At 38.0% G+C, this 288358-nt stretch overlaps 1 protein-coding gene and 2 long non-coding RNA genes across 4 annotated transcripts; 1 reads left to right on the top strand and 2 right to left on the bottom strand.

Annotated features, from left to right (window-relative positions):
* Positions 1–102293: 102293 nt before the first annotated feature.
* Positions 102294–102837, bottom strand: LOC108404505 (small ribosomal subunit protein uS17-like). Its single transcript, XM_017672120.3, has one exon. The coding sequence runs from the start codon at positions 102835–102837 to the stop codon at positions 102361–102363; it is 477 nt and encodes a 158-aa protein (XP_017527609.2). The 3' UTR covers positions 102294–102360.
* Positions 102838–110290: 7453 nt separating this feature from the next.
* Positions 110291–274340, top strand: LOC140850198 (uncharacterized). The gene is made up of 5 exons (XR_012132915.1): positions 110291–110402; positions 119689–119863; positions 249554–249741; positions 273465–273577; positions 274101–274340. It is a non-coding gene; the product is annotated as an uncharacterized lncRNA (long non-coding RNA).
* On the bottom strand, positions 218000–245246 carry LOC118970719 (uncharacterized). Of its 2 annotated transcripts, none has more exons than XR_005058773.2 (3): positions 244580–245246; positions 226754–227028; positions 218000–218363 (listed from the first exon to the last, which is right to left on the bottom strand). It is a non-coding gene; the product is annotated as an uncharacterized lncRNA (long non-coding RNA). The 2 variants fall into 2 exon arrangements; XR_005058772.2 differs by lacking the exon at positions 218000–218363 and adding an exon at positions 221716–222933.
* Positions 274341–288358: the final 14018 nt, after the last annotated feature.

The following is a 288358-nucleotide window of genomic DNA, read 5'->3' as shown; positions in this document are numbered from 1 at the left end:
GAGAACTTGTCACCACCCTGAATGAAACCTGGCCACTTCCTCTTCCATTTCACTCTATCATTGTCTTTGTGGCACTGATTCCTATAGAAAATTCATGTTTATTTGCTTAATGGCTTAATGTTGACCTGCCCTTGACAGATGTGCCTGAGAGCAGAGGTCTTGTCTGTTGTGTTCACTGTTGAACTTTCAGTGTCTAAAACAGTGTCCAACATATGTAAGTACTCAGATATTTGTGCAATACTGCTGAATGATGAAGTGGCCCCATTAGGAAATAATTACGTAAGTGAGGTTTAATAGGTGACATGTGTACAGTCCTTAGGTGAGGGCTTGGTGCCTAGTAGGCAGTATACAAAGTTTCCTTCTCTCTCCAGCCTTCCCTGTGAGGGAGGGTCAGTGATCTCTTTGCAAGTACTACTGGAGCAGCATTTAAATTCCAATATCATAAAGCTGGTTATTTGCTTTTCTTACCTATTTATTTAAACACAAGATACTCTACGGCTTTGACCCTGCTAACTTTCTCCAAATAGGCAAATAGGCAAGTACCTATTTGGTAATGATTCTTAAGCCATATTTTGTAACTCAGAGATTTCACTAAGTTCAAGTACTTTTCCTCATTATTCAGCATTTGTTAATGAGGATGTTATTAAACTATAAAATTAGGTTGACAGGAATGACTTTTAACTTACTCAGACCCTCTTGTGGCCATTGTATTTCATATACTTTATGGTGTTATTCAGATAAGAATGGGTGCACAGATACTTGTATATACTACAAAATTAGATTATGACTTATCTGCTGTATTAAAAGGAACTGTATATCAGTACTTATTGGTTCTCTCTGCATTAATTAAGCCTGCCTGGTGTTTTTCTAACAGTGAGGTCTGTTAATTAGCTCAGCTCCACACAGCTTGGTTAAGCTTGCACATAAAAGGCTTATTGCCCACTGACTTCTTCCTGTACTAATTCAGAAGGGAGCTGCTTCAGACTCTAGATCCAGAAAATCATTGCGAAAAAGGCTGATTTTGACTTTCAATCCAGGGAGTTCGATGAATTCCAAAGATTTTAGCTAATATCATCAATTCACCTTATCTGGCAAGGATAAAAAAGAGTGTGGATATTGTAGGCAGCTTCACCACCCTGGATAAAACCTGAAAAGTCCTTCTACTTAATTTGTGAGAGCCAAGATTCTCCTGGCTGAGCACAGTGAGCAAGAAGCACCACTGCATGTGCTTGCGCCCCCTCTCTTACAGAGAGAGCCCTGGGAACGGTTTCCGGGCAGGCCCCCACTTCACGTCGGTGTGCTCTAGCCATTGTGGCAGCTGAGCTGTGTTCTCCCTGCTGTTTGGGTACTGGCATATCTCTGTTTCCACAAGGAAGAGGCTCAGGCTCACCCCTTTAGCTTCTGCTGTGCTTGGAACCTAGACTCCAGCCAGGCTCACTGAGCTCCTATGAGAGGGAGTAAATCCTCTATTTCCACCCTATAGGGATATAACTTTAGCAGAAAGGACCTAACAGTGTCAGGCTGCAGGATGAAGTCTGTAATTCATTTTTGAGTGGAGTGGTAGATCATCTGAAACCCACATGCACATGCAGGCATTGTTCATATAGGTCCAGTTTTCCTAGTGCAAATTTGGCTATAAGAAGATTGAATAATCAAGGGGCGCAGTTTGTATTCTGAGGACCAAGATAGGTTGAAACTTGAACCTGCTTGGAAATTAACTTTCTTTCTGGAGGAAGAGGTATGGTAGAGCTGTGGAGTCCTTCCTTTGAGTGGGTCTGCACTTTGTTTTTCACAGCATTGAGTGGCGAGAAAGTGGAAGAAGCTTGTGCTGATGAGCAGCTTGGAGATGGGAAGGGGGACCCCAGTATGAGCCATAGCTAGATGTACTTCCAGGCAGCCGGTTCACTCACAGCTGTTTTGGTTCTGTAGCTATGAGAAAACCTCCTGCTGGAAAAGTGAGGCACATGTCAACAGATTGTTGAAACACTCCAGCCCCTAGTTAACTTCTGACATTCATTTAAAAACAGAACATATTATGTCCCTACCATGTGCCCAGCCCCGGGGACATGCTGGTGAGCCAGAAGTTAATTATATTCAAACAATTTTAGTACAAGGTGTTTTAAGACTCTGAGTTTATTTAGGAACTTTATTTAGGAGTTTGTTTGAGAGCCACAATTCTCTCACAACCGCAGAATCGACTGTGTTTCTAATTCTTAAGTTCCCCAAATGAAATCCTGTGTTTCCTCTATTTTCCTTCCTCTTCCTTTAGTGTGTGCATTTCACAAACTTCAGCTGGTCACATCAGTCTGGAATTCTGAAAAGATTTAGGGAGAAGGAGATAAAGAAAGCCCAGTTTCTGCTTTTATGGAGCTGTGGGTAAAATGAAGGTTCCTGTGGTCAGGATTCTCACCTGGCCCTGCCTGGTTGGTTAGCTCACCACACACGTGTGGGCAGGGCGTTGTTATTGACTCTATATAAAAAGCTCTGCCCAGTGCTCTGGGCGACATGGTGGCATGGCTGCAAGGCTGCAGGAGAGCAGAGCAGAGTGGTGTGGAGTGGTGGCAGCGCCGAGGACAGAGGCCCAGAGGCAGAGACTGGCTTGCTGCATACAGACTCGCTCTGAGTGAACGGGATTTTAGTGACTGACCTGCCACCGTGGAAATAAAGTTGGGTATAACTCTTTCACTGCAAGAACATTCTACTGTTATTTCTTTGGTCACATTGAATCCATACTGAACTTGCCCGGGGCTGAAACCCATTGGCAAGACAGGAACGCCTGGTAAATTCAGACTATGAATGATAAATACTGAGTTGCACCAGGATGTGATAAATGTAGAACAGAGGTCTGCCTAAAGCCCTTTGAGGGGTACACGCTACTGAGCCAGGAAGGCTGTGAAGGAGTCTCACCAACCCAAATGTGACAATATCTAATTTCAGGTTTGTTTTGGGAGCCGAGTGAGATGTTCTATCTGGAACACTCAGTGCACAGTAATCCTTCACACCTGTTAGTTTTTGATGATGATGACATAACATTGTTATTCCTCTTGAGCCAGAGAAATTTTATGTCAGGTTGTCTTAACATTCCCAGAATGCTGAGCTACTGTTTTTCTCTTTCTTTACCCTCTCCTTTAAAAAAATGCTGCCTTATCCATTATTCTTCATCTCCCACTCTAGAATACTTGTCTGTGAACTTGGCTAAGAAAGAGATTGAAGGCATGGCTGGGTTGGAAATGGAACTGGGAAAGGAAGGCACATGGAAATTAGACTGTTGCAGTTCTGCAGCATCTTTGCCTGTCTGCCGAAACTGGAAGGCACCCAAGGGGAGTGCCCAGAGAATGAGGATGCTTCCCTTCTGCTGTCTGTGAAAATAGTGCAGTCAGTCAGTGGGGACTGGATTTGGTTTTTCAGTCCATGAATAGAAAGTATGGGATGAATGTTGTTCTCAGCATGTCTGCAGTTCTTGAGTAGGAAGTGGGCTCAGAATAATAGAGTTCATTTGTACATACAGGGATTTTTTTTGAAAGGTATAATTTCCAAATGCAACCTATCAAATATTTTTTCTAGGGATAAACTATCTAGGGATAGCAGTGCCCTTGGTAGTTTTTAAGTAGATACCGTCTTTGAAAAGTATTGAGGGCATTCATAAATTACTTAAAGATGAGCACATAGAGCTGCAGTCTTACTGTATATTTATGATATTTAGTATTGTATTTTTCTAAAATGTTGAGGATGGTTAAGAGGCAGTATTGTATAGCGGTTAAGAACACCAACTCTGTCATTACCTATGTGACCTTCAAACATCAGCCTCATCTATCAAACGAGAGCAGAAGCAGCTATTATGTCACAACGTTTTCTGGGCATTAAATTGGAAAATGCTCTTAATATAGTTTTTGGCCCATGGTAGGTACTCAGTAAATTTTACCTGTGGCCAAGTGATCATGTATCGTCTATGACTGAGTACCATGTGAACATGACATGGGGCCCCCATTTCCTACAGACACAGATGTTACCCTGTAATAATGTTCTGTTTCACTTTTTAGTACTTCTGAGGCTAAAGAATAAGCTATGGTAATGTGTCTGTGTAGCTTTTTAGTTTAGGAAGCTATTTGTTTTATGGTTGCCTGGGTGTGTTCCAAGACGTGGGGGTCCCATTACTTCTGCCACAGAAGTCTCTCCTGGCACTCGGCCTGCTTTAAATGTGCTAGGTGGGTCTGGGCCCTGTAGCTCATTTGGGTCTGTCATAAAATCAACACTCCCTCTGCGACTTGAGCAGTGTGCCTCAGAGGAGACCAAGGCGACAGAAACACAGGCTGCCTGCCAATATGGGGCTTGACCTGGCATTGGCACATAAGGAAACTTCTCTCTTTGCACGGGGTTTTAGTGGCAGCATGTTGGGTTATGGTGTGCACAGTTGGTGCTTGGGGACATGAACTAAAAGTCTGTGCTACACCTTGGAGGTGTTGATCTGGGCAAAGGGACTGTCTCATTCTTTATATGTGACTTGACAGTCTATAGGAGAGAAACTTCCAGAACTAGGCAGCCAGAAGTCCAGAAGGCAAAGGATGAATATCCTTGTTGATAAATTGAAAACTTTTAGTCTCTGACAACTTTGTTATTGCTTCAGATGAGTTGGCCAAGTTTGCAGGATGCGCTGAAACTTCTAATTCATCTTTCACCTCTCAATTAGCTGTCACCTGATTGCATTTATTACAGCAGTGCTACCATCCTCTGTTTTACAGGGACATAGAGCAACCCTGTCATTAGCTCTAAGTGCTCACAGGAGTGGAGCCCTAGCCTGGGCTAATGTCACAAGGTAGGGTGGCTGGTGAGATGCTGGTACATGTTGAAGCATCATTTTTTTCAGCACAAGCCATATGATATTTTAATTTGTCCACATGCAGAGTCTGAATTAGTAATTTTGACTGGATTGACATGTTAAGTCATTCAAAAAATCAGTTGCTTATAATTTTTCCATTTATTTTCTTAGTTCTCTGAATCAGCCAAATAGGTGGACTGTGTTATTACAGAAAGGCACAAGGGCAGTTCAAGCAGAAGAAAAAAAAAAGAGCAGATAGTCCTAGCCTCAGTTTCCACTAGGAAAATACAAGTTTTAATACCATCCTTAAAGGTTTTAGTAAGATAACTTTATAAGTTAATATTTGAGGAATGTGACAGGTGGGACATTTCTGAAATGGAACTCATGTTGGAGAGGAATTTGGGGTTATGGATTTTGAATCACCCACACAGCAAGTTGAATCTATGTAAATGAAGAAGCTCCTGGAGGAGAGAGAGGGATGTGTGCATGTGGGCAGGGAAGGAGAGAGGGAGAGAGAAGGAAGGAAAGGGAAGTTGTCAGGTGAGAGAAGAGGTCTGCAATTTAGAAAAGGTGCATGGGAAGATTCTTTTTATCGCATAGGATGGGACTCAGCTGCTGGTTACCCTGATCCTCAAAACCTCATTTCCCATCACTGTATCCATCCCTATCTTTAAATTTGCTATTTTTGGAGCATACGTAATCTCTATCCCCATAAATACGATTTGAAAAAACATCTTAGAGAATTATGTAAACTGTAGTACTGATGCTGGGGTTCTTGTTTGCGGAGTCAAAGAATGAACTTAGCAAACAGTCAAGGTAGGAGAGCCAGGGAGAGGCTTTTATTGAGAGATACAGTGAGAAGACAGAGCTCCTGGCTCAGGCCAGGAGGGGTCAAAAGAGTCCAGGGTGGTGTGTTTTCTAGGGGTTTTATAGGCAGCTGAGGATTTTGGGGAACATGGAAAAAGCTTAGGGGTGTGGACTTTTTAAGTGGTTTCTGAATTTAGAATTAACTTAACACAAGTAACTTCCTGCTCTGATGACTTCTCCCTGAGATACCAGCATCTTGGTCTGGGAGCATATCAAACGAGGCCACCTGCCCAGCCCCAAAGGTGGGCTGAGGCATTGTTTGCTGAAGAGTAAGTTAAGAATTTCTAACTTCTTAACTTCCTGGGTATTAAAATGCAATCTTATCTTTAAGGTGGAATCCTTCCTGCCTTTTACTATGTTGTTTACAGCTGGGTCTGCATGCCAAATTAGTTGTCCAGTTTACAAAATCACTTCATCAGGTCTGAAGGAGGAAAGACAGCACACAGGCCTGGGCCTTTAGCATGTTAAAGTGAATCTTACACATGATTACAAATGATTAGCATAATAAAAACATGTGCTACTCTTCTTTATCTGGGGAATATTAACTGATCTCACTGAAGGATGACTCTAGAGCTTAATGTTTAACACAGAGTTTTGGTAGGGGGTTTCCTTGCATGTGGTTACATTGCTCCGACTGAAATGTCCTGTCTTGCTTTTTCCAGAGGCCCTCATCCTATTCTGTCTTAAGCCCATGGTCCCTGTCTCAATACCAAAAGGAAGTTCAAAAATGTAAGAATACTGAACCAGGACTACTAACATATTTATTTTCTTACAATAATTTTGCTACATGTTCAGGGCTGATAGCTGTAGATACGTGCAGTAAGGGTGCAGGGCTTATTTTCAGCTGGCATTCCTTCTTATTGGTTGGTACCAATGATACGGATTGTTAAAAATGTTATGTCATTTCTGCCTATATTTAGCCCAATTATCCCCCCTCCACCCCAGCATAAACAAACAACCTTCTCTTAGTTTTTCTCAGGCCTCTTTCTGCTAATACCAAGGCCTGTCACCTAGGGAGACAGGAATGTATTTCAAAGATATCTTCATGCTCTAAAATAAGTTCTTAAAAGTTCAAGGTTATTGTTTCATTGAAAGAATGTAAACCCTGCCAACTTCCATGGGAAAATAAATTGTTTTCTCCGTTTTCAAAAATAAACCTTAAAGTTGAAAGATAATCAAAGCCCTGCCTATGAGTTAATGTTGAAAGTTTGTTAAGACAACATCTATTCTGCAATTAGTGTCTGTAGAACTTGTCAGAATTAAAAAGACCTGTGACAGCTGACTTCTTTATTTTGTAAAACAAAGGAGACAAACATTTACGAACATTTCTTATGTGTTCATCTTGTCTAACTGGAAGGCACTGAGTAAATTCTGTCTTAAAGTTCTTTGGTATCCATAGTAGCTAATGCAAAGCTCTGTGTCAAGCTTCATAATAATCTTAAGGCCTGTGTGTGGATGCCAGGTCCATGGAGGTATATTGTGGTCATTTTGTTTTCCCTGCTTTGTCCAAACCTTAAAAGGGTGCCCTGGTCGAATGAATAATGACCTCCAAAGATACCCTGGTGTAATTTCTGGAACCTGTGACTGTTCCCTTATATGGCCAAAACACTGTATATATGATTAAACTAAGGATCTTGAGACAGGAAAACTATCCTGCATTATTCAAGTGGGCCCTAAATGGAATCACATGTGTCTTTATAATGGAGAAACAGAGAGAGAGAGAGAGGGAGATTTGAATACAAAGAGAAATAGGAGATGTGAAGATGGAAGCAAGGCATTGGAGTGCTTCAAGGACGGCAGAGGCCTCCAGATGGTAGAAAGGCAAGAAAACCGGTTCTCCCCAGGAGTCTGCAGAAAGGAACCAGCCCTGCCTGAGTTTAGATTCCTGACCTCCAAAACAATGAAACATTTGTGTTATTTTATGTCACCAAGTTCGTGGTAATTTGTTAGAGCAGTCACGAAAAACTAATACAGAATTTTCCTAATTCTAATAGGAATACCCTTTTTCCTTTCCCTTAAAACCAGCTTCACTAACAGGGACAAAGTGATCAATGTGGGGTAGTTAAGTGCTCACAAGTAAACCATTTCCCTGGAGCTGGAGCTCCTCTAGGGAGAGGTTTGGTGTCTGTCTTTTATTTTGGAAAACTTTGTTCATTATTACTTCATATATTTCTTCTGCCCTGTTTGCTCTTCTCTTTTCGGTATTCCAATTACATGTTTGTTATTCCTTTTGGTATTGTCTCACAATTTTGGGATGTTCTGTCCCTTCTGCTCCCCTATTCTCTTTTCTTCTTCTATTTCAGTTTGGAAAGTTTCTACTGACCTTTCTTTAAGAGATATAATTGACATACAACATTGCATAAGTGTTGATTTGATATACTTACATTGTAAATGATTATCACCATGGCATTGACTGATACTTCCCTCCCATCGTCTAATGACCGTTTCTTTTTTGTGGGAGAACTTTATCCTCCTCAACAATGTTCAGTTTTGTGAAGAGCTCTTCAAATGCATTCTCCATTTTTGGGAAGTGTTTTTGATTTCTAGCATTTTCTTTTAGTTCTTTTTTAGGGTTCCCATGTATGCTGACATTACCAGTCTGGTCTTTTCCATCAGATCCTTTAACTTATTAATCATAGTTATTTCGAAGTCCTTGTTTGATAATTCCATCATCTGTGTCATATGTGAGTTTGGTTCTGATGATTGCTTTGTCTCTTCAGAGTGTGTCTTTTTTCATCTTTTGGCATACTTTGTAACTTCTTTTTGAAAGTGAGATATGTTGTATAGGTAAATAGTTATGGAGGTACATAGATCTTTTTTTTATTATTAAAGTATCATTGATATATAATTTATAAAGGTTTCACATAACAACATTGTGATTTCAACATTCACCCATATTATCAAGTCTCCACCACCCTATTGCAGTCACTGTCTATCAGTGTAGTAAGATGCCATAGAGTTTTGCTTCTTTGTTATACTCCACAAATGAGTGAAATCATTAGGTATTTGTCTTTCTCCCCCTGGCTTATTTCAATGAGCATAATACCCTCTATCAACATCCATGTTGTTGCAAATGGTAGGATTTGTTTTCTTTTTATAGCTGAATAATATTCCATTGTGTATATGTACCACATCTTCGTCCATTCATCTACTGATGTACACTTAGGTTGCTTCCATTTCTTGGCTATTGTAAATACTGCAGCGATAAACATAGGGGGGCATATGCCTTTTCAAATCAGGGATTTTGTTTTCTTCATGTAAATTCCTGGAGTGGGATTCCTGGGTCAAGTGGTATTTCTATTTTTAATTTTTTGAGGAACCTCCATACTGCTTTCCACAATGGTTGAACTAATGTACATTCCCACCAACAGTGTAGGAGGGTTCTCCTTGGAGGTACATAGATTTTTAGTGTGAAATTTATGTTAATCTGGCTCAGAGTTGGGCTATGTTTAATGTTTGTCACAATTATAAGTTTGTTGTAATTTTAGATAATCATCTACTGTCTTTGTTTTTATCTCCTTTCTTGGCTTTTCTCTGTGTTGCTTCTGAGAAGGAGTCTGCATTGCAGCCCTTTCAGCTTTTGACCCCTGTTAGTATACCGGAGGCTTGTGGGTATGGTGGTGGCATGTGGACTAGAAGGACCAATCACAAATTTATGATTACATCTCATCTTCTAGTAGGTCTGTGTCTTGAAGGTGTGGCTGTCACAGAATTTGTGTCCTTTATCCATGGCTCTAGCATTTCCCCTTCCTCCCTGCCCACTTCTCCTTTCCCTGTCTGTAGCATTTCAAAGCTGTTTCCTTGACTTCAGTTGATGACATGTTTTTCCTTCCCTCCTTTAGGTGAGATAGAAAGGCTGAAGTAGGCAGGATGAAGTAGGCTTCAGTATCTCCCTAACCCCCACCTTGAAGTTTTCCCCTGGAGAGTTAGGCTTTTGTTATGGAGCAGAATCTGGAATAATTTCACAATGGATATTCTTTCCTCCCTCCTGCCAGGGCCATGAGAGGACCATTCTTAGATGTTTACCCTGAGACTGGATGGGGTTCCTATAGGGAAAGTCCTTGAAAGTGGGGCCTCCCATATTTTTTTGACCCCTAGGAATTTCCTGTTCATATGCTGGTCCCTACTGAGCCTCCAGCAGTTTGTCAAAATCACTAGTCAAATAAATGACCCTACCACTTGTGGCACCCAGAAGCTCCTCCAGGTAAGCACATCTCCATGCTACATCCCTCTGGATTTCTCCAGATTTTGAGTCAGCAGTTTATCCTGTGATATCAGTTCTTTGATGGGTCCAGGAAGAGATGTTGGTTTTCAGTTTGCCCACTTTTCCCACCCAGCTTTATTGAGATATAATTGACATACAACACTGCATAAGTGTTGATTTGATATACTTACATTGTAAATGATTATCACCATGGCATTGACTGATACTTCCCTCCCATCGTCTAATGACCATTTCTTTTTTGTGGGAGAACTTTATCCTCCTTTTCTTGCTGTAAGGGCTGGAGTGATGACTTCCAAGTTACTCACGTGTTGAAACTGAACTAAGTGTATTTCAGGAGCGTACTTAAAAAGAAAAGGTAATGCCTATCCTTCAGGAATCGGTGACCCCTTCCTTAGCAGCCCTGAATTTTTGCAGACTTATCTTTTTGGATTATCTAGCATATGGGACGGGGCCATGTACAAGTACATTTAATGAACTGGAAGGGTGTGGTGTGGGTGGGTGACTAGTGAGGAGGGAGCCTAAGGATGGGAGGGAGAGAGAGAAGGATCCGTAACTTGACTGCCTGCCTAAGAAAACTGGATGAGATGGCAGCATGAGGAGAGAAAGTCAGGAAGAGTTGCTGGCTTTTCTGTGTCAAGGAATGAGAAAATCCAGTAGAAATGGGGAAAGGAAAATGTGAGTTGGGGTGAAGAAGGCAATTTTTCCAGAGTCTCTTGCCTGGTTTTAGTGCATCTCCATATCAACAGGTGTTTCCAAGGGATGGAGAGTAGTCCATCTCTGTATCAATGGGTAATTATTTGGGTGAGTGAGGACTTCTCTGGACCCCAGAGGTTGGGGGAAGGAATTGCTTGCTTCTGCAGCAGCAGGAGAGAGAGATGCGGGATGACTGCTTGTAAGCAATAAATGGGTTTTAAACTTTATTTCTCCCTTTGACTGATTTCGGTTTCAGCTAGGTGTTTTGCCCTGGGATTTCCCCTCCCTGGAGCTACACGAGGGCATCACCAAAGTTGACAAGCATTCTTATTGTCTTCAGAGCTTTAAAATTTGCCATGATGCTGCCCTCTGGGGAGCATGCTTGGAAATTGTATGATACATTTATAAAATAACTCATTTTTTGAATCTATTTAATAAATGTCTATATGGGTAAAAAGTATTTTCCCTCTGCCGTTATATTGGCAAATAGTTTATTTTCTGGTCTTCTCATGTTTTCCCAGGGAATGCATATTTTTGTTTTCCATTTGTTTCAAGGCTACAGATCTAACTAAAAGGTATAATAATGAAGAATTTTGGCTCTACAGTTCTACACTGGTCACTAACTAATTGTCTAATCTTGGACAAGTTATTTAACTTCACTAAGCTTTAGTTCTTTATCTGTAAAATCTGGATAACACATATCTCATAGAGCTATTGTGAGGTTTCAATGAGATTTTATATATACAAAATAAATGTGGGTAGTGCTAGTCACTGAACTTGTGAATAGTAAATACTGAAAAATGAGTAGCTCTTGTATTATTGTTATTATTAATCTTCTGTTGTTATACCTGATTTTTTTTTCCTATGAGGAAATCCAGTTTTGATCTAAAAATGGCAGGACTTTATTTCTGGTTTCCCAAAAAATCAGTTTATGTGATTGATTTTAGTATAATTATCAGTGCTAGTAAACAGATACATGTAGTATGTGTATGTATACATACATACATGTGTGTGTATATATATATACATGCTTATAAATATATATTTGTATACAAATGCTTGTTCATATACACACTTGTATTTGCTTAGAAAAATATGGAAAGATACACAAAAAAACTGTTTATAGTAGTTATCACTACAAAGTTGAGATAGAAAATGGGGAGGAAGATAAAGATTTACTTCTTGTTTTATACTTTTCTGTTTAAAGTTTTGTACCACGAATAAACAGTATTTTTTCCATTATAAAGCTCACTTAGCTGCCTGTTTTTTTGATATATATATATGTTATATATATGTGTATGTGTATATATATACACACATGCATATACACATATATACACATACATGTATATATAGCTAGTTATATTTTCACACTAACTTTTTTCTTTGGAGTCATTTAAGAGGAAGTGTCAAGTATATACTATCATTTTGTAAAAGAAGAAATAAAACTCGCATGTTTTTAATGAACAACCTTTGAACTCTATAGGTACATGGCAAATGAACAAGGATTATAGTATTTAAGTTAAGTGTGATATAAAATAGGTTTTATTTATGATAAGGTAAGTGGGAACACATTCTTCCTGCTGAAGTGATTAAGAGGAGAACAGAAAATAAATATGAGGGATGATTTTGGACATGCCATTGGAGGCATCAGCAATAGGAAAATGTTAGGGACCAAATGAGCTTTTCCATATCGTTCTGTTGACTTCAGATCATGTCAGGAGAAGACTGTGGAGACTTCCAGGGCATAGAAATCAATTCTGTGTTTTATCAGAAGGGACACAAATCCTTTTGGTTGTCTGACTGAATACTTCGTATGCAAGTTCAGGCCTTTTAGGAAAACATAATATACCCAGTTAACACCCTCTTCTTTTAAAAAAGAGAAAAACACTTCCTTTGGGGTATTACAGTGAACACACAGAGCAAATCCAGCCCTTCTCTTTAGTCACGCACTCAGGCCGAGAGGTAAGCGCCCGTAAGCCCTCTAAGCCTTCCCCAGGCACCAAGGCTCTTCTCACGCTCCGCTGGGACCTGCCACAAAATAAATCTTGAATTGCGCTTGGCATTTAGGGGTGGGCTAAATTACATCAAAACAAGTTTTCCGGTGCAGTGATGATGATCTGAGCCGGAAAAGATACGTTATCAGCATGGACGGTTTACATTCTTCATCAGAGAATGAACAGAAGCCCAAGAGTTATATGTTAATATCATCCACCAGTTTGGTTTTAGAACAGATTGTATTACTGGGAGACTAAAGTATGGGAGAGATTTAAAGATGTAAACTTTGTCTGACTTCATTGCTCTAGACTGTACTGCTGGCTCTGGGTGGCTAGCCAGTAAATAGTGCAGCAGATCAAAAGGTGGGAGTGGTGGAGGTCAGGTAGGACAGGGGATGGATGAGTCTTCACAGATCTGTCTTCTACTGGAAATATCCCCAACAGAGATAACTGCAGAAAGTGTATCAGCAGTCTTAACTTTTGAAAAGGAGTGGCCTATAGAACCCTAGACTCAGAGCTAGAAGGACCTTTAAAATAACATAGGCCAACTTCTCCTTTTTGCCTGTGAGGAAACTGAGGTCCAGAGAGGAGATTGAGCTACCCAAGAGAATAACGCTTACAAGAAATAATCACAGTTTTTGGTATTCAGATAATTACTGAATATTTATTTCAAGGTAATTCATTTCTTGAGTATTTCAAATTGATACATGCCACTACACATGAAATATCTAAAAGGCAAATCATTTTGTGAGAATTTAAAAGCCTCCCTCCTATTTATGCATTTATTTGGTAATGAATTTGGTCTTACTAATAAATTGTATGTCCTTTATGGTGTTGATGAACCGCTGTGGTTTCTTAATTGTATATTCACTTGGCTTTGTAGTGATCACTATCCCCGGTTGTCAGTAGGATGCTAACAGGTGACCTAGGGGCTGGCAGATCATAGTGGGCTCCATAATGATCTTTGAATACCTATTTTGAAGCTGCATAAAAGTATCCCCAGGCCTCCTACAGGTTTTTTTTCCCTGTTTTATAGACTTTTGGCTTAGAAAGTGTAAGTTGTGCCAGATCATACTTCTTACAGGTTGTATTAGTCTGCTTGAGCTACTATAATGAATTACCATAGACTGGGTGGTTTAAACAACAGAAATAGTTTTTTCACGATTTTGGAGGATGGAAGTCCAAAACCAAGGTGTTAGACATGTTGCTTTCTGGTGAGGCATCTCTTGGCTGGCAGACTACTGCTCTCCACTGGTCCTCCTGTGATCCTTCCTCTGTGTGTGCTTGGAGAGGAGAGAACTCCAAGGTCTCTTTCTCTTCTTACAAGTACACCAGTCCTATTGGATTAGGGCCTTAAAGGTCCTGTCTCCAAACACAGTCATAGGGGCGCTAGGGCTTCAACGTATGGATTTTGCAGGGATACAATTCAGTCTGTTACAGAGACAGAGTATTTTGGGTGTGAATCTGAGTCTGCCTGACTTTGAAAGTCATATTTGTTCTATGATACCTGTTGATTCCTAGTGTATGAAATTAGTGTATAAAATGTCGATAATAGTATTTTTTTCCTATCAAATTAATATATTTGTACCATGGTTCAGATTTTAACTCTATTGCATTGTTCACCACCCCTCTTCCTATGGTAGGTGGGAATGGAAGATTACTCTAATTAAATGGTACAAAATAAATATTTTGACTTGTTACTGGAGATTCCTTCTGGGGCTGTGAGTGCTGACCTGTCGCGTCAGGTTCAAGCTCCAACTATTGGAACTTGACAAACAGGTCATATGATTGATTCATTCCAAGCCAAGTAGAGTAGTTTAACATTAACTGGACCCACACACATATGTATTTGGTGCTACTCTGGGCTGGGTGCTCTCCTAATGGCAGGGGATATGGCCGTGGGAAGGACTGGTAAGGCTCATGTTCCCCTGGAGAAGACATAAGCAAAGAAATAGGAATTCATGCAAAATGGGTGCTCTGAAGTAAATGAAGTAAGGTACTAGGATTAGAGGGGGCCTGGGGGTAGGGTAGTGTTAGTTTGGTGCTTCATAGAGAGCCTCCTTCTGATGACACATGAGCTAAACCCTGAATTACGAGATGTGTATTAGGATTCTCCAGAGGTAGAGAACCAACAGGACAGATGAATGGATGGATGGATGGATGGATGGATGGATGGATGGATGGATGGATAGATGGATAGATGGATAGATAGAAATTTATTAGGAAGGATTGGCTCAGATGATTATGGAGGCTGAGAAGTCCCACAGTCCACCAGCTTTTTCTGTGGAGGCACAGAAGAGCTGGTGGTGTACTTTCAGTGTAAATCCGAAGGCCTGACTAGAAGAGGAGCCAGTGATGTAAGTCCTAGACCAGTTCTAAAGGCCTGAGAACCAGGAGCACTGATGTCCAAGGCAGGAGAAGACAGACATCCTGGCTCAAATAAAAGAGTAAATTTACCTTTCCTCTGCATTTTTTTCTATTTTATTCTATTCAAACCCTCAATGAATTGGATGATGTCCACTTCCATTTATTTGTGAAAGGGATGTTCGCTTAATCTACTGATTCAAATGCTAACCTCTTTCTGAAATAGCCTTACAGACACACCAGAAATCATCTTCTATCAGTTATCTTGGCATCCCTTAGCCCAGTCAAGTTGACACATAAAATGAACCATCATGGAAGAGGCTAGTCATGGAAGAATTTGGAAATTAGATACTCCAAGCAGAGAAGCAGAAAGAGCAAAGACTCTGGGTGTGAAAATGTGATTTGCTTGTGGAACAGAAAGGCCAGTTTGCTAGATGCTGTGAGCGGAAGGGGAAGTGGACCGAGATAAGGTGGGAGAAGTCAACAGGGGCCAGATCACAGAAGGTCTGCTGCAGTGTACAAAGGAGATTGGCATTTATTCTAAAGACTTTATTAGAAGGTGTAATGCAGGTGAGTAACATGGTCTGATCAGCATTTATAAATAAACATTTTGCACTGTATGTATACCGCTTTCAACAATTGTAATTTTGTGTTTCTCCTCACTATGAGTATCTTCCTATGAGGCAGAAAGGGGTACCATATTTCTACAGAACAATCCATTTAAATGTAGTTTTTGAAGAACTGCTGTACCAGAATATTAGAGTATTTATATTAATACAGACCTATTTTAACTTTGCTTGTAGCTAACTCATGTCCAGTGTGTCAAGAAGCTCAGTCACCTGTCTGTCATAGCCCATCTTTTTTTCTATTATCCAGATAATCTAATTAATGCGCCAATGAGAAGAGATTTGCACCTTCTTTTTTTAATTACTCTTTTCCTTCCCTCCTTCTGTCCACTCTTTTTTCTTCTCTTCTAATGAAAGAGCCAGTCTCTATTTTCTCTCAATAGGTGCTCTTTACTCTATGCAAATTTAGCCTATTCCAATTATATTTTCTGGGCACTGATTTCATTGTCTGCTTATAAACTCCCCCCAGTTACCAGAATTCAAAAACCACAGCGGGAGGGAGACCTGGCCCAGCATATGAATGGGGGTCTGATAGATATTTGCTGCTTGCTCCAGGTAGTTTCTGTGAGCCAGACTCACCCACTGGGGGATTCCTATAAAAGGGACTATGCTGCCTCCACCTGCTGGCCCTCCTTGGGTCTGTGCTCTGATAATACCTGTTGATGGACAGCTGCGTGGGCTGGGACATGTGTATCTGTTATTGTAGCAAGCTTTCAGAGAGCAGCTGATGGCCACATGCATCACTTATGGGAGAGGCAGGTAGAGTAAGAAATAAACCGGAGGTACAAGGGGCAAACCCGGGAGATCAAAGGAGTAATGAGCACAGGGTGAAAAAGGACGGGAGCGGTGGTGAAGCAGTGTTGTATATGCTAGCAGGTTTTGAGGGCAGAGAGGAGATAATTCTAATTTAATGTGAACACATAGCAAATGAACAATAGAGTGCACGATGGCAGGGGTGGGGGAGAGTGACAAGACATGCTCGTTTGTGCCTGTTCACTGGCATGTCCATGGTGCTGAGAGCCCGAGACTCTGCCCCTACCCTCTCTGGAATTAGGCTGCAGATCCCTTCCAGCGGGGATCTCTGTTGGACAGACAGCATTAGTCAAGTGCTCCTTTATGAGCATCACCATTGTAAATATCTGAGTGCCCTCGTTTCTCCAGCAGCATATACTAACTTGTGCAGTGTACCCCTGAAGTCCATCAGCCCTGGAGACAGCCTCTGGCATCCCTCTTCTTCTCCTTCTCCTTCCTCTCTCATGGCCCAGGTAGCCCTGTGTACAGCGTTCACCTTGAGCCTAAGCCAGCCGAGTCTCCTCATGGGGAGTCTCTCCACCAAGTAAGGTCACTTTCTCTTCAGACCTTTGCACTTGCTCTTCACCCTGTCTGAACCTTTACCCAGACGGTCTCCTCGCCTTCCTCAGATCTCTGCTGTTCTGTCACCCTCAGGAAAGCCTTTTCTGACCACCCTGTTTGAATGACCACCTTGCCCTTTGCCCTCTTGTCCTCCATCCCTGCCTCATTGTGTTTCCCTTCATGTATTTCCCTTCGACGTTGCCTGCTTGCTTCCTTCTCTCCTTTCTTCCCTTCTTCCCTCCCTCACTTCCTTTCTTCCTTCCTTCGTCTGTCTCCAGAATGTTTGAGGGCAGAGATTTTTGTATGTTGTTCAGTTCCATAGCCACAGTTTCTGGAAAAATACCTGGTACATAGTAGGCACTCACTACGACTTTAAATACATGAACCTTCTGGCATGTGCAACAGTTCAGCTGTACAGGATGGGTGAAGGGTTCTGGAGGTCTGGCTTCTGCAGAGTTTTAGCCACTCCGCAGTGTATCTGTGTCCGAGTCTCTGGGGTCTTACAATTCCTAAGCCTTTCCAGGATCCCGAGGTGAGAATGATCTCCTCTTTTGGCTCTCAATCCTCCAACATATAATAGATTTAGATTCCAAACTTTCTAAGATTTGCAAAGTCAGTCACCACTGACTTAGTTTCTAAAGTACAGAATTGTGTGCTCTTCTCTGGCCCTAGCAACACACAGCTCTGCCTGATGAGAAATTTTGCTTCATTTTTCAAATGCAAAGAAAATGACAAATACGAATTTTCTGGCTTTTCATTATATAGATCTGAGAAGGTGAACTCAGGAGGCAGTGCAATTAGTGGGGGGTTCAAATAGGTTGTATGATAGTGTGTGGAAGATGCTGTAGGAAAGACAGAAGCCTGGATACATAGTTGGACTAGATTATGTTTTTGGTCACTTTTAACCATAAAAGTCATGATTCAGTGGTTCTGTGAAATGCTCTGAACTGGCTAAGATGAAAGGTGCCATGGACACAAAGAGCATTATTATTGGCTCCATTTTTTGAAGTGATGTTATAATCTTTGTTCATTTTCAGTCTTATTCATTTGAGCTTAGTGAATTTTCTCACCAGCTCCCCTTTTGTATAATCACAATATCTAACAGCTTTAATCAGCCAATTTGTCTTGACAAAAATTACATGCATGGCTGTCCCTATTCATAGCACTGTTTTGTTTTTTAAATCTCCATTTAGCCATGGCCTCCCTCTCATAGAAAATCCAATATGTATATTCAGTCTCAGTGTTTTGGTTTCACCAAAGTTCCCTTATCTGTTTTCCACAAGCATAACCTGCTCCAATACTCAATGTCTGAGAGCATTGTTTTTAGTCACTCAGTATTCATGTGGAATCATATGTACCTCTATTATCAAGATTCAAAATGAACCAGCAGTATTTAATGGAATCCTTAAATAGATTGTTAGAAGCAATTTTATTCCCTTGTGTTATTTAGTCCCATACTCCTATTTTATCAAGAAATATATTCCCTTTTACCTGGCCTTGTCAGACTTGATTATTAGACAAGGAGTGCATTAATAAGATAAAGTTCTTAGTCAAGATTAGAATCTTATATGAAGCTCAGTATTTTGTCTCCCTTAGAATTATCCAGAATATGGCTATATATTCAATTTTAAATAGGTCACATTGCTTTTTTGTTGGTCAGACATTCAGTCCTATTACCACAAGGTTCAAGTTCTCTAGACTTCTAATGTTCCATCTTAACAGAATTTATATTAGGCATTTATCTTCTTGAATTGGTACTTTAAAGTTTGCTTTGGGAGCTAATGATGCTTCCATGAGTTTCTGAACACCCTACCCATGATCTCGTAGGAGGCTACGAAGTAGTTGGGCCTTGTAGACCAGACAGAGCAAGTCTGTTGTCACATTTTTCCCCCAAAAGCAGAAATGCAAGCTGGCCAGTGAGTTCATTTTTAGTCCTTCTAAAAGTCAGTCCCAGGCTGATCAAAGGAATGCTGACGGTAGAGATACCTTTTGTAGCTCCATTTAAAAATGAAATTTGTTTGTTTAGAAAGCACCTGTGTGTAGTACCCCACCCTCAGAATCTTTTATTTTGTTCTGCTTTGGTCAATTAAAATAAGAGAAATAGACTTTTGTCACTTTAGTGATATTTCCTCGAGAATTCCTCTCAGATTATAGCATGTGTTGGCACTCTATTTCTGAATCTACGTTTCATAGACATTCTGCTTAATAGTACTGAACTTCAATTTATGTGCATGAGAAATTAGATTTCAAATGCCTATCTTTGTATTATTAAAGCAAATAAAAAATAGCCAAAAGCTAAAATGAAGTAATTTTGGAACTGTGTACTATTTAGTGTCATGTTTCTCAGCTTCTTCCATTAGCTTGGATAATTTAGGTCTATTTGTGTATTAGTATTATAGACAGATAGATACTTTATGGATAAGAAAGTAGGAGAATCTAATCATAAACTTTAATGTGAGAATGACTACTTAATTACTCAGATCTTTAATTTTCCTATTTACCCAGAAAAACAGCAAGACAAATACAGCCGTATTTAGTTCTAACAACAGCTGTGCTTCCCTGAATTTGCATTTCTTCAATTGCTGGCAAATCAAACAATATTTTTAGGACATGGAGGTAGGATGTGGAGGCAGCATGCTATTTAAAGAAGTCTTTGTTGAATTTCACAACTAACCTAATGGATCTGCCTTTACAAATTTGGGTTTTTAATAATGGGCTTGCATGAAAGCGTAATTCACATTTTGTAAATGAAGTCATATTTTAAATGCATTAGAGGAGTGTTCCTTTTTACATATTACCTTATCTTGAATCTTTCCATGAATATGTTTACTGATTCATTTCATTATTTACACTTTTGATAAGTTTTGATTTTACAAATGTTTTAGTATTTCTTAAAGTAGGGCATAGCTGGATTACTCTTCTTTATCCTGTATATGCTTAGTATAATTAGTTAATATCCACAGCATTCCGGAAAGATGAATAAAACATGGAGCTCTAAAGACTGTTGACCTCCCTTCACCTTTTCTCTTCACTTGCAGGCGAATTTGTAGTGGTTGAGCAATTGGCAGGGAAATGATAGTGGTTAACCCACTCTGTCTCAAGGCTTGCCAGAGCTCTCTTCAAGATACTTTTTTATTTTCTGAAAAGAATTAAAAATAATTCAAGTAGAAGTAAAAGAAAACAAGGGCAATAGGAACTTGAAAGTTGCAAATTTATTACAAATAAATCAACTAACATATGACCAAAAGAACCCTGAATTTTCTTACTAAATTTCTCTTTAATTAAGAATTAAATTCTTTTTAATTATTAAATTTATTTTTACTCTTTTTATTAAGCTTGGAGTGCAGTAGTTAGAACGAAGAATTCCCACTCTTCCATCTCTTCAGTGCTTGCTCTTTATGCATAAGGAAATTCTGGGTCATCTCTGATTTCTTCTAAAAAAACCCTTAAAAATGCACTCAGGCCCTGATTTTCAGCCTTAGAGCTCCCTGAACCCCTTCACAGCCCTCCCTTCCAGATGTATACATATGCATACACACACACACACACACACACACACACACACACACACACACACACACACACACACACACACATGTATCTGTTCTTCTTTCTTACTTGGGCTTGTACCACATTTCTAGAGTTCCCTATGTAGGTAGTGTTCACTTTCTTTATTGTGCTAGCAAGGAAAGCTCTGGTATCTAAGGCATCTTCTCAGTCTTTTGATTTTAAAATAAGACGCTTGAAGGTTCTGAAAATATTGCAACTTTCCTTCCTATTTTTACTCCCCATTTCTATAAACTGACCATTAGCTATTTATAATTTTCTCATGCCTAAAAACCTTGCAAGTTTCCATCTGATACGCCTCTCTGGAAAATATTTAGACATGGCCCAAGTTTTGGGACCCTTAGTGCTTCTTTACGATTGTCTAGGAAAATGGACTTCTGCCAGATTGATAATGCCTACTTCCCGTAGGTTACCGTGTACTTAGTTTACATCAGCTGATGGAAATGCAATGTGTTAACACATCAGTCAGTAAGGTTACTATCACTGAGGGGAGAAGATATCCCCTACTCCCCACCATCAAAAAAAAAAAAACGTTCCACCATAAAGAAATTTCCTAGTGTTGCTGAGACCTAGGGAATCTTTTGAAGCAGAAATCTAGGGATCCTCTTAGCTACTGGCTCACTGTGCGGCCATGGGCAAGTTTCTTCTCTCCTTCTGGCTGTCTAGTCTAAAAGTAAAATAATTTTGTGATTACAGAAACAGCCTATATATAAAAACAGTCTTGCTATTTTTATTTGGTTTTTGATTGTTTTTTAAAACAGCTTTAAATTTTATTGAGATTTAATTCACATGCCTACAATTTACCCATTTAAACTGTACAATGTAACTTTTTAAAGTATATTCAGAGTTGTACAATCAACACCATAATCTAATTTTAAAACATTTTTCTCCCCACTTATAGAACCTCATACCCTTTAGCATTAAATCCCCATTTCCCCCTTGTCTTCTTACTCTCAGCCCTAAGCAACTTCTAATCTACTGTCTGTATAAATTTTCTTATTCTGGACATTTCTTATAAATAAATTCATACAACATGTGGCTTTTTTTGGCTGGCTTCTTCCACTTGGCATGTTTTCAAGGGTAAGACATGTTGTAGCATATATCAGTATCCCATTCCTTTTTATGGCTGAATAATATTCATCTGTATGGATAGATCACAGTTTATTCATCCGTTTATCAGTTGATGGACTTTTGAGTTTTTTCTGCTTTTTTGGCTATTTGTATCGAGAAATAAATCCCTTATCACATATATGATTTGTAGATATTTTTTCCTGTTCTGTAAGTTGTCTTTTCACTTACAACATAAAAAAATTTGCAGCACAAAAGTTATTAGTTTTGAGGTAGTCACTTTATATATTTTTTCTTTTGTTATCTGTCTTTTGGTATCATATCTAAGTCATGGGGACTTATTCTTTATGTTTTCTCATGAGAGTTTTATAGTTTTAGCTTCTTTATTATACCTGTGATCCATTTATTTGTCTTTTCATTTCAGAGTTGATCTAAACACTGAATACCTTTGAAAAAAAATGGTCAAAATGGTCCAGTTCTTAGTAGCTCCAAATAATGGAAAAGCTGACAAGAATTGAAGGACATGCTGAATATTTATTGTTTCAAGTGGTTGAATCATGGCTCTGTGCTTTCATCCATGTTGCCTTCACTTCTACCTCTGCTGTGATAAGTTTTAAGTTTGATTTTGTTTGCTTACATTGCTGGCCAATTTCAGAAACAGTTTCCATATTAAAATCTGATACTGAGGGCTAATGAGTGTTGAAATAAATTATGTCTTGTTGTTATTGAATTACTTTGTTTTCTGTCATATTATTTGGTTCTTAGTCTACTTGTTACCCAAGCCTAGTCTATTATCATTCTTTAAAATCATTTCCAGTTTCTCCTTTTTATTTAATTCTAAAATATACCTTTTCCCAAAGTCTTTAGTTTCTCGTTATTATTATTATGTTCTGGAAGATTCTTTTTTAAAACCTTCCATTCTTTGACAGGGCTTTTCAAAAATAAAAAAAAGGTAATAATTTTATTCCATGTAATTATTCTGTGGTATTTACAGCCCTTATTAATATATCGTGGGCATTTACTACACACTAAACAGCAAAAGATTTATACTTGACCTTTTCAGGTGAATATCAACTGAATTAGATTTCCTAATTAGACATTGATCTGACCTCACTGGTGCTTCCACATTTAGATAGTGACACCCCTGTTCCCACCCAAGGAGTTAAGCTCTAGTATTAATCTGAACCAGGGAATAAGAAATTGAACTACTGACGACATTTAGTAATGGCCAGGTCTCCCGGTATTAGCCACAGCTCACAAAACCTTGACCTCCTTGTTTCTTTCTAGAGGTGGTCACACCTTTTATTAAGGGAGCCTTTGGCCTGTCCCCTTCACCTCAAGGGAAGCAGTTATCTCTCTATTGTACTTCGAAAAACTGTACCCCATAAAGTGGTTGTCTTCCTGCTCCCTAGGAAAGAATCTGCTCGAATTCAAAATACAATTACCACACTTGACCACCTTCCTATATCCTGGAGCTGACTATTATTAATGGCATCCAATTATTCATAGCAATCAAGCAGCTGACCCTGCTAAACAGATCACAGCAGTGGGTATTTGACAGTCAGTGTGCTGACTGGGTGTAATAGGAGGAGACAGTGTCGTATCCTACCGAGACAGGTTGTTTTAACGAAAACAGCATGTCATTTGCAGACTTTCCTGAATGCTATTATAACTTGATTGCAAGATTTAGCATGTCATTATTTTAAAAGCATATGTTTAAATATGCTGGCAGGAGCAGGAAAAAAGAGTTGATTTAGGTAAAGCTGGGTGTCTGGGAATCTCTTTGGCTTACCTTACATTGCTGCTAATTAACTGCATAACCTTTGGTGAGTCATTAGGTTTTCTAAGCTTCAATATCCTCAACTCTGAGGTGAGGGCATTTTGCCTACTTTCAAGGGTGGTTGTGGGGATTAAATGACATGCAAACCATGAAACAATCAGAGAAGCAGAAGTTAGCCAGTCATTGTTGGTTTCCTGTCCATGGAGTCAGTTTGAGGCCCCATTCCATTCAAAGGCATAGCTTAAAAGCCTGTTTATTCTTCAGCAAAGTGCAGGATAGGTTTTGACTCTCATGAGTGCTGCTTTTTTGTTCCCCTTTCCCACAAGCCCACTAGTCAAACATTTTCCTTTATTGTGCAGTGATATTTGTTTGTGGTTAAGAAGCCTCAGCATAAGAACTGATACAGATTTCCAGGTGGTTGGCTTTTGACCCCTCCATTCCCTGAGTGTATTTTCCCTTTGAGTTGGCATGGCATTAAACAGTTTTGATCCAGCTGCAGAAAGGAGCAAACTGTTTACTTTTGGAAGTACATTCTCTCTTGATGCCTGGGAGGGGGATTTTCACAAGGAACTAACTTGACGTGCGTTTTGATCCAAGCAGTTTGGAGGGGGATGGATAAATGCACAGTTTATAATCACTACAGAGTCACTGGCATGTTCTAATCCAAAGGGACCAGAATTCCTCCATTATGTCCTACCTCCTTGTCACCATGTGAGATGCTCCAGTTTCCTTTGCATCCCAATTTTAAAACACTAATCCATGCTTTTGTAAGATAGCTAGAGTGAAGTAAAGGTGAAATGTTTTCTTTAAAATTTCTCATACACACTGCTCACTAGTGCTAGAATTTAATTTGCCATGAACATTATGAAGCATTAAGCAAAATTTACTTAATGAAACAGGAACTTAATATTAGAGAAGGTGGCTCATAGTGTCAGATTAGCCCTGAGGGCAACTGGGAGTTTCCTGGTTGTAAGATAAATTCTAACCGAAATAAGCAGGCAAAGAGAGGGGACAAAGGGCCAGGTAATTTATTTGAATGCCCCCGGGCAAGGTTCCCCGGCCTGGCTGTCACAGGCCGGGGAAGTCACGTGAAAGTAGACAGGCAGTGAGTTTTTAAAGAAGGTAGGGGGAGGCAGAGCTTAGATTTACAGCAGCGCGAGGATTGGCTGGCCTAAGGCACATTTTTCAGGTTGGGAGGGGGCAGCAGCTGGGGACTTTGGCACGTCATCAGTGTCTGACGTGCTCCCCCCTCCCCCCAGTGCCTTCAACCTTACACTGGTGACCTGTGAAATAGCCTCATTTCTGTACTCCAGGTGGACCATATGGATATGTCAGCAGGTGAAAAGAGACAGAAGGGATTTTTGCGGTGGCTTGGGTCTCTGGTGTGTTCAGCCTATAGGTTAGGCAGTTCAGAAAGTGGCTCTGTCTGCTTTGCAGACAGTGAAATTCCATAATGGTTAAGGGCATAGTCTCAAATCCTGACAAACTGAGTTTCAAATGCTAGCCTTTTCACATTATTATTAGAGTTTTCTTATCTGAGAGATGGCAGTAACTGTCAAAGCTCTCAGAGGGCTTAAATGACAAATGCACTAGTATCCTGATGCTAAGTCTAGTTTGTTGAATAGTAGGCACCCCCGAAATATATGTCTGTAACCTAATCCGGAGAACCTATTTGTAGAAAAGGGTCGTACAGATGTAATTAAGTTAAGGATCTTGAGATGAGATCTTCCTAGATCAAACTGATGGGTCCTAAATCCAATGTCAAGTGTCCTTATAAGAGACAGAAGAGGAAAAGACACAGACACACAGAAGAAGAGGCCATGTGAAGACAAAACAGAGACAGTAATGATATAACCACGGGTTATGGAATGCCAATAGCCACCAGAAGCTGGAAGAGACAAGTAATGGAATCTCTTCTAGAGGTTCTAGAAAGAGTGTGGCCCTATTGATACCATCATTTCAGACTTCTGGCTTCCAGAACTGCGGGAGGATGCATTTCTGTTGTTTGAAGCTGCTCATTTTGTGGTAATTTGTTACGGTAGTCATAGTAGGTAAAGAACTGAGCATAGTGTTTGGCACATGGTCAATGTTTCAGAAGTTGTAGCCTTAGTTTTCCAATAAAGTAGACCTTTTTTGGGGGAGAAAAATGTGCTTTCATGTTATATATATATATACATATGAATATAGACATATGTATCGTCCTATATATGTGTGTGTGTGTGTGTGTGTGTGTGTATGTATGTGGTGTATATACATATATATATATAATCTTTTTTTTAATTCTTCTCTCCCTGATTCTTAAAGACTTAACTTACTTGCTTTACTCAGTCAGCCAGCCAGCATTTACTAAGCAACTTCCATGTGTTAAAGACACTTAGTGAAGGGTTAAGTGTACTAAATACTTTTAAAAGCTCACTATACGATGATGAACATATGATCCAGCCTCACTGAGTTTACTCTAGAAGGAGAGACAGACAAATAGGAAATAAAATCTCATGGCCATTAGTGCTATGAAATCTGGCTGGGTTTGTGGACAGAGATGAGCAGAGTAGATTAAATGCAGTGATCAGGGTGATACCTTCCAGCAAGGAAGGAAACAGGGAAAAAAGTAGATATTGGAGGTGTGAGAACCAAGATGGCAGTGTGAGTAGAGCAGCAGAAATCTCCTCCCAAAACCATATATATTTTTGAAAATACAACAAATACAACTAATCTTAAAAGAGAGCAGAAGACACAGGACAACAGGGAGACTACATCTACACCTGTGAGAACCCAGCCCCTCGTGAAGGGGGTAAGATACAAGCCGCGGCCTGGCGGGACCCTAGCGCCCCTCACTCCAGCTCCCGGTGGGAGGAGAGGAGTCAGAGCAGGGAGGGAGAGGGAGCCCAGGGCTGCTAAACACCCAGCCCCAGTCATCCGCACCAGAGCACAGACACAGTGTGTGCGTGGGGTGCTGGAAACTAGGGAAACAGACAGTAAGACCTGTGAGTGGGTCCCTGCAGCCGGCACACCCGGGACAGAGAAAAGCGAATGCTTTTTGAAAGTCTTAAAGGGACAGGGACCTCACAGCTGGACGGAAGCACCCTGGGACACTTAGCCCAGCAGCTGCGAATCCCAGGGACCTCTGGGTGCCCGAACCCCCACAGTGCAGCTCGGAGGCCCCTCATCGTGATAAACAGCCTCCCGCCTGTTCCCCTTCCGACGTGGCTCTGCCAAATTGGAGCAGCAGCCTGAGGCAGGCCACTCCCACAGCAACTGCAGAGCTAAATAAACTCCATAGCGGCCGGGCAAGATCAGAAGCCCCATCTGCACGCAGCTGCCCAGCACAAGCCACTAGAGGCCGCTGTTCTCCCAGGAGAGGAAGGCCACAAACTGGCAAGAAGGGACTTTCTCTTACCCAACACACACGCCAGCTCCCCACAAATATATCTATCACCATGAAAAGGCAGAAGAAATTGATACAGACCAAGATCACAGAGGCAAACCCTGAGAAGGAGATAGACCTAACCAGTCTTCCTGAAAAAGAATGAAAAATTAAGCTCATAACCATGCTGATGGAGCTGCAGAGAAATATGCAAGAGCTAAGGGATGAAGTCCAGAGGGAGATTATAGGTGTCCAGAGGGAGATTACAGAAATGAAACAATCTCTGGAAGGATTTATAAGCAGAATGGATAAGAAGCAAGAGGCCATTGATGGAATAGAAACCAGACAACAGAAATGCATAGAAGCTGATGAAGAGAGAGATAAAAGGATCTCCAGGAATGAAACAATATTAAGAGAACTGTGTGACCAATCCAAAAGGAACAATATCTGCATTATAGGGGTACCAGAAGAAGAAGAGAGAGAAAAAGGAATAGAAAGAGTATTTGAAGAAATAATTGCTGAAAACTTCCCCAAACTGGGGGAGGAAATAATCGATCAGACCATGGAAGTGTACAGAACTCCCAACAGAAAGGACCCAAGGAGGACAACACCAAGACACATAATAATTAAAATGGCAAAGATTAAGGACAAGGACAGATTTTTAAAGGAAGCTAGAGAGAGGAAAAAGGTCACCTACAAAGGAAAACCCATCAGGCTATCATCAGACTTCTCAACAGAAACAATACAGGCCAGAAGAGAATGGCATGATAAATTTAATGCAATGAAAGAGAAGGGCCTCTAACCAAGAACACTGTATCCAGCACAATTATCATTTAAATATGAAGGAGGGATTAAACAATTCCCAGACAAGCAAAAGTTGAGGGAATTTGCCTTCCACAAACCACCTCTGCAGGGTATTTTAGAGGGACTGCTCTAGATGGGAATACTCCTAAGACTAAATAGATGTCACCAGAGAAAATAAAATCACAGCAAAGAAGGCAGACCAACCAAATACTAACTAAAGGCAAAAAATGAAATCAACTACCCACAAAAGCAGTTAAAGGAAGCACAAAAGAGCACAGAATAAAACAACCCACATATAAAGAACGGAGGAGGAATAAGAAAGGAGAAAAATAAAGAATGATCAGACAGTATTTAAAATAGCTCAGTAAGTGAGTTAAGTTAGACAGTAAGATACTAAAGAAGCTAACCTTGAACCTTTGGCAACCACAAATCTAAAGCCTGCAATGGCAATAAGTACATATCTTTCAATAATCACCCTAAATGTAAATGGACTGAATGCACCAATCAAAAGACACAGAATAATAGAATGGATAAAAAAGCAAGACCCATCTATATGCTGCTTACAAGAGACTCACCTCAAACCCAAAGACTATAGGAACAAAGAAAGACTGAAGGAACAAAACAGCAGCAGAATCATAGAACCTAAGAATGGACTAACAGTTACCAAAGGGAAAGGGACTGGGGAGAAATGGAGGGAAGGAAGGGATAAGGGTGGGGAAAAAGAAAGGGGGCACTACGATTAGCATGTATAATGTTGGAGAGGGCATGGGGAGGGCTGTGCAACACAGAGAAGACAAGCAGTGATTCTACAGCATCTTACTACGCTGATGGGCAGTACTGTAATGGGGTTTGTGGGGGGGGGGATTTGGTGAAGGGGGGACCCTAGTAAACATAATATTCTTCATGTAATTGTAGATTAATGACAAAAAAAAAGTAGATATGGTTTTAAGCAAGCGACTAACCCTGGAAAATTTTGACAGAATTTTTAGAACAATAGATTTTTGTAGATGACTTGTGTGTTAAAGCAGTGTTTGGCTTTGATATTTGGCTTTTCATTAGGCACCAAAGGCACCAAAGGCACTTGCATTTGCTTGGGAGAAAACCGTTTTTCTGCCTCTGGGGCAAGAAGACAATTCCTTGGATGTTCTAGGGCAGAAGCCAGCAAACTTCTCCTCTCTAAAGGGCCAGATAGTAAATACAGCATGTGGGCTGCGCAGTTTCTGTTGCAAAGTTTTGACTTTATGTTACAGTGTGAAAGCAGCCATAGACAATATGTGAAAAAGGTGTCTGACTGTGCTCTAAATTTTATTTGAGTGAAATTGGAATGTCATATAATTTTCACATCTTGAGATAATTTTTTTTTCTCTTTTCTTTCTGTCAACCATTTAAAAATGTAGTAACTCTTCTTAGCTCAAGAGCTGTAACAAAACAGTCAGTAGGATACATATGGCTCACAGGTCATAGTTTGTTGACCCCTGTTTTCGAGTTAAACTTCTGGAAGGGAACAGCCTTCTACGCCTTGAAATTCTGCTGTAAGCAACAGCCAGCAGGCAGGAGTGGAGAGTTATATAAGGAAAGGAAGCCTGTGTGGGGAAGCAGTGTGATATCTCTTCAGAATTCTTAGTTCTTGCTGGCCTGGTAAACATGGGCCTGAGCTTAAATTAAAAATGATGTTTTTTTGTTCTTCATGAATCAACATTTAATGACAGTGTTTCTCCTTGATGTTGCAGCTATGAAAGTGCAAATTATGCATGAAATTGATGTACATTATTGCATAATGAACTAATCTGATAGAAAAACACATTAGGTATTTATATTGAAAACAAGTCATTCATAACTATTAAGACATTTAGAAGAGAGGAACCATGTTCCTGAAAACATGAGCGACTGGGAAGTGGAGCTGTTGTTGTGCCCAGGGAGATGAAGCATTGTGTTCCTTCCCTCCTACTGGCATTGTCTAGTTGTCTTTATGGCCATGTTTTAAAATGATAAAAGACATTAAAATGTTTTATTCCATGACATCATTTTCTAAATGATAATAAATAGTGCATTCCTATATAATACTGCATTTACAACCTCCACCACACTTTGGGATCTGGAAATATGCTGATAAACAAATGGTTATGAATTTGCATTTGTCAAATGCTTTGTGGATTCAGGTGCCTTATTATTCAGACTTTAAACAAATTATTAAGTTAAAATTATGGCTTCTCAATTCTTAAGCATCTGCCCTTCCACCTTCATTTAAAACCTCATGATTTAGCCATACTGATTCTCTATCAGTACCCACAAAAGTACATCCTATTGTTAATAAGTTTTTGTTTGTTTAACATTAAATGTCAGTTTACATGGAATGCTCTCTACAGATCATAGATTTTTAGAGCTTTTGGAGGCCTCAGAGATGACCTAGCCCGACTTCCTCATTTTACACGTGAAGGAAATGATAGGGAAGTGACTTCATAATTCATTAGTTGTACCATTAGCTGTAAGTGATTTCTATTTTACTGTGTAATGATATCGGTTCTCTTCTGTACACTCAGAAATGCTTGCTCAATGGTTTGTAGAGGGGACAAATCATTCCAAGCCTCTCCTATATAGTCTGTTTTCCTCGTTAATTTATCTGGGGAGATCAGGAGATCACAAGTGGGTCCTCTTACTAACTTTCCTTTTATATAGCCCATGGTTTTGGACCTTGACACTCAGAATCCTTATTAAGAGTCACTTAAGGGAGTAGCTTAACTCTCACCCTTCAGAGACAGAAGCAAAATTATTCTAGAGGGATCTGCTTTGTAAAAGACTGGAGGCGGGGGGTGCTCTCTGGATATCAAGGTAGTCCAGCTGATCAGGTGGGTAACACTAGTGAGGGGGCGGAGGTGCATGGATGCAGGAAGCAACAGCCCATACCTAGGCATCTGGTTGGTGAGCAACAACTGAGTTACTCCAATGCTCAGTATTTGTGTTTTAGCAGGCAGCAAACAGAGATCTATACCTAACTGCAGAACTAATCCTGCATTTGGGGGCAGGATTCAATTCTTGGGAGTAGCCCAGGACTTAGAATGAAAATTAGGGAAGAGAAGCCTAGAGAGAAGCCTAGAAATGTTGGGGGTAAAAGAAAGGCAATGAAAAAGGAGAGAGAAAGCAGTTAAGCAATTTAAGCACATTTTCCTTTGTCTGTTTGGGCTCAGGGAGTGTGAGTCCTCCATGAAGTCAACTTTCCAGAGAAGCAGAGATAACACAGGCAGGGTTAAGAATGATGAGCTGGTTCAGCCCTGTCACTCCACGGTAGACCATACTCAACTGTTGTGCTTGACCCCTCTTTCCTCACATGGTCTGCTGGGTCTGACAATGTTCACTCGCTTCTCAGAGGTTTTCAATTTAGAGACTTATGTGAAAACAAATTCTTCATGAAATCTGGAGATAATAAATGTTCTTTTAACTGTTTTTTTGCAAAGGAAAAATAGGCAATACCATTCCATTTTACAAATACCTGTTACCAATATGGTAGAGCTATAGTAATTGATATGGTCTTTTATGTATTTGAGGTCACAGTCATTGGGTTATCAGATTGTCAGCCACTGATTTTTATCTTTGGTGTAATTCTTGTTTTAGCATTTCATGATTATTAGCATTGTTGGTATTTATAAATAATTGAATCACAAAAAGATACATAAAATTTAATGCCCTTTTCAGTCTCAATAAAAAACCCAGTCTGTAGTGGAAATGGTCTGGTATTTTCTTGATGCATCTTTGCTCTTAGTGGGTGAGCCCCTCTACGTGATTGCTGTGTTTTTTCTAGTCTCAGTTCTGCTTCTGGGCAGCTAATATATATCAGAGGATCTTAGGTTAGCTTCAAGCCCAGCTTGCCCAGGTTACCCAGCTGCGTGTACTTACCAGCTTTATGATTGTATTTACATCTCCAGGGTCAAAACTCAATAATTCCATTCTTTAGAGTCCTGGCTAATACATTTTGTCTGGGTTTTGCTTGCTGAAATACAGTTGCTTTGGGTGGTTTTTGGACTCCTATTTTTGTGTAACTCTGGGTCTCAGTTTGTCCCTGAATACTGGGAACTTTTTGTTTTTGATTTCTAGTTCTTTTCAAATTATGGGCATGGGGCTTGATCTGCACAATTAATGTTCTTGGCCTGCAATTTACTCCTTTGCACTCTGCAAAGATTCACAAATCTCTCTCTTATTGGTTCTACTAGGTCTTCTGGGGTCTGATTCAACCTTTTAAAATAATTGCTCCCAAATCATTCCCTAGCCTCTCTGTGCCACTGTCTTGAATCCTTCACCCCTCCAGCCTTTTTTTCTGGTTTTCTGAGGTCTTTAACAACCACATATCAATGCCTTGATCATCAATACCTCTTGAATACCTCTGACTTTGATCCTGAACATTCAAGACTCATCTTACTCTTTCCTATCTCAATCCAAGACTAGATGTCAACATTAAGTGCCTTTCACATTGAAACAAAAAATCAAAATGAAATCAGACCATATATACTTAAAGAAAACATAAATAGCACCATTCTAAGACTGGATTAGTGAAATCCAGGCTGTATCCCTCTGTAGGCTTATATGTATTCATGTCATAGCCCAACCAGGTTTATTTTGATAGATTATCTGCCTTAAACAGAAATACTTTTTGTATAGCTCTATGTACAACATGAAAAACAACCTTGAGTTATATCCATAAATCCCATTTGAATTAGAAAGGAATTTGGCTTACCAGAACCCTTCTCTTCTTTTTAGATGGCTGATACAATTTCCTTAAAATATTTCAATTATTTGAAAGAATATTCTAAGACTTTTTTATTATTTATTGCTTTTGATATAACATGAATACAATGCCTGCAACTGGTTTTCAGAGTATTTCAGTTTTGATCATTTATCTTTTGATTTATTGGTTAAAAACATTTTCCTTACTGAGAGGCTTTTTTTTATATTGTTGGTTATCACTTGGTTTGTTAAATAACCTGGGAGAGAAGATAGAATACTGATTTTAAAAATCTAATTGATAACATCATTCTTAGCTGGGTTTTGTCATCCATAGTATGAAATAGGTTTCCTTAAACCTATTAGGAGGCTTCATTCAAATTATTTTCTTTTTAAAAAGCATGAACATCAATCCTTTAAAATACTGCAGCATGATTTTGAATCAGTGTATAACCATACAATCTACCTTGGTGAATATACCATGTGTATTTGAGGGGAATACATATTCTTCAGCTGGAATATTCAATGAATGTTGATTTACAGTTATTTTATCTTCTTTATGGTTACTTATTTTCTGTAAGTTACTGAGAAAAGAGTTCTGAAATATCAACTGTAATTGTTAATTTATATATTTTTCCTTAAGTTGTTAGATTTTGCTTCATTTATCTTTAAATTCTATTTTTAGGTGCATAAATATTTTGGGTTATTTTGCCTTCTTGATGAATTGATAGCTATATCATTATGACTTCTTTATCTTTATTCTTGGTAGTATCTCTTGTTTTAAATTTTGTTTTGTCTAATATTTATACAACCATTCCAGATGCTATAGATTGAATATCTGTGTCCCTGAAATTCGTATGTTGAAACATAATCTCTGGAGTGATGGTATTTGGAGGTTGGGGTCCTTGGGAGGTGACTAGGTCATGAGAGCTTCACCCTTGTAAAAGATTATGGGATTAGTGCCTTTTTTTAGAGAGAACCCAGAAAGCTCCCTTGCCCCTTCCACCATTTTAGGACACAATTAAAGATAGTCTTCTATAAATGAGGAAGTGAGCCCTCATCAGACATGGAATCTGTTTACACCTTGAGCTTGGACTTCACAGTCTCTGGGAATGTCAGATAAATTTCTGTTGCTTATGTTACCCAGTCTGTGATACCTGTTAAAGCACCCTGAAAAGGCTAAGGTGCCAGCTTTCTGATTAATACTTGTATAACACTTGTTTTTCTGAGAATTTATTTTAAACCTAACTATATCTTTGTATTTGCAATATGTTTTTGGATTGTATGTAGTTTTTTGGATTTATGTAGGCCTTACATTTTCATCCACACTGACAATGTTTGGCTTTTAATTGGGATGTTTGGACCATTTATTTTAGGAAAACACTGATTTAAGATTAGAGAATTGTAGTTTTTTTTCCCCAAATGTTTGATGATTATTCACCTGTGAGTTTCAGTTTCATTGATTTTCTCTATTGTTTGTCCACTTTATATATCACTGATTTCCTTTCTACTTACTTTGTGTTTAATTTTATCTTATTTTTAAAGTGAATCTTAAATATTGATTTTAAAATTAAATCTTGATTTTAGTTTTTTTGCTCTACTATATGCATCTAAAGATACTGCCTTAATTGCATCCCACAAAGTTTAATATGTTGTATTTCCATTATTATTCAGGTCAAAATATTTTCTGTTTTCTTTTGTGATTTTTTTCCTCTTGACTTAGGTTTTATTTAGAATTATATTTCTTAATTTTTAATATTCGAGGATATTATAGGTATCTTCTTACTGTTGATTTTTAATTTAATTCCATTTTACGTAGATAATGTATTTTGTATGTTTCCTATCTTAATTCTTTGAAATTAAGGGTTGTCTTCTGGCCTAACACATGTTTATCTCATGCATATTCTATGTGTGCTTCAAAAGATATGAATTCTGTAGTTGCTTTTTGTAGTGTTCTATAAATTTCAATTAGTGTTCTTAGATTGTTTGACAGTGTATTTCGGATCTTCATCACTCTTTGAATCTTTCATCATTATGCCGTATCCCTCCTCATCTTTACTATTATTCTTTTTCTCAAAGAATTCTTTATCTGTTTTTTAATATAATCAGCTCAGCTCTCTTACATGTATAATTTTGTATGGTATGTATTTTATTTCTAACCTTTGTGTTTATTTATATCTAAATGCATCTCTTTTGAAGAACATGTATTTGGTCTTGGTTTTTTCCTCTGACAGTTTCACTTTTAGTTAGCATGTTTAGTCCATTTATATATAATATAATTGTTAATATGGTTAGGTTTAAGGCTACCCTCTTACAATTGGTTTTCCATTCCTTCCCTCTGTTATTCTTTTCCCCCTTTTTTCTTCTATTTTGATTAATTGAATATTGTTTAGTACTCTATTCTATCTTTATATCATCTTGTTTTGTTATTTCAGATGTTGCTTTGAAGATTAACATATGCATCTTTATCACAATGTACCTTGAATTAATGTCATATCATGCTATAGACTGTGCCCTCACAAAATCCATATGTTCAAAGTCTAATTCCCCTTGTGATGATATTTGGAGGCAGGCCTTTTGGCAGGCAATTAGTTTGTGAGGCTGGAACCCTCATGATGGGATTAGTGCTCTTATAAGGAGAGACACGAGAGGGACAATCTCTCTCAGTCTCTCTACTATATGAGGATATATCCAAGTGGTAGGATATATGCAGATATATAGAGTAAGAAATTGTCATCTGCAAACCAGGAAGAGGGCTGTCCCAGGAACCCACCTGGCCACCACCTTGATCTTGGACTTTACAGTCTCCAGACTGTAAGAAATAAATGTTTGTGATTTTAGCCATACTCTATGGTATTTATTATAGTAGTCTGAGCTAAGACATGCTCTTTCATGTATAATGTAAGAACCTTATGCTGCTATGCTTCAATTTACTCCCCTCCTTTTTTTCTATTGTTGTCTTACCTTTTACTTCTATATATGTTTTAATCTCACAATCCAATTCTATTACTTTTGCTTTAAACAGTCTTTTAAACAAAATAGAAAATGAAAAAAGGCATTTCTTCTATTTTCTCCCACATTTACCATTTTTAGTGTTCTTCATTCCATCCAGTAGATCAGGGGTCTGCATATTTTTTCTCTCAAGAGCCAGGGAGTAAATACTTAAGGCTTTGGGGGCAATATAGTCTTGGTCACAACTACTCAACTCTGCCATTGTAGCAAGAAAGCAGTCATAGACAGTGTTCTGGCAAGCTACTTTTGAATATGAACATTTGAATTTCATATAATTTTCAAAATAGTATTCTTTTAATTTTTCTTTCCAACCATTTAAATAGGTGAAAATCATCTTAGCTTCCAGACCACTCAAAACAGGTAGTTGGCTTGAACAGTCTTGTAATTTGCCAATGTCTGCTATATTTAGGTCTGTATTGACATCTAGTATCATCATGCCTCAACCTGAAGGCTATCTTGTAGCAGCGTATCTTGTAGTGTTGCTGGTCTCCTAATGATATATTTTATTGTTTGTCTGGAAATCTATTTATTTCCCCTTCATTTTTGAGCACTATTTTCATGAGATACAGAATGCTAGTCTGATAGTTTTTGTTATATAATACCTTAACGATGTTATTCTATTGTTTTCTGAGTAATTGTATCTCTGTGCTGTGTTTTCACTGCGAGAAGTCTTTGGCGCCCTCAGCTGCAGCTTGGAAAGCCAGAATACTGAAGCAAATGCACAAGTCCCCTGGTGGGTTTCTATTCTCTCAAGGAACACAGCCTACATTTTCTGTGGTCTAGTGCCTAAAAACAGTTGCTTTGTATTTTTTGTTCAGTTATATATATTTCTTTTTAGAGTGAAAATAATTTCTATACCTATATTCTGTCATGACCAAAACAGAAGTTTCTACCTATGTTCAGACATAAGTAGTGATTGGCTTATTGTAATATTGATGAAAAGTCATGTTTGGGTCCTGAGAAATGTTTAGTATTTGAATAAATATTAGGCTCTGTAATTAAGCTCTCTCTCATCCTGTCTTTTCTAAACTCTCTCTCTTTTTTAATGGGGATCCTAGGTAGTTGGACTATAAGGCCATAGCAAAAACCTTATCTTAGGCCATGAAACTTGATGGACATAACCTCATCCAATCAATATTTATTGAGTACTGTCTTTGTGCCAGATGCTGGTAGGTCTCAGAACTACTCTTGCAGACTCAAATATTATGAAATAAATCAGATATATTATTGCTTTTTGAAGAAAAGTTAAAGAATTATGTCATAAAAACAAATACACTTCCACAATTCTAAAGCATTAGGAGTTGATCTACCTGAAAAATGAGTGTTTTCTGAATAACAGAACAACACACTGAGAGCTGAATTTTCGTCCTAACTCTGCAGGAATGATATTGTGCAGTTCACACTCTTTTCAGGCCTCACTTTTCTCCTCTGTAGATAGAAACTGTTCTTTTAGATCAAAGATCTTGAAGTTCTCTTTGATATTCAAAATTTGTGATTCTCTTTGTGTCCTTGTATACTTTTTTGTACCTTTCTTCTGAATCATGCAATTAGGGAATAAATAAAGGAGCATGTTTGTTAGATTCTTCATTCTAAATGTGATTTTGATTATTTAAAATATGAAATGGTAGAGTGCATTTAAGTTGGAAAAAGTGGTTTTCTAAACATAATAGCTAGTTATCTTACGTGCATGCTTTTATGTCTCCTCTGAGTCATATCTGCTCTCAGTAGCTGCTGACAAACAGGATTTTACTGCTGAAAGAGCAGCAGATCTAATAGACCAGCTGCAAAAGAGCAGGCTGAATTTTATTTTGCCATGGGTCATCAATAAAATTCTAGTCATGCTCTGATCCTACACTCTTTATTGTTCCCCATGATACAACATAGGTAAAGGAAAACTTTACTTCTCAGGCATTGTGAAACTTTAATGAAAAGTCAGAAAATACCTAAAAGGTCATATGTAAGTATTAGCTTGGAAAGCATTCTCCACGGCTTAGTGACACGTGTAAGTGGGTGTATTTGTTAGGTTATTGCTGACTGTCATAACAAATAGACCCATATTTAAAGTGGCTTGCAATAATAGGAGCTGGTCTCTTGCACACGTAGCAGTCTCTAGCAGGTGACCCTGTGAGCTGTGCAGCTCTCCTTGTGGTCCTCTAGGAACCCAGGCTGATAAACGCTCTGTCATCATTCGGGGTGTCAGGCAGATAGGGACTGTCAGTGCAGCACACCACTTCCATGGCTGCTGAAGTCCTATCCAGTCCAGACAGTAAGAAGGGAGGAAACACATTGGAGAAGTTCACAAGAGGTTTTTCTAAGGGCTGGTCTTCTTCAATTCCATTGTATTGATTGACCTAGAAAAGACAGAATCAGGAAATAATGCCCAGACTGTGTGATTCCTGTGTCTATGCTCTTAACTGCTCTTTTACATGACCTTTTCTGATCTTGAAGATATTTGTTGGTTTTAGTCCATTCAGGCTGCTGTAACAGAATAGCATAGACTGGGTGGCTTATAAGCAACAGAAATTTATTTCTCATAGTTCTGGAGGCTGGGAATCCAAGATCAAAGTACCAGTAGATTAGTCTGTTGAGAGCCTGTTTCCTGGTTTGTCGGCAGCCTTCTTTGTGCTGTGTCCTCACATGGTGGAGGAGGTGAGGGAGCTTTCTGGAGTCTTTTATAAGGGTACTACTCCCATTCATGAGGGCTCTGCCATCATAGCCTAAGCACCTCCCAAAGGCCCTACCTCCAGATACTACCATATTGGGGATTAGGTTTCATTGTACGAATTTTATTTTGGTGGGGGGATGTCACAAACATTCCATCTATAGCATTGTCCAACTCTGGAACACTACCAAATAAACAACTGTTAGAATGCAATCTTCTATGAACCCATACGAATACAGAATAGTGACATTTTTTATTTGAATGTTGCCTATGATTTCCCAGATTTTTCCCAAAAAGTCCTCTTTGCCTTTTTTTCATCAAGCTCTATGATGGAGGGGGAGCCCAGATTCCTTCTCTTGATGACCTGGAGATCTACACATTCCCTGGGAAGGGAGGGAAACACAGATGGGCCCAGAATCAGCACCTGTTTCTGTCTTGGTGCTGCACAGTTCCTACCTTTCAAGGCAAATAATTTAAAACATTCCCTTACTTAATCTGTAGTCCTGTTGCTTGGAAGGAGCTTCTTACCCTCTTTGCTGGATCAGAGAGGCTGAAAATTTTATTTATCATCATATTTACTAGCCAGTTATCTTAATATTCATGTAAAAACTCAACTGTGCACATGAATGTATTTCTTTGGGTTTAAAAAAGATACATTCTCAATGATTGTTATGTCCCATTTTAAAGTCCCTAGAGGTGTTTCTTTTTCGATGTATACAACTGAGTTTTTAGATGTAGCCCTTGAGGCTTTTCTAACTTTTACTATTTTTCTGGACAGGCATTTCATAATCCTGATGAACAGAGAATACAATTTCAGCTATCCGGAGAGTATACTCTATTTCTATGGTATTAGCTAAGGGGAAAACATTTTCTATTCGAAGTGTCCAAAAACACTTTCTGCCAAAAAATTGAGATAAAAATGCCAAATGTTTTGCTTCTTTTAAAAACATATTCATCCAAGAAAACTGCAATCTCCATGAGTTTTACAGGTAGAAAAAATTCTTTCACTCAGCCCTTTAATCCACAGTTGTCCTGGAATGCAATAATAGGAAGTCTAATGGGCTTATCCTTTATTCATTTATTTTTTTTCCTTTCTTTAAAAAATTAAGGTATCATTGATATACACTCTTATGAAGGTTTTGCATGAAAAACATTGTGGTTACTACATTCACTCATATTATCAAGTCTTTCATACCCCATTGAAGTCACTCTCCATCAGTGTAGTAAGATGTAGTGGTCTTATCTTTTAATGGATGGTGGGATTATTCCATGATATTTGTGCCCATTGAAGGAAAAATTAATCAGAGGTAGGAAGTTGGTGGACTCAAATGGAAAAATAAATGTTCCACATTTAGTAATTAATGAAAATTAATAATAAGGTCTGACCACTATAAGGGGCTGCCAGAGTTACTAATATGCCAACAATATGCTGAATACGGATTAAGTACCTTGTTATTTGACATGTTTTGTTTTGCTGCAAAGTAGTTTGAGAGGAGGGTAAATGATGTGCTCCATGGGAGTGATTTTGCCATTTTTTTGGTAGTAAAATATGCATAACATAAAATTTACCATCTTAACCATTTTTAAGTATATAGTTCAGTAGTATTAAATACATTCATAAAGGTTTGCAACCACCACCACCATCCATCTCCATAGCTCTTTTCATCTTATAAAACTGAAATTCTATATCCATTTAATGATAACTCCCCATATCCTCCCTCCTTCCCCCAGCCCTGGCAATCACCATTTCCCTTTATGGCTCTGTGATTTTGAGTACCTTAGGTACTTCATATAATGGAGTGGAATCACATAATGTATGTCTTTTTTCCTTTAGCATAATGTCCTCAAGTTTCACCCATGTAGTTGTGTATGTCAGAATTTCCTTCCTTTTTAAGACTAAATAATATTCCATTTCATGGACACACCACATTATGCTTATCCATTCATCTGTTGATGGATACTTGGGTTGCTTCCACATTTTGGCTATTATGAATAATGCTGCTTATGAACATGGGTAAGGATGTATAAATATCTCTTCAAGATCCTGATTTCAGTTCTTTTGAGCACATATCCCAGAAGTGGAATTGCTGGATTTTATGGTAATTCTAATTTTAATTTTTTGAAGAACTGCTGTACTGTTTTCCTTAACAAGCATACCATTTTACATTCCTACCAACAGTGCACAGGAATTTTTACCATGTTTTTAAGGGAGGCAGGTATGATGTGATAGTACATCAGTTTTAGAGACAAAACAATGAATATGAGTTCTAGTTTTGTATGGTAGTCATGTGACTCAGGTCTGAATGATTCTTAATCTCTCTGAATCTCAGTTTTCTCACATTCAAAAAATACCTGCCTCACAGGATACTGTGAGATTAATGAAATAATGTGTGTTAAGGCCACTGGAACTGTCCAGTGCAATAAAAATGTGAAGTATTTATTATGATGTAGTGGAAAACTGAGAAATAAAAATCCATTCCTCTTCCCTGATCCTGTATACATATGCATTCACAAACACAGAACACACACACACACACACACACACACACGCACACACACACACGCACACACACACACACACACACACTTGTAGATTTGTAGATAGGTCAATGAGTATTTCTCTACAGGGCTTACTACTTACAGTCATACTGAGTTTCAGTAAAAGTTAAATTTAATGCCAATGATAGCGGTCATGGAGAAGAGCTCCATTTTATACCATTAATATAGGAATAACAAGAGGAAAATCCCTGCTGTGTACAGCTACAGTTGTTAGCCGGTAGTGTGCTGTGCCATGACTTGCTCCTTCTGAAGGATGATATTTAAGACCCAGGGAGTTTATGTGTATTTACTGTGATTAACTTAGGTGGGTTTCAGGGGCTTTGCCTTTTAATGTCTATGTGACCTAGAACAAGTTCCTATGTCTCTGAGCTTAAATTTCTGTTTTGAAACAGAGAGAACTGGAATAAATAATCTTTAGGGGTTTCTCCGTATTCTGAAATCTCTGATTCTAGGGTTGCTGTATAATTGGTGTGTATGATTTGGTTGTTAATTCCTGTCAATGTTTTTGAGTTCAGGTAACACTGGATACAGAAGGCATTTGTTAAGAAAGTTAAGTAATAACAGAAGTAGGAATAATTTCTACCAATCATTAGTGAAATTTCTAAACTGCAATAAGAAGATAACTTGTGATTGGATAATACTTGATGAAGTTTGATACTTTGGAAGAAAAACTGTATAAAAAGTGAATCACTATGTTTGTTAGTGTACAGTTAATAACAATAGTTTAATGTCCTTAAGCAGTCTGCCAACAGACTATTCTGCAATGATGGAAATGTTCTATATCTGCACCATAAATATGGTAGCCACTAGCCACTGTGTATCTATTGAGAACTTGAAATATGACAGAGAATTTTTAACATTATTTAAATTTATTTAATCAAACTTAAATAGCCACATATTCCTAGAGGCTACCTTATAGAGGGCATAGTTATAGAGAATGTGATCTGTTTCCTGAATTAATAAGCTTCTTTAGGGAAGAAAATATGATTATTCATCTTGCTATGCATCCATTAAAACCAAGATAGGCCCATAGTAAGAGACCGGTAAATAATTGTGGCAACAGAGGATGTTCCTTGGATAAAATGATAGTGGTTGAGTACATTTGGGAAGCATTACATCTCTATCACTTTTTTTGAGATTCATAATGCATATTAATATGTAATGCTTAGAGAAATTTTCTAATAGATCTATTTTGCTTTAAATATGCATCTCAAACTTATTTCACTACAGACTCTTTATGTGTATGTGTGTGAGAGAGAGAAAGATTGGGAGAAAGAGGAAGAGCAAGAGAGAGTGTGAATCCTATAGAACACATTTAGGGAAAAGCTCATTTATTGAGAAAACTGGAGCTTGGCTGGTAGATTACATGACCACCTATCAAATGCATGAGCTAATTTTGGTTAGGGGCCTGATTCTACTTTTTAACATAATGCAGATGGATAATATTGGTGGAGTGAAGGGCTTTGGAGTAGAAACCAGAGGGTGAGCATCCAGGAAACGGGGATGGAAAATCTTTAGTACTCAGAACATTTTGTGGAATTGGGAAAGGAGCTTTATAATCTGGAACTCCACATGAGACTGATCTTCATGAGGTGAGCATCTTGTCCTTTGAGAAATACTGAAATATTGAAAATAATGTTTGCTTATAATTTTTTTAAGTCTTAGGGATCATTATTTTAGGAGTTTTTTCTATTCCACTTTGCAGAACATCAACTTTAAACCTGAATTTGGTATTTAAAGTACTGTGATTTTCCCCCTAAGGATTTTTGAAATTTATATTAAAATAAAAATTGAAACCCTTATCCCTTGGGTTTTCATGATTGAAATTTTGGTTGGAGTTGGAGTCACATTCAACTGAAAGTCAGATATAGTTAATATCAGATAATATCTTTGATATAAGGATCAAAAGGAAAAAGATTGGGGCTTCTTACTTATCCAGCTTTTTATTGAACAGTTCTATCCTGAGAGTTCATACATAAAAGGGTGAGTGAGAAGGGGAGCTGCCTGAAACTACCTGGTATAACATTTTTTTTCAGAGAATAAAAATACTCAGTTACCTCTTGGTTTATGAGGCAATGAACTATTCTAGCACATAAATATTGGTGCTGAGACCCATGGGATGTAGGAGTGCTAAGCACATTTGCAAGATGTAAAGACCAAAGCTAAATGAAATTACATCTTTTCCTATAAAATGCAATCTGTCCCTCAATGGATTTTACCATCCTGTTGTTTTTATTTCCTCCATCTTTATAATTGGAGACATCCTGCCGGCCTGTTGACAACACCACTAGTATTTCTTCCTGAAAGTTAGCCAACCTACTAATTATCCTTAAAATTCTGATTAGCCATTTGCAGTTAAAATGAACACATCAGGGAAATGCCAGGATTTGGGGCTGGAAGCTGAGAATATGAAAATGGCTAAATAAAGGCTTGAAAAAACAATTTGTAGGAACAATATTCTGAAATGAAATAGATCTTAAAAATGGAAAGTCTTTATTGCTTTTAACTTGTCTTGGAGCTGGAAAAATCTGAATTCTGCATATTGAATACAGTTGCTTTAACATTTATTTAATTTTTATCAACCTGGCCAGGGGGCACCATGCTAGCAGTAGAAGTTAGCACATGTAGGTGTAGATGCTGGTTAGGTGAGTAGATGTTAGAATGCTCTCATAGAAAGTTGCATAAAACAGGTTTGAGATACACTGGGTTTGATCGCAAGGATTGGTGGGAAAAAAATGCATTTCCCAAGCAGGCCCTGTTTTTCAGCATCATATAAGAACTCCTTGGTGAGCCATAATACTTTAGAAATCTTATTTCAGTTGTGTAAATCAGTTCCCCCAATCAGATCATAATTTCCTTGAGAAGAGTGATGATAATAATGTATGTATCTACCTAACAAACATTTATCTCAGGCCTAATAGATTCTAGGCATTGTTCTAAGCACTGAATCCAGCAATGAACATTACAACACAGTCCTTGCTTTTAAGGAGCCTATATTCTAGTGTTGGGGGAGAGACAGTCAGTAAGCAAATGAAGGGCTGAATATATTTCAGATATTGACAAGTACAGAAAGATAAATAAAGAAGATAATGTGGTAAGGACTGAGGGTAGTTCATGAAGGCTACCCTGAGAATGGAACTTTAGAACAGACCCAGCACGAGGACAGAGCCCATCACAAAAGGGCAGATTGAAATAAGAAAGATAACCAGCACAAAGGCCTTAGAGTGCAAGGGCTTTGGTTTTCACAGCAGAATGAAAACCAGGCCAGAGTGGCTGGAACAAAGATCCGTTGGGAGAGTAGAGCCAGATGAGGTCTGAGAGGTTGGCAGAGCCAGGTCACTCACTCATAGCTTTGTAGTCTTGTTAACACTGCGTTTTTGTGAACTGTTCTACCTACATGTTCTCACTTGCAAAAAACCACAAACCTGATTCAAATTCCTACTCTCTTGTCTTCTAAGATGTGGGACAAGGTAATGATGTCCACTTTCACCATGTCTATCCATATATCCATATAGTATTAGAAGTCATAGACAGAGCAATTAGGGGAGGGAAAAAAAAGGCGTCCAAACTAGAAAAGATGTAAACATCTCTGTAGATGACCTCATCTTATATGTAGAAAACCCTGAAGACCACACACGCACACACACATGCACACACACACCAGAATTACTAAATTCAACAAATTGCAGGGTACAAAATCAACATGCTAAATCAGTTGCATTTCTATAAGGTAACAGTAAACTATGGGAATGAGAAATTAAGAAAAGAATTCAATTTACAATGATATCAAAAAGAATAAAATAGTTAGGAATAAATTTAACCAAGGGATGAAAGACTTGAATACTGAAAACTATAAAACACTGATGAAAGAAATTAAAGATACATTCATAAATAAATGGAAAGACATCTCACATTCCTGGGCTAGAAGACTTAATATTGTTGAAATGTCCATATTACCCAAAGTGATCTACAGATTCAATATAATCTGTGAAAAATTACAATGATATTATTTACAGAAATAGAAAAAAATAATCCTAAAATTCATATGAAACTACAAAGGACCCCAAATAACAAAACAACTTGGAGAAAGAACAAAGGTGGAGGCACCTCATTTGTTGATTTAATTATATTATGAAGCTACAGATTTAAAGCAATATGGTATTGGTATAAAAATAGACCAATGGAACAGAATTGAAAACTCAGAAATAAACCCATATATATATGGTCAACTGATCTTGCACAAGGGTGCCAAGAATATATAATGGAGAAAGAATATTTTACAAATAGCATTGGAAGAACTTGATACCCACTTACAAATGAATGAAATTGAACCCTTATCTTACACCATACCCAAAAACCAACTAAAGATGGACTTGACTTGAGCATAAGGCCTGAAATTATAAAATTACTAGAAGAAAATATAGGGGAAAGCTTCTTGACATTGGTTATGGCACTGATTTCTTAGATATGACACCAAAAACACAGGCAACAAAAGTAAAAATAGACAAATGGACTACATCAAACTAGAAAACTTCTGCACAGCAGAGTGAAAAGCCAGACTATAGAATGTAACCTACAGAGAAAATATTTGCAAGCCATATTTCTGACAAGGGGTTAATCTCCAAAATATCTAAGTAACTCCTACAACTCAATAGCAAAAAGCCAAATAATCCAGTTAAAATTTGGCAAAGGACTTGAATAGACATTTTTCCACAGAAGGTATATAAATGGCTAATAGGTATATGAAAAGATGCTCAACATTGCTAATCATCAGGGAAATGCAAATAAAAACTACAATGATGTATTGCCTCATTTGTTGGTATGATGACCTTTATCACAAAAGATAGCAAATGTTGCTGAGGATGTGGAGAACTTGGGGCCCTTGTGCACTGTGGGTGGGAATGTAAATTGGTGCAGTCACTATGGAAAACATTACAGAGATTCCTCAAAAAACTAAAAATGAAGCTACTAGATGATTCAGCACTCCTACATGTGGGTATATATTCAAAAGGATTTGAAATCCAGGATCTTGAAGCAATATCTGCATCTCCATGTTCTTTGCAGTATTATTCACCAATGCCAAGACCCAGAAGCAACCTAAACATCTGCCAGTGGATGAATAGATAAAGAAAATGTGGTATATTTACAATGGAATATTTTTTAGCCTTCAGAAGGAAGGACTCTTGTCACATGCAACATTATGCTAAATGAAATAAGGGCAAATACTGTATGATTCCACTTATATGAGGAATCTAAAATAGCCAAACTCAGAATCAGGAAGTGGAATGCTTATTCCAGGTTCTGGGGAGAGGGAGAATTGGGGAGGTATTAGTCAAAGGGGTCCTAAGTTTCAGTTATACAAAATGATTAAGTCTTAGAGAGCTACTATATGCCATAGTGCATATACTTAACAGTACTGTATATCTTAAAATGTGCTAAGAGAGTAGATCTTATGTGAAGTGTTCTTATCACAAAAATAATAAATAAGGCAGAAGGAAACTTTTGAGGTGAGGGATAGGTTTATGGCATAGATTGTGGTGATGATTTCATGGGTGTACCCTTACCTCCAAATTCATCAAGTTGCATCCACTAATTATGTAGTTTTTATAGGTCCATCCCACCTCAGAAGAAGAACAGAAACAAAGAAAAAAAGTGACCTGGTATATGAGGGGATGAGACCTATGCCCTTGCCCTCATTAGTGATGATATTAGAAAATTATATCTCTGATCTGCATTACTTTACCCTCACCAAAGAAATACCTGTCCATGCATTGGTTTCGGTGACGTTAGAGGATCCAAATGAGGACTGGTCATGGATGAGCACTTTGTTTCTTACAAAAGGGGACTATTGAACTTATTTCATTGCTCACCTTCCCTTATATAGGTGTCCTGTGAAAATTGGGATTTTCAAATTTGGATTTATAAAAATTCCCTTCTTCTAAAAGCTTGGCTGTGGCTTCTTTCTATTTCTCTCACTTCCTCTTCTACCTTTTCCTTCTCTCACTATTTTTGTCATAGTCATCAAGAAACTCAAATATGAAATTAATTATAAGAATACAAAAACTACAAGAGCCTAGACATATCCTAAATTTGCATTTTGCAATAGCTATAGGTTTGAAACTTTCTATTTTAATACCCATACTTTACATATCTTTAATTGCAGCGCCCTCAAATCCTTTTCCAACAGGTAAAGCATCATTTGTAAATTAACATATGCTTCATTAGCAAAAGATCTGCAATTAAATATTTTCTTATTCCTGTAGTCAGAATTTCAGTTTCATTCTTTGGGCTTTCTAGGTCTATAGCTGTACTTCTCATTACTTTTCACCAATTATTTGTGCTCTCCCCCATTGCCTTGAATCCTTCTCTTCCCCTCCCACGTTGTGTGGACTTTTTCTCCTGATGGTTTGTGTCAGAGATTCTCTTGGAGAACTGCTCTCCAGTTAGCAGAGTCGCACGGACAGTTCATGCACAACTGGAAGTGCCTGTGGTTTTGCATCCCTCTGGAGTGGCTCTAAGCCAATGACTGACTAAAGCCTAGCTCTCTGGCCTCCAGCTGGGAGAAAAACTGCAATGTGTAACTTATACTCTTGAACTTTCAGCTCCAGCAGGCTTAACAAGAAGTTAAGTCCCTTCGCATAGCTTCTTTACCTTCTTCTGCTTGCCTTGTTCACTTACTGGTCGCTCTTGGGAACACTTCCTTACTAAATTGCCTGCACATGAATTTTCTCAGTGTTTGCTTCCAGTGAACCTGATCCAACATATAATGGAGTCTACATCTTTACAAGCATGCATACGCACAATCTTACAAAACTGATCATAGCAAAAAAGGGCTGAATATTAATTATTTAATAATTTAAGAAATTAAAAAATTTTGTTAAATAAAAAATTTTAAATTAAAAAAACAATTAAAAAATTAAATTAATCAAAGCACTGAGACATTCACAGTACAACTATATAACTATCCCCATCTTAGGGAAATTCATAGCATGTCCTTATTGGAAGAAGCAAATGTCTTTGGGATATTGTTGGGATAAAAACTCAGCACCTACAGTGGGAGGAGTGAGGCAGTGTAGTAGCTTTGGAGTCAAACATACCTTAACATGAATCCTGACTCTGCCATTCATTAGATGTGTAACACAGGATGTCTGTGAGCCTTGTTTTTCTTACCTCTAAAGTGGAAAACATAGCCTACCTTGCAGGGTCATTGAGATGATTAAAACTTTTGATGTGTAAGCAACTTGCCTTAGTTAGATGTGCTTTCTCCAAATTAAACCTACATGCATTACAGATGTAAAAATAACATTTATTTAAACAAAAATAAGATTCTTTATATAAGGAAGGGAAATCTCAGTGCTGACTGGAGTGAGATAGGAAAACCAATAGAAAATCAGTAAAATACGAAAACAGGGCAAGGAAATGATTGAAAGAAAGAATCATTCAACTACAGATTTCTTTTAGGTGTTAATTAAAGGAAGGCAGGATATTAAAATCAGAAGAGAAACTGGGCATTAATATCTGTTCACTGTTGAATTCCCAGTATTTAGCGTAGTACATATCACAGAGAAGGCTCTTCTAAAACAGAATCCCATTAAATAGTGCTTATAGTTTCTTGTACACACCTCATGCTTGAATTAACCTCATAGTAAACCTTATGTAGTTCTTACTCCATGTGTGGATTCAGTCACTGCCATAACAGCAACCATAATAAAACTTTTAGTGCTTTTATAGAGTGCCTAGTTAATGCCTTTTAAGAAATCATTGGCTAGATATTGGGCTATGAAGACTTTACCTGATCCTGGACCCTGGAACAGGCACACTAAGTAACTAGCAGCTAGTATAGAACACTGTCTCAGCCAGGCCTGTTTATATCTGGACATACTGGCTATAAAATAACACAATTAATGTCTTCATTCCGTTTAGCTCTTCCAAACAATAGAACATTTATCTGTTTAAATCAGTTTGAAGAAAAAAGTGCCAGAAGTAAGAGAAATATTGCCAAAGAATTCAGTGAAAGAATCTAGCTCTTTAATGATTGGGGTGATTGTTGAAAAAGATAATGGAAAGGACAGTTGTAAAATGAAGAAGCACATAAGAGAAGCTGTGAAATTAGAACTACAGGGGAAAAATAGTTTTGTTAAAAAACCCTCCCTTCTGAGGACAGCTTAGCTATGAAGTAGAACAAAATAATGGAGAAATCAGATTATGGACACTATTAATAGGAAAGATTTTGAAAGTCTACCACCTTCCCTTCAAGTGAAATAGTTGGCTCTGTAAGAAAGATAGAATTTTTCCAACGAAGCAAAGCAGAAGGAACAAAATAGCAGCAGACTCACAGACTCCAAGAAGGGACTAGTGGTTACCAAAGGGGAGGGGTGGGAGAGGGCAGGGAGGGAGGGAGGGAGATGGGGATTGAGGGGTATTATGATTGGCACACATGGTGTGGGGGGTCATGGGAAAGACAGTGTAGCACAGAGAAGGCAAACAGTGAATCTGTGGCATCTTCCTACACTGATGGACAGTGACTGCATTAGGGTACGGGTGGGGTCTTGATAATATGGGTAAATGTAGTAACCATATTGTTTTTTCATGTGAAATCTTCATAAGAGTGTATATCATAATACTGTAATAAAAAACTAAAAAATAAAAGAAAGACAGTTTTTCCCTATACCATGGGAAGATACAATTGAAGATAGAGATTTGAAAAGAGACCACGGTCAGATCTCTATCCCCATCCTTTCATTTAGTCCATGGGTACAGGGCAACATTCTTTAAGTATGTGGTTGTTATGTAATTTCAGAAAAGGCATATGGCAAATTTTAGAAAAGGTAGTATGTCCAAACAAACTGTAATTCAATTCTTACAGATAAAGGAGGACAGCAAAGAGGCAGCCTCTGCATATTTATGTGGATTACATACCAGAGCTGTGGAAATAGTTGCAGGATGACTAAGTTAGCTGGTAACTGCACTCTTGCATGATGCAGTCATTCTGTTGGGAAATGTTTCTTGAATCTTTGCTAATTGCACTGAACATTAAGAGAATTATCTCAATTCCCTTTGGAACACTTCTGTCCAAAGTTGACTTTAAGGAGAAGGAAGAGAAAGATCAGGGATTTAAAAGGCTAAGCCAAGAGTTGGGACAAATAGAAATGGTAGTGGGTGATGGCTTAGTACAAACCATTTCTGAGTCCAGATATAGGGAGTACCAAAATATGTTTTAGATGCCGTGCATTAGAATATCAGTTTGGACAACTGGGGGGGGAAATAGCTTAAAGTTTTCCTAGTTGAGAACAGATTCAGCTAAAGAAAGGAAAAAGTTTCTGAGTCTCGTTAATTCAAGAAGGAAGAGCATGTACATTCTAATAATGCAATATAAGATTAGCCATCATGCATATAATTGTTGGTATCATATGAACATCACTTTAATTATATGTGTTCATTTCTCTTTAAGCATGAGAATTCTCAGCTTTGCTACCCAAATGTATTTACATTTTCAAGTCAATTAATGTAAAAATGGTTCTCTAGTTGGGTCTCACAATATTGAGAAAATCTTAACCAAGGTCTGAATGAATGTCAAGAAACTTCTTTTAAATTAAATGTGTGAAAACTTATATATTTTTTGTTTTTGGAAATGCTTATACTGTGGAAGGAAGTAATGCATCTAGCTAGCCAGAATGCATACCCTCACCCTCCACTAAATTCTATTTTGAGGAGCATTGGTTTATATTACACGTACTTTCCAGAGTAAACTATTAATCCTGTGCTACCATGAATTTATGTCAGTGCTGAAATGGCATTTCTATAAGAGCAAGTAGTCTTGAAGAACAATGATCACGCATTACAGAGAATCAGCAATACAAACAAATGGATAAACATGCTGTGGTGGTGATGAAGGGGATAGAACTCCTGATTTTGACACTAGTTTTGTGAGCTCAAAGTCAACAAGTTGGGCCATATCTGGCATTTCTTCAACAAACAACACTATTTAATGTCTTTGTGATGAAACGAATTCATCTTCTGGCTATTGACCTGTTCAAATTTTCTGTCCATATATTGTCCTCTAGAGCAAGGCAATTCTTCACTTTAAACTGACCATGTAATAAAGTATCAGGTGGCAGTTTCTCTGCTGATAGGGCAGTTTGGTGATTAAATTTTCTTGAGTCAGTAGAGAAATTATAAAAATAAAATCAATGTTGTGAGTTTTTCATAAAGGTAGGCTCTTTCTAGTAGAAAACTCCCATTTTATTCTAAGTTTATGTCTCATATTCTTAGATGGTTTTAAATTGCCCTTTTATGAAGTTTTTATGAAATGGTGGTGACAGTAGGTAGTACTTAGGTTTTTGTCTTTTTACTATTCTTATTTGGCAAAAGAAAAGTTGGTACCATATGTGTGTTTGTCCTCATTAAAAAATATCACTAATAAGTAAATTTCAGGACTAGCATACAGTAAGCATCATACAGCTATATTGGCTATGAAAATATTGAAACAAGCTCAAGGTTATTATTAAATAATTGTTGCCCTAAGTGCCTGCCATTGTTAAGTGCCACCTACTCTGGCTACTTATTCACCTTTCTTGGGACCCCAGACCTCCTCAAAAGCAATTTTCTGAAGGTTTGATGCCGGTCATAGCTGGGCTCATCAGGATACTTTCTGACTGCTCAAGCTCTACCAGACTTTATAGACATTTTAAATAGAACCCATGGTAAAATACAGATGCCTGGGAATGACCAGTATAAAATGAGTCTGTTATCTGATTCCTTTAAGAAAGACAGAAAATGCCTCAGCCATGTAATCCTTAAGAACTGTATTCAAGACAATATGACAACTCCTAATGTGATAAATACAAGGATAGGGTTATTTTTCTGCCTTTATAGAGAGTGCAGTATAAAAATCTCCATAAATGAAACCCATTTATGGGCTTTATGTTTCCAAGCACAGTTATAGGATGAGAAAGGGTGGCTAGAGAGAGAGAGAGAGAGAGAGAGAGAGAGAGAGAGAGAGAAGGAGGGAGGGAGAGAGAGAGATGAATATCTTGCATCTCTTTTGTCTTTCTTCCTTGAGTAAGAGAAATATGATCTATGCAGCTAAAAATAAAAAAATATGCTGACTGAAAAAACATGTAACTTTGACAAAGAGCAAGTTTCAGACCAAAAGGATGAGGACAAATATCTAAAAAGACTTAATAAAACAACATTAAGTAAAGTGAGTACAAGGAGTTTAAAATCTTGTTTTGAATTTGTTAGAGCACATTTAAAAAGTAAAAAAAAAATCTCTCTCTCCTTTTTTCTTCTACAATTGTCTTCAAGGCAGAGATAGGAGGACCAGAATGAGCGATTAACTTGGACTGACCTTTGAGCAGCTGCCCCATTATACCTGAGAGACCGCGCATCCCCATTGCTGCAATCAAGTGACTGCAGCCATACCGCCTGCACATTTAAGCTGCAGAAGCACTTTGAAGCGGTGATAACCCTCTCTGGGGTTTGAATCACCAAAATATGTGATGCTCTTACATGAATAATATTATCATTTGAAATATAAAGTTTATTTCTTTGCCCTTTGAAAAAGAAGTGAAGTCAGTTATCTCAATTTTGCTTCTCTTACTTCTTGAAGCTCCACCAGATTTCTGCAGAAGAAAGAGGTGCGTTGACAGTTCTCTATTATAAAATACATAAATAAAACCTTTTCACGTCACATAGAAGTTTAAAGTATTAAAAATATGATTATACAATTACGGTTTAAGACTTTCACTTTAATTATCTTTTGAGAGAGGTCTGGGATAGAGAGGGTTAATGGGCACACTGAAATGAGCACAGAAAACGCCACTGCAGGTGTTAGCTTTAATGGGGTGTTGATGAAAAGCCAGGGGCACAAAGTAGGGAAATGAGTGAAAGGGAGAAAGTGTTTAAGTGTTCAGAATAAAACACAAGGTCTGTGACAAGGTCAAACTTTAATTTCTAAAATTGTTTTGGCTTTCCTTGTTTCCGAACAGAACCCTGCTTTGCTAACTTTTGTACAAATTCAATTCGTTTCTTATAAGGGGAGGGCAATTAGGGTGGAGATTTCAGAAAAAGGGTCATTGAATTGCACATAACAAGCTACAGATTTCTCATATTCATTGCTTGGCAGGTAAAATGGGCTACTTCTCTAGGTTTTCTTTGTCAATTTTTTCATCTTTATATTTAAGAAGTTTGTAATACATACATACACGTAATAGTACAGGGAGTCGTATGATGAACTACTGTTTACACAGCTCAAAAATTGTCTGCTTCTCTGCCAACTTCCTGACTCCTCTCTTGACTCCCAGATTATTTTACAGCAAATCCTAGACCTTATGTCATGTCAATTATTAATATTTTAATATGCATCTCTAAATAACAAATACTCTTTTAAAATATGTCTGCAATACCATTGTCATACCAGAAAATGCTATATCATATTTATCATACCATAAATAAATAATTTCTTAATAAAATAAAATATCCAGTCAGTGCTCAAATTTTTATATCTTTTTTTTTAATGGTTTGTGTGACACAAATAACAGACCCAAAATAATGTCCTTCCATTGCAATTAGTTAATAGGTCTATCAAGTCTCTTTTAATCTGTAGGATTCTTCTTGCGGTTGTTTAAAATCTGTCCCATTTTTTTCCTTTGTTGGCTGTTTTTAGCAACTGGACTATTGTATGCAATGTAGATTTTGTTGATTACATCCCCAGGTGTGTACTGTTGCTCTGATCCCTACATCTTCTCCAAATTGTTGGTTAGATTTAGAGACTTGATCAAGTTTAAGCTTGATATTTTTACTGAGACTACTTCATAGATGTTATTGTTTACTTTCATATGGATGTACAAAATATGTCTAGTGGTTTCTTTTTTGAATCGATGATGTCAGCAGCAGGATTGAAGATCTTTACCTATATCTCTTTTTTATTCCTTCTTATCATCAAATTATTTGGCTCTGAATTCAGTTCATAAAGTCAAAAGCAGAAAAATTGCTTGACTCCATCTTGTAGTTACCAGTTTTCCAAATAGTGAACAGGTTCCAAAGCACCCTCCAAAGAAGAAAAGCGACATTTTAAAATTAATTTTTAGTATCATTGTAAACTCATAATAAAATACATTTAGTATTTTAATCCACGATATTACTGTCTTTACTGATAACAGACAGCCTCTGGAGTTGACCCACGTTAGCTCTTTCCTGGGTCTCCAGCCTGCTGGGCTACCCAATGGATTTTGGGCTCACCAGCCTCAATATAATTATGTAAATTATTATTATTACTTAATAAATTATGTAAATTAATTTTGTACATAATTAAAATAAACCTCTCTATGTAACACATCCTCTTGGTTGTGTTTCTCTGAGGCACCCTGACTTAAACAATTATTAAACAAAATTTGTGTTAATTCAATAGAGTTTTCTGAGTGTCTGCTCTGTTTCAGGCATTCCTTAAGGTGCTGAATATACAACAGAGAATAAAACAGACCATAAAATTATTAATCTCTTGGATCTTAAATTCTGCTGTTTTCACAATTACTTCTTTAAAATGCTTTGATTCATCACTTCTGGACTGTTTATGCCAGCTTTGTTCAGTATTTCAGTTCCACATACTGGATGTATAATTATTATTTTGCACAGTCAATATGTGTTTAGATTAACCCAATTTATTTGTTGCTTTTTCTCCTGCATATCAGACCATTCTGGGAAAGCTTTCCTTTTCCTGAAAGTATAATTTCTTTAAGTTCTTTTACTGAGGATCTGTGGGTTGTTAATTTTCTGACCTTTATTTAATCTGAAATTATTTTTCTTTTGTCCCCATTTTCTAAAGTTTTGTTGTGCATATAACTTTAGGTTGAGAGTTTTTTCTTTCAAAACATTCAAGTTATATTTCCAATGCTTTTCAATTATTAAAAAGTAGCCAGTTGTCCTTATGCTGGCTACTTTTTTTAAAATTAAGGTATCATTGATATACAATCTTATGAAGGTTTCACACAAAAAATATTGTGGTTACTACATTCACCCATGTTATCAAGTCCCCCCCACACAGCCCATTGCAGTCATGGTCCATCAGCTCAGTGAGATGCTATAGAGTCACTACTTAACTTCTCTGTGCCATGCTGCCTTCCCCATGACCTCCCTACATAATGTGTACTAATCATAATGCCCCTTAATTCCCTTCTCCCTTCCTTCCCACCCACCCTTTCCACCCCCTTCCCTTTGGTAACCGCTAGTCCCTTCTTGGAGCCTGTGAGTCTGCTGCTCTTTTGTTCCTTCATTTTTACTTCATTGTTATACTGCACAGATGAGTGAAATCACTTGGTACTCGTCTTTCTCCACCTGGCTTACTTCACTGAGTACAATACCCTCTAGCTCCATGTTGTTGCAAATGGTAGGATTTGTGTTTTTCTTATGGCTGGATAATATTCCATTGTGTATATGTACCACATCTTCTTTATCCATTCATCTACTGATGGACACTTAGGTTGCTTCCATTTCTTGGCTATTGTAAATAGTGCAGCGATAAACATAGGGGTGCATCTGTCTTTTTCAAACTGGGCTCCTTCATTCTTAGGGTAAATTCCTGGAGTGGAATTCCTGGGTCAAATGGTATTTTTATTTTTAGTTTTCTGAGGAACCTATTCTGGCTACTTTTAAGATCTTCTCTTTGTCTTGGTGCTGCACTATGATTTACCTAAGTCTGTATTTAGGTTTATTATACCGCTTGGACCTAAACTTTACATGTTGAATGTGAGGGTTCATGTCTTTCTTTTAGTCTGAAAAATTATCAGCTTTATCATTTGGAATATTGCCTTTACCTCTTCCTCTCTTTTCTTTCTGCAGCTCTGATTACATCCATCCTGTGCCTCTTCACTTTATCTTCTCTGTATCCTGCCTGTCTTTCATATGTTCCATCTTGTTATCTCTTCATACTATGTTCTGCAGACTTCGGGCCAAAGCTCAAAGCTTTTCAAATAACACAGGCAGTAAAACACCATTTTACAATAGTGGGCTTGTGGTTAATACATTTTAGGGGAAATATTCTTCCCCAAAACCTGGGATCAAGTTTGCATCCTGTCCTTTTCTGTGAGCAGGCTTTATTTCTAGCTTAGCTTATTTCTATTTTCTGTATCTATTTCCCTATCTATTATGTGTGTATGTGGCTTCTCTTTAGGTTTCCCACCAAGGCTAGGCTCTACCGTTTTTTTTAAAGGCCCTAGTGAGGTTTCACAGTAGCATTTAAGTGTTAGACTCCAGTGAATCAGCGTGCATATCCCCTCAGGTACTTACATTCTACATAGGAAACCACTGCCTTAGAGAAATCAGTCAGTAACAAATTTTAGGTAAGCAAATGCCTTGATTCTGCTGCATTAATAAATGATGTTCATATAAAACTTACGCAATGCTTGAATGAAAATAACATGAAGTAAGCATACAGAGAAACATTACTTCCCTAGTGGATTATCATGCAGGCCCCTTTATATGTGAACACCTTGCTTTACACACTGGAAGTTCAAAAACATTTTTTAAGCAGGGGAAATGTCATGATTTAATTCAGGCTTCAAGGAGATCATCCTGGGTGTGGCAAGGTGGAGGTTTTATTAGAGCAGCAATTCTTAGCCTTGACTAGCTATTAGGATTACCTTAATAGCTTTAATAAAATTTTGATACCTCAAATATTAATTGATCTGGCTTGGGGCTTGGGCATCTGAATTTTTTCTCAAACAACTCCCCCAGGTGATCCCATTTTGAAGCCAGTGTTCAGAACTGTGGAGCTAAAGCAAGACAAAGGAGAGAGAGATTTAAAATTGAGAAATAATTATAAAATAGAATTGTATAGCCCGATGACCAGTCGGGCATGGGATAGTGAGAAATAAAAGATGCCTCTGAAAATTCCAGTTTAGATGATTGAACACATGCATGATAAGCCAACATTTGTGTTACTATGTGTTAGGCTAAGTGCCAGTCATGTGTTAATTAACTTACTATTTACAACTGTGGCACAGCGTGTTCCCTGTTCACTCAACTAATTTCTCTTTCCTTCCTTCCCTCCTGTACAAATAGCTGGACTACAATTTCCCAGCATTTTTTTTTTTCCCATTTAGGCCATGTGATTGGATTTTGGCTAAAGGAATGTGGGCAGAAGTGATATATATACCATTGCAAATCTGGTCCATAAAAACAAAAACTCCTAGGAAATCACCTCCTTTCTCTTTTATTTTTTGTCTGCCAGTTGAGGCTGATGCCCAGGATATATATGGCATGTTTTCCTTCTTACCTGAGTCCCTAAATGAAAGCATAAATAAGAGCAGAGAGTCATAACTTTTATTTCTCCTGCCACTGAAATTGAGGGGAGAGAGACATTTTTGTTGTGTTACAGCCACTGACGTTTCTGGGTTTATCTGCTAAAGTGGTGAGTATTACCTTAATAACTACAAGATGAGTCCTACTATTAGCCTTATTTTCAAGATAAATATGGCAGAAAGAAAAGTGTTTGTGGAAAGATTTTGAGGTGTCTGTATTACATTCAAGGAGAGGTACTTCTAAGTCTGAAACTCAAGAGAGTGGTCATGGGATAGAAACATCTGTGAGTCATCAGCACACAGGTGATTGCTGAAGCCATAGAAATGAAGCTGATCCCTTGAGGTGACAAAGCAGAGAATAAAGGAAAGTGGACTAATGATAGAATTTTAGTACTAACAGTATTTAAAAAGAAAATATAGTGTGGGAGACCCAGAGAAAAGCCAGAGAGTTTAGAAAAAAATGATGGAGTATTGTCAAGAAAATTGAAAGAAGAGGTATCTTTAAAATGGAAGGCTTATCAGTAATGACAAAAGACACGGAGTTCAGTAAGCTAAAAACCAAAGAAAAGGCCACTTACCCAATTAGGTAGTGAATGCTGACTTTTATGAAAGCCCTCTCAAGAGGGAGGTGGGATTGGAAGTCAGATTGAAATGGCTTGACATGTGACTGAAAAGTGAAAACTTGTGAGTGGTACATGTACATTACCTTTTCAAGATATTTGGCAATAAAGAAAAATAGTGTCCTATAGAATAAGTGTTTTGATCTCTGGATCAGCTTACCAGTAGAAAAAGTGTGATTCAGAACAGTAGGGAATGTGTCAGATCAGTTCCTTTCTTTTGAGAAATTTATACTTTTATGGGAAAATAAATGAGTCGTCATTATCCTTTGCCTCAATAATATTTACAAATAAATATTAAATGTAAATGGTACATAAGAAAGAAACAAATCCTACCGTTTGCAACAACATGGATGGGACTGGAGGATATTATGCTCAGTGAAATAAGCCAGGCAGAGAAAGACAGGTACCAAATGATTTCCCTCATTTGTGGAGTATAACAACGAAGCAAAACTGAAGGAACAAAATAGCAGCAGACTCACAGACTCCAAGAAGGAACTAGTGGCTATTAAAGGGTAGGGGTAGGGGAGGGCTGGTAGGGAGGGAGGGAGAAGGGGATTGAGGGATATCATGTTTAGTACACATGGTCTGGGGGTGGTATCACAGGGAAGACAGTGTAGCACAGAGAAAGCAAACAGTGGATCTGTGGCATCTGACTACACTGATGGACAGTGACTGCATTGGGGTATGGGTGGGGACTTGATAATATGGGTAAATGTAGTAACCACATTGTTTTTTCATGTGAAACCTTCATAAGTGTATATATATCATAATACCTTAATAAAAAAATGTAAATGGGACAATGTTTGAAAAAATTAACACCTTGAAGGCAGGATGATATTTTAACGTTATTTTGTAAAGTTAGAGAAGTAGACTAAAATAGAGTGACACTTTGAGAATCAAGTTTAGGAATTAACAAAAATAGAGCATGATGTTGTTGGAAGAGGGGGACTATCTAAATCTGTGCCAGAACAGGAAAGAAATGAACTTGCAGATGGATCAGAAATGATGGTGAGTTGTTAACATAGTACTGATGGTATAGAGCTATGATTCACATTAATGAATAGGGCGGGGAGTCCATGCTCCTTTTGGTATTTAATTCTCCTCAGGCAGAAATACTGTATTATGCTGAGGCCCCACGAATGAAAAGTACTCAGAGAAGCTGAAGAAGGCTACAAGAAACTATACACCAGGGGAATCGTTCATAAATGGACTGCTGAAAGGGAATGGAGATATTCAGTGTAACAATAGAGTTCTGAGCAGTAATGTCAACTTTTGATAAAGTTTTGTAATTAAATTAAATATGGCCAAAAAAAAGTGAACCTTCTCCACAAAAGCACTGTTTTGAGGGTAGGCTAAGATGCCAGAGAAATGTATTAGATGGGCCCAAGTGATCACATGTAGTTGGTATGCCACATGGGACTGACAAGGATGTACCTTCAGGAAAGCCATCATGAAACCGGGAGGGAGACCCACATATGTCAGGATGTGAGTGACAGGTTGAGTTGTCACAGAGTCAGGGGGGCCAAGGCATGGGCAAGAGCTAGGCACATATTCTAGGTTTAGAAGGACGGGATACTCAGAGGTCAGATAGGTGGGGTTTCATTTTATGGAGGATGGTGCACTGTAATAAACTAAATAGGAAAAGTCAAAAGTCTGGGCCAGGACACTGAACCACTGAAGTTGAAGGTATCTGGGCTAGAGGACAATTTACTTTGAGCTGAATGAGGTTGAACCTTCAGAGCTTCTTCCCAAGCTCTGGGAAGGACCCAGCAATGTGTTCCAGTGATTGTATATTCTTGTAAAATTTGGAAAAGCAAGATTGTTTGGGATTTTTTTGGTGAACATGACCATCCCTTTTCAAATTTATTTGTGTTGAGCCTCACTAAATCTGTCTCTATCTTTTATCTTGAAACAAGGTTTAAGGCACAAATATCAAGAAAATGTGTTGTTTTTTTTGTCTCAGCCTAGGAGCTTCTATATTTCCTTTGTTGACAGTAATAAGAAATAAAACACAGCCAGAAAATTGAAAGTGGCCGTGGGGAGAGGGTAGCTAAGTAAGTGAGTTTCCAGGAGTGGAGGTGAAATTATGTCGTAGGAGGAGATCAAGCCAAGGCCATCTTCACGCAGGTGTGTGTTGAGAATGGATTATCTGGTGTTTGGTCTTCTTATAATAGCTATTGTTAGTTATTGTTATCCTCTGCTTTTACCCGCCCCCCTTTCTTTATTGAGTTATTTCTCTTTTTCTTTTTAAATACGTATTTAAAAAATATGCTATTTGGTACTGGGATATGATCTCAGGATTATACCTCCTTTCTATTTTAGGAGCTCCTTGAGGGCAAGGTCATTTCTTACAGTCTTGCCACATCAGAGTATAACTGGCGCAAAATGGAATTGTTAAGCTTTCTAATAGTTCTCCAACGAATTGGGAATGAGGGCAGCCAATAAAGATTTCCCTGAGGAGCTGACACACTGGCATGCAGAAATGTGAAATTTGAAATAATCTGAGTGAGTTTGATACCATCTTTATATATTCTCATTCCACAATACATATATTTAAACTTCATTCTAACTCACTGAAATAACATTGAATGTATCTTATTTTTATAGCAGAATTTTATCAAGATTTAAAGGAAGGTATCCCCCAAATAAATTTTCTTAAATTTCCAAGATATGGGAAAAATTGTTTGAGAATAATTATTTAGTTTTAATGTATTGTTTTCAGTTTATTGATTCATTCTCCAACACATTTTTTTAAGAATCAGGTTTGTGTTCAGTTATATGTCAGGGTCTAACGTTAAACTGGTAAACAAGGGCACGATCTTTTATTGAGGTTTAGGGGATTAATCAAATGCTTATGCTGTTTGAAATGATATATGATGGAAGTAAATGTTTCCAGGGGCCCTATAACAATGAAAGGTGATGTAGACCTGGGTTTGTGTGTATTGAGGGGAGGAGGGTATGTTCAGGGAAGACTTCTCAGAGGAAGTGATGGCAGAGTGAGGTCCAAAGGATGACCAAGAGACCCTGGTGGGAAGGAGGAAGGAAGAAGATGGAGGGACTGGTGAAAAATGTTCCATGGAGAGAAAACACAATTGTCAAACTGTTGCCAGAAGGAGTGAAAATTGGGGTAGCTGAAGAGATAACAAGTGACAGACTGACGCCCAGTGAGGCTGGAGATAGAGTCAGGGGCCAGACCATGCAGGATATTATAAATCATGGTAGGGATACGGCTTTTTCTTAAGAGTAATGAAGAGCCATGAGAAGATTTACTATAGGACATGATGTGATTAGATTTGAGTATTTGCAAAATCATTCTGACTCTGTTCTATGGGAAGGATCAGAGTGGCTAGAGTGGTGGCAGGAAGAACAGTAGGAAGCTATTGCAGTGGTCCTGGTGGGAGAGTTGGCAGCTTGGACAACAGAGGTGTCAGTGGGCACAGAAAGAAGTGGGCAAATTTAGGGGATGTTTAGAGGTAAAATAGATGGTATTTTTTAAATGGATTACGTATAAGCAGGGTGAGGGTGAAGGTGGTGTCAAGTTGACCTCTAGGATTCCAGCTAGTACAAATAGCTGGGTGATGAAGCTATTCAGTGAAACTGGAACCCCTGGTAGAAGACTGGGTTTGTTGGGGAAGATCACGTTTGATCATGGATATGTTGGGTATGAGGTGCCTCTGACATAGCCAAGTAATACATAAAGTAGGCAGTAGTATATGTGAGTCTGGAGCTCAAAGGTTATGTTGATCCTAGAGACATGGTTTGCTTGTCTCAGGATATTTAGTTTTGGATATTTCCTAGAAGAACATTGGAAGAGAAGAGCATGCAGGAGCAAGCCTTAGGAACTCTATAAACTTTAATGATGGTTGAAAAAGGATGAATCTCCAGAGGAAATCTGAGATGTAGGGAGAAAACACCAGGTGAATGTTTTTCTTGGAAGTTAAGAAAAGAGTGTTTCTAGAGTGAGGTACTAGTCAACATTATCAAGTGCTGCAGAGAGGTGTGGTGATAGGAGCCATGAAACACTGACTGATTTTTAGTAATAAGGAGACCACTGGTGACTCAATGGAAAGCTGTTCTGCTTAGGTGGCTATTTAGAAAGGATTGAACTAGAAAGAGTGGGAAGTTAAGCAAAAGTGGAGTCACCTCGCTGAAGATGCTTGGAGCAGAGGAGAAGGAGGACAGCAGAATAGATAGGACAGCGTATGACGTAGGGAACTTTTCTTTGTGAATGTCTGTTGGGATCTCCTGTCTCCTGTGTAATCTATAGTTGAGACTTAGGCTTTTTACGTAGGACTTGAAGAATAATTTTGGTACTTAAATAATAATAGACATCTATAGTCATAGTATAATTTGCTCTATGATAGAGGATAGGTAATAGCTATTATTTGTTTATGTCTTTCTTTCCATTAGAATTTTTTTTTTACCATGAAAATATATGATCCATTTAAAATGAGGCCATGGGTTAATGAGACCATTTTAAGTAAACAGGAGGGGGCAAAAAGCAAGGGCTGCACGTTCCTGGATGTTCTCCTGCATGGCACTGAGAAAATTTTGAGCACTGGAACTAACTGAGTTTATACACTTTGAAATGGACAGTGCTGGAGCCTGCACACATATGTAAGAAATAAATGTAAAAGATCATAAGCTGTGGGGGAGGTGTCTGGAGAAGAATACTCTTTCATACTCTGAAATGGTAGCTAAGGTGTGGCAATGGAAGTAGGAGGAATCTTTTATTTGGAAATTGCTCTGGAAGTGCCTGTTTGTTGTAGAAATTCACCTTTTTTACTAGTTGTAAGATTCTAGAAAAATTGCTCAACCACTTGTGATCTGCTTTCTTGTTTATGAAATTGGGTTACTAATCCCTTCATCCTCAGTATTTTCTGAGTACTCTTGTACATTTGAGCTATGAAATATACACATTTTATTTATCATGATGGCCAATAAACACTAAATTTGTTGGAGGGGGATATGGAGGGTTTAATTCATGACAGCTGTTATTCATATAACACTATGTACATAGTACTGGTCAAAATACAGCCTCAGAAATTAAAGTCTATACATTGAAAATGTATTAATCGCATGTATGAGAAAGGCAGATGAATATGAAATCATGGAGAAGGCCATAGAATCTAGAAAAAGATGACCCAGGTTTACAGCATTTTACATTTTTGAGCCTCAGTTTCTTTGCTTGTCATAGGCGATATTAATAATAGTAAATAATAGTACCTTTCCCACAGAGTAGTTGTGAGAGTTAAATGAGGTTGTGCTTTTGGCGTAGGAATCACTAGCTCTTATTAGCCATTATTATGAAGGTCTTTAAATCTCTTTACAATCCAAAGTTCAGCTTCTCAAAGTGATACCACTAGGAATAAGGGGAGGTGTGACAGAGGGTACTGGAAGAACCAAGAAAAATGTAGGATATCTTCCTGAAGTATACATTTGGTTAATATTTTTACTACATTTTGATATTTTTACATGGAGTATAAAAACACCCTTTTGAGTTTTTTAGATAAAGAGAAGGCTTCAAATAAATAATGCTGTCCTTGAGGGTGGGGTGAAGGTTCTCACTGCAGCTCTGGAGCCTGGGAATGTGCATCCCTTTATTTCTGCAGCCCAGGGTTCCTCCGTGGCAATGGTTCAGAATTACTGGTCAAAAGACAGATGCAGAAGTAAAAGCACTCCTTGCTTAGCCACAAATTTTGGTAGATTAAAAATCAAGAGGATTATATGCATTTGTCTGTTCAACTCTTAAAGTGATTTCCTGGATTTGTAAAAAATCTTGATATTTTAACTTACACTTTAATTGAGAAATGTTTCCAACATCTTGCTGTTTTAAGTAATTGAAAACGCTCTCAACTCATATTGCTTCTGAAAAAGGCAAACAGATATTTTCAAAAACGCTAAAATATAATATGCCTTGCATTTATTTTGGTAAATATCTTGATATCCTTATTTATTATAAGTAAGAGAATTTGGCAAATTTTCAATTCTAGAGAATATACTGTATGTTTTCTCCCAGTTTCATAATTTTGCCAAGACCTAAACATAAGCTTCCTTATTAACATGTGGGTGTAATTTTAAAATAAGAACTAGATTTGATTAAAATATAGGCAGAAAGACAAAAGAGATACATACAGACATAGAGTAGATTTTATGCCTATTTTTTCACATGTGTAGCTTCTGTATTGGAAGCTGCACATTTAATTTTTTACTCTCTTGAGAGGAAATTGGGGGCCACAAATTGAAGGAGGAATTGATTCTTCTCTCTGGGGGTTTGTACATTACTTTCCCTTGTTTGGGAAATCCCTTTTTTAGAAAATGTTTTGGGCTAATGCAAAGCCCACTGTGGATATTGCTTCCCCTGTGAAGCCTCTCAGACCATCCATTTACCACAGTTGATAACATCTTCAATTTTGCAACTATCTGTACTCAACTCAAATACAGTGATGATTTCTTTAGATACCTGTATTTCCCATGATTTGAGTACTTTTGTTAAGATTCTTTATATTTATCTTATGGATTTAGGGACAGGCATGTAGGAAGTCCTCAATACCTGCCTATTGCAATTGACTCAAGGAAGGGTTGCTAACCACTTGCCGCAGGTGGAATTGAAATGTTCATGGAGCCCTTCTGGAGGCACCCAAAGAGCCAGTCACTAATAGGTTGTCTCACAGAATGACCCCGCAAGCAAAAACAGGACCTCAGATGGTAGAAAAGTCCAGAAATATACCAAAATGCATCTGAGCCTTCTCCTAAACTAAGTAGGGAAATGATTGGTGTCTGAGAGTACAAGTGGGGCACCTTGGGGATGATTTCAGTCAATTTTCATTAAACCTGCAAGTTATGAATCTATAATATGACAGGTAGTCGCATGTTTATTACTCAGGTAATTCGTTAATCAAGTAATTTATTAATCAAGTAATCTATAAGTCCTACAAGCTATGAATCTCTAATATGACAATTATATATTCACTAATCAAGTAATTTTGACTCAGGTCTGTGGCCGTTGCTCCACGTGGATTGTGAATTCAGAAGAACCATAAGGCTAATTCTCTGTCATGAAATAGTTTGCATTCATGAATGGGAGGCAAAGCCAACAGGCTTGCAACAATAGGGGACAATATAAACCCCTGTAACAGAATAAGGAACAGGATGCCTTGTTGCTGGAAATTAATCAGTCAAAGCTAAGTATAGTAGCTGATGAGTATGCTCATATTCTAAAAGAGAGGTGCTAGACAAGCTAAGCTTCTGTAAGATTTTAAAACATGCAGCCAAATTGGACAATCAACTTTATACTCCCATCTTTCACTTGGAGCTATAAGAGAAGTCTAGAGATACCTTTGACAGGAGATTCTCAGCAGAAATTCCACAAGATTGGAGAGGTTTGTGATCCCCTTACCTAGGGGAAAGAATCATGTTGGGGGAGAGAACTGCCAATAAATGTCACTGGGAAGAAGGAAAACCCTTCTGAGAGATTAAGGTGTGTTTTCAAGAAGTGGAATGTGGCACACACAAGTGTTCAGACGTTTGTTGAACTACAGTCAGACTATTTTGTGCATTGGAACTGGCTGGATTTATACCCTACTGAAGTGGCCATTTAGGGCAGGGACAAGAAAAGAAATGACCAGTGGAAAAGACCATGAATTTCAAGGTATTGTTGGAGAGGGGAACATGATGTATTTCCTGGGAGAACCTGAAATTGTCCCCTTTAATTTCTGGGGAGAGCGGTTGGTGCTAGAGTCTGGCCTGACTATACCTGAAGTCAGGAACTGGCTGGAGCTTCCCCTTTCTTTAAGGCAAGAAGGGGGAGGTATGCTTTCTGAGTCAACACACCATACTCACAAACACTGGTGGACCGCAGTGGTGAGTTTCCATGGGAGGAGTGGATGCTTGGAATAATAGTGGTGTTGGGCCCTGCCAAGGAACTGCCTGCAGGTAAGGGACCTGAGCAGAAAGAGGGTATGTAGAGAGCCCTGCTGAATGCTCAAGTTGAATGGCTGCCAGCAGGTAGGTATTGGGTGGAGGGTACATAAGTTACGTCAAGGCTCCCAGCAGAAGTAACTCCAAAGAAGCCTCAAAAAGTGTCCCCAAGAGAGAACTAGCATTGTGCACCTGTGCCACAGTGCACCCTAAATTACATCACTCATCAAGGAAAATGTTGACTGAATCTTCTTCTTTCTGTCCTTGCTTCTGGTTGGGAGAGAAACTGCAGAATTACTGAGGAAGATGTGGGAAAGGGAGAGAAAAAGAAGCAACCTTCTAATGTTTGAAGGTGGCCTGGAAAGCTATAGGATTTGCCCATGATATTGTGTAAGATCAGAGAAGGGAGAGCCTGAAGACAGTGTTTGAAATCAGTGGTGGGTGCTTAGAGCACTTTTTTGATTTTGTCCTATTGAGTTGAGCTCATTAAAAAATCTGCTTCTACACATTTAATTAAATTCTAAGTAGTATTAGAATGACATAAGCTCCATAGTGAATTCCACATGGAGGAAAGCAGGGGAAGGCTTCAGGAGGATGGGCTGTGACTTTACCCAACTTTACCATTACTCCTGAAATAATGACTGAGAGCCACAGAGAGACTATAAAACTTTTACAGATAAATATTATTTCCCCATTTTTCCATTTTTACACAAATAGTAGCATACTCTACACACGGTTCTGTCTTGACTTGTTTCACTCAGTGTATCCTGAAGGTTATTTCATATCAACATTTAAAGAAACTGTATCACCCTTTTTTAACAAACATTAAAAATAAGATGTGTAAGACTACATCTTATTCCATTATAGGACTTGACTGAAATTTATTTAACCAATACACTTTGATCCATGCATAGGTTGTTTCCAGTCTTTTTTATCACTAATAATGCTGCAGAGAATAACCTATGCAAGGTTAAGTGTAGAATAAATTCTTTGACATGTAATTGCTGCATTTAAAAAAATAGATACGGTCAGAGCACCTTCTTTGAAGACTGCATAGGATTTGCACTTGCACCAGCAGTGTGTGAGTGACTAACCCCCTTCTCTCACAAACATGGAGCGTTAAACTTTTTAGTCTTTACCGACCTGATAATTTCAAAATGATATCCCAGTGTAATTATTTAAAAATATTATAAAGAGATATCTGTATTTTATTTCTGTGTATTGTCTTTTCATATTCTTGGTGCATTTATCTATTGGGCTTTGTTGTTTTTCTGGTTGATTTTTAGGAACTCTTGGTATATTAGGAGAATTTAGCCCTTTTTTCTGTGATATATGTTGTAATTTCTGCTCAGTTTTTCATTTGTCTTTTTATTTTGCTAATGATGCTTTTGGCATGCTGAAATTTTTATGTGTTTGAATTTATTAAACTTAGATGGTTTCTGTGTTTTTTTTGTTGGTTTTAGAAAGTGCTTCCTTCTTTGAAATTATGTTTTTTTATGTTTCTTTTTTAAATATTTAAGTTTTTGTTTCATATGGAATTCTTCTTGGTTTGGTATGGGTTATTATTTTTCATATGTAACTTACTGCCTTAATATCATTTATTGAATAAAAAAGCTATTTCTATTGATTTGAAGTGGCAAATTGATGTTTTCAGTTTGATTTACATTTACAGTATATATTTGGTTTTGATTTATGATCAAATATGGAAGACTTTTACTTTTAATAGATGAGTATAATTATTTTTACTGAAATGACAAATATGTTTGGTCTTAGGTTTGTCATATTATTTTATCTTATGCTTTATATTTTTATAGCTTTAAAAGTGTTTAATGGTTTTCTCTGCTTTATGTTTGTGCTCCTGGTAATTAGAAGAGTTTATATTTTTGTCATTTCCTAGAAAAGTATAATTTAATATGTAGCCTTAACTCTTTCTTTAGGCAGTATTTATTTGCTACTATGAAAAATGATGAAATTAGTATGATTTTCTTTTCTTCCTTGCCTCTCCTTCACCTCCTAATTTTAGTTAACTGTATAATATTCTTAGTATCTACTTCTGTTATATCAAGTAAGCTTCTCCTCTATGATTGACTTTTTTCACATTTAACTATTTTTGTCCCCCAACAATTAAAAGTGAGAAAGTCAGCACCCTTATGCTAGCTACCTGCCATCCTTATTTCACGTTCCCTCCTGTGATTTTGCTTATCCACTGTTAGGAGTTGTAACATCCTCTTCTGCCAACAAGTTGTCTTAGTCTCAGCCCTAGAGTTACATAGAATGCTCACGGATACTTCTGTCCCTTTCTCTCCCATCACCCTTTGGTGAGCCTCTGGGAGTTTCATCCAGAAGGTTTCATGGGAACAATATTCATGTTCTTTCCGTTTTTAGTATATTATCAAAGTTGATTTTTATCTTTTGAACACAATCTCTTGTTAAAATACCAACGAGGAAATGAGTGATACATTTAGTGGACACTTTTTCTTCTTTTGTCCCTGCGACTCACTGCCTCCTGCTATCTTCCTGGTTATAGGGGCAGGGATCTCAGTAGCCTGGTTTCTACAAAGTGACTTTACATCCCTTGGCCGTAGCTGAATGGTCCAGAAGAGGCAGCAGACCTGAGTTTGGCTAATCAGAGTCCCATCTGTAGATATTTTGGGGAGAGGAGATAGACACAGACATAGAAAGAGAGAGAGAGTGGGCAGCCTTTCTCTGGGTGGCTGGACCTGTAAATAAGGCTGTTGATGACCAGGTTTGTAGCCAGTAAGTTGGAAATGCAGAGAGAAAAGAATAAATGGGGCAGCAGCACAGAGAGATACAGAGCTAAATGAGGAGGACGACCTAGGTTCCCCGTAGATTCTAGGTTATACCTCTAGTTTCTTCCTGTGGCCTGGCTGCTGCTTCTGTTTCTGTGAGACATTTTTATAATCTTATAATGAATTAATCTGTTTTACTTAAATAGGTTTCTGTTATTTGCAAGAATAATAAGCCAGCTCATATCCTGTGTGCTATTATAGATCAGAAATCCACCCAGCTAAAAAGAGTTTGAAAAATAAGATTACTCTTTCTTGTTCTGAAGGATTTTTTTCAGCTATACAGTCATCATGTGAATTCAAACACAGACTCTGTATGAGCTAGTGTACTTACCAGGTAGATCTGGTTTAAGTACTAAGCACTTGTTGGTGGCCAATACAACACAATAGTGAAAAATTAAAAGCAACTGAGAGAGTTGGTCATTTGGATTTGCAGTGGCTCATCAGGTCAGCCCCATGAGCTGCTGGCAGGTACTTTGGATTCTGGTAGTTCACTAATCTTTCCCTCCAGTTCAGTTGTGGTTGTCTGTGCTTGTAGCTCAGCCATTGGCTGGGCGTAAAAGCAGTGTGATCAGTAAGTATGCTTCTCCATGTAAGGTGATTTCATAAACACTCACAGTTTAAAATCCACGATTTACCAGTAGGAGCAAAATATCCCCAGACAATCAAATATTCTTTGGTACCTTGAAGACCCACCTGAATTTTTAAAACTTTTCCAGAGTTATTGAGGGCAGGGAGAGGGAGGCTGAGGGAGGAGCTGTGGCCCTGGGAATCACTCCAGTGTCAGGCATCTTGGGATTTCGTAGGCCAGCTCCAAAGATATATAAAAAGGTAAAGTTTAATTGGTCTTTAACTTGGAGCTTGGTTGAAAACCCCATTAAAAGTCTTTTTATTTCTTTTCCATTATAAAAACAGGAGGCATTTCATTAAATACATAGGAAATAAAGGAAAATGGGATGAAGAAAAAAAGTCATTTGGAGTCCTACCAACCCAAGAAAAACATGGTTAATTCCAGAATTTTGGAATTTTTTTCTTTGGACTTTATTTTTAACTTTTCAATATATTTGTTCTTCCATTTACTTGGCATAATGTTGTATATTCACAATTGCATGTCTCTTATTTATCCATGGATTTTCTATGTTATTATAAATTCAATGTAAATGTTTTTAAAGTCTTTGTAATATCCCAAGAGATGTATTACATAGTTCAGTAGCCATTATTTTGGAACATGAATGATTCTAATTTTTGGATATTTTAATGTTGCAACAACTTTTTGAATAAAACTTTTTGAATGTGTAGAATTTTTTTATAGGCTAAATCCTTACACATTTCGGCTACAGTTTTGAATATTTCCATTCTGCACAAGTCATCACAAGTCAGTCTCCACTTCAGCCCAGCTTCTCTTTGGGTTTGCAGGCACTAGTCCTGGGTCTGTGAAGTGAGAGGGGCCCATGGCAGATCTGGGAACCCTGAACATGAGCTGCAAACTTGAATGAATCTGAAATCTGGGTTGATCCCTTTGTTTTCACCTCACTGCATCCCAAAGATGAAAACTGGCTGAGAATGTGCCTGGATTCTGCGCTGGCAGCTGGCGAGGCATCCCCAAATAATGGGAGATTATTAGAATCCTGCCCTTTTCCAGCTAGCTTTTATCCACATTCCTTTTTGTGTTACACCAATTAGGGATGGCACAGTGGTTTTCTTTGTATGCATCCTGGCAGCCTTGTCGATGTAGATTTGGGAGGAAAATCTCACGGAATGTGCACATCCCTTTGGCTTTCCGTAACGAGGCATGACAGCAGGATCTTGGGTCGCTCATCCTAAATTCATAAGGAGCTATGTGCCTGAAGAGATAGTCTGTGGACTGTTTAATGGCCTGGCATTTTTATGCATGAAATGTCTGCTAGAGAGGACTCTGGTAATCACACAGTATATAGCAGAGATCTTTCACTCCCTGAAGTATATTTCTTTTTCCAGTGGTAACAGTATATCAATCCATACTGGAGCGGGACACAGTGGTGAAACACAATTTCATGCAAGGTGGAGCTGGCTGGACCCCATTCGGTTGCATTTAGTTGTTAAAATAAGCTTCCTTCTCAATGATCACTGCGGAGCTCAGCCCCCAAGGTCAGCATTGTAATGCATCTCCAGCATAGAAAGTGCCACAGTGCTCACCTAGGGCCCACAGAGGGGTCATTATTCAAACCCAGGTATCGCTGCCTATCCAAATGTTAAAGTTCCAGGACAGGATCTGTGTTCTTCTCACCTCTTAGGCATCTTAGGTTTCTGCATTTTTCTATGGGTTTGATAAAAGCAGGAGCAACCCAGCTACCTCCCATGTAGGTAGTCGGAGTTTGTTAATTTTAGCTAAGAGACTTTGTGATGGCCGTGGGGCTCTGAGCGTCAGCGGCGTGTAAGGGTTTACGTGTTGGCTCCCTGTGTGGAGCTCTGCAGGTCACTCCCTTTCTTTCATGGCTGCACAGTCTTACTGAGGTCAGCAAAATTGACATGAAACCAGAAAAGGAAGTCAGAGACAGAACTTCTTGGGTTCTGTCCTTGCTTTGGCTACCTTTGTGTGGCTCTGCTTAATCCCTTTAAGCAGAACTGGGCGTTCCCATCCTCTGTCGGCTATCTGAACACTTCTAGTATTAGAAATTGAAGAGGGATTGATGGAGCCTGGAGGTGGCGGGACTGGGGGAGTAGAGTGGGTGGGGAAGTGGGGTGGGATTGGTAGGTCGGGGTGATTGTTACCTGTTTTCCCTTTGGTTATTGTCATCAGTGGGCAGGGGGACATACTTAGGTTCTCAGGTGGTGAGAGCTGAAATTCCATGTAAGAATCTCTAGCACAGACCTGTTTTCAGAGGCTTCATAATATTTATAATATGAAGCAGCTGTCTTCATCTCAGATGGTACTTCTCCCTCTCTTCCCGGGCCTGGGATACAGCGTTATTTCTCTGCTGATGATCAGGAGAGAAATGCTAATATGCCCCCGTGTGTGTGTGTGTGTGTGTGTGTGTGTGTGTGTGTGTGTTATGTAGTGTTGTGTAATAAACTATTGCAACATATTGGTGATTAGTAAATGTTATCTTCCTTTTCTGCCAGAGAGGAGCTTATAGTATTTCATAGCCAGAAGACACCATAGAGATCCTTTAATCAAGCACCATAACTTACAGATCAAAAAAGAGATGAAGAGCAATTTTTGGAATTTTCCCAAAGTAAGAGAGGTATTGACAAAGCCAGGTTGATAGCCTGGGTGTCCTGGCCCCAGCCAAATGGTCATTCCATTATACAGTGCCTATATTTAAGAAGCATGAAAAAAATTATTTAGTCTTTTTTTTCATTTTTAGAACAAAAATACTTTTTTGAGGCAGCAGAAAGAGTAATACAGAAGTCTTCATTATTCTGTTACTATTTAGCATATGACTTTATGTGTATTATTTAAAAATAACACTTTATTGAGGTATGATTAGCATTCAGAAAACTTTACCTAGTGAGTTTAGAGATGGGAATATACTTGTGAAACCGCCACTGCAATCTATGCCATAAACCTATCCATCACTTCCAAAAGTTTCCTCCCACTCTCTGTTTTATTTTATTATTTAATTTTTAAAAATTAATTTTTTTTTTACTGATAAGAATACCTGCTGTATGATCTGTCCTCTTGGAAAAAATTTAAATATACAATACAATATTGTTGACTATAGGCGCTCTGCCGTATGGTGCATTTCTAAGACCTATTCATCTTGTATAACTGGAACTCTGTGCCATTTGACTTATAACTTCTGGCTTGCACCTCCTCCTAGCTCCTGGAAACAACCATTCTTTCTTCTTTTATGAGTTTGGCTATTTTAAACTCTTCATTGAGAGTGAGATCGTGTATTATTTGTCTTTCTGTGTCTGGCTTATTTCACTTAGCATAATGTCCTCCTGTTTCATCTGCAAGATTTCCTTATTTTTAAAGCATTGTATGCATAGCACAGTTTCTTTATCCATTCATCATTTGATGGACTTTCAGGTTGCTTCTTCCATATCTTGCCTATTGTGAGTAATGCTGCAATGAAATGGGAATGCAGATACCTTTTTGGGATCCTGGTTCCAATTCCTTTGGATATATATTCAGAAGTGAGATTACTGGGTCACATGGTAGTTCTCTTTTAATTTTTTGAGGCACCTCCATACTGTTCTCTGTAGTGGCTGCAGCAATTTACATCCTCGCCAAAAGTAAATGAGAGTTTACTTTTCTCCATATCCTTCCCAACACTTATCTTTTGTTTTGTTTTGTTTTGTTGATAATAGCCATCCTACTAAGTATGAAACGATACTCATGATAGTTTCGATTTGCATTTCCTTGATGATCAGTGATGTTGAGTACCTTTCCCTAAACTTGTTTGCCATCTGTACATCTTTGCAGAACTGTCTATTCAGGTCCTTTGCCCTTTAAAAATCAGTTTGTTTTTTTGCTGTTGAGCTGTAGGAGTTCCTTATACATTTTGAATATTAACCCTTCATTAGATAGATGGCTTGCACATATTTTCTCCTCTTCTATCAGTTGCCTGTTGATTCTGTTGCTTGGTTCCTTTTCTATGCAGAATCTTTTAGTTTGATATAATCCCACTTGTCTACTTTTGCTTTTGTTGCCTCTGCTTTTGATGTCATACCCAAGAATTCATTGCCAGGACCAATGTCAAGAAATTCTCCCCTGTGTTTTCTTTTGAGGAGTTTTAGTGTTTCAGGTCTTATATTTAAGTCTTTAATCCATTTAAGGAAAGTTTTTAATTTAGGTATCAGCAGAAAAGCATTATCTATAACACACTTATATCTGTATTAAATAGATATATTAAGAAGCCTCTGCTTATGTATTATCTATATTATTGGCTTACTAGCTTTAACTCTTTATTAAGTAGCAGTTATATACTATTAATATAGTAATATATAAATAACACATTATCGTTAGTAGTTTAGCTATCCAGCAGTATAGATTAAACAATTATTTTCTAAAAGAGATTTTAAATAATAATGCCAATATATTTTTTCATTTTGTTATCATTTTTGGTGCTCTTTATTCCTTTGTGTAGATCTTTATTTCCATTTGATATCATCTTCTATCTGCCTGAAAGATTTTCTTGAACATTTATTGTAGTAATTACCTTTGGTGATGAGTTCTTTCAGTTTTCATATATCTGCCTAAGTCTTTATTTCATCTTAATTTTTGAAAGATATTTTTACTAGGTATAGAATTATAGATTGACAGATATTGATCAACTGTTCTTGCTTGCATTGTTTCTAGATAAGAAATCAGCTGTCATTATCTTTTTTGTCCATATGTAATAAGACTTTTTCCCTACTCTGGCTACTTCAAATATTTTGTTTTTCTTTATTGCTGTTTTTCAGCAGCTTGATTATGATATACCTGGGCATATTCTCTTCAGTTACTTGTGCTTGGGGTTTTTTAGCCTCTTGGACCTATGGGCTTGCAATTTTTACCACTTTTAAGAAATTATAGCCATTATTTCTTCAAATATTTTTATCTGCCTCCTCAACCCCCGCAAAAACTCAGGGACTCCAATTGTACATATATTAGGCTGCTTGGTATTGTCTTGCATTTCACTGATGCACTGTTCATTTAAAAACGTCATTTCATGTTGAACAGTTTTATTGCTCTGTATTTCAATTCATTAATCTTTAATTCTGCAATGTCTAACCTACTCTTAATCTTATCCAATCTAATTTCAACTCATACATTGTATTTTCATATCTAAAGGTTTGATTTGGTTCTGTCCATGTCTGTATATCCAACTGTCTAGCTCTTCCTCCTCTTTACTTAATATTCTGAATGTATGCTATACAGTTGTAATAATTGTCTTAATGTCCTTTTCTAATTACAACATATCTATGAATTTTGAATTTTTGATTATTTCTCTTTTTTATATCTTCTTTCTCATTTTTTGTATTTGTTATTGTATCCTGTATGTCATAACTTTTACCTTGTTTGGTATTGTTTACTTTTTTATTTCTACAAATATTCTTGTCTTTTATTCTGGAATGCATTTAAGTTACTCGGAAAAGTTTAGTTCCTTTAGGTCTCTCACTTAAGATTTGTTAGGTAGAACTTGTAGCAGTGCTCAGTCTAAGGAGAATTACTCCCTACTACTGAGGCATGAGCCTTTTGTATAGTCTACCTGATGCTCAGTGAATCATGAGGGCTTCCTTCTGGCTGATGAGAACAGGCACTATTCCTGGCCTGAGTGTTGGGCACTATCACCTCTAACCCTTTTGGGTGACTCTTTCCTAAACTTCAGGTAGTTTTCTCACATACATTTGCTGATTATTACTCAGCTGAACACTGATAGGTCCCTTTGCAAATGTTAGGAATTCTTTCTCTCTCCAGCTTTCTTCTCTCTGATGTGCTGTTCTAAGAAGTATAGCCACTTTCTTCACAAACTTTTAGCTCTTTCTCTTCACATTGGAGGGTCCACTGTACTCTGCTTAGACTCCCCCAACCCGCACCCTGATTTGAAACATTCTTAAGGAAATAAGCTGGAGCAACTGTAGGGATCACCTTACTTGTTTTCTGTCTTTCAGTGATCACTGTCCTTCATTGCCTGATATCCAATGCCATGAAAAAAATTAAAAAAAATATTTTGCCATTTTTTGTTGTTTCAGGCTGGAGTGTATATCTAGCCAGGAGCAGAGATTCTCAGTTGTCTTGAAATATTATTTAAATATTATGTGCATTTTTAAAACTCTTAATTCTTATCTAATCTCTCCAACAAGACAGTAGATTTCTCTAAGACAGGGGATTCATCTTAAACTTGGACATAGTCCCTGTAACACTGTGCACTTTGCTATAAATTTGGAAATTTCCTGTACAAGAGATAATGACAGCATAGAAATTATTTGCAACATTCATTCTGTGTATGTCTGTCACATATACTTAATAATGTATCTTGACTTTATTGTTATCTATGTTCCTCTGAAGGAAGAAGAGGGCTAGATCAGTCTGGCTTTGAGTGAAAGTAGGAGTTCTGGGGGCTGGAACCCTGGGATTTAAACCTAAGTCAACAACCAGGTGGAACAATTGAAGTCCAAATATTGGGAAGAAAGTCATGAGAAGGAAATACAGAGGAGTCTAGTGACTGGGATTTCAGTGAGGAACCAAGTGTATAGAAGCTGTGAACAAGAGTAAAGGGGAGCAAAGTAGTCTCACAAGTATCCTGAAGGTGCAGTGAATATAGGTGGCTCCTCTTCTGCAATTTAGAAAATCATCTGGCATGTATAGGGTGAAAAGGTGAGTGAATCTGACATAAGTACACAGAAGTGTGATGGAAAATTATTTAAAGCACATTAACTATAATCAGTTCCTCTCTCAGTTCTGTCAGAGTGGCTCTAAGCACTTCACTGGCTGTGTAAACCCTGCCATCCTGCTTATTAACAGTAGTTTTCTGGCACTGTTGATTTAATAATGAAGATACATGTAAACATAGTAAACATGCACAAAACATCTGTCTCAAAAAATTGGTTTATTTTCTTCATAAGGAAGCCAGAAAATGTGATATGATCACAATAAAAAGATCATGTTGTTTGTTATGCTAAGGGCTTTTCATTACCTGAGCAAGTGTTTTTAAATGAATAATAAGTTTAAAATTCAAATAGAATATCATAAGGTAATATCTCAAAACATTTCAGATTTATTTGTTCTTTGTTCAGATACTATAGCACTATAGCTTCTGGGATAGCAGTTTCTGACAGGCCTCATTCAATCGAACCATAAATTTCTATGGCTGCTGCCCACCAATGCAGTTCTATAAAAGCCAGATAAAAGTTTCTGAGGATGAATTAAAATAATAGAGCTATGCCCTGACACTATGATGAAGGCCATGCGGTATGTTTTTACATCTAATACTTGCAGTAATGCTATGAAGTCGGTATTTTTTTCTTATTAATACCATTTTCTAGAGGAAATTCCAATTTAGAGAGTTTAAGTATCTTTCTCCAAGTTGTTATCAAGGAGATCAAAGTCATGTCTGTTTGACTTCAAAATTCTTCATCACTGTTATGCATGTTTCTGTCTCTTATTCTCTTTGTTTCTTTTCTTTGCGGAGGATGGAGCAACACATTCACATCCTCTCAATTTATCAGTTAGTCAAAAGATCCTATAGAATGTTTGTGTCCCCTCCCAGCTCCACCTCCAAATTCATATGTTGAAGTGTAATTCCCTGTGTGATAGTACTTGGAGGCGGGGCCTTTTGAAGGTGATTAGGTCGTGAGGATGGAGCTCTCCTGAATGGAATTAGTACCCTTATAAAAGAGACTGCAGAGGGCTCCCTAGTCCCTTCCATCAGGTAAGGACACAACAAGAAGATACCCATCTGTGAACTAGGAAGGGTACTCACTATACACCAAATCTACTTGGGCTTGTGAACCTCCAGAGCTGTGAGAAATAAACATCTCTTGTTTAAGTCATCCAGGCTATGGCATTTTGTTACAGCTGTCTGAAAGGACTGAGACACAGACCATTCTAGTATCTGTCCTTGGAATTCATCAAAGGCCCTGCCTGTTTTGTAATTAATGGGTTTACATGAATTAGAAGTCTCTCTGCTATTTCTTGCTATCACCTTAAGAACATACTCCGGGATAATAGGGCAGTGTGGACTCATAAAAATTCCTTAAACACAATACTTTTTCTTTATTTTTGCTATTATAAAGTCCAGATTAATTTTCCTTTACCGGAACCCAATGCAAACCAAACTTTGCCTGCTGGTTTACTGGGAGAGAGAGAACTCCCTTTGGAGGTTACAGGCTTCACCTCACAGTGACTGATGGGCACAGCACAGGGCTTTCCAAGTGAGCATGAATGAGGCCAAGTGATAAAAGCTTTCCTGGGTGTGTTGGGAGTGGGGATCACTGAAGGCAGAAGAAAGAGGAATCAAGTCATGGATGTAGCTAGGCTGAGTATGAGAGTCAGAGAAATTGCCAATTGGAATTGAGGGTAACAACCAGTTGAAGAGGCAAAACCCCCTCTACATATACAGGACTTTCTGTCTAGTCCTATCCAGCTTCAAGTTATGAAGAGGTATAATGATGGCTTTTTAATGTCTTGGGTGGTACTAGTCACAATCTTATATACTTTACATTTGTTGTTATTATATTTGTTGTTTATTATTTTTATTGTATTTGTCGTTATGTTTGTTATGTTTATATTATTTAATTCTCATAAAAATCTCATAAATTCTCATCAAAATCCTATGGGGGTATTACCCAAATATTACAAAGAAAGAGTAAGCAAGTTCAGACAATTTAGAATTAGATTTTAGGGCTAATCTAATCTCAGATCCTAAGCTTTTTCCCTTAAATTCTTAATATCTTGACAGTTTTCTTATAGTAAAAGATTATTTCTCTGCCCAGAACATTTGTAGAAAATAAATGTAGTGATATTTTTTAAAGCCCTAATTCCCTTTTAGAATGTATTTGCAATGTACAAATTAGAATGTAAAGCAATGTTCTTTAGAATGCATTTATTAAAATGAAAATACTTGCTTGGAAATTCAAAGTTCATTAAAATAATGTAATTATAAAGTTACCTGAAGGGTAATAAGAGAATAGTAGATATCAGACAAGGGATTCCTCAGTTGCGGAGGTGTACATGATCTTGTGGATTTCAACTGTTCATAGAATTGTCACTCTTCTCGGAGGCAAGTATGTTACCACATAAACTTAATTTATGCTAAGCAGATTAAAAAAATGAATCAGCCCTTTTGTATACTCAGATTGTTATGAGGCTGCAGTAATCTAATACATTGGTTGACATATAAAAATTCTAAGATGCTTTAGAAATTAAAATTCAAAAGTTCTTTTCCAGCATAATCTAGAGAAGAACTGGCATTGTGGAACTAGTATTCTCTCAGAGTTTGATTCAAATGGTGAAATCAGCAAACTTCTACAAGAGCAAAAAGAAAAGGGGTGATAGCACTGGTATAAACCATAGAATACCCTTCAGGATGTTCTACGTAATCTCAGTATGGACTGCAAGAAAATGAAAAACCTAAATAAAATGGGTGTGTCAACTGTTTTTTTTAGTGGTTTTAATTGTTTAGTTGTACAACCAGTAACAGAATTCTATTTTATATTGCCCAGATGTGTCAATTTTATGGGTACATTGTAGAACTCTGCTTAGACGGTACATTTTGCTTAGAGTAAGTCTATATAACATTACTGGATAAAACCTTTAGCTCTAAGACTCTAAGATGGCCCCATGATCCCTGCCCACAGGTGTTCACATCTTTGTGCTTTGTGTAATCCTCTTCTCTAGGTGTGGATGGACATGACTTGGTTCTAGCCAACAGAATATGGCAAAGGTAGAGGAAAAGACTTGTGTGATTACATTACATTACATAAAAATCTCTCTTCTGAGAGAATTTCCTTATTGACTTTATGAAATAAGCAGCCATGTTAGGGAAGTCCATGTGGCAAGGAACTTGGGCAGCTTCCTCACCGTGGCCAGCAAGAAACATGCCCCTCCATTTTATAGCTTCAAGAAAATAAATTCTGCCAACAACTTGAGTTTGAAAGTAGATTTTTCCCCAATAAAGTTTAGATGAGGGTCCAGTCCAGCTGGTGCTTTGCTGTCTTAGAAGACCCTTGGAATGGGGTGATCTCACCAGAGCAATTTCATAGTGTTCTCCCCAGTAGATGTGCCATTACCCTTCCTGTAGCATCGAGTCCACTGGGCAAAACATAAGCATATGCTCTTAATTAGTTGGAGAATGAGTTCTGAGCCTGGGCTGTTTAAAATAATTGAAAACAGATCCTTAGCACCTGCAAAATGCTAACAAGTGTCCTGGATAATTGAGGTGGCTCATCTGGACATGAGTTCCTTAGAATCCCAAAGAGCTGCCTCTGCTTCCGGAGTCTCCATAAATATGTGCCAGGTTATAGGTTTGTATCTTCTAATATAAATCTGATGCTGTATTACTCTAACCCTTTGACAAAACTGTGTGTGGAAGAAATGTCTCAGAATCACAGAAAGTGGATAGAATACAGAACTTAGCAACAATCTAGTAAGAATAATGAGAAGTAGTATTTTTGAATACCTGCCGTGTGTTATGGACCTTGCAGAGTGCTTGATATGCAGCGTCTCATTTAAAGTGATCCAACTCAGATGGAAACATCTAGACAATTTGGTTGTTTATTTTCACCAATAGCATGGGCTCCATTTCATCATAGTGCTTAAAATATGAATAACTGGATACATAAATTGCATTTATGACAGTTTAAAAGTAGGCAGTGTAATCTCACCTGGCCTTTGGCTAATACAAATCTGTGTTTGAATCCTGATTTTGCCACTCACCAGCTGTGTGATACTGGATAAGTTAATTTAACCTCTCTGAACTACTATTTCTCTTATTACTAGTATCTGTGTCATGGAGATTCTGATGCTATATTGGGCTGTTGTAAGAATTAAATAAAATAAAGAATGCAAAATTCATACTATCTGGCCACTGAGGGGTTGTGCAGTAAATGATAGCTATTATCTTAAAGTGCTTTTTTTTTTTGAGAGGGCATCTCTCATATTTATTGATCAAATGGTTGTTAACAACAATAAAATTCTATATAGGGGAGTCGATGCTCAATGCACAATCAATAATCCACCCCACGCCTAATTTTCGTCAGTCTCCAATCTTCTGAAGCATCATGAACAAGTTCTTACATGGTGAACAAATTCTTAGATAGTGAATAAGTTCTTATATGGTGAACAGTACAAGGGAGTCATCACAGAAACTTTCGGTTTTGAATACGCATTATGAACTATAAACAATCAGGTCAAATATGAATATTCATTTGATTTTTATACTTGATTTATATGTGGATCCCACATTTCTCCCTTTATTATTATTATTATTATTATTATTATTTATTTTTTAATAAAATGCTGAAGTGGTAGGTAGATGCAAGATAAAGGTAGAAAACATAGTTTAGTGTTGTAAGAGAGCAATTGTAGATGATCAGGTGTGTGCCTGTAGACTATGTGTTAATCCAAGCTAGACAAGGGCAATAGAACATCCACGGATGCAGAAGATTTCTCTCAAAACAGGGGGGTGAGGTTCTAAGCCTCATCTCTGTTGATCCCCAATTTCTCACCTGATGGCCCCCCTGCGACTGCCTGTCTTAGGTTGTTCCTCCCTTGAGGAATCTTACCCGTCTCTGGCTAACCAGTCATCTTCCGGGGCCATACAGGGAAATGTAAAGTTGGTAAGTGAGAGAGAGGCCATATTGCTTGAAAAGGTTAGCTTTTTACTTCTTTGCAGATTTATGTCCTGTGGCTTCTATGCCCAGCATTTGTCTTGAGGTATCTTTACCACTTGGAGGAATTATGATACTCGGTAAATTCGATATGACGCACAAATTCTATTTAAGGGTTGTAATTAGGAAGGAAGAAGAAAAGCTATAGAAGTAGCAGGCCGAAGAAAACATAGGAAGATTGGTTATTTCTTTGACATATCTTCTTGTAGAGTAACTTAAGCATGTATAGGTTTTAAGCTACTAATTAAATTGCGCACACACATTAGCATAATAGGAATACAGTTACATAACCAAAGCAGATCTATAATTACCAGCCATCTCCAGTGAAACCAAGAAAACCAGTTAGGCATCCTAGGCATTTGTGAAAATTTATCTATGATATGATGGATATTGTCCAACTGTACTTGAACAGTCTGAGAGAAATCAGACAAATTAAAACAACCCATTCCTGGGAACTGTTCACATCCCATATGTTCTTTTAACAGTAGATAGTCTGTAGTTGTAAGATTTTGGAGCACTACAACTTGCACTTCTTCTAATTCTTGGTTGAGTTCCAACAGTATAGATCCAGTCAAATTTGTTGTTTTACTGTATGCACAGGCCAGCTTAGATATCTCCTTCTTCATTCCAATGGCAAGTACAGGAACCGGTGGGATGAATGCAGCTACAGCTGTAGCAGTGCCTGGATCTTTGTTGAGGTTTTTTGATGATCATCTTCTGGTATGAGTCTTCCAGAGAGTGCTGATGTTGGAAGTTCTTCTTCATATCGTATCTTAGTTCATTTTCTGGGTAGCCAAATTAGGCTTTGATCCTCTGTATAAACACAAACAGACCCTTTGCCCACACTTTGATATGCTCTTTATACCATTGTATAGAACTCACTGGAGGTCACCACACAGGAACTGCTTTTTTTTTTAAGAGAAAGGAATATTATCAGAAAAATGTACCTCCATAGATGATCATCTGACACCCTTTAAGTGATCAAAATTAAGGATATTTAAAGCATGCATTAATCATTGATTTATAGTTAGTTTTATCCTATCAGGGAGTAATCCCCCTTTTCTTTCTTTCTTTCTTTCTTTCTTTCTTTCTTTCTTTCTTTCTTTCTTTCTTTCTTTCTTTCTTTCTTTCTTTCTTTCTTTCTTTCTTCCTTCCTTCCTTCCTTCCTTCCTTCCTTCCTTCCTTCCTTCTTTCCTTCCTTCCTTCCTTCCTTCCTTCCTTCCTTCCTTCCTTCCTTCCTTCCTTCCTTCCTTCCTTCCTTTCTTTCTTTCTTCTTTTTTTTGTTATCATTAATTTACACTTACATGAAGAATATTGTGTTTACTAGGCTCTCCCCTATACCAGGTCCCCCCTATAAACCCCTTTACAGCCACTGTCCATCAGCATAGCAAAATGTTGTAGAATCACTACTTGTCTTCTCTGTGTTGTACAGCCCTCCCCTTTCTCCCACCCCCCCCCTATTGATGCTAATTTTAATACACCCCTTCTTCTTCCCCCTCCTTATCCCTCCCTACCCACCCATCCTCCCCAGTCTCTTTCCCTTTGGTACCTGTTAGTCCATTCTTGAGTTCTGTGATTCTGCTGCTGTTTTGTTCCTTCAGTTTTTCCTTTGTTCTTATACTCCACAGATGAGTGAAATCATTTGGTATTTCTCTTTCTCCGCTTGGCTTATTTCACTGAGCATAATACCCTCCAGCTCCATCCATGTTGCTGCAAATGGTAGGATTTGCCCTCTTCTTATGGCTGAGTAGTATTCCATTGTGTATATGTACCACATCTTCTTTATCCATTCATCTACCGATGGACATTTAGGTTGCTTCCAATTCTTGGCTATTGTAAATAGTGCTGCGATAAACATAGGGGTGCATCTGTCTTTCTCAAACTTGATTGCTGCATTCTTAGGGTAAATTCCTAGGAGTGGAATTCCTGGGTCAAATGGTAAGTCTGTTTTGAGCATTTTGAGGAACCTCCATACTGCTTTCCAGAATGGTTGAACTAATTTACATTCCCAGAAGCAGTGCAGGAGGGTTCCCCTTTCTCCACAGTCTCGCCAACATTTGTTGTTGTTTGTCTTTTGGATGGCAGCCATCCTCACTGGTGTGAGGTAATACCTCATTGTAGTTTTAATTTGCATTTCTCTGATAATTAGCTATGTGGAGCATCTTTTCATGTGTCTGTTGGCCATCTGTATTTCTTTTTTGGAGAACTGTCTGTTCTTAAATTGCTTTTATATCAATGAAACTTAGTGTAGGTAATTATTAGCATTATTATTATAACTTACATTTTATCTTTAATGTTATCTTGCTAATTTACATATTTTGAAAATGAGGAAATAAAGTCACAGAAAAGATAGGTAAATGCTAGATACTTGTTCTAAAGTGCTTAGACTGAAATTGGGATGCACAGACTTGAGCTTTCTATCTCTTCCCTGTTCTGCAGGGCTGTTTCTATATAGTAAGCGCTGAGTTCGCTGCTTAGGCTGTACCTCCTTGAGTGCAGGAATTCGCTTCTCCAGAAAAAGTCTAGACAGTAGGCCTTCAGTGGATATGTGTTTGGTTTATAAGACCAAGTTAATACCCAATTCTAAGGAATCTGAACCCTTAGGACAAGATAAGTCATTTGTTCCTCAAACTGAATCTCAAAGGTAAAAGAAAGGGGATTACCACAGAAGGGTGAAGCACAGCATGAACTACCCTGAGATCCAGGAGAAGGCATCATTGCTGGGTACATACCTTGTGGAGGTAATTATGTATGCCAATTATACACACATTAACCTAAGGTGATATATATATGAGCCATGTTTTTCTCCTTGCGTTCTGCCTCCTTAAACACAGTTCCAGAATTCATAAGAATATAGGGGCTTTATCAACACATTCATTCATTAAATGGGTACATATTAAGCTCATAATGTGTGTAAGACACTGTATAAGACCCTGAGTGTACAAAAATCAGTAAAACCAAGTCTTTCCTTAGGGAGTTCATAGGGAAGAAAGTTGCAATGTTGGATAGAAAAACCTAATTGCGATCACCTATTGAGACTGAGGCAAGCCCAAGTTGTTCTTAGGAAATGTATCAGGGAGACCTGATCAAGCCTGGGTGGAACAACAGCAAAAACACTCTTGGAAGGAAAGATAAGTGAGCCAACTGTCAAAGGAGTTAACCAGTCAAAGAACAGGAAGAAAAGTTGTCTATTAAATACAGTGTGCTCAAAGACAGGGAGATCTGAATCGACAGTGGCCATTCTGGGAAATATGATAATTCAGAGGGTCACTCAGAGGGAGAGGGCCAGTGCGGTACAGGTATCTGGTGAAGTGATCATGGGCAGATCTCAAAGACCTTATCAACAACTAGAAGGATTTGGACTATAGCCTAAAGGCATTTAGAAACCATTGAAGGTTTTTAAATGAAGGAGTATGCAATTATATTTAGATGACCCTAATTCTGTACAGAATAAGACTCATGGGCTAGTGCTCATGTCAAGGGAAACTTGAGGAGGCTGTTGAAGTAAACCAAGTGAGAATTCATAGTGAGGACTGGGTAACCAATATTATAAGATAGAAGGAAAGGAGGAACCTACAGATGACTTGCAGACTTTTGATTTGGGTGACTGGGAAATGGTGGCATAATTCAGTATGGAAGAAGGTGAAGCAGATTTTAGTGGGATACAGAGAAAGTTTGGATGTGTGGATGTAATAAGGGAAAATAGAAAGAATGGATGAGGAGATTAGAGGGAAGCAATGGTATCTATCCCTAAAGCCAAAGTTGGACAGAATTACGAGGTTAGAGAAAAATTTAAAGCAGCAAATTTTAGAGAGAGAGAGAGAGAGAGAAAGAGGCAGGCAGAGGGTGGGAGAGAAAGAAGTAAAATCAGTACTGAAAAGTATTATTTGGATTTAACAACATATTGGTTACTAGTACCCATGTTAAGAATAGTTTCAGAGAAGATCTGGAAGCCAAGAAAAAATGGTTATATGTTTATATTTGGAGGGAAACGAGCCTAGGAATGGCATGGAAGGCACAGTCCATTTTTCCTCCCTCTGAGAACATGGTAGATTTCTTCTCATACCATTTGAAGTTAGGCTATGTGACTTGGTATTGCTAATGAAATGTAAGCAGATGTGACACTGTCACTTTGGGGTAGAAACTAGAGCTGGTGTGCAATTTTCTACCTTTCCTTTTCTTGTCTCAGTGATCTGGAAAGCATGTGTTGAGATAAATCTCCCGTTAGCTTATGTGCTTGAACATAGACTGCAATGAACACAGCCTCCCAGGTGACCTACACTGAGTGTGTAACATGAACCAAGGTCAGGAACGTAGTATTTATTTCTCCGTCTCTTGCATTTTGCACTGCATCTCAGCTCTGTGTCCACCAGTCCCCTTGTTTCTCTTCAGAGTTATTTATGTGGTGTAGAAAGTGGTCTATAGAACCACTACATTCAAGCACCCAGAACCGACTGGCTAGAGGCTCTCAGTTACAATTTACCCTTAGAAATAATTTGATTTGACAACCCTGGGTCATGTTATCATTTCTAGTTCTAATTCACTTTGCCATGCTCTGGAAGGGAAGAGGTACGCCATGATACCCATGTTGTGATGTGAGCAACCTCTTGGAGAAGAGCTATGGTGGAATAAATGGTATCTTTGACATCTGTAGTATGGTTGTAAGACTTCAGTGACCTTAACTTGTGTGGAATTAATGGCACTGGTTGACTCCCACGTAGGATGGATGCAGTCTATGACCTCATCTAATACGGGTCAGTCAAGAAATTCCCAGACTTTCAGTACTGATTTTCAATGCCCAGTATTTTGGGTTATAGTGAGAGTGGGAGTGAGAGGAAGCTATAAATCTTTCTGTATAATAGGCAAAACCATCAGATCAGAGGATCACTGGCTCCAACAGGAAACAAAGATCAACTCATTGGTAGGCTCCAGATTGGCAGAAAACAGGTGGCTGACAATGGCCACACATGCAGATAAGAGGAAAGATCTTTATTGATCTTTATTATCTTCCCTAGGTGGTATCACGGACTTAAAAAGAGGTGTTCAGTCAATGGAAGACCCCAAAATGAAAGGGTTTTAAACCCAAGCATCTCTAAGCGATGCTGGATTGCTTATTGTGAAGCACTATTAACTTCAACATGACTTTTCAGATTTATAATATAGAATTTCTTACTTGGTTAAAAAGCTAAGTGAAACCAATCCTTTCATAAAACTTCTGTTTGGTATGTCGTGCCTGACAAGCTTACATGTAGGCAGTTTGTGAAAGCTAACTGGGTCTCCAACGAAGATGTTTGCCAGGGTTCCGAAAGGCATCTTGGGCCAACGGAGATGTGAGGAGCTTGAAAAGTATTTGGAATTCTTAGTTCTCTAAGTATTTCTGATATTAGGGTTTTATTGTCAGGTATACAACTGGACAACTTCTCATTTGTTTTAAGAAGGGAATATCATGAAGGCAAAGAAAAATGAAGCTCTTACTGGTGGTCTGATGTCATGAAATCCTAGATCTTTTTTCAAAGCCAGTTAGGAGCTGTATTAATTTGCAGGCCTCTGACATTCTCATGGCCATAATCAGCACTGCAGGCTTAGAGTAAAAGCCAGTGGGCCATAGACAGCTGCCCTCCTCAGGGCTCCATCCTCACATTGTGGGACTTGGGCTCCACGTCTGGTCTCAGCTGCTATCCTGCCTGAAATCTGAATGCGTGGCTTCTGCTTATTCTTATGCATGACAGAGTATACCCTCAATAGTTGGATGATTAACTGTTAGAAAGACATTTATGCTCCCTAAGTCTATGATAATGATTGCCTACTCCTGGACAGGACCCATTTCTGACCTAGACCTGAGATATTTGCCCAGTGTATCTTGTTATTGTTCAGTAGGATACCTGAAACTACAGTCTGCTTTGAATTTTTTACAAAACCCAATTGATATAGTATATTTGGAGGTTGGCAGGGGCTACAGAGTTATAATGAAGGGATTTTAAGCTCTGGCAGTAGAAAATGCCAGATAAACCCCAGCCGCTACTTGAACTTGCTAAGATTGGTAGTTAGCACCTGCTGGGGGTTCCTTGGACAGCAGTCCATCTAGAGCAGATCAACTACGTGGGCCTGAGTCCCCATGTTCATAGAAGTCCTGGTCTCTGTCTCATAAATACTTTTACCACTGTATTTTTGCCATTTTAGTTATTGTTATCTGAATTATAACATAAATATCTTGTTACCTAATTGTGTAAATAAACCTCCTTCCATCAACGATGCAACCTCCTAGAGGCAAGGAGCATGATTCTTATTTCTAGGATCTTCTACAGTGCCTAATAGAGAGTCTGGAAGGATACAGATAATAGGGCACATACGAGAAATTCTGCCTGAGACAGATTTTTGCTTGATTTCAAGATGCTGTTTTCATCTTTATTTGCTCTGACTACCTGGGATTAGTTAATGTCCCAACTCATAGTATTACCTTGGTTTCTAAAAAATGTTTTTATGGCTTTAACTATTTGTGTCTGCTTCATAGACTCATGCTATCTAAATAATTGAGATAAACTCATTTCAAAGCTTCATTTTACAGAAAGGGAATTGCGACTGCGAGTGGAGTGAATTAAACCCAGGTTCGCCTGCTCTCAGGTCTGTCTGCTCGCATGCCCTTGAAACCCTTGCATCATCCTGACTTTGTTTCTTCATCAACCCTGGTTACATGTCCACTTTCATTTGTGACTCAGCCTTGACCCAGAGTGGAATCCCTGTCTCTTCTTTGATTTACTCTTTCCCTTTGAGCCTAGACTTAACTTTCATTTACCTGCTCCAGATTTTTAGCTATTTTCTTCTTCTGCTAGGCTTTGAGTTCAGTCTGACACTGGAGACCTGCATATATCTGTAAGCTGGTATCTTCTGAACGTGAACTCCCTAAGGCCTTAAAACAAAGAGGATCATAAGGGCTTCTGAGCAAGGTGAGAGGTGACATGCTTCTGCCTGGGGTTGAGCAGGTAGAATGGTGCCCAGCAAGGCTGCAAGTCATCAGAGTGCACCAGGGTCTAGGGCCTCCCACGGAGAGTCACAACTCAGAACAGCATGAGAAGCCCTGAGGCCAGCTCTCTGTTCTCTGAGTGCTCCAGGAATGCTTCCAGTGTTTTAGAAGAAGGGAGAATTTTCTAGGAGAGAAAAATTTGCCACCCACGGCTGGAAGCAATTCTCTTTGCCAAATCTTGGAAAAAATTCTGGTGATTGATAATCTTAATAACAGCTTCTTTGTATTAGCAGAATTCTGAAAAGTTGAAAGAGACTTAGACTACTAGTTTGGGGAATATGTTCAATGCCTGCTTTTGGTAAATAAATAAAAAAATAGAGCTATGTGTTATTATTATTATTACTGTTATTATTATTTTTTGAGAAGCATTCAAAGAGTAGTTATTACCATGAAGAATCAGTCATTCAAGGCTTACTTTTCAGTGAGAAGGGACCAAAATAATTTGAATATCCAAACCTGATCTTATCTGTAGTCCTGGGCTACCTTTAGCATCCATTTTCCAAAGGCAAAATGGTAACCTCCCTAAAAAGCATTCATCTCTGTCAGATTAATTTATCAGAGTAGTTAGCAGATAGATAGTTCGGCCTACTTCCTACAGCTTCAGGCTGCCTGGAAGCAAAATTGAGACTGGTGGAAGACTAGATGGACTTGATTAAAGATGATAGAATGTATTGAAATTTCTCTGTTTGCCATGGAGGGAAGGAAGTTTCCTCTAAAAGAAAAAAGAAGGGGGTGGTGGTGGTGGAGAGGGGCCTAGACTAATTTTCTCAGTTTGGCCAATTCAATTAAAAGAAATGTTCATATTGGCCAAACAGGTTGTTAGTAACCAGGAAATATAGGCAAAATAATTTAAAATTTGTGCTTGTTGCAGTTGATCTTGAAGGCTCATTCTAGCAAAATAACAAAATGTAACTCATGGAATTATAAATTGGACTCACTGAAATGCATTCATTTGTCCCTCCACCAGCTATCATTTCTTGTTTACCATTGAGGTGGGGGGAGGCGGGGAATCAACTTGCAATTGCAAAAAGCACACTGGAATTTCAAAAAGGTATGACTGTTAAATTCTCTCCATCTTCTCTCTCAGTAACTGCTTTATCATCTTAATTTCAAGGGTCAGATATTAGGATGAGCCTGAATTGCAGATTCTGCTGAGAAGGAAATGGCTAAACGAGTAATATTTTTTACTGCTTAATATTTATTGAATCCATCTAGTTCTAATTACAATATTGTGTTTCATCTCCTACAAGATTGCTTTTGCACATGGAGTGAGATGACCTGTAACATATGCTGCCATTATTATCAGGGGCTCCTTGTAGTTATCATTGTTGATTTAAAATCTTAGCAAACTACACATAAAAATCTGAAATAAAATGAGCATCCAGCAACAATGTACTTTTCTACTCTATTAAAAAAGGTCCCTATGAAATCCAGTGTAATTCTTCTCCACATATACCTTCATTTGCTGCTGAACAGACTGACGCATACAAAAATACAATCTATAACATTTTTAATGGTAGGAATGTGAAGTTTTATGCATTATTGTGTGTGTGTGTGTGTGCATGCGCACGCATGTGCACATGCATGTACACACCATATACTGAAACCTCCTACTCCACATACTATTTTAAGTAGGTTTTTACTGGTTACTTGGGAAGAAAGAGAGAGAGGGATTGTGTAAGTGTAGGTAGTAGGTGCTCAATATAGGTTTGCTAAATTGTAGCAAACGCTCTGTGTGCATGAGTCAGAATGGCAGGGTGATGTTCTGAGTGTCAAGGGTTGAACTTCTCTGAGAAGTCACAGAGGGGTTGGTTAGTTCCTTCCCAATTCTCACATCCCCAGTCTTTGACAACTAGGTATTTCTGGCCTTCTTAATTCTCTGATCAGATCTTTAATGCTGTTCTTTGTCTGCCTACAATTCAAAAAGCCACCTGCCAAGGATGGGTGGGTCACTAATGGAGGCAGAGATAAATTTCCCAAGAGGAAAAGGTGGCGAAAGAGAATAGGAAAAGTGACTAAATAAGATACATGTTCTTCCTTAATTTAACTTAGAGGCACAGAGGAAAATTTACTTGTAAAGGTCTTCTTGTTTTTAAAGAAGACTTACATAGAAGTCTGAGCTTTCTAAACCAATAAAGACATATATCAAATTCTTATTGTCTCCTTTGTGGGAAACTACCTGAATCGTGATAGAAGAGACACAATGCCTGAAAATGAATTTCTCATTTTGGAGAAATACATCAAATGAATGTATTTGATGTTGTGTAGCTCAATCATTTCTTTAAAAAAAAACTGGTAACAATTATTTTAATCCTTACACATGCACACACAGAATTTCAGTATCATATGAAAGATATGTTCCCTTTTATGTTGAAATGGTTCAAATCTAGGAAGCCAATCTAGTCCTTTTGTACCTTCTAGAATATATTAAAGGAATTGGAATTGTGCTTCCTAAAAGGAAAGTCAAAGTAATCCAATGCCACTCTTAGGAAAACATCAACAATATCCAACCTTGGCCCTGTCCATTTGGGTCTTGTGATTCTATGATAAAAGATATTGTTCAACCAGTAGTATCATATTTGTCCATGGATTTATGTTTTATGAGTATATCATCTGAAGATAAAGGATCCCAGATCAAGATTTCTAGCCTCAACAGTTTCCTAAGTTCTAGAAAATCATTTCTAGATGCCAACTGATAAAAAAAAATTATGGTGGGCATAATTTCAGCATGGGCCCATGACCTTTACCTGGGAGTGCCCCAGTGGCTATGCTACGTTACATGGCAAAAGGTTTACTAGTCAGTTGGCCTTGTGAGAGGGGGATTATCTGGGTGGGACTAATCAAATTACAGGAGCCCTTTAAGGTTAGAGAGTTTTCTTTAGCTGGTAGCAGAAGAGAAATCAGAGAGATATGAAGCTTGAGCAGGATTTGACGTTCTGTTATTGGATTGAAGACTGAAGACACAGGGGGCCCAGGAGCAGAGACCTCCAGTGAGGTGGAAAGTGGGTTCTTACCCAGAGCCTCCAAAGATAAGAAAAAGCCCAGTCTGGTGAATGCCTTGATTTTTTTCAGCAGAGAACCCAGTTAAGGCTGCCTGGATTCTGACCTACAGAAAGGTTGTCCCCCTTTGTCCCATGTTGGGGCCTGGCCATGGGCATGTGGAGGGCTGGCCCAGGCACCTGAGGGGACAAGGCAGTAACCATCTGTGTCCTGGGCTGGGGACATCACAGTGCACACAGGGGACTCAGCCGAGTCCTCTTGCTCACTGCTGATCCAGGTCCTGAGAGGCAGGGAGGTTATAATCCTTTGAGGGTTCCCTCTCTGCCACTGGTTGGGACAAGGGGCCTTGGGAAGAAGATATTGACTGTTTTTATAAATTGTTTGGTAAACAGGATTTCTTTAACTTCCTTTACAACTGAGATGTAAATCCATCTATTGCCTACAGTATCAATCACGAGAAGAAAAGGGTCCGCCAACAGTCATGTATCCATTGCATCACTATTGTTTGCTGATAATTCACTTTTGGCACTTTGTCGTCATGACCTTTGAGTTTAGGTGCTCAGTGGTTCTGCTGTGGATGGTACTCTTGTGTTTGAGTGTGTTTCAACTTGGCGAGCCCTGGCCTGGCTGTCACCTCAGTGCTATTCTTGTGCTCAGTTATGTGGTCAAGGAAGCAAACAAAAGGGTTGGGCAGGAGTGGTGGAGGGAGCTTGAGTTTGGGTTGAGAAGCAAGAAATCATATATACCGAAGAGTAGGTAGTATCTGATGCTGTGAAATTAGTAGTATAGATTGCTGGAAAAACAACTTACCTTGTGGACCAGGCACTTGAATGCAGCTTCCATTTCCATCATTAACATTCTTTGTTGGCTTTTCCAGAGCCAGTTTCTCAGAGTCTTAGTGTCTCCGTCTGTGAAATGCTTGTTCTCAATAGGTCAATGGGTGTGGGAATTGGAAAAGCTTATGTACTTGCTTTCTTTTTCTTTCTCTTTTCATTTAATGTGACATTTTTGTCCTGATTCCTTCACACCCAAGTTTTGAACTCTGGCCCAGAAAGAGGGTATAAAGTCTTCAGAACTCAACTGCACTAGGCTTATTTGAGATTGTGTCCTGCTTTAGACTTTGATGGAAGGTTGTTTCTTTAAACTCTTTGTTGTCCTGTTTGAAATTAATATACTGCAACACCTTCTGTAGTTTTAATTTGAATCACTGATGATTTTAAAGATAATATAGTAGCCTTCATCTCTTTGGTCATGTGCTAAGATTAAGCATTTTCTCAAGCCTTAGCAGGCAGTCTAAGTAAGGACATTGCAGAGGAGATGATAAACAGACCTGAGAAGCTGCAAACATCTATGACACCTCTGAAGGTGAAATTCAGCAAGCTCCTGCTGTTACAGTTTCTAAAAGTGAATACAGGATTTGGCATTGCTGAGACCTACCTCTACCCAAAGAACTTAAAGATTTGAGGGGAAGGGAAAGTCAGGGAGTTGGAACAGATGCCAAGCCAGCTGGAAACAGACCCTGAAAATATATAATTGTACCCAATTTAGTTACCAAATGTGGGGGTGCTTATATGCACCATATTTTTAAAGAAGTAATAGACTTTTTATTGCTACTAAGCCTGAAATAAACAACCAATTTGATCATTTTGTCTGGATTAATTGGTAATGAATCAATTAGCAACCATTAAATTCAGCCAATCACCTCATTACCAACTGGTTTATAAAGCTACTCCTCCAGTAAAAGAGGTCGTTTCTATACTGGGCCTCGGAAACTCAGTATAAAAAGGGTTTTCCAAACACATATTTGTCTTACAGCTACACATGCTTGTGTCCCCAAATGTCTGGGACCTTGTTTAAATTGTTTACTATTGAAAAAATGGATTGAATAAGTAAGGCTAGATTTTACAGAAAGGACCACTCCTGGGACGAGAGAGTTATAGATGTCTAGCTGGAAGGAAATGCCATGTTCCTACAATTCTTGATGTTGCAATGGCATAAGCAGGTTTAAATCTCTTGTGTGTCCTCTTTTCTTTCAAAAAATAATGCATCAAGCCTCATTTTTTACTTCTGTACATTTGAAGAATGGTCCCTCTAACAACTCCATCTTCTACCTAATGCAGCACCACAAACTTCCTGGAGACCCCTACCAGAGATGTATGTAGGTTTGGAAATTTGCTTGGAAAATTCCTTTGCACCTCAGGAATGAGACAGGAGGCCTAGCGCCTGGGCTCAGCAACTTACACTTCCTTTCCACTATCTCTAAGGCGTATTTAGTTAGTAGCCTGCCCTAGGGAGGCTGTCTTTTCTTCTTGTTAAATTTACTAAATGCCAAAACATTTAGTAGAGAAACAAAAGCTTAGGTACTTTTGGTTATATTGCAAACACAATATATTAATGTTAAAAGCTTAATGTTGAAAGCTTCTAAATGAATTCAAACCAACTTTAAAAAAATATCTGCAGAATTTGGATAGGATAGCTAGTGCTGCAGGAACAAATCAGTCTTGGTATCTCCATGGTTTAGCATATGAACATTTATTTCTTGTTCATGGGAAACCTGCTCGGGCTCAGTGGTTCTCTCACAAACCTCCCTTCGAGGTGGCGACTCTGCACTCCTAATGGCCTCCATCTTGGCGCGGCCTCACCATTCAACACAAGACTCTGGTTTCTGCAGCTAGGGAAGGGAATTTGAGGGTAGTTCACGGACTTCCCACTGTTTCCACTTTAAAATAGGTGTTGTCATGTCCAAGCATAGTTTACAGGCCAGATGTCACTTAGCTTCACCTAACTGCAAGATCCCAGTGAAGCAAGAGATGTTTCAAGTTGTAGATTCTAGGCAAAATCCGGTGTTAGTGAGCTCTGTTAATGTCAACCCCATCTACAGTGTGCTTTCCACTTTGCTACATGGCAAGGATAACAGAGATGAATGGGATAGAGTGTTTTACATTTAAGAAACTCGTACTCCATTGGATTAAAATTATGCTTACAGAACGTAAGGACAGTATTTGTATTAACAAAGCAAGACATAAAATTGACTATATGGAATGGTTTCAATTAAAGAAAACATAATTGGGATCAGTCATTCAAAAACATGAAAATCACATTTTATATATATTAATAGTAACCTTTAAAATCCAAAGCTTAGCAAAATTAGACATCTATTGGGACTGATTTAATTACATATTGGCTACTTGTAAAACTTTGGCTTCAAAGAGGGGTTGGAAAAGTGAAATAAGACCAAGCAAAAGTAAACAAAAAGCCTTATTTATTAGTATTGAATTGCTTCTGATTCTAAGGAGGAGGCAAGTCAGTATACAGAAGAACTTCCCAGGATTTGAGAGAACAAAACTGAAAAGTTTTCCTAGTGGAGGCTAGGCCGATAGGGATCCTCAAGAAGAAACAAGGTCTCCTCAGCAGTAGGGGACTTTCACTAACTGGGGGAAGCCAGTCTCATTTCATTTTGCCAGATGAATCGGTTATGAAAAGGAAGGACCTCTGTCAGCTTCCCCTCCATCTCTGCAAAATACGTGTTGTCCTGAATTCCAAGTCCCTCAGGGACTGTTTCTTCTTACCCTTTTTAGAGTTGTTTTTTTCCTGAATGTAAGAGTTAAGCTTGTTCATCAAAGAAAATTTAGGAAGTATAGGAAAGGTTTTAAAAAAGGAAACAATCACTCTTAATGCCACTTGTTCTGGGACAACTTCCATTAACACTTTGGTGTATTTTTGACTTTTTATATGTATTTGATTTTTGTGTCATTGAAACCATACTTTATAGGCATTTTTTTTGTCTTGCTTTGTTAATATATACACTGCATCCTAGTTAAATTTCATAAGCATGTATTTTTAAAAAGTGGATGGTGGTCTATTTTACAAAAATTACAATTGTTAAGTTCCTAACATTAGTCACATAGATTGCTTTCAAATTTAAGCTATTATAAATAGTCTGGTGATGAACAACAGCGATTAGTAGGTAAGGTCTTGACCTTGCAACCCTGGGCTAGACTTCAATCCCTTTTCTTGATGGACGTGTTTCACAGAACATCCTCCAAAAGATAAAACCTAATACCACATGTGTCTGAAGGGACAGTGAGGAAATGGGAAAATAAAATCACCTCCCACATGTTACCAGGCTTCTTAAAGGAGCCTTTTTCAAATTTTGAAAAACATGTCAAGGATGGATGCACAGCACAGGTTAAGAAAGCTATGGAAAGCAAGTGTGTCAGCTTTGCCCGTAATGTGGTTACACAGCAAACAACCAAAAAGTTCTAGCTGCATTTGTTTAGTGATTTGTAAAGTCAGCATTTCTTTAGTTCATCCGTCTGCAGGTTGGCTAGGCTCATGTGGTGTAGGCAGGGCTTTCCTAGATGGCTCTGATTCAGGTCCCCGGAGCTGAGAGGATCCCCCGCAGGTTGCGCGTGGGCTGAGGTAGCTCCGCTCAGAGTGCCACTCATCCTCCTTGGAACAGTAAGCTAATCAAGACGTGATGTGCTCGTGGGCGCGGCAGAGCAAGTCCTGTCTCTCAAGCGCTTGTTCAGACTTTTCCACGTCTTGCCCGCTTGCCATTCCATTAGCCGAATTTCACGTGGCTAAGCCTGAAAGCAGGAGGAGGGAAAGTACTTTCGGGCCTTGGAGGGATTGGGGAGGCGTGAATCTTCCGCCACATGGCAGAGGGAGAGCAGCCCTATCTCTTCTTAAGGAACCCCTATGTCTTCTTAAAGAACCCCTGACTTCTAGGACTCTCTTGAGGTCCCTTTGTTTCTTTCTTTTCCATACATTTACCTAACTATGTGCACGATGCCTCTGTGGACAGCCCAGACATCCTGTGAGCAAGCCAATTGAAATGTGGGGCCTAGACTTGAACATGAAATTCCCTAAACTAACAACATTTTCACAGATACATGCCTGTGTCCATCCCTTTTCTTTAGGAACTGCCCTTCATAGAAGCATCTGTTTCAGCTGCTCACCACATGTCAGTCCACACGGACCTTACTTGCCCTCTGGGGCAGCACTTCTCTATCCTAGCTGTGTATTTGAGTTAGGGGGATTCTAAAACCACTTGGTGTCCGAGCTCACCAGGCTATTTAATTCATAATCCATGGGCGCTGAGGCCCCAGCATAGATAGGATTTAGGTGCCCAGTGATACCACTATGTATTCAGTGTGGAGAACTGCCGCTTTGGCACAACTATTTTCCCTCTTTTTGATCTAGTTTCTGTTTTCGTAGGCCCAAAGTTTTATCCACGGACATATCTAATTCCACTCTGATCTGTCCTAGAATACTAAAATCCTGTACAACCAGCTGACATTTTCATCAGAATTTCTCAGGGGAACCAGCTTAAAAAACCTATAAATTTTTCCACATAAAGAAATTGATTAGTGGTGTTGAACCTCAGCCAGTATAGACTCAATTCGGGCTGCACGTTAGAATTACTTAGGGAGCTTAAAAACAAACAAACAAAACAAAACACCTTTCCCAGCACCACCCCTGGGAGATTCTAGTTCAGCTGCTATGGGGTGGGATCACAGACAGTGGTATTGTTTTTGAAGCTGTCAGGTAATTATAATACATAGGCCATTTTGAGCACCACTCAACCTTGATAGGGCAAGAAAAGCAGTGGCCAGGTAAACATACCTCTAAACCACAAAAGATGATTTACTGTATCTTCCCTGGTCCTGAGGATTCTATGAACAATTAAAAGTATTTCTTCGGGTATAGCAGAATGGGAAATGGGACACAAGTAATGAGAGTGATAATGAATCATTTGTCTGGCTGTGACAAAGGGTGTGCATGTGGGAGGGATGGGCAGTGAGATTTGTAAGAAGTCAAAGTGGCCACAAGGGTCATGTAGTAGAGTCTCTAACCTAAGGCCAAGGGCTAGAAATGTGATTTACTAGACAGTTGGAGCTCTTCTAAGTCCCTGAGCAGTACAATTCTCAGACATCAAGTGCTTCTTAAATTGTTTTTTTCTTTCAAATCACCTTATTTAATCCTACTTGGAGGTCAGTGTGAGTGCGCCATTCCATTGTTGCTTATGTGTGTGGAGTTTATCTGGTATATTAAACAATGTGTTCTTGGGGTATACTTACTAGGCAGCTATCTATTTATTCCCTTGATCCTATAAGAATATTTCTTGGAGTTACTTCTTTCCTTGCCTTGGGATGAGAATCTAAGTGGGCCAAGACTATTCCGGTAGGTTTTATATAATTGACACTATCAAAAGCTGGTTTTGCTCTTTGGACCTGGCAGGTATTTAAAACCGATCCTTCCTCTTATGGGATAGTCCGGTGCTCTTTGGAAGAAAGCATCCCCTCTTACTCTCAAATTACTGGGGATCTCTTACCTGTATCTCCCTTTATAATAGTAAAGTTTTCTTTATTCTGACTGGTAACTGAGTCCTTCCACAGCCTCTAGAAATCAGGTATTGCCTATGGTTTCTCTCTGCTCAGGCCTGTTTTCCACTTGTACAGGACTTATCATTTCAGACACTCTCTCTCTTGCCTTGCACACATCTGGTCCATCAAATGTTTATGCATCTTTTGTGCCAAAAAACTGGAAGTTCAGGCTGAACATAAGTCAGGCTGAACCTTACTCATCCATTCCTTTGCCTTGTCCTTAGTGGCTAGTCAACTTGTCTTTGGACCATTACGTTTGTAGGAGGGAGTCAAGCACCGGGCCCAAAGGTGTTGTACCTGTTGGCACAAGCACTCTAAGTATTCCATTGAAGCCCCTCTCACCAGTGTGAGGTGGGGACTGGCATTTCCTTACTCTGACTTGGGGTTGAGGTAGGATTCACCTCACTTTAATGAGTCTCTCAAAGATGCCTCCCCAGAGCTGCTAAGGAAAAATGTGTTAATCAACATTAACTAAGTAAGTCAGATGCTAAGTCACTCACTATTCTACTTGAAGTTACCCAGGTGAGAAGTGGCTAGACTGCAAACACACCCGTCTTCGTGAAGATCAATTTAGAACATATATTTAAAACTACCGATTGTTTTCTCTGTCCTTGGCATACTAATGCATCTTCACACTTATGGCTCATTACTCCCTTTGGTAGTCTGATGGGCCTCTCATTTCACTTGTGTTTCAGCTGTTCTGGTAAATACTGCCTGCCTGCCCTCCAGAGTACCCCAAAGCAAATTTCAGGTATGTCACATAGCCTATATTTAAAATCATGTTGCTCAAAACATACTCTCTATATTTCATAAAAGTCTGTCAAGCTGTTGTTGCTTGATGTGATAACAGAGATATGTAGGCACATATACAAGTATTTTTATTTCTTTAGTTAACATAAATGCAATTATAAATAAATAAATATTAGGCAGTAAATGCAGCCAACTAAGGAAAAGAGCATTTTGATTGTACTGTTGGAATAGATGGGGATTTGAGTGGCATTGTTTTTCATCCCTGCTGGAGGCTGGGGGATAGTAAATTTTCTCAAATACCATTTAAGTCTCTGTGCTCCTTGCTATTTGTCTTGCCAGGAATATCACAGGTCCTGATGGATTTTTATGTGCAGTCATGCTTGGCTGATGGTTCCACCTCTTTGATCGTCCCTCTAGGAATTCCATTACAGGGCTGTCCTTTGGAAATCTACTGTTAGCTTGTGCCTGCTGCACAGCCATGTGCCCTACAGCTTTAGTCTGCTCAATAGTTCGCCTTTTCTGTTGCTCTGCTAAGGACTTCTGTATAGAGCCGAGTTAGAATAAAGGATTGAGTTTTGACCTTCCCAAATTGCTAAATATAGTTGCATCCTTTTTATACACTTTATTATCCTAGAAGCAGTGCTGGACACACCTATGAGTTCTTCAGCTTCTTCAGAAATTGTAGATTCATCATCATCATTTTTTGCTGTAGTAGCCACCATTTATCTGAAAATTTTCTTGCAGTTTATTAAAGTGAGTTCTTTCTGCCTTTTGCCAGAGAATTTAGGTCTTCCTGAACACAAATGATTGGGAATTTTATTTTAATTTTTAATACTTACTGAATCACGAGCAGATCTGGGAGCTCACCAAGTTTGTTCTGTGTAAGCTGTTGGATAGATCAGATGTGATTTCTAAAATTGAGATCCCTTAGTAGGAATTCTGGACAGTTGTATTAAATTTAGTAAGAGGAAAATAATCAGAGGGGGTTAATGTCAACATTTGCCTTTGCAAACATCTTTTATCACTGTCCTATTCTTTGGACTCTCTTTGGAGGGAAGCTCCTGCTCTTGGTGGCACATGCTTACTCTGCATAAAGAGGTTTTCATCAGGGAATGGGGGATGTCCTCTCTTTACTGAAGTCCTGGGATCTTGAAATTTTCCACCAATAAATAGCTTGTCAGTTTTGTACTTAATGCAGAGAAATGTTGCTGAACTCTCATTGTACTTCTTAAATTTCTGAAAATTGTGTTTTTAAAGGAAAGGGGTATAAGCTCTAGGGCTGTGGGATTACTATATCATAAATGAGCTATTTCCTTAATATTTGTATCTTCAAAAGTCCTATAATGTGGACATTCAAATCTATGTATATTAAAGATTTGTCTAAATAAATTAAAGAATCTTTTCTTCCAGCCAATTTTTGAGTAAATTAAATAATTATTCTTAGTCTAGGTAGAAATCAAGTGTCATCTGGTTCCTTCAGTTCTCATTTTACTCTTCCCTGGGTGATTAGAATCCCTGTGTCTTCTTTCAGTGTGTATGTTGTGTGATGTTTCCTTTATCTCCTCCAACCTATACTTGCTGGAGCCTCTGTGACATCTATGTATTTCCCCCATGTCAGCCTTCTTTAGAGGTGACCTAACTTTGCTGCATATACAACTGCTGTGTCTGACAAATGTGGAATTCTGCAATACAGAGCAATGCCCTCATGGTCACCACTTACTTATTTTTTAATACAAACTCCCTTCTCTCTCTCTCTCTCTCTCTCTCTCTCTCTCTCTCTTTCTTCTCCTGATCTGCCAGCATACCTTGAGCCATACTTAAAGGCTCCAGATCTCTTTCAACAATTTTATCTTCGCTCCTATTTCCTTTAGAAATACATTGTTCATTTCTTTAAGATGTGTATAATTCTTTCATGTATGATATTGAAATCACAGCAGATATATCTATATGTGCTTTCTAAATGAATTAACTGTTGAAGCTTGTAAATTGATCTATGCATGTGCATGTATATGCACATGGCGGACTGCGGTCAGAATATTATTGTCACCAAAACTACTTACAATTAAGGATTCCACAGATGGTGTGTCAGATCTCTTCTCCCTTTCCTGAGCATCCTGGCTGTGGTTCTCCAGCCCCCATTATTTTTGTGTTCATAATTCTAGCTTCCAGGATCTCTTAGAAGAGACAAAGATGATGCCAATAGACTATCCAGTACATGCCCACAGGACCGTCTTTTCTTCTCTGCTGCTCTGCTTCTTTCCATATTATTTATCCTTCCTATTTATGGACTAGGCTTACCCTTTAATATTCCTCCATGTTAAAAACAATGGTAATCCATTAATACCTGTAAGGTAGGTATGGAGAAAATTTACTTGGTATCATTCTGCACTTGAAAACTAAGGACAGGGATGGATTCAATTTCTCTAGATAAGAACCAGGATCTGAACTCACTGCTATTGATTCATGGCTCTTCCTTTATCTCTGGCAGTAGCACTTCAGAGACAACACAGCACAGGTTTCCTGACAGAAGCAGAATACTTACATCAGAGCTGTGAACTGATGTCAGCAACTAACCAATAATGAAATACTGACCAGAAATTCACCTCATTGCTGAAGATATGTGGAATTTCCATTATGCTGCTTGGATTTGAAGGGACAAAGTCTTTCTTACTTTAGATTTGAATCCAATCCATTTAGTTGGAATTATGTCCTAGCTGTAGCTTATCCTAAGGAAATACATACATTAGTAACTGTGTATCTCTGAATGCTGGTTAATTCTAGTAACTTCCGGTTCAGAGCCTCTAGTTCTAGATTTCATAGAATTTGTTTGGAGTTAAATAATAGTTGAGGCTTCCTACTGTTAAGGCATAGTTTTCTTGCTTTCATACACTCAACCAACACATACTAAGGACCTGATATGTGTCAGATACTGTTCTAGGTACTGCAAAAATGACTCACAGAATGAAAGTGTTTGCAGTTTAGCAATTCAGCCATCATAGCAAAGTGGATCTAGAAGTAAAAGGTAAAGTAAGTATACATGAAGACATGAACACAGTATATTTCCACAGACATTTAACAATTGTTTCTTTCCATTGGTTGCCTAAATGAATCACAGGACGTTTGGGTTTTTGGAACCTATTCTAATCCCTTCTATGTAGAGTAGAGAAATCTGAATCTGGGCAGATTAAATGATATGCTCAAGATAACAGAACAAATTATTATTAGCATCTGGGTCCAACCCAAGATTGATGAGTGTTAGGCTGGTATTTGTTCCGAAAGATTGTTAAGAAAAATATGTACATTTATTTATTTATTTTATTAAGGTATCATTGATATACAATCTTATTAAGGTTTCACAAGAAAAACAATGTGGTTACTACATTCACACTTATTATTGAGTCTCCCCCCATACCCCATTATATTCACTGTCCATCAATGTAGTAAGATGCCACAGAGTTTCTACTTGTCTTCTCTGTGCTATACTATCTTCCCCATGACACCCCACACACCATGTGCACTAATCATGATAACCCTCAATCCCCTTCTCCCTCCCTCCCCACCTGCCCTCCCATACCCCTCCCCTTTGGTAATCACTAGTCCCTTCTTGGAGTCTGTGAGTCTGCTGCTATTTTCTTCCTATAGTTGTGCATCATTGTTATACTCCACAAATGAGGGAAATCATTTGGTATTTGTCTTTCTCTGCCTGACTTATTTCACTGAGCATAATATCCTCCAGCTCCATCCATGTTGTTACAAATGGTAGGATTTGTTTCTTTCTTATGGCTCAATATATTTCATTGTGTATATGTACCACATCTTCTTTATCCATTCATCTACTGATGGACACTTAAGTTGCTTCTATATCTTGGCTATTGTAAATAGTGCTGCGATAAACATAGGGGTGCAGATGTCTTTTTGAATCTAAAAACTTGTTTTCTTTGGGTAAATTCCTAGGAGTGGGATTCTCAGGTCAAATGGTATTTCTATTTTGAGTTTTTTGAGTAACCATCATATTGTTTTCCACAATGGTTGAACTAATTTACATTCCCAGCAGCAGTGTAGGAGGGTTCCCCTTTCTCCACATCCTTGCCAACACTTGTTGTTGTTTGTCTTTGGGATGGAGGCCATCCTCACTGGTGTGAGGTGATATCTCATTGTGGTTTTAATTTGCATTTCTCTGATAATTAGCAATGTGGAACATCTTTTCATGAGCCTGTTGGCCATCTGAATTTATTCTTTGGAGAACTGTTCATATCCTCCACCCATTTTTTAACAGGGTTATTTGCTTTTTGGGTGTTGAGGTGTGTGAGTTCTATGTATATTTTGGATGTTAAACCCTTGTCAGATATGTCATTTACAGATATATTCTCCCATACTGTAGGATACCTTTTTGTTCTGCTGATGGTGTCCTTTGCTATAGAGAAGCTTTTTAGCTTGATGTAATCCCATGTGTTCATTTTTGCTTTTGTTTCCCTTGCTCGAGGAGATGCAGTTAAGGAAAAAGTTGCTCATGTTTATACTCGAGATTTTTGCCTACGTTTTCTTCTAAGAGTTTTATGGTTTCATGACTTACATTCAGGTCTTTGATCCATTTTGAGTTTACTTTTGTGTATGAAGTTAGACAATAATCCAGTTTCATTCTTTTGCATGTAGCTGTCCCATTTTTTCCAACACCAGTTGTTGAAGAGGCTGTCATTTCCCTTTTGTAAAGCCATGGCTCTTTTTTTTTTTCAACCTTGGGAAAATAACTTAATTTTGTTTGGGGCAGTGGGCAGGTGTCCAGTCTCAGAACTTCTGGAATTGCTTCTTGGTGCCAGCGGCCTTGGTGACCTTGAGCACGTTGAAGCGCACAGTCTTGCTCAGGGGCCAGCACTCGCCCACCATGACAATGTCGCCAATCTGGATGTCCCTGAAGCAGGGGGACAGGTGCACAGACATGTTCTTGTGGCGCTTCTCAAAGCAGTTGTATTTTCGGATGTAGTGGAGGTAGTCCCAGTGGATGACAATGGTCCTCTGCATTTTCATTTTGGTCAGTACGCCAGACAAGATCCACCCTCGGATGGACACATTACCAGTAAAGGGACATTTCTTGTCAATGTAAGTGCCCTCAACGGCCTCCTTGGGTGTTTTGAAACCCAGACCTATGTTCTTGTAATATCGAGGGAGTTTCTCTTTGCCAGTTTCTCCAAGCAGAACCCTCTTCTTATTTTGAAAGATGGTTGGCTGTTTCTTGTAGGCGCGCTCAGTCTGAATGTCCACCATCTTCCCGGCCACCTGAAAAAAAGCCATAGCTCATTTACTGTATATTAATTGGCTGCATATGTTTGGGTTTATATGTAGGCTATCTAGTCTATTCCATTGGTCTATGGGTCTGTTATTATGCCAGTACCAAATTGTCTTGATTACTGTAGCTTTGTAGTAGAGTTTGAAGTTGGGGAGCGAGATCCCCCCAGCTTTACTCTTCCTTCTCAGGATTGCTTTGGCTATTTGGGGTCTTTTGTGGTTCCATTTGAATTTTAGAATATTTGTTCTAGTTTTTAGAAGAATGCTGTTGGTATTTTGATAGGGACTGCATTGAATCTATAGACTGCTTTAGCAGGATGGCCGTTTTGGCAATATTCATTCTTCCTATCCATGAGCATGGGTCATGTTTCCATTTATTGGTATCTTCTTTAATTTCTCTCATGAGTGTCTTGTAGTTTTCAGTGTATAGGTCTTTTATTTCCTTGGTTAGGTTTATTCCTAGATATTTTATTCTTTTTGATGCAATTGTGAATGGAATTATTTTCCTGATTTCTCTTTCTGCTAGTTCACTGTTAGGAATGACACAGATTTCTTTGTATCAGTTTTGCATCCTGCAACTTTGCTGTATTCAGATATTAGATCTTGTAGTTTTGGAGTGGTTTCTTTAAGGTTTTTTATGTACAGTATCATGTCATCTGTAAACAGTGAGAATTTAACATCTTCCTTGCCAATCTTGATGCCTTTTGTTTCTTTGTGTTGTCTGATTGCCATGGTTAGGACCTCCAGTACTATGTTGAATAAAAATGTTGAGAGTGGGCATCCTTGCTTGTTCCTGAGCTTAAAGAAAAAGTTTTCAGCTTCTTGCTGTTAAGTATAATGTTGGCTGTGGGTTTGTCATATATGGCCTTTATTATATTGAGGTACTTACCCTCTTTCACATTTTGTTGATAGTTTTTATCATGAATGGATGCTGAATTTTGTCAAATGCTTTTTCAGCATCTACAGAGATGATCATGTGGTTTTTGTCCTTTTTGTTGATATGGTGGATGATGTTGATGGATTTTTGAATGTTATACCATCCTTTTATCCCTGGAATAAATCCTACTTGATCATGATGGATGATTTTTTGATGTATTTTTGAATTTGGTTTGCTATATTTTGTTGAGTATTTTTATGTCTATGTTCATCAGGGATATTGGTCTGTAATTTTCTTTTTTTTGTGGGGTCTTTGCCTGGTTTTGGTATTAGAGTGATGCTGGCCCCATAGAATGAGTTTGGGAGTATTCCCTCCTCTTCTACTTTTTGGAAAACTTTATGGAGGGATGGGTATTAGGTCTTCACTAAATGTTTGATAAAATTCAGTGTTGAAGCCATCTGGCCCAAGGGTTTTGTTCTTTTGTAGTTTTTTGATAACCAGTTCAATTTCGTTACTAGTAATTGGTATGTTCACATTTTCTATTTCTTCCTGGGTCACCCATGGAAGGTTGTATTTTTCTAGAAAGTTGTCCATTTCTTCTGGTTATCCAGTTTGTTACTGTATACTTTTTTGTAGTATTCTCTCATAATTCTTTGTATTTCTGTGGTGTCTGTAGTGATTTTTCCTTTCTCATTTCTGATCCTGTTTATGTGTGTGGACTCTCTCTTTTTCTTGATAAGTCTGGCTAGGGGTTTATGTATTTTGTTTATTTTCTCAAAGAACCAGCTCTTGCTTTCAGTGATTCTTTCAATTGTTTTATTCTTCTCGATTTCATTTATTTCTGCTCTAATCTTTATTATGTCCCTCCTTCTACTGACTTTGGGCCTCATCTGTTTTTCTTTATCTAGTTTCGTTAATTGTGAGTTTAGACTGTTCATATGGGATTGTTCTTTCCTGAGGTATATTTCCTGCAATATACTTCCCTCATACATGGCCTTTGCTATGTCCCACAGATTTTGTGGTGTTGAATTGCTGTTGTCATTTGTCTCGATATATTGCATTATATCTGTTTTTATTTGGTCATTGATCCATTGATTATTTAGGAGCATGTTGTTAAGCCTCCATGTGTTTGTGGGCTTTTCCATTTTCTTTGCCTAATTTATCTCTACTTTCATACCTTTGTGGTCTGAGAGCTGATTGGTACACTTTCAATCTTTTTGAATTTACCAATACTCTTTTTATGGCCTAGTGTATGATCTATTCTTGAAAATGTTCCATGTGCACTTGAGAAGAATGTGTGTCCTCCTGCTTTTGGGTTAAGTATTCTGTAGATGTCTGTATGTTCCATCTGTTCTAGTGTGTTGTTCAGTACCTTTGTGTCCTTACTTATTTTCTGTCTGGTTGAATCTGTCCTTTGGAGTGAGTTGTGTGTTGAAGTCTCCTAAAATGAATGCATTGCATTCTATTTCCCCCTTTAATTCTGTTAGTATTTGTTTCATATATGTAGGTGCTCCTGTGTTGGGTGCATAGATATTTATAATGCTAATATCCTCTTGTTGGACTGACCCCTTTATCATTATGTACCATCCTTCTTTGTCTCTTGTTACTTTCTTTGTTTTGAAGTCTATATTTACTTATACAAGTACTTCAGTGTCTGCATTTTCCTCCCTATTGTTTGCATGAAATATTTTTTTCTATCCCTTCACTTTTATTCTGTGTATGTTTTTGGGTTTGAAGTTAGTCTCTTGTAGGCAGCATATATATGGGTCTTTTTGTAATCCATTCTGTGACTCTATGTCTTTTGATTGGTATATTCAGAACATTTACATTTAGGGTGATTATTGATAGGCATGTACTTATTGCCATTGCAGGCTTCAGATTTGTGGCCACCAAAGGTTCAAGGGTAATTCCCTTAGTATCTAATAGTCTAATTTAACTCACTTAGTATGCTATTTTAAACACAATCTATAGGTTTCTTTTTCCCTCCTTTTACTTCCTCTTCCATTTTTTTATATTAGGTATTATATTCTGTATTCTTTGTCTATCGCTTGACTGACTTTTGGGATAATTGCTTTGATTTCACCTCTGCTTAGTATTTATTGTTCTACTTACATTACTGTGGTTTTATTTCCTCTGGTGACAGCTATTTAGCCTTAGGAACACTTCCATCTATAGCAGTCCCTCCAAAATGTACTGTAGAGGTGGTTTGTGGGAGGTCTCTTAGCTTTTGTTTTCTGAAAATTGTTTAATCCCTCCTTCAAATTTAAATGATAATCTTACCAGGTAGACTATTTTTGGTTCGAGGTCCTTTTGTTTCATTGCATTAAATACATCAAGCCACTCCCTTTTGGCCTGTAAGGTTTCTGTTGAGAAGTCTGATGATAGCCTGATGGGTTTTCCTTTGTATGTGATATTTTTTATCTCTCTAGCTGCTTTTAAAAGTCTGTCCTTATCCTTGATCTTTTCCATTTTAATTATTATATGTCTTGGTGTTGTCTTCCTTGGGTCCCTTGTTTTTTGAGATCTATGCACCTCCATGGCCTGAGAGACTATCTTCTTCCCCAGATTTGGGATGTTTTCAACTGTTACATGCTCAAAGACACTTTCTATCCCTTTTTTTTTCTCTCTTCTTCTTCTGGTACACCTATAATGTAAATATTGTTCCATTTGGATTGGTTCCACAGTTCTCTCAATATTCTTTCATTCATAGAGATAATTTTTTCTCTGTGTGCCTCATCTTCTTTGTATTTCTCTTCTCTTATTTTGATTCTATATAGTGCTCTTCTACTACATCTAATCTGCTTTTAAATTCCTCCATTGTATTTTTCATTCCAAATACTGAATTTCTTAATGATTCAGTCTCCATTGTAAATTTGTCCCTGAGTTCTTGAATATTTTTCTGTACCTCCATGAGCATGTTTATGATTTTTATTTTGAAATCTCTTTCAGGAAGATTGATAAGGTCAGTTTCCTTTGCCCTTTTCTGGAGTTTGTGGGTTTTGGTTTGAACCAGGTTCCTTTGACATTTCATATTTGTATGTGGCACTCTGTATTGCCCAGAAGATCTACTCTCTGGAGCTTCTCAGCCTCTGGAGCCATGCCTGGGGTCGTGGGGAAGTGGTGCTGGGGCCCTGTTCCCTGAGGTCTGCTTTTTTCTCCATGTGTATGCAGTCTGGCACAGCCTTCTTTCCTGTTGCTTCTGTGTCAGCTCCAGGTCTCCCAGCTGCAGCATTGCGCAAAACGCCAAAACCCAGTCAGCTTGCTTCCACCCATTGTATGTACATTTTAGAAAGGAAATCCCTTAGGCTTTATGGGTCATTGATGACCCTGAGTCTTGCCTTAATGGGAAGAAGAAAAAATAAATCCTTATTTGTCAGGGTTCTAGCTTTCAGTATGGTTAATTAGCTTCATTGTTTGCTGTTTAATTTTTTTTTTGTATCATTAATCTATAATTACATGAGGAACATTATGTTTACTAGACCCTCCCCTTCACCAAGTCCCCCCCACAAACCCCATTACAGTCACTGTCCATCAGCATAGTAAGATGCTGTAGAATCACTACTTGTCTTCTCTGTGTTGCACAGCCCTCCCTATGCCTCCCCCCACATTATAAATGCTAATCTTAATGGCCCCTTTCTTTTTTCCCCCCACTTATCCCTCCCTTCCCACTCATCCTCCCAAGTCCCTTTCCCTTTGGTAACTGTTAGTCCATTCTTGGGTTCTGTGATTCTGCTGCTGTTTTGTTCCTTCAGTTTTTCTTTGCTCTTATACTCCACATATGAGTGAAATCATTTGGTACTTGTCTTTCTCCACCTGGATTATTTCACTGAGAATAATACCCTCTAGCTCCATCCATGTTGCTGGTTTGCTGTTTAAATTTAACCAAATAAATAATTACTTTTTTATATAGAAAAGAATGGTGGTGATGGCATTTTGTAGGTTTGTTCCATCTAAGAGGAAGCTGATTACTTTTGTGACCCTTAGGCTGCTCTTATCATTACTGAGTAGATGGGGCATAAACATCAGAGAGACCTAGGGCTGGATGGAATATTAGTGGCCATCATTTAACCCTTTCATTTATAGTTGGGATAACAGAAGCTAAACAAACAAAATGACTTGCTCAGCAATGCACAATAGCTAGAGGCAGAGCATGGTGTGCTCCATTCTATCTCATATTCTGGCACAATTTTGTAGGCTACCAGAGCCTTGTTTCATAGGTGATATTTCCAGAGTTTATGCTTCTCTTAAAACAAACTCTCTGTCAGCACTAGATGACTCTGGGTCTGTTTGTATCAAGTTCTGAGTGTCTGGAATCTCTTCTTCCAGTATGCTGAGGCATGTGGTCTCTCTGCATATATGTCTGGAAGGTTATGCAGATATTTAACCAGAAGAAGCATGTAAATTCTCTTGATAATAAACCCCTTAAGTAATCACACCTTAAAAAATAAATTCTAACTTGAGTAATGGCCATGCTTTTCACTGTCTGCAATGGATATCCATTAGTAATCTGGGACACAAGGTTGATGGCCCATTGCCAGCAAGTACAGGACTTTTAGTGATTATTCAAAAGGTTTCATAAAATTCACTCAGCAGTCAGTTCAACCCAGGGAGAAAGGAGGTCTTTGTGAAGCCCTTTGTATAGCTAATGAGAGTTCAGAGATGGGCCACTGCTGGTACGAAGGGGATGACTACAGGAGAATGTGGTGCCCATACCCTCACCCAGTCACCTTTGCATCTTTCCTTCCAGGCCAGCATTTGCCGTGTCCTCATTATGGATAAACCAATATTCAATTTCACTGAAAAAAACTGCATCCTGTTGGTCTATATGAGGTAAAAAAAAATCCCTGTTCCCAGTCAGGGAAACAAAGCTCAACCTTAGTGAATTTTTTGGTATTTTGAATTGCTTTTACATATTCACATACATGATAGCTATGTTATATTACATGTACTTGTGTATTGACCTTCATCCTTTTTCTTAACACTGTCTTGTACTTGTTGTACAAAGATTTAGGTCCTACCCTTTGACTGCTCCTTCTGTCCTACCCAGAGAGAATTCATCACCCATATCCCCCCCTTTGACATCTTGATTCTCAGCATGAGGAAAACCTCGGAGTCACTAATGATGTACTTAGAAAATCGTCTCTTGTTTCTTACATGTTGTCTGATTAAAGCAGAGTTGCTCAGAGGAGAGGATGATCTGTGGTTCTGCTACCACCATGGCCTTGTAGTTGTGTAGATTGCTAACTTTGCATACTGCATTGGATCCTTGTAGAACTCTATGAGTTAAGTGACAGATTTTCAGTCATGTTTTTCAGGTGAGGAAATTGAATCTCAAAAGATAAAGTGACAGCAAAAGTCACCGAGTCACTTGGTGATGAAACCAAGCCTAGAGAAGCACTGATTTTTGGTATAGAACTTTTTCCTAAAGCAAGTCTCCATGTTTTTATCTGTAGAGTTAAAGTTTGTTTCCATATAAGCAGCCACAGAATCCTGAACCTATGAGCCAAGTTGATGCATGATATATGCCTCATGTATGACATGTAACTTTCTGCCAGTACAGCTGATGATGGGTGCCATTGATAAGGTAAATGATTGAAGCCCAGGAAGTCTCTAAGCCATGTGGGTGTTTTCTATTCATGGTTTGAGGTTGTGGATGAAATCAATGGAAGGCAATGAACATTTATTGCCTCTTAGTTACAAATGTTAGGACAGCAATCTTGTTAGGCACTTAGACATTTTGTGCATTTTTGAAATGAGGGATGTGAGGTTCTGAGAAAGAATCAAGATCATGTAGTTAGAAAGTAGCACATTCAGGTGAATGCATTACAGTAAGCCATAATCTTGTTGCTTGAATAAAATTCAAGTTTTCCATCAGAGCAAATATATTTGTTCTCTCACTAAAAAGAGTTGGATGTTCTCCACTGTAGCAGTTGAGGTAGTCAGTTAACAAGACATGGTATGGCATGAAGAGAGACCTCAGGATTGGGATTTAAATTCAATAAATCATACTGTATTATTATCATCATCAAACTCAATAAACTTCAGTGTTTCTGGTCTTTATCCTTCTTCTAAGGAAAATAATACATTTCATTTCATTTAAACAGGTGCTCTCTTTAACCATATATTCATTGATATCATGCTCATATATTTGCATGTTCTAGTACCCAAGGGAGTCCTGGAAATTTCAAGTTTAATATACAGTGTATTTTGGAATAAGGACTACCTAATATTTATGCCTCCAGACATTCTCTGCAGAGTTCCAAGTTGGGGGAAAAAAAAAAGAAATAAAAACTTTTTCAAAGCTTCTCAATACTTCTATGAAGTAAAAGCATGTTGACAAATACTGTGGCTGAATGCCAAAACTAAAACGTCTGCTAACAAATTTCATTGAAGTTTTATTGGGGAAAAAAGCAATTCCATTAAAACTACAACTGAATCAATTCCAGGTTGATGCTAAAGATGGTGCTTAGAAGAGATGGTTCTGATCATTTGATTTTTTTTTAAATGAAAATGTGTGCATAATGAAATTTCCTCACATCCATCCTCTTCTCTTGGCAGTAAACTATCTCCACGGATATACTTGTCAACTTAACAACTGGCAGAGTTTTTCTTTCATCTAAAGAGATAACACTTGCAATTACTGTTGAGATCTGGAAGGATGTCCTTGGTGAGTGGTTAGCCAAACAAGGTCCTAAGGGTAGAGGGTTTTCTAGACATACTGTGGAGCACTTTCACCAAGTGTTGTTTTATTCAGTCCTCTAGTGAATATGTATTGAGTTCCTGGGTGCAGTGATTTAAAGGTGGGGATTAATCCAGTGTCATTTTGCAATTATTAACCTTTATTTGGTTGGAGAGTTAATAATCACTTTCTGATTTTTTTTCTTGCCACCTAAGACTGTGCTTAAGAGAGCCACCTGTTTGGAGTCATGTTAAGGGGTAGTTGAAACGAGGATGACTGAAATTCATAATTGTTTCTGGGAACCAGTGGAGTTCACAGACTCCAAACATTAAATAAGTGCCCAAGCGCTTTGAAGAGAATATTGTCAGTTACTTTGTTTTGAAAAAGTCCTGTGTCAAGAGGTTATCATTCTAAAAAAATGTTTGTAAACAAACTATAAGGCACTACACAGAAGAATGAAACCCTCCAGAAATCAGCTGGCTCTGACATTTGTTCTAAGATAGTCTCATCTTCTCTATGTAACCTAAGGACCTGTTCCTACAGATTAAGTGTATTTTGTTATCTATCAATCACACTATTCTACTTAACTTCCTAAGTGGAATCAATAGCCTTGGGCACTAATTGGAGGGATTTTTAGATAGTGAGTTACAGGAATCTTTTTTTATGTACAGTGTGTAGCCATTTTCTCCAACACCATTTCTCAAGTGAGCCACATTTGATATTTCTAATGGCCCCAAAATGCTTGAGCCTATGGGAATGCATCATTACAGTCCTCGGATATTGAAGGAGTAGCTTTAGGGATAAATTCTAGCTGTAACACAGAGGCTGAAGCATCTTTTGAACAGGGTCAGTAGACAAGAAACTTGTGCCTATGTGTATGTTGGGCTCAGGCATGAAAAATTACTAGATTTATGGTCTGCTTGTAGATTTAAAAATTCATTTTACATGCCACAGGAAAGGCTTCTTGAGAAACTAGACAGATGGATCACTGAGCTGGCCTAGAGCCATTGCCATGATCTACATGGTGGTGCCGCTAGGGAACTGCGTCTATTCAACATGTCTGTCACAACGTGCCTCAGCATGCTCTAGGATCTATAATTGAATTTACTAATGGGGAATAAAAACTAGAGGGAGATTATGCTTTTAAATGGTATAAACGTTTTCCACAGTTTTTTCACCAGAACTTTTGAATCTGCCACAGAATGTTCTGGAGCAGCAAAGACCTCCCCATTGCCTCTAATTCCATCTCATCCCAAAATTTGTCCATTGATAAAAGTGTACAGTGGCTAGAGCAGGGCTTCTCAGACTTCAACATGCCTGACACGATGTATACAGATGCCCTGGGGTTCTTGATAAAATGTAGCTTGTGACTCAGCAGATCTGTGGTAAGGCCTGAAATTCTGTTTTGAATAAGCACCTGTGTCATGCTGATGGTGCTGGTTGACGGAGCACCCTTTGAGTAGCATAGCTTCAAATTTGCTTTCAAGTAATAAAAAGGAATTAACATTTGTGAATCACAACTTGAATCCAAGGGATCCAGGCAATTTACAGATACTGTTTCATTCAGTTTTCTCAGGAATCTGAAAAATGCATATTATGTCCATTTTACAGATGAGAAAACTGAAGCTTGGATATTTTAAATTGGCCCAACTCACCTAGTTAGAATAGCAAAGCTAGGATTGGATCCTGGTTTCTCTGACCCCAAACAGCTTCATCTTCTGTCAGACCCTGCTGCCTCCCGGGGCTGATGTCCCTCAGAGCATGCTGACCTGCAGGGTTTTCTAGTTTGTCAGAGAATATCTCAAGGGGTAATACAACTCGTGCACTGACCCTCCTGTCCACCCAAGAGCCAGTACAAAATAGCAATCTGATTTTTTTTAAAAGCCATAAATAGGAACAAAGAGAACAGAGTAGGATGCCTTTGGAATACAGGAAAGCAGACAGGCAGGTGATAACTGTACTAATCAGCCAGAGGGGGCAGGGTCAAGGAGGCAGTGGGCGGAGCTGGGAGTCTGCTGAGAGCGCCTTCAGTGGTTTTTCAACCCTCTGCCTGAAGCGCCCTCTGGAGAGTTTACACCATTCACCAGAGGAGTGAGTGCTGGAATTTGGGAGTAGCTTAGGGCCTAAAAAGTAGGGAAGAGGTTAGCAGTACTTTGTAGGACAGTAGTGAAGCCTGAGAGGGAAATGATGAAAAGGAAAGGAGGAATAATACCACTGTCATTACCACCCAGTACTTACTGTGAGTGTTCTAAAAAATAGAGGCAAAGGAGGTCCCCTGCCTCCAAGAGAAATTAACATAGTGTCTGCTGGAGCTGAATAAAAATGATATTTTCTATTTATGAGAAATCTGGGGAGGGATTTTCTTGAAAAGGTGGGACTCTCACTGGGCTGGGGAAAATGCTGATGTTCCGTGAAAGAGAAAGAGCGAGTAAAGGGAAACATCCTTAGTAAAACCCTGAAGGCACAAAAGCTTGTGATAAAGAGAAGGAGAATCAAGGGTGAATGTTCAGATGGGGCGAGCAAGGTCACAGGAGCTAGGGATCCGAATGGAAAGAAAGTAACTGTCCGGAGGAGCAGACACCTGGGGGCCACGAGTTATCAAAGATACAGGCTTGGCATGGGGACCCCATTCTCTGTTAATCTGAGTGGATTGTTCTGGAGAGGGAAAGACTGTAGTTTCAAATTCTTGACCCATTTTGAGAGCAAATTCTGCTGCAAGTCACAGTGACAAAACTCTTGTTCTTTAGTTTACTGGAGAACCACGTGTGTGTTGCTGAATCAGTGGCACTGGTCTCCATCTCCACGTAAGAGGCTTCTTTCGGGAGGTTTGGTGAGGGAGATGTGTGAACCCTGGGGCTACAGGACATCCAAAGGGCTGGTTATTCTGACTACAAGACAACCATCATTTTAGTTGTTCTTTTCATTTTTAAGCCCCATAAAAAGAGTCATTAAAATGATTTATTTTCAAATTTTCCTCAGTGTCTTTGCACAATGTTCATTACATGTTAATGCTCAATAAATATTTCCCACTTATTTCTGAAGACTTTCCTGCAGACAATACTTAACTCTTTTTGGAGAGAATAAGAAGCTTTAAATAACAAACAAGCAAAAACTACTTCAAAGTAACTCAGCTAAACAGTATGGCAAAAAAAAAAATAGCTTAAAGTTTGGATTTTGAATATACTAGAATTTCCCTTTCCTGCTTCTAGCTGTGGGACAGAGGACAGAACAGGATCCTAAAGTTCCTGTGGTCTAGATATCAATAGTCCGAGTGATCTCGGCTATGTCATTACCTCTCTGTGTCTCAGTATCCTAAAATATAAAAGGAAAAGGCTATATACTAAGCCATCTCTCTGATTCCACTAGCTCAAACACTCTGTGATCCTCAAGACGTAATCTCTGCTTTATGGATCTGCATTCATGTCAAGGGAAATGTCACTGAAAGTTTTTCATCATCATAGCAAAGCTGTTAAAGTAGTAGATTGAACAATACATTTGTATATCACAATGCAGCCAGTTATCTCTCATTTATACAAGTTTTGTTGAAGAAATGATAGTCAAAAGCCTCTCCATATTCAAGTGTAAAAAAAAATCTATAGAATTATATTGAACTAGTTAGCAACCTGTGTCTGAGGATTTAACAGTTATATTTCTTTTCTGTGTTCAGAGAAGACTTTTCCAGATGAACATAAGAGATAGAGTACTTGGTCTGACTACCCTTCCTAAACTGTGGGCTAAATTTATTAATCAGCTCATGACTTAACCCCTTTATTTGTTTTATTAAATATGGGTTTTATTTTCTCAGAAGCCAAAATATATTTTGTCATCTTGTAAATGAATTTCAAGCAGGGAGAAATGAGATTACAATTTACCCCACCTGAAAAAATCTAATATATGAAAACGTGCATTTAAAAAAGAGGCATATCAATATGAAATTATTCACTTTGCCCAAATAGTTATTTGTAAACACATATTTATTCTTCAAGGATTATATTAAAGAACACTTAACCTGGTATTTATTCAGTCAATTAAAACAAATTCAATTTATGCACACTTTTAAGGATTTCAATTTAATTAGGTTAACTTATGGAGTTTTAAGTTTGATTTTTTAAATCAAAGCACAAGGAGATTTTTCTGTTTGACAGTATTAATTGCATTTGGAGATAATGAAAAATGAGGGGACAAATAAAACTAAAAGAGAGTTGGAAAGGATAGTATACAACAAAAAAAAATTTATGTTATAATCGAAAAATTGAACTGAACAGACCAAGAAAAAATACTGAATGGACTAAGAAATATAAATGCAAAATCAGAATAATGGTCTGATTTTAGAATTTAAGGATTAAAAAAGCAATTCCCCTCCCCTCATGCCTCTCTCATTTTTTCTCTATCTCCACACACACACATACAGAGGGAAAACACAAGGTTCATTTATTTTTGTTTCCCACATGGGAGAAACTGATTATTTGCTATTTTAGTCCTTTAAAGATTTTTCTATACTGGAGATTCGAATAAGGTTGTTCAGTTGATGACCCTGAGTTCCTGTTGTGACAGTCTTTATAATGACCTACACTTATTACCATGCAAACTAATTAAAAATGTTAAATATTATTTGTGTTTGGGGCTAGGAGGGCTCTGAAGATGCAAAGAAAAGAACTGATATTTACTTGGCACCTACCGTGAGCTAAACACTGTGTTAGTTAATTTGTGTGTGAGGCTGTCAATATTATCCATACTTCACTGAATTAGAGATTAAAGCCTGGGGAGAACCTTTAGTAAGTACGGCAGCTGGGCCCTCATGCCCAACCATCAGATTTAATACATCATCCCCTGTAATAGAGTAAGTCCTTCAAGTATAGACCTAGTGTGTAAGTTGCTTATCATGCGGTGTTTTCTTAAGACAGTAGGCAAAGGAATATAATGCTTGTGGAACATGGTAAATGATATTGGGAGAATATGAAATGTGTTGGAGGAGATCAGAGTAGAGAATGGATACGTTTATTTAATGAAGCAACAGGAAAGTCTTCATGGGAAGGACAGTATTGGAGGTTGGTTTCCAAGAAATGAAAGAATTCTGACAGGTGGAGATGGGGTGGGAACATTCCAGAAGAAAGGAAGAAGTCAGCTGAAATCACCTTTGTGGAAAGTACAGAGGTATTCCTGGAAAAGGAAATTATGCAGTTTTCTGCGGGTCTTTCAGTAAAAAGCCAAGGAGTTAGATGTCAAAAGAGACTGAAAGTACAAAGCTCAATTAGGAGGCAATAATAATAATAGACAAAATATATGTGGAGCTTGGCAACTAGTAGGATGTGGCAGTGTTCAAGAGGGAGGAGACCACCACAGTTCAAAGATTAGGGTCTCAAAGGTAGCATATTAATTTTATTAGTAGTACTAATAGGAAAGAGAAAACAAAACTAGTAAAAATCTTCCTGCATGAACATATTTACGCTGTTTTTCTTCTTGAACCATGTTCTCCTCGAGGCTACGTACCCCAAGCAGAAATGCACAAACACAGCAATCGCCAGCTCTCAGTGCCGTATGTGGACACACTCAGCAGTAGATATCCCTGGACTGGAGGACGGGGTTTCTGGGCTGTGGAACACAGTCCTCAGAGACACAGGAGCACACTGTCCCATCGCCACGCTGGTCAAGAGATCAGTTTTTCTCAACAGGGCTACCCTCTCTTCATTGTGCTGGTTTATGCACCTATTCAATCAGCCTAGTGTTTTGTTTTGTTTTTTCAGTTTATATGTATATATTTTTCCAAACAGCTACCGAGTTTTTAAGACTGAAATGCTTATTTAGCTATTTGGATCTATCTAGTTTATAAACGAACTGTTAGGTAATTTTTTGGCCTCTGGGTAATGTGAGAAAAATTACCGAGAAATTAAAGATATTGTAAACTTAAATTTGGGGAAATAGAAATGTACAACTCTCTATAGCACTAGGCAGTATAGAAGTGCCCTTAGTAGTAAAAAATTTCTTTAAATCTAACTCCCAAGAATATTTTTCTCTACCCCACATCAGATACCCACTTCCACCATCCTGTTCCAGACCTTGACATCAGGAGTAACTACTATTCTAGTGCCCTGTTTTCAACCATTCTTTGCCTCCATTGGGCCTTCTATTACTCAGTATCTTCATATTACCTTTTTCTATCCTCATGTACTTGCTTTCCTGCTCTCCCAGTTTAGAGTCTCTGCTCCATTACCCTAACTGTCCCCTTTAATTCATTCTCAACTCTTTTCCTTCCTCTTTTCTGTCATACTTATTCGATGGTATCCCTATACTCATTAAGCCCACCTCTCCAGATCCTTCACCTCTGCCCCCAAGCATCAGAGTGTGGCTGAAGAAAAAGATGTAATCTTGCTGCCTAGTCCATGTTAAGTTCTCAAATTTATCAGCAGTGCCTCATGATAAGTCTAGTAAATTCATCTGATTTTCTGAGATGTCTCTTTCACACCTCTCTCTCCTCCAAACTCTAACACCCCTCCCCAATTCTGTTTTCCTTACTTTACTGAAAAAATAGAATCTATCAGAATAGACCAAATTTTCCCTCCCCAAATCCTTACTAGGCTTGCATCCATATCTCTACCTTCTCTTTGTCTTGTTGCGTGATTGAACTAGCCCCCATTCTAACCTGAAGCTTCTGTATTTGTGCATTAGATATCAATCTCTCTTGCTTATTCAGGGGCTTCTCTCCTGCATCCCAATATTTTCTTTCCCTTATAGATGACTCCTATAAGTACAAAATCATATTATAAAGCATTTCACCTTAAAATAAAGGAAAGCATCTACCACTGACCAAGCTCTCATCCCTTTTGTTTGCTCCTTTTACAGCAAAATAAAAACTTGTCTCTACTCACTGTGTCTTCCACATCTGTCATTCTCTCTTTGATCCATTCCCATTAGGCTTTGTTTTCACAATTCATCCAAAATAACATTTTAAAGGATACTTCCATTTTGCCAGGTTCACTGGTCTATTTTCAGTTTTTATCTTACTGTATCTCTCAGCACCCCTTAGCACTGATGACTGTTCCTTCCATTTGAAAGCACTGCCTCACTTGCTTCCAGTTCCTGCCTTCCTAGTTTTTCTTCTGTCTTTTCATCAGTGTCGGTCTCCTCAACTACCAAAGAATCTCTATTTGAAGGGTTTTGTCTTACTTGCCTGTATTCCAGCACCTGTAGCAGAACCTGGCACATAGTACCATAGACCCCAGAATAGAGAGATAACAGTTTTAGCTAGAAAATTTAGGGAGCAAAGTGAAAGTAGTGCCTTTGATGTGGACCTTGGGTGGGGCAGGGTTTCATGAGATATTATATTTTATTTTGAAGAGTTGGGGGAATTAATTCAGAAGAAAAGCCATTGTCAAAGATGCAAATTTAGAAATCACAGGACAAATTCTGGGAATATTGGCATGCTTTACAGTTACATTGCAGTTGGGTTGGGGTTTTAACATGTGACTTTTGGGAGCACATCAACCTTCAGTCCATAACAGCCATTTACACCAAGTCCAGAGGAGAGTTACATTCAAGGTTTAGGAATAGTTCCCTGGCACCTGGGTGATAAATGTATTCTTAAAGAATATAGTGTATTGATTACATAATGTTTTACAGGCCATGTTTGCGAAACGCAGTTATTATTCATGCCAATCATCAATATATTGACTTTTGCTCCAAATCCACCTTTCTTTGCCTTGCTCTGTGGTACTTGAGCTGAACTCTATAAAATATTCTTTTGTCTCACAGCACAATGCTCGGCCGTGTCAGTAGAGGGCACTGGAGGGACATCTCCAAGTTTCTGTGCCTTTTCTCCTGCTCCTAGGGCACAGTGGCTGGCCAGTGGCTTTTTAAGTAGTTTCGCCAGGATCCCAGTGGGAGGTTCCCGAGTGAATACCAAGGGCAGCCCCTTGGGCAGCGTCCTAGCAAGCCCTGTGGTTAGGTCAGTGGGTAGCTTCCATGCAAATCTCTTTGGCACCCCAGTGAGCGGTTTGGCTTTTCTTGCCAGGCTCAGGCTGCGGGCACTCAGCAAACTGGCCCTCTGGTGGGCCCTGGCCATGCTCTCGAAGGAAGTCTGAACCTCATCCTTTTCTGAGTTTGTTTCTTCCTTGGGTACTCTCCTTCAGCCCTGTTGGTAGTGGCTGCCTCATGCCTACTTTTCCTGTATTCTTTAGTGTTCTTTTATCTTACACTAGTGAAATGGTCATTCCCTTCGTACTAATTAATAATTCTTGATATTAAAGTTTTCCTGATTAAATTACTGGTCTGGTTTCTCTATCAATTGGATTCTTACTGATAAATTATTTTTCCATGTATAATAAATGCCATCTAGTTGTAGCAATGGATAAATTCAGAGTGTGCTTACTAAATGGTTGTCTATTTTCCTTTCCAGCTATAAGCAATTGGTCATCATGCAGAAGAATCTAAATCCAAATTTAGTCTAACAGCCTAATTTACCCAAGTATATGTTGAAATAAAAACAAAACAAAAACACCGTAACATTTCTCTGGTCAAGTGCATTTGAGAAATGTATTAAAGTTTTTTTTCTTTTTTGCAATAGCCATACTAATAAAACTAATATTTGAATGAGAACAAAACAGAATAAAATGAACTTGAGATTTAATTGTGATGTGTTGAAATTGCATTTCCAAGATAGATAAGTCACCAAATGGCAAAACCAAAACAAACAAAATACGTTTTGTCAAACCTCTGTGTCTACACTTGTGGAGTTAAATAAAAATGCTGGGCCATTGTTGGCTAATTCTTGGGAGAAGTTGTTATTTCTTTTTCTAGAGATATACTCCTGAGACATTCTATGGTCTGAACAAGGGAGTAGCAAATTATGGCTGCAAGTTGACGTCGTGCTTTCGTGAATAAAACTGTGTTGGAATACAGCCACGGCCATTTATTTACATACTGCTTATTGCTCTACAGTGCAGACTAGAGTAAAGTGTGACAGATCGAATGGCCCCACAAAGCATCAAGTATTTACTGTCTGTCTCTTTAGGACAGTTTGCTGAAACTGTAGGATGTGGGATCTCTCTGTGCTATTGTGGCTTGAAAGTAGATAAACAAATGGATGTTACTGTGTTCCAATAAAACTTTATTTATAAAAACAGGCTGTAGGCCAGATCTGGTCTATGACCTTTAGTTTGGGGACCTCTACTCTAGAGCTTGGTAGGCGTGCAAAAACTATTATCTGAATAAATGAAAAAAAAAAGGGGGGTTTTAAAAAATTCTAAAATTTGCCAGCACATTCTGTTCTCTTTTTCAGTGTGTGTGGTGTCTAGATGGTGCCCATGTGACAACTGAAGCCTGGCATGATGGATGACTTGGGTAACCTCTGGAGGGGACCTACATTGTGACCATAAAGCACAGTGACCATGTGAAAAACATTGCAGGCCTGGGGCAAAAGATAAACTTCATGCTTGATGAGAAACAGCAGAAAGGTAAGAATTCTCTGGTATGCTGCAGTCTTCAGTCTTCTTCTGTTTTCCATTCCCACTGGCAGCTTGAAGTTGTCTTTAATCCATCATTTGCCTCTTGAGTGTGTGCTCTGAGTTCACTGTCATGATGAAAAAGTACTTGGTGAATTTAGTGGAGGAACTCAGGATTGAGTCTGAGCTGTTTACATAGCTTCTGGGGAAAATGTGACCCAAATGTGGGGCAAACAATCTAAGAGATGTTTCAAGTATTTGTTTTAAAATAGAAATATTGACAATGGCACATAGTTTTTTCAAAGGTGTCTGTTAGTTCAGCAAATCAATACAGGCAGATTTCACTGGTCAATTTGGGATTACCTAATTTGATGATGCTGCCTCTGTTGGCATCATTCAGATCTGTCCTGGCACCTCTGTCCATGTGCTACTAGCATAATTCAGGCCCTCAATTGCTACCTCCAGCACTTCATGTCTCTAGTTTGTCTTACCTTTCTCAGTTAGATTAATCTTCTTGAAACACAAATCTGATCATGTCATTGTTTTTCTCGAAAATTCCGATGGATTCCCCTTTGCTGGGAGAATGATGTCTAATTTTCAATGCCATTTATCTCTACCACTCCCTACCCCTCCTCTTTATACCCAAGTACCTCCTTTCATGGAGGGTTGTTAGATAATATATAGGATACCTGGTTAATTTGCATTCCAGTTAAACCATAAGTCATTTTTTAATATAAATACATCCCCAATACTGTCAGGGAAATACTCATACTGTAAAAATGATTCATGGTTTATCCGAAATTTATATTTCACTGGATACCCTGTATTTTTATTTGCTAAATCTGCCAACTCTATTTTGATGCCCACTGAATGTACCAGATTCAAATAATCTCTGTTCCTTATATGCAGCTCATGCTTTCCAGCTTTTCTGATTTTGCCAGAATTATCTCCTAACTACGTATATGTCATAAATAAAAGTATGGAGGTTAGCACATAAATGTTCGCTCTTCTTGCCAACATGATGTAGAAGAAAAGATGTAGATGAGATAAACTGGCCTTATCATTAATGGCTCTTAGTTGACCATCTCTTTGACCTTTGGACAAACTGCTTAGCTTTTATAGGCTTTGGTTTCCTTACCTACACAAGGTGGACAATAATGCCAACTTCAAGTAATTATTTCAAGGTAAAGTGTGAAATTTTATAAAATCTTTCTAAAAATATGTAGTTCATAGGAGGGGTTCAATAAATGGCAAAACCTTTTCTACTTTCTTTATATATCAGTGTTCTTAAACTTGAGAAACCCCAAAGACTCCCCTTTCCCCCAATCTGTCTGTGGATCCCAATGTGAAAAACATCTCATTAAACTATTCAAAGTGAAAGTGGTTGGTAGGATGGTCATTTCACACCTCATCCACAGACACCAACCAGACTTAAGCAATACATTCTGTGGCAAAACTTGCTTACTAGGTATTTATCTAGATAATCCAGAATAGGATTATATTGTTAGACTCCCAAAGAAATACAAAGATAATATTTGAAAACTTTCATAAAGAACTTTATGGAAACACAGGAATATACCACCAGGCCCATGGTTTTCTATCTTGTATACATGCTTTACTCTGTACTGGGCAGGTTGTCTCTGGGTAGGCTGTATGTTTGCATCTTTGTTTCCTTTCCATGGAATCTTTTTTGTAGTGCAGAAACTTGTATTTGTTGACTGAAGAGCTACCTGATTGAACACATAAATATTGGCCTCTCAAATTCAGAAGCATAGGTTTAAATGGTGGCTATGTGTGTATTTAGCCAATTTACCAGTTGCACCCAGGGCCTCTTCTTGATAGTGTATCTGCAGTATATCTGTTGGGGAGGGAATGGGTGATGTGACTTTGGCTGGGTGAGTTTACTGGACATCTGACCGCTGGCACATGCTGGGCCAATCAGATTTCCTCTCCCAGGATGTGGGAATTGTTCTTATTCTCTGGTGGGTACTTAAGTTGCTGTCTGGCTCCTGTGGAGCATCTTGATTCTAGTGGGAGAAGCAGATAAAACTTTGCCGCAGAGGATGATAGTAGTGGGGAAGCCACCGAGTCAGGGCTTGGAGAAATCACATAGTGACCTGTGACCTGGTTTTCTACTTCCTGATTCAGTCCTTGTGGGAATCAAGTGATCATTACTCTAATTTTTGTTTAAGGAAGTTTGTGGCTAGTCTTTGTTACTCATAACTGAATAATCCCCAGGTGAAGCATCTGGGTCAAGATGGGCAGTGGTGTACACCTGCCAAGAGAGTTGCCGGAAGTAGTGAGGGTCACCTGTGGGCAATGTGAATTTTAGAGCTTGCCGTGTGTGTGCTGCTGCATCAAAGTGGAGTAAAGCAATGAAAATGGTAGACAGGTGGAAGAAAGGACCATGGTTTGGCTAAGTGGCCGTGAAAAAATTTGGGAAAATTGTCTCATGCAATTTTGACTAAGTCGTAGAAGATGATCTGCCTCCTCTCCTTCATTTTCCCATGAAATGTTCAGAAACCTTACAATATTAACTCAAATTTGGATATGTATGTTGTCTTCTTTATAATGAATGTGCAGGATGAAAAAGTTGGATGGCAAGATTATTACCTGGATTGTCTAAATGAAGCAAGGGGCCCAGATTTATATCTCAGATATGCTGGGCTATTGCTTTAGTTTTTATCTGAAGAAAGGTCTGACTGATAGAAGTTTTCCATAAAGCAGGCATAATAGCAAGAGTCTTGGACAAAGAATTGAAAGATATGGGATACCACCCAAGATCCCTCACCTCTTTGTTATGTCTTGCATCATATTACTGAGAGAGTAATCACAGAAAATGTGGGATTTTTATGAAGTTCAAATATTATCAGGAGAATGAAAGCAGTTTATAATCTGTGAAGAGTTACAAAAGTTAAAGATAGTGCTTAGGTTTACAATTTAGATTATGAGCTCCTTTTGTTTCTTTCTGTTTCCTCAATGTCCCGCACAGAAACAGTAACATAGGAGGTGCTCACAAATTGATGAGGCAGTGAAGTAGGCTTCAGGGTCACATATGCATTTTATATACATATAAGTAAGTCCATCTCAAAGCATTCGTCCACAAAGAGGATGCAAACTGTCCCCTTATTTACTGTGAAACAAAGGACAGGAAATAGCAACAAAACTCATGTAGGTTAGAGTCACAACTAAGACTTTGAATGGTACCCAGCAGTGAGAATGGCAGCAGAGGAAGCTGAATGTCCCTTCCCTAGAGAATCTAAAGAGATTGGATTCTGTTCTCCTTGGAGCAATTTAAATCTAATCTTGATGAATTTGAAAATCTTTCAGCATCTTTTCTATCCCTTTAATTTTAGGATTAAAATGAATCGGAAATCTTCCTCACTGCTGGGACTGCAATTGATGTCTTCTGCATGGGCTTAGTAACGCGGGTTTAGTAGGAAGTGCCCCACAAAGGCACTGGCATGTTTGTAGGTTGGTGGTTTCTCAGTTGGCTACTTGGAGTGTGTTTATTGTAAGCATTTCTGATGTATAATTTTAAAAGACTTAAACACTTTGTGGGCCTTTTTACCTCCAGTGAATCACCCTGAGGGAATACAACGTGTTCCTTTTGGACCTTTGATGTGAATAATAAAGGGAGGGGGTGACTAATTTGTGACAAATTTCATGTCACTTGCTTTTATTTATAGAGCAACATGAATGAATCACTTCATGTATTTCAATTAAACAATGCATTCCAGTTTCTGACTGTGACAGCTTTTAAAATGATGGTAACATATAGACCAGAAGACATAGGATCTATATATGTTCCCTTCATCTTCTTACTGGACAGATGACTTTTACTTTTAGAAGTGCTTTTAGCTTGGTTTAGACTCTGAAATGGAGAGGCTCTGTGCATAACACACACACACACACACACACACACACACACACACACACACACACACACACACACATTTGTTTAAGAAGATGTAGGTATTTCTGTCACTTGGGGTCCAGGACTCAGCACTGGCATAGAGCATTCTGAAACCACGACATCCAAATTTCATGACTAACATCACTCAGGTCTTAGAGCATTGCTTCTCTGCATCTTGCCCTCCATTTTCCAAACAAAAGGTGGCCACATCCAAATGCCATAAAAATGTCCGAGTCATGCTACTGCCAGGGTCACAGATGGACTGTGTTTTGGAAATCAGGAAGAATTTTTTTTTTTGAGTGGCAAACAATTCATATCAATCTGGGTTTAATCAGGAAAACAGAGCCACTGTAGGTATTATGGGGAAAATGTCAATTAAAGGGATTAGCATTTATGTGATTATGGCAAGAGCTGAGAGAGTGAGTGTTGGAAAATCTCAGCTGGAAGGTCAGGGGAACAGTCGCTAAAGACCTCGGCCTGAAACATGAATGCATGTGGTTCTGAAGAGGTTGCCAGGAAACCGCTGCCATCCAGTATCTCTGGGAAAGTTCCCACCAACTGTGTACTACCACAAAATGTGGGTGTATTGGGAATGCCTGGGGAATATCCTCCATCCACCAATGAATCTGGTTATCTTGAGCTTCTAAAAATAACTATCTCTCTCCATTCTGCCTGTCAAATATCACAAGAGTTTCTCCAGTTCCGTAACCCCAAACTGTACCTGGCTACCCTCTTGCATTGTGAAGGAGGGGAATGTGGGCCATGCTAAGCTGACAACAGACAATTCAATAAAATTCAGCCCTTTGTCACCTCAGCATCCATGTATAGCATTTCTCCCTATATTCAATTTCTGAATAAAGACGAATATGTATTACTTCCAGCTAACCTTGCACTAACCTTGATTTAAGTGCAGACACATTCATTCTCCCAAAAGGAAAGGTACAAAGGCTCATATGCCACTTTATCCATGTCTGATATTCCATGACTTGAATATTAAAATATAAAGTCAATCAATAGGAGCATATTTTATATTTTATAATGGAGGGGAAGGTTAATTTATGTAAATATATACATACCAAAGAATAAAGAAAATGTGGACAGTTACTAGCCCTTTTCCACAATTTGTCACATGGTCATAGTTGATATTCATAACTTCCCAGTTCTGCTACCCATAATTCCTTTGCCCTAAGTGAGCATAGCATAGTTTTCTGTCTCAGGGGGATTCAGAAGTAGCACTTATGTTGCTGAGAAATCAATCCCTTAGCCATGGATATAGCCACATCAGCCATGGTGAATGAAAAGTTATATTTTGATTTTTTTATACTTAACCTCCACATGATTGTTCCTCACAGAATGGGACATTTGTCCATCTAATTGTTGGAGTCTCCTCTGCTATGTTTGCCCTGCCATGTGTACATGAGACACAAATATAATCTCCCCCATGCTGTCTATTCTTGAAGATCTATCCACATAGCTCTTTTTCTGAGCAGTTTTTCCAATTCTTGGATTTTGCTTTTTTTCAAATCTCTGGCCATTGAGCTAAATTGTTAGTGGCTGCCCACAAATAAGTGTAGACTTATACTTTCATCTTCCAGGCAATCCCCTTCCAGGCAATCTTCTAGGCACACTGTGTAGGTGCCCACAATCTTATCTGCGGGGAAGATATCCCCTAAACAACTCCCCTGCAGGACACTACTGCCATCTTTTTCTGGATTGTTTGCATTATCTTCTGAAAACATTTGTAAACAATGCCCAACCATTTTCTTAGTGAGCTGGTCAAAGGAGAGTCTCCATGAGGCCAAAAGATGAGGTGAGGGAGAAGAGGCTGTGCACCAGGAGTAGGTCCCATGAGACTAAGCTACTTGCTCATGTAGCCTATGTATGCCTTCAGGACCTTCTGCAGCCCATTCTTTCATGTCACTTCCACTTGAAGATGGATGGCTGCTACCCACATCATCCTTTATGGCTTGGGGTTCAGACAGCAGTCAGATTAGGATGAGCAGTTCAAGTTGCATGGGAACTCTGTGGCTCATGGCCAGTTAGTTTTTCGGGGTCCAGTGTTTAGGTGAAGCTGTGTTTCAAAGGAGAATGGTTTTCTGCAGAAGAGGCCATGATTGACTCTAGAATCCCAAGGGTCTGCATGATATTTCATTGATAGGGTCCCTCCAAAAGCTCCATATACCAACCCTGAAGTGATTACAGACAGCTCATGTGCCACTGGAGTTGCTGAATCATGTGGCACAGGTGGCAGAGAGGCTCCCACAGTAGTTTGGATCCGTGGCAGGGCCTGTTCTTTGAACTCCCACCAAAAATGAGAAATTACAAGTTTTCCTGGTGAATGTGACCAAGCAAACTTCATGCCCAAATCTGGCCTATGTTGCCTTCAAAACCCAAAGAGGCCCGCTAGGCGTGTGCTTCTCTCTTGGTGGCAGTAGATATCAGATATACCAGTCTGTCCTTCACCCCAGAGCTGATATATTGACATGCACCAGAATTCTAGAAACCTTACTGAGGTTATAGTACCCCATATTTTTGAGTGGTTTATTTATTATGCTTTGTCACACATGTGTTTTACCAAGTTGTCTAGGGTAAGAGTTGAAATCATTTTCCTGTGAAGGGCCAAGTAGTAAATAGTTTAGGCTTTAGAGATCATGTAACACTCTCCATCAGATAATCTTTTTTAATTGGGCTTTATTTTCTTTTGGTATCATTAATATACAATTACATGAGCAGCATTATGGTTACTAGAGTCCCTCCATTATCAAGTCCCCCCCGACATACCTCATTACAGTCACTGTCCATCAGCATAGTAAGATGCTGTAGAATCACTACTTGTCTTCTCTATGTTGTATTGCCTTCCCCATGCCCACCCCCCTACATTATGTGTGCTAATTGTAATGTCCCTTTTCCCCTTATTCCTCCCTTCCCACCCATCTTCCCCAGTCCTTTTCCCTTTGGTAACTGTTAGTCTGGTCTTGGGTTCTGTGAGTCTGCTGCTATTTTGTTCCTTCAGTTTTTTCTTTGTTCTTTTACTCCACAGATGAGTGAAATCATTTGGTACTTTCTTTCTCTGCCTAGCTTGTTTCACTGAGCATAATACCCTCTAGCTCCATTCATGTTGTTGCAAATGGCAGGGTTTGTTTTCTTCTAATGGCTGGATAATATTCCACTATGTATATGTACCATATCTTCTTTTTCGTTTCATCTACTAATAAACACTTAGGTTGCTTCCATTTCTTGGCTCTTGTAAATAGTGCTGCAATAAACATAGGGGTGAATGTCTTTTTGAATGTGGGATCCTGCATTCTTTTTTTTTTCCTTTTACAATTCTTAACAATGTAAAAATCATTCTTACCTCATGGGGTGTAAGAGGAGGTGCCTGGTAATTTGTTGATCCCTGATTTGGGGCAATATTTTTCAAACTATCTGTGCTATGTAGTTTTTTTAAAAAATTTCTAATCCATTTCTGACTGCTACTTTTGTATAGTAAAAATAAATAAGTAAAGAATGAAATTATAAAAATATAGAAAATACAAGTTTGAATTTTCAAATATTAGATTCAACAGACAGAAAGGCACAGGAAATGGACTGCTCTCCTTTTGTTTGGTAAAAGAGAGAGAGAGAAGAAAACATCACCAGAATGGTAGCTGCTCATCAGGGACCAGGGGTTGTGTTGATTTGCTGGGACAGCAGCTGCCATTGGAGTCACCGCCTGATTTATTTATGATCATCCCCTGTAGTTCTCGAAGATTCAGTTGACTTCTGCGTAGTCCAAATAGGTGAGTCGATTTGGTATGTGATAGGAATAACCTCCCACACATCTTTCAAGTCCTGGACAGTGGCATAGACAGTGGTCATTCTCCAGAACACAGTGGTTTTTTTTTTTTATTTTTACCATTCTCTCACAGACTACCATTGTTTTGTTTTCCAGTGCCAGTGTGGTCTTTGTAGGATAGAGTTATTTTACAGGTGGACTGGGATGGATCTCTGCTTATCTCTGGGAAATCTGGAATTCTGCTATTGACACATAGGCAACATAAGGGTGGGGGATAGGTTATGTGGTTAAAAGTTCCCCATTCCCTTGGTGGAGGCCAGAGCCAGCTTTTTAATATTTTTTAGGCTATGCTGGTTAGTGATTTACCTGGTTCAACCAGTTACATAGCCTGGCTATGCCTGTCTGATGAATAGGGTATAGGAGACCCCTCTGGAAACTTTGGTTTGAGCTCTGTGGAAACTAAGAATCTTCGCACTTATCCGGACCATTATGGGGATTCATCCATGAGAAATGAGGCTCGTCCTGTGCAGTTGAAGAAGGAATCTGGGGAGCTGAACTGGAAGTCTCCTGGGCCCCCAGTACTTCCTGCATTCTTCTTCTGCTCCTACCATATGCTCTGTCTTTACACTTTAGATGAGTGTACCCCGAGGGGGTCCTTTCTGTCCTCCAACCATGTGTAATCATTGCAGCATTATTACTGTCCTGACAGTTAATCAATTGGAGAACCAATTCCAGATTCTTCCTCTTAAGATTAAGTGATCTTAGAACATTTTTCATGCCAACATCAAATCAGTCTGGGTTCAGTCAGGAACAAAGACCCCCCTCTAAGTAATACGGGCATCTAGTGATTTAGTGTGAGATTTAGAGTCACCCTAAATGTGCACAAATCTATGGAAATGATGGTTTGGGAGGCTGCAGCCAGAAGATCACAGTTACGGACCAGCACTGATGTGACTGTTATTAAAAATTACTGCCATTTTCAGCATTTGTTGAGAGAATTCCAACCTACCAGGGGAAAATAGTTGTATAATTTTGATTTGAAATTTTGATTACTGATTCTTGAATATTCAGACTTGTGATATGTAGGCCTTCGTGCAGAGTCTTACCTGGGTCTCACAGTGTTAGAGTGTGTTTTCTCATGATACTCTCTTGTGGCCTTTCCTTTACAAAGCTTTTGCTTTGCCTAAGCTTCAAGTTTATTTATTATGTATCCTTTACCCATCATATCAGACCCACTCAGATTTTCCCTTCACTGTAATGGCCGTCAGCTTCCAATAAACTTATAGGTCATCTCTAGGGCTTTCTTTTAGCCATAACATTGAGTCTTGAAGCCAATATTATTAACTTTGTCTTAACTCAGTAGACTATTGTGTACCATCATTATTATTGTATATTTGCATTTAAGAAAATAATTGTTTGATGAAACTGGGTAAGATGTTGGAGTTTATTTAGCTCTATGGTTAAAATAGGAATACATAATATATAATAATAAAGGTTGTGAGGGGTTTTCTGGGAGTGGATATTGAACCTTATCACGTCAAAGTTTGGGGTTGATTTTGGGCTCTTCCCTTTCACTGCTACCAATCAATCAGTGATATTTTGCTTTTATCTAATTAGTTTATATTTCTTGGTAAGGTTTTGTTTTAAAATAGCTTTCTTGAATCCAAAAGAAAAAGTTTTAAATCCACTAATATAACCCAAGTTCTCATTTTATATTTGAGAAAATTGGGGTTCATAGAAATACAGGAACTTGTTTAAGGTCATTTATGAAGGGATGGCACACCGGTGAGTAAAACCCAGGTCTGTCTCCCCAACTATGCTCTTTCCACTTTTCTTACACATTCTCATAATGCAGAGATCATGACACTCTTGAAGCTCTTTGCAAAGAAATAGAAAATGCTGCGATGGCTTGTGTTACTTAAATAGAATTTCATAGTAATCAAATAACCTATATTTCATTCTAGTATATATGAATTGAAGCTGAACCAGATACATAACTGTCTCTCTCTCTCTCTTTTCACACAAACATACAAGAAAAAATAACTTGAAATTAAAAACACTTCATTTTTCCACATTATTGTTTCCCCCATTTTAGTGGCAGGGGCCCTAAATGTAAAAAAAAAAAGTACTGCTGTTCGTGGATGCAGATGCAGAATTTGAGAATCTGGTGCTACTTCATGCTGCCTTCTTCCTGCATCTCCCAAAGCCCTGATTTTAAAAATGATAGCTAATATTTTATCTGTTTATAAAATATGTTATATCTTATAACATGTTTTATGATATAAAGCTTGAAAAAATGGAGTTCTGACCTCTGGTCAGAGATTTAAAATGAATTCTGAAAATATTCCTTAACTGCATGTCTCTGAGTTTGGCATTCAGTTGCAATGTAAAGATTCAGAGGACAGTATTCAGGGGACTGAAAAACTTAATAGTTTTTAAAAAGCCTGATCTAATACAAGTCAAACTTTTTTCTTTCTGATGAATCAGCATTTTCTATTAATCTATGAAAAAGATTAATGCATCATGAATAGTTCAATTATATGTTATGGGATTGAGTGTCACAAATATTAATAGAAAGTTATCAGAAGGTTTCAAGATAAAAATGAAGCCTTAGATTGTTTGAATCAGGTGCTCTTAGACTAAAATGGACTCAAAAAATCTTCTCATAACTTAACCTTTTAAGGACTACATGATTAGGTATTTCACTTACAGCTAGGCTGTTGCACAACAAGTAATTCCAGTAAGGAGATAGCCCATGACATGAGTCAAGAGTTTCAGTGTATCTTCTCATTCCACATTTATGGTTTCTCAAATATATCTATTGCACATTTCTCCTTTGAGGTAAAAATGCAGTTTTAACGTATCTACGGCTACTGAACAGTGGATCGGCATCATTAGGTGTGGTGACTGCATGCAGAAAGTAACTCTAAGTGCCAGAAATCCAGGTAGTGATCTTAAAGGTGGAAATCTGAGGGGATAGGATTTTAGAAGCTTTGGGTCTTTCAGAGGCTACAGGAGAGAATACCCATGATAATAGTGGCTACTCTCAGACTAGGAACTATTAACTGGCCAGAATCACGTAGATGGTGAAGGAAGATTTCAAAGTGGTGGGCTATTAAAAAGGAACTTTTTCAGGTAGAACAAAACAGCATCTCTCTATAGCCTTTAAATCAGAGCTTGAGATGCTCTGGAGAGTCATTAAATAGAACTGTTCAGATCTGGGGTTGAGACCAGAAGAATTCTATTTTCTTAGGCACCAGGGGTACTGAGGGAACTGATTCCAGTCTTACGTGTGGAGGGAATTACGTGTGGAGGAGAAGAAGGAAGAGTGATCTAAATGTTGACCTACAGAAAGGTGAAATGCAAAGAACCCTCAAGAGCTGAATTAATTCCTTAACACCAGAGAATATTTGGCTGAGAAACTTGGTGTCTCTCACTGAACTGTTTAAAAATTCTGTGCTGAATCAGTAGATCTACTTTCTTGTCTCAATAGACTTTCCTTTACTGGATATTTCTCATACATGGATTCCTATAATATATAGTCTTTGTAACTGGCTTCTTTCTACTTAGCATGGTGTTTTCAAGGTTCATCCCTGATGGGGTATGTACCAGTACTTCATTTCCTTTTGTGGCCAAACAATATTTTATTGTATGAATATATCACAGTTTATCAGTTGTTAGACATTTATACTGTCTGCTTTTTAAAGGCCATTATGAATAATGCTGCTATTTATTCAAAGTTTTTGCATGCATATGTTTTCATTTCTCTTGGCTATCTACCTAGGAGTGGAAATGCTGAGTCAAACTGTAACTCTATAGTTATTTAGGCAGTTATGAGGATTTGCCTAAATGTTTTCCAAAGTGGCTGCACCATTTTACGTTCTCATAGCAGTATTTGAGGGTTTTGATTTTTCCATATCCTTGCCAGTATTTGTTTTTCCCTGTTTTTATCCTAGTGGGTGTGAAGTGGTATCTCACAGTAGGGTGTCTCTTTTTGTTTTTTTCTCTGATGACTAATGACGTGGAACGTCTTTTCATGTGATGATTGGCCATTTGCATTTATTCTTTGGGGAAACGTCTATTCAGTTCCTTTGACCATTTAAAAATTGAATTATTAGTCCTTTTGTTATTGACTTGTAAGAATGCTTTATATATTCTAAAACAAGTCCTTTATCAGATATCTGATTCTAAAATATGTTCTCCCATTCTGTAGTTATCTTCACTTTCCTGATAATGTCCCTTGAAGCGCCCTAGTTTTACATGGTGATGACGTTGTCTTTTTTATTTTTGTTTTTGTTTTGTCTTCTTTTGTTACTTATGCTTTTGGTGTCATATCTAAGAAACCATTGCCAAATCCAAGGTCGTGAAGATTTAACCCTGTGTTTTCTTTGAAGAGCCTTAGAATTTTAGCTCTTAAATTTGGCTCATTGATCCATTTGAGTAAATTCCATATGCTATGAGGTAAGGGTCCAACTTCATCCATTTGCATGTAGATATACAATTGCCTCAGCACCACTTCCGTACTGTGTAGTTTTTATGGCTACTTCTTAGAATTTCATTAATTCTCTGGTTACCAATTCAATTGAATTAATTGACTAGATTAGTCAGCCTGGAACTCCCTATAATTTAGAGTTGACAGGTACTCTGTAATTTAGCCAGTGTTTCTAATTTCCTGTAAGGCAAGGTTTGAGAATGGCGGATAACTTTGAAGTTTTCTTCAGTTAAAAGATTTGAGGGATCTATCCTGAAAGATTTTGCCCATTCTTCATTATTTAGGGCAGATGTCTTCTGACATGAGGAACACCATTGAGTAATACTGAATGGATCTTTTCTATTCATAAGCAGCAAGGAGATTTGAACCTTCCTTTTAAAGACTTCATATCATACTTTAGTCTCATTAACCCAGAATAAAGATGGATCTATTTATGATGACTTATCTATTAGAAATACAGCATAAGAGTTGAGAGGCATGTATGCGTGCTAAGTTGTTAGGGGACATACATATGTATTGTATTTCTGTAGGTATGCAGTGGGGAAAATATTTCTACAGCTAAAAAAAGCCCAATTTTCTCCCATGTGAGATATAGGTTTTATGCTTCATAGAAACTATGATTATAAAAGCTGTGATCCATAGGAGTTCCCTGAGTAGACTGACATTCTAGACACAATACCCTTGGCTCAGCATGGCTGTGGTGATTACTTTTCATAGGGAAGGATCTCAAGTAATTTCTTATAGAATCCTTTCCACATGGAATTCAGTATAACCTGCTCAGTCACGTGGTCCTGAGACCACAGGATTCCCTTACCTTGAAATGGAAAATAATCATATGCCTACAATCATTATTTCCTTAGAGATTAATAAAAGAATGAGCCAGCAGTAAAAAACAATGTATGAATATCAAAGTGTGACTAGGGTAAAACTTACAGCTCTAAGCAAGGCGATAATTAGAAATTCATCTGAGTAGATCTTATTAAATCAGCACAATGTAAAGAACAGAGTCAGCAGTGACAAAAAAGGAGAAGCAGATGAGTACATGTCTATCTGTGGAGAAGTTGGGGTTCCTATGGCCAGGATCCTCACTGAACTTAAACCACCTATGATGTACCTGGCCTGTTGCTAGGCTACCGTTTACACACCTTTAGGCAATAAGCTATTTATTGCACTATTTAGAGAGCTCGGCCCAGTGCTCTGGGCGGAGGCAGAGATGCTAGTGCTCGACCTACTGCCAGGAGAATAAGCCAGGTAATAAACCCTTTCACCTCAAAGAAACGTTCTACTGTCATTTCTTTGGTCACATTGAATCCACAGCGGACTTGCCTGGGCTGAAACCCATTGGCAAGACACTATCCATAGTCCCAGTCATGGAGTGTGACACAAAGGACTTGGAAAGAAGCTATCCATGTTTGGAGACTGTCTGCTTGATCCAGGGGTGTTAAACTATAGCTGGCTACTCTTGAGGATCATGTGCTTCTGGAGCTTTTTAGTTAGCTTTCAGAGAGACCCCTAGCATGAGTAGGGAGTCATTAGGAAGAAATTTTTATCTCATTTGTATTGGACTCAATTCCTGGAAGTTTAACAGCAGTAAGAGTAATTAAATGTACTAAAATCATAGCTCACAGCTAAGCTTTAATGCACATGTATGCAGATGTGTTTTCTAATCAGCCCAATCACTAGGTTAAAAATCATGGAAAGCATTTGTGGGTTTTTCTTTTGGAAAGTAAGCTTATATTCATGGTGCCAAGAGCCTATAATTATACTAATCATTACCCTGATAGTCCCTTTTTCTCACCCAGGAAAACAGGAGATATGTAAGGCACAGTATATGACCAGAGAATTAAGTTTCGGCTTTATTCCTGTGATAGATTCTGATTTTAGTGGGGATTGGGAATGTTTGTGGAATGGGTTTATGAGTCTCTATCTGCATTTTTATTGGCCAGAGGGAACTTGTCTATCTATGGGTTGTTAGGAGGAAGGGAATGTAAAGATACAGAAATGATAACCTAGCTTTATAGTGCAATTATAGCCTAGCTTTATCTAGTTCATTAGACTATTTCAACTAAATTCTTTCTGAAGTGAATGGAATTTTCCAATTCCATTTACAAAAAGAATCTCTGTCCCATATAATCAAAGTAGAGTTGCGTAGAAGAAAAGCATGGTCTTAGTACCTTCATGAAGAGTTTAATGGAGATGTATCAGGGTTCAGAGACAGCATCAGGCAAATTCAGAGCGGTGGTAGAAATTCCCAATGACAATTACTTTCTGATTTACTCTGGGGGACCATATGAGATAAAGTGGAAAGGTTTCGTGCGGAAAGAATGGACTTTACATCTATTAAAAATGTCAAAGTTTACTTCCAACAATTGTGCTGAGCTCATTTTGGGTGGCTAAGCTCCAGAAAAGCTATTTGTGAACATGTGCCCTGGAGTAACCTCTCACTGGGGTCCCAAGTGGGACATGCAGTTAGCCCTTTTAATCTGTTTTAAGCCTTTGTAGGGCTTTCTCTTTTCCAATGTCCAGATTATTTCTGATTTCTTTCATAAATTTCTCTTTAATTATTAAAACTTTTTATAGCAAGAAAGACTCCTTTTACAAGAGCTTTTGTTGTTTCCAGTGTCCTCGGTTATCCTGACTCAGTTGTTTGATTCGTAGTGCTGTAAGATTTTTCCTTTTCTTTTGTTCTTTCAGTCCTGGTAGTACTCAGCTGCTTCCGGTAATTCCTCCAGATGAGCCACCTGCCAATCTCAGATTTTTCCAATCATTGTGTTATTTCTGCTTTTAATCCATATGGTACCAGAATACTGCTTAAAGGTGTTAGCAATAGTTTTTCCAAAGTATTCAGTTGATTCAAGAATCTTTTACCTACAGTTTTGGATACTTGTCCAGTTAACCTATATAGGGAAGATGTTAGGAATGGACTCAATAATTTTCTTTTGGAACTCGTTGTTTGTTATATCCAAGTCCTCTGATATAGTGGCTCATTAAGTTTTCAGTCTACCTTGAATGGCCATTTTTTTTCTTCCTCTGATGTGGTAACGACGAACCAATTAAACCTATGCAAATATGGCAATCTAGTATAGAAATAAATAGCATTCTCAGTTTTTCTTTACATTTTTACCTGTTTTCTATAAATTCATTAAATTGTTTAACTATATTGTGAAGCCTAGTGTGGGATTAAGATTTAAACACTTGAAGAGGTGAGAAAATTCTTACTGGCTATTGAAGAGAAATCTCTTTTTTGCTGATGGTGTTCTCAGTACTAGACAGTGTTAGAAAGGGAGTTGCGTTTATTTTCCCCTGTTATTTTCCCTGCTGCAACAAAGAATTGAAGGGCAGAGACACAGTGGTGAAGCAGAGTCAAAGTCTTATTTGAATGCACTCCAGGAGAGGAGCAGGCCTAAGTCAAGGTAGATAAAGGCAGGTTTACTTGAATAAAGCAGAGAGGAAGGAAAAATGGAGGAAAGGGAAGCTCATTAAACTGCTGCTTAGCCTAAGGGAATAATCTCTTGCCAACTCCTGAAGCCAGGGTCACCTGGCGAGTGTCTGCCTGAATCTTCAGGGCTTGCAAATGAAGCCACTACCGCTCCAGGTTTTGGGGGATGGGGAGGAGGGTGCAGAGCACCTGATGGAGTGAGATTATGTTCTGAGAACTTCCCAAAGGTAAAGAAAAGAGATTTTCAGGCAGGCTTCTAAGGAGCATAATCATACAGCTTCAGTCCTGTCCCTATCACCTAGGTGACAGCAACTTGCAAGCCCCAGATCAGAGCTCTCAGAAGCCCCTCCCTACTTACCTGAAGTAGGACAGAGAGTGACACACTCAAAGAAAGGTGAGTGTGGGCAACCTCAGAGAGGAGGCGTGCTTAAGGGTTTGGGGTCTGGGGTTTTATAGAGCTTTTTTGGGTAAGGGTCAGCATAAGGCTTCATATATACAGGTGATTTATAATTCCTTTGGAGTTTTGTCTTAATAATAGAGTTATTTAGGTGGCTATGTTGGTTTAGGACTTTAGCATTCTTTGTCCAGATAGGTTTATTTACTCTTCTGAGGTCTGTCTCCTGCCCTGGTTACAAAGTTACTTGATTAGAAGCTGGAGGAAGGGGAAAAACAGCATATAGGTTAAGTCAAACAACAAGTTGGGCCTTTTAGCAGGCTAAAGTAAATTTTACAATGGCATGATCCAACTGATACAATGAAGATATGGGCTGTGCTCAGATACTTTTCTTTATCTGGAATATCAGGACATTCCAAGTTGCTCCTGGCCTTTGGAGCTTCAACTGATTAACTCATTAACTCTGTAAGTCTTTATCTGGCTCTCTAGTTTTATCTGGATAACTCTCTGAGTCCCTTTTAGTGGGCTTTACTGGCCTTATTCTCCCTCCACCTGCTCATGTCTATTTTTCTGCCTAACAGAGAGGATGGAGTTTTGTGAAAGTGGAAAAGGGGCAATGGGTAAATGCCCCTTGAAACTTCCTTGGGTGAGGAAAGTATAAAATAATTTGAAGTCCTCCTTCTTCACAAGAGCTTTTGTCCTCAGAGTAAGTGTCAAAGGAAGGGAAAGAAATGTGTGTTTAGGTTTTCCTGCATTTTCTTTGTTAAGTTGAAAAGGTAATCTTGTCAAAAGGAAAAAAACAACAAAAAAAAAACTGCATGAGATTCATAAAGATATAGAGAGGATTCAGTGTACCAGTCAGAGAAATCAGCTTATTAGGCATTTGAGATTTTGTCTCCCTTGAGTTTGAAGTCATTCTATAAGTGAAGGATTACATTAAAGGCACAGTTATTAACTGTGGGCCACAGAATATTTGGGTCATCTCAAATAAACGAATGCCACTTAGCCAAACACAGAATTGTGGTAACAATGAGGACATACTAAGTGAGGGGGTTCAGGACACCCTACCCCAAAATATGGCACGTTGACATATTGAATATTTTAAGCTGAAAGAGTTTTATAAATGCATTGTGCAAGAAAGACTTTCTAGCCATCCCCCAAAGCAGGTCATCTAACCGTCATGTGGGGGATTCCTTCTCTATACTATACCTAGAGGAAAGGAGCGTCCTTATTTTAAAGACAAAAGGACACAGAGGAATCTGAATGAACAGATCTTGCTGTCTCCCTCAGTCTACTACAATTAGGTCTTATGCTTTGTCCTCTCATAACTTTCCATGACTTTCCACTCATCATCAAACCTAGCATAAAAACCATTTCCTTATGAAGGCTCCTATGTCAGTAAAACTTAAATTTTAAGTATGTATGCATTTCTTTTGTTAAGCTGTCTTTGTTAGAGGGATCCTAGCTGAGAACTTAAGAAGGGTAGAGGAAAAAAATATTTCATCTTCCCTACTTAAGCAAGCCAGTGTTTTAAGGTAAGATGGAGGTGCATCTTATAATTAATTACTCTAACAAACACAAAAAGAAGATACAGTCAACACAAGATAATGTGGATTTCTTCATCAGCCAAAGCATACTAATGTCAGTGGTATAGCAAAGGATATAGGTCAACTTTCTCACCCATATAGTTGAGACTGGTCCACAGACTTTTTTTTTTTTTAGATAATTATTTTTTATTGAAGGGTAGTTGACACACAGTACTACATTAGTTTCAGGTGTACAACACAGTGATTGAACATTTCTATACATGATAATTCTAGGTACCAGCTATCACCATACCAAGTTGTTACAATATTTTGACTATATTCCTTATGCTATACATTACATCCCGGTTACTTATTTATTTTACAATTGGAAGTGTGTACTTTTTTTTTTTTTTTGGTGAGGGCATTTCTCCTAATTTTTTTGATCAAATGGTCATTAACAACAATAAAATTCTGTATAGGGGACTCAATGCTCAATGTATAATCATTAATCCACCCCAAGCCTAATTTTCGTCAGTCTCCAATCTTCTGAAGCATAACAAACAAGTTCTTATATGGAGAACAAATTCTTACATAGTGAATAAGTTACATGGTGAATAGTACAAGGGCAGTCATCACAGAAACTTCTGGTTTTCATCATCCATTATGAACTATAAATACTCAGTTCAAATATGAATATTCATTTGATTTTTATACTTAATTTATATGTGGATACCACATTTCTCTCTTTATTATTATTATTTTTAATAAAATGCTGAAGTGGTAGGTAGATGCAAGATAAAGGTAGAAAACATAGTTTAGTGTCGTAAGAGAGCAAATGTAGATGATCAGGTGTGTGCCTGTGGACTATGTGTTAATCCAAGCTAGACAAGGGCAATAAAACATCCACGGATGCAGCAGATTTCTCTCAAAACAGGTGGGGGGGGGGGAGGTACTAAGCCTCACCTCTGTTGATCCCTAATTTCTCACCTGATGGCCCCCCTGTGACTGTGCCTGTCTTAGGTTGTTCCTCCCTTGAGGAATCTTACCCATCTCTGGCGAACCAGTCATCTTCTGGGGCCATACAGGAAAATGTAAAGTTGGTAAGTGAGAGAGAGGCCATATTGTTTGAAAAGGTTAGCTTTTTACTTCTTTGCATATTTATGCCCTGTGGCTTCTATGCCCAGCATTTGTCTTGAGGTATCTTTACCACTTGGAAGAATTGTGATACACGGTAAATTCGATATGAGGCACGAATTCTATTTATGGGTTGTAATTAGGAAGGAAGAAGAAAAGCTATAAAAGTAGCAGGCGGAAGAAAACATGGGAAGATTGATTATTTCTTTGACGTATCTTCTTGTAGAGTAACTTTAGCATGTATAGGTTTTAAACTACTAATTAAATTGCGCACACACATTAACATAACAGGAACACAGTTACATAACCAAAGCATACCTATAATTACCAGCTGTCTCCAGTGAAACCAAGAAAACCAGTTAGGCACCTTAGACATTTGTGAAAACTTATCTATGATATGGTGGATATTGTCCAACTGAACTTGAACAGTCTGAGAGAAATCAGACAAATTAAAACAACCCATTCCTGGGGACTGTTCACATCCCATATGTTCTTTTAACAGTAAATAGTCTGTAGTTGTAAGATTTTGGAGTTCTACAATTTGCACTTCTCCTAATTCTTGGTTGAGTTCCAACAGTGTAGATTCAGTCAAATTTGTTGTTTTACTGTATGCACAGGCCAGCTTAGATATCTCCTTCTTCATTCCTATGGCAAGTCCAGGAACTGGTGGGATGAGTGCATCTACACCTGTAGCAGCGCCTGGATCTTTGTTGGGGTTTTTTTTTTTTTTTTGAGAGGGCATCTCTCATATTTATTGATCAAATGGTTGTTAACAACAATAAAATTCAGTATAGGGGGGTCAACGCTCAATGTACAATCATTAATCCATCTAGCGCCTAATTCTCGTCAGTCTCCAATCTTCTGAAGCATAACAAACAAGTTCTTACATGGTGAACAAATTCTTACATAGTGAATAAATTCTTACATGGTGAACAGTACAAGGGCATTCATCACAGAAACTTTCGGTTTTGATCATGCATTATGACCTTTAAACAATCAGGTCAAATATGAATATTCGTTTGATTTTTGTACTTGATTTATATGTTGATCCCACATTTCTCCTATTATTATTATTATTTTTATTTTTAATAAAATGCTGAAGTGGTAGGTAGATGCAAGATAAAGGTAGAACATAGTTTAGTGCTGTAAGAAGGCAAATGTAGATGATCAGATGATCAGGTATGTGCCTATGGACTAAGTATTAATCCAGGCTAGACAAGGGCAGCAAGACATCCACGGATGCAGAACATTTCTCTCAAAGCAGGGGGGGTGAGGTTCTGAGCCTCACCTCTGTTGATCCCCAAATTCTCACCTGATGGCCCCCCTGTGACTGTGCCTGTCTTAGGTTGTTCCTCCCTTGAGGAATCTTACCCGTCTCTGGCTAACCAGTCATCTTCCGGGGCCATACAGGGAAATGTAAAGTTGGTAAGTGAGAGAGAAGCCATATTGTTTGCAAAGGTTAGCTTTTTACTTCTTTGCAGATTTATGCCCTGTGGCTTCTATGCCCAGCACTTGTCTCAAGGTATCTTTACCACCTGGAGGAATTATGATACTCAGTAAATTCGATATGAGGCACGAATTCTATTTAAGGGTTGTAATTAGGAAGGAAGAAGAAAAGCTATAGATGTAGCATATGAAGGAAACTTGGGAGGATTGATTATTTCTTTGACATATCTTCTTGTATAGTACCTTAAGTATGTATAGGTTTTAAACTAACTAATTTGCACACACATATTAACATAATAGGAATACGGTGACATAAACAAAGCAAATCTATAATTACCATCCATCTCCAATGAAGCCAAGAAAACCATTTAGGCACCCTAGGCATTTGTGAAAATTTATCTATGATATGATGGATATTGTCCAACTGTACTTGAACCATCAGACAAATTAAAGCAGCCCATTTCTGGGATCTGTTCACATCTCATATGTTCTTTTAACCATAGATAGTCTATAGTCATGAGATTTTGGAGTGCTACAACTTGCACCCCTCCCAACTCCTGGTTGAGTTCCAACAGTACAGATCCGGTCAAATTCGTTGTCTCACTGTATGCACATGCCAGCCTAGACATCTCCCTCCTCATTCCTATGGCAAGTCCAGGAGACGGTGGGCTGGATGCAGCCACAACCGCAGCATCGTCCGGATCCCTGTGGAGGCTTTTTGATGATCATCCCCCTGCACAAGTCCTCCAGAGAGTGCTGATGCCGGAAGCTCCTCCTCATATCGTATCTTAGTTCATTTTCTGGGTATCCAAGCTAGGCCTTGATCTTCTGCATAGAAACAAACAGACCCTTTGCCCACACTTTGACATGCCCTCTATACCACTGTGCAGAACTCACTGGAGGTCAGCACACAGTAACTGCTTTTTTTTTTTTTTTTAATTAAGAGAAAGGAATATTATCAGAAAAGAGTACCTCCATAGCTGATCATCTGACACCCTTTAAGTGATCAACATTAAGGATATTTAAAGCATGCGTTGATCTTTGATTTACCAATAGTTTTATCTTGTTAAGGAGTAATCCCCCTTTTCTTTCTTTCTTTCTTTCTTTTTTTTTTTTTTTAATTTTTAATCTACACTTACATGAAGAATACTATGTTTACTATGCTCTCCCCTATATCAGGTCCCCCCTAACAACCACATTACGGTTACTGTCCATCAGCTTAGCAAAATGTTGTAGAGTCACTACTTGTCCTCTCTGTGTTCTGCAGCCCACCCTCCCCTTTCTCCCTCCCCCTCATGCATGCTAATCTTAATACACCCCTTCTTCTCCCCACCCCTTATCCCTCCCTGCCCACCCATCCTCCCCAGTTCCTTTCCCTTTGGTACCTGTTAGTCCATTTTTGGGTTCTGTAATTCCACTGCTGTTTTGTTCCTTCAGTTTTTCCTTTGTTCCTATACTCCTCAGATGAGTGAAATCATTTGGTATTTCTCTTTCTCCGCTTGGCTTATTTCACTGAGCATAATACTCTCCAGCTCCATCCATGTTGCTGCAAATGGTTGGATTTTTCCACTTCTTATGGCTGAGTAGTATTCCATTGTGTATATGTACCACATTTTCTTTATCCATTCATCTACCGATGGACATTTAGGTTGCTTCCAATTCTTGGCTATTGTAAATAGTGCTGCGATAAACATAGGGGTGCACCTGTCTTTCTCAAACTTGATTGCTGCGTTCTTAGGGTAAATTCCTAGGAGTGGAATTCCTGGGTCAAATGGTAGGTCTGTTTTGAGCATTTTGATGCACCTCCATACTGCTTTCCACAATGGTTGAACTAATTTACATTCCCACCAGCAGTGTAGGAGGGTTCCTCTTTCTCCACAGCCTCGCCAACATTTGTTGTTTTTTGTCTTTTGAATGGCAGCTATCCTTACTGGTGTGAGGTGATACCTCATTGTAGTTTTAATTTGCATTTCTCTGATAATTAGCGATGTGGAGCATCTTTTCATGTGTCTCTTGGCCATCTGTATTTCTTTTTTGGAGAACTGTCTGTTCAGTTCCTCTGCCCATTTTTTAATTGGGTTATTTGTTTTTTGTTTGTTGAGGCGTGTGAGCTCTTTATATATTCTGGACGTCAAGCCTTTATCGGATCTGTCATTTTCAAATATATTCTCCCATACTGTAGGGTTCCTTTTTGTTCTATTGATGGTGTCTTTCGCTGTACAGAAGCTTTTCAGCTTAATGTAGTCCCACTTGCTCATTTTTGCTGTTGTTTTCCTTGCCCGGGGAGATATGTTCAAGAAGAGATCACTCATGTTTATGTCTAAGAGGTTTTTGCCTATGTTTTTTTCCAAGAGTTTAATGGTTTCATGACTTACATTCAGGTCTTTGATCCATTTTGAGTTTACTTTTGTATATGGGGTTAGGCAATGGTCCAGTTTCATTCTCCTACATGTAGCTGTCCAGTTTTGCCAGCACCATCTGTTGAAGAGACTGTCATTTTGCCATTGTATGTCTATGGCTCCTTTATCAAATATTAATTAACCATGTATGTCTGGGTTAATGTCTGGATTCTCTAGTCTGTTCCATTGGTCTGTGGCTCTGTTCTTGTGCCAGTACCAAATTGTCTTGATTACTATGGCTTTATAGTAGAGCTTGAAGTTGGGGAGTGAGATCCCCCGTACTTTATTCTTCTTTCTCAGGATTGCTTTGGCTATTCGGGGTCTTTGATGTTTCCATATGAATTTTTGAATTATTTGTTCCAGTTCATTGAAGAATGCTGCTGGTAGTGGTCCACAGACTTTTTACTGCACCTGCTGTGACTTGGTTGTTAGGAAGCCTCAGTCACTAGAGGTGTCCTGGAATCTTGACAGACATGTAACCAGGACAAGTACACGTACCACCTCTCAACACTCACTTCCAGTGGAGAAAACCACATGCCCATGAGATAAAATAATCCAGAAAATCAGAAAGCCATGAGCCAGAGATAATCCAGTTATGTATTCAGGGTTGCAAAATTTCTCTAACTGTGAGGTGAGACTCACCAATGAGAACATGGAGAGCATCCTGGGGTGTAAGGGAGAGTTTGCATTTCTCTAGTAAGATCAATTGACTTCAATGGATTAGGTCTCAGAAGGGCTTCTAGAAAATTGTAAAAAAATATATGGAAAAAAGTTTGGGTCTAATTTTCATTTGTATGCAAGAGATTCAAACTTTAAAGAGGGTCCCATGACAGAATAAACATCAGGGCTTACCTTACTACACAGCAATCCCAATTCTGATTAGATAACTTTAGTCAGTTTTTATAGAAACCATGAGTTCCTATCTTCAACAACAAGTACCACAATCTTCCTGGTATTTTCAGGCAACAGTGTCTTGGGGATGTTCCTTCCATCAATGGCAACTTCTGTTTATGGATTCTTTTGTAACTCCTGGCAGGTACTCAGAAGTTTCTGCTATTAACAGCCTTTTTTGAGAAGTAAACCTTTTGTTATTTTAGAAATGTAAATCTTACGGTGACTGAGAAAAACTTTTGATTCAACTTAAGAAGTTTGCTAGACTAAGGGAAAAATGTCTTTTTTCCTTTTTCCTTATCTCTTTCATATTTTTTCATTATTTCCTTTCCCTTGAGACTGATAAATAAATGTAGAGTGAAATATATTTGCATGGGTTACAAATTTGTCCTAAGTAAGATGTTTTTATAGGGAATCATGTCTGGACAAACTATTATGGATTAAGTATTTGTTCCAAGTCTCATGTTTATAATGTTCTGGAATGTGGAATTTAGAATAAATACTGGACTAGGATTTAGAACATGTGGAGTCTGGTCTTCAGTCTTCATTTGTGAGCTGTGTAAATTTGTATAAAATTCTTCTTGCTAAGTCAGTTTCATTGTAAATAGTTTAACATTTTTTCCAACTCTAGGTGATAATTATGAGATTCAAACTCCTTGAAAACTAAATATTATAGAATGTGAGTTATTATTATTCAATTAAAAATAAAAAGGACAATGCCAAGATAATGCATTTGTAGTGTTAAAGTATATAATGAGACAATTTACAAAACAAAGGGACTCAAATAGCGAGTAAATATATACATAGACATTCAATTTCATTAGTAATAGAAATGCAAATTAAATCAGTAGGGAGATAATTTTTACCATAAAATTAGCAAATATTTTAAAAATTATTATTTCTAGGGTGTCAAGAAACTTTAGGCCCTAACACAATGCTGCTAGTAGTGTAAATTTATAAACATTTCAGAAGGAAAATTTGTAAAGTAATGCAACTCTTAAAAAGTGTATGTGCTTTGACAGAGTAACTCAATTTCTGGGAATTTTTCCTATGAGGAAATTAGAAATATGCAAGATGACTTGTTGAATATATTAACATTAACATTACAAGTAGTTGCAAAAGAATTAGAGACAATTCATGAGATCAGTAATATAAAATATATCATGCATTCTGTTGATATCACTCCCATTCTTAATTATAGTAATTGATAAACACTCTTATCACATTTTAGGACCTGGCTCTCAAAAATTCTTTTGAATATGTTTCCTTTAGATTTCTTTTTAATTCATTATCTTACAGTTAATAACTCATCCTACAGATGATCATTTCAGCCCTTCCTTCCTACCTTGACCTCTTCAGTGATCTTTTCTGCCACAGTAATTAAGCAACACTGTCATGTCAACTCTTACATTCAGTGGTTTCAAATTAGAGTACGTGTACCTTAGAACACAAAAGACTTTCTCAGGAATTCTTGGGTAGTTTAGGAAAATCACTTTCCAAATTCTCATCATTCCTAAGTTCCCTTTCCTGAAACAGATTAGCTTCAGAGTGAGCTTCCTGTCAGTTAGCCTTTTCTGTCTCCACTTCCACAATTGCTCCTCTTCTGTTTTACCATCTGATTAATTTCTTATTGCTGCTGTAAACAAATTACTACAAATGTAGTAGTTTAAAGCAACAGAAATACATTGTCTTAGAGTTCTGGATGTCAGAATCCTGAAAGCAGGTTGTATAAGGCTAAAATCAAGGTGTTGGCAATGAGGAAGTGGATGTCAACTTGCAGCTTTTCATTACTAACAGCTATACCTTTTCTAACCTGTACAGTTCCTTTTAACTTTGATGTTTACTCCCTCAAGGAGTTGGACTCCAGCAATATTTTCACATCATCAGGTCCCATAATCCATGGTTCATATACCTTTTCCATTGCTTTCAAGTGTGCCTATACCCACTTCTTGTATATGCCCTCAGTATTTTGTCCCATTCTCAATTCATCTTACCTCTTGGAAAACCTTCAACTTTAAGGCTATGGATGAAAAATCATATTTTTGGCTATATTGAGCATGTATTTCCAAATTGAGTATAGCTAAAAAAAAAAAAGAATGCAAATACTGACTGGTCTCACTTTACATTCAATAGTTAAATTAAATTTATATGAACTAAATATTTCAAATAGAGGGAGGGGTCTTCAGACTGGATTAAAAAAAAGTCAAGACTTAATTACACATTATCTGCAAGAAAACTACTCTTAATATAAAAACACAGGTTCAAGGAAAATGATGGATAAAGATATTCTATACAAGGACTAGTCATGCTAAAGTTGAAGTGGCTATATTATTATCTGGGAAGTATAAAGAATGTTGCAGGAATAAAGGGGGATATTTCATAATGATAGATATTTAATCAATAATACATAATAATCAGAAGTTTATGTATTCAATAACAACATAAAGATTTGTGAAGGAAAAATGGATAGAACTGAAAGGAGAAAGGCAATTTCAGAATTAGAGTTGGAGATTTCAAAACTTCTTTTCTCAGTGACTTGTAAGAGTAAACAGAAATCAGTAAAGATATAAAATAATTGAACAATGCTATCCACTGACTTGAACTAATTGGCATTTATTAAATATCATATTCTAAAATATAGAATACTGATGCCAGGGTTCTTGTTTGTGGAGTCAAAGAATGAACTTAGCAAACACCTAAGGTAGGAGAGCCAGGGAGAGGCTTTTATTGAGAGATACAGTGAGAGGACAGAGCTCCTGGCTCAGGCCAGGAGGGGTCAAGAGCCCATAGTTATGTGTTGTTTTGGGGTTTTATAGGCAGTTGAGGATTTCTGGGAACCAGATAAAGGCTTAGGGTTGTGCACTTGTTAAGTGGTCCCTGAATATTTAGAATTAACTTAACACAAGAAACTTCCAGCTCTGATTTCTCCCTGAGATACCAGCGTCTTAGTCTGGGAGCATATCAAACAAGGCTGCCTACTCAGCCCCTGAGGTGGGCTGAGGTATTGTTTCCTAAAGGGTAAGAATCTTACTTCTTAATTTCCTGGGTATTAAAATGCAATCTTATCTTTAAGGTGGAATCCTTCCTGCCTTTTACTATGTTGTTTATGGCTGGGCCTGCATTCTAAATTAGTCGCCCAGTTTGGAAATCACTTCATCAGGTCTGAAGGAGGAAAGACAGCACATAGGCCTGGGCCTTTTAGCATGCTAAAGTGAATGATTAGCAAAATAAAAACATGTGCTACTCTTCCTTATCTGGGGAATATTAACTGATCTCACTGAAGAATGACTTTAGAGCTTAAAGTTTACCAGCGAGTTTTGGTACAGGGTTTCCTTGCATGTAGTTACATTGCTCTGACTGCAAATATCCTGCCCTGCTTTTTCAGGAGGCCCTCACCCTACTCTGACTACACTACACCCATGGTCTCCGTCTCAATACTGTATCTTTCTGGTTTTTTTTTTTTTTAAATGTATGTGGAGCATTCATGAAAAGAGACCATATTTTGGGCCATAAAACAACTCTCAATAGACTTAAAAGTATTAAAAAAACACAGAGCATATTCTTTGACCACAGAAGAATTAAACTAAATATCATTAACAGAAGACTATCTGAAAAATATACAGATATTTTAAAATTAAGGCATGAGTCAAATAAAAATGAAAAATGGAATATTTAAAGTTCATGTAAAAGAAAACACAACAGGACAAAATTTTGGGGATGCACCTAAAGTAGTACTTAGATGGAAATCTATAGTTTTAAATGCTTATATTAGAAAATAGGAAAGTTCCTGAAGCAGTTACCTAAGTTTCTAATTTAAGAGGCTAGAAAAAGAAAAACAAGTGAGATCTAAAATAAGTAAAAGGAAATAATAAAGATGAATATGAAAGTCAATCAGAAACAATCAGAGAAATCAATGAAACATACCTGGTTTCTGGAAAATATCAATACAGTTGATAGACTTAGCAAGAAGGAAGGGAAAGACAAATGCAGTATTGGGAATAAAAGAGATGGCTGTAGATCCTATGTACATTAAAATAATAAAATTATTAAAATTTTATGCAATATATTAAAAAACTGATAAAATAGGCAAATACCTTAAAAATAACAGTTTAACAAAACTGACTCAAGAAGAAATTGAATGCCTATGCATTTTAGAAAACACCTCCAGGGCCAAATGGCTTCACAAGTAAATGGTATCAAACAAGGTAGAAATTATATTCATTTCATACAGACTCTTTCATAAAATTAATGAGGAAAAGCAAGCTTCTTAAGTCATTTTATGAGACTGGTATTGCAAAACTAGTAGATGAAGACAGGGCAGAAAAAAGAAAACTGCATATCCATCACAGACATTAATGAAATAGCCGGTCATAAAATGTTAACACAATAAATCCAGCAATATATATAAAAAAAAAATACACCATAACCAAGAAGGATTTATCCGAGAAATGTAAGATAGGAGTAGCCAAAAATACATCAATTTTAATTGTTTTCCATTAAAAAATTCTTTTCCAATTAAAAAACGCTGGAGGGAACATACCTTCATACCCTCTCTGAAGACTGAGAGGGAAGCAATAGTAGGCAGATTGGGAAGAGAGCAAAAATTAACAAATCACCATTGAAAAGGTGGGGACACAGTGCATGGCAGTGCAGGTGGCAAAACTCTGAGTGATTTCTGTTTCTCTGGACAACTAGAAAATAAGAAATACTATCGAATTATACAGTATCCATGTTAGGGTCCAGGCTTCTGAGGCTTCCCCAGAGAACAAACTACACAGGCATAGAGATGTAAATTCAAGCAAAGTCTTTATTCAGCCAGCTAGCTGAGGTCCAAGTCAGCCCGATGCAGCGGGTCTCAACAAGGACCCCGAGCACTCAGAGCCAAGGGTTTATATAGCAATTTCAAAGCACTTAACTCATAGCAATTTTCTATAACTATACATTATTCTTGCAAGACATATATCCTGGGGTTAAGCAAGGGCAGGGTAAGACTACTCCTCAATGGTTAGGGAGGTTCTGCACGATAAGCTTGGTATGTAAGATTAACTGACCAAGGTTAGCTGACCAAGGGTCACAGCTGCCCACCACCCGGTGCTCATGATTAACTTGTTTTTCAAGGCCTTACCCAGGCCCAGGGGTTTTTTTTTTTTTTTTTTTTTCCTCTGAGTCACACTCTCAGAAAATGGTTTCTAGGTTTCTAAGATGGCTATGCTTATGCTAATTTACTAATCTTACTAATGCTTAGATTCTACATTTCCCCACTTTCCTTTGACCATTCCAATCATGGAATGTTTGTTTCTTCCTGCTGTGTGAGTGAATGATACTGCGTCTCAGCATTAGCACCTGAACAGCACTCACTCTTTCCCTAACAAAGGCTATTAGCCGGTTTAAGATACAGGGACCTAAAGTGAGAAGCAGTATAAAAATAAGCAAGGGCCCTGCCAGGGTGGATATCAGGGTTGTAAACCATGGGGATTTAGTAAACTAGGATTCAAATAGCCCTTGGCTGGCCTCTCGCTCTCTCTTCCTTTGCTCTGGTCTCTCTCTAAGTTTAGACATTGAATCTCTTACTATTCCGGAATGGTCTGCTGTTAAGGTTTAGCTAAGTTTTATTAGTTCTTTTTCCTGACTCTTAATGCTCTCTGCACTCCTTTACAATCCAGTCTGTCAGCAAACATACTGGTTCTAACTTCAAAATGTTTCCAGAACCCAGTTATTTCTCACTGTCCCCACAGCTATCCTTCTGGTCGAGGTCACAATTTGCTTGCACCTGCATTATTGCTGTAGATTTCTCCATTTTTTTATGTTTGCTTTCTCCGCTGCTCCACTATATTCCACTAGCCACAAGAAGAAAAACGGATTTGTTTTAAATGGACATCTACTAATATTATTCTTCTGCTCAAAACCCTCTGTGTCTTCCCATTTCTCTCAGAGTAAAAACTAAAGAGCGAAAGACCCAACATAGTCTGCGCACCTAGCATCTCTCCATCCAGCGTTGGTCATCTCTCATTTCCTACTCCCAATCACTTCCTGACACTTTCCGTGGCCCTATCCAACTCTGTTGAACTCCCAGCTGTTCCTAGAACATGCTAGGCACTCTCCCACTCTGGGCTGCAACACTGCACTTCGGATTTCTGCTCAAATGTCACATGAGCACCCTGTGTGGTATGGCGTCATCCCCCAAGTCCCTACTCTTCTCCTTAGCTTGTTATGTATTCTTTCAGTGTTTTTCACCATCTGACAATAAATATTTGTTGATGAATATATGAAAATATGCACAATCTTTAAACATTTTATGTCAGGGAAAAATTCTCAAGATATACCAATTAAGAAAAATGCATATTACAACACCATTCCCCTGTATATTCTCCATTTTGTCAATCAATATCATGTATATATGCCTGCATGTACATTTATCTGAAACAGAAATGAATTAACTGAAAAATGTGGTTAATTGAGAGGAGTCTTTATCTTAGTTCCTCTCTGATCCACTGGAAACACAGAACATTACCAGGTGTATCACATATGTCCATAGAAGTTTCTTTAGAATATATACTGTTGAGCTGTACTTATTCAAGGGCTAGAATGCAGGCTGAGGTGCTATATTAAGTGCAGTTGTTTTCTCTTCTAACACATCCCTAGATCACCTATAATTCATACCTCTTTAAGAGAGATACACTTTTAATAATTTAAGGCCTTTCAAATCTAGCAGTTTACCCACTTCATGTTAACTTGCCTTCTAACCTGATTACTAACTTACTTGTTTAAATATATGGATAGGCTCTTTGTATGTCTGAACTTTAGCTGTATTATTCATGCCTCAAATAATCTGCTTTTTCCTATTTTCACCAGGGTTCAAAAAACAAAACACAAAAAATACAAACACCCATGTCAGTTATTTTTCACTTCTAAATATATTTATGTGAAAAATTCACCAAACGCAATTAAACTAGGTGTCATTAGCTAATTACACTGTTAGCTTTACATTGGCAGATATAGCAAAAGGTGGGAAAATCTAACAACCCATGAGCAGAAACTTGTTTTATTTTTCTTCATGTTCTGAGAATCAGTGAACATGTACTTTGAGATCTTTGGAACTGGAACATTATGTGTCTCCTGAGGAGGGTGACAGCTTTTTAAATCAAATGAGCTTACTCCAAAGAAATATACCTTTGACAAGAAATAAATGGATTCACATAATTGTAAACCTCCCTAACCACTAAAATATTCATTAGATTTCACTGTTAGGGTTTAGACTTGTTTCATTCCTAGTTGAATTGTTTAGATCCCTCTCACTCCTTTGGTTCCAAAGAGCTGGTATGACAAGTACATCACCCACGCATGTTTGGATCAGTACAACTGGGCGAGTATCTATTTACTATAGTACCAGCCACAGCATTTGACATGTTTCTAGTGTTCCAGGAAGTAAAATTTTCATAATTTTTGGAAAGGACTACTACTTGGTTGAATTTTCCCAGATACTAACTTTACATGGAAAGTTTGCTGGATATTTCCTCTAACAAACTGATATCTGCTGTGTAATTCATCCACCCTTATTCTGTAGCATTATGTAATCTTACATACTTAACCTGCTGTTTAGTTCTCTACAATTCTGGTATCTTTTCCCCAAAACTTGCATGGCTTTCTGCTACAACTCTCCCTTCTGCCATTGATTTTTGTGTCTGGTTGAGGGGAAGCTCCTGACTAAATGTATAAGATTAGTCAATTGTTAGAAGTAATGAAAATAAATTCACTGGATTCCTTGTCCAACGTTGACTGGGAACCTAATGAAGCTTTCAATTCCTGCAGGAAATAAGGGATGAGCTCTTGGCCAACAGACCTTGGAAGGGAGAAGTAACTTCCACTGGCAGTTGGAACAGATGGCATCTTAAGCATGACAGATTTCCCACCACTCTAAGTAGAATTGATATCCAGTTGCATGAAGTAAATTAGCTGGCAGTGGGTGAGAAGTCTGCCTATTAGTTTGATTTAGGTATGGGTTGATTTGCATAGTTTTGCCATGATGCTTTGTTTCAGTTCATTACTTTTAACCAGGTCTAGTAGCAACCATCTCAAGGATTCTGTGATGACTGGCTTACTGAAATAAACTTGAAACTGGAAGGATTTAAAAAGAGCAAAAAAATTGAAGGGGCCAAACTCTATCTCTGTGTTGGCTTTCTTCTTCTGTGGATATTCAGATAAGGCGATTTTATGGGCAGCACTTTTCTGAGATAAAATTGCAGAGTAGATGGAGGAGGATAGGGAGTATATGGAAAAGGTAACCAGTATTTATCACGAATTTACTTTCTTCCTGGTGTTTTCCAAAGCTATGTCATTTTATTGGTATTGTGTCTGCCATTAGCATTTAGCTCTTCTCTTCAACTTGACATCTTGCCTGAGTCCATTCTTAAAGGCTTTCTCCCCAGGAAAGTCTTTATGTGCTTGGGCTAAGATGCATAGACTAACTAGGAAGGTCAATTGTTTTCTTTTTATTATTTATTTATTTTTTGTTTTGTTATCATTAATCTACAATTATATGAAGAACATTATGTTTACTAGGCTCCCCACTTCACCAAGTCCCCCCAACAAACCCCATTACAGTCACTGTCCGTCAGTGTAGTAAGATGCTGTAGAGTCACTACTTGTCTTCTCTGTGTTGCGCAGCCCTCCCCATGCCCACCCCCCACATTATACATGCTGATCGTAATTCCCCCTTTCTTTTTCCCCCGCCCTTATCCCTCCCTTCCCATCCATCCTCCCCAGTCCCTTTCCCTTTGGTAACTGTTAGTCCATTCTTGGCTTCTGTCATTCTGCTGCTGGTTTGTTCCTTCAGTTTTTCTTTGTTCTTATACTCCACATATGCAATTGCTTTTTAATTAGGAAACCCAATAACTTAATCCAAAGAAATGAATTTCGAATGGTTATTAGGCATTCACTCATTTACATACTAATGTAAGAACTAACTGGTCACCAAGTATATACTATGTGCTAAATACACTGTGCTAGGTACTGGAGAAACAATAATGATCAAAAAAATGAAATAATTTTTGTCTTCATGGAGCATAAAACTTACTGGAGGAGGCAGACGTTAATCAAAGAATCATATGATTACATGTAAAAATCTACTTTTTAAGAGTGATATAAAAGAGAATTAAAGGATGCCTGTAATATTGAAGTCTTCAGTCACAGGTTGGGCTCAGAGAATGTAAGAAGTTTACTAAAGAATATTCTTGAGGTAAACACCTATGTAAGGGATGGAAGTGGATCAGGGTGGGTTGGAGAGAGAAGCTGGGGTGTAGTGCAAGTTCACTGAGGGCTTTAATTGACATACGGAGGAACCTGAAGCTAGGATGACCCTTCAGAATTGCTAAAGTCGGGGATGAGGGACCAGTCCATATCCCGTGTCAGTCAGTCACTGGGTTTGTGCTGCTTTGGAAGGGAATGTTTTAAGGGCAGAGTAGATCTATGAAGGTGGATACAACTTTTTTCTAAAAGTTTGGCTTAGATGGGAAAGGGGGAGAGAGAGTGGTAGCTGGAGGGCAACGTGGGTGGCAGTGAGTATTTCGTTTTCAGTCGGAGAAGCTGAGCCATGGTCCTGGTGGGAAAGGCTCTATGGGATACTGCTGGGGGAGATGCTTCTGGGTAGGATGTTTTATCAGAAGCACAAATGTCTCACCACAAGAACAATCCATGTGTAGCCCAGTCTGCCTTGTTCTTTGGCTTGGGTATGAATACGTACTATACGTAGCTTTTAAACTTGAAGCTCTTTACTTAAAGATTGCACTTTCAGTGTTTGTCAAGGTATTTACTAGGAGACCTACCTCAGCAAGGTGGAATGATGAAACCCAACATACCAAGCTGGGCCTTACGCTGGGTGCGAGGGAAGAGTGAAATGAATTTGGTGCAGGCTCTGGGAAGCAGGCATTTTAGGATCTGGAACGGTTCCTCACAGTGACACTGAAGGATGTGACATGCATTTGTTGGTGCAGAACTAGAATTTCTGTCTTTATTCTAATTATTGGAATTTTACCTGGTATTATTAGACCTAGCAGGTATGGCTGTCCTCAAGAAGAGGATGGCTCAAGACATGATAGCTGATGGTGGTGGCAACAGGAAATTATATCAGATGTTAACCTCCATGGTTCAGCTTATCAATGATCTGCTTATACCTGGAATTGAAACGTGGAAAAATATGAATTTTAGGCTTTTTGTGATATAATATTCTAGATATTCTTGTCTACTATTTCATCACAAGGAATTTTGCTTTTTCTACTTTAAGTCTTGGGTAGTTTACTGTCTTGTTCTCACCAAAATGCAGTCATGGGGAAGACCTGTGATATGTTCATTTATTCATTCAAAAGATATTTCTCAGTATCTATTATGGGACTGGTGCTGTGCTGGTAGCAGAGTACAAAGTGGTAGAGGAAAAAAAGGATTCATAGCAGTCTTGCAGGGGAAGACAGACAATGGTACCTAAAAGGAATGATTAAATGGTTGTATATTGTTATAAGTGCTTGAAAGGGACTAAGGTGCTCCGGAAGAGAAAAATAGAACAGGGGTAAGATGGTAGGTAAGGGAACCCAGTTTAGACAGAGTGATCAAAAAATGATCTTTCCAAGGAGTTGACACTTAAGCTAAGACCTTAGTATAAGAAATCTAGGTAAAGAAGGTAGAAAGAGCATTCCATGCAGAGAGAACAGCATATGTGAGGACGCCAAGGCAAGAAAGGGCTTGGTAGCTGCTAGTGATGGAGAGGGTTGTAGGGAGGCTGGAGTAGCTGTAGAGGAAAGGAGTCATATTACAAGGGTCCATTGGCAACCACATGGAAAGGAGTGTGAACTTTATTTTCAGTGCCATGGGAAGGCATTGAAGAGTTTAAGAGTGGCCTCATGACGTGATCCACATTTTAAAATTAATTTTGGGCTGATTTAAGGAGGAGAACTTTGGTGAGGAAAAGAGTAGAAGCAGTAGTTTACATAGGAAATAATAACAGTATGGTGGGAAAAGACTTTGATGGATAAAGTTATGTTTTGGAGGAAAGTGACAAAAATATTAATGAATTTAATATGGGATGTTATGGAGAGAAATAAATCCTGGATGACTCCCTGATTTCTGGACTGAGCATTTGAATGGGCCATGGCACATTTATTGAGAAGGAAAAGACTTAGGAAAAAGAGATTGGAGGAGGATTGAACTATTGAGAATTCAATTGTGGGCATGCTACGTTTGAGATAACAATGAGCCATCATAGTGGGTATTTCGGGTAAGTAATGGGATATGTGTAGGTTCAAAGATGAGAGCAATGATCTGTGTATGAGAAATAAATTTTGGAGTTGATGACATATAAATGATATATAGTTGTAGTAAAGGATGTGATAATTTAGGGAAGAAAATATGCAGAGAGAAGAAAAGCAATCTGTTTACAGAGTTCTGAAAAACTCCAAAATGTAGATTTCAGTTAGGTGATAAAGAGACTTTGGTGCTGAAGTCAGAATTCTCCTGGTATGATGACATAATATCTGGTTACATTTTCACAATGACACTTAGGAATACAAAATAATAGTTGCCATTTACGATGCACTTACTTATGTCAGCCACTCTGCCAATGGCTCTGCTTACATTCACATCTATAATTCTTCTAACAATCCTATGTGGCAGGCGCTACTGTTACCACCCTATTTTGTAGTTGAGGAACCCATTGCCCAGAGAGGATAACCAAATTTGCCCAAGGTCACATATGAGGCAAGCTTCAAATCCAGATAATCAGGCTCCAGAGCCTGGGCGTAACTATGATGCTCTTGCCCCTTAAAGTGTTCTTTGTAGTATAGTGCACCACCCTAACTGGAAAAGATTGTGTATTCAGGCTAAATTTAAGGGTGCTTATGACTTACCCATAAGTCAATCTTGGTGCTGTTTGCATTAAAGAGCAAGATATAATTCTCCATATGGGGGGAGTCAGGATGCACAAGTATGACCAAAAGATGAAGTCTCACAACAGGGTCGATTCTGATAATTTTCTGACCAGTACCCAAGATTCCAGTCTGAGGGAAGGAGAGAGGGACACGCAAGCAAAAATGGGCCCGTGTCTGTATTCTCAGTCTGAGACAGTGGAACACAGGACAGCGTTGCTTTGAGAACTCTTGCAACCAGATGACACACAGAGGAAGGTGTCCCCTCATTCCCACTGGGTCCGCAGGGTGGTTCCTGAGTCTGAGGGCTCAGGCCTCCAGCTCCTAGAGGCTTGGTGAGGCTAGTGGTAGCAGAGCATGGAGATGTTGGCTTTGGTGATGGCAGCGTACGTTTTGTCGCAGCTTCATGGGCTCTGTGTCAGCTTTATCTCATTTAGGGGGAAGTTCACCTTGGATTTCTGGGTTTGGCAGACAATCTGGGAAATGGAAAATAATGTAAATCCTATGTGCTAGTTATTTAGGTATTTTCTTCTCAGTTCCAAATTCACCCTTCTGTACTCATCTTGTGCTGGACAGGGATATGTCAGCTTCCGGCTGGCTCCATTTTAGGACACTAGAGGGACACTGCAGAGCTGGTGGAGAGATGCTTGCTCCTTCATGTGTGCTTTCTCAGACTCCCCGTCTGTGTGCTCCTCTCGGAGGTGCTGCCAGCCTCGCTTTCAGCCGGCCCACAGCAGCGCCTTCCCACAGCAGCAGCCAAATTCGGTTTGAAATTTCTGAGCACTTCCTTCCTTGCCCCACTGAGCAGGGACCGCTCCTTAGAGATTGGGGTCCTGGTTTCACGGGGCCCTCCTCCAAGCTCAGCTACCACCACTGGAAATCAGTCCTTTCTCAAAGGTCTGAGTTTCAGCTTCATAGGGTCCCTTTAAGTTTTAATACTTCCAGTTTCTTCCCTTTGTTCTCTGGCTGTTGGGGGAGAGCTGCCTCTTGCAGTACTGCTCCTATTATACCACAGAAATCTCTTCCTATCCCTTCTGTTACCTCGTTAATAGCCATTTATCCAGTTAATATATCTTCAATTAAAATTTTCTGTGTTCAGATAACTGATGTTGTTTCAGTCTCTTGCCTGGACCCTGATGGATACAGCACATGTGTTTACAAGAACATGTTAAACCCCTGGGCAAGGAGGACATTGCCAGAAACGCTTGTGTATGAAAATTGAGGAATACCACTGTTGTAGCTCCAGATTTGACCTCCAGCTTGGTGTGTCTGACACACCTGTATTGATTTGTGCACCTTGGAATCAAGCTCCCTCTTGTGAGAAAACCCATTGGAGGAATTTTTTTCACCTGAAAATATAGACAATTAAAACCCACTTAATAGAAGCACACATGGGATTCTGTGTGTGCTGCTTTGTGCCTCTTACGTAAGGGGTAACATTCGCTCGGAGGACAGTAGGCTGAAAGCCAGGTGACTTGTTCCAGTCCTCTTTCTGTTGTTAGCTAGACATATGACCCTTAACGGGTTATATCACCTTTTTATATCTCATATTCCTTTTCAATGATGTTAGTCTCATACAGGTTTAACAATGTATGATTTCTAACTCATTCATGGTTAAAATATTTAAGAAGTATGTTTGAGGAGAGAGTTGTTGATGAAAGTCTATGCTGTGTAGCAAAGCACCCTACAAAGCAATATCCATTTATGATTTCAGTCCCTGTGGGTCAGGAGTCCAGGCATGGCTAGCTGTGTCCTCTGCTTAGTCAGGGTCACCAGGCTGCAGTCCCACTGTCAGCTGGTGCTGGGGTCTTTTCTGACGCTTGTGCTCCTCTCCCAAGCTCACTGGTTGTTGGCAGAATTCACTTCCCTGTAGCTCTGGGTCTGAGGTCCCCGCTTTGTCACTGGCTGCCACTGACAGCCGTTCTCAGACCCTAGAGGCTGTGCACCACTCACTGACACTTGGTCCTCTCCATACATGACAGTTTGCTTCTCTGAGGCTGGCAGGAGAATCTCTCTCCCTTGCCTTCTCTTTCTTCAGGACGTATCCAGTCCCTTTTATGGACTCATCTGGTTGGGTCAGGCTAACCCAAGATAATCTCTCTTTTGATTAACAATGTCAGTTTATTTAGGGCCTTAATTACATCTTCAGAATCCTTTCACTTTTTTCATGTAATGTAACTTAATCACAGGAATGAAATCAGTCAGTTTCACAGACTTGCCCATATTCAAGAGGAGGAAACTATACAGGGTGTGGACAAGGGATTAGAATCTTGGGTACTACTACGGAATTCTGCCTGCCACAGAGACCAGAGTCCCCCAGCAAGCTGGGGTGGCTTCAGCCTCCTGAGTGTGCTTGGGGCTGATGGTCAGGCATGGTTAACTTGAATGTCTCTTATTTGAATATGTAGATTAGATGCCAGTCCAATCCAAATGTCCTCCCTTTCACCTTCCGCCCGAAGTAGACCACAGCTGCTCTGGAACTGAACTGCAAGACCACACACTGAGCTGTTGCTTTAGCAACCAGCACATATTCTGTCCCATTTGAGCACTAGTTTAAATGGTTTTTGCAATGGCATTGCTGAGCAGAGCTGAAACTAAAATGTTGCAGCATGTCAAAATCCCAGACGTGGCAGAAGCTCAAAGCAAGTGATTACCTGAAGAGCCAGCACAAGCTTTTGTGCTGTATATGTAAGTTCACCACATAGACTCATTATAATTTGTTGTTCAAAGGGATGCATGCCTTCCATCACCATTACTGGTTTACTAAACAGTACTTTATTTATATAGCAAGTATGCAGCAGAAATTTGTTGAGCTAAATCAAAGTTGCCTTTTCAGAAGGGCTATTTATTATGTATCTGAATACAGTGCATATAAAATTTGAATGTCCATGACCCCGAGTTCTCCCAAACCTGCTTTTAAACAGTCTATTAAGAGTATAAAAGCATTAAGTTCCTTCTTGCCCAGCCAATTATATTCCTGACAGAAGTAACCCCTGCACCTCTAGAAATCATGTTTATTCGTCCAGCGGGAGGTACTGTAATTATTCATCATGTTGTTCACAAGAGGAACAACTTACTTTTAGTTATCCAGATGCAAAAAAAAAATTACCAGTAGCTCTGCAGTGAATTGCTGTGGGTGTTTCCTTCTCGTGGTGCTTCTGAGGAATCCCATGCACAGAAAAGTTACAAGAAAAGCAGTGTTAGACTTCGAAGCAACAGTGATTACCCACTGCTATTGCCTGTCCAGTTCCCAGGACCTATATTTGACACACTGGGCTCTACAGAATATTAGTCCCTTCAGTGCTAATAAATGTTTCTGACAAAAAGCATTCTGCTGCTGAAAATGTTGGGGAATATAAACCCATTTTGTCCTCCAAAGAATGGGAGTTTCTGTTATCAATTGAAAACCAAAGATATTTAACCCAGCATTTCCCAAACAAATTGGACCATACACACGACTGTTCCCCCTCAGGGACTCTATAATCATCTAATAGTGTCCCAAGAATACTCTTGGAGGGATATGTTCTAGGTTAACAGGGCATTTGATAATAAGGGTTGTATTCATTTTCTCTAGACAAAGTTTTTCTAATTGGGGTGGGTGAATTGGGCAGTAAACAATGAATGGTAGTTATGTGTAAGACACTGCCCAATATCTCTTTTTAACCTTCAATTACCCCTCTAAGACAGGTAATTCGACTCCTATTTTACAGATGCAGATACTAGAATTCAGGGAAGTAAAATGTCTATAGGTGCTCAACTAACTGGTCGAGTCCAAGACCAGGGATCTTTGCATTATTAATATGAACTCTCTTGTAAAGAACCCCAAAAAACAAAACTGCTGGCAACACAAGTTTGTAGTTTTTGTATAAAAAGTATAGCTTTCATGAGAAGGGACATAGTAGATCTCTGGCAACTTGCTGCACTGATGGACAGTGACTGCACTGGGGTATGGGTGGGGACTTGATAATGTGGGTAAATGTTGTAACCACATTGTTTTTTCATGTGAAACCTTCGTAAGAGTATATATCAATCATACCTTAATAAAAAAAAAGTATAGCTTTCATGAAAGGGTTCTGGAGAGGTTCTGAAAGTAAAATTAAGAGTCTGTCCATGTCTCCAAATGAGCTTTTGAATATCTTTTGTAAGGGCAGAGACACATCAATATTTTTCTTAGTCAGCGACACTGAGTCTGGGACTGAAGAACCAGAGTTGAGATGTTACAGCCAAGCACCCTCAACCCTCTGGAATCAGACGACCACCCCCATGTCCTGAAAAGAAATGGGTCCTAGATTTTGTCAGTTGCTTTGACTGCATCACTTAGACTCTGGCTGGATATGCGCACTCTTGTGAAATTTTGATTGAAATTGTGCCCACCTGAATTTTCTCTTTAAAGAAAAGTAAGTACTCAACTAGTCTTTATCCTATGCATCAGCAAGAGCTGATAAATAAAGAGCTGATAAAAAAAAATGAAATGTTCTGTAAGTAGACCAATTTACAGAAGTAAATTTTTAAGGAAAAAAACCTTTATAGCTAGCTTACTGAGGATACCAGTGTATAATGGTATGTTATATTTTGAGGACTATCTTCTCAGTACTGTATTTTAGACTGTTTTGGGAAAAATTGCTCTTGCCCAGTAACCTGCTGGAGTGATTTTGAATAATAGTGTTAATAAAAGGAGGTTTGTTGAGATTCGAGGTTTTATTCATTTCAGTTAGTAGGGGAAGCAATATTAGTATGTCTTTAAACTGCACAATAAGAAAAACAGGGTGTGTTTAGTTTTTCCATGAGTATGATGGATTGAATCATTCCACATCTCAAGTGTTGCTCAGATTCAACTATCATGCAAGGCACTTAATCAAGATGGACTTTAAAATACCACACTGTGGTATTAACCAAATATTCTTCCCTTGTGAAGTGATGAGGATGACTTTAGGTGAATTATTTGTAACCAAAAAATACCCCAGATGCAAGCTCTTTGCCTACGTTCTTTAGGCAAATGCTTCAGTCCCCTGTCTCTGAATGACTTTTCACTGCTCTAATCTGTCCTCTCCAGCCAGCTTGGCAAACAGCACAGAAGGAAAGCCCCACAGAAAACACTTCACTGTGCCCTGTCCATTCATTTCATCAAGTATATCACGTAGGAATGTATTCTATTTTATGATATTTATATTTGTGTATATGCTGTATTTGTAGACAGCATATGAAGTTTCTCTTAAGATTTGTGGCTTCTAAAATCAATTGATCATCTAGGGGACAGGCTGTCCAGTTCTTGCCTATGTTATGATGAGATATTTCTGTGTGTATGGCTCAGTCAGGTGGTTCTCTTTCACGACTGCTGTAGCTCTGAGAGTAAGGGGGGTCCCCTCCTGGGAAAAGTTCCCTGTGAATCTGCTAAAACTGAAGTAAGACAAGGGGAAGGACAGGTTGGGTCAAGGGGTTTTATATCTCACAGCTTGCTTGGGTTACTTGCTAGGTTCTGCACTGTCCATCCCCTGTGGCCACTGCTTACACCCTCACCCCCTGCCTGCCCCTTCTGGCAGACACTCCACGGGCAGTCTGTGGTGACTAACTGGCACCAGGCCAGTTAGATACCAGGAACAGAGGAGAGGAGAGAATGGCCGTTTTCTTTCTACCCCTTTCCCCAGATCTACCAGAGGCTCTGCTGTGGTAAACATCCATTGGTATGCAAATGGGCTAAGGCCTGGAGGGACATTCTGAAAATTCTGGGTGAAAACTCCTATTACTTCACAGCTGCTCATTAAAATTCCCCAGTAATTTAAAAAAAAATCCCTGGGCAGTAATGGAAGAGTTAAATAAGAATGTTTGGAGGTAGGGTGACAGACTAGTTATTTACTTCACTATTTATTTATTTTTAAACTTTTTATTATGCAACATCTTTAGCATACATAAAAAGTGAAAAAAAAAAATGAACCCACAGGATAATGTAGTCATCACCCAGCTTCTACTAGTTCATTACTAAACCTATTCATCTACATGCCAATCATCCCAACTTGCACATCCTTCTCTGGGATTATTTGGACTTGAGTCCTAGATTTCATGTAGTTTCATTTGTACATTTTAGTATGTATATATGTGTGACTAAAAGAAGAGGACTCTTTAAAAATCAATCATAATATCATCAGAACACTCAAAGCTTAATTCCTTTTTCTAATCAAACATCCTGTCCATGTTCACACTTGCACAATTGTCTCCCATTTTTTATAGTTTGGTGGCTCAAATCAGGATTCAAATAAGGGGAATTCATTGAGAGTTGTTAATGTGTCTCTTATGTCTCATTCAATCTATGGATTACTTCCATCTCTCTTTCTTACAATTTTAAAAAGAGACTGGGCCATTTGTACTGTGGGGTTTTCCAGTGGCTTATGAGTGATTGAATTTCTGTGACATCATTTAACACATTGCCTGTATTTTCTGTAAATTGGTGGTAGAGCTATAAGCTTGATAGAATTTAGATTGCCACTTTGGAAAGACATTTCATAAATTTCATCAGGCACATCCATTATTAGGCAAAACATTTCTCATGTTTCATTTTTGTTATATTAACATCCTTTGATGATCAATGCTGAGATGCATTTTTTTTATTAAGCTTTCAAAATGGTGATATCTAAGGTCAATTTTCCTTCTATAACAAGAACCTTTCCCTTATCAACTATCGATTATCCTGAGATATAGATTGTACAGCAAAGAAAGCTAAATCCTTCTTTCCTTTAATTTATCAGTTTTCAAATAATGAGGTCATTCCCTAATTCTAATTGTGTTTTTTGATGGTATTATTATGAATGCATAAATTTAAAAATATTTGATGTAGTTTAGTATCTTAAAATTATTTTCCTCATTTATGGTTAAGTTGTTTCAACAGTGGCCAGAGAAGCCTTTTCATTTAGGATTCTGAGACACTGTGTCACAACCCTAGCAGTCTGGTAACATTCATGCTTTCTGGTATGAAGGTTTATATTGAACACTCTGGAAATAGTAATTTCTCCAAGGCCTCAGGTCCTTTTATGGAAAAATCTGTTTAAAGACACAAATCTGATTGTTAGGCATGCTCATCGTTACTGTTTTGCTCATTTTCTAGGCCTTTCCAATAGATAGAGCTAGAAATATGTATATATTTTTAAGTTCAAGAACACAGTGTTTTCCTTTAATTTCATCACTTTTGCATCTGAATCTCCTTTCTTCCATGCCCCAGATGACAGCTCCTAATTATGTTAATATAAGAATTCATGTAATATCCCATGTGGCACATCGCATTTTCCAGATACAAATGGCCACAAAAATGTTTCCAAGCCTGTGTGTGGTCCCAGATCCTTCCCACTTCTCATCAGGAGGAGTCTATTTTCCTTCCATTGAAAATGGGTGGGTCTTTGTACACACTGCAGTGAATCGAATGAGACAGAAATGACACTGAATGATACCTGGAAAGTAGGTCGTAAAAGGTGGTGGACGTTTTGCTGGGCTTTCTCTTACCCTCGGAACCAGCCACCACATTGTAAGGAAGACCAGGTTCCACAGAGAGATTACTTGAGGTATTTTGACCAACAGCCTCAGGTATGGTGTCAGCATTGGTGACAGACAGCATCAACCACCAGACCTGTGAGTGATGGAGCTTCGGATGATTCCACTTCCCTGGGTGACAAGGATTGGATCAGAGATAAATTATTTCCATGAAAAACTGCCCAAATATTCAGTTTAGGAGCGAAGTAAGTGTCATTTGGTTGGTATTAAATCACCCATGCCTTATTGCTTTTAAATGTAGCCATTTCTCTTATCTTTTTAATATGATAGCTTCATTGTAGTATTGATTGACATACAAAAAATAAAATGTACAATTCAGTAAGTTTTGACATTTGTATACACTGTGAACCTGTCAGCACAATCAAGAGAATGAACCTCCACCCCACCCGGCAACTTCCTCCCACTCCCTGTGATTTCTGTAATCCTTGCCTGTTGGCCTGCCTGCCCCCAGCTCCCTTTGTCTCCAGGCAACCGCTGATTGACTTCCTGTTACTATACATTCATTGAATTCTCTAGAATTTTATATGAATTGAATCACACATTCTGTACCCCGCCGTTTTTTTTTTTTTTTTTCTGGCTTCTTTCCCTCAGGATTAATGTTTGGAGATTCCCGCATGTTGTGCTGTCTTCCAGGTTCCTTCCTTTTAATTCTCCCCCTGGCTACTTGTTTGTCAGTAGGTAGGGAACTTGTGATTTACTACCAGTTTCTGCCGTCTCTCCTCCCTCCCTTCCGTCATCTGTTTGCAATCGTATCATTGTACTCCCAGGAGTACCAAAGAGCAACCCGTGCGCTCGCTCTCCTTTTCATGTTCCTGTTTTCACCCCCCACTCCCCCATTTTAATATCATCAGAGACAGTAACTGTCACATATTATACTTTCTCCACTATAAGCATCATTTTATCTTAGTTCGACAGATGAACATGTATTTAATTTTCACCGCCATGTCTTATGTCAATGTTTCTCCCGTCTATGTTTGTCTGAAGCTTTCTTCGGTAGAGAAACACTGTTCTCTGTCTTCTTGAGGGTTGGTGGAGCTGTTCACTTGTTTTGGCAGGTTAGTAATAATTGTGCCTTTTTTTCCTTGAAGTTATATTTGGCTGAATAATGCTCGGTGACTCATATTTTCTTTTCCATAAATATATTACATGTGTTGCTACATTTTCTACATAAAGAAAAGACGTCTGATGACAGTCTGATTTTTTCTTCTTACCAGGGATACGGAGGGCCAGTGGGCACACTGGATACCTGCAGGACTCATTTTTTCTCCTTAAAATCCAATTCTTTTGTTAGAATATGTCATGGCTTTCCTGTGATGACTTTCCCATGTATGTGGTATACCCTTTCAACATGAAATCTTTTTACATTATTTTACTTTTAAACTTGAGGGGAGTTTTCTTGGTGGGCTTCAGTACCTGCACTCTCTCTCTGCTGTGGTTTCCTGTAAGAGTGTCCCGTCTCCAAAAATATTTTACGACTTTCCTCTTCTCCACTTTCCATCCCTCCGAAGGCATTATCCATTGTGCTCATTTGCTTTTGAGTGATTTCAAGTTCAGTCTTACACGATTATTTGCTTCTATTCATGGTCTTCCCTGAGTCTTTTTTCCTGTCCTTTTGTGACTTCTGTTTTCCAATGATCTCATTCTGTGTGTTTTGAATGCAGTCTCATGGTGATCTTTTATAGCTTCTGTCACTTTCTTATTAATACTTTGACTTTATTTTCTGAATTATGAGATGTATACTTCTGGAGAGGCTTTATTGTGTTTTGCTCCTAATTTTTAAAAATAATACCTTTGTATGGACCCCACCACCAGTCATGGCAGCCCCCACCCCTCTGTGACAGTGACCCCCACACCACAGGGACACTGGCCCCCACCCCCCAGCACAGTGACCAGCACCACCCATTCACAGTGGCCCCCACCCCCCAGTCACAGTGGTCCCCAACCCCCAGTCATAGTAGCGCCCACCCCACAGTGACAGCAGCCTCCATCCCCCAGTGACAGTGGCCCCCACCCCCGAGTCACAGCGGCCCTCAACCCCCAGTGACAGCGGTGTCCATCCCCCAGTGACAGTGGCCCCCACTCCCCAGTGACACTGGCCCCCAGCCCTGAGACACAGTTGCCCCCATCCCCCAGTGACACTGACCCCCACCCCCCAGTCACAGCAGCCCCCACCGCCCGTGTCACTGACCCCCACCCCCCAGTGACAGTGGCCCCCACCTGGCATTGCCCTTCCCAGTGGGGTCTGGTGCTTTGAAGCTCTGGTTCTCAGGCCCATTAGAAGCTGCTTTGTTTTATTGCTCTTTCTCCCTCACACATGTGAGTAGTGTGTGTGTGTGTCTATTGCTGCTGGTTTCCCCACTTCCTTGCTCATATTTTTGGGGTCATGTAAACTCCTAGGTTTGTCCCAGCTATTGCCTGTGGGAGTTTAGATTTGTTCTGTCAGATCTGGTTGGAGGGGAAAGGGATTCTGGAATACAGAAAAATCTGAGATATGGAAAAATTCATTCTCTCCAAATGCTTGATATTTCTTTTTTACAAGTTTCCCTGGTGACTATGAAGAGCAGCCAGAGTTGAGAAGTCAGAAGCTCTGAATCCTTGCTCTTCCTCTATCACTTTCAGGCAGTGGCACTTTGTAAAGTCACCTAAACGATTTGAACTTCAGTTTTCCCATCAATAAAATGACCACAGTAATACCTTTACTCTCTTCCTCATAGCGTTGTACTTGTGGATTGTACAAGATCTATGTGTGCAGAAATTCTTTGAAAAGGTAAAGTTCTGCATGGCCTGTGTTCTAATGTTCATTCTGAGATGAACTGCAGACAGGAGCAGTGACCCTGCCTGTGATCTGCATACAGTGTGCTTGTACAGGCACTGCTGCGGTGAGGGCAGCACAGATGTCTCCTGCTAAGGAAATCTGAGCTCTCTCATTGTTTCGAGATGCTTCTCCCTCTTGGTCCTGAACGGTGGTTCCTAAGGTCTCCCCTGTGTTGGGGACCTGGTGGGAGAGCTGGACGTAGAGCTTGCTGGGTTCTGATTCAAGCAGCACTGCTTTTCCTTTCTTCTTTGTTACTTGTTCTCCTGAAGATGATCATGTAAAGACATGAGTTCCTCAACAACAACAAAATATATTGGTTTAGAAATATCCTGGATTTGGCAATTCCTAATTTAGCTACACACTGTACAGCAAAATTTTATTTCCCCTTCAGTTGTTAGGAACTCTGTGTATTTTCTGTCAAGCACAATACATGCTAACTCATCTCTAAGCTACCCTTTAAAAGACACTGAACCCACATTGGCCCCAACATCAAGTCTCTTCTTCCTCCCTAATTAATAAAACTCTGTTATGTTGAGAGTGGCAGTGTGTCCACCCAGAAGTTTCCATTTCCCAGCATTCCTTGTCAGTGGATTATAGACATACATCTTAAAATCTGGCCACTGAGCTGTAAGCAAAAGTTAGTACGCTCAACTAATACTAACTTGAGCATACTCTGTTGTCTGCCCTGCTGGCTAAGGATAGTATGGTGCTGAAGAGAGAAGGGAAATATTTTTCTTTCAAATTATTGGCACCCTGACAATTTCAGGCAAATTTAGGAAATAAGTTAAGATTTAATTTTTCATCAATCTGCCTTTCTTTGCACTCTACTCCAGCACCCTCATGCCCTTCTGGCCTCTGAGGACTTCAGGCTATGCCTTTGTGCCACTTGATCTGGGGGGCAGGACAGAGGTTTGGTCCTCCAAAGTGATTTACTGACCTCCTCTGGCTGCAAACTATAATCTCCTTACCACAAAGCAGCTGATCTTTGTCAGCCATTAGAAAATTAATATAATTAAACTAATTCACACCAGTGAATGGCTGATGGCCCATAACCATTCCACAGCTATTAATGTTTTAAAAAGAGGATGCTTGAATTGCTAATGGGGGAATTTTAAACACTGTTGCTTAAACAAACAAAAAAACAAAAACTGGGGGAAAACCCCAAAAGGTCATGCCATATCAGGGATGGATTTTACATAGATAAACTGGTAAGTGGGTCCCTGGGTTAGGACCACCGGAAAGCATGCAAGCTGTACTCTTTATATTTCCCAAGTGCCACCATGTGGAGTGCGCCCCCTGGAGCTCAGTCATTCAGTGGCCCTTTCTAAGAGAGATCCCTTACACATTTTCTTGCTTTTGTTCTGTTGCATCTTACAGGTTTCCTCAAAGCATTAAATTACACAATGTCTTCTCAAACAGTAGAGAAGGCCACTTGTAAATAGCAGTTGTTTTGTTAGGGGTTGAGGTTATTCTCCTCAGTTCTTGTCCCTGCCACAAAAAGAACTGAAGGGCAGAGACACAGTAGTGAAGCAGGGTTAAGGTTTTATTTGAATCCACTCTCAGGGAGGAGCAGGCCAGAGTGAAGGCAGACAAAGGCAGAATAAAGCAGAGAGGAAGGAAAAACAGAGTGAGGAAAGGGAAGCTTATTGAACTCCTGCATGGCATGGCACATATCCCTTGCCAACTCCTAAAGCCAGGGTCACTTGAATCTGCATGATGTAGAAACTAAGTCCCTACCACCCCAGGATTTAGGGGAGCCACAGAGCACTGGATGGAGTGAGATTGTGTTCTGGGAACTTCCCAAAGGCAAGGAAAGGAGATTTTCAGCAGGCTACTAATGAGCATGATCGTATAGCTGCAGGTCCATCCAGGTCACCCAGGGGAGGGGAATTTGCAAGCCCCAGATCAGAGCTTCAACAGCCCCTCCCAACTTATCTGAAGTATGACAGAGAGAGTGACACACTCGAAGAAAGGCGAGTGTGGGCAACCTCAGGAGATGCTCCTAAGGGTTTAGGATCTGGGGTTTTATAGGGCTTTTTGGGTAGGAGTCAGCATAAGGTGTGATGTACGAAGGTGATTTATAATTCTTTAAGTTTTGTCTTAAGAATAGGGCGATTTAGGTGATTTGGATCTCAGCATTCTTCGTCCAGGTAGGTTTATTTACAGTTCCAAGGTCTGTCTCCTGCCCTGGTTACAAAGTTACTTGATTAAGAGGCAGGAAGAAGAGGAAAAAACAGCATATAGGTTAAGTTAAAGAATAAGCAGAGACTTTGCAGGCTAAGTAGATTTTATAATGGCATGATCTAATTGATGCAATAAAGACGTGGGCTGCACCAGGATGCTTTCTTTATCTGAATATCCAGACATTCCAAGTTGCTCCTGGCCTTTGGAACTTCAAGTAATTAACTTGTTAACACTTTGAGCCCCTTCTGGCTCTCTAATTATTTGGTTAACTCTTTGAGTCCTTTTGAATGGGCTCCACCGTCCTTATTCTCTCTCCACTCCACTTACGTCTATTTTTCTGCCTAAGAGTTTTGTAAGACAGATGTTTTGAATGGGGGCTGCCTCTAGGTGTGCTTGGACTCCCCAGCAGGTCTGTGGTAGAACTCCAATTGCCTGCCCCAACATCAAGTCTCTTCTTCCTCCCTAATTAATAGAACTCTGTTATGTTGAGAGTGGCAGTGTGTCCAGCCAGAAGTTTCCATTTCCCAGCATTCCTTGTCAGTGGATTATAGACATACGTCTCAAAATCTGGCCACTGAGCTGTAAGGAAAAGTGTTGCCTGAATTTTCTAGAAACACTCTTTAAAAGGGAGGTGATACCCCTTTGACTTTGCTCCCTTTCTTCTACCTATTGGCTGGAACTTGCACTTGATCGCTGGAGATGATAGGAACCATTCAGATGAGCAGAAAGAGAAGAGCCGGGATCCTTGATGGCAGTGTGGAGCCAAAACACCAACTCTGGTCTAGACCTTTGTGGACAGCTTTTGCTTGAGAGGAAAGTAAACTTCTGTCTTATTTAATCCTCTGTTGTCCAAGTCTCCACTACTTAATAGCCAAGCCTATTACTGCTACAAGCCCCCAGCTCACAATTTAACTACAGTCAGTGCACTGTTCCCATGTCATCTATACTTAAACAGAATTACTTAAATTCTGTTTTAAAATGCATTACATTTCAGTTTAAGAATATTTACTCTACCAAGCAATTAACTTTTAAAAGTCATGAGAGTTTAGAAATTCTTTCTAGTTCATATCTAAATTATAATAGTAACTCCCTGAGAGGTGCTTAAGGCATTGCTTCTCAATCTTCATGTGCATATGGGGTGTCTTTAAAAGTACAGCTTCACACCTTTCCTCCTCCCTTTCTCGTGCCCCTCTTTCTCCTCATCAGAGTTTCTGGAGGTGGGATCAGAAAGCTGTATGATGAACAGACATCATGTACAATTTTTGCACAAACACGTTTGAGAATCATAGCTGTGGCAAATGCATTGTTATTTGCAAATTTCAAACAGCACAGTAACTACTAATGCAGGCTGTTTCTTTATTTAAGAAGCAACAGTAAATACCCTTCCTTCTGTTTCGGAAAAGATAACCTCTGTGTTTAACCCAGAGTGTCCAGAAATAGCCTGGTTTTAAAACTTCCATCATTTTTCACGGAGAAAAGGAAGGGCCAGCCTCTGAAAACAAGTGCTAGAGCAGAGATTCTTTTTGTTTCTGAAATATTTGTTCAAATGTCTGATTGGGAGTATAGGCGGTTGAAAAACATTCTTTAGGTCAAATTATGCACTGTCACCATTAAGAGTTATTTGGATTTGAACGGAATCAAAGAGACCTATGCTATATTTGATCCCAGGGTGTTTAGATTTTTTTTAGAATTACATTGTTTATAGAAATGGTGGTCTTTAGGACAATTGCTTGTTGTGGGGAAAACCCCAGACACACAAATAAAGTGTATGTGTTGTGCATAGAGAAGAACCACAGGACTTTTCCCTTTATAATGTTCAATTTAAATCTCCATCAGTATTATGATTTTAAAGGATGGGATTTTCTATAGTCAAATAACTATGTATTAATGCTTTCATTGTTTACAATATGAACATAAATATATTTTAGATTTTAAAACTCAAAAGTGTCTGGGTAATGAAGATTAAATGCATATGAACAATAATAATATTCTGTGTGATTCAGTAGATACTCAACTATTGGGCCCAGGTGAATCACAGTTGTTTTATTAAATCCTAAATTCCAATTTCCAAGAAGAAAGGGCCTGAGATTGGATTGGATTGAAGCTACATGTGTGCTACTTCCTAGACAGTAAGGGGTCAATAAGTATTTTTTTTTTTTTTTTGGTCTCATTAATCTACAATTACCTGAGCAACATGATGTTTACTAGACTCCCCCCATCATCAAGTCCCCCCCACATACCCCATTACAGTCATTGTCCCTCAGTGTAGTAAGATGCTATAGAGTCACTAGTTGTCTTCTCTGTGTTGTACAGCCCTCCCCATGCCCCACCCACATTATGTCTGCTAATCATAAAGCCCCTTTTTCCCCCTTATCCCTCCCTTCCCACGCATCCTCTGCAGTCCCTTTCCCTTTGGTAACTGTTAGTCTATTCTTGGGTTCTGTGATTCTGCTGTTGTTTTGTTCCTTCAGTTTTTCTTTGTTCTTATGCTCCACAGATGAGTGAAATCATTTGATACTTGTCTTTTTCCACCTGGCTTTTACTGAGCATAATACCCTCCCTCTAGCTCCATCCATGTTGTTGCAAATGTAGGATTTATTTTCTTCTTATGGCTGAATAATATTCCATTGTGTATATGCACCATGTCTTCTTTATCCATTCATCTACTGATGGACATTTAGGTTGCTTCCATTTCTTGGCTATTGTAAGTAGTGCTGTGATAAACATAGGAGTGCATATGTCTTTTACAAACTGGGCTGCTGAATTCTTAGGGTAAATTCCTAGGAGTAGAATTCCTGGGTTAAATGGTATTTCTATTTTTAATTTTTGGGGAACCTCCATATTGCTTTCCACAATGGTTGGACTAATTTACATTCCACCAGCAGTGTAGGAGGGTTCCCCTTTCTCCACAACCTCACCAACATTTGTTCTTTGTCTTTTGGATGTTGGCCATCTTTATTGGTGTGAGGTGATATCTCATTGTGGTTTTAATTTGCATTTTCCTGATAATTAGCGATGTGAAGCATCTTTTCATGTGTCTGTTGGCCATCTGAATTTCTTCTTTGGAGAAGTGTCTTTTCAGATCCTGTGCCCATTTTTTAATTGGATTATTTGCTTTTTGTTTGTTGAGGTGCATGAGCTCTTTATATATTTTGGATGTCAAAACCCTTTATCAAATATGTTGTTTATGAATACATTCTCCCATACTGTAGGATGCCTTTTTGTTCTATTGATGGTGTCCTTTGCTGTACAGAAGCTTTTCAGCTTGATATAGTCCCACTTGTTCATTTTTGCTTTTGTTTCCCTTGCCTGGGGAGATATGTTCATGAAGAAGTTGCTCATGTTTATGTCCAAGAGATTTTTGCCTATGTTTTTTTCTAAGAGTTTTATGGTTTCATGACTTACATTCAGGTCTTTGATCCATTTTGAATTTACTTTTGTGTATGGGGTTCGACAATGATCCAGTTTCATTCTCTTACATGTAGCTGTGCAGTTTTGCCAACACCAGCTGTTGAAGAGGCTGTCATTTCCCCATTGTATGCCCATGGCTCCTATGTCATATATTAATTGACCATATATGTTTGGGTTGATATCTGGACCCTCTATTCTGTTCCACTGGTCTGTGGGTCTGTTCTTGTGCTAGTACCAAATTGTCTTAAGTACTATGGCTTTGTAATAGAGCTTGTAGTTGGGAAGTAAGATCCCCTCTGCTTTATTCTTCCTTCTCAGGATTGCATTGGCTATTCAGGGTCTTTTGTGGTTCCACATGAATTTTAGAATTATTTGTTCCAGTTCATTGAAGAATGCTGTAGGTATTTTGATAGGGATTGCATTGAATCTGTAGATTGGTTTAGGCAGGATGGCCATTTTGACAATATTGATTCTTCCTAGCCAAGAGCATGGGATGAGTTTTCATTTGTTTGTGTCCTCTTTAATTTCTCTTGAGAGTGTCTTATAGTTTTTAGGGTATAGGTCTTTCACTTCTTTGGTTAGGTTTATTCCTAGGTATTTTATTCTTTTTGATGCAATTGTGAATGGAATTCTTTTCCTGATTTCTCTTTCTGCTAGTTCATCATTAGTGTATAGGAATGCAACAGATTTCTGTATATTAATTTTGTATCCTGCAAATTTGCTGAATTCAAATATTAGTGCTAGTAGTTTTGGAGTAGAGTCTTTAGGGTTTTTTATGTGCAATATCATGTCATCTGCAAATAGTGACAGTTTGATTTCTTCTTTACCAATGTGGATGCCTTGTATTTCTTTGTTTTGTCTGATTGCCATGGCTAGCACCTCTAGTACTATATTGAATAATAGTGGGTAGTGTGGGCATCCCTGTCTTGGGTCAAGAAGTTTTTGTTGAATACATGAATGAGTTGACAATGTTCATAAGTCATAGTCAAATAAAGGAATATATATATGTTGGAGGTATTCTGTGTGTGTGTGTGCTTACATGCATGTGCAGTAAGTGTGGGGGAAGTCATTGATTGTCCTCTAGATTCAAGGGACAGATAGCCAAATAGGGACTAGTCTGTCTGTATTATTGATCAGTAGTCAATTGGTCAAAAATTCCCACCATCTGCGCTAATCAGACAAAGCAGGCCTGATATTAAGTCACCTTCCAGGCTTGTCTCTCACTGGCAGAACATAGAGTGAGAGTCTCAGTGTTACTTATTTTCTTTATGGATGTGGAACAAGGGAGAGAATATTAACAACAGCAATAGAAGCTAACATTCCATGAACACTTAGTATACAGTAGGGAATTATACTTTGAGGGCTTTAGTGGTATTATTTTGTCCAATAGCAGTCTTATATGTGCATTTATTAGCTTGATTTCATAGCTGGCACAGAGAGGTTAAGCAGCTTGTCTCAGGTCACACAACTGGTAGGTTGTAGAACCTAGATTCAACCCTAGACATTTTGACATCAGGGCAGTTCTCTTATTCCCTACCAGATGTTTATCGCCTGCAAGTCACAAGAATTTAGACTGAAGAGTTTGAACCACATCTCTCCTCTAGGGCAGTGGTTCCCAAGTGGACAGTTTCATCCCTTAAGGAACACTAGGCAATGTCTGGAGATGTTTTTGATTGCTAAGACTTGGATTAGGGTGATGCTCCTGGCATCTACTGGGTAGAGGGAAGGGATGCTGCTAAATATCGTACAATAGAAAGAAATGATCCTCCACAGAAATAGTTATCCAACCCAAAATGTCAAAATGAAAAGTCAGAGGAATTCTACTCTAAGGTAGTAGCTCTCAACCTTGGCTGAAGATTAAAATAATCTGGGAAGCAACCAGAGCAATTATATTCAAACCTCAGAGAGTAGGATATACTTTAAAATTCTATGTGTGACTCCAAGGTATTGCTAAGGTAGAAATCTAACGCCCTAGGGAAATTGGTGCTTTTGAGTGTCAGACCCTCAGAAATCCCAGGACCTACTCCATTTCCATTGGTTATATAAGTGGTTGGTGAGAGAGGCAGGAATTTCATTATAGCACTTTAGATTTTGGGGAACTTTTGTATCTTTTCTAAGAAAACATAAGGAAAGAAAAGAAAGAATCTGAAGAACAAAACTGAATATATGCTCATCCTTTTTGGAGGCTGCTCCAAACTCCTACGATTGATTTTGTATTAAAGTCTTGATTATCCTTTCCTAGCCAAAGCTGATTAAGAGTCCTTGACCTTTATGTCTTGAGTCCTTGACCTTAGTTTGTAGGACTAAGGCCTTGATGAAGGTGAGAGGCTCATCCATAAGTGTGCACACGGTAGTGGTGGAGGAGACCCTGTAGGTAGGAGGTACAAAAGTTGGGTATGGTAGTTCCAGGTGTCTGTCCTCTTGGGAAGGCATGGTGTAAGGCAGAGGACTTAAAGCATGACTGTTGTCAGAGAGGTTGGTGGCAGCAGCTTCATTTCTGGGTCTGTACTTTGAGCAGAGTAAATGTCCGGATGTGACCCTTGAGGTATGGCCACGATTCTGCCTACTGCACATTCACCAGGATCTAGGAGGAGGAAAAGATGAAAATTCTGATATGAGCTTTAGAAACCAAACCAGATCACATAGACATTTCGATGTTTTTTGTTTTTCATATTTTTAAACTACTAAGATTTGCTGAGGGTTTTCTTTATTTATTTTAAATTTGATTTATTCCAGAAGAAATGCAGCTCTACCAACCTTTTGGTTTAAGCTTGTAAGATCTATTTTGGACTCCTTACCTCCAGAAATATAAGATAATTTGTGTTGTTTTAAACTACTAAGTTTATGATAATTTGTTACAGCAGCCATAGAAAACTCAAAGAGTAATCACATCACTTACTGGTAGCATAAGTCCACTCCTTTCTGACCCTTCTTGTCCATCACAGCAATCTGTTGCTGTGATTAATGAGATACGAACACAGGAAAAGTCACTGTGAAAAGGAGTGAGAACAAATGGGTGAGCATGATATAGTCCCATCAAAACTTTCCATATTAAATTGTGATGAATGATTTGCTGAAAGACATTTTGTCAAATCTGTGATAGTCCATTTCAAGAAAAGTACTTTAGAGATCTATGGAACATTTTGCATGATGTATTTTATGCAGTTATAATTTAATTCATTTAAAAGGATAAACTTTCATGTAAATATAACTAAAACTTCTAACTTGCATATGATGGAAGAAAATATTTTAAGGCCTGAATTATCTAATTAAGCAGATAATTTCCAAGTCCCCATTTTTTAATGTTTGGGTACAGCCTTAATTTAACATTTTATGTCTAATCAACTTCTTGTGGATGTTGGTTTTCTCTATTTTTCCATATGTAGGAGATGGTGTTCATTTCTGATCAGTACTTTGGAGTAGAAAAACATTTCAGTTTCCCAGTTTGTGAATTCACATTCCAGTATCAGAAATAGCATTCAGGGATTTTGAGTTCAGAGTACCAGCCATACAGCAATCTTTCTGTGGGTGAAAATTTCCCTGGCAAGGATAGAGAATGCATGGAGCACGTAGGTAAGAGAAAGAAAGCGTATGTGAAAGTAAAGGAAAGTGGTTGGCAAAACAGACTAGAGTGGCTGATAGGTGACCCCAGAGTACAACAATTTGGGGGATGGTCTCATGGGCGAAAGCATAGTCAATGTAGAAATAAGCAAGCTGAATGATATTTGAGGTTTTGTTTGTTCTTTTATATGTGAAGAATAGAAAGAAAATACATAAAAATATTTTTTAACATTCTACATCATGGTGACTGTATTGTTTTTAGTCTCAGTTTTAACTAGAAAATACAGAAGGCTCAAACTGTGTTAAATTAATTATAAATTTACATGTATAATTCATCATTGAATGAATATGGGACTCATAATTCTTTTAATTATGCCTTGCTGGTGATTCTCTAACTTTTAGTGGTTCTCGAATTTTAGTGTATAAAAGCATTACCCAGGGAAGTTAACTGGCTTTGATTGGGTATATTCAGGATGAGGTGCTAGAATCTTATTTTAATAAATACCTCAGGTTATTTTGTGGTGGCTGATCCAGAAATCATACATGAGCCAGCACAGGCTCCCCACATCTGGCCCGTGCCCATTCGCCTGCAGGCAGCCTTCTGAAGCTGGGATGTGAAGCTTGCCACATAGAGTGGAGTCCTCACAATGCCAGCGTGGACATCACTAGGGAGCTTGTTAGAAATGCAGATGATACTCAGCCCCATCCCTGACCCACTGAGTCAGAATCTGCATTTTAATAGAATCTTGTAATTGGATGGTAGTGGCGCAAGTGGGATAATTCACAGGCACTTTAATGTTTGAGAAACCTGTCCTCCTAGAAACTAATAAGCCTCCATAACAGTGGTTCTTAATCAATGTAGTGCCTCCAAATCCTCTAAGAAGCTCTGAAAAATTACCCTGGTTGTACTTCAGACCCATTGCCCCTTCAGTGATACAGGGGCAGGAAGTAGCTTTTTGTAAAAGATCCAAGGTGACTGATACACGCTGCTGGTTAAAAGCACTAGCTCCTTAGGGCTTGCTTGGCAATTCAGAACCTTTGGGATGACAAAAATCAGCCCAGATCACTCTCAAATCTCAGTTTTGCTTTGTAGTGTGACAGTCTAAAATTCAGAGCAGACATTTTTATTACCTTGTATAGTCTTTGTTCTTTTTAGCTTCCTTGTCCTAGTTGTTACACTGGGAGAACTCAAAGAAGTCAGCAAGTTTTCATCTCTGTCCTGTTTCCTCAGGGGACGGCTGATTTATTCCCAAGTTCTCCTGCCTTTTAATTTTTTTTAAGTTGAAGGCTGTAGTAGTGTAGGTCAGCCGATTCATAATTCACTCTGAGACTGGGGAAAGGACTTTGAGGTCCTCATTTTCCTCAGGAATTGAGCAGTAGTTTGTTAAAACTCCAGAGCTGTCAGCCCTCGCTGTAACTGTGGACCCCATAAATATGAAGAAATAATGAAACTTTATTAAAGGACAATCCAAGCGTGAATCTTTATTTCACTTAATGGGTCTTATAGTAAAGTAACTTTCAAGACATTCTGATGTGATTTTTAACTAAGTCATTTGTGAGGTAGACCATTCACTGAAGGTATTTTAGTTTATAACTGAAAGAGGCTATGAACTATGGCCCTAGTTCAGGATGTCTTTAAGGATATATCAGTAGAGCCTGTGTAGGTGGGATCTAAACCAACTTATTGAAAACAATCAGATCTTAGCTTGGAGGTCTGTGGATAAGTCATCACTTGCTACTTCTCCTGAATCCAGGAAAAGATCAAGGAAGCTGAGGACAGTGGCTTGAGGAGGTTCTCCTGGTGGTGGAATTATTTAGGATTTTTTCTAGTTTGCTTTGTGTTCAGTCCAAACATAAATCCAGGAGCAGAAAAGTCTCTTTGTGACATGTCAATCAACATAGGAATATAGTATCAGTGACAAGAAGAACTATGGGGCGAGATTTTTTTTCCGCTGCTTGAATTCAGCACCTTGGAGAAGGCCTGTCTCTTCTGTGGGCACAAGGCTGCCTCAAAGATGCCTTGTTGCCCAAGCCGGTCACCTAGGCTTTGTTTTCAGATGGGATGATGCTTAAGTGAAATTCCTGCTTTCCATGATAGAGTATTTTGGACCAAAGAAGCTCTTCTTCTACCTTTTAAGTAATCCCTGCTTTGCCCTCCCCTGTTCTGTCATGTCACTTTCTCTCTCTAAAGTTCCATCTTAACTCACCGTTGAGAGGACATTTATTTCAAGCTGAGGAGTATTAGATGATGATATTTCTGGTAGATTTTTCCTCCCCAAAGGCGAAGGCCTCATCTGATAAGGGACAAAACATCCATTGTGCCATTGTGCCACTGAACGAAGCCTATTTGCCTCAAAAATAAGTATCTTTCTTAGCAGGCAGTGTTTTTCTGTCAGGGCTTTATAAGAAAGATAAAAATTGTGGTCATAAAATTATGTAAACATTTAACACAAATTTAATATTCTGTAATAAGTCAAAGACCATGCAGGTAGTGAGGGAGCAGCTTCTTGCTGCATTAAGTTGGTTGTGCATTAGCATTTAGCATGAAAAGGAGTCCCCACACATGGCTAGTTAAGGGCTGGAAATGAGTTGAAGGAAGGAAGAGGCCTTGGGATGAGGATCCTGATTTCACAACCAAGGCTAGGGGTGGAAGCTTGTCCTCTATGAAAGTTCACAGTGCACCTTCACAGGGGTGAGCCTCCTATACTGTCTATCACATTGGAAGACCACTAGTGATTTCGTCCTCATGAAGAAGCACCTGGATTTTCTGAAGTAGTGATTCATCGCTGTCTTCTAGTTTCAGTCACTTGGACTGTGGTTGTGTCATAGTAGCTTTTTACCAAGGCATGGATGGACCTGGTACACTGTTTTGTGGCAGTTCCTTGCTGAGTTCACTCCTTACGTACCCACTTTGTGAACAAACGAAAAAGAGGACTGTAAGAAGAATTTTGCTACTTTCCAGTTTAACATTAGATAGACTTTTGGGCTTCTGGAGTGTGCAGCTGGCTTAGGGAAATAGGTCATAGATATCTCTCTCTTCATGGTTTGGCAATGCCAGGCTTGCTACTCAGCCTTGAGGAGAATCTGTTTTACCTCATAGATTCTCTGGTCATCTTGGAAAAACTCCTTAACCCGTTGCTCCTTGCCACTATGGCAAACAACAAAGGACCCATTTTAATGATTCTGCTTTCTCACAAAAGAGATATCTCAGGCATAAACAAGAACTATTCTAAAAATATCATTCCCGTTTCTACCTTTGGTTCTTAATCCCTATTTAGGAACACAGACTTTGTGTGGTTGTGTAGCCCAAAATGAATAGAAATGCCTGGAGGGAACAGTTAGGGTTGACAGGGAGGGGTTTAGAGCCAAACATTTGAGTTTGACTAGTTCCCCATCCCACATTTAATAGCTGAGAAAAATTCATATCATAATAAAAGGAAGAATTCATTCCTGTTCACCACAGTATCACTAGTGCTGAGTGAGAGTCTGTATATGATCCTCTTCAAAGGTGTGTTGATTAATGGACTGATTGGAAGATCAGCAGAGACACTGTAGGGGAAAGCATACGGAGGATGAATTCAGTGAACGCTGTTTACCTTCCTCTGCTCCGCTGGTGCGTAGGCACTAGAAACCACTCTCTGTAAACGTGTGTCAGCTACACAGTGCCTGTGCTCAGAAATGTCAGGGATCAAGTCATTTGATAGTTGGGGGTCCAAGGAGACCAAGTCCAGCAGGGGTTGTGGAAGAGAGCAAAGCCAGGTTTTCTTTCCCTTTTATATTCTCTTCATATGACCCTTTTTCAATTCCTTATCTAACCTTGGTTTATAATGACATTTTCTGGGGGAAAGAACTCTAATCAACTTTACACGTATAAAAACTATGAAAAAGGAAGGCAGATAGAGCCGATTACTTTGACTCTGTCTGCTTACTACCTTTCTATCATTTTTCTTTTTTGTGTGTGCTGACAGGCTTTCAATCTTGGCAAATCGAGACTATAAAATGCTTAGCATTCTGACTGGCTAAACCCACAGTAGCGGTTACTAGCTGTTCTGCTGTTCCAAAGCAATTACTGAAAACTTATTCAGTGCACAAGGTGGTGCTAATCAGTGCACAGAATATACAAATAAAAATTGGCATTGCAGAAACAGTAAGCAAAATTCTGCAAAGGGTGCTACTAACCTGGATTTCTCCACTCTGGGGATATGATCTTGTCTGCAAAGGTCTCACTATCAAAATACCAGGATTTCCTTAGTTAGAACTTTCAAGGGAGGTGGTAAAAAATTAGTTGGGAGTGACTGAGTATATTAGTTATGAGTAAATGAAAATAGTACGTATTGAGCATAAGTTATCATTTATATGAAGCACTGCTGATGTATTGGGATGTGATACAGACTTCCAATTTCTCCTCTCGACCAGCTTTCTGAGGATTTTCAGTCCTCTTCATCATCTCCAGGTATTGTAGAGGATGGACTTTAGATCTAATTCTGTGTGCATACAGGGATACTGCTCCAGGTCTCATGCCCAAGCTATTCTGGTTGAATTCTTATTTCAAAGTCCTTGCTTGTATTTTCCACTGATGCTTGGGCTCAAGGTTTACTTGCTGAACTTTATGACTGTTATTTTCATTAATCTCTACAAATGTCTGATGGTAATTTTTAGTCTTCTTGGTCTTTTCGTGTGAAGCTGTATTGTCCATTACCATGGTTTTAGTTACTGTTGAATCCTGCAAATCTCTCTCCAAAGCTTTAAACCGTGTGTTCAAGGGCCTACTGAGATGTCCCATGAATCAGCTCAAACTCAGCATGACTAAAATTGATTATCTTCTACTCCCCACACTATCTTGGCTACTTACTGGTGTGGGATTTGGGCAGGTCCCTCAGTCTCTCTGTGTTTCCGTTTCCTCACCTATAAAAGGGAATAAAAATAATAACACTGTCTCATAGAATTGTTGAGGGTGAATGAGTTAATATGTGTGCCTAAACATAGTAAACACTATAAAAACATTAACTATTATTATTATTAAAAGTTTCATTCCTTTGGTGTTTTTAACTTTTCAAATGGCACCACTTCCATCCAGTGTCTCATGCTAGAAATCTCAGCGTCCTCCTCTGTCCCTCCCTCACCACTTCCGCATCCAGTCAAAGTCTGAGTCCTATGAGTATACTTCCTACACAACTTGAATCTTACCTCTTTTCTCTAACCCCAGTGCTCCTGCATAATCCTGTGTTACTGCATTAGCCTTCTATCTTGAGCTTTACTGCCTACAATATCTTCTTGATTCCTATTATCTACACTAAATACAGAACTATATTTAAAAAATGAAAATCTAATTGAATATTGTCCTTGCTTAAAACCTTTCCATTCTCACCATTACCTCTCCTCTGTCTTTAACAAGGCACACAGAGGTCTGAATAACCTGTTCCTGCTCTCTTCTTTAACCTCATCTCCTACCATATGCTCCTCTTTTCTCGCTTTTGGGTCTTTGCTGAAACTATTTCCCATGTCTGGAATGAAAGGCTCTTCTCCTTGCCCCACCACTGCTTTCCCCCACCACAATTTGGCTACCTCCTCCTTACACTTTAGGTTTCAGCTTAAATATCACTTCTTTAAGGCAGGCTTTATGGCCTTAATTGACTGCCTGTAGATTATTTATTTCTTTGACTGGTTAACATCATTATTCCCTGGTGGGACAGTCAACTTCAGTACACTTAATTGATTCATTCCTACTGTAGGGGTGGGTGGCTTTGTAAATTCTTAAATATCAAAGAACATAGATATTGGTTCTTCTGGGTCAGATATTGTTCTCTGGGCCAGAGACCAAAATATCACCAAGATCAACATAATAAGGAAAATTCAGTTTTTCCTTTATATGTCCTCAATGTATAGAAAATGGCCTATTCTACACAGGGGTCTGATTTCAGATTGTTGACAGCTAGAATGAACAATCCTAAACTAACATAAGTGAATTGTCAAGTATCAGTTGCTAGGAAAAAGAACAAAATAATGGCAATTGTGTCTCTTTCATTAGACTTCACTGTCTTTGAATGTAAGGACTTTATCTGTCTTATTTATCATTCTATCTTTTGGGTCTTAGCATGAGACAATCATGCAAAAAATATTTGACAGATTGAATCATATATTTTAGGGTATGAAGAAACACTAAGGAATGATTTTGTCCAGCCCCTTGGTAAAAGTAGAGTACGCTCCTTATGTTTGACAAATAGTTCACTGAGGTCCAGAAATTTAGAGACACTCTAGGTCACACAGAATAAACTAGAAACAAAATCTTATGGTCCTTAACACAGTTTTTTCCCCTACTATTCCTCCTTGCCACCCAATTGCATTTGTTCATTTCTAATATGCTAATTTGTCTGCTTAGAGACTGAAAAACCTTGCTGTCATAGCCCTTGTTTATTAAATCTCAGATTTGAAATGAAGGTTGAAGTTAGATTAGAGTGGGCCAAAATTTAGACTGGTTTAGGGAATTTGGGCTTTTTCTTCTAGGATAATTTTCGAAGTGTAATCAGTGGACCCCCTATAAAGGACCCCAACTGGTAAGGGTATTGGCCTTTCCATTCATATTTTAATCAGAGAAACTCCTTGAACAAGGAGCTTTATGGAAAACCTTGGTTTTATGGAAAATCTTCTTTTAAAGGAAGAAGCGTGAATAATGCATTTGAAAACTACTGCCCCAAGGAGTATTGTAACGATTTCATTCACTACTTAATCATCATTTTTTGTTGAGCTCTTAAGGTAAAATTTGCTGCTTCTCTTTTGTTTCTGACCAGCTTCTTTTAATAGCTTGTAGGGTGAGAGGTTAATCTTGTATCCGCATGTTTAAATAGCTAACTGTTGTAATTTATAAAAGAAAATAATATATTAGGACCTAAAAGAATTTAATCAGCCAGATTAAGAAACACAATATTCTCTTTCCTTTGCGATAAATATGCAGTTGTAGGGAATTTGGAAAACACCTATAACATGCATGTTCTTATATTCTCTGGGCTAGTTTAGTTTAGTGATGCAGCTGTTGAGTTACATGAGAATAACTAGAAAAACTGCTGAAGCTTGACTGGTAATTGTGGTTTAACGTTAATGGGAATTTGCCTGGGTGTGTATGTTGATAGTCCTAATGATTTTTGGAAAGCATTGTAAAGGCTTCTGAAGAATCTTTTAAACCTCTCTCTTCTGTTACTTGTGAAATGAGGGGCTCTACATAGATGGGGACAATACACATTTTATAGATTTGTATGGCACTTTACAGTTTACTAAGTGCTTTCACATTTTTCTCTTCTGAAAACTTTTCTCAGAAGAGAAAAATGTAAGGCTCCTTGAAGTTCCAAAATTTTAGTACTTAATGTTTTATTGATTCTTTGAATATTCTTTGAGTTTTTTTTATTTGAAACTAACATATGAACAATTTTAGTTTAGTGATGATATGACTTTCTAACTCCTTGCTTTCTTAGAGGTTACTTGGGTTACAGAGATGGACTTTGCTAATGAACACCTGCTGATGAATAAATAATGTAGAAATATCTATAAGATGCATTTTAAAAGATCTGTCTAGTTTCAATACCTATGAACAACCAAAGTCCTAAATAGCTGAAGATTATACAATTGTAGCACAAAATTACATGTATCTTTTTCATTTTCTTTAAAGAATTCCCTAAGACTGAAAAATGACCTGGTATGCATGAGAACTGGCTTTGAGATTGTCATTATCATAGGCAAAATGATTGAATTATTGTTTCAATTACTAAAATAATAAAAAATAATGACCGTTGTCAGAAGACAATCTAAATGTTTCTACTAACAAACATTTTTTTTTATTTCTCTACGTGAGAGAATTATCACCATGTGGCTCCAATGGGAAGGGGAGTTCACCACCCAGGACACGTTCTCTGAATCCGATGAAACTGAAGACAAGGGGAAGGACAGGTTGGGCTAAAGGGGTTTATTTCTCACAGCTTGTCTGGGTCTGTTAGCCAGGCCCTGCACCATCTGTCCCCTCCTGCTGTGGCTCATGCTCTCTTTCCCCTGCCTGCTCTTTCTGGCAGGAACCCCATGGGCAGGTCCCTGGTAACTGGCAACCACCAGACCAATTAAGTACCAGGAATGGAGGGGAAGAGAGAATGGCCGTTTTTTCTCCACCCCTTGCCCCGGATTGACTGAGAAGTTCTGCTGTGGTAAACATCCATTGGTATGCAAATGGACTAAGGCCAGGTGGGAAATTCTGGAAATTTTGGGTAAAAACTTGCATTTAGCCCACACACCACTTAATACACTTAGCCCATACCCCCAAAGGAACTGAAATAGTTAATACAGGTTATTTTTAAATTAAAGAGAGTAATTTTGGGGGAACTTTATATTCCTTTGTTGTTGTTTCTTGGGGAGGTAGGCATAATAGTACAAAAAGCCTTTTAAGAATGAGTCCAATCATTTTTTTGTACAGATTTGTATATTGGAAAGATGAATGTCAATAAGAAATAGTGGTGCTTAATTCTAAGACAGCTTCCTCCTCTAGGCATCAGACATGTTCCTATTCAAATTTTCATGCCTTCTCATGATAGTGCCCAGAGGAAGGAAATGAATGCAATGGCGTTTATTGAACATCGACTATATAGCAGGTGCTCTCGCCATGGAGAGCAGAAGGACCCAGATGGAGACTCTAGATCTAAGTGGAATCATATTCTTTTCCATGTGGAGCTTGGATGATCCTAGATGGATTAAAGTATAGCAATTGCACCCTTCTATTTCTACTCACAAATTTACATGAAAGATCTGGGACTTCTCTTCTGAGATTTAAATTTGTTAAAACTAGTCTGTGGACTGGAGTGTTTTTTACCAGATCATTTTGAAGAAAAATGTTCCTGAGAGGAATCTGTCATGAGAGGAACAGGAATCCAAGTCAGGGTTGATTCTTGCATCGAGGACCCAAGGTTCAGGATACTGAATAGCTCATAATCTGTGAGGCAGCAGACACTGGAACCCTAATCCAGCCTAGCCAGCCTGGCAGCAATTTGTGACCCACAGATGTGTCCATGAGGACATGGGGCTTGCTTAATATAGAAATTACCTCTCAGATTCAACTACATATACATGACAGAAACTAAAAAGTAAAAATTACAATTTAATTATATGGATCTTTCTAGAGTTGCTATCACTGAATTTCAAAGAGCATATACCCCAGAGTGAGGTAGAATACTGTCTTCTGTTCCCTTTTGGTGTTGGTTTACATATGTTTTCAATAATGTGAGAACCTTACCACTGGAGGAAAGAACTAATATTTAAGGACTATGTGTGATTTTCAGCTGGTGTTCTGATATTAAGTTCTAACTCCAACATATATATTATGGGATTCTGGTGTAATAACTGGAGTCCTGGCTAAGTTTGAAGCAGACTCCCCCTAAGGAGAACACTGGCAAGATGTGGCCTCTCTGCTAACTTGAAGACCTAATGTGGCTTGGGGAAAAATTGGAAGGGACCTATAGTGGAAACTGGGCCACCAAGAAAGTAATTGGAAGATGCCTGGGTCAAATGAATTGGGCGTGCTGTTAACTGTGGGGTACTCTGACTTCAGCAAGAGGTGATACTGAGGCCCTGGCCTTAGGAGCAGTATGAGCAAGACACTGGCGGGACATTGACTTGGGGCTGTGTTTCTGCTGCATCTTTACCAGAAGCTGGTCAAGTCTGCCACAACAAGTTCTGGTGGTGACATGAAGAGCTCTTACCCTCCTTGCATGGTAATGCTTTGGGAACCCAAGTGATGTTGCTTTGTGGTCCTCTTTCCAGGATCCATTCTTTTTAGTCCCTCTTTTGATTAAAACCCAAGGAGCTGTCTGTATCTTGGTAACTGTAAGGTGCAAGTACGCGTATATATATATATATGTATTTAAATTATTCATATGTATAAAAGAATACTCTGAAGACAGCAGTTAAATATGCTTTTTTATCGATATGAGCAGGTGAGGCCAAAAGGGGAAGCTTGTTTTCCTATCTCAGAATTCTGGTGAAAAAACACAGAATACCCAGTCAAGATACATATTTTAGTTCCATTAATTATTTTTTCCTGTGCAATGAAAAAAGCTCATAGATGAAATATAATAGTCACAGCGGTAAGTATTTATGCAGTTCCTATTGAAATCTTATTTTATATAGGATACCATGTATCCTATGTGCTGTAATTCTTCAATTTTTTTCAGTTTTACCAAATGAGGAAAATGGTCCAATTTTGATCATTTTCTTTTTTATAACTTCTAGAATGACCGTTTTGTTGGAATGTGTTCCTAGAAATCAATAATACTGTTGAACATATTTTCCCATAAACAATATTAGAGTTGGAAATCATATTTATTATCCAGATCTTAGCAATTTATAAACATATGAATCATACCCAAAACATAAAAGCAGGGATAAATAGCCATCACTATAAATATTTAATAGTTTGAGTTTTTGTTCTTAGAAAAAGAAGTAGATCATTATATAGTATATTAGACCCAACAATCTATTTTCATTTTGTAGGTCTAAAATTGTCAAACAATAACAATTTCCTGTGGTTTAACCTGTTATATGTAATACATATGAAGCTCATGAAAGCAGAATTTTGGTAGGTAATAAATTTGGCCACAACCAATATGTCAGCTCAAACATGTTTTTGAATTTTTATTTAATAATAACCTTGCTTGCCTGATTTGGAAAGGCTTCTTGTATTATAATGTGGATGCAGTCCTAGGAAGTTTGTACTAATTTTTTTTCCCCTAAAGTTTTTTTCTATAGTGAATAGAGCATACAAAAATCATTTTGTTGACATTTTGTGCCCCAAATACCAAAGACATGATTAGTATTGTTGTGGATGAAGTTTTAATGATTTTATTATTAACAAAAATACTTTTGAAAATAAGGGTTAGGAAAAATAAGAATTAAGAATGTACACAAAGGTATGGCTTACATATATTTGTTAAAGCACTATTAATTATAAGAGAAAGAGTAGAAAAAATATGTGACCCCCCAAAAGGATTAGATAAATGTATTACAGCATAAGGGAAATTTTTATAGATATCAAAAATGATATTGTAGAGGAATATTTATTAACATTGGAAAAACTTTCATCATTTATTATTAAATGAAAAGTGTTAGTTTACGAAACAATATAATATAAAAAATGTGTACTGATACACATAGGTGTATAACAGAAAGGCTGTTCATCAATGGAATTGCCAATAGTGGTTTTCCTAATTGTGTTGTTTTAGTTTTCTTCTGTTGCCAATCTGTATTTTGAGGTCTAAAAAATTGATAAAGACATTTTATCCTTGTAATAAGAAAACACAAGAAAATATAGAACTTCCCTTCTTCCCCCAAACACTTTTTTGTGAATTACTTTAAATTCTACTGCTGTGTACAACTTGTACATGTATCCTTACCTTCTTGAGAACATAATTTTTATGGAATAAATTGCTGACAGTTGAGTTGTTGGAGTAAAGAGTATTTAAAATGTAATTTTTGTGTATATGAACAAAAAGATTGTATGTACTGTGATATAGAGAAAATGATAGGAAAAGCATATTTATGGAAGCATAAATACAAATGTTCAGAAGGTACATGAAAATCAAGGCAAGTTAAAGTAACCTGATTTTCCACTTACCAGATTTGTTGAAATTAGTGAATGTAATATATTCAGAGTTGGGGAGGGCATGGGGGAAACAAGTGCTCTCATGTGCACTTGGAGGGAATATAAATTGGAACAGTGTGTTATTTCCAAAGCAGAAAATACAGCCAAACCTAAAGTCACGGGAGAGGGAAATACACTCTTTCCAGTCTAGCGGGAGGTGCCACAAAGTCACACAGCAAAGTGGTGGCATGTGTACCTCTGTGCCACACATGCCCATTTTAATAGCTCGAGTGGTAGGGAGGCATTTGTCCGATTGTAAAAAAATGATTTGCTTTAAGAAGTCCCTAATGGGGCCCAAACACATGTTTAAGACTATGCTTGTTATGTTATTGAGTGGATAGAAAAATCATTTTTCATGTGAATGTGTTTGTTAATGGTCGGAATAACCAGCATACCAAACCATATGTGTGCTCCTGTGTACTTTATAGTCACTTTCTTGCCTATTCTTTTCCATTTGGTTCTCACAACTCTGAGCATTTTTACTTTGGGTGCACCGAATAGTTAAATGACTTGGATGGAATTCAGTGTTTGGGATCTTTAGCAATGCATAGAGTACCATGAAATAACTAGAGCATGTGACTTTTAAATTGCCTTTCCCAAGGTCACAGACATGGTATGTGGCAAAACCAATCTTGGAACTCCCGGGTCCTGTCTCCTACCTCTGCCAGTGCACATCCTCTGTACTCAGTGGCCAATAAATGGTCTCATTTTCCCCAAAGCCTCTTCTGTTAACCACATTAAACAGAAATTAGCCTAAAGGTGTAATCAGGTTAAGTGGTGAACCTTAGGACTGAAGCAGCTTGTTCAGACGGCCAGGCGCACCTGGCTCAGGGAGTCCAGGCACCAGGTGCATTTTCAGTGAGAGTAACAAGGAATAAATGTTTACCCCAAACCGGCTTAGGCCAGTGCCTGACTGCTTCATCGCCTTTGTCATTCCCTTGCAGTATTTTCATCTCTACTTATTTAATTTAGGAGAAATAAAAATTCAGAAACCTCAGCTATAACCCCACACAGGGACAGAAATGGTTGTGCTGTATAATTCTTTATTACTTTTGACCTATTCTAGCTAAGACTGTAGATTAGGCAAAGTTCACTCATCCATCAGTGGAGCAAGTGACTGGGTTTGTGAAGTGACACAGATCATGAAAGGTCAGTGAGGTAGCCGTTTCTATTTAAATTCTTCTTAGGAAGGCATTAATACTGGATAAGCCTAACCCAAAGCATATGGCTGGAAAGAAAGCTTCTATTTGCTAATCATTTTGGGATTTCATTTTCAAGAATGAAATTTAGAGTTATGATATAAACAAAGGGAAGTAATCATTCCTATAAGATCCCTTACAAGCTGCATGTAAGCAGGCATTGTTGTTTCAATTCTCCTATCCAGGAGAAGCTTAACAAAGAGCATTAAAACATAAATTACAATATGAAATATAATGACAGAGGCAGTTCTAATTACTGTATCTTTGAAACAAAAGAAAATAAAATGTAGAAGCTGTTCTTAATTCCATCATTTGTTGTACAAAAATAGGAATTAAAAAGTTATTCTGATGTTATTGATGAAAATTATTAGGAAAAAGAGACTCTAAAGGTGAGGAAGAAGGAGGTTTTTTGTTACCCAGCACTCTTCCAGAGGAAAAGAAAAACAAGGCTTCTTTTAGGGTAGGAAAATTCTAATCATCCAAAAGTAAACTTATTGTTACACTAATATCAATGCCCTCATATTGCCCAGAGGATATGCAAAATGACAGTGACCCAAAATGCACCTTGTTTTAAATATAATTTAAACAGGGACAACATGAATCTTCAAGAAATCACTAGTCTCCATCTTTGACTACAAACACGGAAAATGCCAGGCTTAAAAAATACACATCTTATCCCACATAGTGAAGGAAATGTCTAATTAAGAGATCACTCCCATTACCAGAGACCTTCAGAAATGCATTTTGCTGTTAAATACTCACTTTTCCTTCTCAAATGGTTTTAAAAGCCCTATCTAAGATATATGAAGTCATCCTTAGAAATGACTGTATGCTCAGGAAAATTAGAAGCATGCAGCAGTCATAATTGATGAGGGAAGCTTCGTGAAAGGAACAAAAACAGCTCAGCAGGAAGTAGACACTTGAAAACTGCAATTTCGGGTTTACAGGCATAGGTTGAGGCTTTTAAGAGGTACCTCCATGGTAGGTGTGCTGTTAATCCTTTATTAGGCATGGAAATGCATTGCACTAAAGAGGCAATTTCCCCAGTTAAGCAAACATAACTTTTTTCCTTCACCAAGTCAGCTAAATACAGTTTTTCCTATGTAAATATTTGGGAGCAACTAACTGGTCTTTTATTAAGGACTTTTATTAGAGCTGTCTTCTTATCTGTAGGACCACATGCATATCTACCAGCTTCAGCACAAAAATATCAAGGAAAACAAAGAAGAAAGATAAATAACTTGAGCCATAGCATGAAGAAGGGCAAGAAATGAGAAAGAAAGAAAAACTCAGGGTGGGAGGCCTGGAGCTGGAGAATGGCTTGGAGGTGCATCTTTCAAGAGAACAGGCAGCCATGAGAACAGAGAGGAGAGGCGGTGAGATGCTGAGCTGGTTGGCTGGGGAGGAGCTTCTCAGCAGGGAGCGCATGTCTCTGTATTGCAGGACAACTCTGGAAGGCCTAGAAGCATCCTGGCCAGGTCCTATGGCATGGGTGGCTTCTGAGATGAATTTAGAAGTCTGGGGAAGAATGAGAAAGAATTCAGAGGATTCCTTTCCCAGATACGATATTCAGCTTTGACTTGGTCTTCCTGAAACACTCACTTCCAATCATTCTGTCTGACTGTCCCTCAGAGATCTCCATCCATCCCCAGATTCAACATCCCCGTTCTCATCTGACCCTCTGGAATCCTCCTGAAATTATAGGCAGTGCTGAAAGCGTGGTGATTTATTGAGATGGTATCTAGAAAACTTGGCACTGTCCTTCCTGCCCTCTGCTGTTTTCCTCAGCTGTTTTCAGCATTATGTCTTCTACTTTCCTCAGCCTCTTTTGGCAAACTGACCTTTCCTCTGTTTTTCTTTGTCAAAACCCTCCCATTTTTCAAAATGTGGTTCAAATTCTACCACCTTCTAGTCCTTTCAGTCAGAATTAATAGTTTCCTCTTCATGTTCCTCTAACAGTAGGTACTTTTATTTTGGAATATAATTCTTTATGCCTTGAATGAGATCTGGCCGTGTAGATCTTGTCTGTATCACCACGGACTTCACAACAGGTAGCTCAATGCCAAACACAGTATGTGTTGCATGTATTTGCATAGCCTGATAAATAACTTAAAATAGGATTCCTTCCCAAGGAGCCAGGAATTTGCATTTTATTGGGAGATTTTTTTTTCTTAAAGATGTAATGTCGTCTTAATCTAAAGAACTAAGTTCCAGTGAAACTTTGAGAAGGTAGAAGATGCATTCTAGTAAAAACCTTGTCTAGTGCTCTCCCAGTTCACCACATAAGCTCCATTTTTTACAATAATCCTGACTCTGGTGGTTCATGACGTATTTTGAACATTGACATTATCTTGCAAGGAATGTTTTGATTTAATTCAGTATAACTAATCAGAACCACACGGCTTTGTCAGGGATCAGTCTCCCTGAATGGCCGATCGGCCACATCGTAGTTCTAAGTCAAACCACAGAGTGAAGTCCTCTGGATACTTTCTTAAGATGCTAATGTGTGGTTTATTTTGCTTGTATTAAAAACAAACAACAACAAAACAGTGTCTCAGTGATGGTAATGGCAATCAGAATAACTAGTTTGTAAATCTAGCTCTACCCCAACTAGTTGTGAGACTTGCGCATTGGTTTCTTTCTATTTATTCATATACTTAATTAATATTGACTGAGTTCCTACTAAATGCTGAGCACTGGGGTAGGGCTTTGAGATGTAGTAGTAAATGGGAGGGCATGACTCCTTCTTTCTAGAACTATTCTAGTACAATAGTGAACTTAAACAGGTCGATATAAGAAAATTGTAACAATTATACATGTGTTTTAACCTTAGAAAAATGATGATGTTAATCACCTGAGGAAAAATTTTAGTATCTATGTCCAATCCATCACTGTTCACCCCTCCCTGTCTTTCTCAGGCATTCTCTAAGTTTATGCATTTTATGGTCTTTTAGAAAAAATTGGAGCATTTCTGTTTTAGGTATTGTAGTGGGTTTATTAACCATTTTTATGTTTTAGATCTCATGGTGGGTTGAAGGGTGGGCCCCCAAAAGATATGTTCATGTTCCAGACCTGTAAGTGTGACCTTATTCTGAAATAAGGTCATTGCAGATACAGTGAAGGCTCTCAAGATGAGGTCATCCTGGATTATTTAGGGCCCTAAATGTAGTCTCAGATGCCCTCATAAAAGAGAAGAGGAGAAACAGAGTAGAAGACCAGGTGAAGATTGAGGCAGAAATCAGGGTGACGCAGCTGCAAGCCTAGGGATTCCTGAAGCCACCAGGACCTGAAAGGCCTGGAGTCCCTGGAGGGGACACAGCCTGGCTGGTGCCTTGATTTTGGACTTATGAGCTCCAGTACTATGAGAAAATAGATTTTGTTGTTTAAGCCAGCCAGTTGTGACTGCCCTAGGCATTTAATACAGTCCCCTTCATATATATTTTGAATATACCATCGTCTTTAATCCTGTCTTGACACTCAATGGATGAAATTAATTCTAAAATTGATAAATGGTCAAAAGTCCTGAGAAGTTAAGAGATCGTGCATGTTTTCATTCATAGTTAATGCTGGAGACTTGATTTAAACTCATTTCTGCCTGGTTCCATAGCCCATACCCTTTCTACTATCTTAGACACATTCACATCAGGGCAGGAATGAATTATAAGCTCAAATGCACTATGTTACTCATAATGCAAAATATTTTTCATCAGTACCATTTCACAGAGCCTGCCGGTGTATTCTGGACACCAGATATTCAGGTAAAGGCAGGGCTCAGAGTTCCTTTCCTGCACTATGTTCCTCTATTTTCTCATCTTAGAGTTTCATCTTAGAGTTCTTTTTTTTTTTTAATAAAAATTATGTTTTCTTCATTGACTTTTATTGTTTTTCAGGCACCATTCCCATTCCTCTGCTCCTTCTCATCAAGCTCACAGTAGTACAGATGTCCTATTATATGCATATAAAAAATCATTTTTGCTGTCCTGTACACTTCAGTCCTGCTGCTCATGTATGATAATTATATGTTTTTCTTGAATGTTAGAATGCCACTTTCTTTTTGGTGACTGTATACTGACATATAATCTTGTTCCAGAGTGTGTGCGTGTGTGTTTTTTCTCCCAGTTGAGCTGGTTGCTTATATTTTTTAAGACACTGAAAGCATAGTAGATCAAGTAATATTTCAGGAATATAAAATTCTTCTAGGTTTTCAAAATTATAAATAAAATAGTTTATTTTTTAAACAAACATTTACATATGGAATTAGTGTTGCCTAGAAACTAATTTATTCCATTGCTGAGTAGGCATTTATAGGAACATTTAGTGAGAAAGGAAGGCATTGTATTCAAAGTAGCTGGTTGTCATTGATCTCTGATCTTGTTTTCAAGGGAGTTCATCCCAGTAGGGAATTATTTATAGTGTCTGAAATTATGTGGTCTTATCTTAATTTATCTAAGATTTAAAGCAATTCTACCAGTCTGACTCTTATTGGCGATGTCTTTTGCTGATTAAATCCTAATGCTTAGATTATTCTTTTCAACTCTTCTCTGATTCATAAAGCTGCTTACCATAGCACTGGGGATCTTTATTAAAGAAGTAACTTTTGATTAAATCGAATGAAGGAAAAGGGATTTCTAACCTACTTACATTGCTTGAAGAGGCATAATTAAGAGATTTCAGTGACTTCTTAAAAAATCAATGATCATGAAGAGTAACCAAGCTTGGGGAAGACACAGTTACAATACAAGAGGCATTTTAAAGATGGAAAGGAAAACAATTGCTTACCAAACTTTGACATGATTTGTGATTTGTTTTTCTAGGAATAAGGATGAGTTAACTAATGAGTTCCTTATTTTTCCATGTTCTGCTTATAACCAACAATTCAAATGACTTAAAAAGCCAGAGACTTTAGAGATAAGCAGGGATCTTAAGATCATTTCGACCAAGCACCACTGAATTTCATAGATATTGGCCTGGAGACAGGGAGAGTGAAGATGGGATCCCTACCTCACTGGCACAGTGGTCAAACTGATTTGGGTGGACATAAAAAGGTTTTGTGTAAATTGCAAACACCTGTGTTTTTCCTTCCTCTTTGGAGAGTTTTTGAGTGACCCCTATTTCTCTAGTTAATATGTGTTATTTTGATTTTCCTGCTCTCTCTACATTAGAATTGAAGAGAGCCCAAGGTTAGAGCTTCAGTGGCAGACAGCACAAAGGTCTCAGTTGAAATTCTTGGAACTTTACATTTACACCATGCCTACTTAAGGTGGCTTTTGGTTATGTAACATTTGTACAAATTTTTTGTGATTTTCATTAAATATCAAGTATAGACCAGAACATACTGGAAACTCAGAATACTTGCATTTTTCTTTCTTTCTTAATCCTACATGGTTTGGTGCCTACCTGCTCAAGCCACATCTGCTGGTCTCCTCTGGTGCTCTTCATCTGTAAAGTTCGAGTGTTGGGGGTCGTGATGGTGATGTGGGAAGTCATGTACTTTGCAGTTATTTTAGACTCCTTGGGAATTGCTTCATGGGAAAGGTTGAAAGGAGAAAAGCATGCAATTGCCAAAAAGGAAATGACTCTTCTAGTAACCATTCTTTTGGTTCCTAATCACTTGGCAATTCATGAAGCCTATATAGGGCCTTAGATTCTGACTCCCATTAGCTGTAATTAAATCCCCTTGAAAGTCGAATGCTACTTTCATTTTCTAAAGGTATGGAAGTAGAGTAGTTTGTCCCTGTGGGGAAGATTATTTTATCATGGACATTGTTTAGAATTGTATTCACATGGTGATTATAAAAAGCAAACCAGTTTTAGCTGATTTTATCAGTTTTTTTTTATTTTTTAAAGACAGTGCATTCTCGCTATTGTTATGTTACTGGTGACAAGTTGTATAAACACAGAGCAGAGATATATCAGATCTTTTAAACTAGTGTTTTTAATTAATGGAGATTTGAGCACATTATATTGATAACATATTTCAATGTGTAATAACTACACATGTAGGTGTATTTTAAGGATTGCTCAAATGAACTTTCAGACTCACAAGACACTATAGACCACATTTGACACCAATCTAATAAAAAGAATACAGGAGAGAAATCATATTCTGCCAGTAGAACAGAGTTGGACATTTCTCTTCTAAAGGAGTTCTTGCAGCATTTTATGGAGCCAACGGGAGTTATCTTCTCGCAGGTGGTAGCTCAGACAGGAGATGGTATTCACATTGGGTAAGTGCTAGATCCTCCTTATTTAGAAATCTCATGTTCTACAAGAGTCACAATATTTTGTATTATCTCCATAAGCATTGCTTCCAGGGGCAATTAAAGTGCCATGTCTGGATGTAAGAGTTTCCACAAACAGGAAAGCCCAAGTCATACATCCTTGTGGAGTGTCCACATCAGGAACAATCATTTCTTAGTAGATCCTCCTAGTCCAGATGATATCTACCAGTCAGGGATCATTTCTACTATAATCCCCATTTCCTAGTAACAGAGTTGACTTTCTTTCGTTATGTGATCTCTAGGGAAACAAAGCTAGAGAGTTCACCAAAGGTCAAATTCTCATGAAGCAGGGGAAGGTTTTTTTTTTCCCCAAACCATTGCCTACACTGAGTCATAGAGTGTCAAATTTGGGCATTCATAAGTCAATAACCATGCCTTATTAAAACAATAATTTATTTTCTTAATTGGATTACTACCTTTTGTTAGACCCAGCTTAGAGATGATAGGTAAAAAGATGTATTTTATTTATTTATGTATTATATTTATTTTCTTATCCACCAACCTTGTTTTTGGCTATACATTATTGTTTTAATTCTCAGTGCTTTCCAAGTAATATTTTATATATACCAAAATAATATTTTTCTTTTAGCAAGTAAAACATGTGTTTCTCAGAATATATCAGAATGACTCATTGAGTATTTGCTTTTCCCTCTCCTGGTAACTGTCATAAGAGCTGAACTGTTATGATCAAAATACTAAATTAGTCTTTAATACAGTGCCCTAAAATCAATGTGCTAAATGTCCTGTGCTATAGGCATATGGGCCTGGCCTGGGAGGGTCTGTGTTTGCACATGCATTTTCTAAAATGACAGTGCTTCTTGTAATTATTGGTGAGGCAAACATTTTATTTCAGGCTGTTAAGGAAGCAAAGGGATTCTGAAAAATTTTCATTGATTTTCCTTCCTACTAGAAGAAGTATAAATTCTTGCATTCCTTTCTTCTACAAGAGAGTATAACCTTGGGATTCATCGACTTGAGAACAGCATGCGCTCACAGTGCTGTGACCCCCCCAGGTCAGCACTTAACAAACACCTGTCATCGAAGTTCTGCCCAGTTTGACACCATGATTCTAAAGATTTAAGAAATTTAGACACGAGGCATACTAGGAAGATTGAAATATTATGGTAGGAAAAGACATTAAAAAGGAGATTATTTAGTGTGAGATAGAGAAACAATAAAAAGGCAACCAGCCTAACACATACAAATTCCATTCTCACCTTCATAATTTGATAAAACTCATAATGAAGTGTACTGTGCTATCTAGAGAGCAATATCTTATGTGCTCTTTGTTGTATGAAAACCAGACCTAGGGTGCATTTCTTGGAAGTGAGTTAGTAGCCATAAAATTCGTCCATTATGCTCACGGAATATAATCCTCTTTTAGTGTAAACTGTGTGTGTGTATGCTACACTTGTATCTTGACAAATGACTTTTAATGGAAAGAGATACATTCAAATTAGAATGGAAATATTTTTTTTCCTCACTGATTTATCCTTACAACTAATGATTAGAGGATGATGTAAAAAGGCATATAGTTTATTGTGAAGACACAATAAACTGGTGTAAAATGAATGGCATCAAGAAGCATCTAAGGAGGGTGTGTTCTTCAAATTGACCTCTTCCATCTCTGGGAATGAGTAAGTAAAGGCTTAATGAAAGAATCTTTCCCTTCCATGGTAAAATTTAATAAGCAAAAATTTAAATTTAATGTAAAGATATATACTTATTAGATACTATCCCCAAAACTGATATGCATTATGAAATAAAGCATATCCTTGGGATCTGTGATGGATGTATCTCCACCAGGAATTTGATGTTATAAATTTCTGCATTGCTCATATAGAAAATGCTCTGTTTGTACAGATGTGAAAGTGTGCTAAAATCCTTTTATTTACCTGATTTTATCTGATTAATTCCTTTTTCTATCTCCATTTGATTTTTGAACATTTTCCTGTATTTGTTTAATTTTTCTGTGTAATCTGTCATCAACTCCTTGGGCATATTCCAGCATTATGTCTATTGTGCTTTTGTTTTCTTCTGATCTAGCTGTCTCTGCAACTCTGAACTTTATGAACCCCTATATGAATTACTCTAGTGGATCACACTCAGACTTTTGGCATTCTGCATATTGTTACTAGATTATAATTACATCATCATCCTATTTTTCTTTACCTAAATTCTTATCCTTCCCATTATTTCTTCCATACATTGGTTACATGACTTTTCCATGTAAAATGAAATTATTTTATTGTCTACCAGTTAAAGGTCAAACTCCTCACCACGGCATACAAGGCCCTGGTGATCTATTGTCATTATTTCAGATGCTGCCTCTATATACAAAAGAACTGATGTTCCAGCTCTATGGGAAGACTTTGTAGTACCTAAAGATGTGTTACTCTCTTTCATACATGCATGCTTTTGCTGTCTATCCTCTTTTATGGAAATACATCACATCTCTGTTTTGCATGGGAGCAGATTCTTATGTGTGCATTAAGATTCCATGCAAGAGTAGCTTTCTCTGAAAAGTGTTCCGTGATACTCCCTAATCTCCAGCTCAGATAGACATGTGAAAAAATACTCCTGAATTATGCAAAGTACTGTTTGCCAGAACCAATCTCTCTTCTTTATTGAAACTCTCTCCTCGTGGCTCCTCCTGATTTTCTTTTGGTTTTTCTGTCCCATCTTGACCTCTTTTGATGTCCATGTCTGAGTGTGTCTCTCACTTTATTGCCTTTGGAGGATCCTATTTACTTTCATAAAACTTGACTCAATTTTAATTATATATTACTTCTGTGTATTTGCTGTTATCATCCCCCTCACCCCAACTAGACTGTAAGCAACATGGTGTCACATTGATTATTCTTTTTACCTCATGTCTAGCCAATGACAGATACGTATTATGCATTCAGTTATTAGTTGTTGAAAGAACAAATAATGCACAAAATATTTTAACTTAAAATACCTCTTCTACGAGATTGTGAGCTTCTTTAGGAATATGTGGTGTTTTATTTTTCTTTATCTATCTAGTTTCTATTGTCATGCTGATATCTAGTACATATTAGACTCCCTGTTAAATGAAAATTGTGAGATAAGAACATGTGTGGGAAGAGGCAAGGAGAGAGTACTTGGGAAATGGTGGAGGAAGATCACACAAAGAATTCACAACTACTTAAAGGCAGTTTCATGTAATTTTTATTTCTAAGATGAGAGAGAGGAACAGGGATTCAGGCTTACTGATTAAGGTAGATATACATTTTTACTCATTGTAAGGATGGATAATCTCTGTTTTAACATAAAATGTTTAACATATTTTGGACATAGAATGGCAGAATTAATTATACCCAAAATTACATGGCAATGTGTGCCTCATACCTACAGTTAACAAATACAGGGGGAAATGTAGGTTGTAAATTGGAGAAAACTAGGGCTGGTACAGAGTGCTGGTATGCTTAAGTTCTGTTTGGTGAGACAATTTCACTTCTGGGGATGTGGCCAAAAATGCCTTGTGAATTTTCTTTTGTAGGTTAGCTTTTTAAAAAAAATTATGAAAATATATTAATATCATCACAGAATCCAATAAAGTTTATATGTAAATAGCAAATTTAAGATCAGAATAGGTTATCAGTAAACAAAGAAGTATAAAACAAGTACAAAGTTTATATGTAAACAGAAAATTTAAGATCAGAGCAGGTTACAGTAAACAAAGAAGTATAAAAGTAGAATCAAATCAAGTATAAAGTTTATATGTAAATAGCAAATTTAATATCAGAACAGGTTGTCAGTAAACAAAGAAGTGTAAAAGTAGAATCAAATCATTTAGAATCAGAGGATTTTTTTCCCATTGCTTACATGTTCTGGGTTTTCATACTGTGGATGAATTGAAGTCAATCAAATTATCAGTTCTCCCTATTCACTTTGAATCTTAAGACTCTTCTAGGGAGCTAGGTAGAAATTTTTAGTGAGAATCAGCAAAGATAGATCTGTTCCTCCTGATAGGGGAAGAGATGCTCTTAAATGGGTGACCCACCTGTATACCAGGGGAATGTAGTATGTTCTCAGGCTGATTTTACTCTTCCGTTAGTGCTAATATACTCCGTGGGGGAGTCCTCATGGTAAAGACCTTTCCTGGGCCGACAAGCAGTATGGTAAGTGAAACAGGAGGGCCCAGGGTGGATCATCAGCAAACGAGGTAGGACGTGTGCCGTTGAAAAGTGACAGCTGCTGCTTAGCCACAGCTAGGTTTTATTTGTTTTCTTATTGCTTCTGTTTCCTTGTATTTAGGCTTACTTTCAAGAAAAGCTATACATCTGTACTTTTCTGGGAAACTCTCTAATTTTTTTAATGTCCTGAACTGCATCATGTTGAAAAAATTGTGGGGTCAAATAAACTCGTGGGAAGCGCGTATCTGTCCAGAGGCCTGAGTGGATGGGACAGGGAGGGTGTGGGGCTGAGGGATCTTCAGGCTGGAGGATAAGACTGCTTTTCTTCTACTGGACACGTCAGTCTTGGCCCTATGCACTCCAGGGCTATGATGTTACCTTAGCTTCAGAGAACTTGCTGTGCCCTTGGTCATTATCCTTGGAACCTGGTGTCTTAATGACAGCAAATCAGGATGGCAGACTCCCTCCATAGTGCATCGTTCATTGCTCTGACCTGAAGGGAATTATCTGTGAATCATGTTGGGACCTCAGCAGTGTGGTCTGGCAGGGAGGTTGTGGATGCTGGGAAACTAAAATAATATCTGGCCCTTTACAGAAAAAGTTTGCCAGCCTCTGGTCTTGTCAGTCAAACTGAGGAAACATGGATGAATTGGTGGCTGAGGTGGTGACATAGTGATGGCATGGCAACAGCAGGCTGTGGCTTGATGACTGGTCACTATGGCTTGGTGAGAGGTGACTAGCTTGTTGACTGGTGACTATGGTTTGGTTGTAGATGGCTGACAGTCAGTGACTGGTAAGTGTTACATGGTGACTGGTTACTGTGGCTTGGTTATAAGTGATGTGGCTTGGTGATTAGCGACTATGAACTGGTGACAATGGCTTGGTGACTGGTTAGTGTGATCTGGTGACTGGTAACTAAGACTTGGTTAAGGAGGACTGTGAACTGGTGTCTGTGGCTTGGTACGTGGTGAATGTGATCTGGTGACTGGTAACTGTGGCTTGGATACCCAAAGGCTCACCTCAGAAACATCGGGAATATTGGGCTTCAGCAGTGAGATGAATTCCTCACTCATCCCTACTGTTAAAAATACGGCCCTACTTGATGGGCTTCGGGGGAAAACTGGCCCCAGCCAGATGTGCCTCCAGTTGTATAAATATGGGAATACAGGGATTGGCTTTTAGTCATTTACATAGAGAAATGTTTTTAAAGGAAATGAAATTTAATGTTATATAAAACTGTTTCTGTGTGGGAAAAGCTCAGCAGTTGTCTGTTTTTTCCTTTCTTGCTTAATTGTAGTTAATGCACTGCTCTATACCCATTGACTGCATCTCTTATTTTCTTTGTATCTTTTAATTCCTCTTTATGACCTTTTCCTTTTTAAGGGAAGACATACCCTTTCCTCAGGATTGTGTTTCCATAGATGTTAATCTCCCATAAAGGCTCACTAAAAGTTTTAGGATCAGGTTTCTAATGACATTAGTGAAGCAGACTGTAGCAAGAAACGTGAATTCTCCTTAGATTTGGTAAATTTTCATTATATTAATCATAAAACCCATATGTTCTCTTCTGTACACGTGCAGAGTGAGGGAGTAGAACAGATTGCTATAATATATATGGAAAGGGGAAAAAGTGCCATTCTGTGGGAGTAATGGTGTTACAGATGCCAAGCACTTTACATATGAAGGTCAGAGAAGTTCTTTTTTATAAGCATATTGGATATAATGCCTGAAGAATTTGGAAGGTGGTGAGTTGTTACTCTGAGCCCACGTTATGGTCTTTGGAAGACAGTTCATCTGGTCTTTGAATCCCCTTACTCTTCAGTATGAAATCACATTTTCAGTAAAAAAATGTTGCTGACAGGAGTCTGTTTTCAGCCACAAGGAGCCTAGGCCCCTCTGACATTGAAATCTGTGCTTTTTCCAGAGTATGTATTTCCACTTGGATGGGGTAAAACAACTGCTTTAGCTTAAACACTTACTTGATATCTTTAATTTGTATCTAACACATCAAATCCACTTTTAACCCCACTTTTGAGTTGTTCTGAACTTTGTTACACACACAACTTCCATACAGATATGTTTTCTGAGCTTAGGTAAATGACATCACCTTTCTACACCTCAAATTCTTACCTGTAAAATGAAGGGGTGAGCTCTGAAACACTTTCCAGTCTGGTAGTCCATGATGGGAAGACTCAGACTGCACCATGACAAATGATTAGCAGAGAAATTGAGTTGTGTTCCTACAGTTTTGCATTACATGCAATCTTAGACCATCCACACCCTTTTTTACTGCCTACATCAATGAGATGGCTGAGCTAACATACCTATAGGAGCTATGCTGTCTTGTTCTTATTTATTCTCTCAATTATTTGACTAAGCTAATTAGACCTGTTGAACACCAAACAATTCCTATTAAAGTTCTAGCACTTCTCCTCAGGTATCTAACATACTCCACTAATAGGAATAATTCAATGACTGAGGAGAAAGGAGGTGTCTGCCAGTAGATTCATCTACAGATGTAATTCAACAGAGAGGGGAAGGCTGATAGCCCCATTACACATGTTCTGCCCCATCCAATTTCAGTGAGTGTAATCTAGCTATTGTTCAGTGAAAATTTAAAAACAAATAAAAATTGCTGTTTAAAAATTGGCTGAAGAGATTAAGTACATACCTATCAATAATTACCTTAAATGTAAATGGATAAATGCACCAATAAAAAGACATAGGGCAACAGAATGGAAAAAGAAACAGACCTACATATGTGTTGTCTACAACAGATTCATTTCAGACCTAAAGACATACATGGACTGAAAGTGAAGGTATGGAAAAGATATTTTATGCAAAAGGGACTTCAAAACAAAGTAACAAGAGACAGAGAAGGATATTACATAATGATAAAAGAATCAGTCCAATAAGAGGGTATGACTATTTTAAATATCCATGCACCCAACATAGGAGCACCTAAATATATAAAACAAATACCAACAGACCTAAACGGGAATATAGACAGCAATACAATCATGTTAGGGGACTTCAACACCCCATTTACATCAATGGAATGATCATCCAGACAGAATATAAATTAGGAAACAGAGGTATTAAACTACATATTAAACTAGTTGAACTTAACAGATATATACAGAATATTCCATCCCAAACCAGCAGATTATACATTTTTCTCAAGTGTACTTGGAACAGTATCAGCACACAAAAAGAGCCTCAATAAATTTAAAAAGGTTGAAATTGTATCAAGTATCATTCAAGATCACAATGATATGAAACTAGAAATAAATTACTGGAAGAAAACAACAACAAATAAACACACCCACAAACACTTGGAGGCTAAACAACATGCTTCGAAATCATCAATGGATCAATGAACATATCAAAGAAGAAATCAAGGAATATATGGAGACAAAAAAAAACAAAAATACAGCAGTTCAAAATATGTGGGATGCCACAAAGAGGGAAGTATATAGCAATATAGGCCTACCTCCAGAAACAAGAACAATCCCAATAAACAGTCGAAGCTTACAACTAAAGAAACTAAAAAAGAAGAACAAATGAAACTCAAGGTTATTAGATGGAGGGCCATAATAAAGTCAGAGCAGAAATAAATAACTTAGAGAAAAATAAAATAATCGACTATTTGTTGTATTTTCTTATCTCTAAAAAACAAGGATTCTTTCTTCTAAGGTCTCTGTTCCCAGAGAATGCAAAGCAGACTTGTAATATGCAAATCAAATCAATGATACTGTGTCAACTCTTCCATTAAAATATGTATATTAAACATTAAAGGGTTAACTTTTAATTAGAAGCATGTTAAATTGATTTAAAGCAATACGAGCAATAATTAACATTCAGTTAATTACATAACTGAATACTAGACTACATTTTCTTCTAGGTATAGCCAATTTATCTGGGGTAACAGAAAGAAGCTATTATTTCAATTCAATGTGTGGCTTTTATGAGATGAACCCCTAAAATTCTAGTGCTTCCACTCATGGGACCGTCTTAATGAACAATACTGGAAATGAATGACTGAGCTTTTTTGCCACAGGTTTCTCCAAATTCTGAACTCATCCAGTATCGTATCTATTATAGATAGGAAGAAGTTGCTAATATTCTCTCTAAATCTCTTATTCATGAGGTCTGAAATTTGGAATGCAAGTAACAAGTAATTCTTGATTCCATCTTTCCTTTGTTATGTTCCAGTTTGAAAAGAACTGAGGCATATTACCCCTGATCTTGAAGCTAAATAATACCAACAGGATTTGGTCTTAAAAGCACCAAGGTGAAATTTACTATCATCTTCTCAGATTTTTTCCCTGAGAGCTACTAGTTTAATAAATGCAAGGCCAGGTATTTGCCTAAAAATGAGTCCAAGGATTAAAGGCTCTAACATGTCTATGTCTTGTGTAATGTCGGATGATTCTCATCCTGGTTGTTTATAATTTAAAAAGTTTTCCTATTTCCTACTTCCTTACTTTTCAAAGCAAGTAAATAATGATCAGATAGGAGTGTAAATAGCTGTGCTGTGTGTATGTGTGTGCCTGAGTAGGGTGTGGCTTGAGGTGGAATACTGGTCAGTGTTGGAGAACCAGCTATGTCAGAAATATCTCTATGCCATCTTTCTAATAGCCCCTCTGGATAGGTTTTATAATCCCAGATTTACAGATGAAACCTTGAGGCCACGAGTTCCATACGTGGTAGACTGTGAATTGGAATCTGGTTTTGTGTTGTCTGTATCCAAAGCTCTGCTTCTTAAGGTTTTTGCTTACTGTTCTGCTTATGCATGTTTGCTTCTCAAACAAAAACAAAGCACCCATGACTTTCATATAGAATATTTGGCTACACTAAAGCTGCCAGGCTTGCACAAAGATTGTGTCTGATGTCATCTTGCATTTTTCTTATTTGTATAAAAATATGTTGTTTTCTTAACTGCCTTCTGTTCTCTTTGTATGTACCTACTCCCAGTAAAAGTACATGCTGTTTGGAATGATCAACCCATTTATATGAATTGCTCCAAAAAATGCAATACCATACTACCTGTTCTTAAGATTCATTTTGTGTAGTTATTTGATAAAACTTAGATATGCTTTTGTGTGTTTATGTGTGTGTTTGCAAGGTTTGTAGATTGAAGAGTAGCTGCCATAGTTTCCAGCTTATGTTTTATTATATTGGTAAAACAAAACAACTGAAGTAGATAACATTTCAAAAGTAAAATTGTTGAAATGTGTATCACAGTATACTAGAAAATTATCAGAACCTGGTTTAAAATAAAGTGAAAATGTAGTATTCTTACACAATGAAGCACTTCATGGAAACTTAGGCACAGAATCAGGGCGTATGAAAACAAACTCTAATATAAAAAAGAACCAAGAGAAGAAGCTAACAAAGATTTCAATATATGAAGATCAGCTACAACAATTAAACTCTGCTATTTGCACTATTTGCAACAGCCATTAAACTCTGGTATTAGCCTAATGATATAAAAGTCCAGGAGCTGGAGTCTTGCAAACAGCAGGAGTCAGCACAGTCCCCGGAATTAAATGTGTATTAACTTGGTGAGTAGTTCCAGATTTTTTAACTTTTTGAAAGAGCGAGAATAATGGAGTTTGAAAACAACTTCTTCATTATATGTTCATGCCAAATTCAGAGCCTTAAACAGAGGCTCCGGAAACATCTTTGTTTCCTTTATCTGCTTTGTATTTGTCACTTCTCTGGATCCGCAGATGGTTTGAACCCGTGCCGCATCATAGCCCGCCTCAAGGGTTGGATTGAGGCTCCAGTGGAACTCTCTTGTCAGCTGTGAAATCTCCAGTTCCCCGAGGTCCAGGCCCCCCCGAGTCAGAGCACCCTGGAGGTGCAGTCAGGGTGGCCGTCAGCACCACTCATCCTCACCCTCTGGGTTCTCTCACATTCTTCCTGCGTGTCGATGGGGCTTCTCATTCTGGTCCCCAGCAATGCTGCCCTGGCCTTTGGATACTTCTGTACTGACAATGCAGAGATTTTCTTGACTTCTCTAGAGGTTCTACTTGTCTTCCTTAACTCCTTTTGTGACTTACTCATTTTATAAGTTCCATGCAAGCTCTCAAGTAATGTAAGAAAGTTCTTCCAATTTTTAGAGGAGTAGCAAATTCTAATATCATAAACTCATCTAGAGAATAGAGGTACTGTAGGCCTAGTTGTAGCTCAGTCTGAAGATTGGTTAATGATTTAAGTTTCAGGACCTAGGCCCACCATGCCAGTAGTAAAACAGAGCAATCACATAAAAGGGTACCTGAAACTTGACAGCTTTATCTTGACCAAGGACACCCTTGCCATCTCTTTCTCCTGGTAGAGTACTCAGAGCCAGGAAGGACACATGTCTGGTGATCAACAGCCCATAACTCCTGGGTACTTCCCTGTTATGTTATTCTAACCCACTTCTTTTGCACCTGAACCTTGATTACAGTGTTATGCAGATATAACCCTAGTGTTAGTTCCCACGGCTTGCGAGTAGTATCTAGGTTTTCAGTACATCTCTTCATGGCTTACTCATAGGTATCCTACATCCTATGGTGTAGGGATTTTTCAAAACCTAGTCTTTCTCCCCAGCCTCTGCCTCTTGGATATTTCTGCTGGTTCCTTGTAATCTCAGTAATCATTTTGATTTGTGTTTCTTGCAATTTATTTAGCATCTAGATATATGACTGACGGCCATTCAGGATAACCTGCCTGTCATACTACAAGAAGCAGAAGTGCTTCTTCATACTGAATTCTAAATATGGAACCCATCAGTAATTTTGGAGAGTGAAGTATTGAAACTCCACCGAGGTACCACTGAAGCAAAATGATCTTTGGGAACTTCATTCTGATTCTTTCCCACTGTTCACTCTCTTCTCTGATCTCTCACAACACAAAAGATTACAGAAGGTATCACTGTGTTCTGTAACTCTTGATATTCTTTTGATTTGTTTTAGTTTTTAATGCCAGCAAGGGCAAAAACCACATCTTAAATCTTTTAATGCACTTTAATATTTGCAGAGTGCTGGAGGCTCAACAATTAAATGTTAATAGATTAATTCAATCATTGATTGCAACACTTTATTTGACACAGAATAACCAGTAGGTTGTCAGGTTAGCACTTAAAATATTAAAATTGGTTATTTGGCTTCATAATTTATTTTTCAGAGGCCCATTTTCCTCATTAATTAATTAAAAAATAAAAAAATAAAATTATTCCCAGGGGCTGGATAGATATAACCTGAAAGGTTCCATCAAATATTTTGAAATTATCAAATGAGGCTGTTTTCATTGATCACTGCATTTTTAGGGACCTGCTCAGAAGCATCTGAGGAAGATGGTGTTTCCTTTCATGAAACTGGCTGAGTAACAGCCTGGGGAAGATAAGAGACCTTATATGAACTTATGTGAGACAAATTTGGAGTTTTTGAAATACAGACTAATTGCAGTGATTGATTTTTTTCCCATCTGAGCAGCACACAAGGTGATCCAGCATTAGGCAAGGACATAACCCTGTCCGGGAAGCCAGTGGCAGTCTGTCAGTCAAAGATACATCGCACCTCAGACGGGAGTGAGAGTCTGCCATGCAGCAGAGGTGTCCGATTTTCTTTATGGATGTGAGACTGGATCTGTTACTGGATCAGAACTTGCAGCAAAACCACTGTCCCACGATGTTTCACAGCAGAAGGCAGACTGTTTCTAAGTGCAAGGATCTAGGAAACAGTTGATCATTAGGTGTTGAAAATAGTATCCTTAAAATCAGTTCTGCCAGAGTGGACATCTGTAGTGAGTGAAGAGTAAAATGTCTGTGTTCTTGGACTGGGAGGGCAAACTACCCCCGTGACTGATAGTATTGCTTATATGCAAAGACATCCCCACACTTTGGCTGATGGCTCTCCAGAGGGCATTTTTCATCGTTTACTGCACACCCACAATGTATTAGAAACATTGACATGTACTAGGGATACCAAGACACGTAAGAGAGTATTTAGTGGACAAGTAGTTGTTTTTGAATTAAAATACTTGAAATACAATGTCCTAAGTGATAACATAGTACATGCAGTGTACCAGGGATAGGAAAAGAAGAATCTATTAATTTAGTGTAGGTAGCAGTTCAACTCTGGAATTCCATGGATGAGAATCTAGTCAGGAAAAGGATCCTAATAGCTGACCATAACTCAAGGCTCCCACTACCTCACATTCTAATATTTTTTGTATCTATTTCCTCATTACCTGTTTTTGTAAATACTTATTTTGTGGTATATCTCCTTGGAGATTTTAGAGACACCATCCAATAGAAATCGAATGTAGGGCACAAATGTGACTTTAAATCTTCTAGTAGCCATGTTAACAAAAACAAAAAGAAACAGGTGGACTTAATTTTAAGACTATATTTTATCTAACCCAACATATCCAAAATATTACAATTTTCATGTCATAAATAAAAACAAAGAGATGTTTTATGTTTTGTGGTGAGTCTTTGAAATGTGTGTGTTTTCACTTACAGCACATTTCAATTTGGTCAAGTCACATTTTGAGTACCCAACAGTCACATGTGGCTACCATGTCATACAGCACAGCTTTGGAGGAATTCCATGTAGGCAGAGAAAGGCTGCATTGTTTACCCCTTCGTCCTAACTACTCAGAACAGTGCTTGGGGTTTAATAAATATTCGATGAATGAACTAATTTAAAAAAAAGACTCTTGACAACAATTGTAGCTAAACAGAGAGTTGGGTATCTAAGAATGATTGCTCTAAGCAATAGACTCAGGCCCATATTTTTTATGTTGAAGCAGCTCTCTTCATTAGCAGTACAACTAAGTTTTGAAAAGTGTTTTAGAGAAATGCAACAACCCACTGTATCTCATTAGTGAAGAGATTTCAAAGGGAAGCCTTGGATATGAAATAGTACAGCATGTCTCTACAAAGGACTGGTGTGTACTAATGAGCAGGAAATGTGGTATCTGGTAGTGTTGTAATTGCATTCAGAGAGTGTCCCTCATGCTCAAATTACAATTATTCCTTAGACATCCTGTGACTGCTGATCAACTATATGATTTATTTGGACCCTTTGATTTTTCTATTCTCTTCTGTTGCTATTTTATCATTTATCTGTGTAATTACTTATTATGAACTTAGGAGATGAAATGGATTACAGACCAGGGAAGTGAAAACTAGGTCAGTAGAATTTAATTACTGAGTAATCTTTATTGTAAAGCATTTAATACAAATAAACTAAACCTATAATAATTACCAAGCATCATTGGAAGAAAACAGTTCAGAAGAGAATCGTTTGAGCATAGAAAAATACTACATAACTGATATTCCAAAATTATATTCCACATAACTTTAGGAAAAAGCAGTGGAAGTAATGCAAATAAAATCACCTATGTTATCTACATTACCATCATAGCACATCTGTGTTATATCTGAGCAAGCCAGTTTAATTTGTGGCACTAATCTGACAATACTTTAAAAGTTTGTTGACAGCATGTAATTACTAAAAAATTGAATTTATCTCTGAAAGCAAATACTATGAAATACTATGGGTTACTAATTCTCTGCAGTACTAAGAACGTGAGGTTTTGAAAAACTACCATTTAAGGTCCTGCTGTTTTTTTTTGCAAATAGATTCCTGTTTTCTTATCTAGCTTTCATGGTGGAAGATGCTAGGGGCTGTGATATTGTGAGAAAAAAGAAGGGGGTGTGTTACAAATTGCAACATTTCCCTGGAAGAACCTGATTTTCAGTTGAAAGTCTGTTGATGGTTTTAAGCAGAGAAAGAATATTAAGAATATCAAGAGTATAAGAGATGAATAAAGGATTAGAAAGTAACCGCAGAAACATCCAATAAACAGTTAATAAAATGGCAATGAAGAGATACATATCAATAACTACTTTAAATGTATATAGACTGGATCCACTAATCAAAAGACACAGGGTGGCAGCTGGATAAAGAAATGGTCCCATTCATATGCTGGGAGAGTCATTTCAGGCCTAAAGACATACACAGACTGAAAGTGAAGGAATGGAAAATATATTTCATGCAAATAATAGGGAGAAGAAAGCAGGAGTAGCAGTACTTATATGAGACAAAATGGACTTTGAAACAAATTAACAAGAGACAAAGAAAGACTTTATGTAATGATAAAGGGATCAGTCCAAAAAAAGGATATAACCATTATAAATATCTGTGCACCCAACACAGGAGCACTTAAATATAATATAAAACAAATACAGAGCTAAGGGAGAAATAGACTGCAACTCAATCATTTGGGGCCTTTAAGAAACCACTTATGGATAGATCAACCAGACAGAAAATAAATATGGAAACAGAGGCACTGAACAACAAACTATATAAGATGGACTTAATAGATATCTACAGAACATTCCACCCAAAACCAGTAGGATACACATTTTTCTCAAGTGCACATGTAACATTCTCCAGAATAGATAACATATTAAGATACAAAAAGAGCCTCAATGAATTAAAAAAGACTGAAATTGTATCAAGCATCTTTTGAGATCACAGTGGTAAGAAACTAGAAATAAATTACATGAAGAAAACAAAACCCAAAAACACATGGAGGCTAAATAACATGCATCTAAATGTTCAATAAGTGGATCAATGAACATATCAAAGAAGAAATCAAACAGTATGTGGAGACTAATAAAAACAAAGACACAACTCCAAAATTTGTGGGATGCCTCAAAAGTGATTCTAAGACAGAAGTACATAACAATACAAGCCTATCTAAAGAAAGAACAATCCCAAATAAACAGTCTACACTCACAACTGAAGACACTAGAAAAAGAAGAACAAGTGAAACCCAAGTTAGTAGAAGGAGGAACATGATAAAAATCAAAGCAGAAATAAAATGGGGAATAATAAAACAGTGGAACAAAAAGGATGAAACCAAGGGCTGGTTCTTTGACAAACCTGTAGCCAAACTTTTCAGGAAAAAAGGAGGATGCAAATAAAATCAGAAACAAGAAGGTATAGTTACAACAAGCACCACAGAAATACGAAGAATTTTTAGAGAATTCTATGACAAATTGCATGCCAATAAATTGGACAATTTAGAAGAAATGGACAAATTCCTAGAAATATACAACCTTTGAAGACTAACCCAGCAATAGGCAGAACATGTGAACAGACCAGTTACCAGCAATGAAAGTGAATTGGTAATAAAAAATTCCCAACAAACAAAATTCCAGAACCAGATAGCTTCACACATTAATTCTACCAAACATGTAAAGAAGAGCTACTACCCATCCTTCTTAAGGTATTCCAAACACAGAAGAGGAGGGAGTACTTCCAAACTCATTCTATGAGGCCAGCAACACTATAATGTCAAAACCAGACAAAGACACCACAGGAAAAGAAAATTATAGACCAATATCCCTGATGAACATAGATGCAAAAATCCTCAACAAACATTAGCAAACTGTATTTGAAAATACATCAAAAGGATCATTCATCATAACCAAGTGGGATTTATTCCAGGGATGCAAGGATGGTACCCGTCAATCAATATCATATACCACATTAACAAAAAGAAGGATGAAAACCATATGATCATCTTAATAGATGTGGAAAAAGCATTTGAAAAAATTCAACATCCACTCATGATAAACACTCTCAACAAAATGCTATAGAGGAATGTACTTCAACATAATAAAGGTCATATACAACAAACCCATAGCTAAAATCATACTCAGTGCAAAAAGCTGAAAGCCTTCCCTCTAAGATCAGGAACAAGACAAAGATGCCCACCCTCACCACTTTCATTTAACATCATAAATAAATGGATGTCCTAGCCATGGCAATCAAACAATAAAAAGAGATAAAAGGCATCCACACTGGTAAGGAGAAGTAAAACTGTCACTATTTGCAGGCGACATGATACTATATATAGAAAACTCTAATGACTCCACCAAAAAGCTACTAGAACTAATTATTGGATTCAGCAAAGTTTCAGGATACAAAATTAATACACAGAAATCTGTTGCATTCCTATATACTAACAACAAACTCACAGAGAAATAAGGAAAACAATCCCATTTACAGTTGTATCAAAAAGAATAAAATACCTAGAAGTAAACGTAACCAAGGAAGTGAAAGATCTGTATTCTGAAAACTATGACACTGATGAGAAATTAAAGAAGATACAAATAAATGGAATCCTATCCCATGTTTATGGATAGAAGAATTAATATTGTCAGAATGACCCTCCTGCCTGAAGCAATTTACAGATTCAGTTCAATCCCTATCAAAATACCAATGACAGTTTTCAATGAAATAGAGCAAATAATGCTAAAATCCATATGGAACCACAAAAGACACAAAATAACCAAAGCCATCCTAAGAAAGATAAACAAAGTTGGGGGTATTATGCTTCCTGAGTTCAAGCTATACTGCAAAGCTATAGTAATCAAAACAGTATGGTACTGGCACAAGAACAGACTGATAGATCAGTGGAACAGAATAGAAAGTCCAGATGTAAACCCATACATATATGGTCAATTAATATATGATAAAGAAGCCATGAATGTATACAATGGGGAAAAGACAGCCTTTTCAATAACTGGTGTTGGGAAAACTGGACAGCTACATGTAAGAGAATGAAACTGGATTATTGTCTAATCCCATACACAAAAGTAAACTCAAGTGGATTAAGAGTTAAATGTAAGATGTGAAATCATAAAACTTAGAGGAAAACATAGGTAAAAATCTCTTTAACACAATGAGCAGTTTTTTTCTGGACATATTTCTCTGGGAAAGGGAAACAAAATGAAAAATAGACAGTGGGACTACATCAAATTAAAAAGCTTATCTTTTTTGTATACCTTTTTGATGATACCATCAACAGAACAAAAATGCAGCCTATAGTATGGGAGCATATAATCAGAAATGATTTATTGAATAAGGAGTTAACATAAAAATTATATAAAGAACTCAAATGCCTCAAAACCAAAAAGAAAAAAACCAGCAACAAAAAAATAACCTGATTAAAAAATGCGCAGAGAAAAGATGGCCAACAGGTCCATGAAAAGATGTTCCACATTGCTAATCATCAGGGAAATGCAAATAAAACCCACAATGCGATATCACCTCACACAAGTTAGGATGGCCACTATCCAAGACAAGAAATAACAAGTGTTGGTAAGGATGTGGAGGGAAAGAGAACCCTCCTACACTGTTGTGGGAATGTAAATTGGTGCAGCCACTATGGAAAGCAGTTGGAGGTTCAATTCATACAGCCACTGTGGAATGCAGTATGGAGGTTCCTCAAAAATCTAAAAATAGAAATACTATACAACCCAGTAATTCCACTTCCAAGAATTTACCCAAAGAAAACAAAATCCCTGATTCAAAAAGATATATGGAGCCCTATGTTTATTGCTACATTATTCACAGTAGCCAAGATATGGAAGCAACCTAAGTGCCCACCAATAGATGAATGGATAAAGAAGAGGGGATATGTATATATACACACACTGGAATATTATTTAGTCATAAGAAGGAAATCCTGCCATTTGGGACAACATGGATGGACCTAGAGGGTATTATGCTCAGTGAATAAGTCAGGTAGAGAAATACCATAATGACTTCACTTATATATGGAATCTAGAAACAAAACAAAACATAGTGAACAAAATAGCAGTAAACTCATAGACACTGAGAAGTGACTGGTGGTTACTATGGGGGAGGGATTGGGGTGGATGGGTGAAGATGGTGAGTGGATTAAAATGGCACAAACATTCTCAATATAAGTTGTTCATGGGGATGGTAACAGCATGGAGAGTATTGCCAATGATTCTGTATCATCTTTATATGTTGACAGAATAACTGCAGTATTTGGGGTGAGGATTTAATAATGTGAACCACTGTGTTGTATATTTGAAACTAATATAACATTGTACATTAACTATACTTCAATAAAAATTGAAGGAAAGAAAGAAAAAGCGAGGGAGAGGAAGGAAAGAATAAATGAATGTATGTCAGTTTCATGTGTGATAAATGGTGGTGTCCAGGTACAAGAATTTCATTGGAAAAGTTGGGGAGGAATCTTTGGATGATAATTTTTTCTTCTACTTCTTATGTTAGAATATCAGTTACTATTAAAACAAACAAAACAAACTAAAACTGAAGAAACACTACCATATTGAAAACATTATACTCTGTGGTATTGTTGACAGTGAGTGGTAGGTTATGAGAGCTCTTCTTTGTGTGCTCCTGACTCCATTGTAAATGAGGTTTCTTTTATTCATCCTTGCTCTTGAGGATCTAATACTCCAGTGGTACTCAAAGTTTAGTACATATAGTAACAGGCACTAGAGGGCCTGTTAAAATGAGATTGCTTGCTTGGCTCCATTCCAGAGTCTCAGATTTAAAAGCTCTAAAATGGGGTCTAAGAATTTTCGTTTCTGGTGAGTTCTCAGATAATGCCAGTGCTCTTGGCCTGAGAACCACTGCTGTTGTCAGACCAACTGAATCAGAAACTCTCGGGATAGCCCCTAGTAACCTGTAGTTCATGAAGTCATTCATAAAACTGATGCATGATAACATCTGAGAATCACTGATTGAATAACATTGAACAAACCCTGCATCTGGACTGATTTACTTAGCAGTTGAGCAAAGCTTAAAGGAAGAGATTCCAGTTTCATTGTCCTGCCATTTAGTGAGGAGCTATTATGTGAGGGAGGATTTATATACTGCTTGGAGCCAGGAATAGACAATATCCTTTACTCTAGGAGCTAACAGTCCAGTAATGGAGGAAGACAACAAATACATGCCAAGATGCCCTCAAGTCTAGGAACCAAGCACAGAGAGGGCATCTTTAATGTGGTTTGAGGAAGGGGTGGGGAAGCAGAATGGGTGCAGTTTTTGAGCATTATCTTTTCTCTGAAGATTGAAGTTTTCAAACATATTTATCTAGGTGATGAGGGGTGAGAGGGAAAGACATTTCAGGCAGAGGGACTACCTGGCAGGGAAACATGTCTGGAATGTTAACTACTTGGGTGTGAAGTATTTAGAGAGTGTTAGCTGGTTAAATGTGAAATATTTCAGAACTACTACTTGGTTTGGTTTTCCAGGAGTAAAAGGTGCTTGTTGAGGAGTGTCTGGAGCAGAGCTGCTGGGCTGCTGGGGCAGGTTTTACTGTTGGCTAAAATGCTGAAATACTTCCATCTGACTAGTAAATCGCCACCCAGAGCCTGTGTATGATCCTCCCATTGACAACCTGACTGACTTGCCTCATTCCCTTAAATGTCTCCCAAATCTAAAAACTAACCTGGAAAATGCTCAGCACTGAAGGAGGCCTCCCAGTGTATTCTAGGGCCACTGCCATTTGTTTCTGGTGGTAGCTGCCTGGGTCTTGCTGGTTTTTAGTATCAGCCATGAGTTGAAGTAACTGGAGTGAAAATGTAGGGATGTCCACATGGTGCAGGCCTTGTATGCCACATTAAGACATTTGAATGTTATACTGAAGATATTTGCATAGGATAAATGATCCTTCTAGTTTTTCAGGTAATTGCCTATCATGAAAGAGGGCAAACTATATTCAGGAAGAAGGCAGAATGTTCTAATTTTACCCCCTCCTCCCCCCATGAGATCCTCATGTCTCCTAGCAGGATAAACCCCCTGCCATCTGGAAATCTCTAAAACTATGACATTCCTCATTATCTACATATAGTCAAACCTGTTATTTAAAAAAAAATAAGACATCCTTGAGGGCACAGATCTGACTACTCACATGTGGGTTTTCTAGCCCCCATTCCTGAGCCTTATATGTAGTTAAGATCCAATACATATTTGGTGAATTGTGTTAATACAGAGCAAGGATATAAGGAATTCTGCATCATCAAAGAACAAATTATAATGAGCAGTATTTAATGCCAAATGATTACTGGGGAGAGGGAATTTGACTTTTTGAAAAATAGAAACACCTGCAAACTATACATTTAATAATATTTTCAACATTAATATTAGATCTTTTGGATCTTAGAAATTCTGATTCTGTCAAATTTTATATTTTTTAAGAGAAAGGAATGATAGATATTTAATATCTTTAGAGTGGTGATCACATCTCATTAATTATGTTCACCTCAGTCCTATATGTAATGTCAGGAGCACAGTCCATATTAACAGATGGACAGATAAGTAAGTAGCATAAGCAATGGGCACAGGAATCAATGAGTTGTTCTCCAAATATGCATCGAAATATTTTGTTTAAGGTATAATGTAAGAAGGATTTGAGTCCACAATTTAAGTAAATATGCATGTTTGATGATAGGAAAAGATACACAGGTATAATGTAAGAAAGGTTTGAGTCCACAATTTAAATAAATATGCATGCTTGATGAGAGGGAAACATACTAATACACACAAAAGGAATGTTTCTATTTACAGAAATAATTTCTTTGAATGTCAGAGAACTAGATTTATTGTGTAATTTCAATAAATTTCTGCCTGAGGGTAATCTCTAGATAATCTATCCCAATGGAAATTTATGAGATTTGATAGTATTTTATAAATATCCTTGTGCCTATTTGCTACTTTTCTCTGATTTTCTTCAGTCATTTTTTGAACGACTTGTCTTCTTGTGTCCAAGTCGCCGCAAATTTGGCCACAGTGAATGAACTCGAGTAGTAGTTCATACAATTACTCCATTCCCCAGGGTTGGCTGAGTCAGAGCAACGTGTGCTCAAGTATTTCATCACAGGCCAAACTGGTAGTCAGGTTGTGAAGACAGTTACACTGTATTTCCTCAAGAGGGCCATGAGGAGTTCCAGAGGCTTGTGGAGGCTACTGTCAAAATCAAAACAAAGAAGCAAGCTCTCCCTTCCAAATGAACCAAAGCCGGAAGGATATAATTTAAGGATCTATAAAAAAGAATAGTTTGCAACAGGTAGCCCTAACGATTGGAAGGCAAATATTTAGATGATTAATCAAGAATGCTATTAAAAGATGCACTGAGTTCCATTGCCCATTTAACCCCCCTCTCTTGTTGGAAGGTAGTTGTGTATCTAATTCAGCTTTCTTCTGGAAGAGCAATAGTTGGTGCATTGATGCCGACCGTGGCTTGCAGATGGGAGTTACTGTTGGGTCTCAGCTTTGAGGCCTTGGGAATCCATTTTACTTATTCCTTGGGGCTGCAGTTTGTGGAGATGCTGAGCCAAATGTAGGAGACTATATTTTTCAATAAGGTAATTGCTTATGCCCAGAAATAGAATTCCCGTTAGAGTGCCTTTCACAGAGTACACACTCAGTTTGCAAAGTCTGTTAAGCAGAGCAAGACATCTGATTCAACTGATTGGCATGTTTTCTTCCAGTTGCCAGTAAGTTAAGACTGGGAAGAAAAGCAATAGAATGAGAAATTAATTTTAAGGGATAGTATGACCAGTTAATGATAGCACAATACATTTTTTTTCTTTTTTTAGGGCTATAACCTGGCTAACAAATCAGAAAATAGGTACTAGTCAAATGTTCTTTACCCTGATTAGTGCTGAAGTTTACACAGGTACATTTGTTAGTGCTTAGTTTGTTTTTTAACTGCTCAAATCTTTCATTACATGATATCACATTACAATTCCCAAAACGGTATTTTTTCATTCAGTCTTTGTATTTTAGACTTTTATGTTGCTTTTTTTCTGATGGTATCAGCAGCTTCCAGGTACATGGTATTTTGATACAATGTAGTTGATGATCTACGGATACATTAACTGAGTAATCAAATGCCTCCCTGACTGTGGCAATAAAAAAGGTTACAAGAGAACATTTTGAAAGCTCATATGGGAAGGCACCTTCTATAGTGGAAAACATGTATGTTGGAGGCAAACAGACCTCAAATTGAATCCTATTTCTGGTACCAACTAGTCATGTGACCCTGGGCAAAGTATTCAACCACTATAAGCTTTAATACATTCATTCTTAAAATGTTAATACTGCAAACTATTCTAGGGTTTTATGAGGATTAGCAAAAAAGCATTATGGGGGGGCAAAAAATAGCATTATGTTCCTAGAACATGCTTGATACATAGTAAAAATTCAGTAAAGGATAGCTGTAATATTGAGGTATATGACAAAAAGTCAACATAAACTCCCAAAGTGGATGAGGAATAAGATACATATATGTCTGTTAGCTAGATTATGACATTGAAGAAGTCTGACCTCAGGCATAATATTGCAGTTTATTGTTTATTTCTTACAAGGTAATTAGTATGCTAGGCGCTTCCTCATACATCTATGTCTTCAGCCTCATAATACATCTGTGAAATATCTATTTCTATCCCCGTTTTATAGATGGGAAAACTAAGGTGGTTTGAACCAAGGAAGACAACGGAAAGTAGAATTAAATGGCTGGTTGTCAGTACCACCGAGAATAAAGCCAGGAAAGCAGCCTATGCAGAGGGATTCAGACATCGTTGTTGATACATTTTCTGGGAAACCATTTGTTGTTCTTCCTACACCAGATTAAGGCTCCTGCTCTTTGCTACCATGACACTCCAGGTGCTCTGCTCTTGGGTTCACCGCACATCACTAGAATCATTTGGAGTGATAAAATTATACTTCATGTTTTCTCATGCACTAGATCTGACCTTCTGGCCCTAGTATATATGACAGGCTCTGGCACTTAGATATTAAGGTGGACAGGTGGTGATGTAAACGTGGCAGGTTGCTCTTTTGTCCTCCGAACTTCCTTCCCAGAAGCAGGCCTTTTGATAGATAAATGCGAGAAAAATAAATGATTTTATTAGTGTAATGAAGAGGAGTTGTATCGTGTAAGAGTCAGCTAATATTAGCAAGAGAATGGCTGGTTTGTCCTATAAATGTTTCCCTCTAAGGAAGCTAAGAGATTTAATCAGCTGTGGTGTCCACAACTCATCTGAGAAAAAGAATTCCCTGGTTTAGGTAATGGTAATGATGCTATAGCAGGGATAAAAAATCTCAGTGGCTCAAAAAGTAGAAACTTGAATTTTCTCATTTAAAGATGAAGTGGTGGTGGGGGAGGAGGGCTCTCCTCCACATGGCCATTGAATCCAGGTGGTTAAGTGCTCTGTGAAATGAAGTCTGTCTGTGAGCCCAGGAGGAAAGGGAAAGGAGTTTTGAACAATAAGCTAGCTTTGTGACATTAACTTGAATAGAAAGGTACTCAGTCATCTAATGCAATTTTTTTGTGGTTCTCTAAAGACTTTACTCCACAATTTTGCTTTTATTTTCTTTAAGTATTTTTATCCTGGTAGAGTATGTTTTGCATTAATATATATGCAAATGCAGTAACTTTATTTTCCAATGCATAAATCGATGTTAGTGATTAACTTATGAGCAATTCAATGAAAACATGCATATTGCTTATATTGTATACAAACACTAGAGGGTATAAGGTGAAGATGTGCTGCAGACAGTGGGTTCTGTAAGAGGGCAGAAGAAAGAATTTCTGGATGACTCATAGACACAGTTTATTGTGAGCTCATCAGCCTGATCTTTGCAGAGAACACAAAGGGGACAGATGGGATGGAGTGAGTTTATACATCTTCACTGTCCCTCACAAACCCCTGTAGAAAGTTACACAGTTTTTATAAAATATATATATATTTTTTGAAACAATCGCACATTTACAGAAAGGTTTTAAGTATATTATAAATATCTTTTTCTTTTTCCTGAACCATTTGTGAGCAAGCTGATGACCTATTGCCCAAACCCTCCTGAATATTTTAGTGTGCATTTAGTGTATGGAATGATGTATTATTCAGCCATTGTGACTCCAACATCATCTAATCCTCAGTCCTCATTCATATGTCATCAGCTGTTCCCATAATGCTCTTTACGGTAGAATAATCCAGTTCAGGATCCTGTGTTTCATTTGATTGTTATGTCTCTTCATTCTCCTTAGGTCTAGAACAGTCTTTCCTTGACTTTAATGACCTTAATAATTTTGAATATGAGAGGCCAGTTGTTTTTTAGTAGAATGCCATTTAGTTTATTTAGGCTTTTTATTATGACCAGATTCAGATCCTGCATCTTTAGAAGAACATTATGGAAATGATGCTGTGTTTTTCTTTTATCATCTTATCGAATGGTACACAGTTTGATTTGCTCAAAACTAGTGATGTGAACTTTGATCACTTGATTCTGGAGGTGTCTGTCATGCTTTTCCACTTACCTTCCCCCTGTGTAGATAATAACTATATCATGGGATGGCACTGGGAGCTATATTAATATCCTATTCTTCATCAAACTTTCAATTTGGTCATTTATTACTTATTTTGATCAGTATAGACACATTTAAAAAAACATTTTTAATTCAGTGAGTTTTTATCCATTGTTGCCAACCATGCATGCACAGCGTAGTCTCCAGGCTCTAAAGTGAAAGACAAAAAAGTTAAACTGATAGATACTCTCTCAAAAGGCAGAGCTTGCAGCTTGAGTGCAAATTAATTGTCTATTAAAGGGAACATACTGTTTGGAAGGGTATACTAGAATCAACTCTAAGCAACAGTGTTCATGGCACAATCCAAAACTTTTTTAACACTTGAGAACTAGAAAAACATGATCCATTCTGAAGAGAAAAGGCAATCAATGGAGACTGACTCCAAGATGACCAGAATGTTGGAATTAGACAAATATTTTCAAGCAAGTTTTATGACTCTGTTTAATAATGTGAAGAAAAATATGCTTGTACTGTATGAAAGGTTACAGTATCTCAGAAAATGAATAGAAACTTTGAAAGAACCAACATACAATTCTTGTGAATAGCTCTTACTCCAGTGTGGGTCACAGAGTAGATGCTTTAAAAAATGTTCATTAAGTAAAAATGAGCCATTTCATTATTCTTCTCCTTACCTATTTGTCTTTAAAGTCCTTCTCTTATTCTTTTCATCTGTCTGTTTAAAATTTGGCTTTATTCTTTTAAAAAGTTTTTAGCCCTAAGATATTAATTTCTTCATTCAAACATTTATTGAGCAGTTGTTATGTGCCAGATGCTGTTCTAGGAGCAGTTTATTAAAAATAGAAGAAGAAAAAGATGAAGAAGAGGAAGGAGGGGAAGAAAGTTCATTGCTTCATGAAGGCAGGGATATTTTTTTCTATTCCTAGTACCTAATATAATGCCTGGGACATAGCCAATCACTCTAATTAATATTTACTAAAAGAATGAATAAATAAGCATAGGATTGAATGAAAATACACCATAAGGAGATCTCTACTTTAACTTTTATCTATATTTTGGTCTTTTAAATTCTCTTAATCTTGAGCTCCTAATTTTATGTATTTCTTTTTTCATACTTTTTTCTCTTTTTTTTTTATTTGTGGGGGCAGGGGTTTGTTAGCATTTTCCCTTCATAGCATCATCACTCTATGCATTTTCCTGACCATCTGTCTTTCAGTATGGAGAGGTAGAATTCACTGATTGGCCATCATTAATTTTTCTCTTTCAACCTTTATAGACTAACATGAAAATATTAAATTTCAAGACAGTTCTTTATTGATCATAGCTAGTCCTGCTGCCTGTGAAGGAGGCATGGTCTGCCTTCTGAGCGGCTTCTTTTCTTTCACAAGCCAAGGTAATAGCTCCCTTCAATAGGAATACACATGGAGATGTTTGACGTCAGACAGATTTCAGAGTAAATGTATGTGGATTCAGGCTTCAAAAAATGACTCCACAGTGCTACCTTGTTAATAGTTATTCAAATATGACTGTTTTCATTACAAGTAAGAAAAGTTCAAATCAAACTGGCTCAAGTATAAAGAGGAAATTTATTAATAGCCTTATAAAATCTCTGGTGAAACCAGGTGATAGAGTGATTCAAATAATGTCACCATGTCCAGCCTTGTACTCACCACTTCTTCGCTCTGATTCCCACTCCGTGTGTTCCCTTCTCGGGCAGGTGTTCTCTTTATGGTGGAGACATGACTGCCAGAAGCTTCTGACTTACATTTAGTCTCTGTATTTTTCTTTGAGTGCCTCTCAGCTGCCTGATTAGACACCTCTGTCCACATGCTATTACAAAAGCATCCATTATGTCCAGGGGCAAGGAATACGCTATCGTTCAGACTTACTTCCTGTGTCCACCTGTGGGGGAGACTGCTGGTGCCCCGAAAAGATTCCCTCAGATTTACTTTACAGGTTCTTTGACCTCATCCTTCACGTCTGTGTCTTTGCTATGATTGCCTTGAAGCTACAATCTTAAGAAGATTGCCCTGGGTTGCCCTGGCCCACAGAGAGATGCATTGTAGGAAGTCAGATATCTGGCATCTTGTGCCAGTCCTAGGGTAGCCCAAAGTCATTGATTAGATTGGTGTGGTATATAAAAGCTCAGTTCTCTCGCCATGAGGCAAAACAAACTCTTATTTTCAATTTATACTACAGAATTTTCTCTGGCATCAGACTGATGCTGGAATATCACCTGAAATCAAATCAAACACTTGTTTGACTTCTTCCCATTCTGATCTTGCTTCTCCCACTTTGCTGATTTATCTGGGAAACACTTTCTTAATAAGTCACCTGCCCTCAAATCCACAACTCAGAATCGGCTTCCAGGAGAACCCAGCCTTAGAAAACATCCTTGAATGTAGGAGTCCAAACAAATATGGGGTCAGAGTTGGAGAAGGAGGGTATCCGAGGAAAATCAACACGCAATTATCAGGTAGGGTATTGAGGCTGGTAAGTAAAACAGTAAGATTCTACTATGGGTAACTTCCAAATTAGTACAGATTTAATTCTTTTAATCCTCCTTTTCTCAGGGGCAAATATTTCCTCTATAAAGTGTGTAGTAACAGTTCCCTCTGGTCCATCTTCCATTTTTATGTTATTAATGCTGTTCTGTCCTCTCTATTTGTTTTGATGTTTTCACTTTGGTTGACTGATTCCAATGCCAGCTTATTTAGAGATATCCTGAGGTATTTAGAGTCTTTTCTATTGAGATCTGTGTGATACAGACTATAAAAATTATGTATCTGAGCTTGGTTTGTCCATCATCAAATCAAAAGCTTAACCTAAAGCTTCTTTAACCATCTTAACTTAAAGCTTCTCCTGAACTTAATGTTTCCTACAGATCACATGCTTTCAGGGGATAAATAAACAATCTTGATATATTCCTTTGTCAACTTAATTTCACTCCCAATCTTCTCACCATTGGCATGATAAGATATTATATATCTCATATTTAAATAGTGTTTTTCTTTCAGTGTCTGTCTGATTCAAAAAAAGTACCATGGTTTGCTTTATTAAGATGTATTTTAAGAATTTCATAATATGTACCTACTTTCCCTCAGTCAATGTATGGTTGCTGTTAAGTCCATTAAGTGGTCTACTAACAGACCAGACATTTCTGTATATGCATTACATTCTGTGAAATTCTAAACAGGCTTTGGGGTAAGAATTTAAAAAGAAACCAACCAACCTGTAATCCATCTTTAGGAATGCCAGTAGTCCAAACTCCATATCTAACTTTCAAATATTATTTATTCACTCTATTAACACTTCTTTCCATAGTCACTGTTTCTTACTTCTGTGTGAGTTATTTCAGCTTTTTACAAATTCCATTCGTTACAGTAATAAAGGTCCATTTAGAGGGGCTTCAACAACCCAGTTTTAAATGTTGTTTTCTCCCTGAAACTGGCCTGACCATACATAATGCTACTTTGTTTTTTCCTCAAAGGTTTCATTTATCATTATGCATAGCTACTTATGGCTCATCTTCATATCCCTAGCACTTAGCACATTCACAGACATATAGCATGTGCTCAACTAATGTTGGTTGAATCGATGCTTCATGAATTATATTTCATGAACAATCTGGTAACATTTGGTGCTGCAAGGTCTGATTTTAAAATAATTGTGTTTATGGGTTGTTGACCTGCATATTCAGAAGGTCTTTGAAGTCTATAAAACTTATCTGTATTATCTTTGTGTAACCCTCACCAGACACCATTAGGCAGGCATAGTTTCCACCATACAAATGCAGAAGTAGAGATGCTTAAGAAACATTAAATGACTGGTGCAAGGTCACACAGCTAATAAGTGATGAAGTTTTTATCAAACCCAGGCCTTCGAACTCCATACCACAATTCCCTCTTCATTCTCAGATTGGTGGCCTGGCATAGCTCCTATCCCATATCCTGTCTCTCTAACTTTCATTGTTCCTGAGACAGGTCTAAAAATACATGTATTATTTAATTCCTTCTTTTTAATTAGGGGATAACATGTTCTGTAATCTTTTTCTCTTGAACCCAATACTGGCTTTTTTCCCCCCCTCAATTTTGTAACCTGATCTATATAAATTCCTTTTCTTTGTTTCTTGATTTACTTTAATTCTGTTCAAATTCCTTTACTTTTGTCTCTTTCTATTTATGTTCTCACATGGGTCATTTCTGCAAAAGGACTTCTTTATTTTGTTTTCTAAAGCCCATGGCTTTTCTCTCTCCTTGGGGTATTAAAAAATCTTTAAAAAATGTCTTATTTTCTGATGTCTTTCTTAGCTTAAAATATATCAGAGTTATATATCCTTGGTGACATTACTTTATATTTGTTATAGAAAGTTGGGAAATAGTGATATCTTTTTATTACTGAATTGCCAATACTAGCATATGATGATCTGGCACAAACATTTATGTGGGACGCAGTCACAGGGCATGCACAAAAGAGAGAATGGGTGGCATATAACAAAGCTGAGACATGAAAAAGTATGAGAACTGTTTTCAAAAGTTTAAAATACAAAATAATGTCAAAGCAGTATAAACATTTTAAAGATATTTGCCATAAGATTAAAAAGAATGGCCTGGACCTACTCTGTAGAGAAGTGATCTAATGCTTACGAATGACTAAGAGACAGGTCAGTTTTTCAATTTCAACTTCTGTTCTTCTGATTTCTTTCTCAAAGAGAGTTGCATAACAGCTTTAGCAGCTCTCAGAATGAAGCACCGAGTCTGACCTAGAATAACAGAGAAGGTGACCTCAGGCAAGTGCCAGGATGTGAGCAGGCATGGCAGTGGGCCCATATTAAAGGAAAATGTTCTGTAGATCCATGATTTCTCATATCCTTTAATACATACATATCATTTACATATTTATTTTTTTCCTCTTTTTTCTTTTTTTGACAGAAAATAAATTCTTCCAATGAAATCTTAGTGGAAGACCGATACATAAAACTATGGGGAGAAGAGTGGAGATGTGGAACTTAATGTTTCTGTTTTCCTATTTCTTGCTCTCTATCTCTTTCCAGAGCACTTGCAAATATGTCATTCTCAGGTTGAAGTATAAATGGCTATCAGTTGTGGTATGTTAAAAATGAAGAATCTCGTGTCTCACCACCAGTAATTGTTAATAAAAATAAAACAAAAAAGAATGTAAGTATCTCAGGTGATGCTGATCTAAACACTGTCAGAGCTGCACACAATCCAAAACCAGTAAAATAGAGATAAATTGCCCTTTGGTTTGCAGACTAACAGAAAGGGTAAGAACCTGAGGTAGAAGGAATGAATGAAAGGCATCAAGTTCCAAACAGTTACAAGTTAATGCAGACAGAGGTTTTAGTGGTGTCATCAGCAGTTAACCATGACTGGTTAAATCCTTTTACTCATTTATCTTTCAGACTTGGTGTTCATGGGGCGTGTTTGTGACTATGGAGCAACTGGGAATTTAGGACAAAATAAGACAAAACAAAGCACTGTTTTTCCTGCTCTTCTCAAGGAAGCTCCGTCATTTCTTGTCGCCAGGACAATTCAGCCAACTCAGAAGGCAGCTAATGCTTCTCCAACAATAAGTTTTACCTTGTCCCCTCCACCTCCCATGGGACATTGCCAGCTTAGCTTGGCGCCCGTCCTTTTTCATCACCTGCCTGCGTGCAGCAGTTTCCCAGGGGCCTGGGTGGGATCCCTCACTCACTGGTATTTCACCCTTTCCGTATAACTCCCCTCATGGGTACTGAGGAATCTTTTACCTTCGTCTCTATTTTGTGGATGTACATCTACAGGGAGAGTTTGCTTTTCAGTAGCTACTTTGTCACGTTCCTTCTCCTTCGCTATCTGGGCCCCAGCTGTCAGTCACGCACCTCAGCCACGAGGGTGACGTGGATGGCTCCACTCCAGCCAACTCGGCTTCTGATTTTACCTACCGTTGAAAGAACCTGTCAGGTACATTCCTCAGGTGCAGTTTTTGCTCTTCTCACAGGGAAGCTGACCCCTGCGTGTCAACTAGCCCCAACCCTGTTCACCCAAAATAAGTTTTGGTGGAAATATGGAACGTGAGAAGGAAGAACTCCTCCTCCCGGCATGCATTCAGTGTCTCTGAACAGGCTGGGTCCCTTCACGACCCCAGCTCCCTCCTGATAGGTCTGTCGTGCCTGTAGTGCCTCTCAGGTGTCCCTGGCCCCGCGGTTCAGGTAACCCTGCCTTTTTCTCCCTTTGTCTCTCCTGCTCTACAGTATAGTGGCTTTTTGCTGTTGCTAATCCTGGGACTATCTTGACTTCTCAGCTCCTCCACGACCTATGCAACCAATACCCTGAATTAAATTCCCTCTGACATAAATACTTCAAATGGTTTCTGATTAAAACCTCACTGTCATACCTCACTGTTTCTTCTCAGTTCCCTTCCTTTACCCTCTTTCCCTTTTCTCTCTTTTTCCTCCTTCTCTTCTTTCTCCTCCTTCCTTTTGCAGCTAAGGAACTTCTCAACTTAAGTGTAAGACTCCAAACCTATTTCAGTTTTCCCAGTGCGCTCAAATGTGAAGCTTCCTCCTGTCGTATCCCAATCTCTTGAAATTAAATTTCCATTCATCAAAGGAGATTTTAAATTGGTTGAAAGGATTTTTGATGGTTATAATTATAGTCTGTGACCATTTAAAACTAAGATGAAAAGAGTGATTACAAAGTACTGAATCAGAATCATCTGATGATTATGTAGATGGAATAAGAAAGATGGAGAAGTCCATATGCTAGTTTATTTAGGAGAATCTTGTGTCATTTATGCTATTAAGCATTAGGTGAGAAGGGTTGCTGAGACCAGACATCAGAAATATGTTTTCCAAGGAAATAATCTTTCCCTTGTCTGGAGAAAATCATGCGCTTCTCTGCAAGTAAGCTTGCCGGAGGAATTCTCAAAAGAGTGTGGACATTCTGCAGTGGAGACTCCTGACCTCCAGGCTTGATTTGTCCCAGATCTATCAGCTATGCTTATTGGTAGTTAGAGATCATAGAAAACTGTACTTTTCCCCAACAGAAATATTTTCATTCTGGTAGCAGCATATGGTAGTGAAGGATCATATGCCCATGTCCTTCACTCCCAAAGAACCCATCACTACCACCATCACACCATCCTTACACACACACACCACACCACTCTTACACACACACACTACACCACACTCACAAACTTAATATGCACATATGGGGAGATACACACTAGTAATTGTTCTCATCTGTACCCTTCGGAAAATGTTTCTCTGGATCAGGAAACAGTGTCAAAGGCTTTCAGCATTTGGATTTCTAAATTTTCTTGATAATCTAAGTTGTTGAGTAAAAGGTAAAAAGCTGGATGGATGTCAGATTGTTAGATCGAAGGAACTTTGTATAAGTAGTGTATCTTTAAGAGAGGGATTATTAGGCATTTTCTGGATTTGAACTCTGGTTCCCATTTGACCTTAAACAAGTCATTCAATCTCTTTAAAGTTTGGTTTCATTATTTTTATAATAGTACTTAATTTATAGGGTTATTTTGAGGATTAAATAATGTAAGTCCATTAAAAAGTATATGCTACCTAGCAAGTTGTAAACCTTCAAAATAGTTGTTGGTGTTGTAGTTTTTCTGTTACACATACAACTCCCAGGATATGTTATGGTGTTCAATAACATAAAATTCAATATTGTATGTCTTCTACAGTTACACTGCTCTATAAAGATTCTTGAAGTTGCAGAATGATGAGCTAAAATACTAAAAATATTTTATTGAAGAAAGCTTAAAACATATTAAACACACTTTTCTAAAGACAGATAAGTAACAAATAATTAAAGATTTTCAATTAGTGTAGGAGTTTTATTATTGAACTTTGCTATCATCCTTTAATTATTTTCAATAGCCTGTGCAACCAGAAAAATATTAATTTTCTCATGTAATGTGAATTTGTCTTATCTACCACTAATCCTTTAGTGCTTTGGTTCTGTCCTGATATTTCCTCTGCTCATTCATTTCCACTGAACCTGTTTCCTTCTTTCATCATGACAATGGAGTTTGCCTTCACTTTTTAAATCATTCAGTTCCTTTTTTGCATACAAATGTAAAATGCCACTCATTTTGAACCCTAAGGTTGACACAGTAAAGATTCAGCAAAGAATTCTAGGAAAATGGTGTTGTGTCCATGTTTTTTTTTTCCCTTTTCCTTCTAATGCTAGTCATCTGCCTCATGGCTCACATGGCTGCTAAGACAACCTGGTTGCATTCTCCTGGATGCATGTAATGCATTGAGGGTTGTGGGAATCCAGTTAGTGAGAACTGGTGTAGATTAGGATTGAGACTGAATAGTAATAACATCTAAGAGTTCAGGAATAAGCATTAGAACTCAAAAGGTTCCTGCGAGAGTTTAGCTGAGTGATCTGTGGGAGCCAGACCAGCTACATAATTTGGGGGCCCAGTGTGAAACAAAATGTGGGAACTCTTGTTCAAAAATGATTAAGAATTTTAGATAATGATAGGAGAACATTAAACCAGGCATGAGACCCTTCTAATTTCAAGCCTATGTGACTACACAGAACACTTACCCATGAATCTGGTCCTGGGTTGGAGCAGGTTTTAAGAAAAGGAGAGTATAAACATCAGTCTTTTGTGATTGTGTCAGTCTCTTTAACCCAGGAATCAAGGAGGTGAACCCCTGGGCTGAGTCCTCCCATCCATGACGCTCAGGGGGTATGAGGTGACCGGGGAGCAGAAAGGCTTCCTGCTAAGATCATGTCAGGGGACTGGCAGTCTGCATGTGACCATATCAGCAGCCTTAGGGTTTGGTTTCCTCTTCTTATTCTACGTCGATCGAGAGGTCCTAACAAATGTTATCAAAAGAAAAAAAATGAAGGAAGACAAGAACTGACACAAACATTGAGAGAATAAACTTTTTCTTAAAATAATAATATTGTATATCAGAAAACATAAAACATTTTTCAAAAATCTAAGATAATTCAGGTCTCATTACTGAGACTTCCATCAAACTCCCCACTAAATTATTGCATGTTATCCTTTGTCTCTGGCACTGTTCCTTGAGAAACTCAAGTTAAGACAGGTTCTGTTTAAAAAACGGGAGGAGCTGTGTGTTCCAATAAAGGAACAGGGAGTTGAGTGGATGCTTTAACACTAGACAGTGTATTTTTATATCCCTTTATTTACTGCCTTTTAAAATGAGATTAGGTCTTCCATTATTTTTTAAATGTCTCTGGTAATGTTGATTTCCTTAGGTGAAGGGTAATAGAAGAACCAAGTGTTCTGTGATGGATCTTCAATTAACTACAGAATATACAATGGTGGGTAAAAGAATTTGCTACTTTTGAATACAATGCTCTTAATTAAAAATTTGTCAGGAAGAGCAGTCCTAATTTTCCTTTATGTCCTTTGAAAATTTGCCAGGGATTTAAAAGCCTTCCATCATTACTCATGGCTTCTGGACTTTAACAGTCCCTTAGCTCCTGAGTTAATTTTATGTCCCAAGTCAAAATTATTTCTTTAGGCTTTCTTTTCTATGTCACCTAATTTAGTAAGTTTTTGGAATGGTTATTCTGATTATGCTTTTGTTATTTAATTATGTGATTACTGTGATAATTATGCTATTCTGGAAGCAGCTTCTAAATAGAAAACTCTCTGAGACTGATCTGGGAATTTTCCAGTTTTATGCCCATCTCTTTTGATCTTAAGGTTGTCCAAGGAATGATGTCATGTTAATGAACATCAGAAGTAAGACCAGCACTTGAGCTTCCTTTCTCTATTGGATTCAGTTAAGAGAGCTCTTCCAATTACAACCTCTATTTGCTTAGAAGTTAGCAGCCAGGGATAACAGTTTCTCCAAGGGCAGCCTTCTAAAGTTTTGTGGCTTCTTTTGTTTCTAGCATTTCCTTCTAGGTTAAATCTCTCTGAACTGTTTTCAAACAGAGGAAGAAACTCTTAAAGGAAAACAGCAAATTTGCACTGGGGTACACATTTGAATGTCAAACATTTTACTCTTGCAGCTGAATTATACCTCTCATGTTGAGCCCATGAGACTGAACAGAAATATGGCAGAAATACACTCTATCTATATAAATCTGGTCCCAGTCACTTACCCCTGGCATCATTAAAATGGACGTCGGGAAAATCACAATGCTGTGACCAAGTATGTAAGCTTATAGCTGTTGATGCTGATTGTCTGAGGCCAAATCCTGACTCTTCCACTTATTACCTGATTCTGACAAAGGTTAATTTCTTTAAACTTCTGTGTCCTCATCTGAAGTACAGGCAATGACTACAATTACCTTATCAAATTGCTAGGCCCATGTGAAACGCAAAGTGTTAGCTGTTATTCATTATACCTGCTAACATAAAGTGTAGTCAGTAAACGCCTGCAATATCTATGGATTTCTCTATGATGCCTATGAACTGTCTTTTAGGTTTTTAGAAGGTGAGGAAGCAAGGAAGAGCCACGGAAAGTTGCGATGAATTTAAAATCAATGCCTTTAGGGGAAGCAACACTATGTATTGGTTAAGATCATGGTTTCTTGAGCTTAAAAGCCTGGGTTCACATCCCAGCTCTGCCATTTATTAGCCCTTATTAGCACTTGAATGAGCTACTTAACCTCTCAATTCCTGTTTCCTCATTCTGAAATGAAGGATAGCTATAGTGCCAACTTCATACCGTTGATATGAGAGTTTAATTATTCTTAAAGCAGTTCCTGGTAGAGCAGGCTTCATGGTCAAGTAAACTGCAGTTGTACAGGACACAATGACATAAATTGCAAATGAACACCATGATAAGTGAAGAGATAGACTGTGAAGGAAAAGAAAGATCTTTATATTTTAATATCTTTTATAGCACTTTTCTCTTGACTTTTGAAAAACTCTGCATTTTCCTTTTGCACATGGCCCTAACAAACTGTGTAGCTGGACCTGTTGCTTGGCATATTATAAGGATTATGTATCTACATCTATATTTATATCTATATAACTATAAAACAATCAGTGGTGGTTCCAGATTTTTGTATTGGAGTGTTGTATTCATAAAAGGAAAATCCAGAATTTCTATCTCTGAAGAGAATTATTCAAACAGGGAAAGATAGCTTACTCAGTATCTGAACTTGTCACTGTGAGTTTTATATTCTTCATGGGAACACCTGCTATTCCTAGACTGGAAACTTTTTCTTCTATATTGCAGATGGTCCCAAATAACCAGATGGTCAAGGTCTATAGTACACAGTTTGTTTCTTTCACCCGCTTTTAGGCACTTTTCATTGTTCCTCAAAAGAACTTCTCAGCTTCCCAAACCCTTTCAAATACATGATTTCATCTAAACCACACAGCCTTTTGAATTAGGCACTGGAGAAGTTAAAAAATGATGTGTATGGCTGTCTAGTTACCAATAGCCCCTGGAGGGGCATCACCTGCTGAGCCCATCACAACCCTGGGTCTGACCCCTCAGTCTCACAGATTCAGAAAGCAGTGTCAGTTTATCAGAGCTTTACTGGACTTAGGCATGCTGACTCACATCAACTAAACCCACAGGAGAATGAAGTATAGGATACAGAATGCCAATGCTGTAATTTATAGAGAGAAATGTAACTTTCCAGCCACACCAGAACATTCTCTCCTCGTAGAAAATCATACTGGGAAACTAGATTATCAGAAGGCAGCTTGTGAGCACGGAATCAGAACAAAGAGAGTTGACTGGATAACTCATATGTTTAATGGCATCAGGCTCCAATGGTCTGATAGATCTGTCTTGTCAGTCGAATTGGGCAGGTTTGCATCATTTTATCTTCATAGGACACTTAGTTCCCCAGTCAGTGCTGGAAGCAGTACTGGTAATTCATGCCTTCCGTTCTCTCATGCTCCTTGCTGACGAACTCATTTTCTGATGGATGCATTCTTTCCTGAGATATGTGATATTTTATCAATATTGTAGCAGCCAGATTCTTTTCCTTTCTGCTCTGGCATAGGGAAAACTTTTTCTTCCTTAAGGCACTTTTCATATAAAAGGGATTTTGTATAATTCATGTCAGTTTTAAGGTTTAACTCAGCTTTTTTGACTATATTGTTCTCATCACTACCTTCAGGCAGTTCTATCTTCATTTTACAAAACAGAAAACAGACTCAGGAAATTATAATAATTTTTCTGAGGAAGGAATCCACTGTTTACATCTCTTCAGGGTTTTTTTTTTTGTTTGGATGCAAGTTTTAATGACCTTCTTCCTACTATGTCACTCTATACTACATTTACCTTCTTGAAATTTAAATAATTCTTGATTTCAAGGCAGCGTTATATTAATTTCCTACAAAATTTCATGACTTGACCTACAAAAATACTACAAAGCCTGTCTCTTAGCTCTTGTTCCGACTTCTCTCTCTCCCTCTTACTCCTCTTCAGCCACACTCACATGTTCTAGCCTCAGGGATTTTGCACGTGTTTTTTCCCTCTGCCTTCAATTCTCTTGCCTTAGATATGCCCCCTCCTCCACTCCTTCAGTTCATTCAGAGCTCCACTCAAATTCAATGCTGTCTAAAATTAGACCACTGTCACTACCCCATCCCAGTTCCACCCTTTACTTTTCTTCATGGAACTTAACACTAAGTTGTATCTCGTGTAAATCATATGCATATGTTTTTTATGTGTTTATTGTCTGACTCTCCTAGTAAAACAGCTTTGAAAGAGCTTTCTTGTCTTACTCATTGCTACATCCTCATTCTTCTGAACAATCTCTATCTACTGCACTGGGCTATTGTGGAATTAAAAAGTGCCTGTAGGGCTCTTAGCATCAATATTGGTCTTTATTGAGTGGGGGATGCATACTTCGTTATTTAACATTCATGTGCTTCTTGGCTCATTCACTGAACAACTTTCTCTTGATTCTTTTGTGTTCAGAAGTAGGTGTTCATTAAATATATGAGGTAACAGAGAGATTAATGACTAATGACATGCTATGGGAGTTGAGAGGAGGAAAGAGTCACTTCCAATTGGGCCAGCTTTAGGAGAATATTTATGGAAATGGCAACATTTAAACCAGGTCTTGAAGGTTGAGTTTAATTCATTTCTGTGGACATAGAGATAATAGGCACTCATACATTTACCATATGTTCTATAGCACTCTGCTCTGTATGCTCCATGAGGGAAGAAATTTTTCTATCTAGTTTCTTCATGATATGTATAATATGAAGTCTTGATATATTGAGTACTTCTTGAGATATAGATGTCAAAAATATATATTTCATTATATGTTTTATATATACATACATATGTAATTATTAGATTCAAAGAAAAAGTGAAGTGTTACAAAATTTACAAAGATGAAGATGAGATTTTTGATAAATATGCCACTGAAGATTCTAATTGAAAAAAGGTGAGATAGTAGGCTTGTTTTGTGATTTTGCCTATGAGTTTGTCAGTGAGGTTGCCACTGAGATTTAGGGTTGTCAATGAGATTCAAGTATAATTTGTCAATTAGAAGCCCATTTTTCTCTCTTGCGGAAAGTTGGAGTGATTAATATGTATACAGTTCAGAATGAGTTTCAAATTAGTTAAAGAGTTACTATGGACTGTTGATGTTAGTACACTTACCTCATACTATATATATTTTTTAAATTGGAGTTTCAAAAAAGCAGTGGTCAAAAAGGCTCAGAGAGTTTGAATAGTTCCCTAATGTCATGATGATACCTTCTCTGTCTTGTGAGATTTTTAGTGGTTAAGCTCTGAAGCATATTACCTGATAATAATTAAAACTCTTATATTTTTATGACAGGAAATTCTCCCTTGGGAATACCTGTTCGTATACAATAGGCACTGATTTTTTTTGTATCTCTGTTATTCATAGGTACAATGACATATTTATACATTTATTTAATGGCCAAATCACTCAGCTAGTATGTGACTGAAGAACTTAGGTCAGATATTATGAGACTAAACATGATTCTTATTTCATTTCAGCACAGCAGCCATGGCAAGGAAAGAAGGGTCTAGTTTTTCCTCAGATTTTTTTCCTCCTTACTTGGGCATCAAGTTATCAAAGGTCAAGTTTGCAACCCCTTGCCTTGGGGATGACCAGCTCCAATGGTCATTCCAGGACAGTTGCAAGGACATACTTGCTAGTTCTAAACACTTCTTTGTTTGCCAGTTTACCTGGCAGAGTATGAAATGCTTCCCTTTTAGATTCTGCCTTTTCAAAACAACATATGTTGATACTTGGTTTTATAACTGTATTACAGCTAGCATGCAATGTTTATTAATTGTGCCTGATAAATTACAATTTTCCAAACCTACTTGGGTTGGAAAGCATGGTATGCTTAATTATTTACACCTCTCAGCCAGTACCACTGTTAGAAAGTTATAGCAATAAAGGGTTCAGATATCACAAAATGCTGTTTACTTTATCTCCATGCCAATGATATTTATAAGAATATTACAAAACACATGGGATTTTATTGGGCTTTGGAAAAATTATAATTCCCTAGTGTTCCAAGCTGTGGTAGGTTATCTTGCAGCGTAATGGTGTATGGTTCATTTGAGTTGTGGATGTGATCCTGAAAACAAGGGATGGACAATAAATTAGGGAAATTCTAAATGAACTTTGAAAGCCAGTGCAGAGGGACACAAGAGGGCTAGCATTGGATTCTTGGGGACAGGAGAATGTTAAGTCATGGTAGAAGCTATATATATGTTGAGTGTTGTTATATCAGAATAATACATACTGAAAAAAAATCTATGGACCTTGTTGTATGAAAAAAACATTAAAAGAAAAATGTGTGAGTTACCCAGAGAAATATCAGTTCAGGCTCAGAGAAGGGGGTACATCTAACAGTCCAACAGGACAGCCTTGGGTATTTTCTTGTATTAGTTTAGGCAAGAGGGAAGGAAGGTCCTTTTCTTCTTTTGTCCTTAAGCTTTATGTTGTCTGTTGAAAACAGAATCAAACGGTGATGTTTTTAGGTCTTGGAAATAGGAATTACTAAGCACTGGTTTATTAGAAATATGTAGAATATCAGGTTCTTTTATGACTCACACAACTCCGGCAGATGTTGATCCTTAACATCAGAAATTAGTGCCTTGGGTACACTTTTTTTAAGACAGCCATCTTTGAAGGAGTTACTGATGAACTTGGCTTGGTAAAAACCTGACATGGGACAATAAAATAAGGTAGACATATATAATTTAAATACCATGAATTGTCCTATCAGGAATTAATTTCCACTGAAGTAACTTCTAGTTCCCATGCCTTCCCTTGTGTGTGTGTTTTTTTAATGCCTTCCATTTTCTAACTCTTCGACCATAAGTGGTGCACTAGTTCCTTTGAGGGGTTTTCAACGTGCAGGTAGTTTTTGGAAATCTTCCCCTTTGCTGCTCAACAACAGCCGTGATCAGTGCATGGGAGTAAATATGTGTGTGAAATATTAGGCTTACACTTGGAGAATTAAAAAAAAAAGTCATTGTTCATTATACCTCAGTAAAGCTGAAGAAAAAACCCAACATTTTTTGATTTAAGAATCAAGGGATTATAAAGTAGCTAACATTTGTCACTGGCATTGAGTAGGGAAGCGAGTTGATCCACACTGTTGGTGGTCAGCAGCTGTCAGCCACTGCGCGCTTCATCTCCGCCTCACCATGCGTGGCCTGCAGAGGGTGCCAGGCACAGAGAGCGCCCTCAGTGCGCCATTGCTCCATGTTTAAAGGGGTATTTAATGTCAGTGAAGTGCTCTAGCTGGGGCACGCTCTTCATTTCACACACAGAATAAACTGGGCTATAGGCCTGTTCAGAGTTGGCCTTAGTAAGTCAAAATGGTGCCTGGTGATGTCCTGCTTGAAGTCCTCGAACAGTGGGAGTAGCTTTAATGCCTGACTCTGGGAGTGTCCTTCATCTGCAGAGCAGAAAGAAATTCCTGGCTAGGGACCATTCACATTCCATGGTTGTTTGTTAGCAGCCTCCTTTACCATATATCAAAAATATTTTCTAAACACATTAGCATAATTAGAACTCCTTTTATAGCCAAGGGAGAGGGGGCCATTTCTCTGCCTTTGTGATGCTTATCAGCCTCCCACTCAGCTATTGCAGCTCTATTGTGAATGTACCTCAAAATGGATTAGATTTGAACACAACCTGTTACAGGCAGTTGTGGCAGGGTTATTAGGTGACCAGTGACTTCTTCTGTTTCTGAAGGAGGCCATATGCTGCAGGGAAGCATACTGCCCTAGGGTCAGGAGACCTAGAGTCCACTCGGAGAAGCTGTGGTGTGGTTTGTGTGATAATTTGTTTCTCGGACCTTAATTTCCTTTTCTGTAATTGAAGAGGTTGTTTTAAGTATTCAGAGTTACCTCCAACTAAATGATCTCATGGTTTGTTAAAGGGTTTCTAGAGGAGTGTCAACTCCAGGCGTTAGAATATGAGATCTTGAAATTGAATTAAGAGATTAAATTTTGGAGTCAACCAAACCTTTACTGATACTGTCTCCATTATATACAATGTGTGTATTTTGGCATTTTGCAGACTCAACTGTAAAACTGGCAAAGTAATCATTCCTTCCTCATAATGTTATTGTGAAGATTAAATTATATGTTTCATTTCAAGTGATTAGCAATAGCCAGGCTCAGGATAACACTAAATAAATATTGTTTATTAGGAGGAAGAGAGACATCTAATTGCTAAACATTCAGAATCCACTGAGACCTTAACCTTCACAGTGAGAAGTGAAGTGCAATGAAAAAGAATTGATTCCAAGTTTTATACTGCAGATGAGTAGTACTGACCTCCACAAAAAGTATGAATTCAGAAAAGTCAATTTTCTATTTCTAAGCCTATAGAATATTTTGTATGATTTTTCTTTGGACCACAAAACATGCTCTTTCCTTAGAGGTGCCAGGGCAGGCTTACATATGTAATTACTTCTTTAAATTTAAAAAGATAATCAACCCACATAATTATTCTAGAAAAATAATTAAATACATGTGGGTATAAATATGTATTTGTCAGTGAGTGTGTTTATTAGTTATCATTATTTTTAACATTTTTTCAGAGGATGCATGCACATTCCTAAGTTTGAAAAAACAAAAGGAGTAAAAAACTTTTCTCTCCTGACCTCATTTACCCATTTCTTTATGACACCCTCAAACTTTCCCCACAAAATTTAGCTATTTTTATTAGTTTCTTGTGTATTTTTTCAGGGTTTCTTTATCCAAGCTTAAATCTTCTCTTTTGTTTTCATAAAAGATAGTATATTCCATGCCTTTCAATACCTTGCTTTTTTATTTAACTCTATATCCTATAAATCTTTCCAGTGGGGCAGATTGTATTTCCCCCTGATGGTAGAAACAATAGTTTCCCATCCAACTATTTTTCTTCCACTGTGACTTTGACACTCCTCTTATCAGAGATGTGTTGATGAACCTGAACAGGCTTGTGATCATGGAGGAAGTGACACTATGTGATGAGGCTAGACCAAAAAAGCAATAGAGCATCATCCTGACTTCCTTTTTAGGATGCTGCCCTTGGAATCCAGCCTAAGAAAACAAGAGGAGAGGCTACGTGCAAGTTTTGTAGCTTCAACCCAGCTGAGATTCCAGAAGCCAGCGTTCAGCCCCATGCTTGTGAATGAGCAGACCTTCCAAGTTCTTCAGCCTCCAGCAGTGGGAGTCAGCTCCCAGCCTTCAGGTCGTCCCAGGTGAAACCCTGTTGTCTGGTAGAAGAGAGATAAGTTGTGCCTATGGTATCTTTTTGGAATACTCATATAAGCCATGAGTATAATAACATGTTCCTCGTTTTACATCACTGAGTTTGGGATGGTTTGCTGTGTGGCAGTTGTAACTAGAACAGATTTTTTGCATCCTTTTTCTGCAGCTTTACAGTGTTCTGTTGTGGACCTATTATCATATTTAAATGCATCCCAACAGATGATGACTTGAGTGGACACAATTTTTGGCTATTGAAAAAAGTTCTATAGTAAATAACCTTGTAAATATATTGTTTTAAATAGATTCAGGCATATTTATGACTAAATCTCCTGAAGTGGGTTTTCTGGGGAAAAGGTAAATGAATTTATAAGTTTGAGTAAGCCTGTGTATGGGCTGTGTGAGTTTATACTCACACTTGCAGTATCTAGAAGGGTTTGATTCAATCCAGTCTTGCTAAAGTATGATGTGGAACTCTCAGCTTTTTGCTATTCTAGCAAGTAACAAATAATTTCTCATAATTACTATTTACAGTTCTTTTATGGTGTAAATTTGAGCAACTCTTTGTATGAATATATTTTTATGTGGACTATTTCTTTAGATCCTATGTCAATTTCTAGGTGCATGCACATATTAATAAAGTTAGTCCTGTATCTACAAAATGATTTGCAGACACTTTTCTTTTTTTTCCTGTATCTACAAAATGATTTGCAGGCACTTTTCTTTTTTTTTTTTTTTTTTAATCTTTTATTCTTTATATTTTTCTGAAGCAGAAATAGGCATATATATTTGTTTTCCAATTTTTTTCCCATGACTGTAACAATCTAAGTCTTGCAAATTTTCTTTTTTTTTTTCCTTCTGTTTTACAGTTTTCCTAATTGTGGGTAAAGGCCAAGTGATAAGCATGGTGCTCCAGATTCTCCTTATCTGGGGAAGCATTCAGGTTCTCATTTTTAATCATGATTCTCTTTTATTTTTATTTTTATTTTGGTATCATTAATCTACAATTACATGAAGGAGATTATGTTTACTAGGTTACCCCCCTCACCAAGTCCCCCCCACATCCCCGTTCACAGTCACTATCCATCAAAATAGTAAGATGCTGTAAAATCACTACTTGTCTTCTCTGTGTTGCACAGTCCTCCCTGTGCCCCCCAACACTATACATGCTAATCGTAATGCCCCCTTTCTTTTCTTCCCACACTTATCCCTCCCTTCCCACCCATCCTCCCCAGTCCCTTTCCCTTTGGTAACTATTAGTCCATTCTTGGGTTCTGTGCTTCTGCTGCTGTTTTGTTCCTTCAGTTTTCTTTTGTTCTTATACTCCACATATGAGTGAAATCATTTGGTACTTGTCTTTCTCCACCTGGCTTATTTCACTGAGCATAATACCCTCTAGCTCCATCCATGTTGTTGCAAATGGCAGGATTTGCTTTTTTCGTATGGCTGAGTAATATTCCATTGTGTATATGTACCACATCTTCTTTATCCATTCATCTACTGATGGACATTTAGGTTGCTTCCATATCTTGGCTATTGTAAATAGTGTAGCGATAAACATAGGGGTGCATCTGTCTTTTTCAAATGGGAGTGCTGCATTCTTGGGGTAAATTCCTAGAAGTGGAATTCCTGGGTCAAATGGTATTTCTATTTTGAGCATTTTGAGGAGCCTCCATACTGCTTTCCACAATGGTTGAAGTAATTTACATTCCCACCAGCAGTGTAGGAGGGTTCCCCTTTCTCCACAACCTTGCCAACATTTGTTGTTGTTTGTCTTTTGCATGGTAGCTATCCTTACTGGTGTGAGATGATATCTCATTGTGGTTTTAATTTGCATTTCTCTGCTGACAAGAGATTTGGAGCATCTTTTCATGTGTCTGTTGGCCATCTGCATTTCTTCTTTAGAGAACTGTCTATTCAGCTCCTCTGCCCATTTTTTAATTGCTTTTTGTTTGTTGAGGTATGTGAGCTCTTTATATATTTTGGATGTCAACCCTTTATCTGATCTGTCATTTATGAATATATTCTCCCATACTGTAGGATACCTTTTTGTTCTCTTGATGCTATCCTTTGCTGTACAGAAGCTTTTCAGCTTGATATAGTCCCATTTGTTCATTTTTGCATTTGTTTCCCCTGCCTAGGGAGATATGTTCAAGAAGAGGTCACTCATGTTTATGTCTAAGTGATTTTTGCCTATGTTTTTATCTAAGAGTTTTATGGTTTCATGACTTACATTCAAGTCTTTGATCCATTTCAAATTTACTTTTGTGTATGAGGTTAGACAGTGATCCAGTTTCATTCTCTTACATGTAGCTGTCCAGTTTTGCCAGCACCATCTGTTGAAGAGACATGTCCATGGCCCCTTTATCGAATATTAGGTGACCATATATGTTTGGGTTAATGTTTGGAGTCTCTATTCTGTTCCATTGGTCTGTGGCTCTGTTCTTGTACCAGTACCAAATTGTCTTGATTACTGTGGCTTTGTAGTAGAGCTTGAAGTTGGGAAGTGAGATCCCCCCAATTTATTCTTCCTTCTCAGGATTGCTTTAGCTATTCAGGGTCTTTGGTGTTTCCATGTGAATTTTTGAACTATTTGTTCCAGCTCATTGAAGAATGCTGTTGGTAGTTTGATAGGGATTGCATCAAATCTGCATATTGCTTTGGGCAGGATGGACATTTTGACAATATTAATTCTTCCTAGCCAGGAGCATGGGATGAGTTTCCATTTGTTAGTGACCTCTTTAATTTCTCTTGAGAGTGTCTTATAGTTTTCAGGTTATAGGTCTTTCACTTCCTTTGTTAGGTATATTCCTAGGTATTTTATTCTTTTTGATGCAATTGTGAATGGAATTGTGTCCTGATTTCTCTTTCTATTGGTTCATTGTTAGTGTACAGGAAAGCCACAGAGTTCTGTGTGTTAATTTTGTATCCTGCAAGTTTGCTGTGTTCCCATATCAGTTATAGTAGTTTTGGAGTGGAGTCTTTAGGATTTTTTATGTACAATATCATGTCATCTGCAAATAGTGACAGTTTAACTTCTTCTTTACCAATCTGGATTCCTTGTATTTCTATGTTTTGTCTAATTGCTGTGGCTAGGACCTCCAGTACTATGTTAAATAACAGTGGGGAGAGTGGGCATCCCTGTCTTGTACCTGATTTCAGAGGAAAAACTTTCAGCTTCTTGCTGTTCCATATGATGTTTGCGGTGGGCTTATCATATATGGCCTTTATTATGTTGAGGTACTTGCCCTCTCTACCCATTTTACTGAGAGTTTTTATCATGAATAGATGTTGAATTTTGTCAAATACTTTTTCAGCATCTATGGAGATGATCATGTGGTTTTTGTCTTTCTTTTTGTTGATGTGGTGGATGATGTTGATGGATTTTCGAATGTTGTAACATCCTTGCATCCCTGGGATGAATCCCACTTGCTCATGCTGTATGACACTTTTGATATATTTTTGAATTCGGGTTGCTAATAGTTTATTGAGTATTTTTGCATCTACATTCATCAGGGATATTGGTCTGTAGTTTTCTTTTTTGGTGGGGTCTTTGACTGGTTTTGGTATTAGGGTGGTGTTGGCTTCATAGAGTGAGTTTGGGAGTACTCCCTCCTCTTCTATTTTTTGGAAACTTTAAGAAGAATGGGTTTATATCTTCTCCGTATATCTGATAAAATTCTGAGGTAAATCCATCTGGCCCAGGGGTTTTGTTCTTGGGTAGTTTTTTGATTACCACTTCAATTTCTTTACTGCTAATTGGTTTGTTTAGATTTTGTGTTTCTTCCTTGGTCAGTCTTCGAAGGTTGTATTTTTCTAGGAAGTTGTCCATTTCTTCTAGGTTTTCCAGCTTCTTAGCATATAGGTTTTCATAGTAGTCTCTAATCTTTGTATTTCTGTTGCTTCCGTCTTGATGTTTCCTTTCACATTTCTGATTCTGTTGATATGTGTTGATTTTCTTTTTCTCTTAATAAGTCTGGCTAGAGGCTTATCTATTTTGTTTATTTTCTCAAAGAACCAGCTCTTGGTTTCATTGATTTTTTTCTATTGTTTTATTCTTCTCAATTTTGTTTATTTCTTCTCTGATCTTTATTATGTCCCTCCATCTGCTCACTTTAGGCCTCATTTGTTCTTCTTTTTCCAATTTTGATAACTGTGACGTTAGACTATTCATTTAAGTTTGTTCTTCCTTCTTTAAATGTGCCTGGATTGCTATATACTTTCCTCTTAAGACTGCTTTCGCTGCATCCCACAGAAGTTGGGGCTTTGTGTTGTTGTCATTTATTTCCATATATAGCTGGATCTCCATTTTGATTTGGTCATTGATCCATTGACTATTTAGAAGTGTGTTGTTAAGCCTCCATGTGTTTGTGAGCCTTTTTGCTTTCTTTGTACAATTTATTTCTAGTTTTATACCTTTGTGGTCTGAAAAGTTGGTTGGTAGGATTTCAATCTTTTGGAATTTACTGAGGCTCCTTTTGTGGCCTAATATGTGGTCTATTCTGGAGAATGTTCCATGTGCACTTGAGAAGAATGTGTATCCTGTTCTTTTGGATGTAGAGTTCTATAGATGTCTATTAGGTCCATCTGTTCTAGTGTGTTGTTCAGTGCTTCTGTGTCCTTACTTATTTTCTGTCTGGTGGATCTGTCCTTTGGAATGAGTGGTGTGTTGAAGTCTCCTAAAATGAGTGCATTGCAGTCTATTTCCTCCTTTAGTTCTGTTAGTATTTGTTTCACATATGCTGGTGCTTCTATGTTGGGTGCATATATATTTATAATGGTTATATCCTCTTGTTGGCCTGAGCCCTTTATCATTATGTAATGTCCTTCTTTGTCTCTTGTTACTTTCTTTGTTTTGAAGTCTATTTTGTGTGATACTAGTACTGCAATACCTGCTTTTTTCTCCCTATTATTTGCATGAAATATCTTTTCCATCCCTTGACTTTAAGTCTGTGCATGTCTTTGGGTTTGAGGTGAGTCTCTTGTAAGCAGCATATAGATGGGTCTTGTTTTTTTATTCATTCAGTGACTCTATGTCTTTTGATTGGTGCTTTCAGTCCATTTACATTTAGGGTGATTATCGATAGGTATGTACTTATTGCCATTTCAGGCTTTAGATTCATGGTTACCAAAGGTTCCAGGTTACTTTCCTTACTATCTAAGAGTCTAACTTAACTCACTTAGTATGCTGTTACAAACACAATCTAAAGGTTCTTTTCTATTTCTCCTCCTTTTTCTTTCTCCTTCATTCTTTATATATTAGGTATCAGATTCTATACTTTTTTTCTATCCCTTGATTGACTTTGGGGATGGTCAACTTAATTTTGCATTTGCCTCACAATCAGCTGCTCCCCCTCCCAACCATGATTTTACTACCTCTGGTGACAGCTCTCCAACCCTAGGAACACTTCCATCTATAGCAGTCCCTCCAAAATTGACTGCAGAGATGGTTTGTGGGAGGTAAACTCTCTCAGCTTTTGCTTATCTGGAAATTGTTTAATCCCTCTTTCAAATTTAAATGATAATCTCACTGGATAAAGTAATCTTGGTTCCAGGCCCTTCTGCTTCATGGCATTAAATACATAATGCCACTCCCTTCTGGCCTGTAAGGTTTCTGCTGAGAAGTCTGTTGTTAGTCTGATGGGCTTTCCTTTGTATGTGATCTTATTTCTGCCTCTGGCTGCTTTTAAGAATCTGTCCTTATCCTTGATCTTTCCCATTTTAATTACTATGTGTCTTGGTGTTGTCTTCCTTGGGTTCCTTGGGTAGGGGGATCTGTGGATCTCCATTGCCTGAGAGACTATCTCCTTCCCCAGACTGGGGACGTTTTCAGCTGTTACATGCTCAAAGACACTTTCTATCCCTTTTTTCTCTCTTCTTCTTCTGGTATCCCTATAATGCGAATGTTGTTCTGCTTGGATAAGTCACACATTTCTCTCAATATTCTTTCATTTTTGAGATTCTTTTTTCTCTCTGTGCCTCAGCTTCTTTGTATTCCTCTTCTCTAGTTTCTATATCATTTATTGTCTCCTCCACTTTATCCAACCTGCTTTTAATACCCTCCATTGTGTTCTTTAACGATTGGATCTCTGACCTGAATTCATTCCTGAGTTCTTGGATGTCTTTCCATACCTCCATTAGGATGTTGATTATTTTTATTTTGAACTCCCTTTCAGGAAGAGTCATGAGGTCCATATCATCTAAATCTTTCTCGGGAGTTGTATTAAAATTTTACTCTGGACAAGGTTCCTTTGGTGTTTCATGTTTGCATATGGTGCCCTCTAGTGTCCAGAAGCTCTATTCTGGAGCTGCTGAGCCCCTGAAGCAATGTCAGGGGTTGCAGGGGAGCGGTACTGGGGGTAGGAAAGAGCTGTTCCCCACTTTCTGACTGCTGTGCCTGTCTCCACTGCCTGCGCCAGTGGGCTGGGCACACAGGTATTAGTTTTTGTCCCAGAGCAGCATATATGGATCCCTGCTTTCCACAAGCAGCCGGTATCCCAGTGTCCCCAGGAACTCTGCCTATATTAACTTTCCAACCCAGTAGTCATGCGAGTCTCAAGAAAGCACCATGAAATGTAGGTTTGTGCTCCCAGAGCAGATCTCTGGAGCTAGGTATTCAGCAGTCCCAAGCCTTCCACTCCCTTCCTGCTCCATTTGTCTTCCTCCCACCAGTGAGCTGGGGTGGGGGAGGGGCTCGCATCCTGTGGAGCCACAGCTCTGGTACTTACTGCGTTGCTAAGGTCTGCACTTTTCTCCAGGTGTATTCAGTCTGAGCATCCTCTTTCCTGTTGCTCTCTCAGAATTAGTTGCACCAATTAAATTTTCTAATTGTATCCAGTTTTAGGAGGAAGCCTCTGTCTCTCCTCTCATGCTGCCATCTTTAATCCTCCGGTAATTATTTCTTCAAAGACACTTTCTATCCCTTTTTCTCTCTCTTCTTCTGGTGCCCTTATAGTGCGGATATTGTTCCATTTCAATTGGTCACACAGTTCTCTTAAAATTCTTTCATTCCTGGAGATCCTTTTCTCTCTCTCTTCATCAGCTTCTCTGCATTCCTGTTCTCTGTTTTCTAGTCCATTAATGGTCTCTTGCATCTCGTCCATTCTGTTTTGAAGTCCTTCCAGAACTTGTTTTATTTCTGTATTCTCCCTCCTTAGTTCTTGCATATTTATCTGCAAGTCCATCAGCATGGTTATGACTTTTGTTTTGAATTCTTTTTCAGGAAGACTGGTTAAATCTATCTTCCCAGGTTCTTCTCAGGGGAAGATGTAGCAGATATTGAATCTGTCTGGGTTAGTCTTGTCTGGATCAAATTTTTTTGCCTTTTCATGTTGATAGGTGCAATGGTGAGCAATTGACTTTCTGTCAGCTGGGAGGGCCAAGTCTTTCCATTAGCTCCTGGCGTTTCTTTACTGGGACAACTGTGACCCCTAGTGGCTTGTGTTGGGCAATTTCATGTAGACTGTGTCTCTGAATCTTGCCCGGCGGGTATGCAGGAAGCTCCCTTTCTGTGGGCGTGGCCAGCCTCAGGCTGCAGCTCTGCTATGGTGGTGCCCCGGAGGGGTAAAGGACGGGGGGCTGTTTCGCTGTTTACCTCTGTGAGGGGTCTCAGAGCTGTTGCCCAGGGGGCTAGTGCGCCCAGGGTTTCCTGAAATTTCCAGCTACTGGACTGTGACCCGGGAAGCTTCCTTCCAGCTGTGGCATCCCTGTCTCTATAAGACTTTCAAAAAACACTTGCTTTTCTTTGTCACAGGGTCGCCAGCTTTGGGACCCGCTCAAAGGTCTTGCTGTCCTGTTTCCCTAGTTTCCAGCACTCCACGCATGCACTGTGTCTGCACTCTGGTGTGGATGGCTAGGGCTGGGTGCTTAGCAGTCCTGGGCTTCCTCTCCCTCCCCGCTCTGACTCCTCTCCTCCAGCCAGGAGCTGGGGTGAGGGGCGCTCTGGTCCTGCTGGGCCGGGCTTGTATCTTAGCCCTTTCACCAGGGGCTGGGTACTCGCAGGTGTGGATGTTGTCTGGCTGTTGTCCTGTGTCTTCTGGTCTGTCTTTTAGGATTAGTTCTATCTGTTGTATTTTCAAAAATATATGTTTTTGGGAGGAGATTCCCACTGTCCTACTCACACCGACATCTTGGCTCCGCCCCTGCAGACACTTTTCTTATTTATTTTTTCTTTTGACTTTTCTTACAATATTTTGTGTGATCTGAAAGATTTTGATTTTTATGTAAAGTTATTGATGTTTTCTTTTATGGTTTCTGGATTTTGGGTCTTAATTAAAACAGTCTTCCCTCTCCAATGCAATCAAGTATTTCTCCATCAATAAATATCATTATATGTGTATTTTATATATAACATGTATATATATATATATAAATATATCTAATCATTTTATATATAGATACCAATAAAATAGAAATTCTCCATCATTATTTCATAAATAAATGTGATATGTATCAGTTTCATATATAAACATGTCAGTTATATATATATATATATATATATATATATATATATATATATATATATATATATATATATACTGGTTTTATAGTAATATATAAATTAGTGCATCATTTATTTGAGGATTAAAAGATTTAACGCACAACCATCATGTGATGTTACATCTGACCAACAATTTCTCAGCAGCGTTGTGGTTCTGTACTTACCCAGTGCAATGAGAACAAGCAGGTGGTTCAATATTAAACTCACCTTCACATGCTCTGGAACAGTTATGAAATTGGTTTTTAAAAACATGCCAACCAGCCATTTAAGAAGAGTTCCTTATTTGATGAGCAATGTTTGCAATTTCCAAACTGTCATCATATGTAATTTCTCATGTCATCTTCAAGATACTCCTGTAAGCCAGGGGGAGAAAACAAAGGTGTTATCCCTCTCTCTTTACAGACAAGGTGTTTGCATTACAGCAGGGACCAAGATCATAATGACAGCACTGGACTCAAAACCCAGGTCCCTCACTTCCCATTGCTTTTCAGGCTCTGTTGACTGTCCTTCTCTGTCATGACCTCATTTGTCAAATGAGCTCTGCATTAAGGTAAAAGGCATGTTACTCCTGTGGTGGCAGTTCAGTGGGAGGCTTTAGAAGAGAGAAAAGTTCCTTGAATGGGTTTTCGTCGGTGCTGGTGGCCTTCCCAAGTGAGTGGGCAAGAATGCCTCCAGCGAGGTTCAGGTCTGCTCTTTCCCACTAGGGTCCTGGTTTCTCTTTTCCTTCAGACAGCACCGGTTTCTCTAATATTCACCCTGTTGACATGCCATTAACAGAGCAGAACATGTTGACGTCCAGCTGTTGCTTTCATTACCAATTTGTTTTAATTGGTCTCACACTGTTTTCCCCTCACTTTTGTACTGTGTTGGTTTAACTCTGTCTGTAGCTGGCCTTGCTTGAGCTGTAAACCTTTTATGATGGGAACTTGCTGATGTGTGGAAAGTCACAGGCAGTTTGCTGGGCCTGGCTGGCAAATCTGGAACATTCCAGACTCGACCCTAACCATTTACTGATTTTGTTTGCTCTTTCAGTGTCTCTTTAAAAACTGCAATCCCTAAAAATTTAGAGGACTATTCATCTAGGCAAATGTCTAATAAAACTTATTCTTAGTGTACAATGACACATTGTTAAACAGAGTTAGGATGAAGTTCAGGATTAAGTATATTCGGCAGTTATTGCTTTTGGAAAAAAATATTGCAGTGATCATTAGTGGGACATTTTGCTCTAGTCAGTGTAACTAATTAACTGAGCAGTGGCCCAGTACAGACAATGCCCTTGGAGGAGGACAGGAGTCCAGATGGTGGGCTGTGATCCAGAAGTTTGTGCATTAGTCAGGAATACAAGGTGATTATAAGGTGACCAAAGGGGAGATGGCAGCCAGTGTTTGTGTAGATCATTGTTGGTTGTACCTGCTGGTGGTAACTGCTTACTTGGTATAGTGATTGTTGAGGTAATGGTTTGTTTCATCCACAAAGAACTATAAAGTACAACTTTTCATACCCCATAGCCTAGATTTGATTATCAGTTTACATTCAACCAGAGCTTTTGTACAGGGGAAAAAGAACACATGCATACACAACACACACACGGACACACAGAGCAAAACCAGGGGCAGGGTTCCTTTAGGAAGTCCTCATTTTATTGTGTGTTTAACCACTATTTATTGAGCAACTATCATCTTCTCAGTAGTGTAGTTACTGTTCTAGGATCCCGTAGAAATGAGGCAATTTCTCTATAGAATTTACAACCCATTAGAGGAAACAAACTATCATGTGTGATTTTAATATAGGATAGAATCTGATAAATGGCACAAAGGTAAAAAGAAAAAGGATCACCAGATTAGAGGTTTCTTCTGGAGGATTTGTTTAAAACACCAACAATTCTTGCAGTAAAAGAAAAATAGGTTTTATTCTACTAGGTGCAAATTACCTGAGTTGTCTATTGTACTCAAATTCACTAAGTAAATAACCCTCTTCAAAATGAGATAAAATATTTTTGATGTGAAAATTACATAATTTGTCTACTTTTATATATATGATACAAAAAGATTGAATCCTTATAGAAGACATACAATTTATTCTACTTAGAAAGGTCAAAACTAGGCAAGGGAATGTATAGTTAGATGAATAGAACCTTGAATATTTTTTTTTGGTATTATTAATGTACAACTACATGAGCAACATTATGGTTACTAGACTCCCCCTATTATCAAGTCCCCACCACATACCCCATTACAGTCACTGTCCATCAGAGTAATAAGATGCTATAGAATTACTACTTGTCTTCTCTGTGCAATACTTCCTTCCCTGTGCCCCACTGGCCCACATTATGTGTGTTAATCGAATGTCCCATTTCCCTCTTATCCCTCCCTTCCCACCACCCTCCCCAATCCCTTTCCCTTTGGTAACTGTTAGTCCACTCTTGGGTTCTGTGATTCTGCTGCTGTTTTGTTCCTTCAGTTTTTTCTTTGTTCTTATACTCCACAGATGAGTGAAATCATTTGATGCTTGTCTTTCTCTGCCTGGCTTATTTCACTGAGCATAATACCCTCTAGCTCTATCCATGTTGTTGCAAATGGTAGGATTTGTTTTCTTCTAATGGCTGGATAATATTCCATTGTGTATACATACCACATCTTCTATATCCATTCATCTATTGATGGACACTTAGGTTGCTTCCATTTCTTGGCTATTATAAATAGTGCTGTGATAAACATGGGGTGCATATGTCTTTTTTAAACTGGGCTGCTGCATTCTTAGGGTAAATTCCTAGGAGTGGAATTCCTGGGCAAATGGTATTTCTATTCTGAGATTTTTGGGGAACCTCCATATTGCTTTCCACAATGGTTGAACTAATTTACATTCCCACCAGCAGTGTAGGAGGGTTCCCCCTTCTCCATATCCTTGCCAACATTTGTTGTTGTTTGTCTTTTGGATGTTGGCCATACTAACTGGTGTAAGGTGATATCTCATTGTGCTTTTAATTTGAATTTCCCTGATAATTAGGGATGTGGAGCATCTTTTCATGTGCCTGTTGGCCATCTGAATTTCTTCTTTGGAGAAGTGTCTGTTCAGATCCTCTGCCCATTTTTTAATTGGCTTATTTGTTTTTTGTTCATTGAGGTGCATGAGCTCTTTATATAATTTGGATGTCAACCCCTTATTGGGTATGTCAGTTATGAATATATTCTCCCATACTGCAGGGTTTTATTCTACTGATGGTGTCCTTTGCTGTACAGAAGCTTTTAGTTTGATATAGTCCCACTTGTTCATTTTTGCTTTTGTTTCCCTTGCCTGGGGAGATATGTTCATGAAAAAGTTGCTCATGTTCATGTCCAAGAGATTTTTGCCTATGTTTTTTTCTAAGAGTTTTATGGTTTCATGACTTACAGTCAGGTCTTTGATATATTTTGAGTTTACTTTTGTGTATGGGGTTAGACAATGATCCAGTTTCATTCTCTTACATATAGCTGTCCAGTTTTGCCAACACCAGCTGTTGAAGAGGCTGTCATTTCCCCATTGTATACCCATGGCTCTTTTATCATATATTAATTGACCATATATGCTTGGGTTTATATCTGAGCTCACTAGTCTGTTCCATTGGTCTATGGGTCTGTTCTTGTGCCAGTACCAAATTGTCTTGATTACTGTGGCTTTGTAGTAGAGGTTGAAGTCAGGGAGTGAAATTCCCCCAGCTTTATTATTCCTTCTCAGGATTGCTTTGACTATTTGGGGTCTTTTGTGGTTTCATATGAATTTTAGAACTATTTGCTCTAGTTCATTGAAGAATGCTGTTGGTATTTTGATAGGGATTGCATTGAATCTGTAGATTGCTTTAGGCAGGATGGCCATTTTGACAATATTAATTCTTCCTATCCATGAGCATGGGATGTGATTCCATTTATAGGTATCTTCTTTAATTTCTCTCATGAGTGTCTTGTATTTTTCAGAGTATAAGTCTTTCACTTCCTTGGTTAGGTTTATTCCTATGTATTTTATTCTTTTTGATGCAATTGTGAATGGAATTGTTTTCCTGATTCCTCTTTCTGCTAGTTCATCATTGGTATATAGGAATGCCACAGATTTCTGTGTATTAATTTTGTATCCCACAACTTTCCTGAATTCATATATTAGATCTAATAGTTTTGGAGTGGAGTCTTTAGGGTTTTTTTATGTACAATATCATGTCATTTGCAAATAGTGACAGTTTGACTTCTTCCTTGCCAATCTGGATGCCTTTTATTTCTTTGTGTTGTCTGGTTGCCTGGCTAGGACCTCCAGAACTATGTTGAATAAAAGTGTGGAGAGTGGGCATCCTTCTCTTGTTCCCAATCTTGAAGGAAAGCTTTCAGCTTCTTGCTGTTAAGTATAATGTTGGCTGTGGATTTGTCATATATGGCCTTTATTATGTTGAGGTACTTGCCCTCTACACCCATTTTGTTGAGAGTTTTTACCATGAATGGATGTTGAATTTTTTCAAATGCTTTTTCAGCATCTATGGAGATAAATTCCCTCCCTCCCTCCCTCCCTCCCTCTCTCCCTCCCTCCCTTCCTTCCTTCCTTCCTTCCTTCCTTCCTTCCTTCCTTCCTTCCTTCCTTCCTTCCTTCCTTCCTTCCTTCCTTCCTTCCTTCCTTGTCCTTCCTATCCTTATCAGGCAGGATATTCCAATGGCTTTAAAGTTAACTGTATGTAGTGGGAATACCCCAGACCCACTAAGTCAACTCAACTGCATTTGGCGTTCCAGGAAAGGGACCTTACTCACTGCATCTTCTTGTACAGTACAAGAACAATTTTGTCAGTGAGAAGAGTATCACATTATTGGGCACTGGACAGTTTGGGTTAGGTGTCAGCTATTTTACACAAGTTGTTGGGAAGGCCAACCATGCTGTGCATATGGCCTTTGGGGTCCTGGGAAGCTGAGTTTGGGGATGGTCCCCTCCTGCTGAGGGAAGAGCCATTGGTCTCAGCTGCCTGTAGTTTAGACAACCAAAACTGAATGCTGGTGGTCATCCCCCACAACAGATTCCCTGCAGAGAATCTTATATTCGAAAGATTTAGGACAGTAAACAGAAACTGACTAATTTTGGGAAATTTAAATGTTCTGCCATAAGTCAAATTTAAGCTATCTAATCAAAGGTTTAAGAAAGTCAATATCTGCTAATTGCTTATCTTTCTTTTAGAAAACAGTGAAGAAACATTTCTTTGTTCCGTCCTTCCTTGGTGCTTGCCTGCCTTCTTCACCAACACATTGGAAGTTGTGGACCACATGGATGTGTACTTTACAATGGAATTAAATATGACGGCATAACAGTCCAAGCACAAACCACGGAACCCTTGCTCTGCTTGTGTTCCAGAGTAAACTCCTTATGTAAGTGCTTTTTGAGATTTGTTCTATGCACCTTCTCATTCACCCTACAGAAAATACACTCTATTTTTTAGCTCAAGGATGATGGACAAAAGGATGGGAAGGGGAAGGAAGTAACTTGAATTCACATATACTGCATTTCTCAGTCTGAAAACATTGATTATATTGTAAAGGTCTAGATGAAAGCATGAGGTAATGTTCAGCTGAAACCAACAAAATTATAAACTCCTAAATTAGCTTGAAAACTCATCCTGTGCTATAGAGACCCTAATTTCTCTATTGAATAGTGGATGAGAATAGGTGATTATTCATAACTTTGCCCAAATGCCCTTGGGTAACAAAGACAGGTAAAACCAAAGCAACATGGCACCCTCGGAAGGTGCTGAGTTGAATATTAGATGTGAGCGAGACCTTCCAAGGCCATGATTGGATACTAGGAGTTGTCCCTCAGTACACTGGCTTTTATTTCCCAGGTAGGATAAAGTTTTATAGTGTGACCTCAGTACAATATGAAAGTCATCCTAATTAAAGAGAATTTCTAACAATCAAATCCTAGGACAAGTCTCTGGGTTTGATATTCCCTAAGGAGCTGAGCCACATTCAATTTATGCTGCCAAATATTTTCTAGGTTGAATTGCTCTGGGGCTCATTATCAATGGGTTTTCATCTATTCTTTTGGAATCAATGATTTCCTTTGTTGGATTTAGACTGTCTTTGTATTCTCTTGACACTCACAACAAAAGATGCCTGATTTAGAAAGGATGTTGGCTAGGAAAATCCAACATCAGGTGAGTTATTCTGTCTGTCAACCACCTCTGTTCTTCACCTTTGTGTGCATTGTGCCTTCTCCAGAGGGGTTACCTCATTCTGTGTTGGGCTAAATTTCCATTTGTATAGTAAACATTTGCTTCTATCCTCAGCAGTTTCTCATTGTTTCTTTCTTTGTATACACACTTCCTTTTCTGGTTCTACCCACAACCAGCTTTATCCAACTTCTCATTTAGGACTTTTAAATCATCAAGGTGAAAAACAAGAGTAATGAATTTCAGAATGAAAACCTTATTTCTATTACCACCAAATTCTTTGCCAAGTATTTTCCAAACTACTTAGGTATAACAATTGCTCATTTTTATTACTCAGTTGTGCTATTCTACTTTTCTCAGTAACTGTGCATCAGATATATACATGTGCCATATATTTTTGTATCTTTTACTTTACTTTTACTATGTCAATTACTGAAAGGTCATTCAAATTTTTAGCTAAATCAACCTGTCTGAAAGGCATATATATATATATATACTAAAAGTTTGTTCAAAATAGAGAGGTTTGTTCTTTTCTTTTTAAATGGAGGGCAAGGAATAGCCAATGGGTTTTTCTTTAATTTTAGAAGTGGAGAAAATTATGTATATGTTAACTGAGTAGTAGGAGAGTCACACATTTGTAAGGTTAAAATAGTTAAGTTGGCAGACATCTATGGTGCTATTTATAGTCTTTATTATTGAATGTGTCTGATAGTAACTCTGTGTTAAATTTAAGATGTTAAATCCAGAAGACTTCTTTAAATTGTGGGCTTGATCTTTTTTTATTGGATATCACATAAAAGAAAGCTGACTTAACAAGCATAGATGAAATTAAAAAAAATATTCCGAATTATCTGGGTGGCTCTAGTCTACAGCATTTAAATGATACCATGAATGGATAAGTGTGGATAAACTCTGGTTAGGGAGGCAACTAGTGTTTATACCTCTACTCTCTCACATCCTATCTCTGAGCTTTTTAGTTAATTGTTCAACTTCTTTAAGCCTGTTTTCTCTCATTAGTAAAATGGGGATGATAATTGTATTTACTTTAGAAAGTTCTTATGAAAATCAACATGTAAAGTGTTTAACACATTGCCTAGCGTATACTAACTACCTGAAAATAATAGTTATTTTTCCATATAGGCAGAATCATAATTACTTCATAGCACAACTTTCCACAAATGAAATTAATTCAGGACTTTAGGGAAACATTCTGTAAGTAAGTTATCACTAATCAAAGCAGACACACAAGGGTGGTTCTATAAGATGTTTCTATTTATTAAGTTATCTAGCAAAACATTTTTTAGAGATGGTCAGCTTAGCTGGTACCATCTACTCCAAACACTTTTATTTTAAGGACTTGGTTAACACTTTTATGTTAACATGATGCAGAACATGAAAACTTCAACCAATCATTGGCTCAAATGATTCAAAGCTCTTGCCCAGAAATAATGCTGAAATATTGACCGATTTTCATAGGTGCAGGCATCACTGTCTCTTTTGACAGTTGATTTAAAGTCTTTGTCTGGTATGTCCAATGTCTGGGCTTCCTCAGAGATTGTTTCTATTGCTTTAGCTTTTTTCCTTTGAATGGGCTATACTTCCTTATTCCTTTGTATGCAGTGTAATTTCTTTTTTGGTCAGAAACTAGTTAATTGAATATTATAACTTTGGAAATAAGGTTTTTCTCCTTCCTTAAGGTTTGCTATTTTTGATTGTTGAAGATTTCAATAATCTGCTTAACTACTTTTCCAAACTATTTTTGCAATAACTGTATTCTTTGTCTTGTATACTCACTGAGGTCTCTGTTCCTTTGGCTGTATTTAGCTAGTTTTATGATAGAGATTTTCTTGAACATCAGGGACTAAAACAAACACTTCTCCCAGTCTTTACAGATTTGCTGTGGGCTGTGCACCTTTTCAACACTTAGTTGGTCATTTACAACTTTGTCTTAGCTTCTACTTTATGCTTCTACTGGGCCTAGAGATCAGCCAAAAGTGAAAGCTTAGGGTCCTTTCAAATATTGTATGAGCATGTGATCGGCCATGATAATAAGCATCACTTTCTAAATTCCTGAGTATACACAGGTGCTTTTAGAAGTGCCAATTTCTCAAAGAAATACCATCCACATTCTTTCTTCCTAGGCTTTAGGCTATATATTGTATGTCTCAGCTGTAGCCTTTTATCTCAGGTGACTGTGGATTTTCATTCATTTTACAATGTTTCAATAAATATTAGCTGTTCACAGCTTATTCTGCACCACCAAACATACATCCCTGAATTCCACAAACAAGAAAGCAATCACACATGGAGTTTTATAAATTTATATTGCTTTATTTTTTACGTTTTTGAGTTTTTTGTTTTTCCCCATGAGATTTAGCCTACTAGCTAGTTTGTTTCTCAACACTATTACATTTTATGTGCTTCAGAGTCCCTGAAACCCCTGAGGGAGTTTCCATCCAAGACTGTCTCATGACTAAGGGCCTGCCATGGTTTTCTAGATAGCCATGAGCAAAGAGCTATGAGTTTTTGTGCAATGGTAGATAGAGGCTGGAGAATATTACCTCACCTCCTCCTCACGCCCTTCCTTTGGTGGTGTTTTCTTTTCTGTTGGGTTTTTACTTTTAAAGCCTGCTTCTTATATAAAATTTGTCCATGTGGCATACCTGCTTGCCTAGTTTTTTTCTTTCTTTTTGTTTGTGAGCCACTTAAAATTTTCTTTATTTGTAGGAGGCTGCCAAGAAGTTGTTTTTGTTTCAAAACTGAAATTTCAAGAGTACGTGGTTAGTAAAGCATTAAGTAATCTTTAAGGTCAAGAACAAGAAGAAAAACAAAATGTAAACAATAGTCAGAGATTTTACTTAGCTCATTCCCCACAGATTCCTCCATAATTTTTATCAGTTTGTAAGATGTTACATTAGGAGGTAAATTCTGAAGGAGCCTGCTTTAAAGGAATCCTCATAGCAACATCTCACTCTATTCTAGGTATAGGAGTTTGATGAATCTAGTAATAACAACACTACCTATCTTTATAGCATTTAACAGAGGTTCAAGTGCCTTCACAGATGTTTCTTCATTTGATCCTAGTAACCAGCAGGCAGATAAGCCTTATCATCACTTTCGCCAACTGCCCTTTTTTTCTTTGAATATATTTTCAGTGAAGAAACCAGTTTTCCTTCAGTGGGCAGTGCCACTGCCATAAACATCTATCCAGGTCTTTTTCTTTTCTGCAGTTGACTTTCCCTTACTTTCCCAGCCAGCTCTGCTCAATGAGCATTTCTCTCAAGGGGCCAGTGGTTCTTAACACTGACTATGTGTTAGAATTTCTTGAAGAGTTTCTTTATAAAAACACTTTGTGTCTGGTTGCCCTTTAGACCAGTTGCATCAGAACTGGGGGAAAATGAGAAATTCCCAAGCAGCAGTAGTTATTTTTTTAAGTTTTTTTGTGTGATTTTAATAGGCAACGATGTTTGAGAACTACTGTTGTAGATTCTTAGAGCTGTTGTAACCAGAGATGGAAAGCAATTTAATTTCAGTTTTATAAATATGAAACTTTTATATACTAATTATCATTACCTTCAGTGGCTTTTCTTTTAAAATAAGTTTTTTCATATTTCCCTTTGTTCATATAACAATAAAGTTTATTTATATAGCTTTATAATTATTTTCATGTATGTTATTTCTCAATTAAGAGTCTATTTTAGACATATTATTAGTATCCCATTTTATAGGAAGAGAGAGCCACAGAGGCTAGGTTTCTGCCTACAGATGATGAAGTTTGTAAGAAGCATGGTTGTGTGTGTGTGTATGCATGCATATGTGCACATGCACACACATGTGCATGTGCACAGTGGGGTGAGAGAGGAAGAGAGTACCATTCAGGTTTTCTGACCCCTAATTTGATTAATTTTCCTTCCTCTTCCCATTCACAGTGTGGTCTGTGAGTCCACAGGACCTGGAACATCACCCGTAAGCTTGTTAAAAATGCAGAATCCCAGGCCCCACCCCAGACCAACCAAATTAGAAGCTGAATTTTAACAAGTTCTCTGGGTGATTCAGATTCTCATTAAGATTTGAAAAGCTCTTTTTTCTACCATACTACCTGTATTTTCAGTCCTATATTTTGTGCTATTTTCTTATGAATATGTTGTATATATTAATGTTGCAAGGGATAATTTTTCAGAGTTCTTGCCTATACTTTCCACTGTGAAGTTTATTTTCCAGTGTTTTCACTATGACTCAAGGCATTTTTCTTTTAGCTCTCCTACTACCCTGGAAATGAATCTCTCATCATTTTCTGCTGCTTTGAATTTTGCAGGTTCAAGAGCTATGGAGGACCCTGGGAGAGTTGATGCTGCTTTTCACTGTCATAACTTTCCTCCTTTTTCTGAGCCAGAGGGTTTAACCTAGGAAAATACCAGTCAGACTCCTATTAAAATTTAGGTTCTCAGTGGATCTTGCTGAACTCTTGTTCCTTATTATTATCACTTACAGTCCTTAAGAGGACTTCAGGGATCTTATGCTGTAACATCTTTCCTAATGGATATTCTCTCTACAAACTTGAATTGAAAAGGTTCCTAGTGATATGCATTTCACTTTACTGAGCTCTCCATTTTTCTGTCCTTCCCAATGAGTTCTGAATCTAGAAAAATCTAAGAGAAGACAGAAGGGACTATTGTGGATGCTGCAGTTCCAAGACTGAGGCTCTTCTATGGCTACCAAAATAAGCAAACAGGTTGTTTTCTGCATCAAAGGCTATACTGAAGCCTTGCAGCAGCATGGGAAGCAGTCCTAACAGCTTGTCTCAGGATCCATTGCACAGTTTCTGCAACAAACCAACCACTCTGGGCTTCAATTGCTTTACTGTCTCTTTGCATATGTCTCCATCCTTGTTTTCCCTAGACTCAGAAACATAATGACATTGTGCTCCTTTTGGGGGAGAAAATTCACAAAGCCCCTTTTATGATTCGAGTTAATTTGTAGCTTTCATTGGGAGAGATTGTGTGCATGTCAACATATGCTTGGTATGTAAATGCAGTTAGGAGTATAACTAAATTCATGAAAGAAACATACAAGTATGTATCACATATTAAAATATAAAAACAAAACAAAACAAAGCACAAACTGACTTTTATTTAAATCCCTATAGCTCTTTCCCTACAGTTTTCATGGAGCATTTGTATTTTGACTTGTACTACAGTACATATTTATTCTTTATACTGGATCATAAGCAGCTCGAAGCATCAATCCCATCTATGTTTTCTCTGCAGTGCCTAGCTCAGTGCCTTTCACTAGCATAAATCATCATTGGAATCAATGCATATGTCAAATTAAATAATGGGGAAAGAAGAAATACGAGTCAGGACATTTGGGTTCTATTCCCATTTCAGGTACTGAGGAGAAAGACAAACTGGGGAGAGCAATAAACACCCCTGGGTTTTGTTTCTCTTCTACAATGTGGACATAAGCAGGGACAATTTCAGATCCTTTTGAGTGCTACAATTTTAGCATTCTGAGTTGAACATGTCTTAGACAGCCAAGTAGGAAAGCCCAGCTGGACTCTCAGGTGAGGTAACATGGTTAGAGATATGTTTTGGGGATTGCTGGCATACGGGTCTTAAACCCTAAAAGAGGATGAGATCTTACAGCAAGTGTGTAGGGTAAGAGATGGTTTAAGGTGGGACTCTGCCAAACAACCTGCAAGGAAAACTTGATGAAGAGAAGGCTGTGGTGACTGCTGGTAGGCAATGTTGCTGGGTGGAAGGAAGGTCACCATGGAGTGTGGTCATAGAAGCGTCCCCTCCCCTCCCAAGGGAAGGCAGCTTGCAGGTTTTGTGGTTGTAATTTTGCTGGGTAGGTGTGTCTGAGGGTGGAACAACTCAGTTTTACCTCCCTAGCATTGGTGGACTCAGCCTCCCTGTCTTCTCCAGCTCTTCTGGTGTTCAGGAGACTAAATGTGGTGTGGGTGCTCATTTCCTTGTTCATGTGTATTCATTTTTACATATTGAACTTTCACAAATGATACTGTTTTTGAAAATAGGGAGTAAGTCTTAAAATCTTCCCTTTGCAAATGTATAGCATAAAGCCCAAACCCCTTCTGATGGCATATGAGGACATTTACCGAGTGGGTTTCTGCATTCAGCCTTTTTCAGGCACATTCCAGATATCTTACTTGGTCAATGCCAAATAACTGTTGGTTCACAAATAGACCACATGCTTCTTTCTACCCTATGGTGGGTGCCTTTGATCGTTTTGTCAGATCTCTACCTATCGTGGCTTGCTCATGTTTTTTTCTTGGCAAATGTCTGTTCAGTGTTTAAAGCATAGCTGAAGCATTTCCCTTTGGAGTTACCCTTTCTGGGTTATTTTGTGGCTCTCGTATATTTGCCCCAGTAGTACTTTGCACATGTTGTCATTTTCGTTTTTGTCATCACAGTATTTGTTGCATACACTAGGCTGAGTCCTTGATGGCTTAATTGTCAGAAGGTCACAGATCAAGTTTGAACTGGAATTTTGAGGTAAAGGCTAAGATTCATAAATCTTGTTCTTTTTGATCAACTGAGTCCACGCACATTGTGGGCTCCTCCCATATTCCTGGCACTGTGAATGTGTTGTGCTAAAGGTCATAGGAATGGATAGGTCTGCATCCAGGTAACCTGGTAAAGTTACTTGTTCCTCATCCACAGCAATCATCCAGAGTTACGCATGAGAGGGGTATCTCTGACATGCTTGCTGCATTTATTTCTAAAGTTCTAATGTTGAATGATTAACAATATCCTGGGTGATACTGTTGGAACATTTTTCAGCTCTGTGAAGGGGTTGCCTCCACTACTTCCTTGTAAGCAGCTGAAATGGTGAAGAGTTTTACACAATGTTTCTTTATGGGATTGAGTTGCTTTCAATCCCATAATTCGGTGATAATACATAGCATCATCACACAACAAAACTTTTAAAATGAATGAGTGACTTTTTTTTTTTTCACAAACCTGTATTTTCAACAAAAAGTGAATCTCTTTTTAAAAAGGGCTTAACAAAGTAACTTAAGGCAGGTATAAGAAAATGAAAGTAGTAAGGACTAAAATGATAGATTTTGTACAAGATTATTTTATCCATGAGAATTTAAGGTAACTTTCTGTTTCCTTTCAATACCATTGACTTATCCCAAATATTATTTGAAGAAGCTATCTGCAACAGCTTCCTAAGCAGGTTGGGGACGAGTGCCTTTGACTTCCTTTCGATAGCTGCCTCCGTTTCCCTGTCGTAGCTGCCACCAATAGTCTGGTCTTCTCTATTAACCTAAATCAAAACTACAGGCAGCATTTCCTCCAACTTTTCTATTTCTGCTGACTTCATTTGTTATCAAAATACCTAGCTTTCTCTGAAGCTTAGATTACTGGTGGACCTAAATAAGCCATACTGTAATTTCATCCAATCTGAGTTCTAGGTCTCTCAATTTCTTCTAATTCCAGGAGAGGATTTTTTTCCATTGCCTTTTCAATACCTCATTATCTCTCAGGGAGTTTAAAATCCTTGTACCTTTTCCTTCAACCAAGATAAAGATGAAGAAAAATATGGCACTAACTACACTGTATTGGAATTAATACATTTATACATGCCTAGTCACAGAGTATAAATGTTTTCTTTTTCACATTTTTATCTGCTGTGTCTGCCAGAGTAGTTGGCACATGGCTGATGTGCTAAAATATCTGCTGCTCTAAGTCAGTCCAGGTTACCCTGTGGTTTTCCTTTGCTGTGCAGAAAGGATATTCTCAGCTGTCTGCTTCCCCAACTTTTCTTTCTTTTGCTTTTTATCCTTCCTGATCAATATTGTGGACAATAATTTACATTAAATTCATTAATTCCCATAGGAAGCTTATTACAGAGGATCAGATACATTTGCATTTGAGACAATTTTCTTAATAAAAGAATCTCAGGAAGGAAACATACCAGCCTATAGTAGATCCTAATTTCTAAGGGCATTTAAGAAGACCTTAACACACTATGAGCTTCCTAAGTAGAAATGCAGTGGTCAAGCCCTCCGATTCTGCAGAGCCCCGGAACATCTATGCTTAGTCAAAGATGAAACATCTTCATATGCATTTCTTCCCAAGACTTGTTTGAAGGATTAAGTAAACGAGTGCAGCACCCACACCTCTGTTACCTACGTTACCTGATCAGGTGTAATAATGTCTTTGAAGGCATTTTTATTTATGGTTCTTCACACAAGCTCTGACTGACATATGAACTGCTTTCAATTCAAAATCTCACTTCTAGCTTTGATGTTTCTGTGCAGTCTTTATTTTTTAATATTATTCCCATTTTCATATAATTGTATATTTGGGTTGCTGGCGCTTTTTTTTCCAGGGTCACATTAAAGACAATAACAACACAACTTTAACTTAATCTGGGTCCTGTCTTTCTCAGGAATCTCACCCCCTTGGTTTTTCCCTATGAGAACACGCTCCTGGTTTTTCTTCTAACTCTGTGGTTACCCTGTTTTTTCTTTTTGTATTACTACTATGGCTTCCTCACCTCAAACTTACATTTAGGAGTTCCCCCGGGGTTACTTCCACACTCTAGGTGCTTTGTATTTTCCCCTAAGCAAATGCAAACTTGCACACACCGGTAGCTCTCCTAGCTGCCAGAGGCACATGGCTTACATATATATACTTCTGGGCAAGTCCTGCAGGGTGTCCTCTGGGCATACAGGCAGGTGCTTCACATTTTGGGGGATGTCTCAGGGACACTTCCGACCCAGGTTGGTTGAACTAAATTCACAATGAGCTCCCCCAAACTGTTCCACTTCTTTGTTTCCTCTTTCAGCGAAGAGCACACTTTATCTACCTGCTAGCAAAAAACAGGAAACCAGAACTCATCTTTTTTCAACTGTTTTTTTTTTCTCATATCCAATCTAGCACCAAGTTTTGTTTATTAAATGTTCTAACTAGTACCTGACACTTCCGTCTTCTCTTTAAGTGTGAAACACCCTAGTCCAGCCCACCAGTGTAGTTAAGATACCATAAAATGCTGCTGTATTCATCTACCTGCATGTCCTCTTCTTTCTCCGCACGGGGTAAGACATAAATCTACTAAGATAAGGTATAACAGCAATTCTCAGTGTCATTTAGGGATCTATTCAACTTTTCCACAAGGTCAAAATTAATTTTTTAAATAATAATACAACTTATTCATTCTCATTGTCTCTCAGTGGACTGAAGTTTTCCATGATATCTGACCTGTGACATTGCAACAGAATACAGAAGTAGATGGGAGAATGTAGCTGTGTTAGGACAAATTACAGAGGGACTTGCAAAAACATAAAACTGTGCTACTCTTCTCGCTAATTCTTTTTTGTTGCGAGATACATAGTTCTCTTAAAAATAAAAAATATGTTATATGTAAACATGTAATGAATGTATTTTATTTTTTTTATCTTTCTAATGGCTTTATTTACCTTGAACTTTTTTTCAGTTGAGGTACATACAATAAAGTGCACAAATCTTAGAGTATAGCTCAATGAATTTTGACATGTGTATATACTCATGTAATCATCCACCAACTCAGTATAGCAAACATTATCACTGACCTTTTCTGCATTCCTTATTTCACCCATTCCCCCAACCCTATTCCTTTGTGGCAACCACCAAACTGTTCTCTGAATTTATGAGTCTGTTTCTTTTTTGTTTGTTTCATTTGTTGTGATGTTTAGATTCCACGTATAAATGAAATCATATGGTATTTGTTTTCTCTCTCTGACTTATTTTACTTATCATAGCACCCCCTACATCCATTCATGTTTATGCAAATGATAAAAGTTCATTCATTCGTATGGGTGGGCAACATTTCATTGTATATATGTACCAAATATTATTTACCTATTCATCTGTCAATGGACATTTAAGTTGCTTCCATGTCTTGGCTACTGTACATGCTGCAGTAAACATAGGAGTGCATACGTCTTTTTGAATTTTGTGATTTTGTTTTCTTTGGGTAAATTCCCAGAAGTGAAATTGCTGGGTCATATGGTATTTCTATATTTAATTTTTTGAGAAATCTGCATACTGCTTTCCATAGTGGCTGCACTAATTTGCAATACTATCAGCAGTGTATGAACTTTTCCTTTTCTCTCTCTCTCTCTTTACTTCCTTTTCAGTTTTTTGGAATAGTTTGAGAAGGATAGGTGTTAACTCTTCTTTAAATGGTTGGTCAGATTTTCCTGGAAGCCATCTGGTCCTAGAGTTTTAAAATTACTAATTCAATTACATTACTTGTAATTGGTCTGTTCAAATTTTCTATTTCTTCCTGGCTCAGTCTTGGAAGATCACTTTTCTAGGAATTTATCCTTTTCTTCTAGGTTGTCCAGTTTGTTGACATACATTTTTCTTAGTTACCTCTTATAATCATTTGTATTTCTTTGGTTTCAGTTGTAACTTACCTTTCATGGTTTTGTTATTTTAAATGAATTAAATAACACTTAAAATTTTTCTCAGGTATAGTTTATAAAATAGCAAGTGTTAATAAATATATTGCATACACAAAGAAAAGCTCTTTGGTGTTCCCAGTAACTTTTTAGAATGTAAAAGTTTCCCAAGACTAAAATGTTTGAGAACCTTGAAGGCTACCCATGGCCTGACCACTATCTAATTTCCAATTTACCTTTCTTCACACCATGCCTCTGTTTTTCTGATCCATCAGCTGATTTCTTTCAGTCCTTTGGTTGCCTTATTCCATTCCAATACAGGTCACTCTGCCAGAAACTCCCTTTCCCACCCTCTTTATCCAGTAAGCCTGAAGTTATTCTTCAGATCTCATCATCTAAATTGTCAGTTCATTAGGCAAGCCTCCCCTGATCTTCTTGACTGGGTCAAATTTACTATTTTAAGCTCTCATAGTATTTGTTCCTGTCATTCATTTTACGGTTATAATAGTATATTTGTTTCTGCCATTATTTAATGTCTGTAGGTCCACTAGCTAAAAGTGCTATGAGATCAGAAACCAAATCTGTTTTTGTTCACCTGATGCTCCAGAGTACAGCATACAGTACCTGGCACCTAGTGGAAATTTGTGGAATGAATAAAATGGATGAGCTGGAATTACGCCACAAGCACAAAAACAGTTCTAAGACATGTAGTGTTACAATGGGCAGAAGTAAAATACAAAAATAAAACCAAATGCTTCTCGAACTAGATGAGTATTTCACAATGGACAGAGAGCAGTCTAATTAATGATCTGTCTGGAAGGGAAAATGAGGCAAGAAAGGCTTAGGGATAGAAAAGTACCAATTGGAAAATCATATTTATCAAGAATATAATAAAAGCATTTTGAAGGGAGTGGTAGAAGATAGTATTAGAAAGATAGTGAGGAGCCAAATATTCAGGTCCTTGGATGTTAATCTCAGGAATTAGAGCTTCAAATCATAAGCAGTGGGGGAGTCCAGTAAGCGCCTATGGGAAGGACTGGCAGGAAAAAATGGTGCATTTGGGGCACATTCATCTGCTAGCAGTGTGAGAGACAGGTTAGAATTGTGGGGGAGAAGCCAGATGGGGAGCACCTGGACTTCTGTGTAAAATTTCTCTGAAGGACTTTTGGCCACATGAAATCTGTTTTTAGAGACCAGGGAACACATACATAGTGCTGAGATAGATAAAATTTAAAAAAATTTTTTAAAGGCTTCAAGAAAACGGGATTTTCTTCTCGTGGCCTTCCAAGTTACCTTCTAAAGCTCAAGAGTGTTTTTACGATGTATCGTAAACACAAGGGTGCTTCTAGAAACTTACTTTTCTGTGTGGTGGGTATGATACGTGTTTATTCCCCTGCGTGACCTGGTCTGGGAGGCTGTGATTGTACCACCTGGTCATGTGATAGTTCATCCACTGATGGTGCATTCACCACCTGTGTTGTAAATGTCTTCACTCCAGATTGAATTTTTATATACTTGGAGTCATGCTGGAACCAAAACTCTAATAACGTCAGCTGAAATGAAAGGTGTGACATTTTTTTCATTTTCTCTTAAACAAGTTTATAGTCAGTTTGCCTCAAGGAATTACAGTATCAGTGAACTCTATAAATGGTTGTCCTGCAGATACAGCATGTGAGTTGAGTCCGCTTTAAAAATTGAACCAATGAGAACATGGAGCTTTATGCCCTGGAACTTTGCTAATAATTTTCCCCATGGGCTTTCCCAGAGCCTTAAGTGGCACCACAACAGGGACTCTGAGAATAAAAGCCTTCAGCCTTATGGGGAACATTTTCCCCCTATATTAGAAATGAAAGAACTTTATCATTAGTCAACTTTTAAGGTGCTGAAATACATTTGAAACATTCAATCTATGGAGACTACTATTTATTTATTGAAATGTTTTTTTCCCAATTTAATCCCCATAAAACCCTGGGTAGCAGTAGTCTTATTTTTATCTTCATTAAATAATGATGATTCTGAGAGTTAGAATTTTTAAGTAACTTCTCCAGGTTCACATAGCTGGTAAATGTTGGAGATTGTTTTTTAATAATCATTCATTCACTCAAAAAACATTTTGAGGAATCACTAGTGATTAAGAGTTCTGTCCTCATGAAGCTTATATTCTAGAGGTAGCAAAGATTCAGACATAAAGCAAGTCAGTAAACAACCAAGCAATGTGCTTTCATGGAGATATGACGTCAACAATGAAAAATAAAGCAGGGCAAGGCGAAAGAGAGTGAACAGATAATTTTTTATCCTATTTTTGATAGAATCATGAAATCAGTTTTCCCATGGGCAATGACATTTGACTGAGCTGAGCTTTAAAATGGAGTGATGAATCAAATGTTATAATATTTCAGGGAAATTTAACCCATCCACTACATCTGGTTAAAATTATTTATTATAATTATTTACTTATTAAAAATTATTTGTTACAATTCCCAAGATAGTTTTCAGATCAAGATTTGTATACTCATATTCATTCTTGTCTTAATGCATTTTCGCAAGTGCTTGTTTTCTTTTCTCAAAAAGGGAGCCATTTCTTCCTTATAATTTATGTATCTTTCAAAGTCCAGTTGGATTATTTTCCCTTCCTCTCCAAACTCTCACCAAGCTCTCCCTTTTTTGACCTTCTGCAGTAATTATTGTCTGTGCAGTTCATCCCAGAATTGAATTATATGTTGTTTTATATTTACTTGTTTAATTTGCACCTTTGTTAAATAAGCCAGTTAGTTCACTTATTCATTTGATAAATATTTATCAAGAACCTGTTATGTGCTAGGCAATCCTCTAGACACAGGGCAGAATATAGCAAAACTACATTTAAAAATCAATTTTCATGAAGTTGTTTTATATTCAACAAAATGCAGATTTTAAGTGAAGTGTTCAATGAGTTCTTAGAAATGTTTACCTCCAAGTATTTTTCACATGGCTATTTAGTTGTTTATTCAAATGATAAGCATACCTGTTGAATATCCTTGTCACCTTTGTCAAAATATTTTATGACCTCATGTATATGTGGAATCTCCAAAAAATAAAAAGTTAAATTCATAAAAACAGAGAATGGAATAGTGGTTACCAAGGGCTTGGGAGTGAGGGGTAATGAGGTAGTCATAAAAGGGTACAAAGATGAAACTATATAGAGTGAATAAGTCTAGAGATCTAATGTGCAGGCAAGGTAACTATATGTAATAATACCATATTGAACACTGGAAATATGCTAGGAGAATAGAAAAAGAAATCAATGGCTTTTGGTTTAAGCTTTGACATGTAAATGGCTTGGAAGTTATCACTCCTGTCTTCACAACAATAAAAATAAAAGCCCAAAATGAAAAAATGAATACATTTTCTTAAATCTATCAGAGAATTGGGGTCACAGGGGGCAAACCACACTCTGAAGTCTTGAGAATCAAGCAAATTGAATACAGAAAACCACTGCTGAGATCAGCTAAAGTAAAGCAGAAACCCCTGGAGTCAGAAAGAGGTAAGAACATGTGCATAGTAACTTTGAGAAATTGCTAAGTCTGAATGTGAACTAACTTGAGAATTAAAACTTCTGGGGACCCAGTTGTAGGGAGGTCCCCCTGCTTTCATGGGTATTACCTCTAGTAGTTCCACCAGGTTCTCATAGCAAGTATTAGAGAAAAAAGTTGCTCCTGTTTCAGGCAGGGAAAGGAGAAAATAAATCACTTTTAAATATACCTGGATAATCATTTTGCATTATATGATTATGAAATCATCATATTATCCAACTTAAACTTATACAGTGTTATATGTTAACTATATATCAATAAAGCTGGAAAAAACTTTTAAAAAATACACCCAGAGTGTTCTTCATAAGAAGTCCTTGTTCTCTGAGGGAAACTACTTTCCCTCTAGCCTCCTATCACAGATGCAGTAAGGGGAATAAAGGCTAATAAATGCTTTTAAAGATCATGGCCCAAGGACTTGGGTCCACTAAAAAACTGAGATTCAATCATAAGATTATAGAATGCTTCCCTTTCCCAACACTTAACCACCACATCAACAGGTCTCTGGTGTAATAACAGTGGATTACAGCTGAGAAAACTGCAGGACAGTTTCTACTTAAGAAGGAGTTATTAGGGAAACCCAAAGACAATGGGGAGAAAAAACAAATAAAGAAACAAGGAAACTAGAGGCAACTGAGACCTCTGGCACCTCTACCTATAGAAAACTTACACATAGCTAAGCTCTTCCTAATCAGATTAACATACAACCTCACACTAAAAGCCTAATTAAGTCAGTTCCTATTAATATCAATCAAAAAAATTACAAGGTAAGGAAAATCCATTATGAAGAGACAAAGTAAGTATCAGATTCAGGCTTAGATTTTGGCACAGATTTAAAAATTATCAGAGAAGTTAAAATAACTAATATGTTAAGGATTCTAATGGAAACAGTAGATAATATGCAAGAATAGATATATAATATAATCAGAAGATGAAAACTAAAAAAATTGAAAGGAAGTACTATAAATCAGAACACTAACAGAAATGAAGGATGACTTTCATAGGCTCATCAGCAGATTGGACACAACCAATGAAGGAATCAATGAGCTTGCAGGCACATCAATAGAAACATAACTGTGCAAAGAAAAAGAATAATAATAATAATAATAAAGAACAGAATATCCGAGGTCTATGAGGCAAATAAAAAAGACATAACATACTTGTTATGGGAATACCAGAAGGGAAAAAAGAGAAAAAGGAGCAGGAGAAATATTTAAAGCAATAATGGCTGAGAATTGTCCAAAATTAATCATATTGATTTTAACAAGTGTACCGCACTAAATGCAAGATGTTCATGTGAGAACCTGTTTCAGGTAGAGGGTATATGGGAGTTCTCTGTACTGCCCTGTATTTTTAAAATTTATTACTGTGGAGTTTTATTTTAAGTCTTAGTTTTTGCCCCAGGAATTAAATTTCTTCCTCTAGATTTAATTTTCCATTTATCATCATTTTTCTTCAGCTAAAAGAACATCCTTTAATGTTTCTTGTAATGCATGTCTGCTATTGACAATTTACTTAATTTTTTACAATTCATGTGAAAATGTCTATGTTTCATATTTATTTTAAAAATATTTGGTTGAATATAGACTTCTGCTTGATAAATTTGTTTATTCACTCTTCAAGACAACCTCATGATCCTCTGGCCTACATTAAAAATATAGGCGTATGTTATGTATGTACTGTTTAAGACACTGCCTGCTAAGCCCAAAATTTAGATTATCTTGAGTCAACTTTTTGTTTGTTTACTTTTTTTTTGAACATGGTTCTCATTTTCCTGTTTTTTTGTGTATCTAGTAATTTTTTATTGCTTACTGGACATTTTGAATGGTACATTAAAGGGACCCTGTGCTCTATTATATTCCTCTGAATAATATCCTTTTTGTATAAAAGAGTTGTATAACACATATGATAAACATATAAAACAAATAAAACCTCTTTAAAAGGATGTCTTTCACTGGCTAATCACCCTGAACTTGTGTTATACCTTTCTGTTAGGGTAGGTCACTGGAAAACTCAGTATTTAAAACCACTCTAAACATGTTGGAACTTAGGCTCCAGACATTGTCTTCTCTGTGGATCTTACACATGTTAACTTTAAGGATTGTTAAGGTATATCTAGAGTGGATTTTATGCTACAGTGTAGTTTTAAGTTCTGAGACATGCATTTTTGTGTTTTGCTTGCATGCCCATGGAGATAATAAACTCCAAAGTCTCCCATAACTGCTGGCCTCCATTCTCTCTGTTCTACTTTCATCCCCATAATAGTCATGCTGCTAAATCTCATATAGTATCAACGTGTGCATGTGTATCCCCAAAATTTGGCCAAGAACTCAGGGGAACTTCCACACAGACTTCTGGAATCCACTCTGACACAAGTCAATCTTCTTTGTCCTTCCCTGAAGACTTCTGTCCTCTGCAACCTTAACTCTGATATCTGTCTCCCCATCACAGCAGAACTGTTGTGCTCTGCTTGTCTCCATTTATCTGTGCTGTTGTTAGGAAATTGTCTCCATAGATACAGCTAGAGAAACCATGGGGCTTTCGATTGAGTATATTTTGTCTTCAACTTTCATGTAAGCCTCTTTCAGGTAAGCATTAGTTCTCATATTTTATTTGAAACTTCCAGAGCCTTGGAATTCAGTGAGCATCCATTTGTCCCTTCAATTCATTAATTTACTCCACAGGTTTTTATTGAACACCTGCCATGTGCTAGGCACTATACTAGCTATTTGCAAAAATGCTTAATGTAGAACTTCTGCCTATATTAGCTCATAACCTAATTGAAGATGTGCTGTATTTTGTGGAATAGTCATATAAATGAATTTTAAAAGCAATGTAGTTTGTATCTACAAAGTACAGTGGAGGAAATTAGAGAAGGCATTTATCTTGGGGAATCAGAGAGCACCATATTGTTGGTGATTCAGAATTGGAATTTAATTGAATTATCTAACATATTAGAAGTCTTTCTGTAGAAAATAAAGTGGAATCAAAGTAACTTTATGCAAAATAAGAAAAAGAATAATTTTGTGATAGTGTTGCTCATTGCAGGGTGGTGCCATCAATAATTGCCCATGATTTTGGTAGAGGGGAGGCATTATTCCATGTTTCTGAAGAAAATAAAGCATCAGTGAGTGCCATTCTTTCAACATGCTTAGTTTTTCCAGATGCAGGGCATGAAGCACCTTGTTCTCATAGCTCTGTTTTCTGTCATACTGAAAACATTGTCTGGTTACTAATTCTTCTCTAAGCTTATCAGTTTCTTCCAAAGTCTTAGTAGAGTACTGATTAATATTTTATTATCTCTAAAGTGCTCGTTTCTGTAATCAGATTCTTAACTCTTCTACAGCTGGCTTTGTACATACTTGGCACTGTCATTGTCATTGCTGCTGCTCGCTGATGCCATAGGAGGAGCTAAGGGCATGTGGCAAAAGGGAACATTAAGGAGAATATGGGATAAAAGTTCATCATGCTCCATTACTCAGGTTTCATGAGGATGCTAGAACCCTCTTCATGTACAGTCATTCAGTCATCAATATTTATTAAGTATCTATTGTTTGGGAATAGGATAAAAACAATATCAGATATAACTTTTGTAAGCCTTGAGTGAGGGCTTACAAAACTTCAATATCAAGTTTGGAATATTTGGGAAAGCAAGGCATGTACTTGAAACAGCCCTGGACTTATTCCCCAAATATATTGAACACTTTCGTTAAGCAAAGGACTGTGGAAGTGCTGAAGGGCTAACAAAGGGAGCTAAGACAGAAAGCTCCTGAAGATGCTTGCAGTCAAGCAGAGTACACAGGTATGCAAAGAAATGGTTGTGATATGAAATGGAATGATACAGATGTTAAAGCAACACAGAAAATTTATTGAGCACTTGCTTCATTCCATGCATTAATGCATAAACACAACCTATGATGTAAGTACTATTATTATGATATAGGTATTATTATCCCCATTTTATAGATGGGAAAACTGAGGCATAAAGGATGTGTGAAGTAACTTTCTTAAGATAACATAACTAGTAAGCGGCAGAGCTAGGGTATTGTCTCAGGCCATCTGATTCCCACATTCTTCAAATAATGTTTTAATGGAATTCAGAGGAGGAAGCAATTTATTCTGTAGACATAATATGATGCTGAGGGACTTGAAAACATTATAAACCAGATTACCATTAGGGGTTGATTATCAGTGATAAAGTGCAACTGGTCTCCCACTGCGTAAAGATTATACATAAATTCAGAAAATACAACCATCTCTAACATAAATTCTTGTGCTAGGTTAGGGTTGGATATTTTCACTAAAGAGCCCATGATTCTTTTTTTCCACCACTTACTGTTGGTCCCCTAAAAGATCAAGAATTGTTGAAAGCCATCATTCAAGAGCATTCAAACCCTTTCAGATTTATTTCCCCCAAACCTTGTAACAACTTATTCAGTTCCTTAGATCCTTTAATCCAAATATGGTTTTACCTCAAGAGCACACACATCTCTCCAGTCAGTAGAAATATTTATTCCTCTTTATAAATCATTAAACTAACTTAATGGCTTAGAACTAAGTATCTCATGAATCTTGTTATTATGAATCAATAATAATTCTGTACATTTGTATAATGCTTTACAATGTTCTTCCACATAAATTATTTAATTTCCATAGCACTGCAGTGTGTTAGGGAAAGTTGATAGTAATACTCCATTTAAACCATGAGGAATCAAAGACTTAGGAAAGTGTGAGTCATTTTCTTGAGTTCATATGGTGGTGGATTGTCAAATTGTATTCAGGACTAATCCAGCCTACTTTTGTTTTTCCCCTCCATCTCCCACTAATTAGAGCCTGATTATGCCTGTGTGATCAGAAGAATTTGGGTTCTTTATCGTGTTCAGATAGCAATCACAACTGGAATGATGGTGAATTCACTAGGGTGCGGCAGCTCTGTGAGATCTGGCCATAACGGGTCATGTAGGCAGCCTCGTGCATTTACCAGAATTGTGTCGCGTGGCTTAGAGCTTCAGTGTGATAGCATGTTGGAGGTGGGAGAGGCCCGTGTGTGCGGACTTAGTCAGAGGCATGGAACTTTGCTGGACTTTGAAACAGGAATAGAATTTGAATAGGTGGGGACAGGAATTATGTCTCACTGGACAGAGGGGCAGTATGGACAAAGATACTAAGAAAAAGATCATTAGGGAAGAATTTGGAAAGAGGGGACTCCTGTGTTACAAACTCTTGAACGGGGATTAGTCAGAAATCAGGATGGATAAAAGATGAACAGGAAGATCATAGACCGGCAGGAGGAGGTGGACAAGAGAGAGCTGCAGCATGTTCCTGAAATAGAGACTGGCATGTTTAATGGGCTGTTTTGAGATTATTTGGCAGGGTGTGTAATGGTGAGCAGCAGGGAAGTATGTAGGTGATGGTGGTGAAGGCTCTGGGTGTGGGACTGGCATGGGAGTGGAGGGAAAAGAGAAACTGTAAATAAGGAAGTGTATTGGTGGAGTGACAGACTGGACTCAGACGTGGAAGCAAAGGGAAAATTTAAAGAAGACTTGAGGGTTTCCAGTCCTAGAAACAAAAACAATGTTGCAGCCACTGCAGCAAGAAATGGTAAATGAAAGGGAGTACGTTTTAGAAAAAGATTTTCCTTAGCTTGTTGAGTATGTCATGATGTTATCCCTGAGGAGGATGGCCATGAGGAGAAATCCTTATAGGCCAATTTTAAAGTGAGGTTGGAGGTGTTTGACCTGGGAGACATTGACAAGCATTGGCATTTGATGCCATCACCTTTGGAGTAAACACAGGAGCAGGAGTGAGAGAAATAAAAGCAAAAGTTGAATGTTGGAAGCTTGTGGAATCGTCTAATGTAGGTGCTGAAGATGCACAGAGGTACAAAAGAGAGACCCCAGGAAGGAGAGATCAGAGATGTGCAGGGAGAACCAGGAGAGGGCATGTCAACAGGTTGGGCAGATCAGTAATTAAGAACAAAAATAAAATGGGGCCAACAGTAAAAATGTAGAAGAAATATACCACAGGTTATGAAAACAGTGTAACCAATGGAATTTTGGGGAAATGATTCAGAGTGAACGAGTTAATCACAGTGGATCTACTACTATGAGTAGATAGGATAAGTATACTATATGTAAAAGTTTGTTAAATTTTTTTGTCATATCAAATATACAACATTAGAAAGCAAGTGACCTACAAAGCAATATGTAGAATTCATCCTGAAAGCTGCTGACATAAATATAACCTTTAAAAATTTTACCCATGTGGATGAAATTGGAGTTTCAAAAATTAAAAATATTTTCAGGGAGAGTGAAATTTAAGAATTAAATAAAATTTTTGCAAAGTATTGAAAAGTATCCCCAAATGAAAGTGGAAAAAAGGGATAGCTCTTGCAGTCATTCTAAATCAGTTGTGTACTTTCAAGCACCTGGTGCTGAGAAGATTTTAGAAACAGTATATTTAGCCACAATTTTACCAGCTCATCATGCATTTTCTATTTTCTTAATTCTCACTTTATTGCTAGAGAGATTTGCATGAAAGAAGGATATTTTTAAAAGTTTCATCTGTTTCTCCTGTTTATTCCTTTACCTGAAGTCATAATCATATTTCCATAGGAATAAATTATGATTTCACAAACAAAGGATTATAGCTTTGGGAAGGTAATTAGATGCCAGAAAATGAAGTTCTTAAAATGAGGGTCTTGTTTATAATACCAAGTATTTGTGAGAAACACAATGAGCAATGATGAAGATGTGCCCCAAAATGTGACCTGTCATGTGAATAATTGTCTAAATTCTCCTAAAGGATTTCTGGCATCTTTTAAACTTTCCTGCTATGGTGTGGATTTGAAAATAACAGGGTAGCTCAGCACAGCCCTGTTATAGAGAGTTGATATGCGGGATTTTTTTTTTTCTGGCTTAAATTGCTTCTGTGATTTTATGTGGCTATCACCATTATTGCTATAGAGACTACATTTGGATTACAAAGACCTGGGATGCCAGTGTCAGCAAGTGAAATGTGCCTTCATGATACTAATTCCTGTGCAGAGAAAAGCTAAGTAATGTTCCAGCTACTTCAACCTATAGTTGAGAGTCAAGAATTCTGTAAAATTACTGAAAAAGCAATTGTTGAGGATTTCCCAGGGAGCTCTTTTTTCCACCCTGTTATCATACATCCACCTGGGAATAGAAATTTCCTGCATGTGCCAATCTGCTGAACAGTTAAAGGTGAGCTCTAAGTTAGCATAGATGGACTGCAGTTTTGTTCCATTACATCCCTAGGGCTTAGCATAGTGCCTGGCACCTTGAAGTCTTGTGTGTGTGTGTGTGTGTGTCTGTCTGTCTGTGTGTTTTGAATGCATGAATGAAAAGGAGCATCAGTCAGAGTGTTACAACTCCTGAGAGCAGACTACCTTTTGCTCTGTCTCTAGGAAAACTTTCCCTCTGCCACGCTTTCATAAGCTAGGAAGGAACCACATAAGCTAGTGCTTCTCTGATGGCTTAGCAGCGTGGGTGTTTTCCAGGGTGTCTGTGTGTATCCTCTGCATGACCCGGTCTAGTTAGATGGTTACCTGGAAGAGTGCCTCAGCTGGTGTTGCTGAGCTGTTCCTCTACCAAACACTAACTAGCCTTTGTTTTCACCCTCCTGGGGTAGAAATGTCCTCCCATGCTGCTCTTCCTACACCTTATGGCTACGCATCCAGGATGAAGACCAGTGGCCATATTTGAATGGAGGGAAAAACATGCCCAAAGAATGACAACCACCTTTTTTGCTGTCTTTATTGAAAATTATATGACAGAATGCTTATCAGCTGAAGAGGCAGAGGATATTCATCAAGAAAATGTAGGCAAATAGTATTTCAGCTGTGTTATTTCATTAATAAGTAAATAATAGCATGTTAGTGTTTGGTATATTGCAGTTTGTCAGTTTTTTAAGATTTGTAATTGGTTTGAGATTTCTTTACTTGTTTTGAATAAATATTTGCTTTCATATCCAATTTCATATTTATAATTTTTTATCATTTTTCTTAAAAAGGGCCACCCTAATTACATGAGCTTCAGGCAGTATAAAATCTATATCCTGTCCCACTTGGCCTCATTCTTTCATTTCTCTGATAAAAAGAGCACACATATCACCATTTAGTCAATGAGGAAAATGGATAAAAGGTCCTGGCATTCCCCTTTGCACCAGAGAGAAGTAAGAACCCTTTATTCAATATGTCTGGGGCAGTGAGCTCCTAGTCACCTCCTGCAAGAGGACAGAATTAAAAATGTTTCCAGGGAAAGTTCCTAGGTCCTCAGTCTCACAGACATTGTTCAAATAGTGCTGCATTTGAGGTCATAAGACTGGAATTTTTATTTTGGACCTGCCTCTTTTGAGCTGTGAGACCTTGAGGAAATCACTTCACCATGCCCTGGTGGTCTCTTTCTCCCTCAAATGTGGTTTTTATCTTTGCTTCTTTTACAGAGATCTTCTTGGGACCAAAAAATGTAACATATGTGAAAATATGCTGATAGGAGTAAAGCCACACTGGTTTAAGTTGTTACTAATATTTGTTACTTCTTTGTAGAGACAAAACACATTCTGTGAGGGAAAGCATCTCACTTTCCCGTCTTTAAAGTACAGAATACTTTTTGGTGCTGGGCTGATAGCTGAGGGAGATGAGATGCTGCTGAGTGATGTGCAGCCATGGAGAAGGGTGTCAGAGGCACTCCAGCCTCGGATTCCTTTAACTCCTGTTCGTGAGTGTATCGCAACTAGCCCATCAGATGACTAGTGTCCAACCACAACCATATACTACTTTTGGCACTTTCTAAAAGTTATAATAATCCATGCATTTGATGATGACTCTATTATTTGGATCTGTTGGTACACAGAACAGTCCATATCTAATGATGCAAAATGAATAACTGCTCTTATCTTTACTTTTGTTTTTAGGATCAACTGCAAAATTCATGACGAAATATCATTATGGATGGCCACATGGGAGAAAAGAAAGAATATACTCATTCCTAGGAATGAGGAAATTCTATTAAATGCAGCTTCAAAAGGTAATGTATGCATGAGGCAAGTCATGTACCTGTTCTGAGTTTCAGGTTCTTTATTGGGGAAATGATATCAATCTAACCAGAAGTATCATGAAGATCAAATAATAAGGTACAGATATTGATGGATTTTGCCAAGCATATAAAGCCTGCTCAATTAAATGGTAACGTTATTTGCTAAGCATTCCCAATGAGGAGGCAGTTAAATAAATTAACTATGATATTGAAAAACAGAGAAATCAGCAGATGCAAAATCTACTAATTTGGTAATTCCTAGGGCCATTAGCTTGTCATACATACAAATGCACACACATAATAAAAATAAATGAAAAACAGTCCTTCCATCTAAAATTGCCTTTTACTTTTCTGGATAGTCTCTTAATGACAATCTGGCATGTCCCAGTTCCGTCTAAGGGGATTATTTAAAGCATTTAATCAATCTCTTATACAAGTGTATATCTGCTGCTTTTATAAGTGTGACTGAAAAAAGGAGGTGCTGAATATATTTTGCCCCTTTTCTGATTCTCAGATGGAGCAACTGGCAGGGATTCTAGACTACAAGCTCCCACAGTGCGCTGCTGATAACTTTCCTTCCAGACAAATATCAGCTAACCACGGTATACAATCAGCTGCCCACATTGGAAGAAACAAATCACAAAACTACTGTTCCATAATCACAGAATTGAAAGAGCTGCATAAGTAAAATGACAGGCTATTAATTCTGGTTTGGAAAGCATGAATAGGACTTTTGATGAAGCTTCATTTTCTTTGGCTCTTCAGAAATGGATAAATCATTTAAAATAAAAATAGATGTTATATTATAGGACACTGATTTCTCTCAATATTTATTATTTGGGGAAAATGTGTTTTTTTTTAAATGGTGAAAAATAATGATGAAGTGTTCACATGAATGCTTCATAATAGCACACAGTTCATTCTCTGATGCCTCACTAAGCTCTAGATTTGAAAATTATTTGGTGTAATTTAAGTAAGCCTCCAGTATATAACATTTTAATTGAAAAGATATGATATTTCATTAAATGCTGTCACACATCACTGTTGTTGCCAAATGAGGCTTGGCGGTACCTTCAAAACACTTTTCTACTGACTGGATTTTGACTTTAACCTGAGTCAAGTACAGCCTTGAAGTACAAGCAGCTATCCTGTGTTGCAAAAGTGAAATTATAGCTAGATAGATACAGATATGGTACTTACATGTTTCTATAGCATTTACATGATTTACACTCATAGGAATATTTTTATCAGCAATTTCACTATAAAACTTCAGTGGCATTGGAATGATTATCAATTTTTAAAATGCTTGCACCTGGAAAAGTATTTATAGTTTTATAAATTATCTATATGGAATGCTGTGACAGTAGATATCAATGTGGCAAAAAAATCAAAGGAAAAAGTATTTTGGAAGCAAATATACCCTGGGAGTCAGTCTAGAATGCGTAATCAAGAAAGAGATCTTTTTCATTTTTGCAAATTTATTTTACCATTTGTGAGAGAATGAGATTTATTTTATATTTTTTTCTGGGGTTGACAAATTCATCTTGAAAAAAATGTGGGGAATAAGAGAAAGGCATATGCGCATTACCACTGCATTTAAATTAGGACCCCACATAATCACATCTCACTTGACTTAACATTCTCTACAAAGTGTGGTAGGGCCAAGGAGCCAATAGGAACACTCGACCTCATTTATTCTAGAACTTACTCAAGTGGTTAGTGAACATGCAGGTAACAACTGCCAGCTCAGTGAATAACTTAATTTGCTTGGAGAAAACTCCTAACGTAAACTGACCACATTTACCCATTTGCATCAAACCTGGACGTTACAGTGGGATTCTAGTTTCATCTAACAATTCATCTTCAACTGTTTCTTCTTCCCCCAAACCTCAGAACAATGCCTGATGCCACTGACAATAACAGCTGTGGTCATCGGTGTAGCAGAAAGGGACTTACTTCCAGATCCTTCTGTGTAAGCAGCTGTCACACTGGGCTCCCCAGGTAATCACTCCTATCCATGTTCTTAAGGATTCTTAGTAAGAAACACAAAGAACAGAGGCCCAAATTAAGCCAAGCATCCAACGTCTTCTACCTGTTTTTCATGTTTTAATACTTTTGAGGGAAATAGTTGGAAAATGGAATCATACAACCATACAGAAAAGACTCTGAAGCTTGTCTTGAGCTTTTGCATTTTATAGTCCTATCTGAAACTTGGCACTGAAGTTTTGTTAGTTTTTTGAAAAATTGTTATTCACAAGCTGAAAGCACTTTCTGCTTGATAAGATGAATTTATTTTTAGAGCAGGCTGTCCCTTTGTTTCAGGAGAAAAAAAAAATGCCTGAATGTATCCTTTAAAATCTATCTTACAATGAAAAGGTTCCTCTCAATTTTCCTTAAGAAAAACTATTTTTAAAATGAAGCTCTTCTAGCCTGAGATTGTAAGTGAAAATTGATAAAGTAAATCCTATGGGAGGCTGAGGCAGAGCTTCGGCTCGAAGAACTTTTTGGGAGTGTGTGGGAAGATTTCCTTTACTTGATACAAACAGTTTGTGTCTGTAAATTTTGCCTTGAAAATCCTGTGTAGATGCAAATGTCTGTGCAAATGAGAACTTGAGAGAGAGAGAGAGAGGAAACTTTTATTTGAGCAGCTCTCACCTGAAATGGGAAGGCATGAGATGGGAAGTCAGCAGGAAGGACTTCCTGCACTTGATATTCATCTATGGGAAAACAAGACTTGTTGAAAGGTCCCTTCTCTGCTTGGCTTAGCCCAGTGTGGATTGGCCAACTGATATTCTGCTTATCCTGCCCCAACAGAGCAATAACCCAATTTACTGATTTTATTCTGATATAATGATTATTAGGGATCAAAGGGTAAGTCCACCTTGTGGTGGTTATTAATGATTGAAATAACAATAGATAATGCCTACTGAACACTTACTATATGCCAAGCAGTGTTCTAAATGTTTTACATATATCAACTGTTATAACAACCCTCTGAGTTAAGACCAATTAATATCTTGATTTTACAGATAAGGAGACTGAGGCTTACAGAGATAACTTTCTCATAGCTTCAGAGAGAGAAGGTTCCAATTTGTCAGGGAGCTGCCCTGCCAGGGTTATTGAAGCCATGTGGTATGTTTGTCTTCCAGGTGGTTACCAAGGAAGGTAATCATTTATGACAACACTTAAGAAGGCCTCTTTTAAAGTGGGCTTGCTACCAGGCATAGGAAACTGAAAAATTCATGAAAGCAGCCACTGGTTTAAGAGCTGGCCATCTATATATGCCACACAGAATTCATCTATGCCTATCTGATTAGAAATCCGTCAGTCAGATAAGTATTTTTGGGGTACCCTTACCTTGTCTCCATCTTTTTTGCCTGAAATTCAGGTTTCCTCGGTAGCTGTTCTTTTCTTTTCTTAATCTATTACAATGTGTAGATTTATGTGATGCCAAATATAAAACCATCATTACTGCTGTTACATTAATATAGACATAATTTTGAATAAACATGATCAGCCTTATCTATAGTTACTTGATGTCTTTCTACCTTTATGAAGGCAACTACTGTTTTGACTTTTGGGGTGTGTGTTTGTGCATGTATCATTGGTGTCTAGCATTTTAAAAAAGTAATGAATTGAAGTGGGGAAGATATCTTCGTCTTGTTCATAATCTCTAAAAGAAAGTGTGACTATTCATTAAATGAGATATTTGCTATAGGTTTTAAGAAATGTCCTTTCTGTTCCTAATTTGTCAGGAATTTCCTCTTAAATCATGGATCAATATTAAATTTCATTAAACTTTTTCTATATTTATTGAGATGATCACATGATTTTTCTTCTTTACTCTGTTAAAAGGCAAAATGCAATGATTTTCTAATGTTAAATCAACATGACACTTAAGAAAGAAATGCTACTTTGTCATGATATATTGCATATATTATTAAAAAGTTCTGTCCGTATTTTGTTTAGGACTTTTCACTTCTATGTTCATGAGGGAGGTAGGCTTCTGTTTTCCTTTCAGACTGCTCTTTTTGTAGTTTAGTATGAAGGTTATGATGGCCTGATAAAGAGTTGAAGAGTACATCCGCTTTCTCTGTTCCCTGGAAGACTATGTCACATTAGTATTTTTTCTTCTGTATATATTTGGCAGAATTCACTGGTGAAAACTTATTGGTCTGGAGTTTTCTTTTTGGAATGATGGTACAGTCCAACCCCCTTATTTACAGAGGGGTAAATAAAGCCATAGAAAGAGTGACATATTCAGTATCTGGCAGCCCTGGTGCTTCACTTACCTCATGTACCTGAAATTATTGACAATCTCCTTAATAGTTAAAGGAAATATATTATTCCTATTATTTTTCCTTTTCCAGTGTTCTGAATTGTGTTTTCTAGGAATTGTTATATTTCATCTAAGATTTTGTTTAACAACAGAGTTGCTTATATTGTACTCTTTTTTAAATGTCTGATCTATAGTGATGTTTCCTTTTTATTCTTGATATTGGTTGTTTGGCTTGTTCTTTTTTACCTTAATCAGGTTTCATTGGAGGTTAATCAAATTTACTAATGTTTTTCAAAATTAAGTTTTTGACTTTGTTGCTATTCTCTATGGCCATCCCCCAGCGAGGTGGCCTGAACTTAGAGTGGCCGGCTTCATAGTGTGGTTGGTATGTGGTGCAGAAGTAGAAATTCACTGGTGTGCAATGAATGAACATCAGTGAGGATATCAGGGCTAGTTCAGAGAGGTGGGGGATTAGAGATCCTTCCTTTGTATATCACACGGGTCTTTGAGATTCTAATGCAATCATAGAATGGAGGAGGAACTTCATTATGATGGACATAGAATTTCCTTCCATCCCAAAGTACAGGCTTGGAGTAGATCTGTGTTGGTATAATCAAGCTTCACGGACTTAGTTTCAAAGCATCTCATTTTTGTTTTTTGTTTTTATAAAATTTTCATGGACTTAGCTTCATACCGTCTTGGTTTTTGTTTCCCACATAAGGCAAGTCACCCAAAGGGAAGAGCCAGATTCTCATGAATCCCTCTGCAAGCTGCCTAAGCACCTTATGGCCACTGTTTCCCTAAAGCTCACTCCTAAACAGTTGCACTTCCACAGCCTAGTTGGAGTCATTTTGTGAATATGTAAGTTAGTTGAGTATGTATGTGTGTGTGCATGCACGTGCACTTGTGTGTATGTATGAGATGGGAATTTGGTTATACTTTTTAATTAGTCCAACTTCAGGTTTACATATCTCAAAGGAACACTACAGGTATTTGGCAATTAATGTTTATAAATCACCTTGAAATCCTGCAGGATGAGAGATGCTATATAACTGACTAATACGGTAATGAAAATAATAATACATGCAGCCCTATTCCCAAGCCTATTGCCTGCATTAGGTCTTGAAGTCCAAGGAAAGCTTTACAAAATGTAGCTATCTAAATATGAAAATATTTTCACACCCCTCCTTTAGTCATATGGGAAAAATATTTGTGAAATACAGAATATAAACATAACCTATGGCTATAATTTATAATATATTTATGAATGCTTATCATTTAGATAAAGAATATTTCATTATTTGTATACAGTTATTAGATCAATAACTAATGAATGTAAGCCTTTCTTTGGAATGATATTATGTGGAAGCTGATCAGAAGCTGGAGATGAACTCCAACTTGAACATAATTGCTAAATGTTACTCAGTAATATATTTTGGTTCTATTACTAATTCAGGTCTTGTCAATGGCATATGGATATTTCTGCAAAGATTTTTAGAACTAATTCTTTAAAAGGAAAAAGAAAAAGCCTAGGGCGCCCTCAAACCACAAAAGAAATTCTCCCCATCTGACCACCTTTCATTTATTTTCAATATTAAAGGTCAGCGATCATATGTCTCTGACAATGTCCCTTCCCTTCTGGCACTGCACAAGGGACAGGGGAGAAAGGGTACACCTGTTTACTTAATGTATGCCACTAAATTTCACCGTTTTGTATTATGGGCAGTTGATTTCTGAAAGTTCTGAAAATGGCATAAAACTTCACAGAGCAGGTAAAAATGAATTGTTTGCATAATTGCGCAAAGCTGGATAATGCATTGGGTCTCAAATAAGAGCTTTAAAACTTAGAAAATAGAAGAAAGAGACATTTTGTTAGAAAAGAACTGCAATTTATAATTTCATGGCTCTATTCATTTCCTACTTAGATAATTTTGTTATGAGACACTATTTTGTTTATTTTGTTGTTGTTTGTGTCCCTCCAATAAGAGTATAAACTCTTTGGAGCAATATCTTACTGTCTTCCTTACATGTAGTTCCAGTACTTTGTGTTTACCTACCACATAATAGATATAAGGTCTTCCATCTCTGGGGAGCTTGTTAAATATTTGACAGTATACCACTTGTTGGAGTAGAAAAGAGAATAGAGGATTACTTGATAACAGATAAATTGTGGAAAATCATAATACAGAATAATATAACAGTAAGTTTTCTTCTATGCTTATATCAGAACAGAAATTTTTTTCTATGCTTATAATAAGAAAGTGTGTCTTAAACTTTGGAAAATTTCAAAACATAAAGAACAATGAAATATGTTTATTCTTGAAATATGTTTATTCTTGAGAGATATGTTGATCTCTCACCTAGATAATATACTTTATTCTGTGTCCTGGTAGTATGTGTCTCATTTCCAGTAGAAAGGTTTGAACAAATGAGCATGAATCATGTTGGAAAAAGAAAGCTTAGATTATACTTCCACTTATTAGTCATAGTTTGTAGACTCAGAGATTTGTATTGAGGTTGAAGATTGGAGGAACACATAATTAAAGAATTCTCTAAGCAGTTGAAAATGTACCTATATTTGGGTAGAACTGAAGGTCCAAAGATAGGGTTTTTGAAACATCTATATAATATTGTCAAGGATTAGGAATGGATGTGACCACAAATTCAGAGAGAGCAAACTCTCAACTCAAACTTCATCATGTAGTGTCTGAAGGAATACCAGAAAACTTCAAAAAAAGTTAACTACTGAAAAATAACAATTGAAATAGGTAGGAATCTTAGATAGTTCAGAGCCACAAAAGCTGATTGAATGGTCAAGAGGGGAATGTCACCTGTTAAAATCTTACAGGCAGGTCAAAGGTAGATGATGGAGCAACAATAGCTGATTTGGAAATTCATTCTTTTTTTTATTAAAGTATCATTGATATACAATCTTATGATGGTTTCACATACACAAAACAGTCAGTATTCATCCATATTATCAAGCCCTCGCCCCCTCCATTGAAGTCACTGTCTATCAATGCAGTAAGATGTTATTAAGTCATTAATTGTATTCTCCATGCTGTACTACCATCTATGACTTATACATATGTTGTGATTGTGAATCATAGGGTCCCTTAATCCCCTTCTCCCTCCTACCCACCCTCCCCAATCTTTCTCCTTTGGGTGTTTATAAATCTACTGTTTTTTTTTTTGTTCCTTCTGTTTTGCTTTGTTTATATACTCCACAAATGAGTGAAATCATTTGGTACTTGTCTTTCTCTGCCTGACTTATTTCACTGAGCATAATACCCTCTAGATCCATCCATGTTGTTGCAAACAGCAGGATTTCTTTTCTTTTTATGGCTGAATAATATCCATTGTGTATATGTACCACATCTTCTTTATCCATTCATCTATTGATAGACATTTAGGTTGCATCCATATCTTGGCTATTGTAAATAGTGAAGCAGTAAACATACGGATATGCATGTCTTTCTGAATCAGGGATTCTGTTTTCTTTGGGTAAATTCCTAGGATGGAATTACTGGATCAAATGGTATTCTGTTTGTAGTGTTTTGAGGAACCTCCATATTGCTTTCCACAGTGATTGAAACAATGTACATTCCTACCAACAGTGTAGGAAGGTTTTCCCTTCTCTGAAACCTCACCAGCATTTGTTGTTTTTTGTCTTTAGGACATTGGCCATCCTAACTCATGTGAGGTGATATCACATTGTGGTTTTAATTTGCATTTTCCTGATAATTAGTTGTCTTTCTAGGGTTCCTTTGGTTGGGGGATCTTTGTGCTTCCAAGACCTGAGTGTCTATTTCCTTTCCCAGTTTGGGAAAGTTTTCAATAATTATTTCCTCAGAGAGACTTTCTATCCATTTGTCTCCTCTCTCTTCTTCTTCTGGTATCCCTATAATGTCAGTATTGTTCTGTTTGGATTGGTTACACAGCTCTATTATTCTTTCATTTCTAGAGATTCTTTTTTCTCCCTCTTTTTTGACTTCATTGTTTTCTTACTCCCTAATTTCCAAGTCATCTACAACTTCTTCAACCTGTGTAAACCTATTAATTCCCTCCATTGTATTTTTTATTTCAGATACTGTATTCTTCAGTTCTGAGTGACTTTTTTGGAGGTCTTCTATCTTTTTGTTGAAGTCCTCCCTGAGATCTTGAATATTTTTCTGTAGCTCTATGAACATGTTTCTGACTTACTTTGGAATCTTTCTCAAGGAGATTGGTGATTTCAGTTTTGCTCAGCCTCCTTTCTGGTGTTTTGTTTGTAGTTTTGTTTGGACCAAATTCCTCTGCTTCTTCATTTTTTTCAGTGTTTCCTATGGAGTAATAGCTTTATGAAGGAGGTGCCCTCTAGTGCCCAGAAGCTCAGTTTCCTGTATGGGAGCCCCAGCTGTTGGCATGCAGTGGGCCGGGCACCTTTCTCTCTGGCTTGTAGTGATCTGATAGGAGGTTGGCTGTGTGGGCCTTCAGCTGATCACAGAATCAGGGAGAATACTTGGAGTTGTGCTGCTATAGTTGCTGTGGACAGGGTCGCCCCAACCCAACCTGAAGCACTGGCGGCGGTCACAGGCGAGTGGGATATGCACCTGCTGTGAAGAAGGAGCTCTGGGGGTGGGCCGTGCATGCATGTGGGAGGAGCATAGGTGCTGTGCTGCTAGAGCCGCCCTCTGTCTCTCCGCGATGGTGGTGGCCGCTGGCAAACAGGACTGGTGCCTTCTAGGAGGAAAGAAGTCCCAGGGCTGGCTCCTGCCCGTAGCTCCCCAGCTGTCCCAAAAAGGGCTGAGCAAGCTGGGGGTTCCCCCTCTGCCTATCCAGGAGCAAAGTCTGATTTTACTGCTGGCCAGCAGACTGGGTGCTGCAACAAGGAGCCTCCAGGCTGTGTTGCCAGTGAGGGGTCTGGAGCATCTGAAGCTCCTGAGGGCTCCCAGCCTGTTGGGCTGAGGGAAGGCTGGGGATGCATTGTCCACCTGACCTTTCTCCTAAACAGAGAGTGCTGTGTGATCTTTGCCCCTCTGGTGCCCCTTTCAATGCTGGGAAGTCTTTCGAACTGCCAGCTTTGCTTTATTTCTCAGGGGGCCAGGTAGAGCAGTGCCTGTTCTACACAGGCTACTAGCATCTCAGCCTGCCCACGTGTTCCTCCTGTCTCTTGTCCAGCCCCACTAATCACCAGAGTCCCATGTAATGTGGGTTCATGGCCAGGTTCAGCAGTCCTGCTCCCTCCCTGCTCTGTTCCTCTTCCTCTTGACTGTGGGCTGGGGTTGGGGGAGGATTTGGGTCCTACTGGATCATGGCTTTGCCACTTTACCCTTTTCTGTAGGGTCCTCTCTTCTTCCCCAGGTGTAGGTGGTTCTGAAGTCTTCAGGTTGCCTTCAGGTTTAGTTGCATTTGCTGTATTTTAATATTTTATGTGATTTTGGGAGGAGGTTTTCATCTTGCCTTCCTACACAGCCATCTTTTTCCCAGAATCTCCTGGAAATTCATTCTTAAGAGGGTGGTTTTCATAGAATGGAGGGAAAGGAAGCTAAATTATAAAGTATTTACGAGTGAATGAGTACTTTGGTTTGGTGAATAAGATTAATTTTTTAAAATGTTGGATATAAAAAGGAGAGAATAAGAAAGTTTCGTAAAGGTGTGAAAGAGGTTATTTTTATTTTCATCGTATTGCTTGCTTAATTGTTTTAGAATGGAGAAGACAAGTATGTTCATAGGTAGAGGGAACCCAATGGAGAAGGAAAGTAGTAATAACTAAGACATATGATTTAATCAAGTAAATAAAAGAGAAAGGATAAAATTATGCCAAGTTCTGCTTTTGGGGAAATAATTTGATGTGTTCAATGTCATGGTCTTGGTCTCAGTAAAATAGAAAATGAGGTCATATGCTGAGATAAAAGAGGGTCATTGTCATGAAGTGAATATGGTACCAGTTCGAGGACCTGATAAACTTAGGTTCATTTCTAGGCTCTGCCACTTACTTAATACTTTTGAAAAGCTGCTTACCATCACTGAATCTTCTTCCTTGGAAAGTGGGACTTGTAACCACAATCTCGATGAGTTATTTTAAATTTAGAGTTAATAGTGGCTAACATTTGTTGAACCCTTTCTAACCTATCAGGCCTCACTTTAAAAAGTTTACATAGGTGAACTCATTTAGTTGTTAAATCAGCCTTTCGAGGTAGGTGCTATTGTTATTCCAATTTTACAAGCAAGGAAATCTAGGTATCCAGAGATTAAAGTAACTTTCACAGGTTTACACAGCTTGTAAGACACAGAGCTAGGATTTGAACCTAGGCAAGTAATCTCTACTGTCTTTCCAATATATCTAAAAGAGCTTACTACAATTCTTAATGTGTAGAAGAATCAAGAACAAGGGCTTGTAATTATTGTTAACTTAAGAACTTAAAATATGTTTCTAATTTTATACCAAGTTCAACATGGCAGGAAATCATTCAGAGAGGAGTTAAAACATTTCCTGAACACTATGGGTCAATTCTGAGCCCATGACTGAGGTTAGGTAAAAATGGCTTCAAGTAGGTATATCCCAGATATGTCCCATAGGGCTCTGGATGACTAACATTATTTTCTCTTTAGTTATATTTAAATTCTGTAGTGAGTCTATCCTAATAATATTAATCAATTCTGGCAAACTTAGACTACAGAGTTTTTTCTGACTTAAGATATTATTCCCTAACTCATTTTCCCTTGAGATTTACAGAGTATCAAGATATTGTTTGGGAAATACATAAGGACCTGTCTTTACTAATCATCAGCCAAAATTGGTATCAATGGAAACGTACCCCTTCTTGGATCCTTGGTCTCACACTTCCCACTGTTGTGGAAATGGGGCGTCAGCTTTAATAGTCACCTACTCATATAAAATCAGCACCTTTTATTTTCAGTGGAAGACTGATATGCCTTGTACAAATAGGCAAGCTGGACAAGCATATTAAAGGATTAAAAAGGTAATAGTAAAGAACTCATTTAGTTGAGTTCTCTATCAAAATTCAGCATAAGCCAATATCAAATATTGGTGAGGCTGGTCTATAGGGACATATTTTCTATAGGCATTTTCCAGTTCCAAAGTAAGTGATCAGGAAATTAAACAATGTTTGACAGTTTTGTGGTTCATGAAATAAGAGTTGAAGTCTTGAGCCTCTCAAAGGTAGGAAAGGGTCTGATAAACACTCCACTATTTAGTTTGGGACACCAAAGTTCTACTTCCTACATATAAGGATAAATGAGAAATAGAAAAGCCCTCACAGGGAAAGAAACCTAGCTCCAAATCATCTACCACCAACAACTGGAATGCTGTTTATCCCAGATGACCAGTGTTCCCAGGAATATGATAAAAGCAAATAAAAATTTATTCTGGAGAAATACACCATCATTCTACACCTCAGATTATTCCTAAAAGCAAACTTTCATATGCCTTGTTTGGCATGCAATAAAAAGCAATGGACACACAGTGCTGTGAGATGACATGAATGAGAATCAGGAGAAACAAAAGAAAACAGAAAGAGACTTTTAAGGGGGCTGCAATACTGTAGTCATGTAAGAGAGTTTAAAATAACTGTGCTTATGTGTACAATGAGACAAAAAAGGTAGAGAATTTTAGTAGATAGCTGAAAACTTTCAAAAGGGAGAAAATAAAAGGAAAAAAAGAAAAAAGATATTTTAGAAGTGAAAAATACATTGAAAATTAAGATCTTAATGGATATGTTTGAAAGTAAGTACAACTGAAGATATAATTAGTGGAATAGTGAGTAGATAAGAAAAACACATCCAGAATAAAAAAATAAAAATGAGTGACAAAAAATAATTACAGAAGGGAAGGTCGGAGATAAAAAGGATATATACATACATTTAAATTTACTGTAATTAAGGTTCTAGAAGGAAAGAAATGATAAAATGGAACACAAGAGATATTTAAATAGATATGGCTATTTTTTTCCAAAATGATAAAAATATGTCAAGCCAGAGATTCAAGAAGACTTATGAACATAAACAAAATAAATAAATAAATAAATAACTTTTGAGCCCTTTACAGTTAAACTGTAAAAAAATCAAAAATAAAAAAGTATATTAAACTCAGTGAGAGAAGAGATTACATTAAGATGAAGAAAAATTAGACTGACTCCTGACTTCCTAATAGAAACAAGCAATAGAAACCAAAACTTTATTAAATACTACTTTTAAAATTATAAAAGCAAATCCAACCTAAGTTTTATATTCAGAAAAAGAATACTTAAACTTATATATGGTAATACTCATAACCTTCAAAGGGCCAGTACTGAGCTTCATGATTTAAGAATATGGAGAAGTAAAAAATAATAGATTTGTCATCTCAGATATCAGGGCTAACAGTATTAAAGTCATACCTTCTGGAAAATAAAATAACACTGAGTTATCTCTTCAAATCTTCATTAATTTATTCAACAAATATTTATTGGTACCTGCTATTTATCTATGTTGGGAACAGTCAATACCCACACTATGGAGCTCATATTCTTGTGATGAGAGAAAACAAGTAGCAACAAAACCAAAATACAAAAACAGACCAAAAACAAATATATGTTGTACTCAGATGTAGCAATGATATAAGAACGGTAGAGGGTCTCAGAAGAGCGCTTTCTGTTGAGATAACATTTAGGCAAAGATTTAGACAGAGGGTGTAAGTGATAAAGCAATAAATAGGTAGATCTTCCCATGTAGGAAAGAGTACGAGGATATATTTGGATCCACTTTTTAGGGCAATGACTCTAAAGCAGTGCAAGACATATAGGTTGTCTGTGGTCTTTGTATTTATTCTGGGTTGTGGGTGGCAGGGAGGACCAGGGTCACCGCAAAACTTTGTGCATGAGAGTATCATGATAACAGTTAAATTTTGAAAGGCTCCCTCTGCAAGACACCAGTGATTTACACTGGAGAGCTACTGATGTACAGCTGTGGGGATTCAGTATACATGGTGACTATCTGCCAAGGGTTAATACATGGAGTATTTTGATGGCATGTTTGCATCTCTTCTGAAGGATATATTTAGAAAATATAAATTGAACGAAAGAGAGAATGCTTAGGGTAAGTGTAATCACTTTATTAAAGTGAACTCTAGGAGTTCTGAATGTTACCTTCATTTAGTAGGTTCAGATTAGTTTGTTTGGTGAAGTACAGTAGGTCACCTCTTCAAGTATGAAATAGCAATTTTTTTAAATTTAAAATATTTCAATGGCACATTTCCAATGTAACATTTGCATTGAATTAAGATCTAAGCCAGTCAATTTGAGACATTTCACTGCACTACAAAGATTTTTTCTCTCCCCAAAAAATGTATTTTGAAGATAGTGGGTTTCTGATTCTGTGAACTCAAGAAACACTGGTCTAGCTCTAGAATTAATTCATGTCACTAAGTGGATGGTGAACTCTTTTTTATTTTTTAAGCTAGAAAATTATATGCAGAAAGTGTCTTTATACAGCTACTCTTTTCAGAGTAATAAAATCACCAGGCGTCCTTCTGTGTGCGATCTGGCACTCTTTCCCCTCCCACATCATTACTCCTGCTACTCTTAGAGGTGCATTCTGCTGTAAAATGAGCTTTGGATGAGTCTTCACGAGTGTTCCGGGTCTGGCAGGAGAATCATCATCCTGGCTATAATTAAATTTCAGTGAATTACTGCAGTGAGAGATTATTTAAGCAAACACAGAAGCAGCAGTGATGAAATGACATACATAACTATGAAAATACAGAATCCTAGGATTAACCTCTAACTTTGAGATTGGCTTGTTCTCTGTGTCTTACTTCAATGTCTTACTTCACTTTCAAATCCAAGGGTTTAAAAATGATTTTTAAATGTGTTTATTATTAAATCTTACTCTAAATCCTGTGTTTATTATTAAATCATATTCTAATCCTGTCATAGGATAAATTAACTGATGGAGAGTTCAATTCTTAGCATTCAAAAATAAATTATTAGAACTTTGTTTCTTAATAAAAAGATTAGCAGGTAAGGATCTATGAGTCTCAGGTAAACCTAACTTGAGTACAGGGGTGTACTTTGGAACTCAAATGGAGAAGTTACTGAACACCATTGGTAACATATGCAGACTTGGTGGGGAGGGCCTCCCAGAGACTCAGTATAAAGAGGCACCAAATAGGCTCGTTTGGTTTTGATATTTTTTGGAGGTATTTTTGTTGTTACTAATTTGTAAAAGCAATGCCTATTAGTTGAAAATATTTTAACATTGTAAACAATATAAAGTACAAAATAAAAATAATATTCTTCTCTTATATCTAGTCCTTTCCCCCTGCTTTCCACCTCCCTGCTTTGTGAGATAAGAATTGATAATAATATAATATGTATTTTTTCATGATATGATACTGTGATAAATATTTGGGCATATGATATACGTATGATGTATCTATGGTGTGTACTGACCATGTTTCATGTATCATGAACAGTTTCCATGTCAAGGTATGATTTGTGTCATTTCTTTGA

The sequence above is a fragment of the Manis javanica genome, chromosome 1 (assembly GCF_040802235.1).
Source record: "Manis javanica isolate MJ-LG chromosome 1, MJ_LKY, whole genome shotgun sequence".
NCBI classification, from domain to species: Eukaryota; Metazoa; Chordata; class Mammalia; order Pholidota; family Manidae; genus Manis; species Manis javanica.
The sequence above is the reverse complement of the archived record's forward strand: the minus strand, read 5'-3'. Positions and strand labels throughout refer to the sequence as shown.

What these genes read in the sequence shown, in the direction of transcription:
- LOC108404505 (XM_017672120.3), bottom strand. Translation starts at nt 102,837, where the DNA reads ATGGTGGACATTCAGACTGAGCGCGCCTACAAGAAACAGCCAACCATC.